The following is a 288,358-nucleotide window of genomic DNA, read 5'->3' on the forward strand; positions in this document are numbered from 1 at the left end:
ACCTTAACGAGTGAATGACATACATTACATACAGTTGAAGTCTGAAGTTTCCATACACCTTAGCCAAAAACATTTAAACTCAGTTTTTCCACAATTCCTGACATTTAATCCTCGTAAAAATTCCCTGTCTTAGGTCAGTTAGGATCACCACTTTATTTTCAATAATGTGAAATGTCAGAATAAAAGAGAGAAATATTTATTTAAGCTTTCATTTCTTTCATCACATTCCCAGGTGGGTCAGAAGATCACATACACTCAATAAGTGTGTGGTAGCATTGCCTTTAAATGGTTTAGCTTGGATCAAACGTCTCGAGTATCCTTCCACAATAAGTTGGGTGAATTTTGGCCCATTCCTCCTGGCAGAGCTGTTGTAACCGAGTCAGGTTTGGAGGCCTCCTTGCTCACACATGCTTTTTCAGTTCTGCCCACACATTTTCTATAGTATTGAGGTCAGGGCTTTGTTATGGCCACTCCAATACCATGGAAGTATGTTTGGGGTCATTGTCCATTTGGAAGACCCATTTGCGACCAAGCTTTAACTTACTGACTGATGTCTTGAGATGTTGCTTCAATATATCCACATAATTTCCCCTCCTCATGATACCATCTATTTTGTGAAGTGCACCAGCCCCTCCTGCAGCAAAGCACCCTCATAACATGATGCTGCCACCCCCGCAAGCCTCCCACTTTTTCCTCCAAACATAACGGTGGTCATTGTGGCCAAACAGTTCTATTTTTGTTTCATCAGACCAGAGGACATTTCTCCAAAATGTACAATCTTTGTCCCCATTTGCAGTTGCAAACCGTTGTCGGGCTTTTTTATGGTGGTTTTGGAGCAGTCGCTTCTTCCTTGCCGAGAAGCCTTTCAGGTTATTGCGATATAGGACTCGTTTTACTGTGGATATAGATACTTTGAACCTGTTTCTTCCAGCACCTTCACCAGGACCTTTGCTGTTGTTCTGGGATTGATTTGCACTTTTCACACCAAAGTATGTTCATCTCTAGGAGACAGAACGCGTCTCCTTCCTGAGCGGTATGATGGCTGCGTGGCCCCATGGTGTTTATACTTATGTACTATTGTTTGTACAGATGAATGTGGTACCTTCAGGCGTTTGGAAATTGCTCCCAAGGATGAACCAGACTTGTGGAGGGCTACCCTTTTTTTCTGAGGTCTTGTCTGATTTCTTTTAATTTTCCCATGATGTCAAGCAAAGAGGCACTGAGTTTGAAGGTAGGCCACGGGTACACCTCCAATTGACTCAAATGATGTGGATTAGCCTAACAGAAGCTTCAAAAGCCACCTCATTTTATGGAATTTTCCAAGCTGTTTAAATGCACAGTCAACTTAGTGTATGTAAACGTCTGACCCACTGGAATTATGATAGTAAATTATAAGTGAAATAATCTGTCTGTAAACAATTGTTGGAAAAATTGTGTCATACACAAAGTAGATGTACTAACTGACTTGGAAAAACTATAGTTTGTTAGCAAGAATTTTGTGGAGTGGTTGAAAAACGACTTTTAATGACTCCAACCTAAGTGTATGTATGTAAACTTCCGACTTCACCTGTATATTCAATATGAAAATATATTCAGGTCAGTCTGGCAGCAGTGAAACAAGTGATTTTAAGGATGCAAATGAAAGGTTTTTATAATGTTCAAGACTTATGTCATGGGAATACATTTCAGGATGTAGAAGATATGTAGAGAACCCTGGAATGAGTAGGCGTGTCCAAACTTTTGACTGGTACTGTATATTCACATTAAAATGGGACGCCAATTGGATGGAAACCTAGCTACTGTAATAGATTTCCATTCAAATCTGCAAAAATTACTTTTTTGCAAAAAACTATTTATCAAGCAAGAATTTTGCTAGGACTGTCTGGGATTGGTCTGAGTGGGTAGGGAAAAACTGAAAACAAGATGTTATTGGCAGAGGGGTTTGGAACTCTTTATTGGTCTATTAACCAATTTACTGAATAGTGATGTCACCATGGAAAGCCCAAAACTCCCACCCATGCAATCCTGCTGACGAGAAGGTCATGTGTAGACTATTTTCAACCAGCAACTATCAGGAAAAAAACCCACTTCATATTTTTTTCACACTTTTACGGTGTTAGTTTCATCAGCTGTTCTTTTGATCAACATGATACGAAAAACACAGAAAAATCCACATTTTGTCTGCACTGAGCCTTTAAAAATGAAAGGAAGTATTGCACACAGAGAGATTAGTGTGATGACAAGGAAAGGCTTACACTTTAGACAAACGCATACATATTATTTCACAATTCTTACCCAAACATTGTCCAATTACGTCAACCATAAACCCAGGTTGGCACTGACAGATGTAGTTGCCGATGCAAATGTTCTCCACAGATGGAGGTGTGACACTCATCGATATGATACATATGGCTGAAAGACAATGTATATGTCAGCCAAAATCACAGGAGGTTGGTGGCACCTTAATTGAGGAGGACGGGCTCGTGGTAATGGCTGGAGTGGAATGGTACCAAATACATTATTATAAGCCGTTCTCAGAAGCCTCCACTGGTCAAAATACATTAAATCTTCAATAATGCTCAAAAGCTATTTTTCTGGTTTGACGTGTTCCATAAATCTAATCACATTTTTATTGGGCAAATACGCATATATAAGACCAGCATCATGACAGATAAGTTGTAGAGAAGCACATTCTGAAACAGTTGTGAAACACATTCTGAAACAAACAAAACATTAAGAACACCTGCTCTTTCCATGACAGACTGACTAGGTGAATCCAATTGAAAGCTATGATCAGTTATTGAGGTCACTTGTTAAATCTACTTCAAATGAGCGTAGATGAAGGGGAGGAGACAGGGGATTTTTAAGCCTTGAGACGATTGAGACATGGATTGTGTAGGTGTGCCATTCAAAGGGTGAATGGGCAAGACAAAAGATTGAAGTGTCTTTGAACAGGGTGTACCTGTCGTAAGTGTCAGGTGCACCAGTTTGAGTGTGTCAAGATTTGCAATGGTGCCGAGTGACCAAAACATTTGGAACATCTTTGTACTATTGAGTTGACTCCCCTTTTGCCTTCAGAACAGCTTCAATTTGTCGGGGCAAGATCGTACCACAGTGATGTCGACTCCAATGCTTCCAACAGTTATGTCAAGTTGACTGGATGTCCTTTTGTGGTGGATCATTCTTGATACACAGGAAATTGTTGAGCACGAAAACCAATCAGTGTTGAACACTAAACCCGGTGCACCTGGCACCCACTACCATTCCTCGTTCAAAGGCACTTAAATCTTTTGTCTTGCCCATTCACCCTCTGAATGGCACATATACACAATCCACGTCTCAAAGGCTTAAACATCCTTCTTTAAAGCTGTCTGCTTCCCTTCATCTACACTGATTGAAGGGTATTTAACAAGTGACATCAACAAGGGATCATAGCTTTCACCTGGATTCACCTGGTCAGTCTGTCATCGAAAGAGCATGTTTTGTACACTATGTATACACACACTCTATAAACAGTGCCTCCCGAAACTAGTCACAACCTGTGTTTTTTTTGGTTGTATTAAAGCTTATTTCTTACTCAGAAAGACTATCAGCTGTAGTCACTGCCAAAGGTGATTCTAACATGTATCGACTCAAGTCAAGTCAAAGTAAATAAGATATTCCTGTATTTAATTTTCAATAAATTTGCTTGGATCCCATGCTTTCTTGATAGTACAAACCTGCTGTCCAAACCAAGGCATTAGTTATTAAGCTACTCAGTGAGCTCACGCCTGGAAGAAAGCACAGGGTTCAAATGCAAGAAGTTTTCTGAGTTGATTGTGTGATCAACTATTGCATGTTCTCACACACTCTCTGTCTTTATCATTTGATCCATTCTTGTGTTTCCTCACCTTTCGCAATCATACTGTTCATTTGTGACGATATGTACAGTATTTCATTTAACAGCAGAATGCGTAGCTACAGCGAATCAGTTGCTCTATCAACATTAGGGGAACGGAGATAACGGGTTAAAGCCATCCAGTCACATAACAAAAATAACTGATACACATGAGCTTTTGAGCAAAACCCCAATTACAAAATCACAAGCTTAAAAAGGTCCAGCAGGACTATATTTCCCAATGAAAATAGCGTTTGAGTGACTAAAACATCAACCATTAATACCCCCCCCCCATCTAGATTCAAATGCTCAGAATTGACCTTTTCTCTCATTTCCAACTATCAGTTAGCCTGAAGGACCAGTCTGAGTGGGTGGGGAGCTCACCTTGATTGACGGCAACATGGATGCAATGCTGCAGTGAGATAATCTCAAGCAATTGTGCTGATACACGAAGCTCAAACAAGATTCCATTCCTGTCATACATCACACCATGGCTTCACAAATGAGTTGTCTATCCAACTGTTTGGTTTTTGTAACCGCATCGATATAGACAACATCCTGTCTCAGTTCATGTTGGACAAGTTCAGTTGAAACTGGTCGGAAAAATCCTGGGTTGACATCAATTACATTTGCTGACTGCCAGACCATGTACATAAACCATGCCTTGCCATGATGTCAATAATTATGTATACATCGTTTGGCATTTCTCTTCTGTTGCAGTTCATAGCAGCACTGACATGACAACTGAGTCGGTGTTCCAAACAGATTTCCTTCCCCCATGCTGGCCAGTAACTAGCCAACACCAGATACAGATGAAAGTGAAAACCTAGAAGTATATTTGCCACAGATAAATTTGGGAAACCTATAACACCCTACAGTCACATTTTGACACCAGTAGTCTAGCTAGCTAGCTATGTAAACCACGTCCCTCTGCTAACACGTCTTCTGCAATGATGGTTACAAGGCAGTACTTATTTAAATAGGGTATGAGAATAAGACGTTACTATTGGTGTATTAAAATGAGCGAATAAATGTGGATGTTTCACCGATCCCCAATAAGCAAACAGTATCTAGATTCCTGATTTTGACATAAAGGAGGAAGCAAGTCACTTTATGATCTAACTTTATCAATGTACCAGTGACAGTCGTTTGTCATACTCTGATAGGGTTTAATCCAAGTCATCCAATTTGATGATAAATACGATTTTGACTGTTCAGGACCTTTAAAAGATGTTTTTCATTCTCTGACATTCTAACCAAAACAGAAACTCAACCTGGACCATCGGTTCTTCACCTAACCGTTTCAGGAAAGCCAGGTTTTAGGAAGCTGCAGTTGATGGACTTGATGAGCTTTACTACACAGCACTCTAATTTGAGCTTTCCTACTTAGAACGCCTGAAATATTGAAGAGGTTGCTGTTTAAAGCATGTTTTGTTCTCCTCGTTTCATGTTTTCACACAATCTGCCAATTGCACTTGAACCGGTCTCCAGGCCGCCGACCATCGGCCACATAACAGTATGAATGTAATGTAGGTATGCATGTGCAGTTTGTCCCTTTCTACGTGTCCAGTATACACAGTGAGCGTAAAGGTGTGTGTTCAGTCTTTCATGAACAAACATGTACGTCCTTCCTTTGATTACAACAGAGTTGCTATTTAAACGTGTGTAATAATGCTATATGGTAAACTCGTCTACGTACAATTGAACAGTGATAAAAGTAAATTGACATTGATGGGAATTGAGAACAATCAATAATATCAAAATACATTTATATATTTCATGAAATCATGTTTATCAATTGACTGAGGTTCAAACTGAAACTTCATATTTCCATTTTCTAACAGTTCGTTCACAGTCTAAACAGTTATTTTACAGTAAATTGACATAGGGTGGGATTATATACAAAACACAGGAAAGAGATTTTAGAAATCCCATGCTGTCTAAATTGAGGTGCTTTAAGGTTTAAAATGCTGTTCTGGTCGGCTCCCTCCATTGCGCTTTTTGCTGACAAAGCGACACCACAGGGTCATGAGCAGGGATAGGACCACACAAGCCAGCGCCACGGAAGCGCCCGCCCACATCACCAACTGCAACTGTCTGCATTTCTGTCAATGTCAATGCGGAATAACAACAATCAAATATAGACCATACTACTGCACCAAGAAGGTATGCTTGGGGTGTGAGTTTGAAGGCAAAAAGACCTTCTCACAGATCTAAGAACCTTTTCCCTCTTAGCAGTTCTACGGTGTTGTTGTGTATCACCTTATTCTCTTGGATTCCCCTGAGCAGGGCAAAGCTGCTGAGATGGGTGCAGGAGCACACAGTGTGGGTAGAGTTGGACATCACGGAGGCGCAGCCCTGGATTGACCAAGCCCCCTCACCATCATCTGACCAATAAACACAGGTGGTATTCGCATCACTGGACTGGGGCACAGAGAAGATGAGACTCATATAATTTTATGAACAGCTAAGGTCTACTGCGTGCATATCTGTTAAACAAATGTTGTTGTTTTAAAAAATGTATAATAAAACCGGTTTTAAAGGGATAGTTTACTTTCTTTTGAAGTTAAATCCAGAATAATCTGGCTAGCATTTTTGTATCCGTTAGTGGTGCATTCAAAAGCATGGGGACGTAGACCACACCGAGCTCTTTCCCCATGATTTTAAACATTGCTAATGGATACAATCCATTTCCACTAGCATTGCAACATTCCTCAAAAATTGTAGCTAGGAGATTTTAAACATTGCTAAATAACCAGCTAAACAAAAATGAAAAACCTGTTTGGAACAAACAGTCACAGTCTAGGGAAGTCAAAGATAAGTGAAAAAAGTGAACTATCACTGTAACTGACAGTCAGCCTTTTAGAGAAACACAATTGTTACCTTCAAGTGATTGAAGGTGAGAATGATCGGTTCAGACAGGTTTGTTGTGTTGGGGTTGCTAACAGATACAGTCACCACTCTGGAGGAGAGCTGCTCGGAGCTGTTGGTCAAAGTCTGCAGACTCTTGTAGCTGAGCAAAATGGCAAATGCAAAACCTGCAAACATCATAACACAAAATGAATACACTTAAAACATACAGAAACAAACAATATAAAACAAAACCAATTCACAAATCATCAAGTATACAAACCCATCAACCTAAAATAAAACACACACGGTACACAACATATGCACCATATACAGTATAATAAGCCCTGCACAAAACACAAACGCCTCCACGCAAATCCTACAAGATATAAAATAAAGAAACGTATAGAAATGTCAGTAAATAATTGTCACTCAGAAACCCCCAATTACTTTGTTTTTTAAAGAAGGCTAATGCCACTGCAGCTGAGTGGGAGTCTACCTGGGAAATTCGTGTCATCTCCGATCGCCGTCTCCCAGGTGGTGTCAAGTTGGATATTTTCATTCGTCAGTCTGACTGGTCCTCGGGGTGGTGTCCTGTCCCTCCTCACCACAACTTCTACCTCTGTTTTTCAACATAGGGACAACAATCTATACTAAGTAGAAATCACCATTATTGAAAGAACAAGTGGTCACTTAGTGGTCAATGCAAGGTTAAGTTGTGGTACCGCTGATGTTAAAGTGATCACTAAATGTGTTTTTCAGTATAAGTGTTACCTGTATGGCTTGTATTTATCCTGCTCACATTTTCTTTCAGCTGTGGAGCAATCAGTCTGATAGAGTTTTCTACTGTCCTCAGTAGCGTAGTCACTTTCCCGCTGTTACCACCTTGACCATTGGACTGGAGTTGAAGAACATCAGTGACATTGGCCAGTACCTTTAGAAAAGACAGACAACAGAGACGTGATGTAACGTGTATGTGTGTGTGTGCGCGCTTGTGTGTAGCTCAGGGAGGCAACATACTGTCAAAAGCGCCTCTCCAGTCTTTTCTGTAGCTCCAGCCAACCCAGAGGAGTTAATCAACACCAAACAGTTGTTGCTCAGGAGAGACAAGAGGCTGTCAAAACCTGGTAGAGTCTTGAGAGAGACAGAAAGTACACAGAAAGAGAGAGAGAAATATAAATGAGAAGAATGTGGTGAATAATCAAGATGAAGAGAAGCACTTGAGAAAATAATCATTGAAAAAAGGGGAAGAATTTACCTGTTCAGGTGTACTCTGAGTTGCAAAAGGGTCACAATTCAGCTCTAAAAGGAAAACCATGAATGCAGATGACCTCAGATCGTACAAATACAACACAATACATCAGGCCGGTCATCGCGATTGTGAAACTGGTAACTGGGTGGAGGTTTCAACAGATGGCCTCAAGATCAGTGGTCACAAGCGAAGACAACTGAGGTCAGCAGAAAATGAAAAGGTAGAACAAGCATTTCTCTCACCTTGACACCTAGATTGGTTGTTGCCGTAGGTAGTGAATCCAGGGGGACAATGACACCTGTAGCTGCCCTCCAGATTCCAGCAGGTTCCATTCTGGCCACAGGGGTATTTGTTCCCAGCCCCTATACACTCATTTACGTCTGTGTGAGAGTGAGTGAGTGAGTGTGAGAGAGAGAGTGAGAGAGTGTGTGAGAGAGAGAGAGAGAGACAGAAAGTGGGGGAATAAGAAAGACGATGACAACATGGATGTGTCGGACAGTGACCTAACAGAGTGATACTAAAGACACGCAATACCCCAAAACACAATGTGGATAAGACGTTTCAAATAATTCTGGTCAATGCATTTAGTTTTGTGGTACTGTGAGGTAGTCATAGTAAAGTGACTACCTCACCGGTACCACAACTTAACCTGACACAGAACACATCGATCCAAGGAGAATGGGGTTTCTCTCACCTACACACATGGAACTTATATCGCCTTCCTGATGGAATCCCTGGAGACAACTGCACCAGTAGCTTCCCTTCCTATTGTGACAGGTTCCCCACTCCCCACAAGTATGTCTGTCCTCACCACACTCATCAATGTCTGAAAGTAGAAGAGATTAGTGGGGGGGGGGGGGGGGGGAGTGGTGGGGAGAGAGGTGATGGGAAAATGGGAGTAACAAAAAAATACAACATTGCAATTGTCTGTATATACAATGCATTTGGAAAGTATTCAGACCCCTTGACCCCCAAAAAAATACGTTACAGCCTTATTCTAAAATATATTAAATTAAATCTACACAGTACCCCATAATGACAAAGTGAAAACAAAAAAACAGAAATATTATTTACATAAGTATTCAGACCCTTTGCTATGAGACTCAAAATTGAGCTCAGGGGCATCCTGATAATTCCGGTTCCGGTTGGAGCGAGTGGTCGCATCTGCACTTCGCTCCCGCGGGTAGTATAACTTTTTCATTATATTTCATTATATCACAACGGTTTGATTTGTCTAATCTTAGCAATTTCTTCTCAGCTAGCTACATAGCCGTCTTTGTATCAAAGATAATTGCGTAATTATCGTATTTCGCCGTCCTAACGTAGTCTTCACTAGCCAGCTAGCTAACGTCCACTGATTAGCTGCACTGGAGAAACTATTACACTCAACTGAACGACTTGATTAGTGTAGTGTTAGCTAGCTACATAGCTGCCTTTGCTGTCTTCGTATCATCGTATCCAAGATAATTGTGTTGTTTAGGTTTAGAGTGTGTAGTCTTAGAGTGATTATCTTAATTTACCGAGGTTAGCTAGCCAGCTATTTGTCGTCCTTAACGTAGGTGACTCTGCTAGCTAGCCAACGCTAGCCAACGTCTTCTGTATAGAACTCAACTACCCGGTCGCATTCACAGGTAGTATCACATTTTCACTTCATTTCATTACAGTACAACGGTTTGATTTGTTTGATCGTAGCTAGCTACATAGCCGTCTTTGTATCAAAGATAATTGTGTAGTCTAGAGCGATTTTCTAGGTTCGCTAGCCAGCTATTGTCGTTCTTTTAACGCAACGTAACGTAAACAACACTGCTAGCTAGCCAGCTAGCCCCGAATAGCAACACTGCAGAAACTATTACACTCAACGGAACGACTTGATTAGTGTAGTGTCAACAACGCACCCACTGCCAGCTGGCCTACTTCAGCAGTACTGTATCATTTTAATCATTTTAGTCAATAAGATTCTTGCTACGTAGCTTAACTTTCTGAACATTCGAGACGTGTAGTCCACTTGTCATTCCAATCTCCTTTGCATTAGCGTAGCCTCTTCTGTAGCCTGTCAACTATGTGTCTGTTTATCCCTGTTCTCTCCTCTCTGCACAGACCATACAAACGCTCCTCACCGCGTGGCCGCGGCCACCCTACTCTGGTGGTCCCAGCGCGCACGACCCACGTGGAGTTCCAGGTCTCCGGTAGCCTCTGGAACTGCCAATCTGCGGTCAACAAGGCAGAGTTCATCTCAGCCTATGCCTCCCTCCAGTCCCTCGACTTCTTGGCACTGACGGAAACATGGATCACCACAGACAACACTGCTACTCCTACTGCTCTCTCTTCGTCCGCCCACGTGTTCTCGCACACCCCGAGAGCGTCTGGTCAGCGGGGTGGTGGCACCGGGATCCTCATCTCTCCCAAGTGGTCATTCTCTCTTTCTCCCCTTACCCATCTGTCTATCGCCTCCTTTGAATTCCATGCTGTCACAGTTACTAGCCCTTTCAAGCTTAACATCCTTATCATTTATCGCCCTCCAGGTTCCCTCGGAGAGTTCATCAATGAGCTTGATGCCTTGATAAGCTCCTTTCCTGAGGACGGCTCACCTCTCACAGTTCTGGGCGACTTTAACCTCCCCACGTCTACCTTTGACTCTTTCCTCTCTGCCTCCTTCTTTCCACTCCTCTCCTCTTTTGACCTCACCCTCTCACCTTCCCCCTACTCACAAGGCAGGCAATACGCTCGACCTCATCTTTACTAGATGCTGTTCCTCCACTAACCTCATTGCAACTCCCCTCCAAGTCTCCGACCACTGCCTTGTATCCTTTTCCCTCTCGCTCTCATCCAACACCGCCCACACTGCCCCTACTCGGATGGTATCGCGCCGTCCCAACCTTCGCTCTCTCTCCCCCGCTACTCTCTCCTCTTCCATCCTATCATCTCTTCCCTCCGCTCAAACCTTCTCCCACCTATCTCCTGATTCTGCCTCCTCAACCCTCCTCTCCTCCCTCTCTGCATCCCTTGACTCTCTATGTCCCCTATCCTCCAGGCCGGTTCGGTCCTCCCCTCCCGCTCCGTGGCTCGATGACTCATTGCGAGCTCACAGAACAGGGCTCCGGGCAGCCGAGCGGAAATGGAGGAAAACTCGCCTCCCTGCGGACCTGGCATCCTTTCACTCCCTCCTCTCTACATTTTCCTCCTCTGTCTCTGCTGCTAAAGCCACTTTCTACCACGCTAAATTCCAAGCATCTGCCTCTAACCCTAGGAAGCTCTTTGCCACCTTCTCCTCCCTCCTGAATCCTCCGCCCCCTCCCCCCTCCTCCCTCTCTGCAGATGACTTCGTCAACCATTTTGAAAAGAAGGTTGACGACATCCGATCCTCGTTTGCTAAGTCAAACGACACCGCTGGTTCTGCTCACACTGCCCTACCCTGTGCTCTGACCTCTTTCTCCCCTCTCTCTCCAGATGAAATCTCGCGTCTTGTGACGGCCGGCCGCCCAACAACCTGCCCGCTTGACCCTATCCCCTCCTCTCTTCTCCAGACCATTTCCGGAGACCTTCTCCCTTACCTCACCTCGCTCATCAACTCATCCCTGACCGCTGGCTACGTCCCTTCCGTCTTCAAGAGAGCGAGAGTTGCACCCCTTCTGAAAAAACCTACACTCGATCCCTCCGATGTCAACAATTACAGACCAGTATCCCTTCTTTCTTTTCTCTCCAAAACTCTTGAACGTGCCGTCCTTGGCCAGCTCTCCCGCTATCTCTCTCTGAATGACCTTCTTGATCCAAATCAGTCAGGTTTCAAGACTAGTCATTCAACTGAGACTGCTCTCCTCTGTATCACGGAGGCGCTCCGCACTGCTAAAGCTAACTCTCTCTCCTCTGCTCTCATCCTTCTAGATCTGTCGGCTGCCTTCGATACTGTGAACCATCAGATCCTCCTCTCCACCCTCTCAGAGTTGGGCATCTCCGGCGCGGCCCACGCTTGGATTGCGTCCTACCTGACAGGTCGCTCCTACCAGGTGGCGTGGCGAGAATCTGTCTCCTCACCACGCGCTCTCACCACTGGTGTCCCCCAGGGCTCTGTTCTTGGCCCTCTCCTATTCTCGCTATACACCAAGTCACTTGGCTCTGTCATAACCTCACATGGTCTCTCTTATCATTGCTATGCAGACGACACACAATTAATCTTCTCCTTTCCCCCTTCTGATGACCAGGTGGCGAATCGCATCTCTGCATGTCTGGCAGACATATCAGTGTGGATGACGGATCACCACCTCAAGCTGAACCTCGGCAAGACGGAGCTGCTCTTCCTCCCGGGGAAGGACTGCCCGTTCCATGATCTCGTCATCACGGTTGACAACTCCATTGTGTCCTCCTCCCAGAGCGCCAAGAACCTTGGCGTGATCCTGGACAACACCCTGTCGTTCTCAACCAACATCAAGGCGGTGGCCCGTTCCTGTAGGTTCATGCTCTACAACATCCGCAGAGTACGACCCTGCCTCACACAGGAAGCGGCGCAGGTCCTAATCCAGGCACTTGTCATCTCCCGTCTGGATTACTGCAACTCGCTGTTGGCTGGGCTCCCTGCCTGTGCCATTAAACCCCTTCAACTCATCCAGAACGCCGCAGCCCGTCTGGTGTTCAACCTTCCCAAGTTCTCTCACGTCACCCCGCTCCTCCGTTCTCTCCACTGGCTTCCAGTTGAAGCTCGCATCCGCTACAAGACCATGGTGCTTGCCTACGGAGCTGTGAGGGGAACGGCACCTCAGTACCTCCAGGCTCTGATCAGGCCCTACACCCAAACAAGGGCACTGCGTTCATCCACCTCTGGCCTGCTCGCCTCCCTACCACTGAGGAAGTACAGCTCCCGCTCAGCCCAGTCAAAACTGTTCGCTGCCCTGGCCCCCAATGGTGGAACAAACTCCCTCACGACGCCAGGACAGCGGAGTCAATCACCACCTTCCGGAGACACCTGAAACCCCACCTCTTTAAGGAATACCTAGGATAGGATAAGTAATCCCTCTCACCCCCCTAAGTTTTAGATGCACTATTGTTAAGTGACTGTCCCACTGGATGTCATAAGGTGAATGCACCAATTTGTAAGTCGCTCTGGATAAGAGCGTCTGCTAAATGACTTAAATGTAATGTAAATGTAATCCTGTTTCATTGATCGACCTTGAGATGTTTCTACAACTTGATTGGAGTCCACCTGTGGTAAATTCAATTGATTGAACATGATTTGGAAAGGCACATACCTGTCTATATAAGGTCCCACAGTTGACAGTGCATGTCAGAGCAAAAACCAAGCCATGAGGGCAAAATAATTGTCTGTAGAGCCCCGAGACAGGATTGTGTTGAGGCACAGATCTGGGGAAGTGTACCAAAAACATTTCTGCAGCATTGAAGGTCTCTAAGAACACAGTGGCCTCCATCATTCTTAAATGGAATAAGTTTGAACCACCAAGACTCTTATTAGAGCTGGTCACCCAGCCAAACTGAGCAAACAGGAGAGAAGGGCCTTGGTCAGGGAGGTGACCAAGAACACGATGGTCACTCTGACAGCGCTCCAGAGTACCTCTGTGGAGATGGGACAACCTTCCAGAAGGACAACCATCTCTGCAGCATTCCACCAATCAGGCCTTTATGGTAGAGTGGCCAGGCAGTAGCCACTCCTCAGTAAAATGCACAACAGCCCGCTTGGAGTTTGCCAAAAAGGCACCTAAAGGACTTTCAGACCACGAGAAACAAAATTCTCTGGTCTGATGAAACCAAGATTGAACTCTTCGGCCTGAATGCCAATCGTCACGTCTGGAGGAAACCTGGCACTATCCCTACGGTGAAGCATGGTGGTGTGTGATAAACAAATTACAAGATTATGTTTAATACTGTTTATGCATCAAATGGTTGTTTTATGCAATATAATAGGTTTCTATTAGTACTTTCTCATGTGTCTGTGTGAGCTGAGAAAACCCTCTGATGCTTAAAACGCTGATCATTTATTTATGAATGGTTTGGTGATATATGTATTTCATTAGAATGAGTTGGTGTTTGTACCAGGGAGAGATGGCTCGGGTATGGATAATAATGAGAGGAACCTTTTCTTAGGGGTCAAACTCTGGTTTCTATACAATAACTGTCTTCACAGCAAATGCTATCTGGCTGGGGGATACTCCTTTCTCATATATCAAGTCTCACCTTTTGACCCATTCCACACATCTGTTTGTCATGTAGACTAAGAGGATGTATCTTGCTATAAAATCTATTTGTATGTCAGAGATCTCAGCACATCACTCAAGAGTGTTGGGTCTCCTCACTCATTATTGATTAGAATTTCCAAGAGAGTGGGGATGTTTTTCAGAGGCAGGGACTGAGAGACCAGTCAAGATGAACAGAGCAAAGTACAGAGAGATCCTTGATAAAAGCCTGCTCCAGAGCGCTCAGGACCTCAGACTGGGCCGAAGGTTCACATTCCAACAGGACAACGACCCTAAGCACACAGCCAAGACAATGAAGGAGTGGCTTCGGGACAAGTCTCCGAATGTGCTAGAGTGACTCAGCCAGAGCCCAGACATGAACCCTATCAAATCAAATCAAATTGTATTTGTCACATACACATGGTTATAGCAGATGTTAATGCGAGTGTAGCGAAATGCTTGTGCTTCTAGTTCCGACAATGCAGTGATAACCAACAAGTAATCTAACTAACAATTCCAAAACTACTGTCTTATACACAGTGTAAGGGGATAAGGAATATGTACATAAGGATATATGAATGAGTGATGGTACAGAGCAGCATACAGTAGATGGTATCGAGTATAGTATATACATATGAGATGAGTGTGTAGACAAAGTAAACAAAGTGGCATAGTTAAAGTGGCTAGTGATACATGTATTACATAAGGATGCAGTCAATGATGTAGAGTACAGTATATACATATGCATATGAGATTAATAATGTAGGGTAAGTAACATTATACAAGGTAGCATTGTTTAAAGTGGCTAGTGATATATTTACATCATTTCCCAACAATTCCCATTATTAAAGTGGCTGGAGTTGGGTCAGTGTCAATGACAGTGTGTTGGCAGCAGCCACTCAATGTTAGTGGTGGCTGTTTAACAGTCTGATGGCCTTGAGATAGATAGAACATCTCTGGAGAAACCTCAAAATAACAGTGGAGCGGCGTTCCCCATCCAACCTGACAGAGCTTGAGAGGATCTGCAGAGAAGAATGGGAGAAACTTCCAAAATGCAGGTGTGCCAAGTTTGTAGCGTAATAACCAAGAAGACTTTTATAGCTGCTTATGTAAATTGGATATTTACTGTTCTTTAAATGTATATATAAATTCGCAAATTTTTTTTTTTTTTTGCTTTATCATTATTGGGTATTGGGTGTAGATTGAGGGGGAAAACTATTTAATTTGCTAATTCATTGAAAATGAAATACTTCTTATTAACTTAAGTATTTACACCTGAGTCAATCATTTGTAGAGTCCCCTTTGGCAGCGATTACAGCTGTGAGTCTTTCTGGGTAAATCTAAGAAACTTCCACACCTGGATTGTGCAACAGTTGCCCATTATTCTTTTCAAAATTCGTCAAGCTCTGTCAAATTGGTTGTTGATCATTGCTAGACAACTATTTTCAGGTCTTGCCATATATTTTCAAGTAGATTTAAGCCAAAACTGTCTTGGCCACTTAGGAACATTCACCGTCGTCTTGGAAAACAACTCCAGTGTAGATTTGGCCTTGTGTTTTAGGTTACTGTCCTGCTGAAAGGTTAATTAATTTCCCAGTGTCTGGTGGAAAGCAGACAACCAGGTTTTCCCCCAGGATTTGATTTAGCTTAGTTCCATTCAGTTGATTTTTTTACCCTGAAAACTCTTCAGTCCTTAACAATTGCAAGCCACATGATGCAGCCACCACTATGCTTGAAAATATGGAGGGCGGTACACAGTAATGTGTTGTATTGGATTTACCCCAAACATAACACTTCCTATTCAGGACAAAATGTATTTGCTTTGCCACATTGTTTTGCAGTATTACTTGCCTTGAATGATTTTTTATTCCCTACAGGCTTCCTTCTTCTCACTCTGTCATTTAGGTTAGTTTTGTGGAGCAACTAAAATGTTGTTGATCCATCCTCAGATCACAGCCATTAAACTGTAACTGTTTTAAAGCCTCATGGTGAAATCCCTGAGCGGTTTCCTTCTTCTCTGGCAACGGAGTTAGGAATGATGCCTGTATCTCTGTAGTGACTGGGTGTATTGATACAATATTTAAAGTGTAATTAATAACTTCACCATGCTCAAAGTGATATTTAACGGCATCTTTTTTGTATTTGTACCCATCGACCAATAGGTGGCCTTCTTTGTGAGGCATTGGAAAACCTCCCTGGACATTGTGGTTGAATCTGTTTGAATTCACTGCTCAACTGAGGGACCTTACAGATAATTGTATATGTGGGGTAGAGAGATGAGGTAGTCATTCAAAAATAATGTTAAACACTATTATTACACAGAGTCAGTCCATGCAAATTATTATGTGACTTGTTAAGCACATTTAGGATTGCCATAACAAAGGGGTTGAATACTTACAGACTTGAGACATTTCAGCGTTCATTTTTTCTTCATTTGTAAATAATTCAAAAACATAATTCCACTTTGACATTATGGGGTATTGTCTGTAGGCCAGTGACAAAAAAAATATAAAAATGTAATCCATTTTAAAATCAGGCTGCAACAACAAAATGTGGAAAACATAAAGGGGTGTGAATACTTTCGAAAAGCAGAGGATGTTGTTCAGTAACAGAATGATTACAAGGGATATTTAGGAATAGTTGATTAAGACCGAATTCCTTCATCCAAAAGAGGATAAGACTCACCAACTAAGCACTAACGCAATAGATAGATTTGTAAAATTCCTTAGGTTTCTTATATGTCTTAGATATCGGACAGATAGTAAAAAAATAAAATCATAAAGGTTTTGAACTGTCTGTTTTAGACTTTTAGAGGTTAACAAGTAATACAATAAAAACAATTAAAAGGCTAGGGCCAAAATTATTGACACCCCTATTATCAGAACCTTTCAGTACCTCACCTTGTGAGGATAGCGGCATTTTAGGGATCTTAGACCATTCCTCCATACAGAATCCTTCCACATACTTGATATATCTTTTAACTGCACGTATGGACTGACTGCCCTCTTCAATTTAAACCACACGTTTTCAATGGGTTAGAAATGTTTCTTTTGTGGACAATAAACACATTTCTTTGTGGATTTTGATTTGTGCTTGGAGTCATTGGTTTGCTGGAAGATCCACTTGCGGCCAAGTTTCAGCCTCCTGGCGGAGGCAACCAGGTTTTTGGCCAAAAAATTAATAAGGGCTCTAGGACCAGTGGAAGCAAAATAGCCCCATAACATCAAAGATCCAGCACCATATTTTATAGTAGGTAAAAGGGGTTATTTTCTGCTAATGCATTGTCATTTCCATGCCAAAACCGCCACTGTAGTGCAAGTCCACTGGTCCTGGGGCCCTTGTTAAGGTCAACGGCATCATGAACTTTACCCAGTACCAAGTAATTTAACCAAAAAACGGGTTGCCTCTGTCAGGAGGCTGAAACTTGGCCATAGGTGGATCTTCCACCAAGACAATAAACCCCAAGCACACATCAAAATCCACAAAGAAAATGGCGAATAGCCATCCATAGTCTCTGGACTTGAAAACCATTGAAAACCTGTGGTTGGAATTGAATAGAGCAGTCCATAATCGCAGACTGAAGGATCTAGAAGGATTCTGTATGGAGGAATGGAGGAAACATTTTAGAAAAAGAATGTGCCGTTATCCTTGCAAGGTGAGGTATTGAAAACAGGTGTGTCAATTTTTACCCCTACCTTTGAGGAAAAAAGTATTACTAATCTCCTCTGAGCAATTGTACAAGTATAAAATCACATATTTCCCCAACATTTCTGAGCATACAATATAGCTCAGTATTTGAATTCCGTATTTATTTTTTTTGCTAAATCTTTATCAAGGGTGTCAATAATTTCAGACCCTACTGTATGCTACAACATTATCATAATTTTAAAACTGACAGACAGCGGTAGCTTTTAATTATCCCGTTTTATTCATATTAGTGGTAAGGAATTAAAGCTATTATTATTAGTTATTAATAACATCTTAAAAACACAGTATTGACCTGTACATCCTCCATCTGCGGAAGTGAAATAAGCGATCCTAGATTCGAACCCAGGATGACACGGACAGTGGTAGCTACCGAGGGTATTGAAGCAAGTAGAATGGTTCCCACAGATGGAAGGATCTTCCACACACTCATCTGTATCTACATAACACCAAGTAAGTATCTGAGGTTAGGACAGATGTTAGGTATTTAGTCAGTTTGTTGGTTGGCTTGAAATGAGTGAGAATAGAGAATAGTGTCAGCTAAATGAACAGTGAATGCATTCTTTTAGACATCATCATTCTCACTATAAACCTCTTGGTTTAAGTCTGAATTCTAAACTTCTTATCCTAAGATGTGAACCTGTAAAAAAAGGCACCCGTTAAATTCAAACTGATAAGAGATGAAAGAAACAATACCCTGCTGTCTACACTTGCCATTCAAATGCAGTGACCTTTTTCATCACCAGGGTAAATCAGTTGATCTTACCAGAACAGCCACTTCCAATCTTAGAAATCGTATACCCTGTTTGACAGAGTGGAGGATATATCCCTTCCAAAGGTAGGGCCAGGTAGAGACCTGTAGGGGGAAAAAAGAGAAGAAATATCAGACATAAACAAATGATGCCTCTATATACATGCAAGCACATCCTTTAGACCAGTGCAGTCATGCCATTGGGTAGCATCAAATTACAAACAAACAGATATTCTCTCAATCTCTGAGACGCCCTCATCTTTATATCAGGCAACAACAACAAAAACTCGTACAGTTGAAAGTCCCTCCAGTACCATAACTCACCAAGAATCCAGAAGCATAAATTCACTCCCATTACAAAGACAGTTTGTCGTTTGTCGATTAACTGTGCGGGCCGGGTAACTGACAAGAGTAAGTACTTCAACACGGTCATGTTATTCTCTCTGCAAATGTCTCCCTTTTGTTACTTTTCTCAACACCGTCATCTGAAGAGATTTCATCTTGAAGTAGAAAATGGAAGTCACGATATCAGTTCTTCTCATCGTCATCTCCACCTCCTCTATCAGTGATGGGGGGAAAGAGATAAATGGGTAAAAAAAAAAAAAATCCAGTCAAAGACATCACAAACGTTAAGCGCTTTAGCGTGTCACCCTACTTCAGGAATACAAAATCAGACACTTTAAAAGATGCATTCTTCCTTCTCATTCCCCCCCCCCCCTAAATAAAACAAAAAACACAACTTGCAAAACTATGCATCATCCCAAACCTTGTTGTGTAATCAGAATGACACATTCAATAAACAAAAACAGAATTTCTCAGTACTGGCTAAAACGCACGTCACACAAGATAGTGAGCGATAATGAAGATTCCGGTACATAGCTGTCTAAATACTTGCAATTCAATGCCTCTCCGCCCCCTCAGCTCAACCAAAGTCACAATTTCATTTAATGACATAACATTAGTGGAGATATACTTACCTTGCAATTGCATCACAAAAAATAAATTACATTAATGACACAATTTAGGGTTTCATTTGAGGTGACAACCTTTATTGAAATTTCTTTGTTGAAAAAAAAACAATATATACAAGTGTATGGACAAAACATTTTTGTGCATAATTTAGACTGAATGACCGTATAGGCTGATGGACATAGCGCATTATAATTTTAAGAACATAACATGCAAAACAAAAATCACTCCCATGAAGTGTAAAACCACTGAACAGAGACAAAGGAGGCTCTCATGTAAATAAAAATGAAATATTATCTTCAAATATAAAAAGTAATTTACAGGACTGATAAAAACCTCAGAATTAAAATGACTAAAGTAAACAATTGATCAATTATTCAGTTAGCTTCGTCAGTTAAATTGAGGCACTTGCGTGCGTGAGTATTGAGGACTGTTAATCTACACCCAACCGAGGGTTGATGCAGACAGGAGAGCAGTGTTACAATTAACCTACATTACCACCACCCAACACCTCATGTCAATCTAGAAATCCATACTAACTAGGACCAATGGTGAAAGCTTGGGTCTATACAGTAGATCACCCTCTGATCGTCCTTTAATAATATAGTTCACAGTCTACTAATGTATAGTGGTCTACCTTGTTCTAAAGGCCCCGCACCTCCCACAGCAGGATCTCATTGTAGGCAACGGTAAAGAGGAGTTTCCCTGAGGGGGAGAATCGACAGGTCTGCAAAGAATCACTGTGGTGGAGGAAGTCCTGGAACCTACCGCTGGATGATTTGATGAGCTTCAGCACTCGCTCTGAGAGAGAGAGACAAAACACACAGCAGCTTCATGCAACCTATTTACATACATACAGAATGTGTCATTGAGTACAGTACTGTGCAGAGAGACACACATGCTGGTGATTTGTCAAACTGATGCTGTATTGTAAATTCGAAAATACCAAGCAAGCCTGTGCCAAGCTGGTCTGCTTTTGATGGGTTTTTATTGTAGTTTATTTTAATGCTTCATTCCTTGCTAGCAAAAAAGTGCTTTTTACAACAGTCACATTGTAAAACTGAAATGAGAGAGGTAGAAGAGAAGTGACATGCACCTTTTGAGCCCACCGCTATGAGGCGACCCTTGGAGGAGAGGCTGAAGCACATGGCCCAATGGGACAGGGCAATCTTCTTTATGACCCGTTTCTTGGCCAGGCTGTAGAAGGACAGCTCTCTCTCCACTCCATAGCCTGTGTACACCACCAGGCCATGGTCTATGGGGCTGAAAGCAGCCAGGCTGGGAGGAAGGCTGTCTGACTCCTGATGAAGACAGAGATAAAGAGAGAGGACTTTTTTAAAACACAGAAATGTTCACGGTAAAACTATTCCATGCTTGCAAGTTTGAGAAAGGTTTTTCAAGTCAAAAACAGCCATTGACTGATATCACGTCTCATCTTGCACTTCACGTCGGGGGCCACGTCGGGGCCGTTTTGATTGAAGCTCTTCTCAGTATTTAGTATTCAGACCTACCCTATGCACATGCGCAATGGGGGTTTGCAGGTATGGCTCCCTTGCAAGCGCTGAATAAATGTAATTAAAATCACAGAAAACACATCCTATTTCCCAGTGTAGTATAAAATGCTTTGAATTTTTTAAATATACTTTTTTACATTTTATACTTCATTGTGGGAAATGGGGTGGAAATACATGTCATCTTGATATGCTTACCAGTTTGCTTCCATGACTGGTTTCACATTGGTCTCCAGCGAACAGAAGGAAAAATCATCTAAAACTATTGCTGTTTGTATTTTACAATCCCCTTCTCCAAACAGATTACTAATTTAACTAGCTCTTATCAATAGCTCTTATCAATTTGTAAATTAAATTGAATGGAGAGCGGTGTGTTATTTCAAATCAATTCTATTAAAAAAAAAACACTTGGAACAAACAGGTAAACTCAAACTTATTTATGATTTCCATATCTGTAGACACACCTCTGCCACACCTTCAATTTCTGTGATCTACCCCCCAAAGAAATACCTTGCTAGGACATGCATTTCCCCATGCTTAATAGGTGCAATATGCAGAAATCACACCGCCATTTCTTGGATGATAAAATTCAAATAGTTTGCTTAATTTCAGTTTATGGTGACAAAACAAGCATTGTACCAGCTAATTCGCTGTGAAATCTATTTTCTATAACCAAAAATATTGTATTTTCATCTGTTTGAAGCTGGTGTACAAAAACGAAATGAAAACACGAAAAAACGATACTTAAGAATGGTAAGCATAGAAATTACGCACATAGAACAAATCCACCTGTTTTTAGACTCGCTTTCAACGAGAATGACAGATCTATAACTTACTTTTCTATGTGAATTTGGTCGGGTCACCTACATATTGCAGCTTTAAGTCCAAGTTCAGAATACATAGAGAGAAAAGCGCATAAAAAGGGAATGAAGTTACATTGATGTGGACGTACATAACTTGGGTCTGAATTCCCACTATCCTGAATAAAATCCTCACCTGAAAGTGCTTGTCTAACATACTGATTTCCATGCTATTTATTTTGTGTGCATATGCCTATGAAGAGGTTTACCTCAGGATTGGCAGGGGCTGGAAATGTGAGCCAGTCCAGAAGCTCACACTTGTCCTTCATCCAATCAGCTGCCCAAACGCTGACCCGTCTGTCTGCACTGGCAGCCAACCACATCTCGTTTCCTTCAAGCCCAAATTCTTTGTACTGGTGGGCAAAATGCAATTCCTTTATGTAGATTCTTAGTAGCTCCTCAAAAACAGTTACACTAGTAACCTCAGAAGACGTCACACAGAAGAAGTATGTTCTATTCATTCTATGTATACTATAGGATCGGGTCCCCCCTTTTTATTCATTATAATTTGAAAGGCAAAACTGATCCTAGATCTCCACTCCTACTTAGATGTGTGAATATGGGCCCTGACCTGTTTCTTCACACACTGGATGGTAGTGATGGGTGCCCCCTTGTGGTCGCTGATGAGTCTGACGGTAAGCCCGGTTACTGGGCTGCTGACAGCCATCAGGCCGTCCCTCCCAGCAGAGAGGATCACCTGACCTGAGGGTCAGAGGTCACATATAGCCTCCGTTATATAATGTGTATTATTATACATCCCAGTGAAATGACATACAAACGGTGTCCCAACAGAAAGACTGCCATCACATCCTAAACATGAATTTTAAAGCAGAGTCGGCAGTGTCCGACTACCAAATTCACACACGAGACAATGTCCACTGGTAGCATTGACAGTGACCTTCCCAAACACACACACACACAGACACACACACACCGTTAGCAGAGTACTGGATGGCGGTGACAGCCACAGGGTGCGGGTGCAGCTTGAGTTCCATCTCTGAGGAGGCCAGGCGAAAGATCCTTAGGGTCCCGTCGCTGTACCCCCCCACCACACAGGCACCCCCTTTAGAGGGACTCCAGCACGCACTACCACAGCTCTGACAGACAAGTTGGGGGGGGGGGATCAGGGGTGTAGATATTGACAGTCAAGACTCCTAGGTTTATAACTGGTGCATGATGCGTTGGGAGCTTCTCTCTCTCGATGTGGCATGTAGCCTTGTAAGTACCATGTCATAATGGAATTGCTACAGCATGTGATATACAGCCATTTAGCCTGTGTAAGGCGGTAGTTGAAAATAATAGCTCTGTTCATGTCATAGCTCTAATTATAACATGCTTCACAACATTTAAATGTTTATAAGCGCTTTATAATATTTGCATTATAATACTTATGGCTGCTGTTACAATGTATTAATGTATACAGGTGTAATCAGGGGTTAAAGCAACAACAAAAATCCCATGACTGAAACTTAAGTGGATCTCGGATCGATTGTCTTCTGGCCCAAGTCATCCTCCCCTTCCATTTATAAATGTCATGCCCATCATGCTCTTAGGGAGAGAGGATCATTTTGTACATGTATTAAAACTGCGAGTTACACCACTTTCAGTCCTTTTCGATTAGAAACAAACAATATGAGTGGAAATACGTCACAGCGACTGAGCGCATTAACGTTATAAAGTATTTTTTTGAATCAACACGGCCATCTTAGCTTTAGGGTTTCCTGTAGTTGTCTTGCAGTCTCACCTGGTTGAGCACCTGAAACTGCACCACCAGTTCGTTGTTGGGGGCCGTCCACACCCTCACACTGCCATCCTCCCCACACGTGGCAAAGTGGCTCTCGTCTGGGCTGAAAACCACGTCATTTACCTGAACACCGGGGCGGGGGGGGGCTGGTCATTTAATGTACGGATAGAGGCGTCCACAATGAACGCTCATATAGGCTCCAAAATTCAAACGCATGCACACGCTGGCAAAAACTCTATACTGTACCTTGCTCTTGTGCCCGCTGATGAGGCGGATGCTGGTGTTGTCCACCCAGTTGATGTACCACAGGGTACCCGCCGTGGTGCCCACGATGCCCATGTCCATGACGTCGTCAAAGGCCGCGCTCACCACCGTCCCGTCCAGCATCATCTCCTGCTCCAATAGCACCGGAGCACCTCTGATAGACAGAGGCAAGGACCAATGAGAGTAGACCATTCGATCAAATAAGCCAATTCATTGAATAAGAGTGGTTATCTATATAAAATGTAATAGCCTCACAAGATCGCACTGATGCAATACATGTACACTGGAACCAAAACATAAAATGCAAATAAACTGAGTTACAGTTCATACAAGGAAATCAGTCAATTGAAATTAATTAACTAGACCCTAATCTATGGATTTCACATGACTAGGAATAGATATGCATCTGTTGGTCACAGATACAGTTCCTTAAAAGTAGGGCCTTGGATCAGAAAACCAGTCAGTATCTGGTGTGACCACCATTCGCTTCATGCAGTGCGACACATCTCCTTTGCATAGAGTTGATCAGGCCGTTGATTGTGGCCTGTGGAATATTGTCCAACTCCTCTTCAATGGCTGTGTGAAGTTGCTTGATATTGGCGGGAACTGGAACATGCTCTCGTACATGTCAATCCAGAGGATCCCAACCATGCTCACTGGGTGACATGTCTTCTGATTATGCAGGCCACGGGAGAACTGGGACATTTCAGCTTCCAGGAATTGGGTACAGATCATTGTGACATGGTGCCGTGCATTATCATACTGAAACATGAAGTGATGGTGGTGGATGAATGGCACGACAACGGGCCTCAGAATCTCGCCACGTATCTCTGTGCATTCAAATTGCCATTGATAAAATGCAGTTGTGTTAGTTGTTCGTAGCTTATGCCTGCCCATACCATAACCCTACTATGGGGCAATCTGTTCACAATGTTGACATCAGCAAACCACTCACCAACACAACCATATAAAACGCTGCCTGCCATCTGCCCGGTACAGTTAAACCTGGGATTCATCCGTGAAGAGCACACTTCTCCAGCGTGCCAGTGCCCATCCAAAGTGAGCATTTGCCCATTTAAGTCAGTCACGACACCAAACTGCAGTCAGGTCAAGACCCTGGTGAGGACGACGAGCACGCAGATAAGCTTCCCTGAGACGGTTTTGACAGTTTGTGCAGAAATTCTTCTGTTGTGTAAACCCACAGATGGTTAGTCTCAGACAATCCGGAAGGAGAAAAAGCCAGATGTGGAGGTCCTGGTCTGGCTTTGTTACACGTGGTCTGTTGGGCATACTGCCGGTTGGGCATACTGTCAAATTCTCTAAAATGACGTTGGATGAGGGTTATGGTAAAGAAATGAACATTAAATTATCTGGCAACAGCTCTGGTGGACATTCCTGCAGTCAGCATGCCAATTGCTCTCTCCCTCAAAACTGGAGACATCTGTGGCATTGGGTTATGTGACAAAACTGCACGTTTTAAAGTGGCCTTTTATTGTCCCCAGCACAAGGTGGACCTGTGTAATGATAATGCTGTTTAATCAGCTTATTGATATGCCACACCTATTTAACAGGGATGTTAGACAGGTGTGACAAACAGGGATGTAAACAACACTTTACATGTTGTATGCTGAAATTGCTCCGCCGTATAAGACAAATAAAGTAGAAACATAGAAATAGCGTACATAGAACAGATCTACCGCTTCTTAGACTTGTTGTCAATGAGAATGACAGATCTGTGACTACCATTTCTATGTGAATTTGATCAGGTCCCCTCAAAAAGTTACATATTGCAGCATTAACTAAATACCACATTTTCAAGGAATATAAATCAACAGGCCACAGAGATGAATGGGCTTTAAAGACATGTCATGAGACGATACACTATGTAACATAGGAGGATGAGGGAAAAGGTATGTAAGGAGTATAATGTGTAGGCTGAGGAGTGTGCGGTGAGCAACAGACCTGTCCTCTGTGTTAGAGGCCTCTCCTCCAGGCCTCATGCCCTGTACAGCTGCCACGCCCCACAGCCTCAGCCTACGAGTGTTACTGCCCGTCAACAGACGGTTCCCCCGACACAGCAGCACTCCTAGGGAAACACACACAAACGTACACCAATACTGTACATACAGACTCACAAACCTATTTTGGAGACGGGTTTATTTGCAAGGATTGTGATATGTGTTTATTTACCAACAGTTGAATGAAGTCTGGATAAGCTTCGGATAAGAGTGCCTGCTATGTGTAACATTTTTAAAAATGTAACTGACCGATCTCCCCTTGGTCAGCCTCCCAGGTCATGAAGCAACGCTGGGTGTTGCAGTCCCAGGCACACACATGTCCACTGTTGGTGCCCGTGAAGAGGATGGAGTTGGCGTTGTAGCACAGCGCCGTCAGCTCCACGTCACCCACCTCCTCTGGCACACACACTCTCTGCACCTAGAATTTGAATTAGAAAAATGTTATTGTCCACACAACATGGACATTTTTCTTCAAAGTCTTTGTTAAAGAAAAACGTTGTTGTCCTCGTTATGTGGAAATATGTCTTCCTATGAGGGAGGACATGTTGAACATACCTGGTGCCGGCCTGATTTTTATCCAAGCAGAGGGGCTCTAGTTAGCTAGACATGCCCAGCCCAAACCAGGCAGGAAATAAGCAGTGTTAAACAAAAGAAGGCTGGTATTATAGCGAAACATATTCTCTAGAAAGCAGGCCAAAAGAGCATAGTTTGGGTCGGTACGATAGTGTAAAAAAAGTATCAGGGCTACCTTCTTAGAAAAACAATTAATTAGAAATTCACTCTAATTCTATTGTTACCTTGAGCTCCACGTCCAGGCCCTGTGTGTGGATGTTGCAGAAGTAGAGTCCATGGCTGCCCACACAGGCCAGCTGGCTGGCTGCAGAGGGGCTGAAGGCCACGTCGTGGAGCGGGCCGGACACACTGACCCTGGACAGCAGCTGGTAGGTCCTGGTGCTCCACAGCGCCACCTCCGGGTTGGTGAAGTCCCCTGCAGGAGGGCGGATTCAAATACCATTAAAAAAATGTTTTCTCATCCGTGAGGTAATCATTGATCTGTATGTGACTGAATAAGTGAACGCTATGTAGTGAAACTCTACTCTACTTGTCCTTGAAGGACTGTTCCACTGACCCACAGTGAGGAAGAAGAAATCATCCCTGGAAAAGGACAGGGCCTGCACCGCCCCCTGGTGGTAGGAGATGGTATTACTGCAGGTTCCATCCTGAACGTTCCAGATGCAGATGAGGCTCCTGGAGCCACCGCTGCTCCCTGCCGCCGAGGCCACAGTCTGAAAGAGAACAAAACACTGTCAGAGACGTGCAATGACTCATAAAATCACCTGTCTAGTTTGATCCCTTCTAAGTCAAATAAACACTTTAAACAGGATAATTCAGACTTAGCACAACTAGTCACAGAGAGAAACCACATTCAGAAAGTGGTTGAGACACAGAGAATGCATCATCCTTATTGGCACCAGCACAGTCCACCACCTTCATCATCATCGCTCATTCTAGAGAGGAGACTGGAGGCCTACCTGCGCGTCATTGGTAACAGCCAGACAGGAGATTTCCTCAGTGTGGCCCAGCCAGTGTCTCTGGGAGCCAGTGTGTAGGTTCTCCACCACCACCACACAACCACAGGAGTAGGCAAACAGACCTGCAATCAGTCAACACAACTAGGGCTGTGGCGGAATTTTGTCAGCCGGTGATTGTCAAGCAAATAACTGTCGGTCTCATGGTAATTGACAGTTAATTAATACAAACACATCTCGTGGCATCCACACATAGCCTAAAATACATTTCAAAAAGTCTAATAAAGCCATGTAATATAGCCTACACCTTCACAATAAATCCATTATTTATTTTAGACAGGTCTAACGAAGCATGGTATAAAAGAAAATGTAGTCCATTTCAGAAGAAAATAATTGCATACTCTTGAGTTCTCCTTAGGTTAGATCCTAATGTGGCTGTGGGCTACACTAGTTAATTTAGCAGACAAGATTTGTGGCTGTGGCATTATTTTATAGAATGAAAAATACAATTGAACAAAGCTGAATAAAATATTAATATTTTCTCCAAACGATGAGGGAGTGTGCACATTTGACTATTCTGTGTTAAGCGTTAAGTTAATTTATAGTTATTAATGTAACTTTAGTGGTTCTGTAAACTTTGGACTATATGTTTTGATTTTTAATACATTGAAAGGCTGCATGAGACGAATGATGATTTGAAGAAAGTCGCTTGAAAGGCATGAGCTGTTTTTTTTGTTGCACAGGCTGTACACACCAATAGTCTCTCACAATTTGACAAGCACTTGATGATGCCTCGAATTTCATGGTGACATCCCCTTTGTGGTTGTAATGCACCATTAAAAGAAAACCATGCCATTTGAAGCCCAGAGTGCTGCGTTGTGCCCTTCTCCCTGAGTGTGCTGCGCAATCCGAAACATCTCTCACTCACACGGCTCTCTGTTACGTGATCGAGTCTTTCTCATCGGATGAACTGTCCACATTTAAATTTTCGTCAGCCAACAAGATGAGTAGGCCTAACGAACAGCAAAAGCACTAGCCTATGTCAATCTACTATCCCCACAAAAGTCGACCAATTCTATTCTGTGTGAGAAATAAATCTTCCAAAACATAGTCTGGGACAGTTGTGGATGCGATAGATCCCAAATTAATACAACCACTACCATCAAAAAAACTTTTTTTTATGCAATGTGGCTGACGCAACAGATCAGAATGTTTAGCTTAAAATGTTGATTAACTATTAGACTATTTCTTCACATTATAAGCGCACATGGTAGTAGGCTTTAAGCGCAAATGTTCCATTTGCGGAAAACACCATTATCAAGTGACTGCAAATGCGATTATGCATGCAATGCTTTTATTATAAAGGTGCATTTTTATGGTGAAAATGATCTGCCCCAAACTTGAACTTAACGTGCATATATGCCAGTCAGGCTCTACACCCCTTGTAAAGCAGATTGATGTGCTTAATTGTAAGAAGTTCAGTTGTGTTGTGATACAAACCTTAAAACGCAATGAAATAGCCTATAGAAATGTTGCGTAACATGAGCTCATGGGTTCACATGAAGTGTTTGATTAGATTTTCAAAGACATTTGCATTGATGTCAGACTGATTAGAGGGACAATAGAGTGCTGAGGACCAGGCAGTTAGCAAGTTTGGTAGGCTACTAATGACCATCAGCAGCATCAGAGCTTGGAGAAGACTAAATGCCGTGACTAAAACGGTCATTTGGAATTTGAGTGCCTTCATGACTCGTGACCGCCAGTGTGGCGGTAATACGGTCACCGCAACAGCCCTAAACAAAACCACATAACCACCACACAATCACAGGAGCACGCAAACAGACCTGCACTCAGTCAACTTTCAAGTTTTAATGTCACGTGGACAAGAAACACAACATGCCTTTCTTGCAAGCTCCAAACCCAACAATCAATATCAATGTAGTACTAATAATAACATAAGATAGAACAAAAACACAAGAGAAATAAAAAAAGACACGAGAAAGTAAAAAGCTATATACAGGAAAGTACACAACTATCACACAACCGCAGCAGTATACAAACAGACCTGGAATCAGTCAACACAACCACATAAGATAAACAAACAGCGATGAAACTGTAAATAAGAAGGAAAGAGACAAGGGGTCGGGTCATACATGCTTACGCCAAGTCTTACAATGCAATATAACTTGCATCATAATATTTTCTGTATTCTATCAATATATTTTAGTCAGCCAATGAAATCAGTTGAACAAGCGCAAGGTTTTACCTGTTTCTGGATTCCACACCATGTTGGCCCGCCCATTGCCATTGTAACCAATTACTGCCTTCAGACTCAGGCCCTCTTCGCCCAGTTCAGGAGTTGCAGTACTCTGAGATGGAGACAAGCAGACAGAATAATTGGAAAGCAAGCCTTAATAAATGCAGGCTTCCTTATTTCTCAATGACGGGACTTGAGCTGGCGAGAGGTGCTCTCTACCTGGTCGAGGGTGGAGGTTTTGAAACGTGGGGTGAATTGCTTGTAGCAGTCGGGACGCACTGGCTTCTCCACCTTCAAAGAATCTGTATAACATACAACAAAGTAACATACAACACACATACATACATATATACACATACATATATAGCGCATTCGGAAAGTATTCAGACCCTTTTACTTTCTCCACATTTTGTTACGTTACAGCCTTATTCTAAAATGGATTTAAAAAAGAATAATCTTCAATCTACACAAAATACCCCATAATGTCAAAGCAAAAATGTGTTTTTAGAAATGTTTGCTAATTTATTATTATTAAAAGCAGAAATACCTTATTCAGACCCTTTGCTATGAGACTCGAAATTGAGCTCACGTGCATCCTGTTTCCATTGATCATCCCATACCATCCCTACAGTGAAGCATTGTGGTGGCAGCATCATGCTGTGGGGATATTTTTCAGCGGCATGGACTGAGAGACCAGTAAGGATCGAGAGAAAGATGTACAGAGAGATCATTGATGAAAACCTGCTACAGAGTGCTCAGGACCTCTGACTGGGGCAAAGGTTCACCTCCAACAGGACAACGACCCTAAGCACACATCCAAGATAATGCAGGAGAGCTTCAGGACAAGTCTCTGAATGTCCTTGAGTGGCCCAGCCAGAGTCCAGACTTGAACCCAATTGAACATCTCTGCAGAGACCTGAATATAGCTGAGCAGCGGCGTTCCTGACTGACTGCAGGAATGTCCAACAGAGCTGTTGCCGGATAATTTAATGTTGATTTCTCTACCATAAGCCGCCTCCAACGTAATTGTTATAGAATTTGGCAGTACATCCAACCAGCCTCACAAACGCAGAACACGTGTAGCCACGCCAGCCCAGGACCTCCACATCCGGCTCCTTCACCTACTGTCTGAGGGGGGTGCTGAGGAGTATTTGTGTCTGTAATGAAGCCCTTTTGTGGGGAAAAAACTCATTCTGGTTGGCTGGACCTGGCTTCCCAGTGGGTGGAACTGGTGACCAAGTGGGTGGGCCTATGCCTTCTCAAGCCCACCCATTGAAGCATCCCTGTCCAGTCATGTGAAATCCATAGATTAGGGCCTAATGAATGTATTTAAAATGGACTGATTTCCTTCTATGAACTGTAACTCAGTAAAATCTTTGAAATTGTTTGCGTTTATATTTTTGTTCAGTATGTACAGTACCAGTCAAATGTTTGGACACACCTACTCATTCAAGGGGTTCTCTTTATTTTGACTCTATTCTACATTGTATAATAATAGTGAAGACTTCAAAACTATGAAATAACACATGGAATGTAGTGTGCAAAGCTGTCATCAAGGCAGAAGAAGAATCTCAAATATAAATATATATATATATTTTTATAAACATTTTTTGGTTACTACATGATTCCATATGTGTTATTTCATAGTTTTGATGTCTTCAATTTTATTCTACAATGTAGAAAATAGTACAAATAAAGAAAACCCCTTGAATGAGTAGGTGTCCACACTTTTGACTGGTACTACATGCATGATGATTATCTTTGCCACTGAATTTATAAATAAATAATTTACCATTGTCCGCTGCTCTCTTCAGACTAGACTTCAGGGTTGAGTCTCCGCCTGCTGCCATCTCAGTGACTTTGAGAAAGGAGCCAGACGGAGGGCGAGGGGAGGGGCCTGCCAGGGGGGCAGGGAGGGGGGCAGTGCGGGGAAGAACCTCATCAATGTCCTCCTCACACAGAGACAGGTGGCTCAGAGCTTAAGAAGGAAAGAGGGAGACACAGGAGAAGGGCAAAGTGGGGGAGAACATGATACTTTCGGTCGGTTGTAAAACAATACCTTGCTCCTTATCTTTGCAGAAAGTCATAAGAAAAATGGTGGAAACCCATTTGCGAACTAGGTGGAACGATCACCATAGTTTTTTGCACACTTTTCCAGGGGTTGGTGCTAGGGGTAATTTTACAAGTAAGGGTGAGAGATAAAAACAAAGCGTAAAAAAAAGTGAATGGAAAAAGGAGCAGCGATTCTCACCTTGTCCAATCTGGTCTATGGAGCTGATGTCCAAACAGGGCGGAGGTGAGGTGGGAAGGGGCGCTGTCCGTCGAGGCATTCCATTGGATAGCAGCCTACCGTTGACCTCTGACTCTGAATGACCTTTAAGGGCTACAGTAGAACCCCCAAATTCTGAATATCTATTGATAGCCAGAACTAGAAGACTTACTTCTTTCTGTACATGGTCATCTATTTACTGGCAACGTTTTCAAATATGGTGTGAATGACATAGAAAGAAATGATGATTCATCATCTCTGTTTTTGTATTTACCTGGTTTAGGAGGGGAAACAGAGGCTGCCTTTGGTGGTGAACTGCGAGAAAAAAATGAAAACTGATAAAATACACACAGATGCATGAATACAACCTACGTATACAATTTACAACAGTACAGTAATGCAATACCACTGTGGATAATTCTTTGGGGGGACAGACAGACATGACAGACAGACAGGCAAGACTCTCACCGTCTGTCAGTTCCAGTCTCCTGAGGGTGGGCCAGGAAGTCCCAGAAGAAGATGGCGTCTCCTACTGAGACCACAGCCATCTGGTCTGGGGCGAAGTTCACCTGGCGAATAGGCTGGCTGTGGCCTATGAACATCTGGGATGGAATGTTGTCTTCAAATCAACACATTTCAAATGAATAACGTCACAACTTTTAAAAACAATTTGAAATTTGGTAAGATCACAATACTGAAATCCATAAATTGCTAATACAAAATACCGGTTGGCATGGTAACCGAGCCCATTCAACTTTACCTGCGAGTTGACATGCAGCTGCATGCTGTAATCCCACACCTTCACAGCATTGTGTCCTGCTGTCAGTAAGAAACGTCCATCCTCACTCACAGCTAGAGAGGAACACTGGTGCTTGTGTACCTTAGACACCTGGCAGGGATACCATACACAAAACACTGAAGAATTGCACCAAAACAACGCAGATATATTAAAGTACCTTGATTAATACATTTCAAAAATTAACACCCACGCTTTACTTTTCTCACTAGCTCTGACTTTGCTGATAAGTTGCTTTGTTGAGGAAGTGGTTTACTTACTATGATCGTGATATATGGTCTCACCGAGCTACCTTATTAAGACGAATGCACTAACTAAGTCCCTCTGGTTAAGAGCATCAGCTAAATGACTAAAATGTAAAAACATCTCTTTAGGAAAGTCAGTGGCAAAGACAATCAGCACCTTCATTACAACACACATCACTGTATTATGCACATCAACATTGTCACACACAAACACACTATATACACAAAAGTATGTGGACACCCCTTCAAAATTTGTGGATTTGACTATATCAGCCACATCCGTTGCTGACAGGTGTATAAAATCTAACACAGTCATGCAATCTCCATAGACAAACATTGGCAGTTGAATGGCCTTACTGAAGAGCTCAGTGACTTCCAACAAGTCAGTTCATAAAATTTCTGCCCTGCTAGAGCTGTCCCGGTCAAATGTAAGTGCGGTTATTGTGAAGTGGAAATGTCTGGGAGCAACAACAGCTCAGCTGCGAAGTGGTAGGCCACAAAAGCTCATAGAACGGGGCCGCCGAGTGTTGAAAAAAATTGTCTGTCCTCGGTTGCAACACTCACTGCCGAGCAGCCACACAAAAACCTAAGATCACTAAGCACAATGCCAAGCGTCGGCTGGAGTGGTGTAAAGCTCGCTGCTATTGGACTCGGAAATGCATTCTCGGGAGTGATGAATCACGCTTCACCATCTGGCAGTGCGACGGATTAAGTTTGGAGTTTGGAGGATGCCAGGAAAACACTACCTTCCCCAATGTATAGTGCCAACTGTAAAGTTTGGTGGAGGAGGAATAATGGTCTGTGGCTGTTTTTCATAGTTCGGGCTAGGACCCTTAGTTCAAGTGAAAAGGAAAATGTAACACTACAGCATACAATGACATTCTAGATGATTCTGTGCTTCCAACTTTGTGGTAACAGTTGGTGGAAGGCCCTTTCCTGTTTCAGCATGACAATGCCCCCCCCCCCCCCCCCCATGACAAAGCACAAAGTGAGGTGGTTTGTCGAGATCAGTGTGGAAGAACTTGACTGGCCTGCACAGAGCCCTGACTTCAACCCCATTGAACACCTTTGGGATGAATTTGAACGGCGACTGAGAGCCAGGCTTAATTGCCCAACATCAGTGCCCGACCTCACTAATGCTCTCGTGGCTGAATGGAAGCAAGGCACATGCAGCAATGTTCCAACATCTAGTGGAAAGCCTTCCCAGAAGAGTAGAGGCAGTTATAGCAGCAAACGGGGGGGACCAACTCCATATTAATGCCCATGATTATAGAATGAGATGTTCGACGAGCAGGTGTCCCCACACACTACAAAAGTATCTCACACACTAAAACGTAGACACACACACACACCTCAAAAACAGAGAGACGGCATGCATATCAGTACCACTACCTCTCTGAGCAGTCGTCCGGTGTTCGCGCTAATCCACAGGATCTTGTTGGCGGAGGTGGTGACCAGTAGGTGTCCGGTGGAGGCCGGGGAGAAGCACACCTTCAAGGCCGAGTCTAGACTGGTGCTCTCCACATCCAGGATACTCACGTCCACACGCAGCAGCTGGGTGATGCAAAGTAGAGCATCATGTTACCTCGGCTCAGATACACATCCGAACTTGTTCAAATCTCATTTTAAATTGTCACATGCTTCGTAAACAACAGGTAAAGACTAACAATGAAATGCTTACCTTCTCAACAATGCAAAGAGAAAGAAAATACACAGATAATAGAAAAGTAGAACACATAATAAGTTACAATAAATACACGATGAGTAACTATAACATGGCTTTATATATATATATATATAGGAATCCAGTAGCGAGTTAATGAAGGGTAATTGAGGTAGATATGTACATTTAACATATACAGTTGAAGTCAGAAGTTTACATACACCTTAGCCAAATACATTTGAACTCAGTTTTTCACAATTCCTGACATTTAATCCTAGTAACAATTCCCGGTCAGTTAAAATTCACCACTTTATTTTAAGAATGTGAAATGTCAGAATAATAGTAGAGAGAATGATTTATTTCAACTTTTATTTCTTTCATCACATTCCCAGTGGGTCAGAAGTTTACTCAATTAGTATTTGGTAGCATTGCCTTTAAATTGTTTAACTTGGGTCAAACGTTTCGGGTAGCCTTCCACAAGCTTCCCACAATAAGTTGGGTGAGTTTTGGCCCATTCCTCCTGACAGGGCTGGTGTAACTGAGTCAGGTTTGTAGGCCTCCTTGCTTGCACACACCTTTGCACACACCTTCTTCCCAAAATATTTCTATGGGATTGAGGTCAGGGCTTTGTGATGGCCACTCAAATACCCTGACTTCGTTGTCCTTAAGCCATTTTGCCACAACTTTGGAAGTATGCTTGGGGTCATTGTCCATTTGGAAGACCCATTTGCAACCAAACTTTAACTTCCTTTTTTTTTTAACCTTTTTTTTTAAACCTTTATTTAACCAGGCAAGTCAGTTAAGAACACATTCTTATTTTCAATAACGGCCTGGGAACAGTGGGTTAACTGCCTGTTCAGGGGCAGAACGACAGATTTGTACCTTGTCAGCTCTGGGGTTTGAACTCGCAACCTTCCGGTTACTAGTCCAACGCTCTAACCACTAGGCTACGCTGCCGTCCTGACTGATGTCTTGAGATGTTGCTTCAATATATCCACCTAATTGTCCTTCCTCATAATGCCAGTTATATTGTGAAGTGCACCAGTCCCTCCTGCAGCTATGCACCCCCACATGTAAACTTCCGACTTCAACTGTAACTATGAATAAAGTGTTAGATAATAAACAGTAGCAGCAGTGTACAGTGAGGGACAAAAGTATTTGATCCCCTGCTGATTTGGTATGTTTGCCTACTGACAAAGAAATGATCAGTCTAATCTTAATGGTAGGTTTATTTAACAGTGAGAGACAGAATAACAACCAAAAAATCCAGAAAAACGCATGTCAAAAATGTTATAAATTGATTTTAATTTTAATGAGAGACATAAGCATTTGACCCCCTCTCAATCAGAAAGATTTCTGGCTCCCAGGTGTATTTTATACAGGTAACGAGCTGAGATTAGGAGCACACTTAAAAGGGAGGGCTCCTAATCTCAGTTTGTTACCTGTATAAAAGACACCTGTCCACAGAAGCAATCAATCAAATCAGATTCCAAACTCTCCACCATGGCCAAGACCAAAGAGCTCTCCAAGGATGTCAGGGACAAGATTGTAGACCTACACAAGGCTGGAATGAGCTACAAAACCATCGCCAAGCAGCTTGGCGAGAAGGTAACAACAGTTGGTGCGAATATTCGCAAATGGAAGAAACACAAATGAACTGTCAATCTCCCTCGGCCTGGGGCTCCATGCAAGATCTCACCTTGTGGACTTGCAATGATCATGAGAACGGTGAGGAATCAGCCCAGAACTACACGGGAGGATCTTGTCAATGATCTCAAGGCAGCTGGGACCATAGTCACCAAGAACACAATTGGTAACACACTACGCCGTGAAGGACTGAAATCCTGCAGCACCCGCGAGGTCCCCCTGCTCAAGAAAGCACATATACATGCCCTTCTGAAGTTTGCCAATGAACATCTGAATGATTCAGATGACAACTGGGTGAAAGTGTTGTGGTCAGATGAGACCAAAATGGAGCTCTTTGGCATCAATTCAACTCGCCGTGTTTGGAGGAGGAGGAATGCTGCCTATGACCCCAACATCACCATCCCCACCGTCAAACATGGAGGTGGAAAAATTATGCTTCGGGGGTGTTTTTCTGCAAAGGGGCAGGACAACTTCACCACATCAAAGGGATGATGGACAGGGCCATGTACCGTCAAATCTTGGGTGAGAACCTTCTTCTCTCAGCCAGGGCATTGACAATGGGTCGTGGATGGGTATTCCAGCATGACAATGACCCAAAACACACGGTCAAGGCAACAAAGGAGTGGCTCAAGAAGAAACACATTACGGTCCTGGAGTGGCCTACCCAGTCTCCAGACCTTAATCCCATAGAAAATCTGTGGAGGGAGCTGAAGGTTCGAGTTGCCAAACGTCAGCCTCGAAACCTTAATGATTTGGAGAAAATCTGCAAAGAGGAGTGGGACAACATCCCTCCTGAGATGTGTGCAAACCTGGTGGCCAACTACAAGAAACGTCTGACCTCTGTGATTGCCAACAAGGGTTTTGCCACCAAGTACTAAGTCACGTTTTGCAGAGGGGTCAAATACTTATTTCCCTAATTAAAATTCAAATCAATTTATAACATTGTTGACATTCGTTTTTCTGGATTTTTTCGTTGTTTTTCTGTCTCTCACTGTTCAAATAAACCTACCATTAAAATTATAGACTGATCATTTCTTTGTCAGTGGGAAAACGTTCAAAATCAGCAGGGGATCAAATACTTTTTCCCCCTCACTGTATGTGATGAGTCAAAAATGGTGCAAAAAGGGTCAATAGTCCGGATATGGTTAACTACTTAAATAACTATTTAGCAGTTTTACGGCTTGGGGGTATAAGCTGTTTAGGGTTCTGTTGGTTCCAGACTTGATGCATCGGCACCTCTTGAGGTGCGGATGCAGAGGAAACAGTCTGACTTGGGAGGCTGGTGCCTTTAACAATTTTAGGACCTTCCTCTGACACCGCCTAGTATAGAGGTCCTGGATGTCAGGAAGCTTGGCCCCAGTGATGTACTGGGCCGGACGCAGTACCCTCTGTAGCGCCTTGCGGTCGGATGCCAAGCAGTTGCCACACAGTGATGGAGCCGGTCAAGTTGCTCTCAATGGTGCAGCTGTGGAACTTTTTCAGGATCTGAGGCCCAGTGCCAAATATTTTGAGCCTCCTGAGGGGCAAGAGGTGTTGTCGTGCTCTCTTCACGACTGTGTTGGTGTGTGTGGACCATGATCGATCCTTAGTGATGTGGACCCCTAGGAATTCCCGCTCCATTAGAGCCGTGCCGATGTCAATGGCGGCGTGCTCGGTCCTCCATTTCCTGTAGTGCACGATCAGCTCCTTTGTCTTGCTGACGTTGAGGGAGAGGTTGTTGTCCTGGCACCACACTGACCTCCTCCCTATAGGCTGTCTCATCGTCATCGGTGATCAGGCCCATCACTGTCGTGTCATCAGCGAACTTAATGATGGCGTGGAGTCGTGCGCGGCCACGCAGTCCTGGGTGAACAGGGACTACAGGCTGGGACTAAGCACAACCCCGAGGAACCCACATGTTGAGGGACAGCGTGGTGGATGCGTTGCCTACACTCACCACCTGGGGGCAGCCCGTCAGGAAGTCAAGATACAGACGGAGGTGTACAATCCCAGGGTCTTTAGCTTAGTAATGAGCTTGGAGGGAACTATGGTGTTGAATGCTGAGCTGAAGTCAATGAACAGCATTCTCACATAAGTGTTCCTCTTATCCAGGTGGGAAAGGGCAGTGTCGAGTTCAATAGAGATTGCATCATCTGTGGCTCTGTTGGGGTGGTACGCAAATTGGAGTGGGCCCAGGGTGTCTGGGATGATGCCGTTGATGTGAGCCATGACCGGCCTTTCAAAGCATTTCATGGCTACAGATGAGAGTAGTACGGGGCGATAGTCATTTAGACATGTTACCTTGGCGTTCTTGGGCACAGGGACTATGGTGGTCTACTTGAAACATGTAGGTGTTACTTTATCTCTGCCAAAATTACTGCAGAGACACACCAGTTGGTCCTGACCTACCATTTGGGATGTACAGAGTAAATCACTATCTTTTTTTAACACTATAATTTGAACAATAAAGTTGTTCAAGCCACATATAGGAAAACAAAGCTCAAAGACTAATTGATTGACACAATAACAGGGATCAGAGATTTTGTTGATCGTAAGAGAAGCAACAGTACCTCATCCAGGGAGCGGGCGGCCATGATGGTGACGGTGTACTCAGACGGCCCGACGAAAGCCAGACAGCGATTGTCACTGCTTACAGTGAGGGCGTCAGGAGCACGTTCAGTGCCTCGAGCAACCACATTACCTACACAAAAATAGAGTGAGGGAGGGTGTGTTGGGGCATAAAATTAACTGATTGGTCTACCAGCCACTGTTGCAGGTAGATTTAAAAATCTACAAGCCACTCAGATTTTATAGCAGCCAAAATAAAATAGTCATTAAAATTACACCAACAAAACAGATATGCTTTGTAATGTTTCTAAAACAAAAGTATTACTAGTATGAAATAATGTGGTATGATGTTTAATTTCATTTTTTGTGACTGGAGTATTTCAACCAAAATATCACAGCCCCCAGCCAGGCAGTGTTTCAGCGCGAGGTGGAATAGGCTATAGTAGGATTCGTAGGTCTTTGACTTTGTGCGATTCATTTACCAGCTATGAAACAAAACTTCAGAAATACTTTGAGAACAGCTACTGCAGCATTTATTTTACTATAAATGTGATCATACTTGGCTACTTTTATTCACAAATCCGAGTGAAATGCTCTCACTGTGGAGCCCTGTCCACCTGCCATTGTGGTTAGTGAAATGGACATCTTACCCCGCAAATGCCAAAATCTACCCACATTTGGCTAGTGGCGGGTGTTAATATTAGGCCCTGCCTGTAAGTCATTGAAAATTGAAGATACAGTACCTCCACTGGAGATGGAGCTGTCGGACAGGTAATATCAGAACAATACAGAACACTGTGAGTGCAGTCCTTGTATTTCTGAAGGTGAAAGGTTCCATCTTCCATTCCATTCATACCATACCAGCTAATTCAACCAGCTCCAGCTCTATTGTATATGTGTGGTTGTCAATGTTAACTCACCCAGTACTCGGAGTACATGGTGGTCTTCCTGAGAGGAGTTGTAGAGCGCCAGAGAGCCCAGGGAGCCAGCGCTGTACATGAACTCGCCATCTGGAGAAAAGGCCAGGCCCACCACCTCCCCTCTGTGCTGCCTGCAGAAACAAAACACAGGAGGACTCGAGGTGTTCTGAAAGATGAGACAGCGAGGATTGTAATAAATAGCACTTTGATGTCATAGAAGCAAACCACACACACCTGTGAGTCCAAATGCGCACTTCACATTTCCATTTAAAACTCATGTAATTTACAGTATGATGGACTCTATCGAAATGTAACACGTTTGAAGTTAAACTGCAGTTTGTTAGTATTGTGTTTAGTGAATGACTACTGAGAGTATTAATGGAGTTTAGGCCATGAAACTGTATGTACGCTAATTTAGAAAGGTTGACCCATTGCCCAGGATCAGAGAGCAGGGTAGAACAGAGGATGGACGGGGTGCGATTCTGACATCTGGCAAAACAAAGAGAGAACCATGGACATTCCACAGCGGAAAGGAGGGAAACTCATTTGGGGGCATAAAATGTATAGCTGGGGAAGTGATGCCTACAAAGGAAGAGTAAAAAATGTGTTGTGCGCTTTCTAAAACGTATGCACTCCGCTGACTGTCTCCTCGGTAGTAAACACTTCCTTACTGCAAAGAGTTCGCAATGGCATTTTTCTTTTTTAACAAGTATCAACGTTTATGATCGCTATGCTTGATGGACAGTTACAAGGATACCATGGCCTCATAGCCTAGGTTGCCCTTAACAGAATGAGCCCCGTTTGTTTACAGTGAAGAAAATAAGCAGCGGAACCACGCACTTAAATGCCCTCCTGACTCCATTCTATAAGCACCAAAATGACTATCCGTTTCTATGAAGTGCCTGCCTTGTGACAGCCTAATTTATCTAGTCATGTTGGCAATAAAACAAGCTTTCAAATGATGCCAACAGTCAACAGTCATTGTGTGATGGTGTAAATAACAACAGTCATTGTGTGATGGTGTAAATAACAACAGTAATTGTGTGATGGTGGGGACGCAGGGCTGTGTTCCAAACAAACATCTACAAGTCTGCTTCAGTTACTAAACGGCACAACTAAGAGAGCTCAAAAAAGCACAGAAAAGGTTGAAAGCGCTTTCCTTTGAGTCATAAAAGCGCATTGAAAGTACTTAGAAACTGTGCACGCTGGAGAGATGTGTAGCCATCAGTTAGACCCCTCACTCAAACCTTTCTCATTTGATTTTGTCTTACATTGCACCTACCCCCACAATCTTCATGAATATTCTTACTACATTACTGAATGTATGCAGAGTATTTTCAGATTTCATTGTCGATAAATGCTGCGAAAAGTACAGTAAAACGTCAAATGCACGTAAAATCAACAGTTATTTTGGATTCAGTCGTGTCAGGTGAACAAGTGTCCTCACCCTAATCTCCAAATTGTTCCCTTTCAATTCCTGCCATGGTTATGCATATGCTTCTCACACTGTAGTTCTTCAGTTAGAAACATTTCAATTGGGCCCGATCCATATAGGCCAATTCCCACGATTGTAAAGGTGTAAAGATTAAAAAACACCCAAATACAATGAGTCACAGAGCGAGAGCCAAAAACGACACACTAATCATATATTTAATAAAACCATTTCCATTCTCCCTCTCTCTCGCTCTCTTTCTCTAAACCTTTACACCGGTTAACACTGAAGTGTTCAAACTGCGGCAGTGGTCTCGACATTCATACACAAACTTATTAAATGTGTCTATAATAGCCTTGCTGCCAACTCTGTCCCACAGACTCTGTGTGTGTGTGTGTGTGTGTGTGTGTGTGTGTGTGTGTGTGTGTGTGTGTGTGTGTGTGTGTGTGTGTGTGTGTGTGTGTGTGTGTGTGTGTGTGTGTGTGTGTGTGTGTGTGTGTGTGTGTGTGTACACAGTAGGTGCGCGAGCGAGTGTGGCTCAGTCACGAATCACAGATTCTCTCATCTCCAGAAGGCCTCCGCTTGATTCCTCTATAACGAGATACCACACTGGTACCAACTGACAGACTGTGACAAGAGCCAAATCTCTGTCACCCGTCCTACACCGCCATCGCCCATGCCTGTAAGAGGCCAAAATAAAAAAAATGGGCAAAGAGGGTGAAAGATAGAGGCACAGCAGATGTGTCACTTCCTTGTGAGGGGTGGTGGTGGTGTTCGAGAGGTTTATGGTAGGTCACAGTAATGACATGACTCAGCTGGCGGGATAAACAGTCACTAACTTAACCGGCTATATAGTCAAATCAGCACCAAGACGTATGATCCACCGACAACGACAGTTAGTCACGTCCGGCAAATTGGCCGTCGGGTTACAGCGTCTTACAGCACGAGATCAGAATGGAAAGGATTATTGCGAGTCAAGGCAAAACTGTGCTGAAGGTCTTTCGCTGCTCAAGAGACTGTATCAAGGCACCACATAACTTCTGTTGTACATTAATCCATCAACTCCAGAACCCACTATGTATACGACAGTATCTCCTCTAGTCTGGGTCTACCTACCTGTGCTCTGCCAGTAGTTTGGCGCTGGCGATGTCAAAGACCCTGACAAGGCCAGAGCTGGATCCACAGGAGAAGACTTGCAGGCTGGGGTGGAAGGCCACGGAGCAGGGCGTGTCTTCAGAAACAAAGTCATACAGCTGGAGAAGGCCCAGAGGACACATAGCAGTCATGAGGTTACAGCGATTCAGTCAGATAAGATCACGGTGGAACAGTCAGAATTCTAAGGAGGAGGTCAATTATTTCAGGAGAAAGAAACCTTACAATAATTCTCGAAAAACACAACACTTACCATTTTCTTACTATCGAGTACCAAACCGTGGCATTATCCTTATCAACACTGTTCAAGCAACTATGGTGGACACATGATCAGGCCAGCTCAGTTTGCTTCAATTCGGCTCAGCAGTGCGAAAACAATATGTGGGTTTGAAAATGAGCCCTGTAGCTTTGAGCGTCAGTGTGTGCTATCAGTTCCAGGGCTCGAGTTCCCACCTGCTGCATGGAGTCCATGTCCCAGACGCGCACGGTGCGGTCGCAGGAGGCGGTGGTGATGCGCCGACGGATACCGTCCACGCTGAAGCCCAGCACGCCGTCCGTGTGTGACCTCATCAGGGTGCTGTAGCCTCGGCTGCTCACGTCCAGGTAGCCCAGGTTACCGCTGGTGGTGGCCGCCATGACGCTGAGGCCGTCGTCGGACACGGACACAAGGCTCACAGGACCCTCGTGTTCTGGGGAGGAAAGACAGGGGGGCTGAGGAACACTGGAGTGTGTGTCTGTGTACTGTAGGCTGAGGAAGTGCGTTGGCTGAGGAAATGGGAGGCAGCGTGCGCAGAATGTGGGTTTTTGATTAAACGGCAGCGATTACATTACTCTAAAATCCCATCAAGCCTCCTTTGAAACCCTTCATACGAGCAATAAGATTTTAGCTCTTTGATAAGTGCTTTGACTGGGATTCAACCTGGAAACCCGTTTGATATGGGTTGTCTTCAAACACATTCAGTTAATCAGAGACATTTACTTCAAACAAGTTGCCAATTCTTTAGATGCCAGTCAATATTGACACGCTGAATGCGGCAGATGTACTGAATAAAACAAATGACTGAGGCTGAGTGAGATGTCTTTTCTTCCTGCCACTGGTTTTGCAGATGACTTTAGGACTGAGGGATGTGGTTGTTTTTTTGAACCTATATTAGGGAAAGGGAGATACCTAGTCAGCTGTACAACTGAATGCCTTCAACTGCCTTCTTCTGCATTTAACCCAACCCCTCTGAATCAGAGAGGTGCGGGGGGCTGCCTTAATCGACCTCCACGTCTTTGGTGCTCGGGGGAACGGTGGGTTAACTGCCTTGCTCAGGGGCAGAAGGACAGATATTTAGCATGTCAGCTCGGGGATTCGATCCAGCAACCTTCCGGTTACTGGCCCAACACTAGGCCACCTGCCGCCGAAATCACTCTGGATTAGAGTGTCTGCTGAATGACTAAAATGTTCAATGTAAATGTAGATGATTGACAGACCGAGCAGGGATGGAGCTGAATGTTAAAATAAGGGGCCCTGCTGTTGAACTGTGCCTGTTCTCACCAGCCTCCAGGAACACGGTGGAGAAGTCTAGGGGCCAGAGCCGCAGGAAGCCGTCCTCAGAGCCTGTGGCGCAGAACGCTGATGAAACGCTGATGCTGTTGACAGCGATGCCCAGACCTGGTGGGAAGGAGAACATTTTTATTGTTTAGCACAGTTTAAAGTGAACTCATGTCTCACCTCAAATTACCTTTCTCTATCTCTCTCCCTCCCTCCCTCCCTACATCCCTCCCCACCCTCCTCCTCCACCGTCCTCTCACCCATGCCGAAGGTCTGTTTCTCACGGCGCTGAGCGTGGGGCTGCTGGGCAGGCAACAGTCTCCTGACGTTCTTGATCGCCACGCTCCCGTAGTCTATCTCCAGGATGTGGCCACTGCGGCTACTGGCAAATCTATTGGAAACAAGGAAACCGAGGCTCCATTATGGCTCAGTCTTCTGAATTAGAAAATTGAGCACTTATGGCCTCCTCACCGGAGAGTGGGCGGGATTAGGTACTTTAGATTGGGTTATTAGGGGATTGAGTGGTGCGGCTCCAGCAGGTGAGGTATCAGTCACTCAGAGGCAGTGATGTGTGGATCTTTTCAAACCTTTCATAGGCTCAGCGGGAGAGAAGTAGAGAGAGAGAGAGAGAGAAGAGAGAGAGAGAGAGAGAGAAGAGAGAGAGAGAGAGAGAGAGAGAGAGAGAGAAGTAGAGAGAGAGAGGGCTTGGAGGAAGACATAAGTAAGCTCACAGTTTAGAGAGCCAAATTTGCACATGAAACAATTTAAAAATGTTCTTCCGCCATGTTTTAAGGTCAAGGTAATTTATCTTAGATGGTAAAATGCTTCGTGGGTCAGATTTAGCCTCGTAAACACCAGACAGAGTCACGCTGCGCTATCAGCAACATTCATGTAAGCTCACGGGATCAGGCAGCTTTGCGAGGCTTGGTCAGATTTACTGCAGAAGGGTTTCTAGATATACTGTGACATTTACACCCTTCCAGAAGTTATAGACTGCATCTCAAAATGGTACCCTATTCCCTCTGTAGTGTACTACCTTTGACCAGAGCCCTGCGCTATTTGGGATGCAGCCATAGCCTACCTACAATATATGAAAAGGTTAAAAAAGCTGAAAGGAGTGTGTGGACTCACAGCGTGCGGTCCTCAGGCTCGCGGTCAGCAAAGTGACCCTCCTCAAAGGCCACGTCGGTGAAGTCCAGGGCGTGGTACTCCCCCAGGTTGACCGGACAAGACCGCAGGGCCCCGCTCCGCACACGCCACAACCGAACGTTATCCCGACCACAGGACACCATCCTGGAGCGTAAATACACAAAATAACATATTTACATTTTGGCTATTTAGCAAAGGCAAAAAAAAAATATATATATATATATCATAGTGACACAAACTCAAGATGACAGAATGAACACATTCCTACAGCCATTTCTTTTAACCTCTAATGAATCCTGAATGAAGCCTTACATATTTGTATTTATTATGGATCCCCATTACTCTTCCTGGGGTCCAGCAAAATTAAAGCAGTTTATACACTTAAAACATTACAATACATACACAGATTTCACTGCCTGAGGGCACACAGAACACACTGTGTGGCATTAGGCCCCTACTCCACCACTACCACACATCTACATGACTAAATACATGTGTATGTATAGTGCGTATGTTATCGTGTGTGTGAGTGTGTCAATGTTTGTGTTGCTTCACATAATGAAGTATGATAGACTAACGTTACCGTGTGTCATCAAAAAAGGCAATCTTCATGGTCTGTATGTCCACATCGGTGTGTGCTTTGGCCAGGACAGACACCTCTCCTCCTTTAGTGACACGCAGGGTGTTCCACACAACCACCATCTGTGGAGGAGCGTTAAAAGAGTGAAAAGATTTGACATGGGCCCGCAGGTGCTCAAAAGCTCTATAGCTGCACCGTTGAGAGCATCATGACTGGCTGCGTCACTGCTTGGTTCGGCAACTGCAAGGCACGACAGAGGCTAGTGAGTATACCCACTGCTGCTACCTATGATGCATCCTGTTCCCTAGTCACTTTAACCCGACCCAAACTCAGCATAAAAAAGAAACATCCTCTCACTGTCAACAGCGTTTATTTTAAGCAAACACGTGTCAATATTTGTATGAAACAAATACAAGTTCCACAGACATGTGACTAACAGAAATGGAATAATGTGTCCCTGAACAAAAAAAAAGAAGGGGGGGGGGTCAAATTAAAAGTAACAGCCAGTACTGGTGTGGCCACCATCTGCATTAAGTACTGCAGTGCATCTCCTCCTCATGGACTGCACCAGATTTGCCAGTTCTTGCTGTGAGATGTTACCCCACTCTTCCACCAAGGCACCTTCAAGTTCCCAGGCATTTTTGGGGGGAATGGACATAGCCCTCACCCTCTGATCCAACAGGTCCCAGACCTGCTCAACAGGATTGAGATCCGGGCTCTTCGCTGGCCATGGCAGAACACTGACATTCAGGAAATCACGCACAGAATGAGCAGTATGGCTGGTGGCATTGTCATGCTGGAGGGTCATGTCAGGATGAGCCTGCAGGAAGGGTACCACATGAGGGAGGAGGATGTCTTCCCAGTAACGCACAGCGTAGAGCTTGCCTGCAATGACAACAAGCTCAGTCCGATGATGCTGTGACACATCGCCCCAGACCATGACAGAACCTCCACCTCCAAATCCATCCCGCTCCAGAGTACAGGCCTCGGGGTAACGCTCATTCCTTCAACTATAAACGCAAATCCGACCATCGCCCCTGGTGAGAGAACCGCAACTCGTCAGTGAAGAGCACCTTTTGCCAGTCCTGTCTGGTCCATGTGACGGTGGGTTTGTGCCCATAGGTGACGTTGTTGCCGGTGATGTCTGGTGGGGACCTGCCTCACAACAGGCCTACAAGCCCACAGTCCAGCCTCTCTCAGCCTATTGCGGACAGACTGAGCACTGATGGAGGGATTGTGCGTTCCTGGTGTGTTCCTAAATTCAGGCAGTTGTTGTTGCTATCCTGTACCTGTCCTGCAGGTGTGATGTTCGGACGTACCAATCCTGTGCAGGTGTTGTTACACGTGGTCTGCCACTGCGGGGACGATCAGTTGTCCGTCCTGTCTCCCTGTAGCGCCGTCTTAGGCATCTCACAGTACGGACATTGCAATTCATTGCCCTGGCCACATCTGCAGTCCTCATGCCTACTTGCAACATACCTAAGGCACGTTCACACAGATAAGCAGGGACCCTGGGCATCTTTCTTTTGGTGTTTTTCAGAGTCAGGAGAAAGGCCTCTTTAGTGTCTTAAGTTTTCATAAATGTGACCATATATTGCCTACGCTGTGTCTTAACGACCGTTCCACAAGTAAATGTTCATTAATTGTTGATTGAACAAGCATGGGAAACAGTGTTTAAACCCTTTACAATGAAGATCTGTGAAGTTATTTGGATTTTTACAAATCATCTTTGAAAGACAAGGTCCTGAAAAAGGGACAAAAGGGTCTTTTTTTGCTGAGTTTATATGTACATAGCTAGAACAATTACCTTGTACAACTGCACATCGACTCAACACGGGTACTTCCTGCGCATAGCCACGCTATTTTCCACATCCTGTGTATAGCCACGCTATTTTCCACTCCGTGTATAGCCACGCTATTTTACACTCCGTGTATAGCCACGCTATTTTCTACTCCCTGTATATAGCCATGTTAATTTCCACTCCCTATATATAGCCATGTGATTTGCTACTCCCTGAATATAGCTATGTTATTTTCCACTCCCTGAATATAGCCATGTTATTTTCCACTCCCTGAATATAGCCATGTTATTTTCCATATAGCCATGTTATTTTCCACTCTCTGAATATAGCCATGTTATTTTCCACTCCCTGAATATAGCCATGTTATTTTCCACTCCCTGAATATAGGCATGTTATTTTCCACTCCCTGAATATAGCCATGTTATTTTCCACTCCCTGAATATAGCCATGTTATTTTCCATATAGCCATGTTATTTTCCACTCTCTGAATATAGCCATGTTATTTTCCACTCCCTGAATATAGCCATGTTATTTTCCACTCCCTGTATATAGCCATGTTATTTTCCACTCCCTGAATATAGCCATGTTATTTTCCATATAGCCATGTTATTTTCCACTCCCTGAATATAGCCATGTTATTTTCCATATAGCCATGTTATTTTCCACTCCCTGAATATAGCCATGTTATTTTCCACTCCCTGTATATAGCCATGTTATTTTCCACTCCCTGAATATAGCCATGTTATTTTCCATATAGCCATGTTATTTTCCACTCCCTGAATATAGCCATGTTATTTTCCACTCCCTGAATATAGCCATGTTATTTTCCACTCCCTGTATATAGCCATGTTATTTTCCACTCCCTGAATATAGCCATGTTATTTTCCATATAGCCATGTTATTTTCCACTCCCTGTATATAGCCATGTTATTTTCCACTCCCTGAATATAGCCAGGTTATTTTCCATATAGCCATGTTATTTTCCACTCTCTGAATATAGCCATGTTATTTTCCACTCCCTGAATATAGCCATGTTATTTTCCACTCCCTGAATATAGCCATGTTATTTTCCACTCCCTGAATATAGCCATGTTATTTTCCACTCCCTGAATATAGCCACGTTATTTTCCACTCCCTGAATATAGCCATGTTATTTTCCATATAGCCATGTTATTTTCCATATAGCCATGTTATTTTCCACTCCCTATATATAGCCATGCTATTTTCCACTCCCTGTATATAGCCACGCTATTTTCCACTCCCTGGAACATGTTTTTATTTATTTTTTAAACAAAATGATACATTTGGAGTTCGATAAACTTGGATTTTTCAGCAGGTACATAAACAGGATGGTACCCTCCACAGCATGGCCTTTGCTCCAGATCAAAACTCCAAACCTACAACCTACTTTTGACTAAAATTAACCAGAGATAACTGCTTCCAAGGTTATTTTTCCAAACCTTATGGCGGGTGCTATATCAAACAAACAGCAGAGACCTGAGGACACCATCCAACCTGGAACTGAGTGAGCAGTGTTTGGTCTGATGCTATTTTGAAAGCCAAGAAGAAAAATAGAAAATGAAAAATAAAGTACATTCCAATTATATATTTTATATGGACTGAATGCTGAGTTAAGGCTCCCAGGCTTGCAAGGACAGACCAGATACAAATTCAATTAGCATGAATGTGTGAAGTAAAGGGTGTCGAGGCCTTTGGGCCCAACAAGTGGCAGGAGTCTTTGAAGCATCCTCTGAAGCCCCCTCCTGCTGTTCAAAGACCATCCACTGGCATTTCCAACAAGAAATCTGCCTCCAGAAATAAAAGATTCTCCCAAGTGGGCGTGACACCTATTCCCGTTGCCTGCTGTACTGCTGCTTGGATTCCACCTGGCGATCCGTTCACCGTCTGCCCTGGCCTGTCTCCCCCTGTCTGGTACAGGTACCCCCACCACACTCACCCCTCTCTCCCGAGCTTTCACTCACCTCCAGCACTCATGCACTGTTGGGCGAGTGACGCTGAAGTCAATATATATTTTATTTGTTTCTTGTGCATTTTGCTATTTGCCTCATGACTCCTGCATACTTTGTTGACTACAAACTTTCTTTACCCAACCGTGGGACAGACTGGTTGTTCCCACACTCGGGACACTGACCCTCTATTGGTTACACTGATTTTTGGCCTCCCATCCTATTCTAACCACCTCTCACCGGCTTTGTATTCATGTTACCTGATGGAATTGCTGTTCAATATGATCTTGTTGCCATCTGATGCACATTCAGATGTCATACGTCAGCACTGCAGAGCTCTCCCAAATTCTGACTTGTGCTCTGATATCTGCATCACTGATTTCTACATTCTTAAAAGCCTGGGTTTTCTGCACGTTAACACTAGAAGCTTATTACCTAAAATGGATCAATTGAAAGTGTGGGTTCACAGCTCCAATCCAGATCTGTTGGTCATTATGGAGATGTGGTTAAAGAAGAGTGTTTTGAATACTGATGTTAACTTTCCATGTTATAACCTTTTTCGGCAAGACAGATCTTCCGAAGGTGGGGGAGTGGCAATCTTTACCATGGGTCACCTTCAGTGCTCGGTTGTCTCCACCAAATCTGTCCCCAAACTATTTGATTTGCTGGTTTTAAGCGTTCAACTTTCAAATAGCTCTTTGTTGACTGTTGCCGGGTGCTATAGTCCTCCATCAGCACTGGTCTGTACCCTACCTGCCCTAAGCTCTCTCCTGGCCTCTTACACTAAGTCTGAACTTGTCCTGCTTGGTGACTTGAACATGCTTAATGCAACCGCTGTGTCAGATTTCTTTTAAACTTTACGGAAAAGCATAATCTGAGAACGGTGCTCAGAGCCCAAACATATCCGCCATGTTGGGTAGTCAACATTATTCATAAACAGCATTATAAATATTCACTTACCTTTGATGATCTTCATCAGAATGCACTCCCAGGAATCGCAGTTCTACAATAAATTATTGTTTTGTTCGATAATGTCCATCATTTATGTCCATTTATATCCAATAGCTTCTTTTGTTAGGGCGTTTGGTAAACAAATCCAAATGCGCAATCTGGTCCATTCGGACGAAACGTTCAAAAAGTTATATTACAGGTCGAAGAAACTTGTCAAACTAAGTATAGAATCAATCTTTTAGGATGTTTTTATCATAAAAGTACAATGTTCCAACCGGAGAATTCCATTATCTTTGAAAAGCAATGGAACGACAGCTACCTCTCAAGTGAAAGCGCGTGACTGAGAACGAGGCTGTAGGCAGACCACTGACTCAAAGAGCTCCCATCCGGCTCCACATCACAGTAGAATCCTCAAGTTTCTAAAGACGGTTGACATCTAGTGGAAGCCTTAGGAAGTGCAACAACCAATATCCCACTGTGTTTTCAATAGGGGTGAGTTCAAAAACTACAAACCTCAGATTTCGCACTTCCAGTTTGGGTTTTTCTCAGGTTTTTGCCTGCCATATGAGTTGTTTTACACACAGACATCATTCAAACAGTTTTAGAAACTTCAGAGTGTTTTCTATCCAATACTACTACTACTACTAATAATAATAATATGCATATATTAGCATCTGGGACTGAGTAGAAGGCAGTTCACTCTGGCCATGCTATTCATCCAAAAGTAAAAATGCTGCCCCCTATCCCAAAGAAGTTAAGGAGATGTGCATCTATATTTCCATGTCTAAAAATGGTATTTTCATTAACATTTATAATGAGTATTTCTGTGAATTCACATGGCTCTCTGCAATATCGCTGGATGTTTTTGGAACATCTGAACGTAACACGCCAATGTAAAATAAGATTTTGGAATATAAATATGAATTTTACCGAACAAAACATACATGTATTGTGTAATATGAAGTCCTATGAGTGTCATCTGATGAAGATCAAAGGTTAGTGATAACTTTTATCTCTATTTGTGCTTTTTGTGACTCCTCTCTTTGGCTGGAAAAATGGCTGGGTTTTTCTGTGAGTTGGTGGTGACCGAACAATCGTTTGTGGAGCTTTCACTGTAAAGCATTTTTGAACTCAGACACTGTGGCTGGATTAACGAGAATTTTATCTTTAAAATGGTGCGGAACCCAGTCCTAGACAGTTTAAACCACCTGACCAAGTCCTAAAGCAAATGGGACTCCCATCCTTCTCAGATTATCACCAGTCCCAAAAGGTATGACTCCAAACACCCAGAAAAGGCTACTCTCCTCGATGTTAGCCTCACAAATAATCCTGATAAGTATCAGTCTGGTGTTTTCTGTAATGACCTTAGTGATCCCTGTTTTACAGCATGTGTTCGTAATGGCTGCTCAGTGAAACGATCTGTCCTGATTTGTCATAAACAATTCGGCTTCGGCGATGTCATCTACAAAATTGCTTCCAACACTCTACTCAGCAAATTGGATGCAGTTTATCACAGTGCCATCCGTTTTGTCACTAAAGCACCTTATACTACCCACCACTGCGAATTGTATGCTCTAGTCGGCTGGCCCTCGCTACATATTAGTCGCCAGACCCACTGGCTCCAGGTCATCTACAAGGCCATGCTGGGTAAAGCTCCGCCTTATCTCAGTTCACTGGTCACGATGGCAACACCCATCCGTAGCACGCGCTCCAGCAGGTGTATCTCACTGATCATCCCTAAAGCCAACACCTCATTCGGCCGCCTTTCGTTCCAGTATTCTGCTGCCTGTGACTGGAACGAATTGCAAAAATCGCTGAAGTTGGAGACTTATCTCCCTCACCAACTTCAAACATCAGCTATCTGAGCAGCTAACCGATCGCTGCAGCTGTACATAATCTATTGGAAAATAGCCCACCCATTTTCACCTACCTCATCCCCACAGTTTTTTTTAATTTACTTTTCTGCTTTTTGCACACCAATATCTCTACCTGTACATGATCATCTGATCATTTATCACTCCAGTGTTAATCTGCAATACTGTAATTATTCGCCTACCCCCTCATGCCTTTTGCACACATTGTATATAGACTCCCCCCTTTTTTTTCTTTTTTCTACTGTGTTATTGACTTGTTAATTGTTTACTCCATGTGTAACTCTATGTTGTCTGTTCACACTGCTGTGCTTTATCTTGGCCAGGTCGCAGTTGCAAATGAGAACTTGTTCTCAACTAGCCTACCTGGTTAAATAAAGGTGAAATAAAATAAAAAATTTAAAAACTTTAATGAGCAAGCTTTCCTTCATGAACTAGCCTCTAAAATGGTATAGAATCCGCTTGATCCCCTCTGTCAAAGACACTTGGACCTTCTTATTTGATATTTTCAGTGGTATTGTTAACAAACACACCCCTATAAAAAAATAAGTAAAAACAGGTTCAGCCCCTGGTTTGACCGTGATCTTGCAGAGTTACTCCACCTCAAGAATTGCATTTAGCGAAAGGCTTGGCACACGCATACTCAGGTTGACTAGCTTTCATTCAGGCAAATGAGAAATGAGTGCACTCAGGCCAACGTTAGTTACTTTAAGGAGCAGTTCTCTTTTTGTGGGTCTAACCCAAAGTAGTTCTGGAAAACAGTTAAAGACCTGGAGAATAAACTCTCCTCACAGCTGCCCATGTCCCTTAATGTTGATGATGTGGCTGAGCTCTTTAATCACCACTTCATTAAGTCAGGACTCCTATTTGACTCAGCCAAGCCTCCTTGCCAATCCAACATTTCCTCATATCCCACCCCTTCTAATGCAACTATCCCCGATGCTTCTCCCTATTTTTCCCCTGCCCCGCAACAAAGTTTCTCCCTGCAGGCAGTCACTGACTCTGAGGTGCTGAAGGAGCTCCTTAAACTTGACCCCAAAAAACATCTGGGTCAGATGGTTTAGACCCTTTCTTCTAAGGTTGCTGCCCCTATCATCGTCAAGCCCATCTCTCCTTTCTGGGGAGGTTCCCATTGCTTGGAAGGCAGCCACGGTCCTTCATTTATTTAAAGGGGGAGATCATGTTGATCCTAACTGTTCTATATCGCCCTGTTAATCAAAAGTGTTGGAAAAACGTGTCAATCAACTGACTGGCTTTCTTGATGTCAATAATATTCTCTCCAGTATCCAATCTGGTTTCCGCATGTGTCACTGCAATCTTAAAAAGGTCTTCAATGATGTCACCATTGCCCTTGATTCTAAGCAATATTGTGCTGCTATTTTTATTGACTTGGCCAAAGCTTTTGATACGATAGACCATTCCATTCTTGTTGGCTGGCTAAGGAGTATTAGTGTCTCTGAGGGGTCTTTGGGCTGGTTTGCTAACTACCTCTCTCAAAGAGTCCAGTGTATAAAGTCAGAAAATCTGCTGTCTTAGTCACTGCCTGTCACGAAGGGAGTACCCGAAGGCTCAATCCTAGGCCCCAAATTCTTATCAATTTACATCAACAACATAGCTCAGGCAGTAAGAAGATCTCTCACTCATTTATATGCAGATGATAGGCCCCTCCACAGATTTTGTGTTAAATGCTCTACAACAAAGATTTCTTTGTGTCCAAAAAGCTTTCTCTACCCTTAACCTTGTTCTGAACACCTCCAAAACAAAGGTCATATGGTTTGGTAGGAAGAACGCCCCAACTCCCACAGGTGTGATTACTATCTCTGAGGGTTTAGAGCTTGAGGTAGTCACCTCATACAAGTACTTGGGAGTATGGCTTGACGATGCATTGCCCTTCTCTGAGCACATATCAAAGCTGCAGGGCAAAGTTAAATCTAGACTTGGCTTCCTCTATCATAATCACTCTTCTTTCACCCCAGCTGCCAAACTAACCGTTATTCAGATGACCATCTTACCCATGCTAGATTACAGAGACATCATTTATAGATCGGCAGTTAAGGGTGCTCTCGAGCAAGTAGATGTTATTTAACATTCGACCATCAGATTCGCCACCAATGCTCCTTATAGGACACATAAATGTACTCTATACTCCTCTGTAAACTGGTCATCTCTGTATACCTGTTACAAGACCCACTGGTTGATGCTTATTTATAAAACCCTCTTAGGCCTCACTCCCCCCTATCTGAGATATTAACTGCAGCTCTCCTCCTCAACATACAACACCTTTTCTGCCAGTCACATTCTGTTAAAGGTCAGTAGGGCTTAAATATCGATTCTTCATCTACTATAGTCCCACAACATTTCTATGTATTATATTCCAATTGTTTTAAAATCATTTTTAAATGTATATATTGAAAGGTTTCTAGTTTGCTCAGTTAATTTATTCCATTTATTTATTGCTCTAAATCGAAATATTCTTTTGCCTATTTCTCTTTTCTGTCTGGATAACGCATAGATGGTGGACAATCTATTCCTAGTATTTACGGAATGTCTGTCTCTTACCAACTGAATACCATTGTGAATAGAACTTGGCCGTTTTAAATGTGTATATTATGAAATAAAATAAACATGTTTTTTTCAATTATCCTGTCGATTGATGACCAACCAAGAACACTGCGCATGACTGCAACAGAAGAACCATATCTCCCCCTTAAAACAACCCTTGCTGCTTTGTTCTGTGCATTCTGCAGCCTCCAAACTTCACTTAATGATGCATTTCCCCAGACCACAGAACAGTAGTTCACCTCTCAATTAATGCTCGTGTTATTTGCTGAATATTTTTTCCTGGTAAATATTTAGCTATCCTTCTGATTTATGCATTCTGTTTTAATTTTAAAAAATATATATAAATAGATTAGTTATTTGAGATGATCATGATAAGCAGTTGTCTAGCTGCACTCCCAATAGTTTGGTTTCTGCCACTTCTTCAATTTGTACTCCTCCCATGCTTAATTGTATCCCATGCTGGTTTGGCCTTTTCCTAGTTGAACAGACCAACATAACTTTGGTTTTCTTGATGTTTAAAACAAGTTTGTTTTGGCAAACCCACTCCCTGATATTCTCCAAATCTCCTTGTAAAGCTTGCTGTACCTGTTTAACTGATTGTCTTGCTGCATAAATTGTATTATCAACTGCAAATATAGTAGCTTTAGTTTCAGCTAAGGCATAGGGAAGATCGTTGGTATATATTAAATAAAGAAGTGGCTCAAGGCAGCTGCCCTGCGGTATTCCACAGTTTAACACGAGGGGAAGAAAATGAAACATTGATATAGGTGAACTGTTTCCTGTCAGTTAGATACAGTGGGGCAAAGAAGTATTTAGTCAGCCACCAATTGTGCAAGTTCTCCAACATAAAAAGACGAGAGAAGCCTGGAATTTTCATCATAGGTACACTTCAACTATGACGGACAAAATGAGAAGAAAAAAATCCAGAAAATCACATTGTAGGATTAATGAATTTATTTGCAAATTATGGTGGAAAATAAGTATTTGATCAATAACAAAAGTTTATCTCAATACTTTGTCATTGCCAACAAAGGGTATATAACAGAGGTGAAGACGTGTTTGACAAGGTTTTCACACACTGTTGCTGGTATTTTGGCCCATTCCTCCATGCAGATCTCCTTTAGAGCAGTGATGTGTTTTGGGGCTGTTTCTGGGCAACACGGACTTTCAACTCCCTCCAAAGATTTTCTATGGGGTTGAGATCTGGAGACTGGCTAGGCCACTCCAGGACCTTGAAATGCTTCTTACAAAGCCACTCCTTCGTTGCCCGGGCAGTGTGTTTGGGATCATTGTCATGCTGAAAGACCCAGCCACGTTTCATCTTCAATGCCCTTGCTGATGGAAGGATGTTTTCACTCAAAATCTCACGATACATGGCCCCATTCGTTCTTTCCTTTACACGGATCAGTCGTCCTGGTCCCTTTGCAGAAAAACAGCCCCAAAGAATGATGTTTCCACCCCCATGCTTCACAATAGGTATGGTGTTCTTTGGATGCAACTCAGCATTCTTTGTCCTCCAAACACGACGAGTTGAGCTTTTACCAAAAAGTTATATTTTGGTTTCATCTGACCATATGACATTCTCCCAATCTTCCTCTGGATCATCCAAATGCTCTCTTCAGATGGGCAAACTTCAGACGGGCCTGGACATGTACTGGCTTAAGCAGGGGGACACATCTGGCACTGCAGGATTTGAGTCCCTGGCAGCGTAGTGTGTTACTGATGGTAGGCTTTGTTACTTTGGTCCCAGCTCTCTGCAGGTCATTCACTAGGTCCCCCTGTGTGGTTCTGGGATTTTTGCTCACCATTCTTGTGATCATTTTGACCCCAAGGGGGGGAGATCTTGTGTGGAGCCCCAGATCGAGGGAGATTATCAGTGGTCTTGTATGTCTTCCATTTCCTAATAATTGCTCCCACAGTTGATTTCTTCAAACCAAGCTGCTTACCTATTGCAGATTCAGTCTTCCCAGCCTGGTGCAGGTCTACAATTTTGTTTCTGGTGTCCTTTGACAGCTCTTTGGTCTTGGCCATAGTGGAGTTTGGAGTGTGACTGTTTGAGGTTGTGGACAGGTGTCTTTTATACTGATAACAAGTTCAAACAGGTGCCATTAATACAGGTAATGGGTGGAGGACAGAAGAGCCTCTTAAAGAAGAAGTTACAGGTCTGTGAGAGCCAGAAATCTTGCTTGTTTATAGGTGACCACATACTTATTTTCCACCATAATTTGAAAATAAATGTATTAATCCTACAATGTGATTTTCTGGATTTTTTTTCTCATTTTGTCTGTCATAGTTAAAGTGTACCTATGATGAAAATGACAGGCCTCTCATCTTTTTAAGTGGGAGAACTTGCACAATTGTTGGCTGACTAAATACTTCTTTGCCCCACTGTATAACTGTACCCAATTCGATGCTACCTCCTTAAAACCATAATGCATACATTTTGTCAAAATGATTTCATGATCCACTAAATCAAATGCTGCACTGAAATCTAAAAATAGTACACCCACAAATCTGCTATTATCCATAGCATTGAGCCACTGGTCAGTCATGTCAACCAATGCAGTGGTAGTGGAATGGTTTCTACGATAAGCATGCTGATTGGCTGTAATCAGATCATTATTTTCCATGTACTCCCACATTTGTCTACTCACAATACCCTCCAATATCTTACTGAGTGTAGGGAGTAGACTAATTGGTCGACTATTGGAAGGAGTAATGGGTTCTTTGCAGTCTTTCGGAATAGGACACAGTTTCGCATGCTTCCATACATTTGCAAACATCCCCTTTTCAAGTGACCAATTAAATATGTATTTCAGTGGAACTGCAATCTGGGGAGCAGCACAGCGAAGCAAAAAATTGTCCATCAGACCATAACCTGTAGATTTACCATCAGGTAATGACTTCAATAGGTTTAACACCTCCTCCACTGACACCGTTTGAAGACGAAAAGAGCAGATCTTGTTGCTCATTATATGATCTTCAATCCAATGGACAATAGCTTGTTTGAAAGAATGTATGTTTACATTGTTGCTCAGTAATTACATTTTCTTTGTAAAAAAATCTGCAAAATGATTGGCAATATCAACTGGTTTTGTTATTATTCTCCAATCAACCTCTACACTAGATGGGCATGATGAGATAGATGCACCAAGTAAGCCTTAAACTGTGTTCCATACCTTTTTAGAATCGTTTTTACAATCAGTAAACGCATCGTTGTAAAATAATATAAAAAAAGTGTCTTTCGATTCAATTTTACTGCATAATTACGTAATGTTCTACAATTCTGTTCATCAATTTCTAATTTTGACTTGGCTGCTTAGACTTATTTCTTTGAGAAAAAGCCTCACCCAGTTCATCATCAACCCATGGAGATGGACGGGCACCAACTGTACTATTATGCCCCTATAAGAAAGAGTACAGTTGGTGCCCGTCCATCTCCATTACCTCAGTGAGCAAATCAATAAAACATTCTCTAGCGTGATTTAAATAATCCTCTAGATAAATCAGCTTCCAGGGTACAGCAGCCAAATCATTTAGAAATAGCTCATGATTAAATGTTTTAAAATGTATTTTGACCACAATCCTAGGGGGTTTATTTGGAACCATGGTGTTCATGGTTATGGTCACAATATTATGGTCTGTCCAGCCCACTGGAATTGATCTGGCTTTTGAGCATTGCAGTGGTATATTACAGAAAATCAGATCAATGCATGTGTCTGAACGATGCATGTGTCTGAACTTAATTGAAGATCTAGTAGTATCATTAACCATTTGTTTCAAACCACAGTTCTTGGCATATCTCATCAATTTTGTTCTATTCAAATTATTGTGATCCTTCCAATTTATATTAAAATCACCCAAGATAAATACATCTCTGTTGCCATCTGTGGCCTGGGCAAACCCAGTACATAAGTCATCCAGATAGGACACCTTAGAGCTAGGAGGTCTATACACACATCCTACCAATATGGGTGCCTGGTGAGGAAGATGTACTTGAGCCCATAGTTTGACATACATTAAGATCATCCCTCCTCTTAAAAGGTATATGATTCTGAATACAGTGCTACACCCCCACCATTCCTATTCCTGCCCCTTCTCAGTAGACTATATCCTTGAGTGTTAATTTGCCCATCATTTACAGATGCATCAAAATGCGTTTCGGTCAAAGCCAAAATATGAATTTCATTTATGTTGACCAAGTTGAAAACCTCATGTATTTTGTTAGGAAGGCTACATACATTAACCTGAGCTATATGCAACCCTTTCCTTATCTTATATAGTCTTTCTCCTTTCATTGATCTCGGTGGGGAAGTGATCATTCATTCCATGTTCTTAGTCATTTCCTTTTTGCTTAAATTTATCAAAACATGCAATAATAGCCCGTGGCCTATTTCCAGAGGCCTTAACTATTCTATGGACTCTGGAGAACGTGGTCTATTCCCAGAGGCCTTGCCTATTCTATGGACTCTGGAGAAAGTGGCATTACGCACAACATCAGTGGGCAGTTTTAATTGAGTTGACATAAAGTCTCGGACTGTGTCCTCACAGCCTCTGCTGTTGTCATTCTCCGGTATCCCTGAAAATATTAGATTGTTCCACATTGATCTACACTGTACATCAAGCAAGGTTTCTTTAAGTTACTTTCCCAGTTAAATAAAAAAAATATAGCCATGCTATTTGCTACTCCCTGTTTATAGCCATGTTATTTGCTACTCCCTGTATATAGCCATGTTATTTGCTACTCCCTGTATATAGCCAAGTTATTTGCTACTCCCTATATATAGCCATGCTATTTGCTACTCCCTATATATAGCCATGTTATTTGCTACTCCCTGTATATAGCCATGCTATTTTCTACTCCCTGTGTATAGCCATGTTATTTTCTACTCCCTGTGTATAGCCATGTTATTTGCTACTCCCTGTATATAGCCATGTTATTTGCTACTCCCTGTATATAGCCATGTTATTTGCTACTCCCTGTATATAGCCATGTTATTTGCTACTCCCTGTATATAGCCATGTTATTTTCTACTCCCTGTATATAGCCATGTTATTTTCTACTCCCTATATAAAGTTATTTTTACTGGTCATTGTTATTCAATCTTATTCACCATTTTTTTATCTTTATCATTGTTGAAAAAGGCTCCGTAAGCATTTCACTGTTAGACTACACCTGTTGTTTACGAAGCATGTGACAACTAATTGTTTTTTTTTTTTAAAGTTAGGCCCCCACCGCCACACAACAATCAATTAACTTTATGTTCACAGTCACAGCAATCAGTCAACCAAAAGGTAACTAACACTGATTGCGAAGCCATGGTAAAAGTCACGATGATGATAATGAATTGCCCCCCCCCCCCCCCCCCCAGAGCGTTTCTCATTAGGTCCCTAAGCAGTGCGCTGAAGTGTTTTTCTATTGGCCTTGGTAGCTCCCTAGCTGGGTAGCCATGGTAAACAGTCGGTTTTGTTTTCAGGTAAGAAAACCGCTAGAAGGCCAAAAGAAAGATCATTGTTTAACCTGAAACAAACTGAGTTTAAGACTGAATAAGGTCATCTTGGCTGTAGCCAAAAAGTGACTAAGAAGAATTGTTGAGACAGAATTGTATATATGGATTATATTAAGAATACAATCTGGATACCATTCTTCCTAGTCATGGACTGTATCCTTTGAATACAGTATCTGCAAACAATTCTTCTGAGTCACGCATCATATCATGGCTGTTGGCTGTGGCGCTTACGGTTTTACTGTGGCCGTCTTTCCCCACTCCACATAGAACCCCACCGCTGTAGGAGAAGCTGAGGACAACAAGAAGCACAAGTCATGAACAGAGTGAATATCAGTCCTTAAAGCGAATGTGTGTGTGCTGTATTATACTGTATATGCGTGTGGTTAACTCAATGAGGACAATGGGACAGGAACACACAGGGGAAAGTCAAATGTGAAGAGGAGTTACATAAGAGGGGAGATGTGAGGTGAAGAGATGTGTGCGTTTACATGTGAAGGGTCACCTTAGTGAGGTCAGCAAGTGAGCATGGGTCTTGTGGCTGAGCGTGTGCGTGTGCGTTTGTGGTTGTGTGTGAACGGTCACCTCAACGAGGACAGTGAGTGAGCGTGGGTCTTGAACATGGCCAAGCAGTTGGCCTTGAGGTAGTTCCAAACCCGCACCACACTCTGAATGCCGGTCTGGGCCGAGGCCAGCACTGTGCTGTTCCCATTGAACGTGAGAGCAGACACCTGACAGCACACAGAGACAACACACTGTGAGGTGACATTGATGCCACCTTGACAGTGATGAAATGCAGCGCTAGTGTCAAAAAAGACCACGGAACTCTCATTACCTGCTGTGGCATTTCAAAACCTGTTATAGTACAACGTCTACAGCACCACCCAGGCCAAGTATTTGAAGTGGTATGGCCTACTATGACAACAGCTGCGCTATTTGTGAGTGTGTGTTGTGTGTGTATTCAGGATATTTCATTAAACTGTGTGTTACACCTTATCAGTGTGGCCGATGAAGAACCTCTGCTGTCCGGAGGAGATCTTCATGGAGACGATGATGGCGTGACAGGGATACACCACCGTATCCCCAGACTTAGTCCATAGAGCCTAAAGGGAGAGCGGTAGTAGATTTGGTATTTATAAACCGAGTAGTTTGAATCCTGGGTGCTGATTGGCTGAAAGTCGTGGTATATCAGACATTATAAACTGGGTGGTTCAAGCCCTGAGTGCCGATTGACTGAAAGCCGCGATATATCACACCGTATACTACAGGTATGACAAAATGTACATTTTTACTGCTCTAATTACGTTGGTAGCCAGTTTATAATAGCAATAAAGCACGTTGAGTCTTTGTGGTATACGGCCAATATAGGGCTGTATCCAGGCACTCTGCGTTGTGCATAAGAACAGTCCTTAGCTGTGGTATATTGGCCATATACCACACCCCCTCGGGCCTTACTTCTTAAATATACAGTACTTGTGTATATGATATATAGTTTTGTCATATATGATCTCACAGAGAGAGAGAAATTCATATCTGATATTATATCTGTAACATATAAAAATGGTATGATATCTAATATACGGCAACGATGGATCATAAGTTTTCCTTTATTTCACATGACGTACAGGACTTTATAACCCCCTTTTTCTATCTTGTCTCATCGCTGCAACTCCTCAACTGGCTTAGGAGAGGCGAAGGTCGAGCCATGCGTCTGCCGAAACATGAACCGCCAAACCATGCTTCTTAACACCTGCCCGCTTAACCCAGAAGCCAGCTGCACCAATGTGTCGGAAGAAACAGCGTTCAACTGACGACCGAAGTCAGCCTGTAGGCACCAGGCCAGCCATAGGGAGTCGCTAGAGTGCGATGAACCAAGTAAAGCCCCCCCAGCCAAACCCTCCCCTAACCCAGACTACGCTGGTCCAATTGTGCGCCACCCTATGGAACTCCCGGTCACGGCCGGTTGTGACACAGCATGAGATCGAACCAGTCTGTAGTGACGCCTCAAGCACTGCGATGCAGTGCCTTAGACCACTGCGTCACTCGTGAGGCCCCCGTGTGAAAACATATCTCATAGCGTAAACAAACACAGTGCCACCTTGAGACTTACACATTTCATAGTGGCTCCCCCAAAACCAATGATTCTGTTGAGCCTGAGGATGGGGTCAGGATGCAGCTTCTGAGTAGACAGAAACAGGATTCACACCAATAACTGTATGGGTTCACACAATATTCTGTACCATATCATTTTACGGAAACTAACAAAGTCGAACAGGTGTTTCAAAATCTGAAGTCAATCTCTTTTTTCTTGTCTTTTCTTACCCTCTGTTGGGATTCCTTGGCTATGGGAAGAGTGACAGGTCTTGAGACTGCTGTACAAACAATCTAGAAATGCAAAGAGACGAATGTGGAATCCTTCAACAGTACAGAAACAAAGCAGTGTGTAGGAGCAGGGAAAGCACAGGAAGTGGCTTTGTGAAAGAGGTCTGTTACATGAAGGTGGAGTGTAAATTGAGAGGTGGGTGTGTAAGTGCTAAATGGTGTCTCACCTCCTCTACGTCACTGTCGTCTCCGTGGGTGTTGATGTCATCCTCGGTGTGGGCGTAAACGTGCACGCCCCCATCGTCCGTGCACGGTATCCTGACAGCCGAGCGGTGCGACCTGGAGGTCCTCGACCCCTGACCTTTTCCCAGGTTGTCGCCAGGGCAATGCCAGTCGTCCTGTGATGTGTCTTGGCCGTTCAGGCCAGATGTGACCACTCCCAGCTCAGCAATACTGGACGTCTCCAGAGTGGTGCGATGCCTTGGTTGCTGGGGGAGGAAACGGCACATCAGGTTATGACAATGCGAAATACAGCCATTTGTAATTGTACACAGAACAGACAGTCTGACACAGACAGTATACAGAAAATGGGACGACCACAGATATACACATATACTTAGAGCATGAAAATACCATTTCAGACACAAAGAACACACACACACAAACCAACCAACCACCCACCCAGGCTATTGTCTTACTAGTTTGGGGGTGGTGATCTGCTGGATGAGTGACACTCTGTCTTGCACTGGTTTGCTGATGTTCACACTGCGAGACATCTCTCTCGTGGGACTCCTCTCTGCTGGGGAACATGCTGGGGCAAGACAACAATAACGTGCTGTTACCACAGAATTTGTACTGTGCAATTAATGTTTTCATTCTACTGTAATTATACACTAACATAGTAATCACAGCATTTGTCACAATTGCTGCTTAGGCACATCTATTCTTAACTTCATAGGAATTAGAAGTAAATCAAACATTCATAGGTGTTATAGTGCTGTCCACTTACTAGATACAGAGCTGGGAAAGCCTTTCTGAATGGAGTCAAAGGGCATCTTGGCTCCGTCTGATGGAAACCTGTTAGAATAAACAAAGTAGCAGCTCAAAAGTTTTAAACATAAGAAGCAGTTGAAAGGAAAGTTGACACTTCAATACCGACTGAAACTAGAAAATGTGCATAGCGTCAGCAATTGATTTGAACTGTGACAGCAGCTCGATTCACCCTGTCTACGGTTACTGGATAGCAGTTCATTAGGGCATACCGGTGCAAAAAGTTTGAAAATGTTATTTAACAGACAACGAAAGCAAGCAGTTATTTTTGGACAAGTCCAGGTAGTCGCTCGCTTTTTCAATTAAGTGTTCTCCCATTTGAATACCACCCTGGTGAGTCCACCCACCTGATGTAGTCATAGAGGTCATGCCAGCTGCCTCCCTTGGGCACAGGGAAGGACATCTCCCTAGGCATGGGGCCTGTGCCCAGAGATGACGCCAACCCGGCCTGCTTTGCCTCATTGAAGGACACTCCTGGGGGGAAATGAACAAAGGATAAAAAGATGAGGAAGTATATTGAAGAATATTGAAGAGATAGATTAGCCTTGGAGCCGGGCTAGAACCTTGAGGGAGGCACAATGAATTAACACAATTGATTGCACCCCCACACAGCCTGGTCAATTGCACTGTGGTTGAATTGAATAATTATTTTTGAAATAAAAGTAAGTACTTCAAACTCAAGAGATGGCCATGAATAAGTAAGTTCAGCTGTTTTTGAAAAATTTCAAATACAAAAAAATGCACTTCTATTCAGGAAATGGTCTGAAATAATCAGGTTGAAGGTTCAGCTGTTAAACATTTTATAAACTAAAAAAAATATGCCAAACTAAGGAAATGGTCTTGTAAATAGGCTTAGCTGAAGGATTCTCTGCATTTGAACTATTTCTATAAAAATGCATAGATAAAGCCCAGGCTTTTGAACATCCTGAAGAAAATGAGCCCTTAACCTAAATATATTTTTGTTTAACTATGTGGTAGCTATACACCCACCGGACAGTTTATTTAGGTACACCACCCCGTTCATGAAAATGGATTGCTCCTACAGACAGTGAGTCAACGTGGCCGTGGCTTGCTATATAAAGCAGGCAGACTGGCATCGAGGCATTCAGTTACTGTTCGATTTAACGTTTGAACGGGCAAAACGAGTGACCTAAGCAACTTTGATCGCTGGTGCCAGGTGTCCCGGATCCAGTATCACACTTGTTGCTGGGAGGTCAAAGGAAAATGGTGGGCCTCCCGGGTGGCGCAGTGGTTAAGCGTGCTGTACTGCAGCGCCAGCTGTGCCACCAGAGACTCATGTCTCATCGCGCACCAGCGACTCCTGTGGTGGACCGGGCGCAGTGCGCGCTAACCAAGGTTGCCAGGTGCACGGTGTTCCCTCCGGTGTTCCCATCTCTCCCGAGCCTGTACGGGAGTTGTAGCGATGAGACAAGATAGTAAAAAGATGGTTTGCATCCGTGTATTGATTATAGAGGTCTAAATTCCATCACGGTGGGTTTTAGTTACCCACCACCTCTCATTGCTACGGCAGTGGAATCATTTCACGGAGCGCAGTTCTTCACTAAACTGGATCTCAGGAGTGCTTATAATCTGGTGCGTATTCGGGATGGAGATGAGTGGAAAACTGCATTTAGCACTACTTCTGGCCATTATGAGTACCTCGTCATGCCATACGGTTTAAAGAATGCTCCAGCTATATTTCAATCCTTCGTGGATGAGATTCTCAGAGACCTGCACGGACAGGGTGTAGTGGTGTATATTGACGATATTTTGATCTACTCCGCAAAACGTACTGCACATGTATCTCTGGTGCGCAAGGTTCTTAGACGACTGCTGGAGCATGACCTGTATGTGAATGTCATGTTTTGTCATTGATTATCATGTCTTGTCCCTGTGCTTCCCCTTCTATTCGTTTCCCTCTGCTGGTCTTATTAGGTTCTTTCCCTCTTTCTATCCCTCTCTCTCCCCCTCCCTCTCTCACTCTCTCGCTCTCTCTTCTCTCTATCGTTCCGTTCCTGCTCCCAGCTGTTCCTATTCCCCTAATCATCATTTAGTCTTCCCACACCTGTTCCTTATCTTTTCCCCTGATTAGAGTCCCTATTTCTTCCCTTGTTTTCCGTTCCTGTCCTGTCGGATCCTTGTCTATTATTCACCGTGCTGTGTCTATGTATTGCCCTGTCGTGTCGTGTTTCCCTCAGATGCTGCGTGGTGAGCAGGTGTCTGAGTCTGCTAGGTTCAAGTGCCTTCCCGAGGCAACCTGCAGTTCTTGATCAAGTCTCCAGTCTGTTCTCGTCATTACGAGTAGTATTATGCCTTTTGTTTGTAAAGTAACTTTACTGGATTAAAAACTCTGTTTTCGCCAAGTCGCTTTTGGGTCCTCATTCACCTGCATAACAGTGAAGGCGGAGAAATGTGAGTTTTCCAAACGATCAGTGTCCTTCCTGGGTTATCGCATTTCCAGCTCTGGGTTGGTAATGGAGGGTGACCGCGTAAAGGCTGTGCGTAATTGGCCGACTCCGACCACGGTAAAGGAGGTGCAGCGGTTCTTGGGGTTTGCCAATTACTACCGGAGGTTTATCCGGGGTTTTGGTCAGGTAGCTGCCCCTATTACCTCACTGCTGAAGGGGGGGCCGGTGCGTTTACAGTGGTCAGCAGAGGCGGACGGAGCTTTTCGTAAGTTGAAGGCGATGTTCACTGAGGCACCAGTGTTGGCGCATCCGGACCCTTCTTTGGCGTTTATAGTAGAGGTGGACGCATCCGAGGCTGGAGTTGGAGCGGTGCTCTCACAGCGTTCGGGTGCGCCACCGAAGCTCCGCCCCTGTGCCTTTTTTTCAAAGAAACTCGGGCCAGCAGAGCGGAATTATGATGTGGGGGATAGGGAGTTGTTGGCTATGGTTAAGGCCCTGAAGGTGTGGAGACACTGGCTTGAGGGGGCTAAGCACCCATTCCTTATCTGGACTGACCACCGTAACCTGGAGTATATCCGATCAGCTCGGAGACTGAATCCTCGTCAGGCAAGGTGGGCCATGTATTTCACCAGATTTCGTTTTACTATCTCGTATAGACCAGGTTCCCTCAACACTAAGGCCGACGCGCTGTCAAGACTCTATGACACTGAGGACATGTCCATCGATCCTACTCCCATCATTCCGGCAGCTAAGCTGGTGGCACCAGTAGTATGGGATGTGGACGCAGACATCGAGCGGGAGGAACCTGCGCCTCCACAGTGTCCGGAGGGTCGTAGGTACGTGCCGCTTGCTGTTCGTGATCAATTGATTCGATGGGCTCTTTGTCTACCCTCGTCGGGTCACCCAGGTATTTTTACGACAGCGCGAGGTCTTCAGAGGAAGTACTGGTGGCCCACTTTGATGAGGGATGTGCGATTCTATGTCTCCTCCTGTTCGGTATGCGCCCAGAGTAAGGCTCCCAGACACCTGCCACGAGGTAAATTACAACCTCTTCCCGTTCCACAACGGCCGTGGACCCATCTATCGGTGGATTTTCTTACTGACCTTCCCCCCTCTCAGGGTAACACAACGATCCTGGTCGTTGTGGATCGGTTCTCTAAGTCCTGCCGTCTTATCCCATTGCCCGGTCTTCCTATGGCCCTACAGACTGCGGAAGCTCTTTTCACCCATGTCTTCCGGCACTACGGGGTGCCCGAGGATATAGTTTCTGATCGGGGCCCCCAGTTTATCTCCCGTGTATGGAGGGCATTTATGGAACGTCTGGGGGTCTCGGTCAGCCTGACCTCAGGGTATCACCCGGAGAGTAATGGGCAGGTGGAGAGAGTGAACCAGGAGGTGGGTAGGTTTCTGCGGTCGTATTGCCAGGACCGGCCAGGGGAGTGGGCGAGATATATTCCCTGGGCAGAAATAGCCCAGAACTCACTAAGCCACTCCTCTACCAACATGTCACCATTTGAGTGCGTGTTGGGGTACCAGCCAGTCCTGGCACCGTGGCATCAGAGCCAGACTGAGGCTCCTGCGGTGGAGGAGTGGGTGCAGCGCTCTAAGGAGACCTGGAGGGCTGTCCAAGAGTCATTACGCCAAGCGAGTGTAAGGCAGAAGAAGAGCGCTGACCGTCACCGCAGTGAGGCCCCCATGTTTGCACCTGGGGACAGCGTTTGGCTCTCGACCCGAAACCTGCCCCTCCACTTGCCCTGCCGGAAGCTGGGTCCGTAGTGTATAGGGCCATTTAAAGTCCTGAGGCGAATAAACGAGGTTTGTTATCGATTATAACTTCCTTCGTATTATCGCATTAACCCCTCGTTTCATGTGTATCTTCTCAGGCCGGTGGTAGCTGGTCCCATGCAGGAAGGTGAAGTTCCGGAGGTTCCTCCGCCCCCTCTGGACATCGAGGGGTCCCCGGCGTACACGATACGAGCTATACTGGACTCGAGACGCCGGGTGAGGGGCTTGCAGTACCTCGTTGACTGGGAGGGGTACGGTCCGGAGGAGAGGTGCTGGGTTCCGGTGAGGGATATTCTAGATCCATCTATGTTGAGAGAGTTCCATCGCCTCCGTCCGGATCGCCCGGCACCTCGGCCCCCGGGTCGTCCCCGAGGCCAGCGTCGGCGCACTGCGCGTCAGGGGGTGTGGGGGGGGGGGTACTGTCACGAATATTACAGAAGGTGACTCCCCTTCTTGTTCGGGTGGCGCTCGGCTGTCGTCGTCGCCGGTCTACTAGCTATCACCGATCCATTGTTCTGTGTTCCTTTGGTTTTGTCTGATTGGTATCACCTGATTCTTGTTTGGTTGTTAGGGTGGGGTTATATATAGTTTGTTCAGCCCGCTTCTGTTTCATGCGGGCTTGTTCGTCTGTTCTGTGTTTGAGTGTATTTTGGGTTTCGCGCTGTCCGTTAATATTTCTGTTCATTTGTTTTCCTACTTTTGTTCATGTTATTTTTCCTGGACATTAAAGCGTGTTTTTTCCCCACATCTTTTGCTCTCTGCCCCTGACTCCACACCTCCTCACTCAGTTGTCGTAACAGTCATCTGCTGTAAAAACCAGAGTTCCACTCCTATCAGCTAAAAACAAGAAGAAGCGGCTACAGTGGGCACACGATCACCAACACTAGTTAATTAAGGAGTGGAAAAATATTGCCTAGAAAAAGACAGCGAGTTCAGTTTACTTGAGAGGCCTGCTCAGTCCTCAACCCAATAGGGCATATTTGGGATGAAATGGAAAGGGCTGTTCGCAGCATGAATGTATTGCCGTCCAATCCGCAACAACTGCGTGATGCCGTCACGACAGCCTAAAATCCGTGTGGAATGTTTCTGACACCTTGTAGAGTGCCTCAAAAAATTCTGGCTGTTCTGGAGGCAAAGGTAGGTACGCCCCAGTACTAGATGTGTGTACCTAATAAGCTGGCTGGTGAGTGAATATTTCTACACTGAATGGGGTCTTAAGTGAATTGCTCTGTTCACAACCACGCTGGCCTTGAAAGCTCCCCAGACCTGCCAACCCTGTCCAACTTTTGAGAGTACCAGACTCATGCAGCAAATTGGAGATTCATGTGCTTAGACAAACATTATGGATCACACCTGGTTCAGTGCAGTCCTCTGAAAAGGTATTTACAAAACATAAATAAAAAAAATCATACTGATAAGTACAGAACATATAAAATAAATATGTTTTGTGGAATTAGCACAGATTGTCTGTATGTTTATTCCATTACATGTACAATGTAGAATGGAGATAATTATCAAAAAGTTTTTCTTAGCTCATGCCCCCAAGCTTAGTCTCTATAGTAGAGGAACGCTTGTCACCTCTCAAATCACTAGGGCCAGCTCACAAGTATTGGCTTTTTAGACACGGTTCCTAATCAACACTAAAAGCAAAATAATTTTGAAAACATTAAAACAAAAACAAATGAACTCAGACCGCAAACTGGCTACACAAAGCTTAAGTAGGCTGCCGCAAAGGGAATCTGAACGCTGTTCGCTAGGCTACCGCAAAGGGAATCTAAACGCTGTTCGCTAGGCTACGGCAAAGGGAATCTGAACGCTGTTCAATAGAAGAGTCTGCTGTTTCAGCCTACGTAAAGGTGCCTATTGTATTTCTTTGAAGCACTTACATAATTTCAGAGTTTCGAAGATGTATAAAATCTCAAATCTCGTGCAAAGGCATTTTAGAAGCATTACCTCTATAGCAAATACCAGACACTCATTCATTCTTCATCGTGCAGTCATCTAAAATCCCGACTCCATTTAATGCCAATATGTTTATTTTTTATTATACTTTTGTAATGCTTTTTGTGACGTGGGTCATAATTACAGTTACAGTCTATCAGGTTGCGTGATGCTCGTAACGTTACGTGGAAAATACAACTAATGGGAAGCAGCATTGTGCGACCAGTTATTTTTCTAACTTTCATTTAATTTCTTTCACTAGCAAATGCGCATGAACTGCTGGCACTTTACAGGCGGACTACACCGCTCACGTGTTGCAAAATACATTTTTTAATCTATATTATTCAATTATTGCACCCACACTGCTCGCACACGCCAACGAGCGTCTACGTTGCCAAGCGCTAACAATTTATTTTGTCACCCCCACACCAAACGTGCTCACAACACGCAGGTTAAAATATCAAAACAGACTCTGAACCAATTACATTAATTTGGGGACAGATCGAAAATAATTAAACCTTTATAGCAATTTAGCTCGCTAGCTAATTTGTTCTATTTAGATAGTTTGCTGTTGCTAGCTAATTTGTCCTGGGATTAACATTGTTATTTTACCTGAAAAGCACAAGGTCCTCTACTCCGATAATTAATCCACACATAAAATGGTCAACCGAATCGTTTCTAGTCATCTCTGGTCCTTCTAGGCTTTTTCTTCTCTTGACTTTATATTGCGATTGGCAACTTTCATAAATTACATGCATTACCGCCACCAACCGATTTCGTCTTTCAGTCACCCACGTTGGTATAACCAATGAGATGGCACGTGGGTATCTGCTTCTATAAACCAATGAGGAGATGGAGCGCGATCTGCATCCGAAATAGAACTGATTTCTATTTAAGCCCTTTGCAATGCAGATGCTTGTTGGTGCGCGTGAGCAGTGTGGGTGCAATAATTGAATAATATAGATTTTTTTATTTATATTGCAACGCGAGCGGTGTAGTCAGCTTGTAAAATAGAAGTCAGTTCTATTTGTGACGCAGATCGCGCTGCAAGTCCTGCCTCTCCCATCTCAGGGAACATTCTTCCTCAATGACAAAAGCTGACAAGTTATTACTAATAACAAAGGTAACTAATAGCTAGTTCTGTGGAAACATTAAAAACTTTGAGCCAGGAATTTCCCCCCAGATTGCAATTTCATTTTGTGCACATACACAGTCCTTGGTAAACCTGACATGAAGCATCTAACACCATATTACATTATAATCCTCTTATAAAACCCTGTGACAGCTTTGGGTCTCAGTCTCACCAGGGTCTAGCACCAGGTCACTGGTGAACATGTTTTTCACTGACATGTTGGCACACAGTTTGACTGTCTTCAGGTGGCTGTGGCGGCGGTTGAGGTAGACAGAGAGAATGTACTGCAGGTCCATCATCAGACAGGTCCAACGCACCGTAGAGGGGGCGGGACCCACCAGTCCTGGCCAATAGAAGAACTTGGTCATGATCAAGGAACACCGCAGTACAATTGTAATTTGCTGGTTTAGCCATGTTCAGTGAAGACATCACAGAAGACAAAACTCGACAAATCTGATTCAAATGACCAGCTTTTAGCTGTTACAATTCAACCAGTTTTGCTTGAACATGATTGTTGCTGTAACTGTGTCACTATGTTCGGTGTAGATGTATGTTTTCACCGTGTCTGGCTGTTTTTGCAGTGCTCTCGTACACCGAGCCCTTGGCCGCTCCACACAGGAAGGGGAACTGCAGCCAGGTGGCCGTGGACTTGAACTCCTTAAACAGGTTGGAGAAGGAGACACGGATCACCTGGCCCTCCTACAAAAAACAGCAGAGGAAACAGGGAGGTCAAATATAGTACCTGTAATTCTTATGGTGGGGTTGTACTGGTAATTGGTAAAAATGTGAATACGTATTTGTACAGTTTAGTTCGTTTGAGGTAAAATGGACTCTTAACAGCGTGATGAAACTTTGCTAGTTTCTTGAGTCGGCAAGGAGCAACAAAGTCTCGGGTTGCAGAGGTAACAACCCCCACAATGAAGCAGCAGCACACATATACATATAACTCATAGATTAATTATGTTCCTATGGCAGCACATGCAATCAGGAGCGAAGGAGAAAATGTGCGTCTAAAAATATGTTTTTATTTTTGCTATTCAAACTGTTACAGAGACCGCAGTCATTAGTCTGGCCAATTAGTCATCCTAAATTCCAGGACCATCACAACCCTACATCTAGAGTGAGAAAAGGTCTATTTCACTCTTTGCAACCATGAGGAGAGTGATAAGTGATCCACTGAACCCCTAGGCAAATCGAATGACAGAATGATATAGTGTGTCCAACTTTTAAGCATGGTTTTGAGTGGCCTGGGGTAGAAGAAATCAACCTTGTCAAAATGAGGTACTAGGTCTTGTGTATTGGGGTTCTGCTGCAGAGCATCATAGAGGTTTATATGTGTTAAGATGAGCAAGGTCAAATAAATGGTTGAACTCACACTTGTTATTTGGCCAGTTGTCCTGCAAGGACTTCTGATTGGTCAACCCCAGGCTAGTGTGGGGGGATTATAAATGGCATCCTGTTCCTTTGTTCGGTGGAGAAAAGCTGTGGACAGGGGAGACTGAACATCTACCTCCCAGCATAACATCTTGATTTGTCCTTCTCAAATAAACCTATTTTTCTCGCCCTGATTTGCTTTGGAGTTTGTGTTATTGAAGAATAACATCAATTGCTAACACTACACAACAGAGACAATTGACTTAAAGTAATCTGACCTTGGCAAGGGCCATTGAAGTCAGTGTGTCCATGGACCTAGATGATAGACGCTCAGCAGTTGTGCACTTTCCCTGATTATCTCAACTGAGAATCAGAGACAGGGAAATCAAGGCACATGCTTCCGCTGTGGCAAAGCGGGACATCAGGCGTCTATGTGCTGATGTAAGGACATGAATTGCCGGCAACATCGCGCTCAGAGAAAACATCAAAGACTGTTTGTTTTCAGACGTTCCAACAAAATAAAAATATATGTTCACGCTGTTGAGCAGAGAACATTGAGGTGAGAGACTCAGACAAGGAAGTCACACTGAAAATCCTGACTGTTGCTGGGGGGGGGGGGGGGTATGGCTACTATGTCTCTCCCTTACTAGAGGGGCAGCCAGTACATATGGAGATTGACACAGGGGCAGCTGTATCTCGTGTCAGACACAAACCAACGTTTTTGAAAGCACAACGCTTAACTTATACTATCAAACCAAAAGCCGAGGCTGACTTCGAAGCTCTAGTTAAGAACAAAGTATTGGAGCTGGTCAGCGTGAGTGAATGGGCTACACACCAAACACTACGAGAGATAGGCGGGCACCTAAACGGTTGGACTTGTAGAATAGACTCTCCCAACAGTTCATGTAGAGAGAGTTGTGTATTGGGGTTGTGCGGCAGAGCATCATGGTGGTTCGTATGTGTTAAGACGAGCACGTTCAGATAAATGGTTGAACAAATTCATGTCTCATCAAGATTTAATTGTTATAAAGGCGTGGTTATGAAATCCACAAGACAAGGAACCCAGGTAGAGTCAGAGACGAGGTAGATGCGACAAAACTTATAATGGTAGCAAGAAACCATATGGGCAATCCCAGGGGAAGGTCACCCTGACAAAAAAGGTGAATTATTCGAAAATGAAACCATGCTCATTCAGTAATTATCCATAAGGTATATATACTGACCAAAAATATAAACGCAACATGTAAAGTATTGGTCCCATGTTTCATGAGCTGAAATAAAAGATGTCCCCCAGAGCTGTTGCCAGAAAATTTAATGTTAATTTCTCTACCATAAACCACTTCTAACGTTGTTTTAGAGAATTTGGCAGTACGTCCAACCGGCCTCACAACCACAGGCCATGTGTAACCAAGCCAGCCCAGGACCTCCACATCAGACTTCTTCACCTCTGGGATTGTCTGAGACCAGACACCCAGACAGCTGATGAAACGGAGGAGTATTTCTGTCTGTAATAAAGCCTGTTTGTGGGGGAAAACTAATACTAATTGGCTGGGCTGGCTCCCCAATGGGTGGACCTGTGCCCTCCCAGGCCCACCCATGGCTGTGACCCTGCCCAGTCATGTGAATCCATTGATTAGGAACTCATTTATTTATTTAAATTGATTGATTTCCTTACATGAACTGTAACTCAGTAAAATCATTGAAATTGTTGCATTTATATTTTTGTTGAGTATATTTTGAAGTGCAGACATTATTTAGGTACAATTCCATCTGCTGACATTTTACAAAAGTTCCAAGGTTGACAACAAATGTGTTTCGATAGATTTTGATAAAGAAATCTTTAAGATTTGAATGTCAATGGGTGTAATATCCATAACGGTTGTATTTCCACTCTAAAGTAATAATGGAAATTACATCCTTTTCAAATGTTTCCTTTTTTTTGTGTTCAGCCAAGCCTTTCCTTCAAAATGCCTATTCATGTTTTGACCTAAGAGACTTACAAACTCAGACTTCTGCTAATATGTTCAGTCTCCCAAAATCTGGCCCATTTAATGTTACAAGTAATGCCTCTGTTTTATTTGGCCAACATGCCAATATTTGGGTATTCCAAGGGGACCTATAGACACACACATCAGAAGCTTAATTTACATTTTGCTTGTCCATTCTGTGAGACATTCAAGTTGTGATTTTGCCTGCAAATGTAACATCCATAAAGCTGGAATCAACAAGACCAGTCATGATTCTGTCTGGTAACTTATCAAGGAGAGTTCCATGGTTGAACGCCTGAACAGCACACGTATTCATAAAGGGTCTCTGAATAGGATTACTGATCTAGGATCAGATCCCCTACTAATCTTATTCATTATGATCTAGGGAAAACTGATTTTAGACCAGCACTCCCACTCTGAGAGGCTTTATGAATATGGTCCTGGCTAAATGCAAGGATATTAGAATAACATAATCTCCCAAAACCCTAGACAAGACAATAACAGAGCTGAACGTGTCACTCGAGGTGCTAAAGCCTAGACTGTATTATAGAGGCACCAAAACAACTAGTCTAATGAACTACTGTAGGCTTAAAACTTAGAGATTTATATTACTCGTTCAATAATTAGATGGATAAATCTAAGAAGCTTAGATGGACAGATTTAGAAGGCTTATTTTCCCAATTCCAGTTAAGATCTCAACTAAATGTCATAATCCCCAATGAGTGGTGGTAAAATAACCTTGGGTTTTAAATCCATAGGAACTACAGCACTTTCAAAATGAAAGGTTGGGTATAAAACACATGAGAAAGCAGCCAATTCTAGCAGGTAGATCAATACCACAAGGAACAAGTGGTGTTCTACTGAGAATCAGTTCCGGAGGCATGCTACTATACTCCACAAAAATATAAAACGCAACATGTAAAGTGTTGGGCCCATGTTTGAAGAGCTGAAATAAAAGATTCCAGAAATTGTCCATATGCACAAAAAGCATTTCTCTAAAATGTTGTGCACAATTTTTTACATCCCCGTTAGTGAACATTTTTCCTCTGCCAAGATAATCCATCCACCTATCAGGTGTGGCATATCAAGAAGCTGATTAAACAGCATGATCATTACACAGGTGCACCTTGTACTGGGGACAATAAAAGGCCACTCTAAAATTTGCAGTTTTGTCACACAACACAATGCCACAGCTGTTTCAAGTTGAGGGAGATTATAAATGGCATGCTGACTGCCCGAATGTCCACCAGAGCTGTTGCCAGATAATTTAATGCTAATTTCTCTACCATAAGCTGCATCCAATGTTGTTTTAGAGAATTTGGCAGTATGTCCAACCGGCCTCACAACCGCAGACCACATGTAACCACGCCAGCCCAGTGGGTGGTCCTACGCCTTCCCAGGCCCACCCATGGCTACACCCCTTCCCAGTAATGTGAAATCCATAGATTAGGGCCTAATACATTTATTTCAACTGACTGATTTCTTTATATGAACTGTAATTAAGCAAAATTGTTGAAATTGATGCATGTTACGTTTATATTTTTGTTCAGTATAAAAGCAGGTATTGAGTGTCGTGGAAGTGGGAGAGAGGAGACAGACTATTCTGAATAGTAATGTTATTTCACTTTTAACACGGCAAATTCCTTAGAATTATGAGGCATATATTTATTTGATCAGTGCTATGCCAATCCATCATACTATCAAAATACTAAGTACTATGCCCTTGTTGAAAAATAACATGCCTCACAACACAGATATCCTATATAAATCCGTTTTATAAAGTATGTAATTACATGCCTGACAATGCCATTGTGTTCCTTCCTAGTCTCGAAAACCCAACCCTAGGCAACACAGTGACTAGGGTCTGGTTTGATGGACTCTTTTGGCATTGAGGAACTACGTCACTTCCTAGGTCCGCTTCAATAAAATACAAAATATTTGCTAGCGAGATGGAGATCAAGAGGCTGGTTTGCATTAACTAGCTGAACGAGAACCACTGCAAATGTTTTCCCCCCAAACTATGGTTTTGAATCGCGACATTCTGAAATGTCTGCCTCGTGATTTTTTGGTTGAGTATTTTTTACGCTTATTGACAAAGGCAGTGACATAGTAACTCTATCATTGAAACCAGACCCTAGTTCCTTCAATTGGAATGACAACCACAATGGAGTGTGCCAATACAGAAAATAATGGTACACCTAAGCTGTACATAACAATGCGGAATTCAACCCAAGAAAGGGCCAGGACGGAAAATCATGTCCCCAGTCTGTACCTCAGCAGCAATATCCATATGCACTACAAAGTGTTTGGCAGGACTGGGTCTGAAGAGCAGGTAGAGGTAGCGTCCTGTCAGCCCCAGGGACTGAGTGCTGGTCTTGGGCAGAAGGATGTAATTGCTGGCTGGAATGGACCCTCGGATCCGAAACACTGAACACATCAGTGTTTTGTCCTGTCAAAATGTCATAATGAAAAGTCACAATTAAAAGCAAACTGAAGACCTGGGGTGAATCTCAAAAGTAGTTTCTGATTCCTCATTTCCCATCTGACATAAGCAGGGGCATTGGATGAGAAGGTCTAAATGGGGTCAACCTCAGAGCTTCTCCTCACTTCTCTGATTGGACGAGGGGAGAGAGTGGGCACAAGGTATTGAGTACCTTTAACATGATTGCCACCCCAGGTTGCCTCCTATCTCCAATGCTGGTTGGGTAATAAGAGTGACTTGTTAAGAGTAGTGTTGCCTACCATATAGGTTGTCACATCTCCCTCTCTTGAGGTCTTCTTCCATTCCTCAACTCTCATGTGTTTGAAGATGTTGACATAGGGGTGTTGCCACACTGTCAGGCACAATAAACATTGAAGGGCACTAGTTATAAATACTGTAAAAGCATTTAACGTTAGCTAGTTGGAATAGTTGTCATAATTCATTACTCTATTTTTAACTAGCAGTGAAATACGTTAGCTGGTAACCTGCAGTGATATGCAATTAAACCCTTTACCTCTCGACGTCATTGTAGCAATATGTCAGGGAGTCCTTTCAAGTTACTTAGCTAACGTTAGCTAGTAAGTTCATTCACCTGTTGATATCTGGCAAAATATGTACTATAATGCTGTACCGGATAGCCACTGTGGCTTTGCTGTGCTATCAACTCGACCTTTGGTAACAAAGGTACCATCAACATTTAACGTGCTTTACGAAAGAAGTACATATCTTGTCTCACTCCATATTTTCCTTTGAAATTGTGGAAGCAAGGTTTTTTATGTTCTTCGCCATGTAAACAACAGATTTTGGCATGACAATCTGTACTCTCCCGCTACAATCGCCGCCGTTTCCAACGGTAATACGTAGTCACGTCTTTGCGTCCCACGGTGCCTCTGGGAGCGGTAGTTCAGGACCATAGAGAGCAATAGTAATGGCGTCTTTTTGTTGGCATTAACGCCACCATGGCTCGTGCAAATTAATGTGGTTTTGTGGTAAACACAGGTTTATGAGATCTTATACGTGTTGCTCTATGTGGTAATCTTCATCAACTAACATTCAATTTTGGGAACACAAATGCACAAACACAAATGTTTCATAATTCATAAAGGTAATGTTAACTGACTGACATATCATAGAACAAAACATATACTACATATAAAAAAAGTATGTGGACACCCCTTCAAATTAGTGGATTTGTCTATGTCAGCCACACCCGTTTCTGACAGGTGTATACAATCGAGCACACATCCACAAAATCGCCATTGACAAACATTGGCGGCAGTAGAATGCCCTTACTGATGAGTTGAGTGACTTTCAACGTGGCACTGTCATAGGCTACCACCTTTCCAACAAGTCAGTTCTTAACATTTCTATCCTGATTGAACTGCCCCTGTCAACTGTAAGTGAAGTGCAAATGTCTAGGTACCGCCGAGGGCTGAAGTGCGTGGTGCTTAAAAATGGTCTGTCCTCCGCTGCAACACTCACTACCGAGTTCCAAACTGCCTCTGGAAGCAATGTCAGCACTGAACTGCTTGTCGGAAGCTTCATTAAATGGGTTTCCGTGGCCTGGCAGCCACACAAAAACCTAAGATCACCATGCACAATGCCGGCTGGAGTGGTGTAAAGCTCACCGCCATTGGACTCTGGAGCAGTGGAAATACGTTCTCTGGATTGATGAATCACACTTCACCATCTGGCAGTCCGACGGAAGAATCTGGGTTTGGCGGATGCCAGGAGAACAATACCTGCCCAAATGCATAGTGCCAAATGTAAAGTTTGGCGGATGAGGAATAATGGTCTGTGGCTGTTTTTCATAGTTCGGGCTAGGCCCCTTAGTTCCAGTGAAGGGAATCTTAAGTCTACAGCATACAATGACATTCCAGACGATTCTGTGCTTCCAAATTTGTGGCAACAGTTTTGGGAAGGCCCTTTCCTCTTTCAGCATGACAATTTCTACATGCATAAAGCAAGGTCCATACAGAAATGGTTTGTTGAGATGGTGTGGAAGAACTTGACTGGCCTGCACAGAGCCCTGACCTCAACCCCATCGAACACCTTTGGGATGAATTGGAATGCTGACTGAGAGCCAGGTCTAATTGCCCGAAGTCAGTGCCGGACCTCACTAATGATCTTGTGGCTGAATGGAAGCAAGTCCCCGCAGCAATGTTCCAACATCTAGTGAAAAGTCTTCCCAGAAGAGTGCAGGGGGGACCAACTCCATATCAATGCCCTTGATCTTGGAATGAGATGTTCGACAAGCAGGTGTCCACATACTATTGGTCATGTAGTGTATAAGATCTCCGAAGCCTATGTCTATCCCAAAACCCCATTCTTTCCCCATTAATTTCCCCCATAGGAATGGTTGAGCCAGAGAGTATGAGGCAAAACAACAGGTTTTACTCTGCCCAAAATCTGTCCACAGAAATAAGCCAACGAAGTGAGGATTTTTTATATGGAGGTCAATGAGATAAGAGTATAAAATTTGGTCAACATTAAAAAAGTATTGCTAATTTGCTAAATGGGCTTATTTGACCAAATAGAAGTTTGGTTAGATTAGGAATGCACTGATATAGGTGGACTCAAGTGGCATTTCGGCAACTTAGAAAAAATAACTTAATATTGGAGTTGTCTGTTGTCATGGAGATAGACTCATTATGGATAAAACCGATTTTAGCATGGACATTGCCATTGAGGGCTTCCACCATTTTAAAGTAGTCAACTGGGTGGGGATTCCTATGAATTGGGAGCAATCGGCCAATGAAGAAGAAAATGTTCTACTTTAAAACAGTGATCGCCTCAATGGCGATGCCTATGCTATCACAGGCGTTATAATAGCACAGATACAAAGATGAGACCTTTATCTATTTCTATGGCCTGTTGTTCACGCATGTTTCTGCTCTCTCATTGGAAAGAATGGTCCCACCTGATCTCACCTCTTCCCGCCTGCCTTCCATCTTTAAGGACATATATTTCCATTGTTAGAACGGTCACTCAACTATCTTGTCAATAAAATAGACAATCTTTTGCTGAACAACCAGAGGTAACTAATTTCCGGTTTTTAGGACTACAAGCTGTTGAGCTTTATTGGTCAAGATAGGTCATGGGCGCATTAATCTGCCCAGGCGTTGCTGACACATGACAGATCTTAAAACGCCTGGAATGGTATTTTACGTTTCAGTAAACCACATTGTTTGTTCTATCAGTCTGTCAGTCGATGAACCAGTCGATGAAGTGGCCTGCAACCATTGGATGATGAATGCAGCATCTGAGCAGTGGAGCCCGACCCATGTCTTGAGTTGGATAAGGATCATTTTAAGCATAAATTCCACACTAAACATGATATGGTAAAAGGTCATGTTAAATTGCGTAAAGTGACTGATGCATTCAGGGTTCACATACGCATCACTGACACAAACGTGTTTTTGAGTTATCCACCCTATGGCCTCCAGAAAGACAACAGCAGGAAAAGTATGATTTTTTAAAGTCATATTTCATTTTATCTATTGACATTTCAAAAGTCTTGTAGCGAAAAGCTTCACTCATCTCGAATACAAAATGACTACTTGAGACACAATCACTAGTGAACGTCTACACACCCCTTGCACAGTCTTCACATTTGGAGCCTTAAAATGAAATCTCAAAAGGGAATAAATGTGAGGGGTTTTGCCCCCTAACGATCTACACAACCTACTCCGCATTTTCAAAGCGAGAGAAAAAATATAGACATTTTTCCAAATTCATCAAAAATGAAGATGTTTTGATTGCGTATGTCTTCACACCCCAGAGTTAATACTTGGTGGAAGGAGCCTTTGGCAGCCATTGCAGCTGTGAACAATTTTGAATAACATTCTACCAACTTTTATTTTCAACTATTGTGGTGGCAGCATCAGGCGCACCGTTTTGTGTCAAAAACTGCAACGCTGCTGGGTTTGTCGTGCTCAACAGTTTCCCTTTGTGTATCAAGAATGGTCTACCAGCCAAAGGACTACCAGCCGAAGGACATCCAGCCGACTTGACACAACTGTGGGAAGCATTGGAGTCAACATGGGCCAAGCATCCCTATGAAACGTTTTTGACACCTTGTAGAGTCCATGCCCTGGCAAATTGAGGCTGTTCTGAGGGAAAAAGGGGGGGTGCAACTCAATATTAGGAAGGTGTTCCTAATGTTTGGTAAACTCAGTGTATGTTGCCCTAAGAGTTGTGCAAATGTAACAGTCTTTGCTTCCGTCCCTCTCCTTGCTCCAACCTGGGCTCATACCAGGGATCCTCTGAAACCATCAACAACTGCCTCCCATGAAGCATAGTTAACTATCGCTACACAAAAGCCACGGCCCTTGCAGAGCAAGTGAAACAACTACTTCAAAGTCTCAGAGCAAGTGATGTCACAGATTGAAATGCTACTATCTAGCTAGCCATTTGACACACCGGTTAGATCTTATTTAAAATTATTCCCAGCTTTAATGGCTGCAAAATACTTCCACGAAGTATTAACTCTGGGGTGTGAACACAAATGCAATTTAGACATGTTCTTTTTTCTTGTGGAACAGTTTCCATCATTTCCTTTAACTTTGAAAATGTGGAGTAGGTTATGTGGATCGGCAGGATTTGTATTTATTTAATCCCTTTTTAGATGTAATTTTAAGGCATGGGGGGAGTTGGATGTGTAGACTTTAACTAGGCACTGTACCACTCATCATTTGGAAATACATTAAAATACTGTACATTAACAGAGTGACACACAAATAATATCTTCCTTCTGTAGCTCAGTTGGTAGAGCATGGCGCTTGTAACGCCAGGGTAGTGGGTTCGATCCCCGGGACCACCCATACGTAGAATGTATGCACACATGACTGTAAGTCGCTATGGATAAAAGCGTCTGCTAAATGGCATATATTATTATTATTATATTATCTTACTTAAAGGCCCAGTGCAGTCAAATTTCAGTTTTCCCTGTGTTTTGTATCATATTGTACAACAGCTGAAAATAACACTGTAAAAGTGGGAAAAATGTGATCAGTGTAACTTTCTGATAGTTGCCAGTTGAAAATACAATTTACACGGGACCTTCTAATCTGCAGGTTTTGCATGGGCGGAGTTGTCTTGCATGATGACATCCCCAGGCAGTATAAATTGATAGACCAATAACAAAAAAAGTGTCAAACCTCTCTGCCAACAGCTAGTTTTCAAGTTACATTAGGCACCCCCAATTAGACCCCTTACTTAGACCACCTCTGAAACTTCTTGCTTGCGAAACAATTATTTTTGTCATTTTGTTTTACATTTTAATTTCAAACTATTACACTACGGTACTTAATTGTTACCCAGAAATTATTTCATATTAGATCAAAAATGGCTGCATTTGGGCCTTTAATCTGAATAAATATTTACAACATGTGGAGGTAACTCAACCGGGTCGTTTAAGTGAATGAGGAATGACACCTGCATAGATGGACTAGACCCCGTGGTCTCATTAGGAGTTAGGTGTGTGCAGTCTGTACTCTTCTCCAGGGTTGCCTTTGTGGTACGACAATGCAGTTGAGCGAGAGACTCAGGTGTCATGGAGGTGTTCCGAGCATGCTGTCTTGAACTTTGAGCCTGCGGAGATGGAGGACTATCAGGTTGGACTCCTGTTGGTGGTGGTGTAGAAGCTCCACTGTTCTCTGGAACTGTGGCGATGGAGAATGGTTCTACTCTTGTCTCGGTTAGTCACTGTCCACAGCACACCACCTCCACCTCCATCCTACAGCTTCGCAGTTTCTTCGCAAGCTCTGTCTTCACCTGCAACCAACAGAGGAAAAAACATTCTTCCCTCCCTTCAACTGAAATGTGTGAGTTTGTCCTTGCTGGTCACTGATGCACAGTCTACTATTCTTCATACAATTCTACTCCCTCAGTAAATGATAGCCTGTCTTTTTGCAAAACCAATTTTTAATCAAAGGATGTTGAATTGATGCATTTTTCCTACTCAGGATTGGCGATTACAGAGCAAAAGAGGACATCTGCAACTATACTGTACATGAGAATGGAAGAAGCTACCTGCCCCGAGGACCACGAGGGGGCTAAAGGGGCCTTTGGCGCAAAAGATGATCTGTATCTCCGTTGCGCTGTCAGCACAATGGACAGGGAACGCCGTGGTGTGTGTAGGGCGGCTATGAGAAGTCACTGGGTGGTAAGGTATGACTCCTTTTTGGTTTCCATAAAAAGCAGGCAAAAATGCATGCGTTCCTAAAGCACAGAAGTAAGACTCGAGGACTGCAAGGTTGCTGAGGACAGTGACAGACCCCGGCTTTAAGTTTACAGCCAGCATGTGGTGCACAGAATCCTCAGTCTTCTCCCTCCTTCAAACAAATGACTCCAGGCAAAAGCAACGGATCTTTACACTAGAGTCAAAGTGGTCCACAGTGTATTGGAGTGTGTCAAGAAGCTGTGGGGCGACAGTGAGTTCGAAGCCATTTAGGCACAGTGCAGTGCCAGTGGCACTGATGCACCACCACCAGCGCCAAGCAAACAACGATGTTACAGTATATAAGTACAAACCTCCAGGCCTACATGATACAGTAGGCCAGCAGAACTGAGGAGAAGAGACTGAGTGGAAAACACCGTTCTTCAGCACGTTGGATACCGTCATTGGTGAAACGTCAGAACTGGTGAAGGCCCTGTGTGCCTTTGACCCAGAGAGCCATGACTTTCTAAATGAGTTAAAAGGCGAATCCACTGCGAGATCTAAGCAAAACAGATTTGGTGGAAGCTGAGTTCAGTGCCGTTTGCTAGGTTTTTCTGACTGAAATCGCCCGCTCTGGCTCCAATGACGACAATTTGACCCCACTTGATATCCTGCAATGATTCTCTGGGCCTCTTTCCGCTATGCCGACCATGCTTACTACACTGAAACATGGACTGACTTTTTGGGCGTCCAATCAGAACAGAACAAACACGCTACACCCGAGGAAAGCTCAACTAATCCAACTGGCATTTGAGGGGGATCTCACAAGAAGATTTCAAGGAATGATCGATTGATCGATTATTCATGAAATTCCACAGAGCATCAAGGAAGTTGCAACCCTTTTGAAAACGTAAGATTGTTTCAATCTAGCTGGTTGGTTTTGATCAAGATCTTGCTTTAGGGCGCTGTCCATGGTGTTGATGGAGTGCAGTGAGATGTCGTGGCATCGAAACTGTCACTTCTTGGTCAAAAGCAATTATTGAACTTTTATGTTTACTGTGGTGTAGTGTAGTGTAATGCAAGCTGAATTCCATATAATTCCAATGTAAGAACCCAATGACGCCCCTGGGTATAGCTACATATCAGTATGTTTCATCATAGAAATAGATAACCAGAATCAAATTGAGCCTTTCTCCCATAGCCTATTGGTTTTCGCGGCTGTAAATGGAACTGTACTTATTGGAAACGTGTTTATGGTAGGCTGGCATTGCTTAATTGATTATGTGGGTCGAATTTGATTCACAGAAGTGTATTCACAACCTGTTGCCATATCACAACCTGTTGCTGAACTCATGAGCGAGCAGTATGCTTTTCCATGTTTGAAGCTGGCCTGTATATACCTATTTGTTTGGCAAGACAGCTGTGCATGGCTGCATCTCACTGTAGTAGGCTGTAGGCTATGTTTTGGTTATTTGCGTCTCCATTCGCCTTTTGTTTACTGTGTTTGTTCCTTGTTAATGTAACGAGCCTAAATATAGACTGTGTCATGCCTTTATCGATCTGACATTTTGCTTTACTAAGCCTACTACTTGGTTCCTCTGTTTTGTTCTGGTCGCATTCATTCATTCGTTCGTTCGTTCGCATTCGCAGTTGTGTCGTATTCTAAGCCAAACTGTTATTCAGTATTTATGTTTGCACGCATGAATAACTAGGCTACTACTATTTTGGTAAGACAACTGTGTGTATCACTGCACTCACATAGGCTGCTTGTAATAGATGAATTTCCCTATCTATCTTGTAGCCAATATTCATTACCAAAACGGGCTAGCTGTATGGTATGGTCCATTGTGCTGATAAAACGCAGCAGAGATTTCAGATTTCAAAAGCACTCAATGATCTTGGAGTCTCAGCATTTGAACGTTATGTTTATTGTGGAACAGCGTGATTATATCAGCAGAATTCAATATCATTCTAATGCAAGGACACCCCCAAAAATGTAGCCCCCTCGCCCCTTTAGTCACTTTATCCTGGGGCCGGGTCTGCAGCTGCCGCACATTAGAATGAACAGGTCTGACGTCCAAAAGGCATTAGTCTAATAATAGTAGTTGCCCATTCCTAAAGTAATTCAGAATGCCATTAACATTTCTTTCAGACACTAGCGAACCTGTCAGATACTTATGACCCAGCTGACTTCACATCACACCATAACCCAGACCGTTTACAGCAATTGCCACAGATAATCGAGGTAGCCAAATGAGTCTTCAATCAGGGATGTGCAGTTGGCAGTAAGTGTGTACGTTACAGCTTATATAGGAAAGGATGGGGCACCTCAGGGGGAGCATGTGATGAGTTTGATGGATGGAAAACAATAGAAAAACACAGAACATAACGAAAAAAAAACACAATAGAATCTTACAAACCTCTTTGTTACAGTAGCAGTACAGCACAGCCACCAGAAATCCCTATAGAGACACAACGCTTGGGTTAAAACAAAACACTGATAGGCTTCACTTGCTAGGTAATAATGCAAGGCTATGGTTTGTTGACCTGGGTAACCTGGTTTCAGGTTCCTCACCTGAAATGAGTTGAGGAAGAGCGTGAAGAAGACCTTGATGTAGCGCAGGATGCCAGTGGTCTGCTCATCAGTGGCAAAGATGAAGATGACCTCATGGATGCCAAATAGAGGGATGAGGGTCAAGGTCGCCTTGGCCAAGCTATCAGGAGATAGGACATAGGGAGGAAATTTGTCTCACTGTCTCAACTAACTTTCCGCATGTCTTTCCCTCTTTCTTTTAATCTGCCCCTTTATCTTTCCTCCTCTCTCTGTCACCAACTATCAAATTGGATGCCACATCGGTAAAGGAAGAGGCCTGTGTGTAATATCATTATATCAGACTCTTGTCCTTCTTCCTTACCGAAGCTTGTAGTCAGGATAGCCATTCTGATTGTTGGCACGTAGTTTGGATAGAATCACCTTCAAAATCTTCATGAAAATCAATAAGTTGATCTGTTGACAGTAGCATTTGCAATCTTTCAAAAACAAACACACACACACACAGCCATGTATGACAAGTAGGCTGTAAATATGCAGACCAACACAATGCACACAGACAGGCACACACACACACACACACACACACACACACACACACACACACACACACACACACACACACACACACACACACACACACACACACACACACACACACACACACACACACACACACACACAACAGAGCCAATAGCCGCCCTCACCAGTGACGCAAACAGAATGGGAAACCGTATTATCCACCAGTAGCTCATATTTTCATTGACAGCCCAGCACCTGAGGGTACCACATTGGGACATTCATTGTTTACATCTGTCTCTAAATCAATGCAAACAACAGGCCGTGCAGTGTGCACTGATTGAGGTGACACATGGACACCCACTCACTCTTTGTTTTCTCTCAATAGCTTGGCCAACATCCAAGGAAGGACAAATAAAAGAGGGGTTCCTGACAAAGAAAGACATTGAGCATTAATAAGACACAGTGGGTATAAAAGGCAGAAGTGGTATTTTGGATGTAGACAAAGGATACGTTACTCACCCCAGCCGAGGCAGATATAAGGCAAGTACTTGTTGTTCTCAATTAATACGGAGGCGATGAGCACCGAATACAGGTATATGGCCTCTCCAAAGAACCAGTAGTGATTGGCTAGAACACAATACTGCATCACCACCTGGGCCATCCTGCAGCCAATGGCAGCCTTGAAATAAAGATGGTAAAGATGGTGATTACTATAAAGGTCAATCAGTGATGACATTTTGCTAAAACAACTCCTGGTCTCCACAGATCATGTCACCATATTCAAGGGTATTCAAGTGTTTGCAGACTTGAAGGAATAAATATGATAGGAACAAGCAATATGGTAGCTCCACCTACACTGCTCACAACCCACCTCGTGACTCAGCATTTCTCCCAGGTCGGCCTGTCTCATGATCTCCCGGCCCCAGTGACGCTCCAGCATGGTGTCCTTGACGATCACCGACACGGCTCGCAGGATGAAAGACACAAACAGGTTTGCGTGGATGTAGTTGCGGGTGCAGTGAAGCTTCCTGATAGGGAACAATAGAGGCAGATGACCAAGAAGTATTACTACCAAAAAAATACCATCAAAGAAAACTACCCAGAAATCTTCTCAAGATGTCCTTATGTTTAGTCACACTCACAAACCTTCCCATACTGTTACTTCTCTAGGGTTGCTTTTCCAATGCTCATCCAAAGCATCCTTTTGGGCTTTCTGTGGTAAATATGACTTCGATGTAAGTTCTTGATTACTGGAATAGAGATGAGTGAAGTGGACCAGTGTTTCTATTTGAAGAGTGGTGGCGAACAGAAGGACAAGTGTACCTGATACTCAGTAGAATAATGAGCGCTGAGACCAGGGTGAAGAGGGACAGGGTGTAGCCAACCGTGTAAAGCATCCTGAAGCTCACCATCAACTGCTTGAACCACAGCTGTGGAAAAAACAATGCAGAGCGGCGTTACCATGGAAACTCATGTCAGAAGAGATTATGTTAAGTAAGGACTTTATATACACATCTTGTCACTGACAAAGACAAACAACTTTTTTTTTTTAAAGCGTTGGTCGTTCCCAAATCGCTTCCTAGCCTTTCCCCTTAGCCTTAATCCATTCATGTTTGCAGATCTGTAAGGTGGAAACGTCATCATTACACTGCTCATACCTACAATATCCAGACCCTTCAGATCTTACAAACATTGAAGGCTTTGCGTTAAGGGACTGCATACGTTTACAGTAGTACAGCCCTAAAAATGACGGAACAGAAGGCTGATTTACCTGAAGAGCTCAGGGGCACGGTGCTCATTAACACCTACAAGTAAAAAACAATCGATGATGTTTTTGTCAGGTACCTCCTGAGATGTGATTTCCTGTTCCTCTTCACACTGAGACATGTCCCTCCAGACTTCCCCGTCCTCCTCCTCCACCCAGTGGCCATCAGAGCCACACCGCCGACGCACCACACCCTGAGACACTGGACATCCCGCAGACATGTCCAGTGTGTGTGCACATACGCACACATGCACGTGCGCGCACACACACAAACATAAATACACATTGAGTGCACAGACAAAAATATTTTTTCCACAGAAACACACATACAGCTTGTGCCCACACACACCCACACACTATTCTGAAAGCAACACGTACAAACAATGTTTCCGAATTGGCATAATTATTGGAGCTGTGTCTGAGAGTAGGCGTGCTAAAATAGGATCAGTTTTGCCATTTAGATCTGTTGGGTTCTGAGAATATGAAATGTTACTTATTCATGTCACTGATGGAGTGCTCAGGTTGAGGGTCTACAACAGAAGTTAAGGGTTATAAGAGGAAGGTATACAGTGGGTGCAATGTATTGAGTGCAGGGAAGTGATTACATGTGGCACACATTGAGAAGGGGAGACGGTGGAGAGATTAGAAACTAACAAATGCCACTAAGGGAGAGAGGGTAATGTATAACGTTTACATTATGTACGGATATGTTATTGTTAGTCATTAGGGATCTCCTGGGAGGAGAAGAGACACAGTCTGGTATCAATAACCATGCCAAACTTGAGTTGGGGAGGAGTGAGCACTTTGCGGTAGAGGTCAGGTCAGATGAAGTGAGGAAGAACAGATATCACTATGGTTCTGTCTAGCAATAGGGATGGGTTGGCTGTTCGGTTGTGGAGGAGGAGACTCAGCCTAGGGGAAAGGGTTAAATATCAGTGCTTGTGTCAAATGTTTTTCTGTCTGAATTACAGCTGAATTACAGCTGTACCTTTTGGGAAGAATTCAACTTGGTTAAGCTTCTCTAGTGTTCGTGAGTAATTTACTCTGAAAAAGAAGAACCTAACAGATCATAATGAATATGATTATTAGAACAGCACTGCTCCCTTTATATGTTTTATGAATAGGTCAATATATTTTGGGGTATTATTCTGTGCCATCATATCACAATTCAATAGATGACCATCGACAATACAATGTAGATTTTTTAAAAGTCAGTCACCTTTGTCAAACCAGGGCAGGTAGGAGGGACAGGACACATTGACCACCGACCCTGGAAGACCATCAGGCCAGCAGGCATAGCGGTCAAACGTCCTGTTACAGAACAAACCTGGGAGACAGAGAAAGAACATGACCACGAGCGTTCCATTTGTAGCTTGGTCATCCAGACTGACCAAAATAGTGTGTGCAGTGTTTAGAATGCCTTTACGAGGCAATTCTATCTGACCAAGGATAGGCAACTACAACTAGCTGCACTTCAATGTAAACTTACAGCGCATTTCAAAAGTATTTTTTCTTTTGCACTGGCTGTACACACTTCATAAGTCTTGGCCCAGAGTGCTGCGTTGTGCCCTTCCCCCGGAGTGCTGCTGCTCTGAAGCACCTCTCACTCATATGGCTGCCATCACCTGATCAGGTCTTTCTCACAGGCTACAAGTGTAGACAGACACATCGGGGAAGCAACTGCGCGCATCCTTATCCAATTCCAAGTTGCATATTGAAGATATTGGATGAACTGCCCACATTTACTTTTCGTCAGCCAAGAAGATGAGTAAGCTTAAATGTAACAAACAGCAAAAGCACTAGCCTATGCCAATTTACTATCCCCCATAGTACAAAAGTTGACCTATTCTATTCTGAGCTGCCAGAGCCGCCCTTCACTCCGGCGCTGCCAGAGTCGCCCTTCACTCCGGCGCTTCCAGAGTCTCCCGTCTATTCGGGGCCCGCTGAAAGGGTCCCCAATCCGGGGTCGGCGGTGAGGGTCGCCGCTCCAAAGGCGCCACCTAAGTGGGCCAAGACTAAGGTGGAGTGGGGTCCACGTCCGGCGCCAGAGCCGCCACCGCGGACAGATGCCCACCCAGACCCTCCCCTATGGGTTTAGGTTTTGCGGCCAGAGTCCGCACCTTTGGGGGGGTTACTGTCACGTCCTGACCGTGTCTCTATTTTAGATTGGTCAGGGCATGAGTTGGGGTGGGCATTCTATGTTTTGTTCTAGTGGGTAGTTGTTTTCTGTTATGTGTCTGCACCAGCCAGAACTGTTTCATTAGGCATTAGACCATTAGACCATAACAACATTTCATTAGACCGACCATAACAACATTGTTATTTTTGTGATTTCAGTGTTCATTAAATAAATATGGACACATACCACGCTGCACCTTGGTCCTCTCTTTCCAACAGCCATTACAGCCTTATGCTACAGCCAACTTTTTCACATTTGAACTCATCAGTCCAGAGCACCTAATGCCATTTTTTTCACCCCAGTTCCTGTGTTTCCATGCACAGTTGAGTCGCTTGGCCTTGTTTCCACGTCGGAGTTATGGTTTTTTGGCCATAAGTCTTCCATGAAAGCCACTTCTGACCAGACTTCTCCAGACAGTAGATGGGTGTACCAGGGTCCCACTGTTTTTTTGCCAATTCTGAGCTGATGGCGCTGCTGGACATCTTCTGATTGTGAAGGGAAGTAAGCATGATATGTCTTTCATCTGCTGCAGTAAGTTTCCTTAGCCAACCACTGCAACTACGGTCCTCAACGTTGCCCGTTTCTTTGTGCTTCTTCAAAAGAGCTTGGACAGCACATCTGGAAACCCCTGTCAGCCTTCACATTTCTGCCTGGGAGAGACCGTGCTGATGCCATATAACTACCTTGTGTCTTGTGTCTGGTGTATGACTTTTGACGGTAAACTGTCTTCAGCAACCTCACCTTGTTAGCTGAGTTTGGCTGTTCCTCACCCAGTTTTATTCCTCCTACACAGCTGTTTCTGTTTCAGTTAATGATTGTGTTTCAACCTACGTAATGAGTTGAGGATCATTAGCACCTGTTTGGTATAATTGTTTAATCATACATATGCCTCCAAAATCTCTGACTTTGTGCAAGTGTACCTAAAATAATTTATGCTGTTTTGAAGGCAAAGGGTGGTCACACCAAATATGGATTGGTTTAGATTTTTCTTCTGTTCACTCACTTTGCATTTAGTTCATTGATAAATATCATCTATTAGCATGTTTATTTTTGAAAGCATTCTTACTTTACAGCATTTTTTCACACCTGCCTAAAACCTTTGCACAGTACTGTATGCGTGAAATTTGCTTTGATTTAGAATTGACAATTATCATGCACCTGTCTGGAAACAGGGGCAGGGGAAAAAATACATGTCATCTTAAATAGCATGCCAGTCAGATAGGCTGTACTCTTGTTGTAAAAATACGCAAAGTGCTTAATATTAGGAAAGTTGAGAAATAATTGTAGGCCAAGTCTATAGTGTTATGCAGGTGAATGAGGACCCAAAAGCGACTTAACAGAAACAGAGTTTATTCCAGTCCAAACAGAAAACGACTAATCCTGAATTCTTAACAGGTAATGTCCAAACGGGGAATAACAGAAATCCTCTAGTCTCTAGAGGGGAATAACAGGAGAAGCGGCCACAGACTGCAGGTCGCTTCGGGTAGGCGCAGGCCGTAGCTGATAGAGACACCTGCTCACACGCAGCATCTGATGAAGGCAAAAACACGACAGGACGGAACAAGAACACAGTACAGCAAACAAGGATCCGACAAGGACAGAAGCGGAAACAGAGAGAGAAATAGGGACTTAATCAGAGGGCAAAATAGGGGACAGGTGTGAAAGAGTAAACGAGGTAGTTAGGAGAATGAGGAACAGCTGGGAGCAGGAACGGAACGATAGAGAGAGAGAGAGAGAGGGATAGAGAGAGGGAAAGAACCTAATAAGACCAGCAGGGGGAAACGAATAGAAGAGGAAGCACAGGGACAAGACATGACAATCTATGACAAAACATGACAGTACCCCCCCACTCACCGAGCGCCCCCTGGCGAACTCGAGGAGGAACCCTGGCGGCAACAGAGGAAATCATCGATCAACGAACGGTCCAGCACGTCCCGAGATGGAACCCAACTCCTCTCCTCAGGACCGTACCCCTCCCAATCCACTAAGTACTTGTGTCCACGTCCCCGAGAACGCATGTCCATGATCTTCCGTACCCTGTAAATAGGTGCGCCCTCGACAAGGACGGGGGGGGGGGAGACGAACGGGGGCGCGAAGAAAGGGCTTGACACAGGAGACATGGAAGACTGGGTGGACGCGACGAAGATGTCGCGGAAGAAGAAGTCGCACTGCGACAGGATTAACGACCTGAGAAATACGGAACGGACCAATGAACCGCGGAGTCAACTTGCGAGAAGCTGTCGTAAGGGGAAGGTTACGAGTGGAAAGCCACACTCACTCAATACCTAGGACTCTTAATCCTACGTTTATTGGCGGCTCTCACAGTCTGCGCCCTATAACGGCAAAGTGCAGACCTGACCCTCCTCCAGGTGCGCTCACAACGTTGGACAAAAGCCTGAGCGGAGGGAACGCTGGACTCGGCGAGCTGGGACGAGAACAGAGGAGGCTGGTACCCAAGACTACTCTGAAAAGGAGATAGCCCGGTAGCAGACGAAGGAAGCGAGTTGTGAGCGTATTCTGCCCAGGGGAGCTGTTCTGCCCAAGACGCAGGGTTTCTAAAAGAAAGACTGCGTAATATGCGACCAATCGTCTGATTGGCCCGTTCTGCTTGACCGTTAGACTGGGGATGAAAAGCGGAAGAGAGACTGACGGAAGCACCAATCAAACGACAGAACTCCCTCCAAAACTGAGACGTGAATTGCGGACCTCTGTCCGAAACGGCGTCTAACGGGAGGTCATGAATTCTGAACACATTCTCAATGATGATTTGTGCTGTCTCCTTAGCGGAAGGAAGCTTAGCGAGGGGAATAAAATGAGCCGCCTTAGAGAACCTATCGACAACCGTTAGAATCACAGTCTTCCCAGCTGACGAAGGCAGACCGGTAATAAAGTCTAAGGCGATGTGAGACCATGGTCGAGAAGGAATGGGAAGCGGTCTGAGACGACCGGCAGGAGGAGAGTTACCTGACTTAGTCTGCGCGCAGTCCGAACAAGCAGCCACGAAACGGCGCGTGTCACGCTCCTGAGTAGGCCACCAAAACCGCTGGCGAATAGAAGCAAGCGTACCCCGAACGCCGGGGTGGCCAGCTAACTTGGCAGAGTGAGCCCACTGAAGAACAGCCAGACGAGTAGAAACAGGAACGAAAAGAAGGTTACTAGGACAAGCGCGCGGCGACGGAGTGTGAGTGAGTGCTTGCTTTACCTGTCTCTCAATTCCCCAGACAGTCAACCCGACAACACGCCCTTCAGGGAGAATCCCCTCGGGGTCGGTAGAGGTTACAGAAGGACTGAAGAGACGGGATAAAGCATCAGGCTTGGTGTTCTTAGTACCCGGACGATAAGAAATCACGAACTCGAAACGAGCTAAAAACAACGCCCAACGAGCTTGACGCGCATTGAGTTGTTTGGCAGAACGGATGTACTCAAGGTTCTTATGGTCAGTCCAAACGACAAAAGGAACGGTCGCCCCCTCCAACCACTGTCGCCATTCGCCTAGGGCTAAGCGGATGGCGAGCAGTTCGCGGTTACCCACATCATAGTTGCGTTCAGACGGCGACAGGCGATGAGAAAAATACGCGCAGGGATGGACCTTATCGTCAGAATGGGAGCGCTGGGACAGAATGGCTCCCACGCCCACCTCTGATGCGTCAACCTCGACAATGAATTGTTTAGTGACGTCAGGAGTAACAAGGATAGGAGCGGATGTAAAACGCTTCTTGAGGAGATCAAAAGCTCCCTGGGCGGAACCGGACCACTTAAAGCACGTCTTGACAGAAGTAAGGGCTGTGAGAGGAGCTGCCACTTGACCGAAATTACGAATGAAACGCCGATAGAAATTCGCGAAACCGAGAAAGCGCTGCAACTCGACATGTGACTTAGGGACGGGCCAATCGCTGACAGCATGGACCTTAGCGGGATCCATCTGAATGCCTTCAGCGGAAATAACAGAACCGAGAAATGTGACGGAGGAGACATGAAAGGCGCACTTCTCAGCCTTCACATAGAGACAATTCTCTAAAAGGCGCTGGAGGACACGTCGAACGTGCTGAACATGAATCTGGAGTGACGGTGAAAAAATCAGGATATCGTCAAGGTAAACGAAAACAAAGATGTTCAGCATGTCTCTCAGTACATCATTCACTAATGCCTGAAAGACAGCTGGAGCATTAGCGAGACCGAACGGCAGAACCCGGTATTCAAAATGCCCTAACGGAGTGTTAAACGCCGTTTTCCACTCGTCCCCCTCCCTGATGCGCACGAGATGGTAAGCGTTACGAAGGTCCAACTTAGTAAAGAACCTGGCTCCCTGCAGAATCTCGAAGGCTGACGACATAAGGGGAAGCGGATAACGATTCTTAACCGTTATGTCATTCAGCCCTCGATAATCCACGCAGGGACGCAGGGGTACCGTCCTTCTTCTTAACATGACAAAAAAAACCCCGCTCCGGCGGGAGAGGAAGAAGGCACAACGGTACCGGCGTCGAGAGAAACAGACAGATAATCTTCGAGAGCCTTACGTTCGGGAGCCGACAGAGAGTATAGTCTACCCCGGGGGGGAGTGGTCCCCGGAAGGAGATCAATACAACAATCATACGACCGGTGAGGAGGAAGGGAGGTGGCTCTGGACCGACTGAAGACCGTGCGCAGATCATGATATTCCTCCGGCACCCCTGTCAAATCACCAGGTTCCTCCTGTGAAGAGGGGACAGAAGAAACAGGAGGGATAGCAGACATTAAACATTTCACATGACAAGAAACGTTCCAGGATAGGATAGAATTACTAGACCAATTAATAGAAGGATTATGACATACTAGCCAGGGATGACCCAAAACAACAGGTGTAAAAGGTGAACGAAAAATCAAAAAAGAAATGGTCTCACTGTGGTTACCAGATACTGTGAGGGTTAAAGGTAGTGTCTCACATATGATACTGAGGAGGAGACTACCATCCAAGGCGAACATGGGCTTGGGCTCCCCTAACTGTCTGAGAGGAATGTCATGTTTCCGAGCCCATGCTTCGTCCATAAAACAGCCCTCAGCCCCAGAGTCTATCAAGGCACTGCAGCAAGCTGCCGAACCGGTCCAGCGTAGATGGACCGACAAGGTAGTACAGGATCTTGATGGAGAGACCTGAGTAGTAGCGCTCACCAGTAGCCCTCCGCTTACTGATGAGCTCTGGCTTTTACTGGACATGAAATTACAAAATGTCCAGCAGAACCGCAATAGAGACAGAGGCGGTTGGTGATTCTCCGTTCCCTCTCCTTAGTCGAGATGCGAATACCTCCCAGCTGCATGGGCTCAACACCTGAGCCAGTGGGAGGAGATGGTTGAGATGCGGAGAGGGGGGACACCGTTAACGCGAGCTCTCTTCCACGAGCTCGGTGACGAAGATCTACCCGTCGTTCTATGCGGATGGCGAGTTGAATCAAAGAATCCACGCTGGAAGGAACCTCCCGGGAGAGAATCTCATCCTTAACCTCAGCGTGGAGTCCCTCCAGAAAATGAGCGAGCAACGCCGGCTCGTTCCAGTCACTGGAGGCAGCAAGAGTGCGAAACTCTATAGAGTAATCCGTTATGGATCGATCACCTTGACATAGGGAAGCCAGGGCCCTGGAAGCCTCCTTCCCAAAAACTGAACGATCAAAAACCCGTATCATCTCCTCTTTAAAGTTCTGATACTCGTTAGTACACTCAGCCCTTGCCTCCCAGATAGCTGTGCCCCACTCCCGAGCCCGTCCAGTAAGGAGTGATATGACGTAGGCGATACGAGCTCTATCCCTTGAGTATGTGTTGGGCTGGAGAGAGAACACAATATCACACTGGGTGAGAAAGGAGCGGCATTCAGTGGGCTGCCCAGAGTAACACGGTGGGTTATTAACTCTTGGTTCCGGAGACTCGGAAGACCAGGAAGTAGCTGGTGGCTCGAGACGGAGATTGTGAAACTGTCTTGAGAGGTCGGAGACCTGAGCGGCCAGGGTCTCAACGGCATGACGAGCAGCAGACAATTCCTGCTCGTGTCTGCCGAGCATCGCTCCCTGGATCTCGACGGCTGAGTTGCGAGGATCTGTAGTCGCTGGGTCCATTCTTGGTCGGATCCTTCTGTTATGCAGGTGAATGAGGACCCAAAAGCGACTTAACAGAAACAGAGTTTATTCCAGTCCAAACAGAAAACGACTAATCCTGAATTCTTAACAGGTAATGTCCAAACGGGGAATAACAGAAATCCTCTAGTCTCTAGAGGGGAGTAACAGGAGAAGCGGCCACAGACTGCAGGTCGCTTCGGGTAGGCGCAGGCCGTAGCTGATAGAGACACCTGCTCACACGCAGCATCTGATGAAGGCAAAAACACGACAGGACGGAAGAAGAACACAGTACAGCAGACAAGGATCCGACAAGGACAGAAGCGGAAACAGAGAGAGAAATAGGGACTTAATCAGAGGGCAAAATAGGGGACAGGTGTGAAAGAGTAAACGAGGTAGTTAGGAGAATGAGGAACAGCTGGGAGCAGGAACGGAACGATAGAGAGAGAGAGAGAGAGAGGGATAGAGAGAGGGAAAGAACCTAATAAGACCAGCAGGGGGAAATGAATAGAAGAGGAAGCACAGGGACAAGACATGACAATCTATGACAAAACATGACATATAGAAAGTCTATAGAAAGCTGATGGGACCCTCATCTTTTTCATAGAGGCCATCACTCTGTTTTCAAATGCCTATAGAAATGTTGCGCAACATGACCTCATGGGCTCTCATGAAGTGTTGGATTAGATTTTTTCAATAACATTTGCATTGATGTTAGAGTGATTATAGGGACAAAAGTGCTGAATACCAGGCAGTTAGCAAGTTTGGTAGGCTACTAATGACCATGAGCAGCATCAGAGCTTGGAGAAGCCTAATTACCGTGACTAAACGGTCACATGGAATTTGACTGCGTTCATGACTCGTGACCGCCGGTGTGGCAGTAATATGGTCATCGCAACAGCCCTAGGTGGACTCTAATCAAGTTGTAGAAACATCTCAAGGATGACCAATGGAAAACGGATGCACCTGAGCTCAATTTCGAGTCTCATAGCAAAGGGTCTGAATACTTATGTTAATAAGGTATTTCATTTTTACATTTGTAATAAATGTTTACAAAAAAATGTAAACCTGTTTTTGCTTTGTCATTTTGGGGGTATTGTGCGTATGTTGATGAGGGAAAAAAATTTGAATCCATTTTAGAATAAGGCTGTAACAAAGTTATGTGAAAAAAGTACAAGGGTCTGAATACTTTCCGAATGCACTGTATATGTCAATCAAGGGTACTCTGGGCAGGGCAAAATTCAGTTGGTTGTACAGTAATCCAAAAAGGTTGGAAACCACTGTTCTACCAGAAGCCTTCATCATATAAAACAACAACAAAAAAATATGCCAATGGAACCAATCCTATTTTATCCTTAATTAGTCTTGCTTGCCAGACTTATGGCACTCTACTCCCAGTTGTGTGAGAGACTGTGGGAAGTTTACCAAGGAACCACTTCTAAATGCCAAATCTATTTGAGTCGAGTTGTTTTCTTACCTTGAGGAAATGGCTCATAGTCAATCATCTTCACACATTCATCTTTGTAGTGGATCCACCTCATGTAGGTCTCCTCCAGGACTTTCCCACCGACCATCTCCACCTGGAAGAGGAAACAAACAAAAAAACATTCATGGAATAGCCTTCTGAATGAATGAATGAAAGGTTTCATTGGAGGCAGCTAAAAATGTATTGCTCTGTACGACAGTAGCTACGTTCTGTCTCACCACAGTCCAACCATTAAACAATAGGTGTTTCCTGTGTACAGACTCAGCTCACTGTACACTGTACACTCACTGTACTCTACAGTGTCCAACAGTTATAAGTGGCTCTTGATAGCACATTGGCTATTAAGGTGTGTCACGCTCAACAACACTCACGACTGTATGGTTCTGCTCAAAACAACACAACATTTGCATGTAACAGATACAGTCTCAATATAGTATTTTGTTCATATCTCACCTTTAGCATCTTCAGCAGCAGTAGGCAGGTCAGGGCCATGCTTCCCATGGTCCAACTCATCTCTGTTCGGGGGATGAGCGCTCTCTGTGAGGTCAAGAACACTTTTTTAGGAACTCAGTCGGGTTCTCAACTTAATGTTGAGCGTTAAAATAGTAGAATACAGCAGGTGCAATTTCAAAATTTGGTTGTGCGTCAGCAGTTTTCCTCTTGCTATGTCAGTCACTGACAGTCACTCAATTAGTCCTTCAGTAAAACATTTTTGATTGGTTAGTCTACCCAGGTATCAAAACTTGTAGTAATCATGGCCGAATTATCGACCGGGCACGTGCCCAGGGGCCCTGACCTCCATGGGGTCTCCAATGATTTTGTTAGTCACTCTCACTCAGATACCATTCATACCTGGATCTCACAGCTAGCTAGCTGCTATCCGTGTGACTATCGGCTTTCGTCGATTACGGAGCAAACATCAATTATTCCGGAGCTAGCCAGCTCCGTCAATCACTCCTGAGTTCCATCAATCACTCCTGGGCTGCAGTCACCTATCCGGACCCGTTTTACTGCCTATGCGGAGCCCCACCGGGCCTTCACAACTGGACTGCCGACGTTATCTACCCAAAGGAGTTATCCGGCTGGCTCCTCCGTCGCGATGTTACCTGAACGCCCATCTGCGGCCTGCTAACCGTTAGCTGTCTTACCGGCTGCTATCTGAATAGACAATCGGACAATTTATTATTTTTATTTTGATTATGTTTTCTTCTTGGGCCTCTATAACTATATCTATTGTTTTTATTTTTGTTGTTGTTGTGTGATTTGGATTAATCCCCTCTACCACACGGAACCCCACTAATCTATTGACGGAATGCAAGAGGTGGCTAATAACAGACCTCCATCCTGTCTAAATCGCCGTGACCCCCAACCAACCTCTCCACTCACTGGACCCTTTTGATCACTCGACTAAGCATGTCTCTCCTTAATGTCAATATGTCTTGTCCATTGCTGTTCTGGTTAGTGTTTATTGGCTTATTTCACTGTAGAGCCTCTAGTCCTGCTCACTCTACCTTATCCAACCTATTAGTTCCACCACCCACACATGCAATGACATCTCCTGGTTTCAATGATGTTTCTAGAGACAATATCTCTCTCTTCATCACTCAATACCTAGGTTTACCTCCACTGTATTCACATCCTACCATACCTTTATTATACCTTGATGCTATTTTATCGCCCCCAGAAACCTCCTTTTACTCTCTGTTCCAGACGTTCTAGACGACCAATTCTTATTGCTTTTAGCCGCACCCTTATTCTACTCCTCCTATGTTCTTCTGGCGATGTAGAGGTGAACCCAGGACCTGCAGTGCCTAGCTCCACTCCTATTCCCCAGGCGCTCTCTTTTGACGACTTCTGTAACTGTAATAGCCTTGGTTTCATGCATGTTAACATTAGAAGCCTCCTCCCTAAGTTTGTTCTATTCACTGCTTTAGCACACTCTGCCAACCCGGATGTTCTAGCTGTGTCTGAATCCTGGCTTAGGAAGACCACCAAAAATTCTGAAATTTTAATTCCAAACTACAACATTTTCAGACAAGATAGAACTGCCAAAGGGGGCGGTGTTGCAATCTACTGCAAAGATAGCCTGCAGAGTTCTGTCCTACTATCCAGGTCTGTACTCAAACAATTTGAACTTCTACTTTTAAAAATCCACCTCTCTAAAAACAAGTCTCTCACCGTTACCGCCTGCTATAGACCAGCCTCTGCCCCCAGCTGTGCTCTGGACACCATATGTGAACTGATTGCCCCCCATCTATCTTCAGAGCTCGTGCTGCTAGGCGACCTAAACTGGAACATGCTTAACACCCCAGCCATCCAACAATCTAAACTTGATGCTCTCAATCTCACACAAATTATCAATGAACCTACCAGGTACCTCCCCAAAGCCTTAAACACGGGCACCCTCATAGATATCATCCTAACCAACTTCCCCTCTAAATACACCTCTGCTGTCTTCAACCAAGATCTCAGCGATCACTGCCTCATTGCCTGCATCCGTAATGGGTCAGCGGTCAAACGACCTCCACCCATCACTGTAAAACGCTCCCTGAAACACTTCAGCGAGCAGGCCTTTCTAATCGACCTGGCCGGGGTATCATGGAAGGATATTGATCTCATCCCGTCAGTACAGGATGCCTGGATATTTTTTTAAATGCCTTCCTAACCATCTTAAATAAACATGCCCCATTCAAGAAATTTAGAACCAGGAACAGATATAGCCCTTGGTTCTCCCCAGACCTGACTGCCCTTAACCAACACAAAAACATCCTATGGCGTTCTGCATTAGCATCGAACAGCCCCCGTGATATGCAGCTGTTCAGGGAAGCTAGAAGCCATTATACACAGGCAGTTAGAAAAGCCAAGGCTAGCTTTTTCAAGCAGAAATTTGCTTCCTGCAACACTAACTCAAAAAAGTTTTGGGACACTGTAAAGTCCATGGAGAATAAGCTGCCCACTGCACTGAAGATAGGAAACACTGTCACCACTGATAAATCCACCATAATTGAGAATTTCAATAAGCATTTTTCTACGGCTGGCCATGCTTTCCACCTGGCTACTCCTACCCCGGTCAACAGCACTGCACCCCCAACAGCAACTCGCCCAAGCCTTCCCCATTTCTCCTTCTCCCAAATCCGTTCAGCTGATGTTCTGAAAGAGCTGCAAAATCTGGACCCCTACAAATCAGCCGGGCTAGACAATCTGGACCCTTTCTTTCTAAAATTATCTGCCGAAATTGTTGCCACCCCTATTACTAGCCTGTTCAACCTCTCTTTCGTGTCGTCTGAGATTCTCAAAGTTTGGAAAGCTGCTGCGGTCATCCCCCTCTTCAAAGGGGGGGACACTCTTGACCCAAACTGCTACAGACCTATATCTATCCTACCATGCCTTTCTAAGGTCTTCGAAAGCCAAGTCAACAAACAGATTACCGACCATTTCGAATCTCACCATACCTTCTCTGCTATGCAATCTGGTTTCAGAGCTGGTCATGGGTGCACCTCAGCCACGCTCAAGGTCCTAAACGATATCTTAACCGCCATCGATAAGAAACATTACTGTGCAGCCGTATTCATTGATCTGGCCAAGGCTTTCGACTCTGTCAATCACCACATCCTCATCGGCAGACTCGACAGCCTTGGTTTCTCAAATGATTGCCTCGCCTGGTTCACCAACTACTTCTCTGATAAGAGTTCAGTGTGTCAAATTGGAGGGTCTGCTGTCCGGACCTCTGGCAGTCTCTATGGGGGTGCCACAGGGTAGGATTCTTGGACAGACTCTCTTCTCTGTATACATCAATGAGGTCGCTCTTGCTGCTGGTGAGTCTCTGATCCACCTCTCCGCAGACAACACCATTCTGTATACTTCTTCTTTGGACACTGTGTTAACAACCCTCCAGGCAAGCTTCAATGCCATACAACTCTCCTTCCGTGGCCTCCAATTGCTCTTAAATACAAGTAAAACTAAATGCATGCTCTTCAACCGATCGCTACCTGCACCTACCCGCCTGTCCAACATCACTACTCTGAACGGCTCTGACTTAGAATACGTGGACAACTACAAATACTTAGGTGTCTGGTTAGACTGTAAACTCTCCTTCCAGACCCATATCAAACATCTCCAATCCAAAGTTAAATCTAGCATTGGCTTCCTATTTCGCAACAAAGCATCCTTCACTCATGCTGCCAAACATACCCTTGTAAAACTGACCATCCTACCAATCCTCGACTTTGACGATGTCATTTACAAAATAGCCTCCAATACCCTACTCAACAAATTGGATGCAATCTATCACAGTGCAATCCGTTTTGTCACCAAAGCCCCATATAATACCCACCATTGCGACCTGTACGCTCTCGTTGGCTGGCCCTCGCTTCATACTCGTCGCCAAACCCACTGGCTCCATGTCATCTACAAGACTCTGCTCGGTAAAGTCCCCCCTTATCTCAGCTCGCTGGTCACCATAGCATCTCCCACCTGTAGCACATGCTCCAGCAGGTATATCTCTCTCGTCACCCCCAAAACCAATTCTTTCTTTGGCCGCCTCTCCTTCCAGTTCTCTGCTGCCAATGACTGGAACGAACTACAAAATCTCTGAAACTGGAAACACTTATCTCCCTCACTAGCTTTAAGCACCAACTTTCAGAGCAGCTCACAGATTACTGCACCTGTACATAGCCCACCTATAATTTAGCCCAAACAACTACCTCTTTCCCAACTGTGTTTAATTTATTTATTTATTTTGCTCCTTTGCACCCCATTATTTTTATTTCTACTTTGCACATTCTTCCATTGCAAAACTATCATTCCAGTGTTTTACTTGCTATATTGTATTTACTTTGCCACCATGGCTTTTTTTGCCTTTACCTCCCTTCTCACCTCATTTGCTCACATTGTATATAGACTTGTTTATACTGTATTATTGACTGTATGTTTGTTTTACTCCATGTGTAACTCTGTGTCGTTGTATCTGTCGAACTGCTTTGCTTTATCTTGGCCAGGTCGCAATTGTAAATGAGAACTTGTTCTCAACTTGCCTACCTGGTTAAATAAAGGTGAAATAAAAAAATAAAAAATATTAACATGGCATAAGTCATGGGAAAATGTGTCTAATTTCAGAAAAAGTGCTTATAGAACTGCCAAAATTTCACTCCACCCCAAAATGTGTAGAATTGCAGCAAATTAGCTGTAAAACGGCAAAAAGAATTGTCTGCCCCATGGCAAAACAAGTAGATTTGCAAGAAAGTAGTTACAAAATTACTAAATGTTTTTTCCAACCCGTAGCAAAATGTATATAATTTCAGCAAATTGTCTGGAAAACTGAGAAGAAGAAAAAATTGTCTAGAATGTGTAGTGTAATGTGTAAAAACTTTAAAACATAAAATGTTTCTCCGCCGTCAAGAGAGTGTCACACATTTTTATTTTATTTGAACCAAATAGTCCCCCCTTGCGTCACAATGAAATTTGATAAACTATTAGCGTCTGTTGCTATATCAACAGATAATTACAGCCAAAATAATGTTATTTTCATCCTCACTCTGTAAACAAAGCTGATTCCCAGGACAGTTTTGCTGTTTAAAGTAGTTTTGTTTAGCTAATAAGATGAAAACAATACTTCAAACTACTTTTTGGTACCTTGTTAACTAGGGATGCACAATATATCAGTGATCCTACCGGAATTGGACGATATTAGCTAAAAATGCCAACATCGGTATCGGCCCAATGTCTAATTTAACGCAGATGTGCAAAACCGATGTCAAAGCTGATGTGCATACCTATATAACGTAGGTACATGATGTAATGACGCCATGTAAAATTTTGCGCATCACGTGCAACACAGCATTTATAACCTAGTCCACAATGTCTGCTGTGTGGATCGAGCAGTCAACAAGTCGAGCAGTCATTTGAAAGAGGAAGAAAATTTCAGGGAGACAACTCAAAGCGAAATCCATTAACACCAAGATAATGGAATTCATTGTCCTTGACAATCAACCGTTCTCTGTCGTGGGTGATGTTGGCTTTCGCTGACTGGTCGAGCACCGGTACACACTACCAAGTGGGCTATTTTTCAGATGTTGCCCTACCAGAGTTACACAGTAATAGCGTCACTGCTATTAGCATCACGACTGACATTTGGACCAGCGATATCAGCCTCATAAGCATCCTGAGTCTGACAGCACAGTGGGTCGTTGAGGATTTCGTACTGAGGAAAGTCGTATTGCATGCTCATGAATATGCTGGTTGTCAAACCGCTGCTGCCATGTCAATGGCATTTGAGAACATGTTTCAACATGTTTTTGGTTCCAACCGCTGTGTCTTTGTGAGACGCAGAGTAGGTGAACGGATGATCTCTGCATGTGTGGTTCCCACCGTGAAGCATGGAGGAGGAGGTGTGATGGTGTTTTACTGGAGCAACTGTCTGTGTTTATTTAGAATTCAAGGCACACTTAACCAGCAGGGCTACCACAGCATTCTGCAGCGATATGCTATCTCATCTAGTTGGCACTTATTGGGACTAACATTTGTTTTTCAACAGGACAATGACCCAACACACCACCAAATCAAATCAAGTCTAATTTTATTTGTCACATGCACATGGTTAGCAGATGTTAATGTGAGTGTAGCGAAATGCTTGACCAGGCTGTGTAAGGGCTATTTGACCTAGAAGGAGAGTGATGGAGTGCTGCATCAGATGACGTGGCCTCCACAACTACCCAACCTCAACCAAATTGAGATGGTATGGGATGAGTCAGACCGCAGAGTGAAGGAAAGCAGCCAACAAGTGCTCAGCATATGTGGGAACTCGGGAAAGCGTTCCAGGTGAAGCTGGTTGAGAGAATGCCAAGAGTGTGCAAAGCTGTCATCAAGGCAAAGGTTGGCACCTTTGAAGAATCTCAAATATAAAATATATTTTGATTAATTTAACACTTTTTTGGTTACTACATGATTCCATATGTGTTATTTCATAGTTTGGATGTCTTTACTATTATTCTACAATGTAGACAATAGTAAAAATAAAGAAAAACCCTTGAATGAGTAGGTGTGTCTAAACTTTTGACTGGTACTGTATGTACCTATTGTTGGTCCTAGGCTACAACAATGAATAATGTTGAAGTAACACATCACATTGTAATGGAGGGGGACACCTTGGGCAGGGGGTCATTATTTGGCTGGATAGGCCCCCCCCCCCATTTTCTTTTTTGCCTGAGGGCCTCAAAAGGCCATAGCATATATTCTGACCCATAAACGGATCAGTGTCAGCCTTCAATCATCACAGATGGTTTTTAGCACACTTTGAGAAACCTTATTATACTTTATTATAAATAGGAATGAGGCATCCTCCTTCATATGCTCTGCAAATATGGCCATTCATCAATCTATCATTCAAAGAGGGAAATCTCTAAACAAACAGAGCAAGATATCCACTTACCCCACTTAGGAGAACATTAGGAGAACATTATATCCTAGGGCAATAATTACCCCTGCACACCTTTGAAACACTTGTTTAATCCCAAACTGATGTACCATAGGATTCGGGGGGGGGTTTTCACACTAAAGCGCATCATTCTGGGAGGGAGTAAGAGGGGAAGAAACCGAGAGAACAGCAGCAGTGGGTATTGTTACACATTCCAGTCTGTGCTAGTGAAACAGTCCTGCAGCTTAGCATCTGCTTCATTGCACCACTTCCATATTGGGCGCATCACTGGTACTTCCTGTTTGAGTTTTGGCTTGCAAGCAGGAATCAGGAGGATAGAGTCATGGTCAGGTTTTCTAAATGGAGGGTGAGGGAGAGCTTTGTATGCATTTTTATGTGTGGAGTAAAAGGGTTTTAGAGTTTTTTTTGCCACTAGTTGCTCAGATGACATGCTGGTAGAAATTAGTTAAGACGGATTTCAGTTTCCCTGCATTAAAATCACCAGCTACTAGGAACGCAACCTCTAGATGAGCATTTTCTTGTTTTCTCATATCCCTATACAGACAGCTATAATAGACAGCTATGAAAAATATAGATTAAAAATCTCTTGGTAAATAGTATGCTCTACAGCTTATCATGAGTTATTCTAACTCAGGCTAGCAGAACCTTGAGGCGTACTTAACAAAGAGACACACACCTCCCCCCTTGAGTTTAACCTAAGCTGCTGTTCTGTCCTGCCAATGCATAGAAAAAACATCTTGATGTACACTGAGTGTACAAAATGAGTGTACAAAACATTAGAAACACCTTCCTAATATTGAGTTGCACCCCCTTTGCCCTCAGAACAGCCTCAATTCGTCTGGGCACGGACTCTACAAGGTGTCGAAAGCATTCCACAGGGATGCTGGCCCATGTTGACTCAAATGCTTCCCAAATTTGTGTCAAGTTGGCTGGAAGTCCATTGGGTAGGGGACCATTTTTAATACACACAGGAAACTTTTGACTGTAAAAGAATGCAGCAGCGTTGCAGTTCTACCATACCCCATTCAAAAGGCACTTAGATATTTTGTCTTGCCCATTCACCCCCTGATTGGCACACATAAACAATCCATGTCTCAGTTGTCTCGAGGCCTAAAAATCCTTCTTCAACATGTCTCCTCCACTTCATCTACACTGATTGAAATGACATCAATAAGGGATCGTAGCTTTCACCAGAATTCACCTGGTCAGTCTATTTCATGGAAAGAGCAGCTGTCCCTAACGTTTTGCACACTCTGTGTATATTATCCATGATCAGCAACGACTGAAACATAGGCTATTACAGTTCTTCAGGTCATTTTGATAGGATAGTCTCGAACGGAGCTCGTCCAGTTTGTTCTCTATTACGTTAGCCAATAGAGAGGAGGGTAAAGGCGGTTTATTTACTCGCCAACGTAGTGTCGTCAGGGTGCCCACACGTTGGCCTCTCTCGCAGCGTCTCTTTACCTGCATTGCGTTGATTGCTTTGTATACCTCCAATACCGTTCAATTGCCACCATAGCAACTCAATCCCTGCAACGACAGGATAAGGCTACAGTAGATAAGGAATGGTGCACTTGTGAAGACAACAACATGAAAGAAAAAGAAAGAAAAAAGACCCGCTCCAAGACCAGCTCCAGCAGGGCCTTTCGGTCCTATTAGGAGTCAGTCGGACAAAACCCAGGTAATCCTCAAGAGGTCTAAAAGCTAATGTATTTCTTAGTCAATCAAAACACAAGAGTGTGCATAACCACAGTGGCGATGTGATGGGGGGGGTTACTGTTTTGCTTGCTTATTTGTTTGCTAGTTTGTTGATAAATTGAATGTGGCAACATAACTTGTGTGGGTGGTGTCATAATATCCACTCCTGCTGGTAAGAGTATCCTCAGTGGACCTCCCCTGCAGTCAGTCAGTCAGTTAGTCTGTGTGGAACAATGCTCATCACTGTGCCAGACAAACACCTGCAGACCCTGGAACCTACCCTCACCAGTAACCCTCTTCGGGCTCCAGACTAGCACACACTGGTGGGCTGAGATTGGCAGATCACATTTAGTGATTTTACTTTCTTGGCAGGCCCAATTTCACAGTCATTGCCAGTGGCAGCTCAAACAATGGTTCCCTATGGAGAGAAAGACTCTTGGGTCTATTGAGTGACACAATAGCAAAAGACAGTGGATGTCTGTGTGCTCCCTGAGCAGTATGTGTTCGAGCAGGGGTCCCCAATTACATTCAGCAGTCACACGATTTTTCCTTGAGCGGACGGTCCAGGGGCCGGAACCTAGTTATAAATAATTTGTACACTGCAAATTCGACGCAAGAATCCGAAACAGATATAGTATTTGACAATAAATAAATTAATTCAAACCTTGATTCCGTTTGGGATATGATCACATATGTCTCTATATTTATGCGTGGGAATACTTGGGAACAGATTTCCTAAATGAACATGACTTTGAGCTCATTTCCTGGTAATGTTACAGCAGTGGAGGCTGCTGAGGGGTGGACGACTCATAATAATGGCCGGAATGATATCAACCACATGGAAACCACGGGTTTGATGTCTTTAGTACCATTCCATTGAATCCATTCCAGTTACAGGAAAAAGTATGTGAACCCTTTGGAATACCTGGATTTCTGCATAAATTGGTAATCAAATTTGATCTGATCTTCATCTAAGTCACAACAATGGACAAACAAAGTCTGCTTAAACTAATAACCCACAAACAATTACACGTTTTCATGTCTTTATTGATAACACTGCGTAAACATTCACAGTGTAGGGTGGAAAAAGTATGTGAACCCTTGGATTTAATAACTGGTTGACCCTCCTTTGGCAGCAATAACCTCAACCAAACGTTTTCTGTATTTGCGGATCAGACCTGCATAATGGCCAGGAGGAATTTTGGACCATTCATCTTTACAAAACTGTTTCAGTTCAGCAATATTCTTAGGATGTCTGGGGTGAACCGCTCTCCAGGTCATGCAACAGCATTTCAAATCAGGTTGAGGTCAGGACTCTGACTGGGTCACTCCAGAAGGCATATTTTCATCTGTTGAAGCCATTCTGTTTATGCTTTACTTCTGTGTTTTGGGTTGTTGTCCTGTTGCATCACCCAAATTCTGTTGAGCTTCAATTGGCAGACAGATAGCCTTACATTCTCCTGCAAAATGTCTTGATAAACTTGGGAATTCATTTTTCTGTGGATGATAGCAAGCTGTCCAGGCCCTGAGGCAGCAAAGCAGTTCCAAACCATGACGCTCCCTCCACCATACTTTACAGTTGGGATGAGGCTTTGATGTTTGTGTGCTGTGCCTTATATGCCTCCACACATAGTGTTGTGTGTTCCTTCCAAACAACTCAACTTTAGTTTAATCTGTCCACAGAATATTTGGCCAGAAGCGCTGTGGAACATCCAGGTGCTATTTTGCGAACTTCAGACGTGCAGCAATGTTTTTCCGAGGTGTCCTCCCATGAACACCATTCTTGTTTAGTGTTTTACATATTGTAGACTCATCAACAGAGATGTTAACATGTTCCAGAGATGTCTGTAAGTCTTTAGCTGACACTCTAGGATTCTTCTTAACCGCATAGAGAATTCTGCACTGTGCTCTTGCAGTCATCTTTGCAGGACGGCCACTCCTAGAGAGAGTAACAACAGTGCTGAACTTTCTCCATTTATAGACAATTTATCTTAACATGGACTGATGAACATCAATGCTTTCAGAGATACTTTTGTAACCCTTTCCAGCTTTATGCAAGTCAACAATGATTCATCTTAGGTCTTCTGAGATCTCTTTTGTTCGAGGCATGGTTTACATCAGGCAATGCTTCTTGTGAACAGCAAACTCACATTTTGTGAGTATTTTTTACAGGGCAGGGCATCTCTAACCAACATCTCCAATCTTCATTGATTTGACTCCTGGTTAGCTGACTCCTGACTCCAATTAGCTTTTGGAGAAGTCATTAGCCTCGGGGTTCACATACTTTTTCCAACCTACACTGTGAATGTTTACATGATGTATTCAATATCGACAAGAAAAATACAATAATTTGTGTGTTATTAGTTTATGCACACTGTGTTTGTCTATTGCTTTGACTAAGATGAAGATCAGATCAAATGGTAAGACTAATTTATGCAGAAATCCAGGTAGTTCCAAAGGGTTCACATACTTTTTCTTGCCACTATATTTGTGAACCTTGTGTTAGAGTAACCTACATAGAACAAAATTATAAACACAACATGCAACAATTTCAAAGATTTTACTGAGTTACAGTTCATATAAGGAAATTAGTCAATTTAAATCAATTAATTAGGCCCTAATCTATGGATTTCACATGACTGGGAACACAGATATGCATCGGTTTGTCACAGATACCTTAAAAAAAAGTATCGGTGTGGATCAGAAAACCAGTCAGTATCTGGTGTGACCACCATTTGCCACATGTAGCGCAACACATCTCCTTTGCATAGAGTTGATCAGGCTTTGGATTGTGGCCTGTGGAAGTTGCTGGATATTGGTGGGAACTGGAACACGCTGTCGTACATTCGATCCAGAGCATCGCAAACATGCTCAATGACTGTCTGTTGAATATGCACGCCAAGGAATAACAAGGATATTTTCAGAATCCAGGAATTGTGTACAGATCCTTACCTGCATTTTAACAAAGCAAATTTGAGGAAAACGCTGCCGAAGTTCTATCAACACATTGCCTCTAGTACTTGCTGGGCAAAAACACTTGACCAATGTTACTCCCCCTTCCAGGATGGCTACAAGGCCCTCCCCAGTCCTCCCTTCGGCAAATCAGATTACTACTCCATTTTGCTCTTCCCCTTCCTATAGGCAGATTTTTTTTTAAGTGCCTGTGCTAAGGTCTATTTAAGACTGTTCTGACCAATCGGAAATCGATGCTTCAAAATTGTTTTAATCACGCGTACTGGGATATGTTCTGGGCAGCCTCTGAGAATAACATTGACACGGTGACTGAGTTAATCAGGAAGTGTGTAGAGGATGTTGTTCCCAGTGTGACTATTAAAATATACCCAAACCAAAAAACGTGAATAGGTGGCAGCATTTGCGCAAAATTGAAAGCGCAATATCCCGGCTGGCCAAACCCTCCCCTAACCCGGACAACGCTGGGCCAATTGTGCGCAGTCTCATGGGTCTCCCAGTAGCGGCCGGCTGCGACACAGCCTGGATTCGAACCCGGATCTGTAGTGACGCCTCTAGACTGCTGCGCCACTCTGGAGGCCTAAATACCTTATTCGCATGCTTTGATGATACACAGTGCCATTGAAGCGGCCCGCTCCCAAGGACTGTGGGTCCCATTCTCTGTGGCCGACGTGAGTAAGGCATTTAAGTGTGTTAACCCTCGCAAGGCTTACCGCCCAGACAGCATCCCTTGTCGTGTCCTCAGAGCATGGGCAGACCAGCTGGCTGGAGTGTTTACTGACATATTCAATCTCTTCCTATGCCAGTCTGCTGTTCCCATTTGCTTCAAGATGTCCACCATCGTTCCTGCACCCAAGAAAGCAAAGGTAACTGAACTAAATGAGTATCATCCCGTAGCACTCACTTCTGTCTTCATGAAGTGCTTTGAGGATCATATGACCTCTACCTTACCTGACATCCTAGACCCACTTCAATTTGTATACCGCCCCAATAGATCCACAAATGATGCAATCACCATCGCACTGCACACTGCCCTAACCCATCTGGACAAGAGAACTATGTAAGAATGCTGTTCATTGACTAAAGTTCAGCCTTCAACATCATAGTACCCTCCAAGCTCATCATTAAGCTTGATGGCCCTGGGCCTGAACCCCGCCCTGTGCAACTGGGTCCTGGACTTCCTAATGGGCCGCCCCCAGGTGGTGAAGGTAAGAAACAACACCTCCACTTCGCTGATCCTCAACACAGGGGCCCCACAAGGGTGTGTGCTCAGCCCCCTCCTGTACTCCCTGTTCACCAATGACAGCGTGGCCACGCACACCTCCAACTCAATCATCAAGTTTGCAGACAACACAACAGTAGTAGGCCTGATTACGAACAATGACGAGACAGCCTACAGGGAGGAGGTGAGGGCCCTGGCAGAGTGGTTGTCAGGAAAATAACCTCTCACTCAATGTCAACAAAACGAAGGAGCTGATCGTGGATTTCAGGAAACAGCAGAGGGAGCACGCCCCTATCCAAATCGATGGGACCACAGTGGAGAAGTTGAAAAACTTCAAGTTCCTCGGGCGTACACATCACTGACTATCTGAAATGGTCCACCCAAACAGACAGTGTGGTGAATAAGGCGCAACAGTGTGGTGTGGTGGCAATGTGGTGAAGAAGGCACTGCCTGCCCTGCAGGACACCTACAGCACCCAATATCACAAGAAGGCCAAAGAAAATCATCAAGGACATCAACCACTCGAGCCACGGCCTGTTCACCCCACTATCATCCAGAAGGTGAGGTCAGTACACATGCATCAAAGCTGGGACCGAGAGATAGAAGCTGTTTTTCAATCTCAAGGCCATCAGACTGTTAAATAGCCATCACTAGCCCGGCTTCCACCCGGTTACTCAACCCTGCACCTTAGAGGCTGCTGCCACATATACATAGACATGGAATCACTGGTCACTTTAATAATGGAACACTAGTCACTTTAGTAATGTTTACATTCTGTTTTACTCATTTCATATGTATATACTGTACTCTATTCTACTGTATTTAAGTCAATGCCACTCCGACATTGCTCATCCTAATATTTATATATTTCTTAATTCCATTCTTTTACTTTTAGATGTCTGTAATGTTGTGAATTGTTAGATATTACTGCACTGTTGGAGCTAAGGACACAAGCATTTCGCTACACCCGCAATAACATCTGTTAATATGTGTATATGGCCAATAAAATTAGATTTGATCATTCTGAAACATGAGGTGATGCCGGCGGATGAATGGCACAACAATGGGCCTCAGGATCTCGACACGGTATCTCGGTGCATTCAAATTAACATTGATAAAATACAATCGTGTTTGTTGTCCGTAGCTTATGCCTGCCCATAACATAACCCCACCGCCGTCATGGGTCACTCTGTTCACAACTGTGACATCAGCGAATCACTTGCCCACACGTCGCCATACACGCCATTGTCTGCCATCTGCCGGGTACAGTTGAAATCGGGATTAATCGGTGAAGAGCACACTTCTCCAGCGTGCCAATGACCAAAGGTGAGCATTTGCCCACTGAAGTCTTCCAACCCCGAACTGGAGTCAGGTCAAGACCCTGGTGAGGATGATGAGCACGCAGATAAGCTTCCCTGAGACGGTTTCTGACAGTTTGTGCAGAAATTCTTCTGTTCCACAGTTTCATCAGCTGTCCGGGTGGCTGGTCTCAGACGATCCTGCAAGTCAAGAAGCCGAACGTGGAGGTCCTGGGCTGGTGTGGTTACATGTGGTCTGTGGTTGTGAGGCTGGCTGGATGTACTGCCAAATGATCTAAATTGACGTTGGAGGTGGCTTATGGCAGAGAAATTCTCTTGCAACAGCTTACATTTACATTTTAGTCATTTAGCAGACACTCTTATCCAGAGTGACTTACAGTAGTGAGTGCATGCATTTGGGAATCAAAACCACAACCCTGATGTTGCAAGTGCCATGTTTTACCAACTGAGCCACACTGAGCCACACTGAGCCACACCTTTCTGCAGTCTCAAAACATCTGTGGCATTGTGTTGTGTGATAAAAAAATGCACATTTTAAAGTGCCAGAGGTGCACCTGTGTAATGATCATGCTGTTTAATCAGCTTCTTGATTTGCAACACCTGTCAGGTGGATGGATTATCTTGGCAATGAAAAAATGCTCACTAACAGGGAGTAAGCAAATTTGTGCAACATTTGAAAGAAATAAGCTTTTTGAGCATATGGACAATTTCTGGGCTCTTTTATTTCAGCTCATGAAACACGGGACCAACACTTTACATGTTGCGTTTATATTGTTGTTCAGTATAATATAGAAACACCTGAGTGGGGACGCAATAAACTGGAAGCATCTGGTTTTCCTCTTCTCTGCTTTGCCCCTGAAAACTGGATGCTTGCTGTTTCTACCTACCTCGTTGAGGATATAGAAAATAGAGCTCTTTGGCTACACATGCCAGTGGTGGGTTTGATGTTGAAATGAGAATGCAGAAAATATATTATGATGCTATTTTGCTTCCACTGGTCCTAGGGTCCCTGTTAAGGTCAACGACATCATGAACTTTACCCAGTACCAGGATTTCTTTTGGCCCAAAACATTGGATATTCTAGCAAGACAATAACTCCAAGCACATATCAAGGATCTGGAAAGATTCTGTACAGAGGAATTGTCTCCAACTCATAAAACATTTTAGATTAAGGCTTATTGCCATTATACTTGCAAGGTGAGGTGTGGAAAAGGTATTGAAAACAGGGGTGTCAATCCTTTTTACACCTACCCTGAGAAAACAAAGTACCAATGAACAATAAAGTTACATTGTATTCGGGTCTATTCTACTGTATTTCACATGACTGTAACTTCTTTAAGATATTGTTTTTCAACTCAAAAGATTATAATAAGCGGTAATCACAACTTCAAACCCTTAATAATGGCATTAAAACAGGTAAAGCAAAATAACACCCATGGAGTCCGCACAGGTTCACATTTACAATGAGATCATTTGTTGATAAAAAGCAGGTGCTGCTGTAGTTCAGTAGTCTTACATTTCAGTAGGTTTCAGTAAATCAAACAAATTGTGATTGCAACTATACCATAAACTTTGTGAAATTGTACATACCATCAAGTGTGATACCAACAAAAGGTAAACAGAATAGAGCAAATGCACAGAAATATAATTTATTCTATATACAGTAGAATTATTATATTTCTGCCCTCGCAAATACATTACATTTTCACAAGCAAATAGGTATATTTCTGCCCTCGCAAATAAAAAGGAATGATAATATTTTCATTGCAATGAAGGGTATTTATGCCGGTATATAATTTAATCAACAACAGATCCATTCTTAATTGCTGTAGTCCACCATCCATTATTATATATATATTTTTGCAAGTGCCCACAATGTTCTTATATTGAAGAACATTGATTATATGCACGTCACATTAAAGTTTGCCCTCAGTAACCTACCTTTACAACATCAACTATAAAGTAAGAACAGTTTAATACATAGCTAAACAAACATGGTACATAAAATAGAGTACAATATATAGAGTAGATAAAGATACTGTACCTTCAAGTAGAGATGCTGCCTCTTGTCGAAAGACTGGCGCTGAGATGCAGTGCACCTGTAGCAGTCCAGTGGCAGCATTATACATACAGAAAACTGCGTACGTACCATGAGTGCACCAATACCGACAGTTGATACCCGGTTGAAAAATAATATTCTAGCGATTGAGGCCAATTATTTTAATGCATGCAATGTCAATTCAAAACCCCTATATAATCTAAGCATAGAATTGACTTTATTTCAACCAACTATATAATTAACCTATGTAAGCTATTTGGCTATACAAAGCTGACGTGATGACAATTAAACTATATCGACTATAAACTTTATTATTATAATAATAACGAAATTATCATTTTTCCAGCTACAAACTTATTTTAGCTAAATTATGAGAATGCGTTCCATTAAAACCGCCAGGTTTGTCTCCTCTATGATTCCGTAGTATTGGATTCCATAGAGACGGGCAAGCATATTTTTTGTTGTTGCCAGATAGCTAACAAGCTATACCTCATAGAAGAAGCTAACCAATCTAACACCCAAGTTAAGGTAAATCGTGTTTAAACTTCCTTTCCTTGCTAAGGTATTGTGTTATAGTGTGCAAATTCTAAGAACATTATGCAGCAAATATGATATCAACTAGGTGTATTGCTCAAAGTGTATAGTTAATGTAAATAGTTACATTACGGGCTGTCGTGTTTCTGATTTGGCTCATGTTAACGTAGTTGGCTAGCTAAAGTAACGTTTGTGATGATGCCACCACAGTTGAATCGTTGACTTTGGTAGCATAAGGCCGTATCTGATTTTTCTTAAATCTCTCAGGATCCAGAAGACTTCCTTGTGTGATTGAGTGCCACAACACGAACAAACGATGTCCTTTAGAGACTTACGAAGTAAGTAACGTTAGCTAGCTATTACCACAGGCAGAGGAGTTATACATATCTTCGCTATTAATGTCTGTAATAGAGAGTAATAGTAATGGCGTCTTTTTGTAGGCACTAATAACGCGGAAGCCCGCCGTTGTTCGTTAGTTAATGCCATAGGGAATTTAATGGGGGTATGAGATTAAAGCCGAAAATAAGGTCTGGTAAACAAAGGCTTAAGAAATCACTCTTGTGAATTTTGAAGCTTTTGTGTAGCTACGTTAATGGAAACAAAGCACATATTTTCTAGGAGCAAGTCGAAGTCTACGCCCCTTCGTCGATCATTGGTCAACATTAGGGATTCTTCAATTGAATGTTTGTCATTCAATTATGACAACTTCGAGTTGTTTCCATGTATTTTTTTCCACTTGAGAAATACTATGAAAAAAAAACTGCATCAAACATCTTAATTAGATGTAAAATTGCGCGACTAAGATCTCGACGGCAAAAACGTCAAATAGAATTACAGATTTCATAAATGATCTTTGATTAAGTCTGACTATTTTGAGGAACGGTATATCAAGATGGACAAACAGTACTATTGTTGCTTCCCCCCTCGTTTTCCAGGTGAAGGTCTTTAATAAGGAAGTATGCATGCACACTCGTTCAGCTAGCTGTCAGCTGAACCGAGGAATGCGCGAGCCTTAAACCTGTGTTAACCTCAGACCTTATTTTATCCATTGGTACCAATTATATGCACATCCTGGCTTCTGGGCCTGAGTGACAGGCAGTTTATTTTGGGCACGTCAGTTAGGTGGAAATTGAGAAAAAGATGACCCTAGCCTGAAGAAGATAACTACTTGAGTAAAAGTCTAAAAGTATTTAGTTTTAAATAAACTTAAGTATCAAAAGTAAATGTACTTGCTAACATGGACTTATATTAGGCAAAGCAGTTTTTTATGCCAGGCATGCTCCAACTCTCAGACATAATTTACAAACTTTAAAAATATGTGTGTGTGTGTGTGTGTGTGTGTGTGTGTGTGTGTGTGTGTGTGTGTGTGTGTGTGTGTGTGTGTGTGTGTGTGTGTGTGTGTGTGTGTGTGTGTGTGTGTGTGTGTGTGTATATATAAATATATTTTTTATATTTTTTTAACCTTTTTATTGAACCAGGTAGGCCTGTTGAGAACAAGTTCTCATTTACAACTGTGAACTGGCCAAGTTAAAGCAAAGCAGTGCGACACAAACAACACAGAGTTACACATGGAATAAACAAACGTACAGTCAATAACGCAATAGGAAAAAATCTATATACATTGTGTGCAAATGAGGTAAGATTAGGGAGGTAAGGCAATAAATAGGCCGTAGTGGCGATGTAATTACAATTGAGCAATTAAACACTGGAGTGATAGATGTGCAGAAGATGAATGTGCAAGTCGAGAAACTGGGGTGCAAAGGAGCAAAAAAAGTAGTTGGATGGGCTATTTACAGATGGGCTATGTATAGGTGCAGTGATCTGTGAGCTGCTCTGAAAGCTGATTCTTAAAGTTGTTGAGGGAGATATGAAACCAGCTTCAGTGATTTTTGAAATTCGTACCAGTCATTGGCAGCAGAGAACTGTAAGGAAGGGTGGCCAAAGGAGGAATAGGCTTTGGGGTGACCAGTGAAATATACCTGCTGGAGCGTTTGCTACGGGTGGGTTGTGCTATGGTGACCAGTGAGCTGAGGTAAGGTGGGGCTTTACCTAGCAAAGACTTGGAGCCAGTGGGTTTGGCGACGAACATGAAGCGAGGGCCAGCCAACGAGAGCATACAGGTCGCAGTGGTGGGTAGTATATGGGGCTTTGGTGACAAAACGGATGGCACTGTGATAGACTGCATCCAATTTGCTGAGTAGAGTGTTGGAGGCTATTTTGTAAATGACATTGCCAAAGTCAAGGATCGGTAGGATAGTCAGTTTTACGAGGGTATGTTTGCGAGCATGAGTAAAGGATGCTTTGTTGTGAAATAGTAAGCCGATTCTAGATTTAATTTTGGATTGGAGATGCTTAATGTGAGTCTGGAAGGAGAGTTTAGAGTCTAACCAGACACCTAGGTATTTGTAATTGTCCACATATTCTAAGTCAGAACCGTCCTGAGTAGTGATGCTGGACAGTTGGGCAGGTGCGGGCAGCGATCAGTTGAAGATCATGCATTTAGTTTTACTTGCATTTAAGAGCAGTTGGAGGCCACGGAAGGAGAGTTGTATGGCATTGAAGCCCGTCTGGAGGTTAGTTAACAGTGTCCAAAGAAGGGCCAGATGTATACAGCATGGTGTTGTCTGCGTAGAGGTGGATCAGAGAATCACCAGCAGCAAGAGCGACATCATTGATGTATACAGAGAAGAGAGTCGGCCCAAGAATTGAACCCTGTGGGCACCCCCATAGAGACTGCCAGAGGTCAGGACAACAGGCCTTACGATTTGATCTGGGTAGGGGTAGCCAGGTGGAAAGCATGGCCAGCCGTAGAAAAATGCTTATTGAAATTCTCAATTATCGCGGATTTATCGGTGGTGACAGTGTTTCCTAGCCTCAGTGCAGTGGGCAGCTGGGAGGAGGTGCTCTTATTCTCCATGGACTTTACAGTGTCCTAGAACTTTTTGGAGTTTGTGCTACAGGATGCAAATTTCTTTTTGAAAAAGTTAGCCTTTGCTTTCCTAACTGTCTGTGTATATTTGTTTCTAACTTCCCTGAAAAGTTGCATATCGCGGGGACTATTCGATGCTAATCCTGAACGCCACAGGTTATTTTTGTGCTGGCCAAGGGTTGTCAGGTCTGGAGTGAACCAAAGGCTAAATCTGTTCCTGGTTCTACATTTTTTGAATGGGGCATGCTTATTTAAGATGGTGAGGAAAGCACTTTTAAATAATAATAATATATGCCATTTAGCAGACGCTTTTATCCAAAGCGACTTAAAAACATAACCAGGCGTCCTCTACTGACAGAATGAGGTCAGTATCACCCCAGGAGTCCTGGCCCAGGTCGCTTAGAAAGGCCTGCTCGGCTTCAATTTCATTACTACTAAAGAAAAACAAAGACCCCCTGGAATGAGGATCCTATCGCCCAATCTCTCTTTTAAACTGTGATTACAAAATCCTAGCTAAGTTTTTAGCCATCCGTATGGAAGGCTTGCTGCACCAAGTAATACACTCTGACCAGACTGGCTTTGTGAGAAATAGGCATTTATTTTTCAATATTAGGCGCCTTATGAATATACTGTACTCCCCAGCGTCGGAGGACCCGGAGGTGGTGGTCTCACTTGATGCCGAAAAAGCGTTTGACCGCGTTGAGTGGGATTACTTAACAGCTGCCCTTTATAGATTTGGCTTTGGCCCCAAATTCATTGCGTGGATAAAGATTCTTTATTTTTCCCCCATGGCTTCGGTACGGACTAATAACTTGTCCTCTGACTATTTTCCCTTGCACCGTGGATCCAGACAGGGTTGCCCACTCTCCCCCTTGTTGTTAGCTTTGGCAATCGAGCCTCTCGCCATTGCACTACGCTCTAATGATGCCATTCAAGGCATAATCAGGGCGGGCTGGGAGCAGAAAGTCTCGCTATACTTTGTTGCTCTAGCAGACAGATTGAAACAATCTTTTACTTTTTGGAATTCGCTACCCCTTTCTCTTATCGGAAGGATTAATGTCATTAAAATGAACGTGTTGCCCAAATTTTTATATTTATTTCAATGTTTACCCATTTTTATTCCAAAATCTTTTTTTATTTCACTGGATCAAACATTCATGCATTTTATTTGGGATGGCAAGGTACCATGGATTGGTAGAAAACATTTACAGAAGCCTAGGTCATTGGGGGGTTTAGCTCTACCAAATTTTCAGACATACTACTGGGCTGCAAATTTCAGAGCCGTTCTGTACTGGCTGCAGACTGATCCTACTGGCCCTAGACCACTCTGGGTCCAGATGGAGTCTGAATCGTGTAAACCTGCAGCACTTTCCTCTGTGCTGTGCTCGTCTCTCCCAGTGTCCCTAGGCAAAAGGTGTGTCAACCCAATTGTAAAGCAGTCTCTTAAAATTTGGAATCAGTTCCGTTTAGCCTTTAGCCTCCGAGGCTTTTCTCTATCAGGCCCAATCAATCAGAACATTTTATTTCCTCCATCTTTGAATGATGGGGCTTTTGGTATTTGGCACTCACTAGGCCTCTCCTCGCTAGCCCAATTATTCTTTGATGATACATCTGCCTCTTTCTCTCAGCTGCAGGAAAAGTTCAATCTCCCCCAATCCCACTTTTTCCGCTATCTCCAGACTAGAAACTTTGTCAGGGCTAACACACCTGGATTTCCCAATAGGCCTGCTAATACAGCTATAGAGAGCATCTTGGAGCTGAACAAGCTTCCTAGGGGTGCAATTTCAGATGTATATGCAATCATTCATGACTTACAGAACCCTTCTTTGGTGCCTTTAAAGACTCGATAGAAAAAGGATTTGGGGGAGGAACTTGGGGAAGACGCCTGGGAATCTGTGCTGCACAGGGTGCACTCGTCCTCTTTTAGCACTAGACACAGCTTCATTCAATTCAAGGTGGTTCACCGTATCCACTGGACGGGGGCCAAACTTGGAAGAATATTCTCTGATTTTGATCCTACCTGTGTCAGATGTAAAGTGGAACCAGCCACACTGTTGCATATGTTTTGGGGCTGTCATAAACTGTCAGGTTTTTGGGAATTAATATTTAAATGTTTCTCTGATATATATGACACTGTTATAGATCAGTCTCCCCTTACAGCCCTTTTTGGAGTACTGCCCTTGGGTACCCCCCTATCAAGAATCCAGTCGGACACTGTTGCTTATACAACTCTTTTAGCTAGACGGCTAATACTACAGAACTGGAAGATGGTAGCTCCCCCATCTTATAAATATTGGGTGAGGGATGTGTTGTGCTCTCTGAAACTAGAAAAAAATCAATTCAATTCACGTGGGAACCCCAAACTGTTTAATGAGGCTTGGGCTCCATTCCGGTCTTACTTTAAACAGTCCATCCTCTGATGGCATTCCAATTAATACTAAAATGGTTGGAGGAGCCTCTCTGTGTTTTTGCTGGGGGGGGCATTAAAGTGAGGTGCTTATTGATTTCTATCCGCAGATGCCTTGTTCATCTTGCTCGGGCAGAGACTCAAGTGTGAGCTTGTTTTTCCCAGTTACTTTTACATTTTGTTCACACCTACATGAATAATTATTTTTATTTTATTTATTTTGAAGCATTGTAAACTTTTTTTTCTGTCCAGTGGATGGTCGGTCTGTGGCCATGACTCTCTGTGAGTGGTTGCATTTCTCCACCCTCATCCCTTGACTGTTTACGGGAACAATGGTGAGGTGTCTGCTCTGTCCCTGTACTATAGATTGCCCTTTATTGCTGAGATCCTGGTTGAAGACAGTAGAGGTGTATTTAGAGGGCAGGTTGGTCAGTATGATATCTATGAGGGTGCCCGTGTTTACAGATTTGGGATTGTACCTGGTAGGTTCATTGATAATTTGTGTTTGGACACACACTAAGCATGTGTTTAATGCAAGTGGGAGGCAAAGTAAGGCCCGCTGGGCACTTCAATCCGGGCCGCATGACATAAAAATGTTTTACTTCGTTTTTTTTTTTTACACATTTTCTTCTCCCCAGTTTCTCGGTATCCAATTGGTAGTTACAATTGTCCCATCGCTGCAACTCCCGTACAGACTCTGGAGAGGTGAAGGTTGAGAGTAGAGGTTGACCGATTATGATTTTTCAACGCCGATTATTGGAGGGCCAAAAAAAGCAGATACCGATTAATCGGCTGCTTTTTAAAGTGTGTGTGTGTGTGTGTATATATATACGTACATTATTTTTGTAATCATTTTTTATTTTTAAATGTTTACCTTTATTTAACCAGGCAAATCAGTTAAGAACATATTCTTATTTTCAATGACGGCCTGGGAACAGTGGGTTAACTGCCTGTTCAGGGGCAGAACGACAGATTTGTACCTTGTCAGCTCGGGGGTTTGAACTCGCAACCTTCCGGTTACTAGTCCAACGCTCTAACCACTAGGCTACGCTGCCGCCCCAATAATAAAGAATACTGAACAATGAACACTTTTATTTTAACTTAATATAATACATATTATGGGCTTTTGGATGGGTGTTCTTAAGGTGATTCCACAGGTTGGTGGTATGTTTTGATTTAGCCGTTGCTGACCCCATGCTTACATCTTTATCACAAATAAGACACCTTGCTTTCCCTGGTGCCAATTCCATGTAATAGTCCCACACTGGTGCTCTGCTTTTCCCTGCCATCTGTAAAACACACACACCGCTCTGAAGTGACAATGATACTGAAGAGTCTGCTTAGGAGACAAATACTCTCAACTGTTTGAATAAAAATAGTTTTAGTTGCCTGTGCTGAATGTTGAAAACAAAAACTGTAATTTCTATATGCAGGAAATCCTATTTTAATAATGGCCTTGGTAAGAATTGACTACCAAGTGCGAGTCATAATTCCCATGACACCTAGCAAAATCTGAAAAGCGGTTCCTTCATTCATTTATTCCATAGGATATTTTTAGATTCACTTAAAATAATGTCTGTGTTTCGTCTAGGCTTACACCACATTGCCAATTTTGTAACTGTGTAGATATCCATAGGACAAGGTAACTCTGATCAATATTGGCAAAATATAAGTGATAATTTTTTTTGTAGAGTGGATTTATGAAAATATTTTGACAAACGTTACCTTATCCTAGTGAGATTTGCACGGGTATCAAAACGCTGAGGCGGTTTAAGCGCGAAACACAGACCTTATTTGAAGTAGATCAAGACATTCTCTATGGAAGACATGAACAGTAAAATAACGAAGGAACCCCTTTCAAGTTCAGCCGCAAGTTATTACAGGGATTATAACGCGTCGACTATTTCTCTCTAAACCATATACCTTTGACTATTACGAGCCTGCTGCTGTCTACCACCCCTCAGTCAGACTGCTCTATTAAATATCAAATCAAAGGCTTAACTATATTAAACACACAGAAATATGAGCCTTAAGTCAAATCCGGAAACTATCACCTCGAAAACGAAACGTTTATTCCGTTCCATATTTTATCTAACGTGTGGCATCCATGAGTCTAAATATTCCTGTTACATTGCACAACCTTCAATGTTATGTCATAATTACATAAAATTCTGGCAAATTAGTTCGCAAAGAGCCAGGCGGCCCAAACTGTTGCATATAGCCTGACTCTGTGTGCAATGAACATTTACATTTACATTTACATTTGAACGCAAGAGAAGTGACACAATTTCACCTGGTTAATATTGCCTGCTAACCTGGGTTTCTTTTAGCTAAATATGCAGGTTTAAAAACATATACTTGTGTATTGATTTTAAGAAAGGCATTGATGTTTATGGTTAAGTACACATTGGAGCAATGACAGTCGTTGATTGATTGTTTTTTATAAGATAAGTTTAATGCTAGTTTGCAACTTACCTTGGCTTACTGCATTCGCATAACAGGCAGGCTCCTTGTGAGGCAGGTGGTTAGAGCGTTGGACTAGTTAACTGTACGTTTGCAAGATTGGATCCCCCGAGCCAACAAGGTAAAAAAAATCTGTCGTTCTGCCTCATTCTTGGGCCGTCATTTAAAATAAGAATGTGTCCTTAACTGACTTGCCTAGTTAAATAAAGATTAAATAAAGGTGTAAAAAAAAATATTTAAAAAATAATAATAATAATCTGCAATATTGGCGCCCAAAAATACCGATTTGCGATTGTTATGAAAACTTGAAGTCGGCCCTAATTTTTTTTTTTGTAACAGTATTTTTATTGAAATTTCACAATTTTCACCCATATTAAGAGATACAGAGACAAAGCACACACAACAAAAAGAAAAACAGCCCCCACTTACCCATATCTACGTGCATATATATACACATACATACATACATACATACATACATACATACATACATACATACATACATACATACATACATACATACATACATACATACATACATACATACATACATACATACATACATACATACATACATACATACATACATACATACATACATACATACATATACCCATGCATATACACACACCCATGCATACATACACGCACGCCAACACCCACCTATACATACGTACACCATTTCTCTTCCCGCTCTGTGCCTCTCACCCCATCACCATCATTGCGTCTCTCAATACATACATTTTAAACAAACTTACAAACAGAAATTAAACAAAAAAGCTCAGTTTAAACCAAGAGGTTAGGTTCCACACATGGAACGTACAGTGTAGTTCTGAAATACATAGATCCCCGCCATTCTAAGAGAAACCTTGCAGCATAATAGTTGATACCTCAGGTTCTAGATAATTTAGATAAGGTTCCCATACTTTGTAGAACTGGTCTGTTTTAGAATGCAATGTACATGTCAGATATTCCAGAGGCACCCATTCAAATAGTATCTTATGCCAGTCTTTAATAGAAGGAACCTTATCACTAATCCACTGTAAAAGGATGTTTTTCCTCGCTGCGAAGGTAAGGATGTTGTAAAGCCTCCTTTTACAGACAGAAGTAACATGCCTACTAGGGAGACCCAACAGTAAAGAAACTGGGTCCAATTCTAGATCAACCCCTAGGATCTTTTCAATTTCTTGCAGGACACCAGACCAGTATCTTTGTATTTTGGTACATGACCATAAACAATGTGTTAGGGTGCCTGTATCAGTTTTGCATTTGAGACACTGAGGGGAAGAGGAAGTGGGGCTAAAAGCATGTCTGCGATTTGGGGATATATGCAATCTGTGTATTATTCTTAATTGGATTGCTCTAGTACGGTTACATATAGATATTGTTTTTGCATATCTCCAAATGTCCTCCCACATCTCTTCGTCAATAGTAACAGACAATTCTTTCTCCCACACTTGTTTCGCCCTCTGTGTGTTGACAGCAGAAAAGGACCTTAAAGTATCATAAAACAGACTTACAGACATCTTCCTTTGTGGGAAAAAAGCATTCTTTCAATGACAGACACATCAGGGTTACCAATTAAGGTGGTGCTCTCCAGAATATAATGTCTTACTTGTAGGAAGCGGAAAAAGTCCTGCTTTGGGAGTCGATATTTCTCGACCATCTGCTCAAATGACAACAAAATCTTATCAGCAAATAAGTCGTTTAGCCTGCGTATGCCCTTATTAAGCCATAAGTTAAAGCCAGCATCCAGCAATCCTGGGCTGAAATCTGGGTTGTTAAGAATTGGGGTAAGAGCAGAGGTTAGTTTGGACCTTCCCAGGAAGCGTTGAACTGACCTCCATACTTTGAGTGTGTTAAGTGTAACTGGATTATTGCAGTGTTCTTCTACAGACTTGAAACTTCTGAAAAATAAAAGATCCTGTAAGGGGTATTTTGAAAGAGAAGTCTCAATGTCTAACCAAATAGAGGAGTCATCATTTGTGATCCAGTCAGAAATATAACAAAGGTGGGCACACCATTGATAGAACTTGATATTGGGCAGGTCCAAGCCGCCCATAGAACTTGGCAGCTGCAATATTGCCATCTTAAGTCTTGGCTTGCGCTTACTCCATATAAAGGAACTTAGCCATCCATTTACATCCTTTATTACCTTATTGGAGAGTAATACTGGGATCATTTGGATTGGGTAAAGTAGTCTGGGTAAAACGTTCATTTTCAAGAGGGATATTCTACCCAACCAAGAAATGGGGAGGGAGTTCCAGCGCTCCAGATCCTGTCTTATTTTATCAAACAAAGGAACAAAATTGGCTTTGTACATTAGCTGGAATTTAGGAGTTACAAATATACCCAGATACCTGAAACCTGAGGGAGACCATTTAAAAGGGAAGGGGGGAGAAGTATTAGGTACAGAATGCAGGCTACCAAGTGGCATAGCCTCTGACTTAGTAAGGTTAATCTTGTAGCCTGAGAATCCGCTGAATAATTCAATAATATTAATAAGAGGTGTAATTGAAGTCTCGGGACTAGAGATTAATATCAGGACATCATCAGCATACAAGCTTATTTTATGGTGAACATCACCACTGAGCAGCCCCTGTATAGCAGGCGTTACCCTGATGGCCTCGGCTAGTGGTTCCATAACGAGTGCAAAGAGGAGGGGGGATAAAGGACAGCCCTGTCTGGTACCTCTGTGTATAGGGAAGCTATTTGACCGTAGCCCATTAGTAAGGACAGCAGCCTGAGGATCATCATATAAAACTTTCACCCATTTTATAAAGTTGTCCCCCAGACCAAATTTATTTAGAGCAAATAATAGGTAAGACCACTCCACACGATCAAATGCCTTCTCAGCATCTAGGGAGAGCACAAGACCATCCACAACACTTTGTTGGTAGGCTTGAATTACATTAAGAAGCCGCCTGACGTTGTTGCATGACTTACGGCCCCTAATGAAGCCAGTTTGGTCTCCTTTCACAATTAGTGGCAATGAGTCCTCTAATCTTGTGGCTAGAATTTTAGAAAGCAATTTTCTATCCACATTCAGAAGGGAAATTGGTCTGTACGAGGAACAAGACTCTGGACATTTTCCCTTTTTGAGAATAAGTGAAATGTTGGCTTCTCTCAGCGTTTGAGGGAGTTGGTCATTTGAAAATGAGTGGTTAAACATATCACGCAATGGCTCAAGGATCAGGCCATGGAACTCTTTATAGAACTCACTACAAAACCCATCTGGTCCTGGGGCCTTACCATTTTGCAGATTCTTAATTGCGAACATTATCTCTTCCTTGGTAATAGGGGCATTGAGGAGGGACCTCTGTTCTTCGGAGATAGTAGGGAGCTCAATCTTACCAAAGAAGTTCTCCATTAATTTGGGTGCATCCTTTGGCAGTTCTGAGGCATAAAGGTTTGTATAAAATTTCTTAAATGAGTCACTTATCAATTTATTTTCATATAAATGATTACCATCAGAATCAGTAATAGTAGCAATTGACTGAGAGTCAGCCCTCTTTTTAGCTAGGTATGCCAAGTACTTTCCTGGCTTATCGCCATATTCATATAGCTTTTGCCTGACAAATCTCATTTTCTTTTCAGCGTCCTGTGTTAGGAGAGAGTCTAACGTTGATCTAATGACTGATATTTCCTTTAATAGGGCAGGAGTGGGCGTTTTAATGTAGTCCTTCTCTTTAGTTCCTAATTCACCCTCTAACATTTTTTGCTTTTCCCGCTTTTTCCGTCTCTTAGTAGCTGTGTATGACATAATCAGACCCCTGGCATACGCTTTACAGGTCTCCCAAAGGAGCGAGGGGTTATCTGTTGATTGAGAGTTAATAGAGAAAAATGCTTTAAACTCTGTTATAAAATATGATGTGAATGTATGGTCTTTAAGAATGGTTGTGTTCAACCTCCAATGTCTTGACCGATTGAATGCCCCGTTGAGTTTTATGTCCAGGATCACCTCAGCATGATCAGATATGACTATGCTTCCTATCCTAGCAGATAAAACAGACTGCAAAGACGTCCTGGGCATAAAAAAATAGTCTATTCTAGTCTGACATCCATGAGGTGCAGAGAAAAAAGTGAACTCTCTGTTGTGAGGGATGGAAAGCTCTCCAGACATCCGCATACCCCAGATCATCACAAATAGCTGTAAGTGACTTTGCTTGATGAGAGAGTGAAGCTATACCGCTGGGAGACTTATCAATAAGGGGGTTCAACAAGCAGTTAAAATCTCCTCCAACCACTGCAGTGTCTGAGTTTAATTCTGAAAAGTCTAGAAATGCTTTAGTGAGGAAATCAGGGGGGTGAGCAGGGGGGAAGTAAATATTCATTATGGAAATGTTCTGCCCTTGTAAAGTACCATTAATTATAACAAAGCGACCAAATTTATCTTTCACACAATTCAAGACCTTAAGTGGTAAGTTCTTTTTCACCAGAATTGCTACCCCTCTACTTCTGGATGTAAATGATGAGAAAAACACTTGACCAAATCCTCCTTGCTGTAATTTCAAGTGCTCCTTATCATCCAAATGGGTTTCCTATAACAGGGCAATATCAATATTTTCTTTTTTCAAAAAAGACAATACTTTCTTCCTCTTAATGGGGTTATGGCTCCCTCTAATGTTCCACGTACATACACGCAGTCTGTTATCTGCCATTGCATCTTGACCATTCAATATTCAGACTGGATCCTACTGTAAAAGTGGGGTGGTACCTTTTTCCATGTGTTGAACTCTCCTCCATCTCACTGAGCATAAACAAAAAATATGAACCCTGAACTCGAACTATACTGAACCCAAAAATTAAACATGTAAAGATCCAAAAGGGGGTTTTCCCACTAGCTAACATACAGGGGATTTCCACTCTCAAATGTAGACTCTTAAGTCCGCATTGCCGCTCAATAGCCTCATCCTTTATATATATGGAAAATAAAATCAATAGAAGAAGATTGAGGCTATTCCACCTAAAACCAAGTCTGGGCACCAATATGGATTCACACATATCTCAGCCTGAGCTATAGCGGCTATTACTTTAGCAAGAAAAATAATAAAGATACGAATATTACTGAGCTGGAGTACGTGAGGACTCACACCACTGTTTCATGATCAGATTCAACCAAAAATAAGCAAAGTTATTCAATGCTGTGGAGGTGCAGCTTAGAGTTATTTACCCGAGAGAGTCAATAAACGCAGCAGCCTCTTCAGGTGTGTAGAGCTTTTAGGTGATCCGTTGACCATAATCTTCAATGTGGCCGGGTACAACAGTGCGTAGTCCATCTTCATTCTCCTGAGTCGAGCCTTCGCCTCATCAAACGCTTTGCGTCTTCGTACAACCGCTGTGGAGTAATCATTGAAGAATGAGACCTTTGGACTTTTATGTTGACTACCAACAGAACCGATGTTTCTAGCCGCATCCATGACGCGCTGCTTGTCGGTGAAGTTGTGGAACTTTATAACCACCGGCCGTGGGCGCTGATTGGGGCCCGGTATCGGTGCTTGAGAGCGATGGGCTCTGTCCAGCTTCACACGACCAGCCTTAGTGTCCATTTGTAGGTAGCCAGGGATCCATTCCTCAAAGAATTTTACTGAACGTGTCCCTTCAGAATTTTCCGGGAGTCCCACAACACGAATATTGCATCTGCGTCCTCGATTATCCAAGTCGTCAATGTGCTCCGCCATTTCGCGCACCTGTTTCTCAAGTGCTTTTATCTTAGCGTCCATAGATGTAGTTGAAGTTTCCACTGCAGCAATTCTTCCTTCCGCCTCAACAACACGTTTCACAACGCTCTGTATTTCGGCTGAATGGCTTGCTATTGCTTCCAAGACCGTTCTTATTTTAGCATCGATCACTTTAGTAATGTTATCGGTCATCTTTTGAATTATCAGGTCCATTGTGCCTGGGTCCGCAATGGTGTTAGCTTCGCTAACGTTAGCTAGCTCCTCGTGCACATCCACAGGGGTGGTGGTTTTGGTCGACTTCTTAGTAGTTCTATTGGGCATGTTGTCGGAGATTTTTGCGAAATAGTCGTCAAGACTCATTATATGGTAACTTATTTAGCCAATTCTACCACTTTTTCAAGCTAGGAGATTAATGTAAGAATATAAATTTACGAATGCCACGAGAGCTCGCTGAAACACCGTGTTCTCTCTACGGCGCCATTTTGTTCCCCCCAGTCGGCCCTAATTAATCGGTCAACATCTAATTGAGAGCCTTGCGTCTTCCAAAACACGGCCCAGCCAAGCTGCACTGCTTCTTGACACAAGGCACGCTTAACCCGGAAGCCAGTCGCACCAATGTGTCGGAGGAAACACCGTACACCTGGCGGCCGTGTCAGCGTGCATGCACCTGGCCCGCCGCAGGAGTTGCTAGAGCGCGATGGGACAAGGAAATCTCAGCCTGCCAAACCCTCTCTTACCCCAGATGACGCTGGGCCAATTATGCGCCGTCTCATGGTTCTCCCAGTCACAGCCAGCTGTGACACAGCCTGGAATCGTACTCGGGTCTGTAGTGACCTGAGGCGCCACTCGGAAGGCCCCAGCAAATTGATTTTAACTAACAATTGGTCATCCAAAAAATGCGGCCCTCAATTGAATGTCAAAATCCCGATTTTTGGCCCCTGAGCCAAAAAGTTTGGCCACCACTGGTTTAGTGAGTCCACCAGATCAGAGGCCGTAGGGATGACCTGGAATGATCTCTTGATAAGTGTGTGAATTAGATCATTTTCCTGTCCTGCTAAGCATTAATATTGTTACTTATCCTCTGGCTCTTTTGCACCCCAGTATCTCTACTTGCATATCATCATCTGCACATTTATCACTCCAGTGTTAATGCTAAATTGTAATTATTTCGCCTCCATGGCCTCTTTATTGCCTTACCTCCCTACTCTTCTACATTTGCCCACACTGTACATAGATGTTTCTATTGTGTTATTGACTGTACGTTTGTTTATGTGTAACTCTGTGTTATTGTTTTTGTCGCACTGCTTTGCTTCATCTTGGCCAAGGTACAGTTGTAAATGAGAACTTGTTCTCAACTGGTAACCTGGTTAAATAAAGGTGAAATATATATATATATATATATATATATATATATACATACACATACACATACACATACACATACACACACAAATTCAAAAGGTAACGAGTACATTTGGGTGTCAGGGAAAATGTCTGGAATAAAAAGTACACTTACTTAATTCCTAAAGAAAAGTAAAAGTTGTCAAAAATGTTAATAGTAAAGAGACCCCAAAAAACTACTTAAGTACTACTTTAAATTATTTTTACTTAAGTACTTTACACCACTGCTAATTTCTGTTTTTTAAGACGACAAGATGGCGAGCTCTATAGAACAGGGGTTCCCAAACTTTTTCATTCAAGCCCCCTTCCAGCATTGGGGAACATCTTGCGCCCTTGCCATGTCTATTTCTATTGGCACAAGCACTGTTCATGACAAACTGTTCACACCCCTCTTGTTGGCTGAGCGAACATTCTGCAGGTTCAAAGCTTGTTTCCTACAATTCTACACGTTTTGTTATGGGGGGCAGAGAATAACAGACATGGAATAATGTGTCCCTGAACAAAGGGTGGTCAAAATCAAAAGTAAGTCAGTATCTGGTGTGGCCACCAGGTTGAATTAACTACTGCAGTGCATCTCCTCCTCATGGACTGCACCAGATTTGACAGTTCTTGCTGTGAGATGTTACCCCACTCTTCCACCAAGGCAACTGCAAGTTCCCGGACATTTCTTGGGGGATTGGCCCGAGCCCTCACCCTCCGATCCAACAGGTCCCAGACGTGCTCAATGGGATTGAGTTCCGGGCTCTTCGCTTTCCATTGCAGAACACTGACATTCCTGTCTTGCAGGAAATCACACACAGAATGAGCAGTATGGCTGATGGCATTGTCATGCTGAAGGGTCATGTCAGGATGAGCCTGCAGGAAGGGTACCACATGAGGGAGGAGGATGTCTTCCCTGTAACGCACAGCGTTTAGATTGCCTGCAATGACAACAAGCTCAGTCCGATGATGCTGTGACACACTGCCCCAGACTATGACGGACCCTCCACCTCCAAATCCATCCCGCTCCAGAGTACAGGCCTCGGTGTAACGCTCATTCCTTTGACAATAAACGCGAATCTGACCATTACCCCTGGTGAAACAAAACCCGCGACTTGTCAGTGAAGAGCACCTTTTGCCAGTCCTGTCTGGTCCAGTGGAGGTGGGTTTGTGCCCATAGGTGACGTTGTTGATGTCTGGTGAGGGCCTGCCTACAAACCTTCAGTCCAGCCTATTGTGGACAGTCTGAGCACTGATGGAGGGATTGTGCATTCCTGGTGTAATTTGGGTAGTTGTTGTTGCCATCCAATACCTGTCCCACAGCTGTGATGTTCGGATGTACCGATCCTGTGCAGGTGTTGCAGTGGCAGACCACGTGTAACGAGGACGATCAGCTGTCCGTCCTGTCTCCCTGTAGCGCTGTCTTAGGTGTCTCACAGTACGGACATTGCAATATTTTGCCCTGGCCACATCTACACTCCTCATGCATGCCTCCTTGCAGCATGTGGTCCTTCTGTAGCTCAGTTGGTAGAGCATGGCGCTTGTAACGCCAGGGTAGTGGGTTCGATTCCCGGGACCACCCATACGTAGAATGTATGCACACATGACTGTAAGTCGCTTTGGATAAAAGCGTCCGCTAAATGGCATATATTTATTTATTTATTTATTTTATATTTATCATGTCTAAGGAACGTTCACGCAGATTAGCAGGGACCCTGGGCATCTTTCTTTTGGTGTTTTTCAGAGTCAGGAGAAAGGCCTCTTTAGTGTCTTAAGTTTTCATAAATGTGACCTTAATTGCCTACCGTCTGTGACCGTACCATAGATGCATGTTCATTAATTGTTTATGGTTCATTGAACAAGCATGGGAAACTGTGTTTACACAATGAAGATGTGTGAAGTTATATGGATTTTTCAAATTGTCTTTCAAAGACAGGGTCCTGAAAAAGGGACATTTCTTTTTTTTTGCTGAGTTTATTTGGGCTGCAATCTGAAGTTTATTTAACTCTAATGAATTTATCCTCTACAACAGAGTTACCTCTGGGTCTTCCTTTCCTGTGGCGGTCCTTACGAGAGCCAGTTTCATCAAAGCGCTTGATGGTTTTTGTGACTTTTCCAGAAGCTACTCCTGTGTTTTCTTGGCTGTGTGCTTAGGGTTGTTGCCTGTTGGAATGTGAACCTTCGTCCCAATCTGAGGTTCTTAGCGCTCTGGAGCAGGTTTTCATCAAGGATCTCTCTCTACTTTGCTCTGTTCGTCTTTCCCTCAATCCTGACTAGTCTCCCAGTCCGTGCTGCTGCAAAACATCCCCACAGCATGATGCTGCCACCACCATTCTAGACCGTAGGGATGGTGCCAGGTTTCTTCCAGATGTGACACTTGGCATTTATGCGAAAGAGTTCAATTTTAGTTTCATCAGACCAGATAATATTGTTTTTCATGGTCTGAGTCCTTTAGGTGCCTTTTGGCAAGCTCCAAGCTGGCTGTCATGTGTCTTACTGAGGAGTGGCTTCCGTCTGGCCACTCTACCATACAGACCTGATTAGTGGAGTGCTGCAGAGATGGTTGTCCTTCTGGAAGGTTTTTCCATCTTCACAGAGGAACTCTGGAGCTCTGTCAGAGTGACCATCAGCTTCTTGGTCACCTCCCTGACCAAGGCCCTTCTCCCCAATGGCTCAGTTTGGCTGGGCGGCCAGCTCTAGGAAAAGTCTTGGTGGTTCCAAACTTCTTCCATTTAAGAATGTTGGAGGCCACTGTTTTCTTGGAGACCTTTTTTTGGTACCCTTCCCCAGATCTGTGCCTCGACACAATCCTGTCTCGGCGCTCTACGGACAATTCCTTGAACCTTTTTCTTTCTCGGACATGCACTGTCAACTGTTGGATCTTTTATATAGACTGTTATGTGCCTTTCCAAATCATGTCCAATCAATTGAATTTATCACAGGTGGATTCTAATCAAGTTGGATATACATCTTAGGGATGATCAATGGAAACACGATTCACCTGAGCTCAATTTTGAGTCTCATAGCACAGGGTCTGAATACTTGACTTATTTAAATAAGTTGTCTGTTTTTAAATTTAATACATTTGCAAAATAAATTAGAAAACCATTTTCACTTTGTCATTGTGGAGTATTGTGTGTAGATTGATGAGGAACACATGAAATTTAACCTAACAAAATGTGGAAGAAGTCAAGGGGTCTGAATACTTTTCGAATGCACCGTATTTGTATCATACCTTAGTTCTTTGAGGTTTGTCTTTTAGAAGAGCACAAAAGGCACATGTAGCGACAGCGAATTGTCCCAGCTCCATCGATTTCCATACAATATCGATGTGAGTGATTGAATTTACGCTCACTATTGATTACAGTGGAACAAGATTTGAGTGGACGCTGGGCAGACGTTGGCGTGTGTACAGTTTACAAGGTACAAATTTAGCAAAATACAAGTAATCTGAACACAAATGTGCCTAAAGTCTGCACCCCTTTTAACTTTTTTTTCCACAAAGTGAAAAGAAAGAAGGCTGTTTTTAGAAAATCCACCCCAAATCATCCATTCTGTTTACAACAAGGCTGTTAAGTAATACTGCAAGACAACACAGCAAATAAATATACTTTCTGGCCTAAATTTAAAAACTACAGGGTTGGGTCAAATCCAATCAAATCAAACCTTCTCTTTTTTTTCAAGAATTGTGTTGGCAGAATCATGTTATGGGTATGCTTGTCATCAGTAGGGACTGGGGAGTTTGTCAGGATCGAAATAAATATGAAAGGAGCAATGCCCAGGTAAAAATTTAAAGGAAACCCTTCAGTCTTCTGAACCTAGCCCTGGGATAGTTTTATTTTTCACACAAGAATTACACAAATTTGAATGCCAAAGACACACCAGCATGGCTTTCCAAGAAGTGTTGAGTGTTCCTGAGTGGTCGAGACTTAAATTTGTTTGAAAATCAGAGACGAGGTTTGAATATTGCTGTCCATCAATGATTCCCAACCAAATGTAATGAGCTTGACCAATTATGCCAAAAACAGGTCAAGTAGTACCTGAAGTACTCACCCATAGACACAAACAAACATTATCAGGAATACCTCTTTACCATCGAAGTTAGCTAGTTTGTTAACTAGCAAGCTAGACTGATGGTTTATAAAAGCCAAAGAATGATCAACTTGTTTTAATGACTATCTAGTGTAGCCATCTAGCCAGGTAAATTTTGCTATCTAGCTAGCAACCATGAGCTAGCTAGATAACAATTATTGTGTAAACTTAAACTACCTAACACAGTTCACATAATTGTCCATTTTTTAAACAGATTTCAGTAACACAAGATGGTTAATCCAGAGATTCAGAGACATTTGCAGTCTTGTCAAGATCGTCATGGCCCATGTTTGTGACATGACGTTTGCGACAGGAATGTATAGACTAGCCACTTTTTTTTAAATAGGGTAAATTGAGGCAAATGTTTTGATAAAATTCACCTTGTCAGAGAAAGATTTACATGGTTATCAAAATATCACATTAGGGTAAGCCTACACAACACAGACCTTATTTGAAGTGGTTGTGAAATCCCCCAAGGGAAACATTTTATGGGGGGGACTATTGGAACCATTTCCGTGTTTGAACACTAGGTTTTATGGGTATTATGACTCATACTGTGATACTCTAACATTAGGTAACGTTAGCTACGTGATGAAAAGATGTTTCTCCTAAGGTTTGCAATACAGGGTGGCTATCTGCCAAAGTAATCTAGCTTTCTTGCTATTTATGGTAGCAGATAGGTTAAAAAAACTATTGGTCCAGTCATCATGACACTAGTTACCTTTTTCTACTGGTTTCCAACTTATTGTGTATCAGCCAGCAGAAAGTAGTTAGTGGATCTCATTATAATGCAAATAACCATCTCTTGACAGATTTCACAGAAATGATGCGGGCTCTGGGCTATCCTCGCTTGATATCCATGGAGAACTTCAGGACCCCTAACTTTGCCCTGGTGGCAGAAATTCTCATTTGGCTTGTGAAAAGGTGATAAATAGGTGAAGTCTGACAAATGCAGTGGCTAGTCTTCTGACAAAAGCACACGATACAGCCCACTGCTGCAATGATTGTTATTGTATCGCACGGTTCTGTCGTTCCTACAGATATGAACCGCAAATGGACATACCGAGTGACGTGGACACGGAGACAGACAGGATTTTCTTCGTAAAGGCAGTGGCCCAATTTATGGTAAAGATGCATTGTCATTTGTGTAAAGCAGAGGCTGCGCCCGCATCTCGCCTCCCTGGATCCCTTTTCCCCAGAGCTAAAGTCCCGTCAGCCTTGGTCTTACTTTGTTAATTGGGCACCATTCGCCAGGGTACAGTAGAGCAGAGACCGTGTGTCAAGTATATGCACCGACGCTTAGGGACCTTTAGCTGTCGGGAAGAGGGGTCCAGAGAAGTTGGATTCACAGCCACTCCGTTTGTTTAATTTATTTGTCTGTTTGTCAATATTTTGCTTATTTTGAGACCTCCCATATTTGTCTATCGTATATCTTATTATTTTGTAGTAACTGTTCTACAAGGCCACTTTAATTTTAAGCGCTATCGTCTTTAGAAAATAAGGGAATGTGTAGTTTACGAGGTCGAACAGGTTTTTAAGAGGGGAACTCAAAACGTGTTTTCACCTGATTCCAGGCAACAAAGGCTCACATCAAGGTGAACACAAAGCGTCTGTACCAGGCTGATGGCTACGCTGTGAAAGAGATGTTGAAGATCACCTCAGTGCTGTACAGTGCCATGAAGACCAAGGAGATGGCCTCAGGGGACAAAGTGGAGGAGGACAATAGCAAATTCAAGTTTGACTTGGGTTCCAAGGTGAGAATGACACTGTAACATGTACATGTTGCCAACTCCAAATATGCTAGCTCCATGTACCTTCTATGAAACAAAAAAAATCTACCAAATGAGAAAAGATCTGCAAGAAATTGTTGTAGAAATGGAGAGGAGGTCCAAAATGGTTGACCGGTACTGTAGGTTTCTAAGGTTCTGCTGAAAGATTCTGTTTAGCCCATAGATATGACTAGGTTAATATTAGCAGGGGACCCCTTACATAGCAAAGACTGCATGGGGTTTCTCTGTTGGTGTTACAGGGTTATTGGTATTGTAATATATTCAGCCCCACAGACAAGGAGATAATCCCAGCCCTGTCTGTGAAGACAGTTCAGACCTGTTGGGGGTTCGACCACAGATGTGACAAATGAACAATTTTGCTTAAGGTTTAAACAGATTTTTTGTTTTTTGATTAAAACGGTAAGATAAAGTCATAAAATTTCACGTCAATTCACAATGCAAAATAATGGTCTTATTATGACCGCTAGGGCCGGGCATTGAAGTTAAAGTATATCTACCGCAGTCATATACCCTTGAAAGTGCCTCGGTTACGGCGTTTTTGTAAGGGTACACTATGGCTTTTTAACACTAAACCGCCTGGCTTTCAGCCTATAAGTACCCGCTAGAGAACGTTGCCGGGCGTCACCTTTAGCATATGCATCAGATGTATATCCACCCACAATGTGTACAAACATAAGCACCAACTCTTGTTAAATAGTGCGTAAAGGATGAATTGCATGAAGAAATATTATTGGAAATAAATCCATGTAGAAATTTAGCCACAATAGTGTAAATCTACAAAGTCCTAGTGAAAAACATTGGCCTGGACTTTGTTTGCATACATTGCAAACAAGCAAAGTGTTACTTTGAGACTTTACAGCTTCATCATATGACAAGGGTTGGATATCCACACACTTACTTGGCGCTTTATGCTTATGTTGCAGAATGATACATTGCATGAGGCACACAGATGCAGTGCTCCATAACATTCAGGCTGTAATCAGTACTTGAACAAATCTATAACTACTGGTGACATAGAAGTCACAGTCAACAGCCCTTAAGTACTGGGCCAAGATTCACAAAACCTTCTTGAGAAAAAATGTCTCAACTGCCATTTTTTTCCCTTAACTATAGACTTAAGAAGAATGTTAAGCTAAGTTGCTTTTCCTCAAAAAGATTATTGGAAATGTTATTGCGCTGCTTATGTTCTCCTGAAGCAAAAAGTTAAGAAGAAATTTGATTATTGAAAATAAAGTTCATGGAAATGTTGTTAATTCTAAGATGGCTGAACCCGTGTCTTAAACTCAGGGCAGTGAGAGAAAAAGCTCATGAAAGCAATTGAACGTGTTTAATTCACTCACAGACTTCATCTGAAAGTTTCATTATTGATTATTTTAAACCCAAGAACATGTTTTAGAACAGTAATTTCAGTACGAAATATGCTAACATGATTGCTAGCTAGATAGCTAAAATGGTTGCCTTGCAACAAACATTCGTCAGAAGATGTTTGAAAAGTTCATAAGAAAATCATAAAATCTTAAGATATTGTTGATGAATTACACTTACGAACTATCTTATGAACTTTTTTTCCTTTTACTTATGTTTTTTTGCGTAAAGAAGTGTTTTGTGAATCTGGGCCCTGGTGTTCTTCCCCACTATTACAATATATTTAGTTATTGATGATGTGGCTGGTGACACCACCATGAAAATTGCACACAAAAAAAGGAAAGGAAAACAACTCTTATCGTCAAGCAATGTTATTTTCTGTATTACGTGTTAGTGTTTTCAAATGTACTTTTCCAGGCTTTTCCCTCTGAATTCTCCTTCTCTTGTCTGTGATCCAGATTGCAGACCTGAAGGCAGCGAGACAGCTGGCCTCGGAGATCACGTCTAAAGGAGCGTCGCTTTACGACCTGCTGGGGAAGGAGGTGGACCTGAGGGTGAAGGAAACAAACACACACACACACAGGCTCAGAAACACACCACGGCTGGGGAAAGCAATCAGACATTTTGACTGCATGTCTGGGACTGTGGGTGACTGTTTGACAGCCCCCCTAATATGTGGAGATGTTACCAAAGACATTGTGGTCCTGTGTAGCTCAGTTGGTAGAGCATGGCGCTTGTAACGCCAGGGTAGTGGGTTCGATCCCCGGGACCACCCATACGTAGAATGTATGCACACATGACTGTAAGTCGCTTTGGATAAAAGCGTCTGCTAAATGGCATTTATTATTATTATTTATTATTATTATTACATCTGTATCATTTAAAATATTTGACACGGCACTTGATTTGAGAAGACATTGGAACGCTGCAGACAGGCACACACTGGTTACTTAGAAGTATGAACCCCACAAACCTTGGGGAAGAATGTCTATGCAATTCCTCACCAGAATCTATGTGAGAGATTATAATGACATGTTGTCTTTGAGAGTTGAACCTTATCAAGTTAATCCTGTCTCTTTTTTCATTATAGGAGATGAGAACTGCTGCCATCTCCAGACCCTTGGAGATCAATGAGACAGAGAAGGCCCTCAGAGCAGCCATCAAGGAAGTTTTGGTGTGTGTTGTCTTGAGATACATACACGGCTCATATGTCTGTTCCACCAGCATTCACTCTCAATAGCAAGCACTCTAGCTAATGTCTTGCTCTGGTCCAGGAAAGCGTGGATAAAACCAAAGACATGCTGAACAACGTGTCCTCAGATGAGACCAGCCTGGAATCCAAAATGGAGAAGAAGAAACAGGAGCTGGAGAGGAATCAGAAGAGACTCCAGACTCTACAGAGTGTACGGTGAGTTAGGAGAAACTTCTGTGGCAATTATGTGTTTAAAAAAAAATATATATATTATATATATATATTTAGAAGGACTGAGAAGCTCTCTTCTGGTGACTTTTTAAAAGGACATTGTACTCCAAAATGACTGAAAATACAATTATGAGCCCAATAACATATTGGTCAAATTATTTTAACATATTGGACCATGAAGTTAATTTAACATATTTTAACATAGGCTATATGCATGGTCCCTATGATCAGGTATGCTATTAGCACTGAGCATTATAACCTGTAGCCCAACTGACGCAGCATAGTGGCTATAAATAAATAGGCTGAAACATTGTGTTGCCTATGTTCATTTACTAGGGATGTGCATCTTTCCCTTTCAAGATGTTTTGATACGTATGTAGATACATGGGCTCCGATACGATACGTTTTAGTTTGAAATAATTCGGTTTGATTCGAGAAAAGTTTGATATGATTCGATGCACTAAGATTTGTTACATAAACATGAACTTTCTAAATTAAAAATCTGCTGATGAGCTGGATCTGAGATGATGTGTGTGTGTGTTTATGGCGTATGTACTATTTTTTTTATTTAACCTTTATTTAACTAGGCAAGTCAGTGAAGAACAAATTATTTTCTGCAATGGCGGCCTAGACCGGCCAAACGCGGACGATGCTGGGCCAATTGTGCGCCGCCCTATGGGACCCCAATCACGGCCGGGTGTGATACAGCCTGGATTCGAACCAGGGTCTCTGTAGTGACCTATGTAGGCACTTGAGGAGAGCCATAAGGGAAACTAGGCATCTACCACCCCCACTACCATTTTTTTTTTGTCCCCCCCATTTGGTTCTGAAATCACCATCACCCACTAATTAACTTGTCATTTTTGCAGATTAAGTGTTTGCGCTAGTAATGTATCAATATTTATCGTTTACAAATTAGTTATGACATGGGCAATGAATGTATAGCACAATTTTGAATTTCACCCCCATCTCAAAATCAAATGGTTTTCACCGTTTTGAGGTTTTTACTATCTTCGGTCTTGCATTGCACCTCGCAAAGTGATTTATGTCCTCATTATAAGATGATCAACTTTACCCTGTATATCTAAAAATGACCATATACAGTACACTGATTATTTAAAGCAGAACTACCAAAACTATTGCGGATGGTGAACCTGAACAATTAAAATAATGTATAGCCAGATGTCTCCGGTAGTTTACTTTCATTCTTGTAAAACACCATTTTCAACTGCGCATAGATAACAATAACCTAGAAATGACATAGGTTGTCACTCAACCAATGAAGCCTAATATCACGCAAGCCTTTTAGCGTTTGAATGCTGAAGGTGCCGCGCAAGATCAGGAACAGGTTGCCTACCTCGTGAAGCTGAGAATAGTGCGCGGTTTGACTGGGCTATTGATATTGCCCGGGGTGATTCGGCAAGCAAAATGACTTGTAGATCAATGAATCAACACGGTTACATGCAGTTTGACACTAAAGGAGAAGGCGCATCAGTTGTCACTGTGATGTTTTGAATCGATTTTCTGACCGACGCATGCTACATTTGTATCAGTTTGGGCCAGCGGACTGATACATGTAAACATTTGAGTCGGGGACCGATGATTATCGGTGAATCGTTACATCCCAAGCATGCGTCCCTATTGGGCTAATCATTAGCGAGATCCCAAATAGGATATTTTAACTAGTTAGCATCTATTTGATAAATGTTATGTCCCCAAAAATGTCGTCCATTTAGCCCCACTCTCCCCTATGCATTCACAACAAATGGCAGCTAAGGCAATGTGCTTAACCATGCTGCTGCTAAAAACTCCGGGTTTAAAATGGTGCAGTTCGCGCATATTTAGGAAGATAAATAAATCAAGTAAGAATGGGAAAACTGGGACCTCCCCCCTTTAAAAAAAACAAAGATCATTAAAACGGCTGTTTTCGCGATTGCAAGAGTTGTTGTGCTTTGACTGCTTATATGAATGCATGTTTCCCTCCCTAAGGCAATTGTAACTTGAATGTGTATTGATATAAATATTTATCTTGTATAGAACACACAACAACAAGCCAAATGGGTAAATAGATCAACCATTCTACTATGGGGTTGTCAGATTTTTCTATTCATTACATGTTTTGTTTGCAGCGGGAAATTAAATGTGGACTGTTCGAGCATCTTCAAAGTGCTCCTCGGCAGAATAATTTTTTCATGTTCGATATTTTGGGGGAATGGCGACAATATCTTTGCTGTTGCGCAGCGCCACAGATAAATGACTGCAGCGGAAACACTGCTAAGATCGCATAAACCATGGCAAATGTGTAGAATTGCTTGAAATTTGCTTTAAAACTGCACATTTTTCTCAGCTCCATGGCAAGATGTGTAGAATTGCAGCAACATTTTGTCACTGCGGCCAACAGGAAGGCTTCTAAAATTTCAGTCGGCGCCCGCACCACTTACGTCCCATTTTGATCCAGAAAATTCCCTGGTTATCTCCAAAGGTTTTTAAAAAAATAGTTCGAACAATTACGATGACGCTCCGGTAACATGGATAACTATTGAAAGATGGCTGCTATACGTTTTTTCCCCTACATTTTATAATAAACATGATGCAACTTTTGGTAGATAGGCTGCTGGCAGGTTGCAGTACAGCAACGCCAAGTCAGCCCCGGCTCATGGTTCTCGCAGGGGAAGTGAAATGATAGACTACATTGACTTTGCTCATGATCATGCACACCACACATGACATGTAACTAACTATAAGTTCCTTAAATTGTATTTTGCGGGTGCTTTTTCATTATCTGGATAGACACTTGTGGAGGTGCAAAATAATATTTTAATTTGCCCCACGGCTCAGGTGGCCACAAGGCTATTTGTCTCATCTCATTTGCAGCTGTTTCTGATTTCATAAACAATGCCATACTGGTGGGTGGTAACATTCAAATAAAACCCAGCCCTGAAACAAAACGTATGCCCGAAAAGTATGTGTGTGTCATATCAGTTCGGATTTGTCGCTACAAAGGCCAAATATATCATACTTGGGCTAAAACGATTACTTATTGACTTAAATCATTGTGCAAAATCATGGGTAAGCTCTTGCCATCATCTTTCAACTCGAAAAAGTTGATTTCTACAGTTGTGGGTGTTTTAAAGACATTGTAGAAGGAAAATCCAGACAGCAAGAAGTATGATAGCACATTGATTAAGGTGTTTAAAAAAAAAATTATGCTCTGACATTTGATGTGACCAAAACATCATAGATATAGATGGAATGTGCTCAACTCTGTTCTCACAATCAAAATCAAAACAATTATAGCAGGGTTGTAGAACCCAAGAAACAATCTAATAATTGAGTAAAAAAGGACAGCACACACTTGGCAAAGTTGCAACAAATACATTTCAGTTGTTTTATGTAAGGTAATATACATCAGATGAGCGGTTTAACTGGAGAATCCCTGGATGCTGTTGTAGTGCATCTTAAAGACATGTTCCGGTACTTTGGTGACCAGGAAGTATTTTTTAAACCTCCCGGTTTGGGCTGGATGTGTCAATGTGTAGTTCATACATGTGTAACGGATGTGAGACGGCTAGCTTAGTTAGCGGTGTGCGCTAAATAGCGTTTCAATCGGTTACGTCACTTGCTCCGTGACCTTGAAGTAGTAGTTCCCCTTGCTCTGCAAGGGCCGCGGCTTTTGTGGAGCAATGGGTAACGATGCTTCGTTGGTGACTGTTGTTGATGTGTGCAGAAGGTCCCTGGTTCGCGCCCGGGTATGGGCGAGGGGACGGTTTAAAATTATACTGTTACATTGATGCTGTTGACCCGGATTACTGGTTGCTGCGGAAAAGGGAGGAAGGTCAAAAGGGGGGTGAGTGTAACGGATGTCATGAAATCCTTAGTTTGAAAGTGACTGTTTTCTGGAGACTGAGTGATGCCATTTTCCCTAGATTTACCCCCATGTAGGCCAGCCACCTAGCAATTTGAGTTTCAGCCAACAAGCTTCAGCCCCTCGCCATTTGAGTGGCAGCTAGCAAGACATACACACAGCAGCAAGAGAGTGAAATGACGTGGTGCACATATCTGCACATTTGTGACGTAGGTCACACTTTTTGGGGACCACTTTTGGCTCGTGGGTGCTAATTTCAGAACTACAGGCAAAAAATATATACAAGTACCGGAATATACAAGTACTGGAGAATATCTTTAAACAGGTAGGCCAAGTGCTTGCTTGCCTATTTGACCACACCCACTTTGCTCTTTACAATCACATTGGGTGCTTCCAGGAGGAGGCAGAGTCCTCAAAGCTGCCCTTGGAAGCTTTTCTCTTCTTCTGCTGGGCCCTCTCTGCCCCCTCCTTGTCCTCCCTGCAGTCCGGAGCCTTTTTCTAGACTGGGACTGTGTACAGCACCAACAGTCGGAGGTCGTCTTCGGGTCATAGTCCGAGATCCTCCATTGGTCTGTGCACTGGCCTCCATCCTCCACCCTCTCCCCTCATTGGTTGAAAACCTGAGAAGCAACCCGCCGGCCTTCACACCGGCTCTCCACAACAACCCAGTTCCACTCAGACCCAGCTTGTTTCGAAAACTACCCAGGATTTGAATGTCTTGAGGGTAGTGGGGACGTGTCATCAGGATTCCTCGGGTACTGGTATTCCTCCTTTCCTCTGTTGTAGGTCTATTAGAAGCTCAGTTAGTGAGGCACCTGGAACAGTGGGGTGCTGGATAATTGGGAGAGAAAGAACCTCCCCCAATAGGTGATGGAGGATTCTCATCTGACATGGATTCTCTGCCTCTGCGCCATAGAGTAAGTCATGCTCGGCGGAGTGCAGGTTGGCCACCTTCCTGTCCAGAATAACGAACTTTCCATTCCTATCCATACTGCCTGGAAAGAGAAGTCAGACAAAATGGTCAGAGCTGACCGCAATTTGAAGACTCATGATTTCCCTTACAGTACAGCACTAAAGTTACTATCATCTAGAGGCTAACTTTTGCCCCAAGACTGTCCTGATGCTGTATCTCAATATTTGTTCATAAATACCTGGGAAGCGGTATAATTATTATTTTTTTCATTTTCATTAGAAATGAACACCGCGTACAATGCTTTAAAGATTATTGAATCAACTTTGCTCATGAGTTAAGCAGTAAACAAGTTTTTATCTACATGCCTAACTCTTTTCTCTTGCACATTCTAGCAGGGTGCTAGTCTAGAAGCCAAGAAACAAAAATCCCATAATATAGAAGTGAGAGACCCAACACTCTTGAAATAGTTGCAGATTTTTTTAAATATTTGTTTTATTACATTTATTTTTCTAAGACAATGTATTTATTAATAGCTCACAAACATTTCAGCTTAACACTAGTTTTCTCACACTCGCACACCTGTTCCTCTCCCAGGCCAGCATTCATGGATGAGTATGAAAAGATTGAGGAGGACCTGCAGAAGCAGTACGAGACCTACGTGGAGAAGTTCCGTAACCTGAGCTTCCTGGAGCAGCAGCTGGAGGACTACCATAGACTGGAGCAGGATAGGTTTGAGGTGAGCGAGCGTCCTCCTCAGTCATAGGGTTGTATTTGGTTGGTACCATAGATGTCAGGGGGCCTGTTCAAGAGAGTGCGATGTAACGGGAATGTTCACAAATATACAGGTAACTGCCAGAATAAAGGAAACGCCAACATAAAGTGTTTTAATAGCGTGTTGGGCCACCACGAGCCGCCAGAACAGTTTTAATACACCTTGACATAGATTCTACAAGTGTCTGAAACTCTATTGGAGGGATGCGAAACCATTCTTCCACATTAAATGACATAATTTGCTTTTTGTTGATGGTGGTGGAAAACGCTGTCTCTGCGTTGCTCCAGAATCTCCCCAAAGTGTTCAAGTGGGTTGAGATCTGGTGACTGAGACGGACATGGCATATGGTTTACATCGTTTTCATGCTCATCAAACCATCCTGTGCCCTGTGGATGGGGGCATCGTCATCCAATGGGTGTATTAGCCATGGTAGTTAAAATAATGGCCTGCCTAGCATTTTTATACATGACCCTAAGCATGATGGGATGTTAATTACTGAATTAACTCAGGAACCACAGCTGTGTAGAAGCTTAATAAAAATAAAGTTTCTATCGGCAACATTGATCATTTCACCTCACTGAACACACCCCTGGTCTGAATTCTACTGGCTGTTACCTCAAACCATGGTCTTGGCTGATATATTGTGATTGACAGATGTACAAAAGGCTATATCGACTTCCTTTTCTTTGTTCTATCTCAGGAGACTGAGAACACCCTTAGGATGATGCAGCACAAACTGAGGGAGGAGGAGAGGAGGCTGATGAGGACTGGAGGTGACACGCGCTCAGTAACACACACTTGTATGACACACTCAATAAACCACAATCAACAATCACTTGATGATACACACACAAATTGATGCTCGAACACAGTCTCACGCAATAATTTGTAAAGTAATCAATTCCTATTCAGAGGTAAAACTAATTCTGCTTGCATTGCACTTGTAATATTCTTTGAATGCCATGCTTTAATCAATAAATACTGCCCTTGGCCGTAATACTCTAGTTGTATATCTCCATAGCCAAAGACGAGGACTCCGATATGGACATCCCTGAGGACGAGGGTTCAGACAGTGATATGGAGGATCGCAGACCCTCTAAACCCCGTCCCACCAGAAATGGCCCTATGACAGGTACTAACTCTCTACTCTAGTGTTTACCCCTCTTCCTGAGGCAATGTCCAGCCAGGAGGGCCACCGTGTGCTATGGCGGCTTTCGTTCCAGCCCTGCTCCAACACACCTGATTTAAACTACAGCGTTTGAATCGGGTGTGTTAGACTGCAGTTCGGCTGGAGAGAAAAACCTCCAGGTTCCAGAGTCGCCCACCCGTGTCCCCACAGGGACCCAGCTGCCTCATATCACACTTGACCTTTAAACCTCTATCCTAACAGGGAGAGGCGGAGCGCGGCTCGTCGGCAACATGCAGGGTGGAGACAGCGAGGAGGTCAGTAAATGGGGTAACCATGACGATGACGAGCACCAATATATATATATATATATATATATATATTCACTCCTTTTTAGAAACTCAACTCATTCACTCCATATTAAGTGATACCTACCAGTGAGGTATGACTACAGTCAATAGAGGATAATGCCAGCCTGAGACCGCTTTACCGCATGCAAACGAAGAGTAGGACAAGAGAGCACTTCCCAGGTAACGCCACCCCAAAGGACAGCACGTCCAATAGAAATGAGACTGGGAGGCAAAAGCGCTTTGTAATTTGTCTCCAGTGTCTAGAGATCGGTTTGCCTCCCATGAATTTGTGCATGGGACTTCTCTGGCTAGATGCACAGAGCCCTCTTCTTTCTCCATCACTCTCTCTCTCTCATCTGTTCTTTCTATTTATCCTGTTCCTCATCATCTCATATTTCTCTTGTTTTATCCCCTTTTCACTTAATTTCCCTCCTTTTCTCTCCACCATTCGTATTTTAAAAGCCCAAAGCGGTTGCGTCCAACTCACTTCCTCGCGCCCCCACACGGAGGACAGGAAAGGTTGGTGTGGGACCATGGGATCTAGTCTGTGGAATCTGCCCCTAGCCATGATGGATGTGAACTGAGCAGATCACATGAGTAGATCTGATTGGCTAGCTCATTAGATGGCAACATCTGATTGGTAGTAGTTTAGAGTTTGGTTGCACTGCACAGGGAAATGTTTCCCTAGGTGGTCGTATTAGCACGAGCTGAGCGTTACCCCATGTACCCTGTATGTGTGTAGAATTTCCCAAACCTCCTAGAACCCATCAGACTTTGGCTTGTAGTTGTGTTAAGGCACTATCATGCTAAGGTACGAACCTTGTTAGCTAACTCTGTCTGCTCTTTCAGACAGAGGACAGCGAAATAGACGTGGACGAGGATGATGATGACGATGAGGAAGGTGAGGAGGAGAATGAGGACCTGGAGGACGACAACGACAGTCTAGATGTCCCGGCGCCCAAGCCATCCCGTCCCTCCAGGGGACCTTTGAGGCCCCAGCTATTAGAGGAGAGCGATAACGACTTTTAAGCTGACACACACACACACATCCACCCACACTGTATTACAGCTTGTGAGCACTGAGGACAAACAAAACACTTTATTCCATATAACCTAATAATGTAATCATATAATAAACACTGTCCAATCTGAGCTTCCTGTTTGTGGGTGTTATCTAGCTCCGCAGTCCACTACTCCGTAGTAAATTACTGAATCATCTTAACAGCACGAGGGCCAGTAGAGCCAGGTAGGAGGAGAGCTAGCTACAGTAGCACTACTCAGTTTTCCTCACACGGGGCCGTAACGTTGGAGACTTCCTGCTGACCAGCAGCCGGAGCCACAGCCACTCATTTTGACAAATCACCTTCACTCTGCTGATTCGGCCCTCTTCACTCTGTCCTCTGCCCTATGTGGGTGGAATAGGGTTGGACAGCCCTGACCTAGAGCCTGACGTGCCACGTTTCAAGCATATACTAGCACAAATTACAGTCCTGTTGAATATTAAAACCTGGATTCAATCCGATCAGTGAAAAGAAGACCAGGTCAATTTGGTCAACAAAAGTGTTTATTATTTTGATACATGAGGCTTATTTGAATTGACGTTTCATAATGGTTAGGTTATTACGACTGCACTGACATGAGTGGATGCATGTGGCATTTTCGCAACAAGCAAGAAAACTTTATATCAGAGTGGTGCCCAGTGGACACGCGTATCTGCACTCTCATTGGCTAGAATGGTCCCACCTGGTCAAAGACTCCTCCCGCCTGCCTTCTATCAAAGATAGTACAGTGCTTCCATTTCCATCTTTGAGGGCAGGTATTTCCATTGTTGGTCTCTATGAATGTGGAAACATTGCATTTTAAAAGGTCCATAGCTGACAAGGCAAGATTGGATTGAATTCCGGCCTTACGATTCAGATTGACATCCGCATAGTATTGTTTTGGCGGGGTCGGGAACTGCGAGCTATCAAATCCACAAGAGGCTCATTGCATTATCTTATCACAGACACTGCCATTGGATTCAACGAAAACACACATCCACACCTGACTATAAATGGACAAATCCCATGCAACCATACAACTTCAAACACAGAATTAGACTGATCGGCTTAAATCCCCTCCCCATCCAAATTAACACGGACATTTATATCAGCCCAACATCAATGGTTTGACATTTGAGTCATTATTTCTAACATGGATAGAATATACACTTTCTAGTGCTGTTTTGAACTTCAAATGTAGAAGGGATCACAAGGGAGTGAGTTTGTGACACGTGTGCCACCGCTCACCGACGTGTCAGCTCATAACGCAGTTACACCTCCAACGTCATCAAAACATCTGCTATGCAGCTTAACGCTCAATCTAATTGAATCCGGGCCTTCATCTTTTCATGACATGCTAAAGCTTGCTGGAGTATAAAATATAGATGTTATATATCCCATTGTGCCTGTAATAGAACCAATCTTCTCTCAATATCAATTCAAGTACAGTACTATAGGCTAAATATATGTGACTTCCTGTGTCTTGTGAGATCTTTACCAGCTGGGTCACTGCACACTACAGTACTGTATCTTCCAGTATGTATGGTGCACACATCATACATCCTCTATGAACTGTATATATATTGTCACACACATTTTCAATTCATATAAAGGCCATGTATATGTAGCTGCTTTAAGACATGTTTATTAGGAAAATAAATGTACATAAATAATATTTAAATGTCAGTCGGTATTAATATACACAATTCCAACGACCGTACCAATGTAATAGATCTTAAAATAAGACCTACAACAAATATATCCCTGCGGTTTGTCTTTGTGGCTGTCCGTCAGAAGCTAGGTCCAATGAGCCGGGCTGATGGGTAGCCTCTGCAATTCTTGTCCATTGCAAAGACCAAGACTTCTCCATGGGCAATGGATGTGTTCAGAAGGGTGAAATGTGTTCAGAACATTGCAAAGTATTGAGCGGGCACGAGAATGATGGTTCTATACAACGCATGTTATATATCAATGTACTGTAATGTTTAACCCTCTTGAATAAGCCCCTGGGGACCGATGGCCTTTGACCTCTGGCGTCCCTTGAGGTCAGATCTCCACCACACAGTCTGGAGAGTTGGTTCTGATGGCATCGGAGATTACCTTTGCTCCCGACTCTCCGATGCTGTTCCCCTGCAAGCTGGAGGAGTGGAGGAACATGCATTAAAGCCCGAGTGAGTACACACTCAAGCACACACACACACACACACATACCTTTTTATATACAATATACAGTGCACACCAAACCGTGTATGAAAAGTCAGCAGGATACACTCACTTTATATAAGTTAGCTGGTGGTTTCCTTTCAGGGCTGTGGCGATGAATATGGCTCCATCCATTCCCAGAGAGTTCTCCTGCAGACTGCACACACATTACATGCATCAAAAGGCTCATGTAGAATCCAACATGAGGTGTAAGGCCCAACCAGACAAACACTCAAAAACAAGACCGCAAGTCCATTTGGAAGTAATGTATTGTGGCAGCACTCTGAAATTTCTATCACTGAGGGAACTGAATGTACATTGTGTGTGTGTGTGTCTGTGGTTGTCTGTCTTTGAATGTCTGTATCAAATGCTTTCGACTCGAGCCTTTCATGTGATGTTTCTCTCTGACTCAGTGCTCGGATGAGCTAAACACAACGAAAATATACCACGCATAATTACTATATACACTCCCCTACGTATTTATCTGGACAGTCGAGATAAAACGTTTAATTTTGACTCTATCCTCCAGCAATTTGGATTAATGGATGAATTTGTTTAGTATGAGGCGACAGTACAGAAACTCACCTTTTATTTGTCAAACATTTAGTATTTGGTCCCATATTCTTAACAAGCAATGACAACATCAAGCTTGGAGCCAAATTGAATGTTTTAGCTTCACTTTCCAAATAAATACATATGAGGGTGCATATCAGCATGAAACATGATTATGGAGTCCAATGGAAGCCAGAGAGAGGAAGTATGACTAATATCCCTTACTGAAACAGTTCAGATGACCTAAGCTCGATGTGTGGAATTACAACCAGCACAATCAAAGACAGGTACATAAATATAGTGCCTTCAGACAGTATTCACATTTTGTTGTGTTACAGCCTGAATTTAAAATGGATTCAATTGAGATTTTGTCACTGGCATACACACAATACCCCATAATGTCAAAGTCAAAGGTGAATTCTAACGTTAGAAATGCTTTGAAATGTATTACAAATGAAAAGCTGAAATGTCTTGAGTCAATAAGTATTTAACCCTTTGGTTATTTATCTTATATAACCGACTTGCCTAGTTAAATAAAGGTTAAGAACAAATTCTTATTTACAATGACGGCCTAGGAACAGTTGGTTAACTGACTTGTTCAGGGGCAGAACAACAGATTTTTACCTTGTCAGCTCGGGGATTCGATCTAGCAACCTTCCGGTTAATAGTCCAACCCTCTAACTACTAGGGTACCTGCCGCTAATTAAGGCATGCCTAAATAAGTTCGGGAGTAAAAATGTGCTTTACAAGTCACATAATATGTTGCAATAATAGTGTTTAACATGATGTTTTAATGAACACCTCATCTCTGTAGCCCACACATACAATTATCTGTAAGGTCCCTCAGTCGAGCAGTGAATTTCAAACACCGATTCAACCACAAAGACCAGGGAGGTTTTCCAAGGCCTCGCAAAGAAGTGCACCTATTGGTAGATGGGTAAAAAAAAGCAGACATTGAATATCCCTTTGAGCATGGTGAAGTTATTGATTACACATTGGATGGTGTATTCACTACAAAGTCACCCAGTCACTACAAAGATCCAGGCATCCTTCCTAACTCAGTTGATGGAGAGGAAGCAAACCGCAGTTAACACACTGTTCCCCAGTAGGCCGTCATTGTAAATAAGAATTTATTCTTAACTGACTTGCCTGGTTAAATATACAAAATAAAAACTTTATTTCCTGAATACAAAGAGTTATTTTGGGGGGGGATCCAACACATCACTGAGTACCACTCTTCATATTTTCATGGTGGCTTCATCATGTTATTGGTATGCTTGTCATCGGCAAAGACAAAGATGATGATTTAACGGAATAGAGGTAAGCACATGCAAAATCCTAGAGCAAAATCTGGTTCAGTCTGCTTTCTACCAGACATTGGGAGACACATTGACCTTTCAGCAGGACAATAACCTAAAACACAAGGCCAAATATACACTGGAGTTGCTTACCAAGATGATATTAAATGTTCCTGAGCGGCCGAGTTAGTTTGGAATGAAATTGTCTTGAAAATCTATGGCATTTAAAAAAATGTAAATATTGTACAATCCAAGTGTGCAAAGCTCTTAGACTGACCCAGAAAGACTCTGTAATAGCTGAATACTTATGTAAATGATATTTCTGTATTTGATTTTCAATAAATTAGGAAAAATGTATAAAAGCATGTTTTCACTTTGTCATTGTGGGGTATTGTGTGTCGATGGATGAGAGCGAAATACATTTGAATCCATTTGAATGTTGAATATTTCAAGGGGTATGAATACTTCCTGAAGGCACTGAGGTAGGAAATTGCTGTTGTATCCATTGTGCAATACATGTTACTTTGCAAAACAGATTGCCATGGTAACATTAGCCCACTTTAGTTCATGTTTAAAGCCACTAATGTTTTGTGCCAGATCTATGGTTGCTAATGACAATACAGCCCTTGGGGAGGAGTGGAGTCGTAAACCCCTGTGGTTTCCTCTGTGCTTGTGGCCAAACGTCTGATGGAAAAATAACGCAAAACAGAAATGCCTTGGTTACGGTCCTAAAGAAAATAATTTGGCTTGTCACGTAGTTAATAACGCAATATTTTGTGGAAAGATGAATGTTATTGTACAAATGTGCAAGTGGGAACACAACTGCTCATGTTTATACATTACAAGGGCTCACTGGATCAAAAGGACTCACTTTAATGATTTGAGTGTTCTGTTTGTCTTCAGTGCATTAGCCAAAGCCTTTGCTCCCTCCATTCCTATGGAGTTCCCTCGTAGGCTGGAACACAAACAAGAGTTTGACAGAAAAGGATACAAAGAACACTACGTCTCTAAATGGACCATAGGGAGGCTGGTGAGATCAGAGGGCAGGCTCATGGTAATGGCTGGAATGGAATACATGGAATGGTAAATGTAGGGTTTAAATGTGTTTTAATACCATTTCATTCGTTCCATTTCAACCATTACTATGAGCTTATAGTGGACTGTGTTGGGACAGAAATCTGTGAAGAAGAGATCTAGATGAATGTGCCAACAGTGGCTGTCAAGAACAGACCACAAAGAGCAAGAAAGTGGGAGGGAAGGTGTGACCGAGTGAACAATTTCTAGCAAACGCAGCGGGTCAAGAGAATGAGAGTCAATTTGTCTGTATTATGCCGCAAGGACACAGAAATAAAGAGGGAATAAGAGCGATTCAAGGAAATAAAACTCACTCCAGAGTGTGCAGGGTTTTGTTGACCATTAGAGCCTCGGCCATTGAGATGGCTCCACTCCTGCCTGCTGATACACCCTGGAGACTGTAGAGAGAACACACACGTGACCGTACACACACACGTGACCGTACACACACACACGTGACCGTACACACACACACGTGACCGTACACACACACACACGTGACCGTACACACACACACACGTGACCGTACACACACACGTGACCGTAAACACACGTGCGAACACAGACACTCATTCTTCTCCATCAGTAGCATTTACAATGTGACAGAAATAAAGGCAACAAAGCTATTAGCTCAGTATTAAATAGTGATATGGGGCACTAACCACAATGTACAGAGAGACGTATTGGTCTTCAGGGCTCCTGCCAGAGCTACCACTCCTTCATCCCCAATGGCATTTTCCTGTAGACTACACACACACACATACACACAGAGCCAGAGCAAAATCAGTCTCCACAGTCAATCAATGACATTTAACTGTTCTTTGATTTATAGACTTGTGAATGGTACAGTTTTGTCTGAATAAAGAGTCATCGGTAGAATGAAGTGTAGAGGGTTTCAGTGCTTACTCTAGTAGCTGCATGGTAGAGTTGGTGAGTAGGGCGTGGGCCAAGGATTTAGTGGCTGTGCACTTGATGAAATTCCACTGGAGACTGGTAGACAGAGAGGGATATTTAGGTGAATTGAAATGTGTAAGCGTGTGTATGTTGCCCGCATTCTCCAACAAATGTGGCTTGGTGTGGGTTGCTGCTGCAGCCGGCAATTAGGGTTGTTCCATCTCAGCAGGCATTCCCATCACTGTGTGTGTGTGTGTGTGTGTGTGTGTGTGTGTGTGTGTGTGTGTGTGTGTGTGTGTGTGTGTGTGTGTGTGTGTGTGTGTGTGTGTGTGTGTGTGTGTGTGTGTGTGTGTGTGTGTGTGTGTGTGTGTGTGTGTGTGTGTGTGTGTGTGCACAGATCTGACTGACTTACCGTAAAGTAGTAAGCGCTCGGTTGACCTTCACAGCTCCAGCTATGGCTTTCACCCCCTCATCGTGCAGCAGGTTGGCTGTAAGACTAAGACGCACACACAGGTATTCAATACAAGAGCATCGGTGAGAAAGAAAATAAAAACAGAGGAAGGAAGCCAGAGAAACCTTCATCAATTCTGAATGACCCCTCTGAATAGCCAACTTGTCAGTGCTCCTACTGTCAATACTGAACCCAGATGCCTCACTGCGGCACGCCCTGGGTTAGAGACATTTCCCGACAGCTAGCTATTTCTGTGCCACCGTATGGCAGAGGAGAGTGGCCTTTACTGACAGGCGGTGGTGCGACTCACTCCAGGTGCCGGAGAGAGCTGTTCTCCTGCAGTGCCCTGGCCATATCCTTCGCCCCCTCCACCCCGATTGAGTTCTCGCGCAGGCTAACAGGGAGAGGGGAATGGAACAAGAGTTATTACAAAGACAGAGCCCTGGAACAGCTAGTGTCGTCCTACAGATGTTAAGGCAGTCAGTCTCTGCATAGCTTTTGTTCAGAGCGATGGTATAAAACAGTGAACACTAAAGGGGAAAACTAGGAGGTTTCTTTTTTACAACACTCAGACAGGCTGAGATTGAGTCACAAACCAAACTAGACGGGTTGTAAAAGCTGAAATCTGTAGTTGGTGAAACTGCCACGTACGTTTGCGATATTACAGCAACAAAAAGTTACTTAAAACAGTGAACAGGTTTTAAAAAATGTTTTTTTTTACATCATTGCACACGCAGCAGAACAGCAGAAGATGTACTGCAACTTGTTTTGTTTTTACCACAATGCTCCTCTACTCGGTTTAATCAACAAAACCACAAAAAATAAAGGCGCTTTGGGGGGGGGGGGGCAAACAGTGGCGACGTTTCCCCCTTTTATGGATTTCGGGTTTAAATGAACATATCCATTTTAATCAGCGACTGATTCAAATTGAGCTAAATGTGTGCAGTGCATCCTCTGGTTAATCAGTGATGAAAATTGACCCATTGCAAAGTGCCTGGGAGACAGATGTACAGCAGCAACACTGGGGTTTAGGGAGAGACATGATAACCTGAGCAATCATAGTTGAAGTAAGCCATAATGACATACAATGGAACTGATGAATGTTTCCTCAGTCATTATACTCATTATGACTTAATTGATGTGAGCAGAATTTCCATTCGCTCCAGTACTCACTTCAGACAGATGAGTCCACGGTTCAACCGCAGAGCCTTGGTTAACGCAGTCATCCCTTTGTTACTGATGGAGTTACTCTGCAGGCTGAAAATGGACATAGAATAATTAATTGACCCTTTAGAACCTACCGATCGGTTCTTCTATTTTGTTCTATTTCTATGGTGTTCTTGGTAGCCTAGTGCTTTTTGTGGTTGTAAATGGAACTGTACGTATTGGAAACGTTTTTATGGCAGGCTGGCATTTCTTCACTGATTACGTGGGTCGAATTTGACCCACAGAAGTGTATTGTGCCATATCACAATGTGTTGCTGAACTCATGAGCCTATTGATTTTCCATGTTTGAATCGGGCCTATAGGTCACTCTATTTGTCATGACAGCTGTGCATGGCACATAGGTAATTCACCTATTATAAGCAGCCTATCTTGTTGCCTATATCATCATTTAAAAAAAATCTATTTCAAATGCCCCCTTAGTCAGTTTAACTTGGCGCCGGGGCCTGCAGTAAAGTAATCACGATATAACCAGCATAAGGAAAATGTGTCAGAAAACAATGTCGCTATGACAACTGCCACTGTTTCTAACCATGTCAGATAAACAGATGGCTTATGTCATCGAGGTCAAATGAGGGCTCGTGAGTGTATTTGTATTCGAGTGTAAGGGGAATGTTTATGTCAAGTGGAGGAGCCTCATTGCATGTCAGGTAATGTCATGTAGTGAGGGCAGGACACTGACTGCAGCGAGTGGAGGCTGTGGTTGACGGTCAGGGCCTGGGCCAGGGCTGCAGTGCCTTTGTCCCCCAGCTGGTTACTGCTCAGACTGCAGACCCATAAAGAAACAGAAAACACATTTCAGAAAGCCGCAAGGGTGCATTATTCCGGGCCTTATACTGTCAATACTGGAAGTCAGTGGTAACCAGGTAACTAAGCAAAAATATTTAAATAAAATAAAAATGTAGCTTGTGTATTCTTGCACCATTGAGAGCACGTCATGTGTATTTATCAGTCGATTTCTGACATATACAACAGTTCTATAGCAGTCAATAGTCTACTGTTTGATGGAACATGACATTGATTGCCTTTATGCTCCTAGACGGTCAGGCAATGAATCTGTCAACACATTTTGGTGACGAATGTTGAGATCGACATCTTGTAGTATGAACCACTGATAATGATCAAGTTCTTACATCAGTTCTGTAAGTGTCCGGTTTGTCTTTAGCGCTTCTGCAATCCTCTTGGCTCCATCTGCTCCAATACAATTCTTCTGTACACTGGGAGCACAACATTGACATGTTTCAGCGTACACACACACACACACACACACACACACACACACACACACACACACACACACACACACGACACATGCTCACTTGCTGAGTGGTCACTTAGAAACACACACACACGGATGGTCTGTAGGACTCACTTCAGCGAGACAAGTTTGCGGTTGGACAGCAGCACCTCAGCCAGGGCCCGAGCGCCCTCCTCCTCAATTAGATTATTTTGGAAACTGCAGAACCGGGAGAAAATGAAAACGCAAACCAAAATGACATTTCATATTTCACTGGCATTGGTAAAAAAATCATCGAATGGCAATAACTACTGAGAGCAAATGTCAGAGTCGAAAATCATATTCAGTGTCTAATGAAAGTCTTCACACTTGTTGCACATTTTTGCCTCCGTATATTTAAATCTGAAAAGGGATGACATTTTATTTCTTTCCTACTGATCTACACAACCTACTACACATTTTCCAAAGTGCAAGAAAAAAATATAGAAATGTTCTAAAAAAAACAAAGATGTCTAACAGTTTAATACTTATTTGAAGCACATTTTGGCAGCAATTACAGCTGTGAATCATGTTGAATAAGAACATATATCCATTGTTTTGGAAAAACTGCTCAAGCTCAGCCAATTTAGTTGGGGATCATTGATGGCCAGCAATATTCAAGACTTAATGATCTCAGATTCTATTTTACAGATTCATGTCAGCACCAAGACTAGGCCACTCAACACCTCTTGGAAACCCATTCTGGTGTGTCTTTAGTCTTAAAATTTGTTTAATGTTCCCACTGAAAAATAAAACAATCCCAGTGTTGGGTCTTAAAAGACTGAGGCAGGTTTTCCTCCACGTTTTTACCTGGGCATTTGCCAGTTTTGTATTTATTTTGGTCCTAATCAAACTCTGCAGTCCCTGCCAGGACAAGCATACACATACCACGGCATTGACACCACAATTCTTTAAAATTTAGAGGGTTTACTCTATGATGTGTTGGATTTGCCCCAAACCTTACATCCAATTCTTATCCATGTTGTCTTGAAGTATTACTTAATAGCCTTGTTGCAAACAAGAGGGATGATTTGGAATGGATTTTTTTTTTAGGACAGGTTTCCTTCTTTTCACTCTGTCATATAGGCCAGTAATGTGGAGTGAATTCAGTGCTGTTGATCTATGCACAGTTTTCTCTCAGCTTAGCCAATGAACTTTGTGGCTGTTTTTAAAATCTTTGGCTTTTTTAGTGATATCCATGAGCAGTTTCAATTCTCTTAGGAAGGACAGCCAGATCCTCACAGTACCAGGGTGATGTGAAACACCATCCACAATGTATAACCTACTTGACCAGACTCAAAAGGATATTCAGTGTCTCGGAATGATTTTGTAACCTCCCCTGATATGTGCCTGTCTGAAAATGTATCATTGACATGTTTTTCAGCTCGGAGGTTGAATCATTGTTTGAAATTCACTATCCAACTGAGGGACCTTACAGAGATGGGAAGTTGTTCTTAACTCATTGTTAAGATGTGCCACAGCAAGTGGTGAGAAGAATCCTTATTCATTTTTTTTCTTTTTTTTCTGTAATTTGTCTTACATTTTGAAAACTCTGAAGTAGTTTATGTAGATCTGTAGGAATTTATTTTTAATTTAATCCTTTTTAGATTTAAATTTAAGGCACCAACTGTGCAAGGGGTGTAAAGACTTTCACTAGGCATTGTGGGGCAGCAAGTAGCCTCGTGGTTAGAGTGTTGGACTGGTAACCAAAAGGTGGCAAGATCGAATCCCCCAGCTGACAAGGTAAAAATGTCGTTTTGCCCCTGAACAAGGCAGTTAACCCACTGTTCCTAGGCCATCATCGAAAATAAAAATGTGTTCTTAACTGACTTGCCTAGTTAAATAAAGGTCAAATAAAATTGTAGTTACTCACTTGATGGACACCAGGACCTGATTCATTTTGAGGGCTTCTGCTAGAAACTTGGCGCCTTTAGATCCAATGTTGTTGCTACGGAGACTAAGCCACAAACAACTTATGCTTAACCAAAGGAGAACTTAGTTTAATTTCACAATCTTTAGTTACCACTTTCATACTTAGTATATAAGCAACAGGTGGTTTTTTTTCTCACGCATTAGAAGATGTTCTCAGATTACTGTTAAATGACATTGTCATGAACAAACAAACATCTGCCATTCATTTGGATGTAATCGGACACATTGGTCTCACTCACTCAAGTGTAATTAGCGTCCGGTTAACCAGTAGTGCTCGACTCAGGGCCTTGGCCCCTTTGTTGCTGATAGCGTTCTCTGCCAGACTGAATATAAGAGAAGTTACATAAAAAATACCATCATAATACATCATTATACAATACTGGGCATACCAATTTGCATGTATGACCTCAGTGAATATCATGAACAGTATTATGTAACTGTAAAGAACATTTTCAATAGCAATAAAAAGATAGCAATGAACCTGCATGAGAGCTGAAATATCCTCAATGCTAAATGTCTGACGACATGATTTAATGGTTGTTGTAAACATGGTCATCTCCTTGAAATGAAGCATTACCAGAATATGTGAAGGACCTGAGGTCCCAGGTCTAAACTGGTTAAGAGAGGCTACTTATAGGATGTAGGCTGCTCAGTTTTTGGCTATTTTTTTCCCCCCACACATAGTGAGGGGGTTCTAGTAATTTTATAGAATCCCTGTCGCAAAGAAATGAATGGCTCCTGACCTTATCTTCTGAAGGTGGCAGTCCTTTGCACTCAGTAAGCTTCCCAGCAGTTCCATGACATCATCTTTAAAATTGTTATTTTCCAATCTGCAAAATGTTAAGATACAGCATCCTTAGTATGAACGTCAAAACATTGTCATAGGGAATTGGAAATTATATTTCAAGTTTGGCCATAAATGTCACAACATATGGTAGGTTCTGCCTCTGACCCGAATTATTTTCTTATGTCCCCACATCTTACCCCCCCCCCCCCATTTTATTCCCCTTATCTGAAATGGTTGGCACTTTGGAGTAAAGGGGGATACTTTCAAGGATTGTTGAGATGAAGAGGGTGGCTATCTGAGATGAGAAGGAGCTTATATGAGATGTGGAGGAGTTTACCTAAAATGTGGAAGGGTTTGTTTGAGATGACGAGGCGACACCATTACACAGGGAGCTGAGATAGTGTCTGCTCTAACTAACCTGAGATGGCTGCAGAAGAGCAGCTGAGGCAGCAGGCTTTTGACAGTGGAGTAGTCCAGACATGCCGACAGGTTGGTCTCCTCGCTGCACTCTGGAGACACCTGTAGCAGGTAGGCCAGCGCTGTGCAGTGCGTCCGTGTCAGCTTCCATCCCAGGCCGCCACAGCGCAGGTCCTCCTCCACGCTGCGTAGCACCTCTGTGTGCTGCAGCTCCTGCAGGCAGTAGGCCACGTTCACTGAGCGTAGTGACACCACAGCACCACCGCTGCCCAGGAGGTCCTGCAGCAGCCCAGCCGCCCAAACCCTTTGGCCCCCATCGTCCTTCCCCTGGGCCAGCAGGCCTGCCAGCGGCCGCACTGCCGCTGGACACAGCAACCCCGCCAGGAATCGCACAAACACATCCAGGTGACCATCCTCTGCCTGCTGGGATCGCTGCAGGGCGCTCCTGAAGTGGTTCTGGAAGCCAATCTTGGGCCAGGACATGGCGCTCTCGCTGAACAGGTCAAAGATGGCACGTTTGGAGCAGATGTGGTAGTACGTGGCTGCTAAGAACTCCTGCACAGTCAGGTGGGTGAAGCGGTAGGCCACACAACTCGGGGATTCCTCGCGGATCAGTACTCCAGTTCCGAGGCCACCCTGGGTGGATGGAAGGTCTACTCCATAGGCCCTAATGTCCTGCTCACTGAAGGTGTATTTGTGCTTCAGAAGTCCGTAGAAGGCCAGTCGGCCCAGACTTCCCAGCAGCTTGCGGTTGTTCCCGTTAAGCTGGTCCATCTTGATAGGCTCTCTGCCTCTGGGCTCACCTGCTTCGGCTCTCATAGCACAGAAGTGGGAGTAGAGCTCAGTGCAGGTCCTGGGAAGGCCCTCCTGCCAGCCACTCTCCAACAGGTACCCAAAGGTAACCGCCACTATCCAGCAAATGCAAGGCATGTAAGACATCACCATGAAGATCTTGTTGGACTCCAAGTGAGTCCATATCTGACTGGCAGTATCTCCCTTAGGGAAGTTGTGGCTCAGGAACAGCCGAATTTCCTTCGGGCTGAATCCGGGGATCTCGGTCAACCTGTCCACTAGTCCCCCAGGAATCAACGAGGCCACCGCCGGCCTGGAGGTCACCCACACCGCTGCTTCGGGGAGCAGGTTGCCCCGGATGATGTTAGTGACCAAGTCGTCCACCGACACCTCCTTCTTGGGGTCTGTGCAAGGCATAGTCTCCGAGAAGTCCAGAGGACAACGGAACTCGTCCAGACCGTCGAAGATCAGCAATGTCCGACATGTACCACTCAGCACCAGGCTGGGGTCCGTCATGTGAGGGAAGGCCAGCTTCACCAGTCTTTCGGCCGACAGCTTCTCCCCAGTGTTCAGCTCCCAGAAGGCAAAGGGCAAGACAAAACTCACGTCTGTGCAGATCTCACCTCTGCTCCAAAGGCGTACAAAATGTCCCACAAGGGTGCTCTTGCCGATGCCGGCCACTCCCACAGTGAGTGAGACCCTGGGGGGCAGGCTGACCCGTGTGAGGGGCTCCAGGAGTTTGGCCAGGGCCAGCTGTCTGACGTGGTGTCTCCGCGCCCCACGGGTGGCCTCCACCTGCATGAGGTCATGCTCCTTCTGCTGGAGGTCCGACAGGCCGTCGACCAGGAGCAAGATTCTGGAGGAGGAGAATTCTGGGCTACAGGGGCCAGGGGAGAGGCTGTCACTTGGTGTGGGATACTGCAACAGAAGAGCCTCCTTGTGCTCCTGAACCATGGGATCTGCAGTGAGAGGAGAATCAAATCACAGACAATGATAGCTTATAGTAGTTTCAGAGAGGGGTGTATACCAATACAATTACCAACAATAGATAGCTTATTACTATCTGGATCTGAACAACTTGCAGAAGGCAGTTGACAATCCTACACACAACACACTCTAGCCTATAAACTAGATGCCAACCAATAGGCTCCTCCTCCTCACCGTGCATCGTGATGAGCCTGTACGTCTGGGAGTCAGAGTTCTCAAGGAAGGCCTGGAGAGCGTTAGAGCCCTGGGGGTCCATGCTGGCCAGGATGGAGGTAAGGGTGCCCACCTGCTCCTGCAGCTGCCCCCCAGCTTGTACCTGGGCCTCCTCATCCTGGCTCAGCAGTTCCAGCTTCCTCATGTGGGACAGCGCCCCCTCCAGGAGGGGAGTGGTAATGAAGCGCTGCAGATGCCCCTGATGTTTCTGAATCCAGCCCACATCTAGGCCACAAGAGACAGAGACCAACATATTCAGAGCTTTGAACTCTGATTTAGAACGCTCTATGTGCAATGTGCACTTTTGACTTTGAGTAAATCATGGATTTAAGTTAATGTTGATTGGTGTGAACTCTTTTTAAGTTATGTGTACATATCGTCAGTTAGAATTTGGTCTAGCGTTGCTGACAGGCAACAAAAACATTTTTTTTAATGTCAGGTGTCTGATACAACTTAACCTAACATAGCATGCGTAAACAGACTCCAGAACAGAGTTCCTACATCCGGTTTTCAGTAGTAAAGGAAGCTAGGTTGAATTAGTTGTATCCCTGAAAACCGGATGCATCCAGTTGTTGGCAACTTGTCCAAATCTGCTTTCATGTACAGCTCTTTCATCGATTGAGGAAATGATCAATGAAGGACATTAAGTGCAGCTCATAATGGAAACAACAGCAATAGCTTTTACCTTCCATCTCTCCCTTGGTGGAAGTTGAGGTGGGGGTAGACTGGAGGTCAACATAGCAGTCCTCTTGCCATGCGATACGCTTGTTTCTGTCCAGAATTGAATTGTAATGGGTGTTTCTTTCCATGGAGCTGTTGCTTGTTCCTGCCTAAAGATATGCCTGTCCACCTTTCTCCATCTCCGATTACTCTTGAACACAAAAAGGAAAAGCATGTCTCACCTCAGGGCACAGAAACGTGACATGTTGTGATTGAAGCCTTCTTCATTGTCAGTACAGTAACACCCTTGCCTATCACTGACTTTGCCCTCACCTGATTGGTGTGTCCAAGGGCTCATACGAACAGCGTATGATAATTGTGCCAATCATCAGGGGCCTCCTTTATAACAGTTGTGTCAATTTCACACAACATTTCTGTGTGCACCATTTCTGAAAAGTCTGCACGGAAATATTGAAATGTATCAACTTGGCACACGCCATATACACGCATGTTTCTAGTTATAAATCAAACATGTGGTAAAACCGTGTGCATGTGAACGAGCATTAAAACTCCGACTGGAAACCCCCTCCATTCACCTTTCATGGTGACCAATAATGCACTTTATTTGTTGCATAATTTGGAACTATTTGGAATGAAGTCACATTTCCTTTAGAGGTGTGGGCCGAATGTTTTAATAACTAAATCAGGTTTTTGCTTTTTCAAACTAAACAGGCATGCTGCAGCGAGTGCCTGACCGTGCATTCTGCAAGACTATTCAAAACGATTTAAAAAGTAGACTATGCTGCAGCCCAGTTGTTGTTCAATATAAACAACAGATTCACGTGGCGTGTAGCATCCAACAAGTCTGAAAATATGAAAATTGGGTTTTATTAAGACGGTACACATATTTTCCCCATTTTTTTTCCACAGACGAGCCACTAAATTGAGTAAAGGAGGAAATGTATGCCTTTGCAGCCTGAATGAAGGATGTTTTATGTACGAACCGTCGATGGGGGACACGAGCGTGTTGCAAGTTGAGGAAATTTAAGTCGGAAGTAAGAAGACAAATGATGTAAAGGTATAATATCGCCATCATGAGACCAGTTGGGCTGTACAGTAGCCTACCCATACTGTCAAATAGTTTTATGTAAGCTTCATTTACTGTGATGGCAGATTGTTTGAATCTTTTACAGTGAAGTATGATGTATCTGGCAAAGGGCTGTGTCCGTTTCTGAAAGAGAGAACCATGGCAAATTGTTTTGGACCAACAATGTTTTGCATCTACCGTTTCCCCAACCTAAATACACTGAATAAAAATATTAATGCAACATGCAACAATTTCAAAGATTTTACTGAGTTACAGTTCATACAAACAAATCAGTCAACTGAAATGAATTCATTAGGCCCTAATCTATGGATTTAACGTGACTGGGAATACAGATATGCATCTGTTGGTTACAGATACCTTTAAAAAACAGTAGGGGCCTGGATCAGAAAACCAGTCACTATCTGGTGTGACCACCATTTGCCTCATGTAGCGCGACATCTCCTTCGCATAGAGTTGATCAGGCTGTTGATTGTGGCCCGTGGAGTGTTGTCCCACCCCTCTTCAATGGCTGTGCGAAGTTGCTGGATATTGGTGGGAACTGGAACCCGCTGTCATACACGAAGATCCAGAGCATCCCAAACATGCTCAATGGGTGACATGTCTGGTGAGTATGTAGGCCAAGGAAGAACTGGGGCATTTTTAGCTTCCATGAATTATGTACAGATCCTTGCAACATGGTGCTGTGCATTATCATGCTGAAGCATGAGGTGATGGTGGCAGATGAATGGCATGATAATGGGCCTCAGGATCTCGTCACAGGAATCTCTGTGCATTCAAATTGCCATTGATAAAATGCAATTGTGTTTTGTTGTCCCTAGCTTACGCCTGCCTGCCCATAGCATAACCCCACCACCACCATGGGGCACTCGGTTCACATTGACATCAGCAAACTGCTCACCACACAACGCCATCTGCCATCTGCCCGGTACAGTTGAAACCGGGATTCACCTGTGAAGAGCACACTTCTCCAGTGTGTCAGTGGCCATCGACGGTGAGCATTTGCCCACTGAAGTCGGTTACAACACTGAACTGCAGTGAGACCCTGGTGAGGATGATGAGCACGCAGCTGAACTTCCCTGAGACGGTTTCTGACAGTTTGTGCAGAAATTATTCCGCTGTGCAAACCCATAGTTTCATCAGCTGTCTGGGTGGCTGGTCTCAGATGATCCCGCAAGTGAAGAAGCCAGGTGTGGGAGTCCTGGGCTGGCGTGATTACAAGCGGTCTGCGGTTGTGAGGCCGGTTGAACCTACTGCCAAATTCTTGAAAGGACGTTGGAGGCGGCTTATGGTAGAGAAATTAACATTTAATTATCTGACAACAGCTCTGGTGGATATTCATGCAGTCAGCATGCCAATCGCACTCTCCCTCAAAACAGACATCTGTGGTATTGTGTTGTGTGACAAAACTCTACATTTTAGGGTGGTGTTTTATTGTCCACAGCACAAGGTGCACCTGTGTAATGATCATGCTTTTTAAGCAGCTTTTTGATAAGTTACATGTCAGGTGGATGAGAGAAATATGCTTTTTGTGCATAGGGAAGATTTCTGGGATCTTTTAACTCATGAAACATGGGACCAACACTTTACATGTTGTTAATATTTTTGTTCAGTGTTTAATGGACTGCACGTGAAATTCTGAAATATTGTAGAGGGCAGGCTACTGATTTAAAAAAATGTATTACAGCACTTACTGGGGCTGGGAATTTAGGTGCGCAACCTGGTCTCAGAGCATTTCGTAATATTCTGTAAGTAAATCCAAGATACTCCAACGCTATGTTACGTTTCAAATGGTATGTATTAATTTGTGGATGTCCATCATTCATTTCGTATATGTTTACGATTTGCAATTCGTACAATACGTCATGAATCTGAAAAATGTACAATATGTTACGAATTTAGCAACAACAAATTGGAATTCGTAACATATCATACAATACGTATTATATGTTACAAATTCCAATTTGTTGTTGCTAAAGTTAGATTCAAACCCACAGGGGTTAAAGGGGTTAAATAAGTGTTCAAAAAACGAAAATATTTCCTGAGCCTTCTTATATATTGCCTTCCAAGATAAAGGACAGACACTTATTCCTTATGATTTACTTTTGGACTGTCTTTTTGGCCATTTATGAATGTATTATTCAATGTGTTTCTAGGAGCTATGGTAGTAAAGGCCAAATTAAATATTTTATCAAATCGTTTTTGGGGGATACATACAAGGGTCCTAAAATTAAAAACCAAATAGCTGAATGATCCATGATATGACCATCTTAAAACAATTATGTATGTTAGCTTGGTAGAAACCCCCACCCCCCTTTTGAGGTTAAGTAACCATCCAACACATAACATATATTAATTTGAGTGTCCCGGATTTACATTTATTATGCGTTGTATCGCAACATGTGTAATGTCTAGTCTATGAGCCTTCTTAACCCTTTTAGCTAACTGTTCCCCTAACCCTTAAACCTAACCTTAACCCTTTTAGCTAACCCTTCCCCTAACCCTTAAACCTAACCTTAACCCTTTTAGCTAACCCTTCCCCTAATATTAACCCTTTAACCTAACTCCTAACCTTAACCGCTAACCTTAACCCCTAGCACGCGTAGCACGCGCTCCAGCAGGTGTATCTCACTGATCATCATCTAAAGCCAACACCTCATTTGGCCGCCTTTCCTGCCAGTTCTCTGCTGCCTGTGACTGGAACGAATTGCAAAAATCGCTGAAGTTGGAGACTTATCTCCCTCACCAACTTTAAACATCTGCTATCTGAGCAGCTAACCGATCGCTGCAGCTGTACATAGTCCATCGGTAAATAGCCCACCCAATTTACCTACCTCATCCCCATACTGTTTTTATTATTTACTTTTCTGCTCTTTTGCACACCAGTATCTCTACCTGCACATGACCATCTGATCATTTATCACTCCAGTGTTAATCTGAAAAATTGTAATTATTCGCCTACCTCCTCATGCCTTTTGCACACAATGTATATAGACTCTTTTTCCCCCTTTTTCTACTGTGTTATTGACTTGTTTATTGTTTACTCCATGTGTAACTCTGTGTTGTCTGTTCACACTGCTATGCTTTATCTTGGCCAGGTCGCAGTTGTAAATGAGAACTTGTTCTCAACTAGCCTACCTGGTTAAATAAAGGTGAAAAAAAAAACTTAACCCCTAGTGTTAGCTAACGTTAGCCACCTAGCCAACGTTAGCCACAACAAATTGGAAATCGTAACATATACGTTTCACCAATTCGTAACATTTTATGGATTGCAAATTCATAACATATCATACGAATTGTCATTTGTAGTACATCAGATGCATTGTAATTCGTAACATATATGAAATGGACATGGGCATCGACAAATGAATACATACCATACGAAACATAACATATCATACTAAATGGAATGTCTCCGATTTACACACAGAATAACACGAAATGCTCTGAGACCACGTTGCAATAAGAGATGCATTATGATTCTCAAGATCCTGTATGTATTGCGATTCAATACTGTGATTTTATTGCAATTCGATGTTCCAAACATATTGCTCACCATGTATCTGCAGCAGAAAGACGAGGAGAGCACACCCCCCCCATCACTAGTACTTATAGTAGCATGTATACACACTGTACGCCTACTTCAAAGGACAATATCAACTGTTCATTCACCTGTTCAATTTGACTGTATATTATAAACCGTGCTGCCTATGGCATTGCAAAACTTGAAGTACATATAGCCTATCTATTTACTACTACTAGGTCCAATTAAATGAGAGATATGCATGGTAATTAGATGTACGGCTACTTCGGAAACATGAACCCACCACGGCCAGAGAAGGTGATTAATTATTTTCTGCAATGGTTCTGAAAATAAAATCGATATGCTAAAGATTCCCGGTTTTTAGATACTAAAACATACTAACGGCTGCATTTCGGTTAATACGTTTTCCAGTTTACACTTTTTATTAGTAAGCTTTTATCATAACCCTCATTTGCACAAAACAATTGCCAGGTTCCAATACAATGTTTCAATCACTAACAAATATGTGTGTACCCATGGAGGTCTAAAGTTTGTGGGAAGATGAGCACATTCTCATGACAAGGTATACTTTTATAAATGCCAACTTTTTTGGGAGTATGTTTTGTATGCCCACATGGTTTATAAATAAGGCACCAGGTGCTTTCCTTGTGCAAGCAGGGGGTAATGACCATTCAATGTGTTGAATTCAAAAATTGCAACGGGGTGAATTCAATTCGCCGAGTTACATAATGTATGGTCAGTAGTGATGGTTGCCGAAATGACGTTGCTAAAAATGTAAAGACCAATAAATGAGAAGAGGTTTAAGAGAATAGTTTAAAGCGTGTCTGTCAACATGTGACAATAAGCTAAGGCTCTATAAGAGGAGATTCAGAAGGGGCCAAGCACTGCAGCAGGAACAACTGCAAAGTAACATCCATCAGTAGTTTTGGAATGAAATCAATAAGATGGTTCTGGAAAAAGAAAAAAAACATTTATGAAAATCCCTATGGAAATCATACTGGAAAATGGGGAAGTTGAGCATAAGATGAATTGTGTATTATAGAACTGGGGGAATGACTTTGCTAACCTATTTTCAGGTGGCAATATCCCATCTGTGTTTGATGATGACTTCTTAAATTAATAGGGCTGGGTTCACCTCAAATCAATTCCTGGATGCAAAATTGTCTGTGGAGGAAGTTTGGAAGGCTGTTGAGGAAGGCTAAAAAGCAACAGGGGGGAAAAAGGCAACATGAATAGCGACGCTTCCAAATTTGGACATAAAATGTGTCTATTCCCAAATGTGTTTTGAAAATGTAATCACCCCATCAACTTAGTACACATTTCTCATCAAACCAATCCCAAAGTCATCAACAAATGATCCACGGGTCCCACTAAATTACAGAGGCATCAGCCTTATAAGCACAGCCTACAAGTTATATTCTGGGATCTTAAACAGTCTGACTTTGGAAACGTCAGGTTTGCTTGTAAATCACATTGACACAGTATCCACTGTGATTAGAGCCAGACTACAAAAACGCAAACCTACATATGCATGTTTTGTTGATTTCAAAAAGGACTTTGACTGGGTAAATAGAGATCAACTTGCTTTCAAACCTATATATTAGCTGGGATGTATGATACAATGAAAGCCCTACATAGGGGGCGGTAGGTAGCCTAGCGGGTAGGAGTTTTGGGCCAGTAAACTGAAAGGTTGTTTGATCGAATCCCCGAGCTGACAAGATGAAAAATATGTTGTTCTGAGCAAGGCAGCCGAAGACGCGGGTGTCGATTAAGGCAGCCCTTTTAAGCCCTTTGGGTTAAATGCAGAAGATGCATTCAGTTGTACAACTGACTAGGTATCACCTTTCCCTAGTGCTCCAATTGCCTGTGTACAGGTAAATGAGCTGAAGACCAGATTGTTTCCCACTCCATTTGGGGTCAGAGGGATACAAGAAAATCAAAGAAAATCAAAGGTCCTTGTGTGCAGATTTGAGAACCAGGATACTGCCTTTGGCAATTAAAGTAGGTAGATTAAATGCCATAGATGAATAAGAGTGGCTATGTACTGTATTTGATTTAGGAGAGATCAAGAAAAAGCAGCACTTTATTTCACTGTACTTGATATGATTACATAAGAGTAATCTAGTTTAATAAAATTATATGATAATTGTTTTTTTTGCTACAGTGAAATATAGTGTCTTATAAGCCAATCTGTGTTGGGCTTCTTTGAAGCATAATAATAACATTTGTGTAAAAGGAAATCATGCTCTAAACTGCATTTTTGCACTGGGGGGTCTTGAAACCCCCCCTTTGTGCAGTTATGAATGGTGCATCTGTGTGAGATCCTCAAGTAAACAAGCAATTTCCCTCTCATTAGTGTTCTCGTTTTTCCAAGTCAGTTGAAAATAAACTGTGCACTGCAGCCTAATGTGCTGTTCGTAATTTTTTTTTTCTTTTTCTTTTTAAATCAAATGCACGGCCCATATAATTCACAAGGCATACATACACCTTTTCAGTAGTCAGCATTAAGTGGTTTCTTTATTTTTCCATTAAAAGGATATAATTAGAGGCCAAAGTCAAGGTAATGATGCATTACAGACACGATGAAAGAAACATATGTTATTAAGTAATCAAAATGATTACAACATACAGCTCCTAGATGTTTTCACTTCACAATAACAGCCCTTACAGTCGACCGGTGGCACCTCTAGCAGGGCCGACATTTTACGAACTGACTTGTTGGAAAGGTGGCATCCTATGACGGTTACACGTTGAAAGTCACAGAGGTCTTCAGTAAGCCCTTCTACTGCCAATGTTTGTCTATGGAGATTGCACGGCGGTGTGCTCGATCTTATACATCTGTCAGCAACGAGTGTGGCTGAAATAGCCAAATCCACTAATTTGAAGGAGTGTCCACATACGTTTGTATATGTCGTGCAACTGACAAAAATACAAATTCTTTCAAAAACATCCATTATAAAATCTCCCTCCCCAGTCACCCTAATTGACATCAAATATCAAATCAGCAGAAGAACATAAGGTCACCTTACCGCCAAGATCTTGATGTGCTACAGTAGCATAGTATACAACGGGCTTATACAGGGTTTTCATTGTAGCAAGACAGACAGAGCAAAGCAAGCTTTCCTGTAAAGTCATTCTGTCTTTACCATACCAGGTATGCGTATGGTGGAAGTTGACTCAACTCATCACCCAAACCAAACACCATAAAAGTAGCTCTTGAGGTGTTGCAGGCAGGTTGTCAGCTTCCGGTTCAGTCTGAGACAGAGTCACAAAGCTAAAAACCACATAACCTACCACAGCCTGGCTGCAATCTTCAAATTACACCTCAGACACCAACAGTGAGACAAACTGACGTGACTATAGTAACAGGAGTACAGGACAGAGCTACTCTTTGGAGATACTTGAGTAACTATAGTTGGAGATCCTTGAGTAACTATAGTAACCATCATTCTTCTAAACTTTCAAGAGCACCAGCATTGACATCCAGTCTCATCAAAAAAATGAGCATTAAGTGAGCTAGAGTGAAACTTAGTGTTAATAATTTGCAGTCAATGTAGTTTATTATAAAACTTCCTGTCTAGGTGGCCTGTTGGGCGTCGCTTGACTGCTCTCACACGTCTGGTAGTTGCGGCTGAGTTTAAACAATGGTTTTGAAGTCTGAAGTCAGTGTCTGGTGCCAATGTTGAAAGGAAATGAGAGCGAGAGTGAAGAAGTTGGAAGGGGTGTCAAAAGCTCAAGTAGCCACAAATGCAATATCTTAACCCATGTGGACCTCCACATGGGGGGAAATAACAACTGAAATTGAAGCGAGTATAAGATAAATAAATGTGTGATCAGGTCCGAAGATAACTCACCTTGGGCGACTGGTGCAGCTGTGGGTCGGGTTTCAACAGGTGTGAGCATTAATTACCCTGAACCCAAGTCCTCTACCTCATATTGTGGGTTGGGATAGAAATTCGAACAGCTGCTTTGGTTTAGTGGATCTTGCTCTCGCTGTCTGCAGCTGACCTGAAAGGAACTCTCAGACAAAACCCCCCAAAAATACCTATCCTCTGGAGACACTTTTTCTGACTAGACTGCTTAATTCTGCGTCAGCACTGAAGGTGCTACTTGTGACAAGACATTTTACGAACAAAGTAAATAATCGTAAAAAGTAACTTGTCGCTCAGTAAAAGGGGGGACTCTGCTCTCGCTGAGCTGTTTGACGTTGCACCTCTTCCTGTGTCACTATCTGACTTCCTGTATCGAGGCAAGGAGATTTCAGTTAGGCATATGATGCTTTGCGTTGCATGAACTCTTAGGCATATGATGCTTTGCGTTGCATGAACTCTATTTTTGAATTACTCCTTGTGCACATACACACACCAAAACATCTCCCCAAAAATGATTTAAGCTAGGGAGCTAGAAGACGTTATCAATCATCCTGAAATCTAATCTAATTGCCAAAATGAAATGTAAAACTTACATTGATATGATTAGGATAATTTAGAATTGACAATAATCAAAAGACAGGCAGGTAGCCTCGTGGTTAGAGTGTTGGGCCAGTAACTGAAAGGTTGCTAGGTCGAATCCCTATGCTGACAAGGTAAACATCTGTTATTCTGACCCTGAACAAGGCAGTTAACCCACTGTTCCTAGACCGTCATTGTAAATAAGAATTTGTTCTTAACTGACTTGCCTAGTTAAATAAAGGTTAAATGAAAAAGGGCATGAAGGTGTCAGGGCAGGCATAGAGTGGCTGACAGAAAAAGGATGGAACAGAATCATCTCATACTGTAGAGAAAACAAACTAGAGAAGAAAAAACAAGTTATTGAAAGGGAGAGATGGAGAGGTTGTGAAAGGGAGACACACACTATGTAAACACTACATCAATGTAGAATTACGTAGGTACTTGCACTCAACCCATGAAAAGGCAAAAACCAAGGAGGCCAAGATGTTAAAATATAATGAATAGCATCAGTTATTGAATCCTTTGGCCATGTCTCCAGATATAAAGTGAATTTTGAAAAGTCAGTGGCTGGGCAGTTTGGAGACCTGACAGCTATACTACATTTTCTGGGTATATTTGTCTCACCTAACCTTAAAGATCTTTTCAAACTCAACATTGTTGCAGTGCTCAAGAAAGTCAGAATTGATCTCAAAAGGTGGTTTCCCATCTCATGGATTGTCAGGGTGAGCCTTATTACGATGAATATCCTCCCTAGTTTGCTCTACCCAATGCAAATGATGCCACTGTGGCTCACTTGAAAATTTGTCAAGTGTTGAGAAGGACTTCTCTAAATGCATTTAGTTTTTTATGGTAAAAGAGGTAGACTTAAAACGAGGACTCTACAACCACCCAAAGAGAGAGAGGAGTGCTAGCTCTGCCCAATATATGGTACTACAATTGGGCATGCCTTGCCTGCATCATTTCGGAATGCATGCAAAGCTATATCAGGGGTGGGACAGAATCTCCAGAGGCATGGGGCTGTGCACCTATGGCTTTGTTAAAAGTACTAGTAATTTGCCCCTCTATCAGGTCACTAATCTCAAATAAATCAATTCAGTCTTTCATTGTAAGATAAAAGTAGATCAAGGTCTGTTTCTATTAAGCTTATCAGTGAGAAACAAGGTTTTAAACCTTTCTAGATTGTTACTCTTATTAGCAAGAAAATGCATCCTATTTAATTGGATTAAGGGCAAGCCACCAACGATTACACAGTGGTATCAGGAGATTAAGGTTTTGCCTATGGAAAGACAGTGCGAGGATGAAAGGAAATTAAAATATCGACACGAAAGTGTGGCAGCCGATGCTGGACCATTTGCCTGGACATTTAGCTGACCTGTTAATAGGGGAAGAGATGCAGACGCTTGGCTCTGGAAAGAGCAACCTTAACTCCGAGTAAAGGGATACAGTACTGTTTATGCCAATATGTAAGCTTACTGCATGGTAGAATGTGGTGTGTATCTGAGCAGAAAGTTGGGCAAATATGTGTCAACTTTTTTTCTTCCTTTTTAATGTTTTGTAATTATTGTACTTTTTTTCTTCATTTTTTCATTCTTTGTTGTTGAGAGAAATAAAAAAAACTGCAATGGATTTACCACTTATATCTATCACACATAAACTATCTACACTACATGACCAAAAGTAAGTAGACACCTGCTCGTCGAACATCTCATTCCAAAATCATATAGACACCTGGAGTTGGTCCCCCCCGTTGCTGCTATAACAGCATTCTGGGAAAGCTTTCCACTAGATGTTGGAACATTTCTGCTGGGTTTTTGCTTACTAAGAGCATTCGTGAGGTTGGGCACTGATGTTGGACGATTAGGCCTGGCTCGCAGTCGGAGTTCCAATTAATCCCAAAGGTGGGGTTGATGGGGTTGAGGTCAGGGCTCCATGCAGGCCAGTCAAGTTCTTCCACACCGATCTCGACAAACAATTTCTGTAAGGATCTCGCTTTGTGCACAGGGCATTGTCATGCTGAAACAAGAAAAGGCCTTCCCCAAACTGTTGCCACAAAGTTGGAAGCACAGAATCATCTAGAATGTCATTGTATGTTGTAGCGTTTAGATTTCCCTTCACTGGAACTAAGGGGCCTAGCCCGAACCATAAAAAACAGCCCCAGACCATTAATCCTCTTCCACCAAACGTTACAGGTGGCACTATGCATTCGGGCAGGTAGCGTTTTCCTGGCATCCGCCAAACCCAGATCCGTCCCTTGGACTGCGAGATGGTGAAGCATGATTCATCACTCCAGAGAATGTGTTTTCACTGCTCCAGAGTCCAATGAATTTACCACTTGAACAACTTTGTTTGATATCCATCACACATAAACTATCTACACTACATGACCAAAAGTAAGTGAACACCTGCTTTTCGAACATCTCATTCTAAAATCATATAGACTATTTATTTTCCACCATAATTTGCAAATAAATTCATAACAAATCCTACAATGTGATTTTCTGGATGTTTTTCTTCTCATTTTGTCTGTCCTAGTTGAAGTGTACCTATGATGGAAATTACAGGCCTCCCTCATCTTTTTAAGTGGGAGAACTTGCACAATTGGTGGATGACTAAATACTTTTTTGCCCCACTGTATATACTTTTACATTTTTTTAAATACTTCATACTATACTGTTAGATCTTATTTCTCCCCAGTAAGTTTCGATTGCGGGGCAAGTCCAAAAGATATGAGAGTGATCCGCCCTCAATAGACTGCATTCTCTCCAACAAGGGTGTAGGGAGCCAGTCTGTTTTGATTTCAGTTTAGGTGTTATGAAGAAACATATAACATTCTTCCAACATAATTCTCTCCGTGACCTTGAGTTGGTGGAGCTTTGTTGACTCTCTAATATGTTCAACCATGTTTCATCAGTTATTTCAATGTTAAGTTCCTCCTCCCATTTCTTTTAAATATAGTTTGTAGAATGTTTCTTTGAGGATTGAAAACCTGAGTAGAGATTTGAAATAGTTTTTTTTGTTACTCCCCAAGTTGTATGCGTTAGTGAATACTTGGATTAATTTTGGAGGTGCTCAAGGGTCAGTCACTTTTATCTCCCATAAGAAATAGTGTCGAACTTGTATGTATCTGTAAAAATCTTGTATGTTTGAGCTATTTGACCAAGAAGCAGGGTGATGGAGTGCCACATCAGATGACCTGGCCTCTACAATCACCGACATCAACCCAATATATATGGTTTGGGATGAGTTGGACCACAGAGTGAAGGAAAAGCAGCCAACAAGTTCTCATCATATGTGGGAACTCCATCAAGACTGTTGGAAAAGCATTCCAGGTGAAGCTGGTTAAGAGAAATCCAAGAGTGTGCAAAGCTGTCAAGGCAAAGGGTGGCTACTTTGAAGAATCTCATATAAAATATATTTTGATTTGTTTAACACTTTTATTTCATAGTTTTTATTGTACAATGTAGAAAGTAGTAAAACTAAAGAAAAAACCCTTGAATTTGTAGATGTGTCCAAACTTTTGACTAGTACTTTGTAAGTGTGTACACATGTACATGCATACATATAGACACACACACCCGTTCAAAAGTTTGGGGTCACTTAGAAATGCCCTTGCTTTTGAAAGAAAAGCAACATTTTTTGTCAATTAAAATGACATCAAATTGATCAGAAAGTGTAGACATCGTTAATGTTGTAAATGACTATTTTATCTGGAAACAGCTGATTTTCTATGGAATATCTACATAGGCCCATTGTTAGCAACCATCACTTCTGCGTTCCAATGGCATGTTGTGTTAGCTAATCCAAGTGTATCATTTTAAAAGGCTAATTGATCATTAGAAAACCCTTTTGCAATTGTTAGCACAGCTGAAAACTGTTGTTCTTATTAAAGAAGCAATAACCTCCAAACGAGCTTCAATGCCATACAACACTCCTTCCGTGGCCTCCAACTGTTTTTAAATGCAAAACTAAGTGCATGCTCTTCAACCAATTGTTGCCCACACCCTCCCGCCCGACTATTATCACTACTCTGGACGGTTCTGACATAGAATATGTGGACAACTACAAATACCTAGGTGTCTGGATAGACTGTAAACACTCCTTCCAGACTCACATTAAGCATCTCTAAATTGCACACCTAACTACCTCATCCCCATATTGTTACTTATTCTCTTGCTCTTTTGCACCCCAGTATCTCTACTTGCACATCATCATCTGCACATCTATCACTCCAGTGTTAATGCTAAATTGTAATTATTTTGCCTCTATGACCTATTTATTGCCTTACCTCCCTACTCTTCTACATTTGCACACACTGTAAAGATTTTTCTATTGTGTTATTGACTGTACGTTTGTTTAACTCTTGTTTTTGGTCACACTGCTTTGCTTTATCTTGGCCAGGTCGCAGTTGTAAATGAGAACTTGTTCTCAACTGGCCTACCTGGTTAAATAAAGGTGAAATAAAAAATAAAACTGGCCTTTTTTAGACTAGTTGAGCATCAGCATTTCTGGGTTCGATTACAGGCTCAAAAAGGCCAGAAACAAATACCTTTCTTCTGAAAATCGTCAGTCTATTCTTGTTCTGAGAAATGAAGGCTATTCCATGCGAGATCCCGTATGACGCTGTATACTACTCCCTTCACAGAACAGCGTAAACTGGCTTTAACCAGAATAGAAAGAGGAGTGGGAGGCCCCGGTGCACAACTGAACAAGAGGACAAGAACATTAGTGTCTACTTTGAGAAAGACGCCTCACAAGTCCTCAACTGGCAGCTTAATTAAATAGTACCCGTAAAACAGAAGTCTCAACGTCAACAGTGAAGAGTCGACTCCGGGATGCTGGCCTTCTAAGCAGAGTTCCTCTGTCCAGTGTCTGTTCTTTTGCCCATCTTAATGTTTTCTTTTTATTGGCCAGTCTGAGATATGGCTTTTTCTTTGCAACTCTGCTGAGAAACTTGGATTAGCTAACACAACGTGCCATTGGAACACAGGAATGATGGTTGCTGATAATGGGCCTCTGTACACCTATGTAGATATTCCATAAAAAATCAGCCGTTTCCAGCTACAATAGTCATTTACAACATTAATGTCTACACTGTATTTATGCTCAATTTTATGTTCTTTTAATGGACAAAAAGTGTGCATTTCTTTCAAAAACAAGGGCATTTCTAAGTGATCCCAAACTTTTGAACGGTAGTGTATATATATATATATATATATATATGTATATATATATATATATATATATATATATATATATATATATATAATATAAAATCACACACACTATTTAATTCATGCTTGAGTTAATAACAAAATGTACTAGTGCAATGTGCTACAAAATACTAGTGTGTTTAGCACTTTGCACTATTATTTTTTGTTATTCTTTATGGTGGCACCGGCTACAATCCATTGAAGCCTGAGTGCAGACCCTCACACTGGCTTTCAACATTATATCAATCACATAATTGTCAGGTCTTGTTAAGTGCTCTTTGAGGCCTAAGAAACAGTAGGAGGTCCATTTAAAATAAATTACAGCTGCAGGTATGAGTGCAGAAGGTGAGGCACCACTTTGATTATACATACCCATTCATTTTGTCCCTTAAAAGTGGCACTCCAGTCTCCTTTTCACCTAATTTAACACCTGATTTGCTTAATAAAAAGGCACATCTCAGTGGTCCATGTATGTCATGACATAGCAGGGTGGCCTTTCCTCTTTTGTTCTCCATTGCTCCTCAAGCATTCAGTCCTCGATTGCCCTTCTCCTTGGAGTTTGCACTTGTGTCTAAAAGACACTATCTTGCTAAAAACATTTTTTTACCCTTTCGGGTGTGTTCTTCACTGTTTATACTTGGGGTTTCGCTTTTCAACAGTAAAAGTTCAAAATACGCTTGAGTCCACTCCAACCCCTTTAACAGGAACATGAAAGGAGGGAAGCAGAGGGAGAGGAAAGCGGGGAGATGGGTTTGTTGACCGATAGTAGAATACGAATAGAAAAGGAAATACAGACAAGATGTTCATACATCTAAAGAAATATCAATTTATTTGAATACAAACTTAGCTACATGGCATGAAAAAATATATCTACCAAAGTGCATTCAATTGAAATGTACTAACACGATTACGAGGTTTAAAAAGAGCAATAAAATGACAAAAAAATGACATTCTTCAAATTCCCTTTACATGAAGTATTGATCTAGATTCATTTGGCCATAAAAACAAAAACAATGAGACATTTCAAAGCAGTTTAACAATTATTTTGATAGCAAAGCCACAAACGGTTCTATTATTTTATAAAGAGCAAATCCAGGGCAAAAACAAGGCTGTGCTATGACCACTAAACTTTAAAGAACTGGAGTGATTGTGTTGTATAGGGCAGTCCTTAAATCGTTGAAAACCACCGTCTTACGCTATTCCATGGCAAGGAGCTGATCAAAGTTAATGCGCTTCCAGCAGATTGAAAATAATAGAATTGAATACAAAAAGGGACAGCCTGGTTTTTGCTCTGAATTTGATCATGAACATTTCGGCAAACCTATATTTACTTCCAATTGTGTCTTTAACAGTAAATACCCTTTTTAATATGATTGGTTGTATTTATGGTTGCTTCTACAGTTCAGTTCCCCCTGAGAACATTTAAAACAAATTTACACACAAGGCTCTCACAGACATTGCTATAGTTCTTCTCTACAAAATACTCATCAGATCAGGCCTTTTTGACCTCATATAAAAGTAAAAAGGCACAATAGCAGTTTGCAAGCCAGCTAGAATACAAACGGTTTCAAATTAATACAGACCAATTTTTCCAATAATGAAAATACTATTCTTATTAAATCATCATTTCTAACAGTTTTGTGGGGGGTGGTATCATAAAATAGCTTTGTGCTTATAAAGTACTCCATAGCTCCAGGAGAGGAGAGACTCCATATGGTCTTTCATATTCCTTTTCTATTCCTCAACTAATAGAATGTAAATAACATATATTCTGCCAAATGTAATAAAAAAAATATTTAAAAAAAAGATGGTTACAGACTGTAATCACTGGTTCATCACAAGCATTCACATTTTAACCAAACAAATCAACAGAACTTTCAGTACCGGTAACTCATGATTGCTTTTTAGATTTGTAGTCTTGTTACTTCATACACTTTCAGATAGATTTAATAAAAATAGAATATGAAGGAGAAAAAAATGTAGGCACGAGACAGTGAAACCATGATTATGACATAGTAGTAAAACTAGTGCAACATTTACTGGGAATTATGATGGAGGGAATGTAAAAGCATGGCAATTCGTAAACACATTTACAAAAATGGTGCTGGTCCCTTATCTAGTGGGAGATCCCCATTCAAAAACACAGACAAAAGAACACAATGTCTGAAAAAAGACAGGCAGGACAACTTCCCTTCACTCACCAGCGTTAAAGAATGCTCCTTCACATGCACACACACACACACACACACACACACACACACACACACACACACACACACACACACACACACACACACACACACACACACACACACACACACACACACACACACACACACACACACACACACACACACACACACACACACCTTAAAGTTCAGAAAGTCCCTCTCCATGCTCATTCAACTCCATGGAGTAATAGTCCAGTGGTCGCCTAAGGACAAAAAGCATACACAGCTTTTGACAACTGCTACAACGGCACAATTATTAAGTGAATAAACTGAAGTATATTGTTTTCTCGGAAGGGTTGAGGCAAGATAATGATAGCGAATCATGTTTCTATTCACATTGGCGTAAAAGGGCCATCTGTGTAACTATTATGTACAGCTGCATACAGTGAAATGAGGCCTCTTCACTTAACCACTGAGGCAGGATGTGTGCGTACATAAGCACGTCTGAGTATGTATGCACATTGGAGACTGTGCGTGTGTGGCTTGAATGTGTGTTTGTGTATGGTCTCACCTCTTTTTGTAGAGGTAGGTAAAGAGGGCTGCCCCCAGTCCCAGTAGCAGTAGAGCTCCAAGGACCAGGCCAATATGAAGGCCCAGGGCAGACTCTGAAAAGAACCAAAACCATCAGTCAGCTAAGCCTAAAAAGCCATTTAAATGGAGATTCTCTAAGCTTACAGAGAAGGCTTAGTCTGTGTCTAGGAAACCAGCCTATAGGAAATAAACCTGTGCACTGAACTATGCTCCCAAAATGAGCATATTCGACTCACATTGTCAGCCATGCTTATCTTAAAAATAAAAAAAACACCAGGAGAGCTCTGTGCATGCTAGGGTCCATGAACTCATATCTGAAGTCTCCAATATCTGGTATGACCATTGGCTATGTCTAAATCTGTACAAAGATCGCCACCGTCTGGACAATAATGGTCAAATGTGAGTTAAGAATCTGTCCTTCATGGGAAAACTTTTGCACATATTTCCACAGTTAACAACTGAAATACTCAATCTTGACATAGCAACTACAGATAATCTATCCCACTGGACTAAGTAAAGGGTACAGATGATCTGTAAAAATACAGTGTAATGCTGGAGGACTAAACTAAATGCCTCCAGCGCTGTCCTGTGGGTTGGTTTGTTTTCATTCCATCCAATATCCTTGTTTTTGATTGGCTCTTCACCAATATCCTTTGTCTTCATTTGTTGTTAGTTAATTTGTACTTAGGCCTTCTACAACTCAACACTAGTGGTCAGTGTGTGGTGTGTTCTCCGGGGGTATTTTCCTTAGTCAATGAGTGTAGCAAAACATTTTGCACCGTAGCAAAAAGCTTTACTCCAAATGGAAACAATTTTGCTCCGAAAACGACATTATCTATTGGACAAATTCAGGAAGGTCCCTCCCTGTTTCTGACCGTTTAGTTATGTTTACTTACTTACAAGTGAATATACCCATGTTAAGGCAATGAGATATTTCCTCCAACCAATGTTTGCTCACACATATCAAGAGAGCTACGTCCAGGTATTCAATAAAGCTTTATAAGTGTGGTGTGTTCAGGCCGTTTGCGTATGTCGGGTTAAGACCAGGGTTGTGTTCGATAGGGAAAACTGTAGCAAAACATTTCAGGACGCTGTGCAGCCAAAAATGAAAACTTAGGTACATTAACCTGAAGAAAATAAATAAAAAGACCCTGGGCAGACTGTGGGTGCAAACAGCGGCTGGTAGAGCAGTCACATAGGGAGGCTAAAGGCAGTCACATAGGGAGGCTAAAGGCAGTCACATAGGGAGGCTAAGGGCAGTCACATAGGGTTGGCTAAAGGCAGTCACATAGGGAGGCTAAGGGCAGTCACATAGGGTTGGCTAAAGGCAGTCACATAGGGAGGCGAAAGGCAGTCACATAGGGAGGCTAAAGGCAGTCACATAGGGAGGCTAAAGGCAGTCACATAGGGAGGCTAAAGGCAGTCACATAGGGAGGCTAAGGGCAGTCACATAGGGTTGGCTAAAGGCAGTCACATAGGGAGGCTAAAGGCAGTCACATAGGGAGGCTAAAGGCAGTCACATAGGGAGGCTAAAGGCAGTCACATAGGGAGGTTAAGGGCAGTCACATAGGGAGGCTAAAGGCAGTCACATAGGGAGGCTAAAGGCAGTCACATAGGGAGGCTAAAGGCAGTCACATAGGGAGGCTAAAGGCAGTCACATAGGGAGGCTAAAGGCAGTCACATAGGGAGGCTAAAGGCAGTCACATAGGGAGGTTAAGGGCAGTCACATAGGGAGGCTAAAGGCAGTCACATAGGGAGGCTAAGGGCAGTCACATAGGGAGGCTAAAGGCAGTCACATAGGGAGGCTAAAGGCAGTCACATAGGGAGGCTAAAGGCAGTCACATAGGGAGGCTAAAGGCAGTCACATAGGGAGGCTAAAGGCAGTCACATAGGGAGGCTAAAGGCAGTCACATAGGGAGGTTAAGGGCAGTCACATAGGGAGGCTAAAGGCAGTCACATAGGGAGGCTAAGGGCAGTCACATAGGGAGGCTAAGGGCAGTCACATAGGGAGGCTAAAGGCAGTCACATAGGGAGGTTAAGGGCAGTCACATAGAGAGGCTAAAGGCAGTCACATAGGGAGGTTAAGGGCAGTCACATAGGGAGGCTAAAGGCAGTCACATAGGGAGGTTAAGGGCAGTCACATAGGGAGGCTAAAGGCAGTCACATAGGGAGGCTAAAGGCAGTCACATAGGGAGGCTAAAGGCAGTCACATAGGGAGGTTAAGGGCAGTCACATAGGGAGGTTAAGGGCAGTGACATAGGGAGGCTAAAGGCAGTCACATAGGGAGGTTAAGGGCAGTCACATAGGGAGGTTAAGGGCAGTCACATATGGAGGTTAAGGGCAGTCACATAGGGAGGTTAAGGGCAGTCACATAGGGAGGCTAAAGGCAGTCACATAGGGAGGCTAAAGGCAGTCACATAGGGAGGCTAAAGGCAGTCACATAGGGAGGCTAAAGGCAGTCACATAGGGAGGCTAAAGGCAGTCACATAGGGAGGCTAAAGGCAGTCACATAGGGAGGCTAAAGGCAGTCACATAGGGAGGCTAAGGGCAGTCACATAGGGAGGCTAAGGGCAGTCACATAGGGAGGCTAAAGGCAGTCACATAGGGAGGCTAAAGGCAGTCACATAGGGAGGTTAAGGGCAGTCACATAGGGAGGCTAAAGGCAGTCACATAGGGAGGTTAAGGGCAGTCACATAGGGAGGCTAAAGGCAGTCACATAGGGAGGTTAAGGGCAGTCACATAGGGAGGCTAAAGGCAGTCACATAGGGAGGCTAAAGGCAGTCACATAGGGAGGCTAAAGGCAGTCACATAGGGAGGTTAAGGGCAGTCACATAGGGAGGTTAAGGGCAGTCACATAGGGAGGCTAAAGGCAGTCACATAGGGAGGTTAAGGGCAGTCACATAGGGAGGCTAAAGGCAGTCACATAGGGAGGCTAAGGGCAGTCACATAGGGAGGCTAAGGGCAGTCACATAGGGAGGCTAAAGGCAGTCACATAGGGAGGCTAAAGGCAGTCACATAGGGAGGCTAAGGGCAGTCACATAGGGAGGCTAAAGGCAGTCACATAGGAAGGTTAAGGGCAGTCACATAGGGAGGCTAAAGGCAGTCACATAGGGAGGCTAAAGGCAGTCACATAGGGAGGTTAAGGGCAGTCACATAGGGAGGTTAAGGGCAGTCACATAGGGAGGTTAAGGGCAGTCACATAGGGGGGTTAAGGGCAGTCACATAGGGAGGTTAAGGGCAGTACCATAGGGAGGTTAAGGGCAGTCACATAGTGAGGTTAAGGGCAGTCACATAGGGAGGTTAAGGGCAGTCACATAGGGAGGTTAAGGGCAGTCACATAGGGAGGTTAAGGGCAGTCACATAGGGAGGTTAAGGGCAGTCACATAGGGGGGTTAAGGGCAGTCACATAGGGAGGTTAAGGGCAGTACCATAGGGAGGTTAAGGGCAGTCACATAGTGAGGTTAAGGGCAGTCACATAGGGAGGTTAAGGGCAGTCACATAGGGAGGTTAAGGGCAGTCACATAGGGAGGTTAAGGGCAGTCACATAGGGAGATTAAGGGCAGTCACATAGGGAGGTTAAGGGCAGTCACATAGGGAGGTTAAGGGCAGTCACATAGGGAGGCTAAGGGCAGTCACATAGGGAGGTTAAGGGCAGTCACATAGGGAGGCTAAGGGCAGTCACATAGGGAGGTTAAGGGCAGTCACATAGGGTGGTTAAGGGCAGTCACATAGGGAGGTTAAGGGCAGTCACATAGGGAGGTTAAGGGCAGTCACATAGGGAGGTTAAGGGCAGTCACATAGGGAGGTTAAGGGCAGTCACATAGGGAGGTTAAGGGCAGTCACATAGGGAGGTTAAGGGCAGTCACATAGGGAGGTTAAGGGCAGTAGTAAAACCAAAGATGGACGAATATTACATCTCCAGTCTTTTCAGCAGCTAGTACAGTGCCTACAGAGTTGCGTTCCAACGTGGGATTGAAATAGATGTTATTGTAATTTTGTCATTGATCTAAAATACTCCATAATGTCAAAGTGAAAAGAAAATTCTACAAATTAACACAAATGTAATAATTTCTAATTGTATAAAGACAATTATTTGGTTGTAATTTTGTAATATTTTATATCAAGGGCGGTCAAACATCCTCCAGGGGAGCTACTGGATGTGCAGGCTTTTGTTCAAGCCCCGCTCTAACGCACCTCATTGTAGCCTAAACATCAGCTGCTCAACAGGGCCTTGATAAGCAGACTGTGTGTCTGCTGATAAGACGGTGTGTGTTAGGGCTAGATCTAAAGCCTGCACACCCAGTAGCTTCCAGATGGATGGTTGACCATGTGTTTTATACAGTAGCCTAACAGTGCAGTTATTCTACTTTTTGGTGGGTTTGGTGCCTTGATCAAGGGCACAACGTCAGGAGATAGTAGGCAAACATGGGATTAGAGACCAGCGGCCTTCTAATGTCAATACCAGATTATTCAGACTTTCATGTAGGCTACATAGACACCACCAATTATTGGTCAAGGATATTTGGTTAAAAGTCATGAAATTCCATCTGCCAAAATGTGTATAAACCCTTAACAGTGAATAATCAAAAATGTCTCTATAGCAGAATGTAATTTGGGAATTTCTGTGAACATAGTTTAAATGGACCAACTGGAGAAAAGACAGTTCCTGCACCTCTTTCATCCCAAGTCAAGCACTGGTTGCGTAAGTATTCTAGGGCCCTATAAAACACAGAAGGAATCCAGACAAAAACATACATTAGTAAAGGTCCGTCAGTCAAGTATTCAAAAGCCCAGGGAACTTTTTGAAAGCCTCATAAAAAAAGAGAAGTGATTGGTCGATGGGTAACAATAACAAAAACAGACATTGAATACATATTTAAGCTTGGTCAAGTTAATAATTATTCTGTGGATGATGTATTAAACCACCCAGACACTAGAAAGATAAAGTTGTTCTTCTGAGCTGCTGGAGGGGAAGGAAACTGCTTAGGGAGGTCACCATGTCACCATGAGGTCAGTATGGTCTAGTACGGTGTCCTGGCAAAATAAATAGTGGGGGTACGCCGTACCGGTAAAACATGAGCCCATCACAATAGTGAAAACAATATGTCAATGAAACTGTAGGCTATTACACCATGATTTATCATTACCATTTGTCAGAGGCATGAAATATTAGCGAATGGCATATAGCCTATGCTATAAAATGCGATGTGGTTTGATGAGAACACTTACATTTTGCCAAGGCAGATATGAGTGGCCGACACAGACAAGCAGTGGACGCATAAATTTGGGCCTAATGACAATCGCCAAATGTCATTATACTTTTGGGTGTTTTGTGTAACAGATGTCTCTTTCCATTCACCACTGTTTGGAGGCTGGAAATATGCTGCGAGTGGATGAACGTGCGCAGGTAGCCTAGTAAAGGATCCCTTTGAAGTGTTTTGACAATTAGATGAAAACATCATGACTGGTTGTGTTTATGCCACAACAAAAAGGTAATAAATACATTTTAAAAGTTAAATGATACATCTTTATGACTCACAGAGATGCTTTTGAATTTATAGGGATTCTAAATATAATTATATGATAAGGCCCAACAGCCTGCTGGCCTGCCCATATAGCAGCTGGCAGCCGCCTAAACGAATGCAGCATTTTCTGAGCTGAACTTACCAAGATGCACCTCCAACAACACATAACACCTCATATTAGTCTGCCCAAAAACAATGATAACTTCTCCCGCCCAGTGGCATGAGGGCTATTTAGGTGAACGTTGATGCCGCACCATAAGCAGTGCCCACTTTACCAAAGGCAGGGGCAGAAAATATACTTAACAAAAATATTAAAAGGCAACAGGTAAAGGGTTGGTCCCATGTTTTATGAGCTGAAATAAAAGATCCCAGAAATTCTCCATACGCACAAGAAGCTTATTTCTCTCAAATGTTAAGCACAAAGTTGTTAAGCATTTCTCCTTTGCCAAGATAATCCATCCAACTGACAAGTGTGGCATATCAATATGCTGATTAAACAACATTATCATTACACAGGTTCACCTCGAGCTGGGGACAAAAGGCCACACTAAAATGTGCAGTTTTGTCAACACAATGCCACAGATGTCTCAAGTTTTGAGGGAGTGTACAATAGGCATGCTGACTGCCGGAATGTCCACCAGAGCTGTTGCCAGAGAGATGCAGCACTCCACCAAATGTATTTAACATAAATGATGTAGCCTACGGTAGAAAGAGTTGTACCCTGTGGTTTTTCTGTAACCCATAGACTGGAGACCAGAAAGCAATTCAGTCTATGGGTAAAAGTTCAGCAGTTCAGAAAGCAATTCATTTCAACAAACGTCTTAATTTGAATTAAACTTAACTAAAAACAAGGAGTGCTTTGTTGGAGCATAATTCTTCCTTAAAAAAAAAAAAGAGGTAGGCCTACCTGTTTGACGGACGCAATTATGCGAATCCATAGATTTGTCGGTATAACTAAATCCTTGAATATCGGTCACCATGCACTCTTTAAATGCCTCCGTGTCTGGGTTTTGGAGTGGTACCAGATAATAGAAAAGCGTTCTATAACAATGCTTAAGTCCATGATACCTTATGCTAGAAACAAGCTTTACAATGCCCACAAAAGACGTGACTGATGCACATGGGGATATATTGAAAGTGCACATGGGGATATATTGAACGTTTTGAAAGTGCAATGCTTAGATTCATAATGATGTCTAAAATTTCATTATTTGCAAACAGCAGCCGTTTCATTGCAAACAAGACACTCTGGTTTGACATTGGAGAAATACAGCGCCTATTTCTCTGTCCAGTCTTCCCTGAAACACCTATTTTGATTATCCACCTTTCTTTTGAGACTTTCAGAGTGACATTTTCTTGATTGCAAGCAGTTCTTCCCCAATCTATGCTCAAAGAAATATAGAAAACTAATTTCAAAAGAGACATTGGTGAATTTGTCAGTGTAATCAGAATGAAAATATTAGGATATGTTATTGACGTTAAACTAATTATATAGCCTAGTAACCAGATACAATTTTGAACGTATCATAGGCCTTTGAATTGGGCTGCTATTATGTTCTGCCGACTATAAGCTGAGAAACAAATTGGCCTGAGGCCAAACCCATTGCCAAACCCCACTGTACATTATTTTAGATTAGCAGGGATAGGAGGTGGTGGACATTTTGTGTCTCGCCTAGGGCGGCAGAACGTCCAGGGCCGGGCCGGTTAGGCTGATACATTTTTTTGAGTGCATGTGCATGCACACATAGGTGGTCCTGTCCTGGGAAGAAATGTAATCTACTTTCACCCCTGGTTCAATGGCTGTGATGGGAGAAAACTGAGGATGGATCAACAACATTGTAGTTACTCCACAATAATGACCTAAATGACAGAGTGAAAAGAATACAAATATTCCAGAACATTCAACAAGGCACTAAAGTAATACTGCAAAGAAACAGCAAAGGAATACACTTTTTGGCCTAAATGCAAAGCCTTATGTTTGGGGCAAATCCAAAAACATTGAGTAACTGCCTGCTTATTTTCAAGCATGGTGATTGCTGCTTCGTGGTATGGGTATGCCTGACATCGGCAAAGACGGGAGTTTTTCAGGATGAAAAAAAACCAAAATGGAGTTAAACAGGAAAATCAGTCTGCTTTACACCAGACACTGGGAGAGAAATTCACTTTTCAGCAGGACAATAACCTACAACACAAAGTAAAATATACACTGGAGTTGCTTACCAGTAGTGGCCAAGTTAAAGTTTTGACTTAAATCTGCATGAAAATCTATGGTAAGACTTGAAAATTGTTGTCCCCAACACCTTGACAGTGCCTGAAAATAATAATGGGCAAATATTACACAATACAGGTGTGCAAAGCTCTTAGACTTGCCCAAGAAGATTCACAGCTGTAATCGCTGCCAAAGGTGTTTCTAACTTGTATTGATTCAGGGGGTGAATACTTATATAATCAAGGTATAGTAGTGTTTCATATATACACTGCTCAAATAAATAAAGGGAACACTTAAACAACACAATGTAACTCCAAGTCAATCACACTTCTGTGAAATCAAACTGTCCACTTAGGAAGCAACACTGATTGACAATACATTTCACATGCTGTTGTGCAAATGGAATAGACAACAGGTGGAAATTATAGGCAATTAGCAAGACACCCCCAATAAAGGAGTGGTTTTGCAGGTGGTGACCACAGACCACTTCTCAGTTCCTATGCTTCCCGGCTGATGTTTTGGTCACTTTTGAATGCTGGCGGTGCTTTCACTCTAGTAGCCACACAAGTGGCTCAGGTAGTGCAGCTCATCCAGGATGGCACATCAATGCGAGCTGTGGCAAGAAGGTTTGCTGTGTCTGTCAGCATAGTGTCCAGAGCATGGAGGTGCTACCAGGAGACAGGCCTCGAGACAACCCAGCAGCAGGACTGCTACCTCCACCTTTGTGCAAGGAGAAGCCGGAGGAGCACTGCCAGAGCCCTGCAAAATGACCTCCAGCAGGCCACAAATGTGCATCTGTCTGCTCAAATGGTCAGAAACAGACTCCATGAGGGTGGTATGAGGGCCTGACGTCCACAGGTGGGGGTTGTGCTTTACAGCCCAACACCGTGCAGGACGTTTGGCATTTGCCAGAGAACACCAAGATTGGCATATTCGCCACTGGCGCCCTGTGCTCTTCAAAGATGAAAGCAGGTTCACACTGGGCACATGTGACAGACGTGACAGTCTGGTGACGCCGTGGAGAACGTTTTGCTGCCTGCAACATCCTCCAGCATGACCGGTTTGGCGGTGGGTCAGTCATGGTGTGGGGTGGCATTTCTTTGGGGGGAGGTGCACAGCCCTCCATGTGCTCGCCAGAGGTAGCCTGACTGCCATTAGATACCGAGATGCGATCTTCAGACCCCTTGTGAGACCATATGCTGGTGCGGTTGGCCCTGGGTTCCTCCTAATGCAAGACAATGCTATACCTCATGTGGCTGGAGTGTGTCAGCAGTTCCTGCAAGAGGAAGGCATTGATGCTATGGACTGGACCGCCCGTTCCCCAGACCTGAATCCAATTGAGCACATCTGGGACATCATGTCTCGCTCCATCCACCAACCACAGACTGTCCAGGAGTTGGCGGATGCTTTAGTCCAGGTCTGGGAGGGGATCCCTCAGGAGACCATCCGCCACCTCATCAGGAGCATGCCCAGGCTTTGTAGGGAGGTCATACAGGCACGTGGAGGCCACACACACAACTGAGCCTCATTTTGACATTACATCAAAGCTGGATCAGCCTGTAGTGTGGTTTTCCACTTTAATTTTGAGTGTGACTCCAAATCCAGACCTCCAAGGGTTGATAAATTTGATTATATATGTATATATACACAGAAATACTTATTTTCCACCATAATTTTCAAATAAATTCATAAAAAATCCTACAATGTGATTTTTTGGATTTTTCCCCCTCATTTTTCTGTCATGGTTGAAGTGTACCTATGATGAAAATTACAGGGCTCTCATCTTTTTATGTGGGAGAATTTGCACAATTGGTGGCTGACTAAATACTTTTTTGCCCCACTATGTATGTGTGTGTGTGTGTGTGTGTGTGTGTGTGTGTGTGTGTGTGTGTGTGTGTGTGTGTGTGTGTGTGTGTGTGTGTGTGTGTGTGTGTGTGTGTGTGTGTGTGTGTGTGTGTGTGTGTGTGTGTGTGTGTATACACATACATACATACATACATACATACATACATACATACATACATACATACATACATACATACATACATACATACATACATACATACATATAATATTTATCCCGCTTCAAAAAAATACAAAATCCATTTTAATCCCACTTTGTAAAACAAAATGTGATGAAATCCAAAGAGGAACTGAACAGCTCTTAACCTCTTCAATCTACATTTACATTTAAGTCATTTAGCAGACGCTCTTATCCAGAGCGACTTACAGAGTGACAGATTTTTACCTCGTCAGCTCGGTGATTCGATCTTGCAACCTTTCGGTTACAAGTCCAACGCTCTAACCACTAGGCTACCTGCCGCCCCAACTGCCATTCCAGTTTGTGTCAGTTAATTCTAGATTATTTTAGAGTATCTCAAATGTAGAATATCCTATATAGACGTTAAATCTCAACCAGGTAAGGTAAACAATTCAAAATAACATCCCAAAAGATTACCATTTAGCTGGCATATGCCTACAATACAACATCGCTTTCAGTGGTTGTGCCCATTCTACACATTCCATTTCTATGGTTCTAGTTCTCATTTCCTCTACGTTCTAAGATCTAGATCCTTGGTGGAGTTCTAACTCTCCATGGAGTCTAGGAACTCTTCCTCAGTGATGTGCTCCAGTCTCTTCAGGACTTGGTCAGCGCTGGCTGCAGGGTATTCTGTCACAGGGTAATCTGGAGGGCTGCTGGGTGAAGTGCCCTGGAAGGAACAGCAGAGTGTATGGAGGAAGGGAGCAAGCTGGGTGATGGAGGTGAGAAAGCGACGGGTGAGGAGGGGGAACTCCAGACGCTCCGTAGAGGACTCCTCGCTCAGCCCATTCAGCATTCCGTAGCGTTGGTGTAGTGCCTCTAGTACTTTGACAATATGGGGTTTGCACTCCTGCTCTCCCTCCAGGAGACTATTCTCCGGGCCACTGTAACAGCTCATATCCACTTCTGGAACAAAGGCCCTATGGGGGCGCTATGTCATTATTGGATTTAAAAAACGTGCGCATTTTAAGCGCAATATTTTGTCACGAAAAGATGCTCGACTATGCATATAATTGGCAGCTTTGGAAAGAAAACACTCTGACTGTCACGCCTTGGTCATTGTATTTTGTGTTTTTGTTTTATATTTGGTCAGGCTAGGGTGTGACATGGGTTTATGTTATATTGTATGTTCGTATTGGGGTTTGTAGTATTTGGGATCGCGGCTGATTAGGGGTGTTGTATAGGCTTGGCTGCCTGAGGCGGTTCTCAATCAGAGTCAGGTGATTCTCGTTGTCTCTGATTGGGAACCGTATTTAGGTAGCCTGAGTTTCGCTTTGTTTTCGTGGGTGATTGTTCCTGTCTCTGTGTAGTTTCACCAGATAGGCTGTAATTAGGTTTTACGTTCCGTTTGTTGTTTTTGTATTTGTTTAGTTATTTCATGTGTCACTTTGTTCATTAAAGTCATGAGTAACCACCACGCTGCATTTCGGTCCGACTCTCTTTCTACAAACGAAGAACGCCGTTACACTGACGTTTTCAAAACTGCAAAGATATTATCTGTGAGTGCCCCAGAAATGATGCTACAGGCGGAACCAAGATGTAACCTCAAACAGGAAATGAGCTGAATTTTTGAAGCTCTGTTTTACTATCGTCTCCTTATATGGCTGTGAATGTGCTGTGAACGAGCATATGCTCTCTGCCGTTCGTCCAAGATGTCTGCAGCATTGTGACGTATTTGTAGGCATATCATTGGAAGATTGGCCATAAGAGACTACATTTGCCAGGTGTCCGCCTGGTGTCCTTTGTCTAAATTGGTGCGCAATTCTCAGTAGCACTCATTTTACCATGCGATACAGAAGGAGAAGCACACTTCCAGGAACGATACATCATTGAAGAGATATGTAGAAAAACACCTTGAGGATTGATTCTAAACAACGTTTGCCATGTTTCAGTCGATATTATGGAGTTATTTTGGAAAAAGTTCTGCGTTTTTACAACTGAATTTTCGTTTTTTTTGGTAGCCAAACATGATGCAGAAAACGGACCGATTTCTCCTGCACAAATAATCTTTCAGGAAAACTGAACATTTGCTATCTAATTGAGAGTCTCCTCATTGAAAACATCTGAAGTTCTTCAAAGGTAAATGATTTATTGAATGTTTTTGCTGGTTTTTGTGAAAATGTTTCCTGGTGATGCTAACGCTAAAAGCTAATACTAAATGCTAACGCTAAATGCTAAATGCTAGTTTTGCTATTGTAGAGAAGCATATTTTTAAAAATCAGATGACAATGTTGTTAACAAAAGGCTAAGCATGAGAGCTAGCATATTGATTTCATTTCATTTGCGATTTTCATGAATAGATAACGTTGCGTTATGGTAATGGGCTTGAGGCTGTAGTCATGATCCCGGATCCGGGTTGGCTCGACGCAAGAAGTTAAGCACAATAGTCAATAGACCTGTAGTTTATTTGAAAATATCAATTCTCAAATACTCAAGGTAGTTGAATATACAGTACCAAATCTACACACAACACCCCATAATGACAAAGCGAAAAACAGGTTTTTAGAGTTTTTTGCAAATTACAAATAAATAACAGAAATACCTTATTTACATAAGTATTCTGACCCTTTGCCATGAGACTCGAAATTTAACTCAGATGCATTATGTTTCATTTGATTATCCTTGACATGTTTCTGCAACTTGATTTGAGTCCACCTGTGGTAAAATGATTGGACATGATTTGGAAAGGCATGCATGTCAGAGCAAAAACCAAGCCATGAGGTCAAAGGAATTGTCCGTAGAGCTCCAAGACAGGATATTGTGTCGAAGCACAGATCTGGGGAAGGATACCAAACCATTTTTGCAGCATTGAAGGTCCCCAAGAACACAGTGGACTCCATCCATCAAAGTGGCCAGTGATTTCAAGACAGTTGAAGTCGGAAGTTGACATACACCTTAGCCAAATACATTTAAACTCATTTTTCACAATTCCTGACATTTAATCCTAGTAAAAATTAGGATCAGTTAGGATCATCACTTTATTTTAAGAATGTGAAAAGTCAGAATAATAGTAGATAAATATTTCTTTCAGCTTTTATTTTCTTTCATCACATTCCCAGTGGGTCAGAAGTTCACATACACTCAATTAGTATTTGGTAGCATTGTCTTTAAATTGTTTAACTTGAGTCAAACATTTCAGGTAGCCTTCCACAAGCTTCCCACAATAAGTTGGGTGAATTTTGGCCAATTCCTCCTGACAGATCTGGTGTAACTGAGTCAGATTTGAAGGGCTCCTTGCTCGCACACGCTTTTTCAGTTTTGCCCACAAATGTTCCTTGGGATTGAGGTCAGGGCTTTGTGATACCTTGACTTTGTTGTCCTTAAGCCATTTTGCCACAACTTTGGAAGTATGCTTGGGGTCATTGTCCATTTGGAAGACCCATTTGCGACCAAGCTTTATCTTCCTGACTGATGTCTTGAGATGTTGCTTCAATATATCCACATAATTTTCCAACCTCATGATGCCATCTATTTTGTGAAGTGCACCAGCCCTCCTGCAGCAAAGCACCCCCACAACATGATGCCGCCACCATCGTGCTTCACGGCTGGGATGGTGTTCTTCGGCTTGCAAGCCTCCCCCTTTCTCCTCCAAACATAACGATGGTCATTATGGCCAAACAGTTCTATTTTTGTTTCCTCAGACCAGAGGACACTTCTCCAAAAAGTATGATCTGTGTCTCCATGTGCAGATGCAAACCGTAGTCTGACTTTTTTATGCCGGTTTTGGAGCAGTGGTTTCGTCCTTGCTGAGCAGCCTTTCAGGTTACGTCGATATAGGACTTGTTCTACTGTGGATATAGATACTTTTGTACCTGTTTCCTCCAGCATCTTCACGTTCCTTTGCTGTTGTTCTGGGATGGATTTGCACTTTTCGCACCAAAGTACGTTCATCTCTAGGAGACAGAACGCGGCTCCTTCCTGAGCGGTATGACGGCTGCGTGGTCCCATGGTGTTTATACTTGCATACTATTGTTCGTGCAGATGAACGTGGTACCTTCAGGCATTTGGAAATTGCTCCCAAGGATGAACCAGACTTGTGGAGGTTTACCATTTGTTTCTGAGGTCTTGGCTGATTTCTTTTAATTTTCCCATGATGTCAAGCAAAGAGGCACTGAGCTTGAAGGTAGGCCTTGAAATACATCCACAGGTACACCTCCAATTGACTAAAATGATGTCAATTAGCCTATCAGAAGCTTCTAAAGCCATGACATCATTTTCTGGAATTTTCCAAGCTGTTTAAGCACAGTCAACTTAGTGTATGTAAACTTCTGATCCACTGGAATTGTGATAGTGAATTATAAGTGAAATATAACTGAAATAATCTGTCTGTAAACAAATTACACGTGTCATGCACAAAATAAATGTCCTAACTGATCCACCCTCTAAAAAGTCCCCTCCTGTTCCCAGTGTCAATTCCTTCCTGATATAAACCGAAGCCGTGTCTCATTTGTCGTCTAATCCAGTGGCGCAATGAATGTTTCCTCTCCAAGCACCGAGTAGCCCTGTCCATTTCCTCTCATTACCTAACCGACTTCCCAAAACTATAGCTTTTTAGCAAGAAATTTGTGGAGTGGTTGAAAAACGAGTTAATGACTCCATCCTAATTGTATGTGAACTTCAGACTTCAAAAGTTACAACACACCTACTCATTCAAGGGTTTTTCTTTATTTTCATTCAAGGGTTTTTCTTTATTTCCACTATTTTCTACATGGTAGAATAGTGAAAACACTATGAAATAACACATATGGAATCATGTAGTAACCAGAAAAAGTGTTAAACAAATGAACATTTATTTAATGAGATTCTTCAAAGTAGCCATCCTATACAGAAGATAGCCCAATTAAAAAAAATATGTTTACTTTAGCAGTCTGATGTCCTTGAGATAGACGCTGTTTTTCAGTCTCTCGGTCCCAGCTTTGATGCACCTGTACTGACCTCGCCTTCTGGATGATAGCAGGGTGAACAAGCAGTGACTTGGGTGGCTGTTGTCCTTTTCGGCCTTCCTGTGACATCAGGTGCTGTAGGTGTCCTGGAGGGCAGATGTTTGCTCCCAGTGATGCGTTGGACAGACTGCACTACCTTCTGGAAAGCCCTGCAGTTGCGGGTGGTGCAGTTGCCATACCAAGCGGTGATACAGCACTACAGGATGCTCTCGATTGTGCATCTGTAAAAGTTTGTGAGGGTTTTAGGTGCCAAGCCACATTTCTTTAGCCTCCTGAGGTTGAAGAGGCGCTGTTTCGCCTTCTTCACCACACTGCCTGTATAGGTGAGCCATTTCAGTTTGTCTGTGATGTGTAAGCCGAGGAACTTGAAGCTTTCCACCTTCTCCACTGCGGTCCCGTCGATGTGAATAGGGTCGTACTCCCTCTGCTGTTTCCTGAAGTCAACAATCATCTCCTTTGTTTTGTTGACGTTGAATGAGAGGTTATTGTCCGGGAACCACACTCCCAGAGCCCTCACCTCCTCCCTGTAGGCTGTCTCGTCAATGTTGGTAATCAAGCCAACTACTGTTGTGTCGTCTGCAAATTTGATGATTGAGATGGAGGTGTGCTTGGCCACTCAGTCATGGGTGAATAGGGAGTACAGGAGGGGGCTGAGCACACACCCTTTTGGGGCCCCAGCATTGAGGATCAGTGAAGTGGGGGTGTTGTTTCCTACCTTCATCACCTGTGGGTGGCCCGTCAGGAAGTCCAGGACCCAGTTGCACAGGGCGGGGTTCAGACAGTACTATGGTGTTGAATGCTGAGCTTTAGTCAATGAACAGCATTCCTAAATAGGTGTGGATCTATTGGGGCATTAAGCAAATTGAAGTGGGTGACAGTTAAGGTGGAGGTGAAATTATCCTTGACTAGTCTCTCAAAGCACTTAATGAGGACAGAAGTGAGCACTATGGGGCTATAGTCATGTAATTCCACCGGAGTGTGGTGTCAGGAAAATAACATCACACTCAATGTCAACAAAACTAAGGAGATGATTGTGGACTTCAGGAAACAGCAGAGGGGACACCCCCCTATCCACATCGATGGAACAGTAGTGGAGAGGGTAGTAAGTTTTAAGTTCCTCGGCGTACACATCACAGACAAACTGAATTGGTCCACCCACACAGACAGCATCGTGAAGAAGGCGCAGCAGCGCCTCTTCAACCTCAGGCGGCTGAAGAAATTTGGCTTGTCACCAAAAGCACTCACAAACTTCTACAGATGCACAATCGAGAGCATCCTGTCGGGCTGTATCACCGCCTGGTACGGCAACTGCTCCGCCCACAACCGTAAGGCTCTCCAGAGGGTAGTGAGGTCTGCACAACGCATCACCGGGGGCAAACTACCTGCCCTCCAGGACACCTACACCACCCGATGTCACAGGAAGGCCATAAAGATCATCAAGGACAGCAACCACCCGAGCCACTGCCTGTTCACCCCGCTATCATCCAGAAGGCGAGGTCAGTACATGTGCATCAAAGCTGGGACCGAGAGACTGAAAAAAAGCTTCTATCTCAAGGCCATCAGACTGTTAAACAGCCACCACTAACATTGAGTGGCTGCTGCCAACACACTGACTCAACTCCAGCCACTTTAATAATGGGAATTGATGGGAAATGATGTAAAATATATCACTAGCCACTTTAAACAATGCTACCTAATATAACGTTTACATAACCTACATTATTCATCTCATATGTATACGTATATACTGTACTCAATATCATCTACTGCATCCTTATGTAATACATGTATCACTAGCCACTTTAACTATGCCACTTTGTTTACATACTCATCTCATATGTATATACTGCACTCAATACCATCTACTGTATCTTGCCTATGCCGCTCTGTACCATCACTCATTCATATATCTTTATGTACATATTCTTTATCCCCTTACACTAGTGTCTATAAGGTAGTAGTTTTGGAATTGTTAGCTAGATTACTTGTTGGTTATTACTGCATTGTTGGAACTAGAAGCACAAGCATTTCGCTACAATCGCACTAACATCTGCTAACCATGTGTATGTGACAAATAAAATTTGATTTGATTTAATTCAGTTACCTTTGCTTTCTTGGGTACAGGAACAATGGTGGCCATCTTGAAAGATGTGGGGACAGCAGACAGATAGAATATGTCCGTAAACACACCAGCTAGCTTGTCTGAGCATGCTCCAAGGACACGCTAGGGATGCCCTCTGGGCCGGCAGCCTTGCGATGATTAACATGCTTAAACCTCTTACGTCGGCCACGGAGAACCCACAGTCTTTGGTAGCGGGCCACGTCAGTGGCACTGTGTTATCCTCAAAGCAAGTGAAGGTATTTAGCTTATCCGGAAGCAAGACGTCGGTGTCCACAATGTGGCTGGTTTTCCTTTTGTAGTCTGTGATTTAACTAGGCAAGTCAGTTAACAACAAGTCTTATTAACAATGACGGCCAAACCATAACTTGGACGACGCTGGGACAATTGTGCGCCGCCCCATGGAACTCCCAATCGCAGCCAGTTGTGATACAGCCTGGAATCGAACGAGGGACTGTAGTGACGCCTCTAACACCGAGATGCAGTGCCTTAGACTGCTGCACCACTCGGGAGACTAAAACGAAACGAAGATTGAACTCTTTGTTCTGAATGACAAGCATCACGTCTGGAGGAAACCTGGCACCATCCCTACGGTGAAGCATGTTGGTGGAAGCATCATGATGTGGGGATGTTTTTCAGCGGCAGGGACTGGGAGTCTAGTATATGGATTTCACGTGAGTGGGAATACAGATATGCATCTGTTGGTGACAAATACCTAAAAAAAAAAGGAAGTGGCGTGGATCGGGAAAAACAGTCAGTATTTGGTGTGACCATTTGCCTCACGCAGCACGACAAATCTCCTTTGCATAGAATTGATCAAGCTGTTGATTGTGGCCTGTGGAATGTTGTCCCACTCCTCTTCAATGGCTGTGTGAAGTAGCTGGATATTGTCAGTAACTGGAACACGCGGTCGTACACGTCAACCCAGAGCATACTAAACATGCTCAATGGGTGACATGTCTGGTAAGTATGCAGGCCATGTAAGAACTGGGACACATTCGGCTTCCAGGAAATATGTACAGATCCTTGGAACACGGGGCTGTGCATTATTATGCTGAAACATGAGGTGATGGCGGCAGAAGAATGGCACAATAGTTGGCCTCAGGATCTCGTCATGGTATCTATGTGCATTCAAATTGACATTGATAAAATGCAAATGTGTTCATTGTCCATAGCTTATGCCTGCCCATACCATAACCCCACATGGGGCACTCTGTTCACAATGTTGACACCAGCAAACCACTCGCCCACACAACGCCATTCAGGTGAAATGAAGAACGCTATCTTCTTCATCACCTAACGTATTGCACAAGTTGACTGCAGGTAATTTACTTAAAAAGTAGCTACAATTACACAAAGTGTATTAAAACACTTCAAAAGAAAGTTTCAAATGGTATTGACAAACACCTGGTATACCGCCCAAGTCTAACACTCACTCGTCTTTCCCTTTCATTTTAGTAGACACATTTAGTCAAAATGATAAAATCACACAATGCAACAAGGGATGTAGCCTACAGTCAGAGATAGACCATGTTGATTGGCAGGTGGAATGATGTCCAATGGGGTTGCAATGTAAAAGTGGGAGGCAAAGATCAGGTCGGCTCCATTCCTCCTCGCTCGGCAGAGATTTCAGAAAAGCTAAAATTGTGAGCTATGTCAGGGGGGCTGACATAGTAAGGGGGGCTGACATAGTAAGGAAGAGAAGCAAGAATAACCAGAGGATGGGAAGGAGTGGCTCATCTCATTTGCCACTCTACTCTCCAACAGACACTTTTGATAGGATCACCTACTTTGAAAGAACCTAATGAATCCCCACATGCAAAATATCAAATAAAATAATTGAAAGAGAACCTCCCCATTTCAGATAGTTTTCTTCCGCTTTGTGCCTCGTTAACACAACCCAGTTTAGTGAATGTTGTTGAAGCGGGGGCTCACCAGTGCTCATGCGTCGGTCAGTAGCCGGGCCGTTACAGGTGTCCCCCTGGGTGGGGGAGGTCTGGAGGATGAGGGCCCTCTGGTGGTTCGACAGGGCCTGGATGTTTCCCTGCACACGCAGCCACCCGGCAGCACAGGAGAAGTTGGCCACTGACACACACACACACACACAAAAATTACTCTACTATTATAGAAAACATAAAACCAAATCCCACATCCTATTGGATCACAAAAAAAAAAACTTTTACATTACCGTGTAGATTACCAATAAAATGGTCAGATGGGTATGTGGACATACTCGGTATAGATATCCCGAAAGAAAGACATTCTCTCACAACATTACATTTGAATAGAAAGTCAACAAAAATAGACAAGATCTAGCTACCACGGAAAGGAAAATACAGTTGAAGTCGGAAGTTGACATACACCTTAGCCAAATACATTTAAACTCAGTTTTTCACAATTCCTGACATTTAATTTAATCCTAGTAAAAAAATCCCTGTCTTAGGTCAGTTAGGATCACCACTTTATTTTAAGAATGTGAAATTGTCAGAATAATAGTAGAGAGAAATATTTCTCTCAGCTTTTATTTCTTCCATCACATTCCCAGTGGGTCAGTGGTTTGCATACACTCAATTAGTATTTGGTAGGATTGCCTTTAAATTGTTTTACTTGGGTCGAATGTTTCAGATAGCCTTCCACAAGCTTCCCACAATAAGTTGGGTGAATTTTGGCCCATTCCTCCTGACAGAGCTGGTGTAACTGAATCAGGTTTTGTAGGCCTCCTTGCTCGCACACACTTTTTCAGTTCTGCCCACAAATGTTCTATGGGACTGAGGTCAGGGCTTTGTGATGGCCACTTCAATACCTTGACTTTGTTGTCCTTAAGCCAATTTTGCCACAACTTTGGAAGTATGCTTGGGGTCATTGTCCATTTGGAAGACCCATTTGCGACCAAGCTTCATCTTTCTGACTAATGTCTTGAGATGTTGCTTCAATATATCCACATAATTTTCCATCCTCATGAAGCCATCTATTTTGTGAAGTGCACCAGTCCCTCCTGCAGCAAAGCACCCCCACAACACGATGCTGCCACCCCCATGTTTCACGGTTGGGATGGTGTTCTTTGGCTTGCAAGCCTCCCCCCTTTTACTCCAAATATGACGATGGTCATTATGGCCAAACAGTTAAAGTTTTGTTTCATCAGACCAGAGGGCATTTCTCCAAAAAGCACAATCTTTGTCCCCATGTGCAGTTGCAAACCGTAGTCAGGCTTTTTTTATGGCGGTTTTGGAGCAGTAGCTTCTTCCTTGCTGAGCGGACTTTCAGGTTACAACAATATAGGACTCGTTTTACTGTGGATATAGACTCTTTGTTACCTGTGTCCTCCAGCATCTTCACAAGGTCCTTTGCTGTTGTTCTGGGATTGATTTGCACTTTACGCACCAAAGTATGTTCATCTCTAAGGAGGTGACCAAATACTTATTTTCAACCAATACTGATTTTTTTTCTCATTTTGTCTGTCATAGTTGAAGTGTACCTATGATGAAAATTACAGGCCTCTCATCTTTTTAAGTGGGAGAACTTGCACAATTGGTGGCTGACCAAATACTTTTTTGCCCCACTGTATGTATGTATGTATATATATATATAGGGGATTGGAAATGATGCAGACAATTACATTAGAAGCCTGCAATGTTAAAGGTGATCCACCCCCTAAAAAGTCCCCTCCTGTTGCCAGTGTCAATTCCCTCCTGATTTGAACTGAAGCCATGTCTCATTTGTCGTCTCATCCAGTGGCGCAATGAATGTTTCCTCTGTGCATTCTGCACCTATACCGTGGGTCTGCCATGTTCAAGTCACCAGCCTCCACTGGTGTGCCCTTGTTTGCAACCCTGTGTGTTTGTTGTCTCTGTAATGCAAGAGTGTTGTGTCTCACCCTGCAGGTAGAGGGCAGAGATACCACAGTGACATCTTTCTTCCAGGTAGCCAGCCACATCCATCTCACTGTGACTCTGCACCAGCCCACTGCAGTCTGACACAGAAAGAGAGCAACAGATAGAGAGAAAGAAGAAAAGAGTGAGCTTTAGTATGGTTAAGGACGGTACATAAGCCATTAGAGATACTAATGATTTGAGACCACTTGATTGAACATTATACTATGTATTACGCACTTAAAAATGCAACACCTCAAATACGCTATATCAGACATACTGTCTAGTCATGCAGCAGAATTATTCCTCTAATCATTCCGGAAATGTGTGCTACTAGCGTCAATTTCCATTTACACTTCCCTTTTCTTAAAATACTCATAAAAAGCCCAATTTCCCAAGAACTATGGATGACATGGCTTACTTCCTGGGTGCTCCTGCCAATCACCGGAGAGGGGTGCCAAGCATAGGTCGATGTCGCTGGAGAAGGCGGGGCTGGGGCAGATGTTGGTCAAGCGTGGGGTGGGGGAGGAGCTGGTCCAGGAGGAAGGGCTTCTCGCCTCACAGCAGGAGCAACGGCTGAGAGACACAGGACCTTCCTCCACTGACCTGTAGCGTACACAGAGATGCGCGTGCACACACATACAAGGTATATTTATTGACACTAAGGCCTAGATTCAATCAGATTGATGTTAACTGGCGATAGTAGACACCCACATAGCTGATGTTCGAGATGTCGGAGGAGCTGCGTTTGAGCTGTCAAATCGGTGAGCAGCTGTTCTTGTGATCATTGCCACGAAGCCATACCTGTCCCACTCGCATTAGAAGTTCAAAACGAGAAAGCGTAGCCTATATAGAAATAGGGCCGGGACGATACCAGTATCACTGGAAACCAGCTTTAACGTTGGAAACAAACATCATTATGTTGTCATGTCATCCAGAGTCACCTTTAATTTATTTTCCAAACTATAGCACACAATATTTTACATACAGCAGGTTTATAAAGGACCAAAGAGTTGTCTACTTCGTGTTTTCATTTTTGCCATGGAAAGAATATTGCGATACTGGTATAGTCTTGGCCCCAATAGAAATAATGATGCTCAAATTGAAAATCATTCAACAACAAAAAATAACGAGAATTTCTATCAGCCTAATTGTGGTGTAGATTACATCTCACATTCCATTGTTCGAACTTGTAAACAAGGCTGCATGCTATTTCTCTTAATCCGACTCGGTGCAGTCAATGGCAATGTCCGGTTTAGATATAATTGCGGCAGCCGCTTGTGGATTTGACAGCTTTCTAACGCATTTCCACCTCTGACACTGTAAAAACATCAGCTATGCGGATGTCAGCTAAAGCGGATCGGACTGAACCGGGCCCGAAGAAAAGACTGTCTAGCTTCACTTGACCTATATACCTTTATGAAGAGTTTTATTCTCAGTAGTAAAAACAAGTGGATTTCATTCCTACCTGAGTACAGGCATCACCTGCTGCCCTCTGGTGGCTGAGAGTTTAATGAGAAGTCTCAGGTCATTACTGAACACTAGGGTGTCTCGGAGAGTGCTGTTGGTTAGGGTGGTACCAGCTCTACACACAGTGACTGTGTCAGAACACAGCACTACGGCTCCATTGGCCGGAATTGTGGCCCCCTCGGGAAACACCTGGTCTGTGAGAGAGATAGCGGAGAGATTATAGACCAGGTGAGGGAGGGAACGTGTGAGAGAAATATACATTTTTTGTTCTATTTGTTCCGTTATTTCTTTCCAGGTTACTGTTTATTAGGACAACAAAACGTTTCAAAATGTTGTGCAAATAGTCCCTCCCCGTTTCACACCATTTCTTTTTGATTCAAGCCTAGTGAACATCACCCTGCTCTCACCTGCTCCGGTGACGTTCCCGATGAGGTAGAAGCCGTTGTGGTCGGTGAAACTGGTCAGGGGTAGGGCCATGGTCGTACCGGTGCGATTCTCTTCAAACACTGTCAGGACCAGGCCCTGTAGGGAGGTCAGGGGCGGTCCTAGCAGCTCCACAAACCCCCTCTGCCGGCTGTGGTTGGTCCAGCGAGCACCGCCCACCTCACTGATGACCACACCCTCAGGGGGAGGGGGTGGGCGGGGACAAGAGTTCTCCCTCAGAGGTGTGGGTGGGGCCACCTGAAGAACAATATAATTGATAGGCGTTCAATGGTACAATAGCTTGCCAATTGAACAGGTGCCCTGGCTATCTAATAGACAGACTGGGGCCACGTCTGAAATATATTCTTTCTAGTACACGGGAAGATGCCAAACAATGAGCAAAATACAACTGGTTAGAGCAGGGTTGTGCCGATGTTGTCATACTTGTATTCGTGATCGTATCCATTTTTAAAATCACACCTGATACTCATAATCAGATTTACTCGTGATCGGAAAACCCAGAAGTGTGGTTTAAATGCCGGTAAAGCCAATACCACAAGTGCACATTACTGCACTATCACTCAGAGTGCATCTCAGAGCACATCGTTATGTTCCTTCACACACATTGTTAAACGACCCGACATATGAAAATGCACATGATTTACTTACTCAGTCCAATTATCAACAGGCGGCTAATAAATAGCCTAATGCATGGCTGGCTTCTACTGCCTGCATTTATTCCAGGATTTAGAGATGAAGCTAGGCTAATTTGCTTGCCCCATATATTGTTTCACTTTTTCACCCATATATTGTTTTCACTTCTTATGCCACAACATTTGATCAATTAAAATAAAAACAACCTACATTTGTCATTTTACTTTCTAATGATCTGACGCTCGGTAAACATGCCTGGGTGAGAATAAATAATAGCAAGCAAGCATGCATGCCGTGGCTTGGATCACGACAGACGACATCAGCAATGGACAGACAAAGTAGACCTACTAAACAACCCTGAGTAGACAGACTAAAACCACCATACAGCCTGAGCAAAGTCAACAGGAAATAACTAGATTGAACAACAACGACTAGCTATGGATTCTGATTTATACACAATGTCTGGAGAAGGGGAGACTTGTGTCCTAAGACGACTGACTGTGTGAGTGTCTGTTCGGGGGAAAATGAGAGTGGCTTGTTCTAATCCAACCGCCCCGTTTCCTTACAGACAGAAGAACTAGCCAATAGTTGTTTGGAGCACACAGCACTTCACACTGTTTGAGGGAGAGAGAGACGCGTGCTGGCAAGTGAAAATGTATTTTTTCCCCCAATCACGGATAATTACAAAAATACCCGTGTCATATTCGTATTTGGGAAATTTTCCATATCCGTTACAATACTTGTTTTGTCTGAGTACTCGACACAAGCATTTCGCTGCACTCGCAATAACATCTGCTAACCATGTGTATATGAACAATAAATTTGATTTAGAGTGGTTCCATTCCAATAAGTTAACAAAATTGGAAGAGAGATAGATTTTTATAGTGAAAAGACTGCAAGTATCATTGAGGGCAAAGGGCATGGCATATTATGGTTGTTTTAGCATCCTTATTTATGCAATTATACTGAACAATAAATATAAAATGCAACAGCTTCAAATATTTTACTGAGTTAAGATTCATATAAGGAAATCAGACAATTGAAATGAATTCTTTAGGCCCTAACCTATTGATTTCACGACTGGGAATACAGATATGCATAGGTTGGTACCTTAAAAAAAAAGATGGTGAGCCACACCCCTATCTGGTGTGACCACAGTTTGCCTCACGCAGCGCAACACATCTCCTTTGCATGTTTATTGTGGTCTGTGGAATGTTGTCCCACTCCTCTTCAATGGCTGTGTGAAGTTGCTGGATATTAGCGGGAACTGGAACACACGGTCGTACACGTCGATCCAGAGAATCCCAAACATACTCAATGGGTGATATGTCTGGTGAATATGCAGGCCATGGAAGAACAGGGACATTTTAAGCTTCCATGAATCGTGCAGAGATCCTTGCATCAAGGGGTTGTGCATTATCATGCTGAAACATGAGGTGATGGCGTCAGATGAATGGCACGACAATGGGCCTCAGGATCTCGTCACGGTATCTCTCTGCATTCAAATTGCCATTGATAAAATGCAAATGTCTTGGTTGTCCATAGCTTATGCCTGCCCATACCATAACCCCACTGCCACCATGGGGCACTCTGTTCACAACGTTGACATCAGCAAACCACTCGCCCCTACTACGCCATACACGTACGTACATTTACCAATTCTATTCTCTGACAACAGCTTTGGTGGACATTACTGCAGTCAGCATGCGAATTGCACTCTCCCTCAAAAGTTGAGACATCTGTGGCATTGTGTCGTGAGACAAAACCGCACAATTTAGAGTGGCCTTTTATTGTCCCCAGCACAGGGTGCACCTGTATAATGAATAGGGTTGCAAAGGGTCGGAAACTTTCCGGTAAATTTCAATACATTTGCCGGAGTTTTCCATGGGAAGATAAGCACGGGAATTTTGCATAAATTCAACAAAAAAGTTAGCTTATAACAGTGACCCTTTTTTGTGGGATACACACAAGGCAATTCTAGGTCTTGTGGCATATTTTGGTTAAACTATCCCCAATTCAATGGAATTGCAACCCTCTGCATGCACAGTGCACACTTCCATCACATGTACAGCTGATTCTCAAGATCTTGCACACTAATGAGATATTATTGAGCCCACACTACTACACTGTCTGAGCCAAGGACTACATGCTTTCTGGTAAATTTGGATTATAATACTGGGAGGGGTGAATATATTTTATACGACATACATTATTTTTTTGTTAACTAGTAAATAGTAGCCTACAGCATTGTGTGTTTAAATCATTTCTAACTTGTTAACAATTTCTGCTAGTTAGTTTTTGCTACCATGTGGGTTTTAGCTTGCTTAAGCCTGCTAACTAAGGAGTGTTCATTCACCTGTTTCCATACATGTTTAATTTAAAAACATTTCTTACAAAGGAGTTAATCTAACTGTTTAACTATTTATATGTACATTGTATTTGTTACAGGAAAATGCCACGGGCACTATCTGATGTGTGGAGACATTTACCTGCAGCTAATGTAGAACATTTACCTGCAGCTAATGTAGAAGGAAAAGCTGTTTACGTTTGCAAATACTGTGCCAAATCATATGCGAAGAATGCAACAAAGATGCAGAATCATCTGGCCAAGTGCATAAAGTTCCCTCAGCACTCACAACAAGCAACCTCTGACAAAAGTCCTTCTACCTCTATTCGAGGTGAAAATTATGAATCAGACACCTTACCAATAGCAAAAGCTCATGGTCCTCCTGAATCAAAGTTTTTTGACTCAATGGAGAAACGTAGTCAGAGAAATACTGATGAATGTCTTACTCGAGCTGTGTATTCAACTGGTTCACCTCTGATGCTCAGAGGCAATGTGTATTGGAAGTAGAGGTCGACCAATTAATCGGAATGGCCAATTAATTAGGGCCGATTTCAAGGTTTCATAACAATTGGAAATGTGTATTTTTGGACACCGATTTGGCCAATTTAATTATTATTATTTTTACACCTTTATTTAACTAGGCAAGTCAGTTAAGAACACATTCTTATTTTCAATGACGGCCTAGGAACGGGTGGGTTAACTGCCTTGTTCAGGGGCAGAATGACAGATTTTTACCTTGTCAGCTCGGGGATTCAATCTTGCAATCTTCCGGTTAACTAGTCCAACACTCTAACCACCTGCCTTACATTGCACTCCACGAGGAGCCTGCCTGTTACGTGACTGCAGTAAGAAGCAAAGGTAAGTTGCTAGCTAGCATTAAACTTATCTTATAAAAAACAATCAATCATAATCACTAGTTAACTACACATGGTTGATGATATTACTAGTTTATCTAGCCTGTCCTGCGTTGCATTTAATCGATGCCGTGCGCATTCGCGAAAAAGGACTGTCGTTACTCTGTGTACTTAACCATAAACATAAACACATTAAAATCAATACACAAGTATATATTTTTTAAACCTGCATATTTAGTTAATATTGCCTGCTAACATTAATTTATTTTAACTTGTGTCACTACTCTTGCAACAGAGTCCGGGAATATGCAGCAGTTTGGGCCGCCGGGCTCGTTGCGAACTGTGTGAAGACTATTTCTTCCTAACAAAGACAGCCAACTTCATCAAACGGGGGATGATTTAACAAAAGCGCATTTGCGAAAAAAGCACAATCGTTGCACGAATGTACCTAACCATAAACATCAATGGCTTTCTTAAAATCATTACACAGAAGTATATATTTTTAAACATGCATATTTAGCTAAAAGAAATCCAGGTTAGCAGGCAATATTAACCAGGTAAAATTGTGTCACTTCTCTTGCGTTTTTCTGCACGCAGAGTGAGGGTATATGCAACAGTTTGGGCCGCCTGGCTCGTTGTGAACTAATTTGCCAGAATTTTACGTAATTATGACATAACATTGAAGGTTGTACAATGTAACAGCAATATTTAGACTTAGGGATGCCACCCGTTAGATAAAATATGCAACGGTTCCGTATTTCACTGAAATAATAAACGCTTTGTTTTCGAAATGATAGTTTCTGGATTTGACCATATTAATGACCAAAGGCTCCTATTTCTGTGTGTTATTATGATTTGATATTTGATAGAGCAGTGTGACTGAGCGATGGTAGGCAGCAGCAGGCTCGTAAGCATTCATTCAAACAGCACTTTTGTGCGTTTTACCAGCAGCTCTTCGCAATGCTTCAAGCAATGAGCTGTTTATGATGTCAAGCCTATCAACTCCCGATGTTAGGTGTAACCGATGTGAAATGGCTAGCTAATTAGTGAGGTGCGCGCTAATAGCGTTTCAAACGTCACTCGCTCTGGAGTAGTTGTTGGAGTAGTTGGTCACCTTGCTCTGCAAGGGCCGCGGATTTTGTGGAGCAATGGGTAACGATGCTTCGAGGGTGGCTGTTGTCGATGTGTTCCTGGTTCGAGCCCAGGTAGGGGCGAGGAGAGGGATGGAAGCTATACTGTTACACTGGCAATACTAAAGTGCCTATAAGAACATCCAATAGTCAAAGGTATATGAAATACAAATGGTATAGAGAGAAATAGTCCTATAATTCTTATAATAACTACAACCTAAAACTTCTTACCTGGGAATATTGAAGACTCATGTTAAAAGGAACCACCAGCTTTCATATGTTCTCATGTTCTGAGCAAGGAACTTAACCATTAGCTTTTTTACATGACAGATATTGCACTTTTACTTTCTTCTCCAACACTTTGTTTTTGCATTATTTAAACCAAATTTAACATGTTTCATTATTTATTTGAGGCTAAATTGATTTTATTGATGTATTATATTAAGTTAAAATAGGTGTTCATTCAATATTGTTGTAATTGTCATTATTACAAATACATTTCTTTATTTTATTTTAAATCGGCCGATAAATCTGCATCGGGCTTTTTTTTTGTTGGTCCTCCAATAATCGGTATTGGTGTTGAAAAATCATAATCGGTCGGTCTCTAATTGGAAGAGATTTCTGAACGTTCTTCGCCCAGCATACACTCCTCCAACCAGACCTGCTTTATCTACTCATTTGCTGGATGCAGAGTCAAGAAAATCATAGAGAAAGTAGACTGATAGGTGGTCGAATGTTCGTAGGCAACGAATAATTAACTACATCATCTCCACCCCCCATCAGTATTCTACAAGAGCACAGACACAAGGGACAACAGACACACCGGTCTCTACACTGAAGATGAGCTGAAGGCAGTCAAAAATGACCTTGGACAACAGAAGGTATTTGCACTGGTGACAGACAATGCTGCAAACATGAAGGCTGCTTGGTCTAAAGTGGAGGAGTCCTTCCCTCACATCACACCCATTAGCTGTGCTGCTCATGCATTGAATCCGCTCAAGAACATCATGGCACTGAAAACAATGGATACACCCTACTAGAGAGCCAAGGAAATTGTTAGGTATGTGAAGGGTTATCAAGTTATAGCTGCAATCTACCTCACCAAGCAAAGAATAAGAGCACCACATTGAAGCTACCCAGCAACATCCGTTGGGGTGGTGTTTTCATCATGTTTGACAGTCTCCTGGAGGGGAAGGAATCTCGGCAAGAAATGGCCATATCACAGTCTGACGATACGGCCAGCCCAATCAAGAGGATCCTCCCGGATGATGCATTTTGGGAGAGAGTGGTAAGCAGCCTGAAACTCCTGAAACCTATAGCAGTAGTCATTGCACGGATTGAGGGAGACAATGCCATCCTGTCTGATGTTCAGACTCGGCTTGTAATGTAAGAAAATAAATATATATGTATGCTGGCAAGAGCATCCTGTCTGGTGCAGAGATCAACAAGGTCTATGGTATCATCACTACCATGTCTCGCCACCTTGGCCTGGATGAAGGCAAGGTTCTTGGCAGTCTGGCGAAGTACACTTCCAAGTAAGGGCTTTGGAATGGAGATGCAATATGGCAGTCGTGCCAACATATCTCATCAGCCACCTGGTAGAAGGGACTTTGTGGATCTGAGGCTCTTTCCTCTGTTGCCTCTATCATCCTCCAAATCCCACAAACATCAGCCGCCTCAGAGCACAACTGGTCCTTGTTTGGGAACACGAACACCAAGGGTTGAACAACTGGTTGCCATCCGGGCAAATTTGAGGCTTATTGAGCTAGACAACAAGCTAACCTCAACAAGGTTGGAAAATTACATTGAAGATGAGACCTCAGGGTCTGATGTTCAAGAGGTGGACATTGAGGAGGTCCAGGGAGAAGACACGGAAGCCTGAGAGGAAGACAACCAAAGCTTTAGTTTCTAGACTATCATTTTAAGTTGAAAGCGTTTTTGGGAGATGCGATGGATCATTGGGGATCATTCAATATTCCCTTTCTTTTGTTGTTCAGTGAAATCATCCCATGTGAAGAGTCAACTCATTTAATTAAAGTTCAATTCATAACTAAATCGTTTTATTTACTTACTTTTATTCTACTTATGACCAGTATCTCTACCTGCACATGACCATCTGATAATTTATCACTCCAGTGTTAATCTGCAAAATTGTAATTATTCGCCTACCTCCTCATGCCTTTTGCACACAATGTATATAGACTTTTTTTTCTTTCTACTGTGTTATTGACTTGTTTATTGTTTACTCCATGTGTAACTCTGTGTTGTTGTCTGTTCACACTTCGATGCTTTATCTTGGCCAGGTCGCAGTTGTAAATGAGAACTTGTTCTCAACTAGCCTACCTGGTTAAATAAAGGTGAAATAAAAAATGTAAAAAAATAAAAATATAGTAAAAGGTTTATGTTTCTGTCTCCATATGACATCTACATTTAAATGGTATTAATATTAATTTGCATATATTCCCATAAATTCCCATGTACTCCCACAGAAAGTTTCCACCTCTGAATATTCCCCAAAATGTGCAACCCTAGTAATGATCATATTGTGTAATCAGCTTCTTTATATGCCACACCTGTCAGCTGGATGGATTATATTGGCAAAGGAGAAATTCTCACTAACAGGGATTTGCTAACAAATTATTATTAAATTATTAAATTGCTCACTAACAAATGTGCACACACAATTTGATAGAATATGTTTTTTTGTGTGTTTGAAAAATGTCTGGGATCTTTTTCAGCTCATGAAACATGGGCCCAACACTTTACATGTTGTGTTTATCTTTTTGTTCAGTGTACCATTGCTAAGGCACTCTGGAAAATAGCCTCTGCTGATGTAGAAAGGGGTCCTCACCACGAAAGCAGACTGGTCGGCGGGCAGGAGGCCGTTACAGCGGCTCAAGGCCTCATCTCCTGGCTGCACGTCCGAGTCCTCCAGCAGGGGGAGCTGTCCTGGGGTCAACGCATCGCTCAGCTCCTGGGTGTCCTTGTCCGAGCCCCTTAGCCGGTACACCACCGCGTCTAGCAACCCCTGGGTGGGGATCCCTGTCTGAAAGGCAGAGGGCGGGCCGAAGGGGCTGCGGTACAGGGCCACTGCGTCCGGTCCGTTCTGGATGGTGTTGGGTGGCAGGCGGATCGAGGGGGCTGGGACCAGCCTATCACTGCCCACCAGGAAGTAGCCCTGGGCAGTGGTGAAGTGGCCTGTGAGGCTGATCTCGCGGTAGGGCTTGCTGTTGTGTTCGCTGAACAGGAGGAGCCACACGGCCTGCAGAGAGACGCGGCGGCCCGATGGGTGCCACAGCTCGATGAACTCGCCATCCTCGGCTGAGCCTGGGTTGTCAGCATTTACCTCGCTGATTAGAAAGTCTCCCCGACCCCAGGGAGGGAGGTGAGGGGGCACTTCCGTACCTCCAGGGACCACTGAAGAGCGGAAAAACGAGATTTACCAAATAGCAACAGGTTAAAACTCACTACTATTTGGATACATTATATTGTCTCCTCAATTTGGTAACTATTTACATTAAATTGCTCTTATACACATGTTTATAAACACATATTGTTAGATAGCAATTATACTCTATTCAATGTATGTTCATTATCCTAAATGTTTATTGAATTTAATTGGCTATGATTAGAAGCTAATCGATTTGCCTATAAGCACTAATGTGTATCACCAATCGAAAGCATCCCCAATGTAAAGGTGTCAGTGTGATAGTGAAATATGTAACACTCACCAGTGGCGTGAGGGCAGATCTTTGGCCATGGGCACTGGTTGGGCTGTCCGGGGGTTTGTGGCGCTTCCCAGAATACACCAGGGTCTCTGGTCCAACTGGCCACACCACAGCGACTTAGGTAGAGGCCTCCTTCCCCAAACCTGAGAAAGACCAGCAAGGTTAGTACTTCAGCCTAAGAAAGATAAATGGATGGATGGGTGATAGATGGATGGGTCACTGGCTGGATGAGTATTGGTGGGTGGATTACCTGGCGCTGAGCTGATAGGGCTGTCTGCCTGGTATAAGGGTCTCTGTGAGGTTGGCGCTGGGTTGGTTTCCTGGTCCAGCGAACACAAAGGCGTCTAGGGGCTGCGTCTGGCTCAGGGGGCTGCCTACAGGGAAGTCCGAGGCCTTGCCACTGTACAACGCCACTGCCCCAGACTCATCTCCTGATGTATAACATTGTAGAACTTAATCACTCAACATAGCTTCCACACCAACAAACACGGGCACTTTTTATACACAGGACGTGAAACAATTTGCGTAGATATAATTTCACACACAAAATACACAGGTCCAGCTCCTTGACTCATAGAAATCTCTGCAAGACCTCCCAATGAAGAGATATGAAGCTTTTCTCAGCCCTGAAGACCAGTAGGAGCTCCTCCAGGTACAGGTTCACTGACCTTTCATGTTGTTCTTGTCGATGGTGATGGAGATCAGGCCTTCCCTGGAGGTGTGCACGTCGACACTCTCGCTGACCATGTCCGTCCGCCCGTCCAGCACCAGCAGCACCAGAGGCCCTGCAGCCTGGGACTCGCTTAGCTCCACAAACCCATCCACCTGCCCCCCTCCCAGCTTCAGCTCGCTGATACGTGTGGTGGCAGTGCTGGGATCAGGGGGGATGCAGCGGTTGCGTTGGCCAGGTGATGGCAGGTCCACCTGGAAACCCCAGCTTTCCCCAGAGATCAGGCACCTTTCGATGGACTCATCCCCCTCATGGGCCCCCTCGTCCTCCACGAAGGCCGATTCCCCAGGTGTCAACGTCTCAGCCAGGACCTCTGCGCCCCCGGACCGCCGCGTCATGTACACGATGGCATCCACCAGCCCCACGGCTGTGGCGTTCATCTTCTCCCCGTAGCGTGCCGCAGACGTGTGGTAGAGCGCGATGGCGTCCGGGCCATTCTGGACGGTGTTGGGTGGGAGGGGGATGGCCGGTTTTGGCCGCATGTCCACCGAGCCAACCAGGAAGAAGCCCCGGTCGTCTGTGGTATGGCCCTTCAGGTCCAATACTTTGTAGGCTATGTTTCCGTTTCCATTGTAGAATACCAGGGTGTAGCCTTCCAGTGAGGCCCTCTGGCCACTGGTGTGGTAGAGCTCAACAAACTCAGTGGTGTCCAGTTTGGGGTTGTCTGCGTTGACTTCACTGATGATGAGGCAGGGATCTCCCCGGACTGACGCAACCAGACACACGGACAGGCAGACAGCGTATGTTGCGACCAGGCGAAGGGTCAGTCTTACCATCATGGTTAACTACTTCCCCAAAAATGTCAGTGCTAAAATGCATTAAGGGTTGAAAGTCTGAAAGATGAAGAAAATTAAGAAGAAACTTTTGAGGCACAAAAACAACAAATATTGACTAGAAATCACAGAAGGTGAAATGTGATGATATCATAACGGTCTTCACCACCCAGACAAGGGGTAAACTCAAAACTACATTACTGTTTATCGGTTTTTACAAAAAAATAGACAGAATGCATGTTGCATTCTAGGCTAGTAGTATCTGATGATTGAGTCGCCAAAAACAGGAATTTGATCGGGAATGTATGTCTCTTATGAGTTACAGTAAATCCTGCATTTCTTGGAAAGCACATGTAGACTAAGGATACATTTATTTCATCCAAATTAATTTAGGCCGTGGCTGCGGATTAATGCAAAAATTGTTCAACTGTGATTTGTATTTTTCTTTTTTCCTCACTAGTACTAGGACAAAAACATGTTTTATAGCTTCCTGGACCTTGAATTAACCAAATAGTAGCTGTAATCTTCGGTAGACAACGTTAAAATAAAAATGTGCGTAATTAAATTTTCGATCGTGAATTTTGGCTCGAGCATCATAGCGCATAGAAAACGAAGAAAGTTGCCTGCTAATTATTTATTTTTTAAATGCTTAACTAGGCTGCTACTATACGTGCTCTGTAGCTATATAGTGTAAATACTGGAACGGAATATCTTCAGTTAAAACCCCATTCAAGACCACTACTTGTTGCATAGAAGACGATATTCAAGTCACGGCTATCGCTATCTCAGCGACGAAACGAAACGCTTGTCATTCGAGTTCATCTGTGCCACACAGGGTTAGGGTTACAAAGTAGCGACGTGACTTACTGTATTCCAGTGTCCCAGTCCACGACGAAGGGATTATTGAAACAATGTTTCCAATCCAAACAAATCTGCTTTATTATTCCGAGAGATATAATAGTAAACTTTGTTTAAATCTCTGCCGCTCCCAGCGTCGTCTGTCCACATTGACAAAGCACTTTCTCCCCCCTCTCCCGTGCGTGGGCGTTCAGAGAGGGGGGGGGGGGATGATCCTCGGGTATCCTTCTCGTGCTGCGTAACATTCCATCCCATTCAAATTCAGCTCTGTGGTCTGCCTGTGTTTTACACAACAAAAAAATGATATAGTGGCCTTATGTTTAGAAAAGTGATTTTATTAAGATTTTGGCGTGTTTACATTTTTATTAAAGGAGGCAAGTTGGGACTTTTTACATTTTCAAATATTTTAATTTTCAAATAATTTAGGGGAATGTTGACCTACACCGTGATTTATATGGCCTGTAGGACCCTGAGAATCCACAAGGACTGCGAAACACCTTGGCCACCGAGCACCAACAAGTTGGCTATTCCTAGCTGGGTGACCTCATCTAATATGTTCTTGGTTAACGAGCATGAAGAAAAATATGAATCACATATTTTTACGATTCACAAGAGTCTCTAAATGTAGGGCCAAGTCTACCCCTGACTTTCCACATCTGTCATTTTACATTGTAGTTTGGACATTAAAGTTACTTTATTTTATTCAAATCAAATTAGTTGTATTTGTCACATGCACTGAATACAACAGGTGTATAATATTGTCTAAACAACAACGTCTAGTCGTATATCTGCGCTGAATAATTTTTCCTATTGAGGTTTTGAAAACGGCTGACTTCCAAGAGTGAATACACCTTAATTAAAGCAACTTCTCGTTTTGAAAATGTAATATGTGGCATTGATATGAGTAAGAAACATGTATTCTACTGTCAACATTGACTACAGTGTAAATATGATAATTTTTGTCATAAAGTCGTTCTCGTCCAAAACGGATATTTGCAAAATAATACGAAAACATGGTGTCACAGAATGAAGGGTATTGTACGTTTTCCCGTGGGTTGGGTTTATGGAATTCTTCCCTCATGCCCACAGCTGGCAGCACCAATGTAATCATATATTCTGTGCACAGATGCAAATGAGCATTCTGATCATAATACCCATGGTCAATTTGGTGTGACATTTGATATCCCTATGGGCTAGTTAGGGACCGTCAGTAAATTACACAATATACATGGGATACTTTTTAAAAGGTCAATAGCTCCAAATTTCAATGACCTCAAAACCTCAAACCAACTATACATTGAGACAACTAAAAGACGTGCAACATGAAAATATTGTCCCATTTTCATTGTGTAATTCATTGAATGGGTTATTTTTCATAAAACCCTGCCAAGAGTGGCTAAAAGGGTGTTTAGCGTCCCCAGTGGTTCTGCAAGTGTATAGTGGATATTTTCCGCTAATCTCCAGTGTTTATATGCTGTTTAATATGACATGTCGCCTATTTGAAATGATGAGCACTGCTTACATTCACCTTTTCATTTTTATTAAAATACTTTTCATTCAAATCATATGGATTGGTTTCAATACTTCAAAACCAAATAGTAGATCCAGGTAGTGACACAAATAGAGGGAATATGGAGCCTTCCCCCCCCCTGTGAGCACAGAGCAGTTTTTGAAATGCTAATTTAAAAATTAATGGTGAAAAAATGATTGGAACCATTTCGCTTTTTGACCAACTTGTTTTATGGGTATTATGACACCTCCGCTGCTGCTAGCATTTCTTAATCAACCAAATCTCAAACAAAGCCAAATCAGGAACTGCAGTCATCCTTTAAAGGGAACTGAAATTCCTGATTTAGCCTTGGTTTCAACTTCTCATTAGGGAATGGGAAAAGGTTAAAGGCATGCCTCACACCCAAACCGATATTTAATTTCAGAATCATTTTGGGGGATTAAAGTTAGGATAAGGGTTTGGTGAAGGTCAAGGTCAGTTTTAGGTTTTTGCTAGGTTTGAGTTTTTTTTACAGGTTTTGAGATAAAATCAAAACTGCTACGGTATCTTTCATTCAGCAAAATACATATTTTTTTCCTAATTATCTTGCAAATCTCAATTTTGGATGAGACTGACTTTATGACCAACATGATCCTATTTACACTTTGTAGTACATTTTGATACTAGAATAAACGTTTGACTAATATCGATCCCACATAGGCCATTTTCTAAGAGAAGTTGTTTGCCTTCAGTTGCTGTTGAAGTATGATCTAGTTTCCAGAGAAATGAGGAATCTGTGGTCAAATTGCATCTTCTTTGAGGTTTTAAATGATCTCACCCTTTAGGACACATCAAACCCAAAAATGATTCATTCACATTTCTAATTTTATAAAGGTACCCTTTCTCCAATATGAGCTAGGATATTTGGTTGCAAGATGTCCATTTACAAAGGGTATATCAACTGTTAAGTACTTGCTGTTCTCTACAAAGCTGGGTCTCTTCATCCTGGGTCTTGGTTAATGATCTCGTGGCGGCAGGGTAGCCTAGTGGTTCGAGCGTTGGACCGAAAGATTGCAAGTTTGAATCCCTGAGCTGACAAGGTACAAATCTGTCGTTCTGCCCCTGAACAGGCAGTTGACCCACTGTTCCTAGGCCGTCATTGAAAATAAGAATTTGTTCTTAACTGACTTGGCTAGTAAAATAAAGGTAAAATAAAAATAAAATTAAAAAATCTTGGACTGGACTGTGGTATAGCCCTTTTTTTCAAATGAACACATCTGTAACACAACGAGAAGTGTTTGTTGTCCTCCCATAATACCAAGATGTGTAAAGATATGTACCACATGTTAAATTCACTTCAGACAGATAGATCTGCAATATGTTGTGTGTACACCTATAAGGATCGGGAAATTAACCTGCTTTGGTATGTGAAAGGGTTAAAACAAATTTGGTATGAATCTATGTTCAAAACAAGAATAAAACTAAATACTTTCTAACACGTTGTTCAATTTACACAGTATGAGCCCATGCTCCATGCACTTCTGTTTCTGGGCTAAGCCTTTGATTACTATCACCTGAATCCCCTGAGCTACTCTAATTGGAACAACCAATCAGCTCACTGGAACAATTCATGCAGTTTAGAATAAAATAACCGAAAACCAGTGCATGACAGTGTTTTTGTCACGTCATTACATTGTATTTCATTTTAAAACCTCAAGATGGCCCTATATGCACAGTCCTGATGCAGTAGCACAACAGACCCGATGGTCTCAAGGCATTCAGGACATGTGTAATGTGTTGAAGAAATACCAATTATTTTTGAAAGCCTTTGGGTTCAAACATTGCAACTGAAAAATGTATTGCCTTATAAAGGATTATAATACTTTATTACCAGTTAATTCCTTATGTTCTCTTTGTGGCTTATTACATGTATCTTATGCATACATTTAAATATGCATTTGTAGGCATACATGTTCCCCTTAACCCTGGTAGGTTTTAAACATTAACTGTTGTAGCCTGATATATCAAAGGCTCATTTCAAAGCCTTCCCCTTTGGTGTAAAAAAAAGAAAGAAAAGGTTTTCAGAGTCATTTTCCAGACGAAAAATACATGTAGGCCAGACACACAGACACTCATTCTGGTCGTAGTTTACCTCAGGGATGGCCTCTGCAAAAAGAAAATGTTATTTATTGTCTGCTACCAGTGTTGGAAGCCGTAAGCGTCAGTGGGCTTGTTAATGTTCCAGGCTGTATCACAACCGGGCTGTGATTGGTCCCATAGGGCGGTGCACAATTGGCCCAGCTTCGTCTGAGTTTGTCCGGTGTAGAACGTCATTGTAAATAAGAATGTGTTCTTAACTGACTTGCCTGGTTAAAAATAAAGGCTACTTTTAAAAATAATAATTCTGGAGACAAATCACTTTCTGTAGAATTGTGCAACATATATGTCATCACTCTCAATGGTATTTACATGTGTTACATTTGAGTGAGTTGTTGGCTTTGCTTTCCCCAATACACTCAACAACAGTGAAGTCTCCACTTTTTGGAGCAGAAGATGCGGATGCTGGTTACAGTAAATCAAAAGAGGGGGCTCATGGGTAGGTGTCAGTAAGAGGGTGACAATAATTGGAGGGAGAAAGGCAGAGAGAGAGGGAGAGCAAAAGGTTGTCCAGATTGTTATCACACTCTTGCCTTGACCACCAGAAGACAGAAAGAGAAAGAGAACAACTGTATGCCAGTGCAAGGGAGGACAGTAGCAGGTGACCCAACCCTGGTTTGTAGCTACTATGATTTACCATTATAGCCCATTTAATTGCAGTAACTCTGTTACTGATTTGTAGGTAATTCTGTTACCGATTTGGTAACAAAATCTGTTTATCACTTAATTTAAATGAAATTGACATTAGTACAAGCACTACACCTAATTGTTAGGTCTACCTTTACTAGATACTACTGTGAACTTTCATTATCCTCCCTCCTCGTTGGGGAGAGAAATTAGAAAAGATCTTAAAGATATGTGGGTTTTTGGTAACGGAATGACAAGACAAGTATAAGTGTTGATATTACACTGAACAAAAATATAAAGTGGCAGTACCGTGTTTCATGAGCTGAATAAAATTTCCCAGAAATGTTCCTTACGCACAAAAAGCTTATTTCTCTCAAATGTTGTGCACAAATTTGTTTACATCCATGTTAGTGAGCATTTCTGCTTTGCCAAGATAATCCACCTGACAGGTGTGGCATATCAAGAATCTGACTAAACAGCATGATCATTCTACAGGTGCACCTTGTGCTGGGAAAACGAAAGGCCACTAAAATGTGCAGTTTTGTCACACAACACAATGCACAGATGTATCAAGTTTTGAGGGAGCGTCCAATTGGCATGCTGACTGCAGGAATGTCCACCAGAGCTGTTGCCAGATACTTGAATGTTCATTTTTCAACCATATGCCACCTCCAAAGTCATTTTAGAGAATTTGGCAGTACGTCCAACCAGCCTCACAAACACAGACCACGTGTAACCACACCAGCCTAGGACCTCCACACCCGGCTTCTTCACAACAAACACAATTGCATGTTATCGATGGCAATTTTAATACACAGAGATACCATGAAGAGATCGTGAGGCCCATTGTCGTGCCATTCATCGCCGCCATCACCTCATGTTTCAGCATGATAATACACAGCCCCATGTCACAAGGATCTGTACATGATTCCTGGAAGCTGAAAATGTCTCAATTCTTCCATGGCCTGCATACTGAGGCATGTTACCCGTTGAGCATGTTTGGGATGCTCTGTATCAACGTGTATGACAGCATTTTCACAGTCCCCTCCAATATTCAGCAACTTCGCACAGCCATTGAAGATGAGTGGGTCAACATTCCACAGGCCAAAATCAACAGCCTGATCAACTCTGCAAAAGAGATGTGTCGCTCCGCATGAGACAAAAGTTGATCACACCAGATACTGACTGGTTCTGATCCACACCCTACCTTTTTAAAAATGTGTCTGTGACCAACAGATGCATATATATATATTCCTAGTCATGTGAAACCCATAAATAAGGACCTAATGAATTCATTTCAATTGACTGATATAAACTGTAACTCAGTAGTATTTTAAATTGTTGCATGTTGCGTTTATATTTTTGTTCAGTATAGTTGACAAGGGTCTGTACTTCAACATTGTGTTTTGACATATTTCTAATACCTTTTTCTGATATGTTTTCTTAGACCCCTTTTCCATCCGTTTGACCAGAAATCAAAGCCTTCAATTATTATTATTTTTTAAGATGGAATTTTTTTTTTAAAGTTTTAATTTCCTAAAAATATAGACTCTTAGCTTTCACTTGACACCCATTTTTAAATACTCCTATCAACTTCACATGTTGGTCGTCGTGGGTCCTTTACATGGAAATGCCGAAGTCTCAAACCCATTGACTGGGACTCCATTGTGGGCCTGCCAAGAGGTAAATTAAACTGTCAAGCAAGGAAAATGAGCAAGACTTGTCTCCTGTGGTGGGCAGACAGATTCCTGGGAGGGAAGTGATTCATATCCTCGGTTGATGATGACACTTCCCACTGGGCTCAGACGTAATTTCAACGTCTAGTTGATTTATATTTGGTTCAGTTGTCAACTGAAGTGAATTCAACACAAAAAGAAATAATGAAATGTCACCATGTCATTGGATTTAGGTCAACAGTTGGGTGGAAAAAAAGACATTTCCCTTACACTGATAACTTTTTGTGAATCTGGTCAAATTCCCATGTGTACTGATCAAAAATACAAACGCAACATCAAATCAAATCAAATGTTATTTGTCACATGGGCTGAATACAACAGTGAAATGCTTACAAGCCCTTAACCAAAAATGCTGTTTTTAGAAAAATAAGTGTTAAGTAAAAAACAAATTGATAAGTTAAAAATGATATATAAAAATGTAAAAAATCTTAGAAAAATAACAAATATTTAAAGAGCAGCAGTAAAATAACAGTAGCGAGGGGGGGACAATGCAATTAGTCCGGGTAGCCTTTTGATTAGCTGTTCAGGAGTCTTATGTCTTGGGGGTAGAAGTTGTTAAGAAGCCTTTTGGACCTAGACTTGGTACTCCGGTACAACTTTCTGTGTGGTAGCAGAGAGAACAGTCTATGACCATGTTGGCTGGAGTTTTAGACAATTTTAGGGTTGCTTACACTGCATGGTATAGAAGTCCTGGATGGCAGGAAACTTGGCCCCAGTGATGTACTGGGCCGTACCTACTACCCTCTGTAGTGCCTTGCGGTCGGAAGCCGAGCAGTTGCCATACCAGGCTGTCATGCAGGTGAAAGAGGACCCAAACGCGACTTAACAGAAACAGAGTTTATTAATGTTCAAAACGGAATAACTGAAATCCTCTAGATTTGTAGAGGGGAAAACAACTGGAGAAGCGGCCACAGACTGCAGGTTGCTTCGGGTAGGCTCAGGCCGTAGTCGACTGAGACACCTGCTCACACGCAGCGTCTGAAGAAGGCACAAAACACGACAGGACAGGGTGATACACAATCACGGCAAAAAACACGACAGGACAGGGCGAAACGCAATCACAGCATGGAATACAAAACAAGGAACCGACGGAACAGGAACGGATCACAAAGGAATAAATAGGGAGTCTAATCAGGGGAAAGGATCGGGAACAGGTGTGGGAAGACTAAATGATGATTAGGGGAATAGGAACAGCTGGGAGCAGGAACGGAACGACAGAGAGAAGAGAGAGCGAGAGAGTGAGAGAGGGAGGGGAGAGAGAAGGATAGAACCAAACAAGACCAGCAGAGGGAAACGAATAGCATGGGGAGCACAGGGACAAGACATGACAATAAATGACAAACATGACAGTACCCCACTCACCGAGCGCCTCCTGGCGCACTCGAGGAGGAATCCTGGCGGCAACGGAGGAAATCATCGATGAGCGAACGGTCCAGCACGTCCCGAGACGGAACCCAACTCCTCTCCTCAGGACCGTAACCCTCCCAATCCACTAGGTATTGGTGACCCCGTCCCCGAGAACGCATGTCCATAATTTTATGTACCTTGTAAATAGGTGCGCTCTCGACAAGGACGGGAGGGGGAGGGAAGACGAACGGGGGTGCGAAGAAAGGGCTTAACACAGGAGACATGGAAGACAGGATGGACGCGACGAAGATGTCGCGGAAGAAGCAGTCGCACAGCGACAGGATTGACGACCTGGGAGACACGGAACGGACCAATGAACCGCGGAGTCAACTTACGAGAAGCTGTCGTAAGAGGAAGGTTGCGAGTGGAAAGCCACACTCTCTGGCCGCAACAATACCTTGGACTCTTAATCCTGCGTTTATTGGCGGCTCTCACCGTCTGTGCCCTGTAACGGCAAAGTGCAGACCTCACCCTCCTCCAGGTGCGCTCACAACGTTGGACAAACGCTTGAGCGGAGGGAACGCTGGACTCGGCAAGCTGGGATGAGAACAGAGGAGGCTGGTAACCCAGACTACTCTGAAACGGAGATAACCCGGTAGCAGACGAAGGAAGCGAATTGTGAGCGTATTCTGCCCAGGGGAGCTGTTCTGCCCAAGACGCAGGGTTTCTGAAAGAAAGGCTGCGTAGTATGCGACCAATCGTCTGATTGGCCCTCTCTGCTTGACCGTTAGACTGGGGATGAAACCCGGAAGAGAGACTGACGGACGCACCAATCAAACGACAGAACTCCCTCCAAAACTGTGACGTGAATTGCGGACCTCTGTCTGAAACGGCGTCTAACGGGAGGCCATGAATTCTGAATACATTCTCAATAATGATTTGTGCCGTCTCCTTAGCGGAAGGAAGTTTAGCGAGGGAATGAAATGTGCCGCCTTAGAGAACCTATCGACAACCGTCAGAATCACAGTCTTCCCCGCAGACAAAGGCAGACCGGTAATGAAGTCTAAGGCAATGTGAGACCATGGTCGAGAAGGAATGGGGAGCGGTCTGAGACGACCGGCAGGAGGAGAGTTACCCGACTTAGTCTGCGCGCAGTCCGAACAGGCAGCCACGAAACGGCGCGTGTCACGCTCCTGAGTCGGCCACCAAAAGCGCTGGCGAATAGACGCAAGAGTGCCTCGAACACCGGGATGACCCGCTAACTTGGCAGAGTGAGCCCACTGAAGAACAGCCAGACGAGTGGAAACAGGAACGAAAAGGAGGTTACTAGGACAAGCGCGCGGCGACGCAGTGTGCGTGAGTGCTTGCTTAACCTGTCTTTCAATTCCCAGACTGTTAACCCGACAACACGCCCATAAGGAAGAATCCCCTCGGGATCAGTAGAAGCCACAGAAGAACTAAACAGACGGGATAAGGCATCAGGCTTGGTGTTCTTGCTACCCGGACGGTAAGAAATCACAAACTCGAAACGAGCGAAAAACAACGCCCAACGAGCTTGACGGGCATTAAGTCGTTTGGCAGAACGGATGTACTCAAGGTTCTTATGGTCTGTCCAAACGACAAAAGGAACGGTCGCCCCCTCCAACCACTGTCGCCATTCGCCTAGGGCTAAGCGGATGGCGAGCAGTTCACGGTTACCCACATCATAGTTGCGCTCAGATGGCGACAGGCGATGAGAAAAATAAGCGCAAGGATGAACCTTATCGTCAGACTGGAAGCGCTGGGATAGAATGGCTCCCACGCCTACCTCTGAAGCGTCAACCTCGACAATGAATTGTCTAGTGACGTCAGGAGTAACGAGGATAGGAGCGGACGTAAAACGTTCTTTTAGAAGATCAAAAGCTCCCTGGGCGGAACCGGACCACTTAAAACACGTCTTGACAGAAGTAAGAGCTGTGAGAGGGGCAGCAACTTGACCGAAATTACGAATGAAACGCCGATAGAAATTAGCGAAACCTAAAAAGCGCTGCAACTCGACACGTGACCTTGGAACGGGCCAATCACTGACAGCTTGGACCTTAGCGGAATCCATCTGAATGCCTTCAGCGGAAATAACGGAACCGAGAAAAGTAACGGAGGAGACATGAAAAGAACACTTCTCAGCCTTTACGTAGAGACAATTCTCTAAAAGGCGCTGTAGAACACGTCGAACGTGCTGAACATGAATCTCGAGTGACGGAGAAAAAATCAGGATATCGTCAAGATAGACAAAAACAAAAATGTTCAGCATGTCTCTCAGAACATCATTAACTAATGCCTGAAAAACAGCTGGCGCATTGGCGAGACCGAACGGCAGAACCCGGTACTCAAAATGCCCTAACGGAGTATTAAACGCCGTTTTCCACTCGTCCCCCTCTCTGATGCGCACGAGATGGTAAGCGTTACGAAGGTCCAACTTAGTAAAGCACCTGGCTCCCTGCAGAATCTCGAAGGCTGATGACATAAGGGGAAGCGGATAACGATTCTTAACCGTTATGTCATTCAGCCTCGATAATCCACGCAGGGGCGCAGAGTACCGTCCTTCTTCTTAACAAAAAGAACCCCGCCCGGCCGGAGAGGAAGAAGGCACTATGGTACCGGCGTCAAGAGACACAGACAAATAATCCTCGAGAGCCTTACGTTCGGGAGCCGACAGAGAGTATAGTCTACCTCGAGGAGGAGTGGTCCCCGGAAGGAGATCAATACTACAATCATACGACCGGTGAGGAGGAAGGGAGTTGGCTCGGGACCGACTGAAGACCGTGCGCAGATCATGATATTCCTCCGGCACTCCTGTCAAATCGCCAGGTTCCTCCTGAGAAGTAGGGACAGAAGAAATGGGAGGGATGGCAGACATTAAACACTTCACATGACAAGAAACGTTCCAGGATAGGATAGAATTACTAGACCAATTAATAGAAGGATTATGACATACAAGCCAGGGGTGACCCAAAACAACAGGTGTAAACGGTGAACGGAAAATCAAAAAGACATAGTCTCACTGTGGTTACCAGATACTGTGAGAGTTAAAGGTAGTGTCTCAAATTTGATACTGGGAAGATGACTACCATCTAAGGCAAACATGGGCGTAGGCCTGTCTAACGGTCTGAAAGGAATGTTATGTTTCCGAGCCCATGCTTCGTCCATGAAACAACCCTCAGCCCCAGAGTCAATCAAAGCACTGCATGTAGCACCCGAACCGGTCCAGCGTAGATGGACCGACATAGTAGTACAAGATCTAGATGAAGGGACCTGAGTAGTAGCGCTCACCAGTAGCCCTCCGCTTACTGATGGGCTCTGGCCTCTTACTGGACATGAAATAACAAAATGTCCAGCAACTCCGCAATAGAGGCACAGGCGGTTGGTGATCCTCTGTTCCCTCTCCTTATTCGAGATGCGAATCCCTCCCAGCTGCATGGGCTCAGTCTCAAAGCCAGAGGAGGGAGATGGTTGCGATGCGGAGCAGGGAAACACCGTTGATGCGAGCTCTCTTCCACGAGCCCGGTGACGAAGATCTACCCGTCGTTCTATGCGGATGGCGAGAGCAATCAAAGAGTCCACATCTGAAGGAACCTCCCGGGAGAGAATCTCATCCTTAACCGCTGCGTGGAGTCCCTCCAGAAAACGAGCGAGCAGCGCCGGCTCGTTCCACTCACTAGAGGCAGCAAGAGTGCGAAACTCAATGGAATAATCCGTTATGGACCGTTCACCTTGGCATAAGGAAGCCAGGGCCCTAGAAGCCTCCTCACCAAAAACTGAACGGTCAAAAACCCGAATCATCTCCTCTTTAAAGTTCTGGAATCTGTTAGAGCAATCAGCCCTTGCCTCCCAGATAGCTGTGCCCCATTCTCGAGCCCGGCCAGTAAGGAGTGAAATGACGTAAGCAACCCGAGCTCTCTCTCTAGAGTATGTGTGGGGTTGGAGAGAGAACACAATCTCACACTGCGTGAGAAAGGAGCGGCACTCAGTGGGCTGCCCGGAGTAGCAAGGTGGGTTATTAACCCTGGGTTCTGGAGGCTCGGCAGGCCAGGGAGTAACAGGTGGCACGAGACGTAGACTCTGGAACTGTCCAGAGAGGTCGGAAACCTGAGCGGCCAGGTTCTCCACGGCATGGCGAGCAGCAGACAATTCCTGCTCGTGTCTGCCGAGCATGGCTCCTTGGAACTCGACGGCAGTGTAACGAGCGTCTGAAGTCGCTGGGTCCATTCCTTGGTCGGTTCCTTCTGTCATGCAGGTGAAAGAGGACCCAAACGCGACTTAACAGAAACAGAGTTTATTAATGTTCAAAACGGAATAACTGAAATCCTCTAGATTTGTAGAGGGGAAAACAACTGGAGAAGCGGCCACAGACTGCAGGTTGCTTCGGGTAGGCTCAGGCCGTAGTCGACTGAGACACCTGCTCACACGCAGCGTCTGAAGAAGGCACAAAACACGACAGGACAGGGTGATACACAATCACGGCAAAAAAACACGACAGGACAGGGCGAAACGCAATCACAGCATGGAATACAAAACAAGGAACCGACGGAACAGGAACGGATCACAAAGGAATAAATAGGGAGTCTAATCAGGGGAAAGGATCGGGAACAGGTGTGGGAAGACTAAATGATGATTAGGGGAATAGGAACAGCTGGGAGCAGGAACGGAACGACAGAGAGAAGAGAGAGCGAGAGAGTGAGAGAGGGAGGGGGAGAGAGAAGGATAGAACCAAACAAGACCAGCAGAGGGAAACGAATAGCATGGGGAGCACAGGGACAAGACATGACAATAAATGACAAACATGACACAGGCAGTGATGCAACCACGGATGCTCTCGATGTTGCAGCCGTAGAACTTTTTGAGGATCTGAGAACCCATGCCAAATCTTTTCAGTCTCCTGAGGGGGAATAAGCATTGTCGTGCCCTCTTCACGACTGTCTTGGTGTGTTTGGACCATGACAGTTGGTTGGTGATGTGGACACCAAGGAACTTAAAGCTCTCAACCTGCTCCACTACAGCCCCGTCGATGAGAATGGGGACATGCACGGTCCTCCTTTTCCTGTAGTCCACAATCATCTCCTTTGTCTTGATCATGTTGAGGGGAGAGGTTGTCATCCTTGCACCACACGACCATGTCTCTGACCAGTCAATTGAAATAGATTCATTAGGCCCTAATCTATGGATTTCACATAACTGGGCAGGAGTGCAGCCATGGGTGGGCATAGGCCAGGCCCACCCACTTGGAAGCCAGGACTAGCCAATCAGAATGTGTTTTTCCTCACACAAGGGCTTTATTACAGACATAAATACACCTCAGTTTCATCAGCTGTCCGGGGTCGCTGGTCTCAGACGATCCCGCAGGTGAAGAAGTCGGATGTGGAGGTCCACATGTGGTTACACATGGTCTGCAGGTGTAAGGCCGGTTGGACGTTATGCCAAATTCTCTGAAACGACGTCGGCAGAGAAATGAACATTAAATTCTCTGGCAACAGCTCTGAGGGACATTCCTGCAGTCAGCATACCAATTGCATGCTCCCTCAAAACTTGAAACATCTGTGGCATTGTGCTGTGTGATAAAACTGAACATTTTAGAGTGGCCTTTTATTGTCCCCAGCATCAGGTGTACCTGTGTAATAATCATGCTGTTTAATCGGCTTTTTGATATGCCACACCTGTCAGTTAGATGGATCATCTTGACAAAGGAGAAATGCTCACTAACAAATATGTAAATAAATGTGTGCAGAGAAATACATTTGAGAGAAATAAGTTTTAGAAAAATTCTGGAATATTTTATTTCAGCTCATGAAACATGGGACCAACACTTTACATGTTGCATTTATATTTTTGTTCAGTGTAGACTGAACATCACCAATTTTTATTTTTTGTGTGGAAATGGCTTGGTAACAGTGTTGATTCAACCAGTTTTTGAGGAGGTTCTGTGCCTCATCTGTAGGAAAGCCTCTGATGTTGACAGGAAAAAGGTCAATAGAAATGTTTGTTGTACAAATTTGTTTGGGCATCAGAGTAATACAGCAAACTGCAACTCCTCTAGTCTAGGACTTTCATGTGAGGTTCATGTGGGTTCATGTGCATCTCAATTTCCTTCCTGTCAAAACAACTTCCACTCCTCAAAATGTCCAAGCGAAGACAAACTTGCAAGGTATGTTTCCTGATAATTCTCTCCTTCCTTCTTCCCTCCCTCGCTCCCTCCCTCGCTCCCTCCCTCCATTCAGTCTTTCAGTTTTGTTTGTCCTTCAGACTGCACTCACAGGGTTCTATCATCCTAACTCAGAGGCTTCCTGTGGTTTTGTAGTATTGTCAAACCATAAAGCAAGAGAACACAAAAGCCTCAAAGTCCTCTGTCTCCTTCAAATCTGCATTGCAGTAGAACAGCATTCAACCTATCGCCACTCACACAGGGAATGCTGTTGGTCTCTGTCTAGTGGATGGATATCAGGTCGCTCAATTGATCACAGTGAGTGTGACTGCGTTTTGGATCTGAACAGAGCGTTGGCTCACTCTAGTGGCAGAAAGACAAAGATTGCCATCCCTGAATCATCAGATAGATTTCAGCTGCACCAGTCTGGCCTGTGGGTAGAGCATATGTGCCAGCCTGGAGTATTTAGCCAACCACAAGAAAACATTGATCAAACAACAGACGCGAGACCAGAACCCTACTCAGCCCCCCATAAACTCCACCCATGAAGCTGCTTTGATCAGAAGCTATCGACTCATAATGTATGATCTATGGGAATTATATTGTTAAACTGATATAGGAATAGCTATCAAGGGGAAAAACATTGATTTTGACTGAAGTCTGTCAGTCAGTGCATACTGTAAATCACCCCTCCCCCCAGCATGTTTGTATGCCCTTTCATTCAAATGACCCCAATGACTTTCCCCGAGTGTCCCTCAACCTAATTTTCCTCCTCATTGGCTCACACTGGAGAAATTTGCAATTTTGAGGACAGAGGAGAGCAGCTTGAGTGCCCACCAGAGGAGAACATGGATTAAACTTGCTAGAGTAGTGTGTAGTGAGTGTGTTGTGAAGTGGATGGGAACCTCTAAGGGTTTGCACCACAACAGATATGTGATAGGATAACGCAGCGAAGCCTCACACAGACAAACTAAGACTGTGTGTGTATGGTGGTTCATACATAAGTGCATTTTGCATGCCTTTTCCAAATGTGTGTGTGCGTGTGTGTGTAGGGTCTACCCAGGGGAGGCATAGGGATGACGCTGGTATTTGACATTGATAAATGAGGGAGAGACTGTACTCTACCCTTACAGCACATCTCAGCAAGCACACCTCATCAGCATTCAACATGCATCATTAGCTCATCCATCCATCCAATCACGTGAGATTTCCCCTGTTGAGTGTGTGTGTGTTTTTGTGTTTTTGTGAGTGAGTGTGTGTGTGTGTGTGTGTGTGTGTGTGTGTGTGTGTGTGTGTGTGTGTGTGTGTGTGTGTGTGTGTGTGTGTGTGTGTGTGTGTGTGTGTGTGTGTGTGTGTGTGTGTGTGTGTGTGTGTGTGTGTGTGTGTGTGTGTGTGTGTGTGTGTGCATATGTGTACTGGTGAGTGTTTGCGCACACTCGTGCGTGTATGTGTAAGGAAGAGACTGAGGGAGAATCCCTTTGTGTTCCTCCCTCCGTATTCCCAAGGTCATCTGTAGGAAATGTGATCAGCTACAAGACAGTCAAAGCATTCAATTCAAGGGATAGATGGCATTTAAGGTCAGTAAGCACATAGAATTGACACATACACATTTATTACAGGCCAAATAGCCTACATGTTGGATTGCTGATATATTATCCAATAAATGCAAAATGCCAATTGCTTTTCCTCAACAGAGTAGAAAGCATACCATCACAAACTAATGGCACCAGTGTTTATTTTCATATCGGATTGGAATCCCAACATCGGATGGCATGATCCGAAAGGGTTAAATCCTAAGAGTGGGGTTGAGCGAGTGCATCCAGAGCCTCAGCCAGCGAGAGAGAAAGATGATTTTGACAGGAGATTGCATTCAGACATATTTGATACCCAGTTCCCATGGTAACCAGCTACCATGGTGCACCTGACCTACATATGTGGCGTATGTACACAAACACATGCAAACCATCTGTTAGCGCTGCTCAACACGGGCTCGCAGGGAGTCTCACTGTCTGTCGTTTGAAAAGCCTTCAGAGCTTCAAGTGCAAACACACCGGCTCTGTTGTCGTCTTTAGATCTGTGCAGGTTGGTGGAAACCTGCAGAGAAGAAGCATTGCCAAGACGACTGTGAGCAATTTGAAGACAAACGACAGACCCCATGTATAATGTAAACTGTTTACTAGAGACTAACCATTCCCTCAACCTGTTCTCATTTGAAATGATTTCATGATAAACACACATTAAGGCTTAGAGCATGTTTTTATGATATATTATCAATCCTTGATGAATGAGAGTGGAGGCTTTGGATTGGTGCTAAGTGCATAAGTTAAGGTGTTGTGATTTATTGCCATTAGGACTTTATTGTACTTCTTTCATTGTGATGTAGTGGCTTTTCCATTTCATGGCTTTTAGCTACAGTATAACAAACATCACAGCGTAGCCTAGTGGTTAGAGCGTTGGACTAGTAACCGAAAGGTTGCAAGTTCGAATCCCTGAGCTGACAAGGTACACATCTGTCGTTCTGCCCCTGAACAGGCAGTTAACCCACTGTTCCTAGGCCGTCATTGAAAATAAGAATTTGTTCTTAACTGACTTGCCTAGTAAAATAAAGGTCAAATAAATCAATAAAAACATCCATGAACAATTCTGCTCTGTGCTAAATGTGGGTCTCTTGAGTTAAAAAACGAAATAGTGAGACCTCAATCCTTAGTCTGTGTGCAATGATTATTGTGTGAGTTATGTGTCAAAGCTATGCATCCACTAGGCCCGTGAGGAATGTATAGAAACATACACTGCATACACTGACACTGATGCATACACTGACACAAGGAAAGGAGTCAAAGAGCACCGATGCATGAACTCATGTGTCAACATACTTGCCTTCTCCACTTCGACACACAGAGAAAAGTCACTCACTAGCGTCATTACGGCGTAGTCAAACTTGACCAAAGGTCAAGTGTTAAGAGAAGCTGTAACCACTTTTACATGATATCACCCCTCCATCCTCTTTCTCTCTTATCTTGGTGTCCTGCTTTCAAAAATAGCCGCCATCTTCTCTTTTCACCCCCTTTGTCTCATCGATTCTGTCATGACAGGGCAGGGGACAGTGGACTCCCAGGGGGTATGCTGGGTAATAAATCTAATTCCTGTCTGCGTGTGGAGGCTCATGGGAAGGGCCTGGCCCACTTTCACTCAGACAAATATATCCACAATATGGTGGAAAGTGGGCCATAAAAGGGCTATAGACCTGGATCACTTGCCAAGTCTGCTTGCCAAAAAGTCACATCCCAATTAGGACTCTGTCAACAAGTGTAACTTTTTTGGGGCTAGAGCTATTAGTATTTATAAACATTGTTGTTGTCATTTGGCTGACAGATACAGAGTATTATGCGTCCTTAAGGGATGTTTGAAGTTTGCTTCTTGTAAAAGCAATCAGCTATTAGAGTTCGCAGCGTCACTCGCATGGGAAAAGCAGCAGAAAAGATTATCTGCACATTGTTGGAAAGCTCTCAAGTGAGTGCTTAGATCTCTTGTCAAACAAAATACTTTTGGCTCGATGTCAAGACGTTTGCCCACCCCTAACATAACCAGTACGTTAGGTGCGTGGGTAAAATCACTGAGGAAGCCAAGCCAGTGAAAAAAGCCACATTACAACCTGTGTTGTGATAATTGCGATGTTTGCTCTATAACCCATTCGTTCGTACGCCACAGTGATACACAATAAGGCTGGAATAACAAAAAGACAACAGTCACACAGTGGCGGAATAAATTCAACTAAACATACAGGGTCAATAAAAAGTATGTGAACCCCTTAAAATGACCTGGATTTCTTCATACATTTTGTCATAAAATGTGATCTGATCTTGATCTAAGTCACAACAATGGACAAACACAGTGTGCTTAAACTAATAACTTATTGTATTTTTCTTGTCTATATTGAATACATAATTTAAACATTCACAGTGTAGACTGGAAAAAGTATGTGAACCCCTAGTCTAATGACTTCTCCAAAAGTTCATTGGAGTCAGGAGTCAGCTAACCTGGAGTCCAATCAATGAGACAAGATTGGAGATGTTGGTTAGATGCCCTGCCCTATAAAAAACACACACAAAATGTGAGTTTGCTATTCACAAGGAGCATTGCCTGATGTGAACCATGCCTCGAACAAAAGAGATCCCAGAAGACTAAGAAGATTAAGAATTGTTGACTTGCATAAAGCTGGAAAGGTTTACAAAAATCTCTAAAAGCCTTGATGTTCATCAGTCCACGGTAAGTCAAATTGTCTGTAAATGGAGAAAGTTCAGCACTGTTGCTACTCTCCCTAGGAGTGGCCGTCCTGCAAGGATGACTGCAAGAGCACAGAGCAGAATGCTCAATGAGGTGAAGAAGAATCCTAGAGTGTCAGCTAAAGACTTACGGAAATCTCTGGAACATGACAAGTCTACAATATGTAAAACACTAAACAAGAATGATGATCATGGGAGGACACCACGGAAGAACCCATTGCTGTCCAAAAAAAACCATTGCTCCACGTCTGAAGTTCACAAAAGAGCACCTGGATGTTCCAGAGTGATACTGGCAAAATATTCGGTGGACAGATTTAACTATAGTTGAGTTTGTTTGGAAGGAACACACAACACAATGTGTGGATGCAAATAAGGCACAGCACACAAACATCAAAACTTTATCCCAACTGTAAAGTATGGTGGAGGGAGCATCATGGTTTGGTACTGCTTTGCTGCCTCAGGGCCTGGACAGCTTGCTATCATCGACAGAGAAATGAATTCCCAAGATTATCAAGACATTTTGCAGGAGAATCTAAGGCTATCTGTCTGCCAATTGAAGCTCAATAGAAGTTGGGTGATGCAACAGGACAACGACCCAAAACACAGAAGTAAATCAACAACAGAATGGCTTCAACAGAAGAAAATGTGCCTTCTGGAGTGGCCCAGTCAGAGTCCTGACCTCAACGTGATTGAGATGCTGTGGCATGACCTCAAGAGAATGATTCACACCAGACATCCCAAGAATGTGGCTGAACTGAAACAGTTTTGTAAAGATGAATGATCCAAAATTCCACCTGACCGTTGTGCATGTCTGATCCGTAACTACAGAAAATGTTTGATTGAGGTTATTGCTGCCAAATGAGGGTCAACCAGTTATTAAATCCAAGGGTTCACATACTTTTCCACCCTGCACTGTGAATGTTTATACTGTGTGTTCAATAAAGACATGAAAAAGTATAATTGTTTGCGTGTTATTAGTTTAAGCAGACTGTTAGTCTATTGGCGTGACTAAGATGAAGATCTGTTCACATTTTATGACCAATTTATTCAGAAATCCAGGTCATTCCAAAGGGTTCACATTCTTTTTCTTGCCACTGGATGTTTCATGCGGTGAAGTCCACAAAGCAAATATTGCATGCAAAAAACAGCTATATCACCCGCTGCATGATCAAGAAAGTTATTGTTTTTACAGTTTACTAAACTACTGATTTAGAACCACAGAGTCAGCACAAAGACAACAGGAGCACTGTCTCAGATAATCCAGCACCATTTCAATTTAAACATTTAAACATCATTAAATCAAGTCTACATACAGTGCATTCGGAAAGTATTACAGATCCCTTGACTTTTTCCACATTTTGTTACAATACAGCCTTATTCTAAAAATGGGTGAACCCCCCCCAATCTACACACAATACCCCATAAGGACAAAGCAAAAACAGGTTTTTAGAAATGTTTGTAAATAATGTGAGAGTTCAGTGACCAGCCGGAGGAAGACGACACGACAGCACCGTCTTCAAGGAATAGTTACTCAGTGTAATGCCAATTAGTAGACAGCTGTGCCCACTAATTGCTTTGTGCCTTCCTCTATAAAGGTGTGCCAGGAAAGGAGCTAGGGGAGGATGGGAAGTAGCTGTTTCCTTTCCCTTTTTGGCCACAGCCTTTTGGTCAATGGCTTAGTTTATGTTGATTTGTTTGGTTACGCTGGTTTTTCAGCATTGGACGTTCCCTGTGCTGGAGTTATTTTGTCAGGCAAAAGAAGACCCGTTTTAGTTAACAAAAAAAGAAAAGGAACCACAACCACTGCCTCTGATTTGTTCATTTTATGCCTCCCACCTGTGTTAAGGTGCTTCGGAAAAGCTGAGCCGTCCTCAACTGGTGGAGAATGCTAGCACTTTGAGGGAAAACCACAACCTTTCCGGTGGCTGTGATGTATTTCCTTAAGGTTTCAAAGGTTTCATGACTAGAAGTACACCGAAGAGGAGTCACAGATGGGCCAACTCTACCAACTTATCCGTCTGGTAAGGGGTGGCTATGACTCACAAAAACCATGGCCGAAATGTTAGAAACCCTGGTCCCATAGACAAGTGTTTGAGGGAATTACCCGCCACCATGCAGAGGACAGTCAGTCAGGCAAATCCAGTTGCAGTTGACCACCAAGTCCAGCGCATTGAGTTATACTTGTCTACTAAAAGCCTTGCTGCCATTAGTAGGGGCGAGAAGACAACTCCAGTGGTACGCCCCATGGCTAGCAGGAGGGTAGACAAGGCCAGCACCTATCCCCATATCCACCTATCCCCTTTAAGTAAGGCCACGGCTCAGAGCTCTATGCAGTGTTTCAAGTGCAACACATATGGTCATATGGCTAGACACTGGCCAATGTAGACGTCCCTATGCCCACTGAATCATCAGCCACCCCCCCGTGACCAGGTGGAATGTCCCGCGCCACAGGTATGTTGGCATGTGGAGCTGGCCCTGGCTCGGAGTATGCCAGTGCACGTAAGAGTGATGGACTTGGAAGCCTTCCTGGATTCGGGAAGCATGGTGTCTCTGGTACGGGAGGGGGTCCTGGTCAACGCGCCCTGCCTCGATTCCCTACCCCTGTCGTGAAGACCACCCTGATCGTCGGGGGCGAGGGAGTGGCCCCGATAGAGCACTGAGTCCGAACAACTCTAATCGCCAAGCACTGGCACACTCAGAGCCCACCCGGAGATGCACTCGATGGCGTACACTGCAGGGGAAGGAACAAGATGAAGCTAAGGAGGCGTGGCAGGGCAACCGGGATTCCTTGTCAGACCAGGGAGAGACAGAAGACTCCCCCCGATGACCGTCTGAGGCACTTGTTCCAGGACACCACGGAGGAAAACACCTGGAGGGCGTTAGAGAGCGACCCATGGGAGCCAGATCTAATCAGACCCCCATCCTGAGTCAAATCAACGAGCTCCAGAGGGAGCAGATATGCCAGGTGTTTCAGGAGTCATCGAGGGAGAGCACCCCAACCAGGAGCGCCCCTTCCCTCGCTCCAACACGCACAACTTAACCCTGTCAGAAGAGCTAATGGCCCAATTCGGAACCACCCAACACCGGGACCTTGACCTTCGCCAGGCGATGTGGAAGGTCGAAGAGGATAGATGGGAGGAGTATCGACTTGGAAGGTGAGTTAACCATCAAGTGGGGTCTCTTGTACTGGGAACTGCCCTGTTCATACAGAGATGTGGTGTTACACATGGCCCATAAACATGTACTAGGCGGCCACCTCACCAGGGAGAAGACAACAGAATGGTTGCTGGGGTGTTTCTATTGGACGTGGATTACCCAAGATGTTGCTAAGCATTCAAATCTTGTGACACCTGCAAACGCACTGCTCCCAAGTGAACATACCATAACCCTCTTATCCCTCTCCCAATTATAGAGGGCCATTGGAGTCCAAAGCCATAAACCTGGTGAGACCCCTTCCTTGTTCGGTGCACAGACATGAGTACATCTTGGTGGTGGTGGACTATGCAACGAAGTACCCAGAAGCTATTCCCATGAGGTCAATGGCAACGAAAGCCATGGCAAAGGAACCTGAGTGGGCCTCCCGACCACCACCATCCTGACTGACCAGGGCATGCTTGTCATGTGCAGACTGATGAAGGAACTCTGTCAGTTATACCGGGTCAAACCAATAAGGACCAGTGTGTACCATCCCCAGATGGATGGGCTGTGTAAACGGCTGAATTAAACCATCAAAAGTATGTTACGCCGGGTGGTGGACCGGGATGGGAGGTCCTTCAGGCATCCATTGGCTTCGCGCCTTTTGAGCTGCTCTATGGGAGGCCCTGCCGCAGCAACCTTGACTTGGCCTGGGGGAACCAACCCTGCCAGCACTGTTCCTTCATTGAACACGTCACCTTAACGAAGAACCAAATGGCAGCGATATGGCCGGTGGTGTGGGAACACATGGCCAAAGCGCAGGAACCCCAAGTCCGGGCGTACAATAGAATGGCACAGCTAGAACAGTTCCGCCCAGGAGATAAGCTACTGTTTCTCATCCCTACGCTGGAACACAGGCTCCTGGCTCAGTGGCAGGGCCCATATATGGTGACCGAGCAAGTCGCCCCAGTCAACCACAGGGTGTGTCAGTCTGGATGACGGCACCCTCAGGAGATAGGCTTTCAACATGTATGCACACATGACTGTAAGTCGCTTTGGATAAAAGCGTCTGCTAAATGGCATATATTATTATTATATTATTATGTGGTATATGTGGAACGAGAGGCACAGGTGCTGATGGGACTTAAGGCAGACGGAGAGGAAGGTCTTCCAGAAAAGGTGCCTTTTGGCACCACTCTGACAGCTCAGCAGATGCGAGACCTTGAAAAGGTTATCTGCCAGAACCAATGGATCTTCTCCTCCCTTCCCGGGACAGACTTCCTTGATCCATCATCACATAGCCACTGATCCGGGGAAGAAGGTCCATCTCCAACCCTACAGGGTACCAGATGGTACGGAAAGAGGGGATGGGGGTCATTGAACCGTCCACCAGCAAATGGTTTAGCCCTATCATGCTGGTACCAAAACCTGATGGGTCTATTTGCTTCTGCAATGATTTCAGAGCCCTCAACGCCATCCCCAGCTTAAACGCCTACCCCATGCCGAGGCTTGATGAGCTTATTGAGTGGCTTGGGAAAGCCCACTATATATCAACCCTCAACCTCACAAAGGGGTACATGCAGGTGCCTCTGGCCCCTGAAGACCGCCACAAAACCACCTTTGCCACCCCGGATGAGCTATTTCAGTACGTTCGCCTCCCCTTCGGCTTGTACAGAGCGGCTGCCACCTTCCAGAGGCTTATGGACATGCTGTTACGTCCTCACCAGGCCTTTGCCGTTGCCTATATTGATGATGTGGTAATACACTGAGGACTTGGGAGGACCACCTCCGCCAGCTACGCTCTGTGCTGGCCAGCCTGGAGGTGGCCGGCCTGACAGCCAACCCGAAGAAGTGCCGCCTGGGACTGAATGAGGCTGAATACATCAGCTACACCACCGACAGCGGTCTGATCAAAGTTCAGGTGGAGAAGACCCGGGTCATACAGGAGTGGCCATGACACAGGGACAAGAAGGGGGTCCACTCGTTCCTGAGCCAATGGGTTACTACAGGCAGTTCATCCCAGGCTATGCCACCATCACCACCCCACTGACCAACATGACAAAGAAGCGGAACCCAGTGAGGGTGGTATGGACATCGAAAGCCGAGGGGGCATTCCTCCACCTCAAAGACACGCTGTGCTTGTAGCCAGTGTTGAGAGTACCAGATTTCCAGCATCCCTTCACTGTACACACCGACGCATCCAGCACCGGCTTGGGGGTTGTTCTGTCCCAAGTGGACGGGGCAGAGGGCAGAAGCCGCAAGTTGTCCGACAGGGAGCGGAAGTGGGCAACGATAGAGAGGGAGGCAGGCACTGGCAATTTAAGTGGGCCCTGGAATACCTGGGGTACTATCTCCTGGGGAGGAGATTCCGGCTGGTCACGGATCATGCGCCCCCTCCAGTGGATGGTGGGTAAGCAAGACACAAACAGCCAAATAACAAGATGGTTCCTGTTGCTCCAACCCTTTAATTTCCAGGGAGTTCACTGATCGGGGAGAGCACACGGTAATGCAGACATGCTATCCCGCGCACGCCACTCTGGGTCGTTCTTGGGGTGGGAGGCATGTGAGAGTTCAGTGACCATCCGGAGGAAGACACCATGACAGCACCCTCCTCAGAGGTTAGTTAGTCAGTGTAAAGACATTTAGTACACAGCCGGGCCAACTAATTGATTTGTGTCTTCCTCTATATAGGTGTGCCATTCTTCAATGCTGCAGAAATGTTTTGGTACCCTTCCCCAGATCTGTGCCTCGACACAATCCTGTCTCGTAGCGCTACGGACAATTCCTTCGACCTCATAGCTTAGTTTTTGCTCTGACATGCACTGTCAACTGTTGGACCTTATATAGACAGGTGTGTGCCTTTCCAAATCATGTCCACTCAATTGAATTTACCACAGGTGGACTCCAATCAAATTGTAGAAACATCTCAAGGTTGATCAGTGGAAACAGGATGCACCTGAGCTCAATATCGAGTCTCATAGCAGAGTTTGAATATTTATGTAAATTGTGTATTTCCACAAAATAAAAAATAAACACATATTTAATACATTTTATAATAAGGTTGTAAGGTAACAAAATGTGGAAAAAGTCAAGGAGTCTGAATACTTTCTGAATGCACTGTATACTTAGTTTAATACACTGAAAATAAACTTAAAAGATATCAAAAACAATTTAGTCCAATCAATGTTTCTTAAAATCATGTGGCTGTCCATGGTATTGATTTGTCTGTGTGTGCGTGCGTGCACAAGTAAAACAACAAATTTGAGTCACCCTACTTGTAGACTAGTTGAACACCAATGCCATCCTCTCTTTCATGTTGGCAAAATGGCCTATGGCTCTGTCATACAGTACACTTTTAGTTTTGTTGCCATAGGCTAGAAAGCATCCTTGCATGGCAACAATGAACCAGCTAAGTTAGCAAGTTAACTAGTTAGATCATTAATGTGAGCCTACTAGGCTACATATTGAACTTCAATCGTCTCAGGCCGGTGGCATAACATATTATTTTATGGTTAGGTCCAAATCACCGTCATAATCATTGGCCTGTACAGAGAATTACGTCCAAATGCCCATCTCCATCCATGGCTTACGAAAGGGCCGATTTAGCAAGCTAGCTACTGCAGGACATCAACAGAAACAGAAACATTTTTCTGAAAATGACGTTTTGCTTAGGAAGTCATTTGATTGGTGTGAAGCCATATCCAAACTGGCCTCCCTTGGGCGGCCTTTTGCTGCACCAGGGCAACCCAGAGTTGAGCTGATTATTATTATTTTTTCTCAAGGGAGGCCAAATGCTTGCTGGCGTCAATCAATCAAATGCTACACTGGCAACGTCTTATACTCTTTTTGTCTAGACAGCATCAGATACATGGGCTACACATACTGAGACAGCGATTTGGATCTAACTGTTTCCCTCACTCGGTTGCTTTCTCTGGTGAGATTTAGCCACTTACGAATTGAAGGCCAATTATGAAAACACAGAGCGAGACGAAAGAGAAATGACTTTACAATGTAAACATTTTCATAGGGAAACATTTTGGGGAAGCCTTGGCATCCATGAATACACGCCATTGAACATGGCCTGTTTCCTCATAATTGTGGTATCTTGTATGGGGAGAAATTAAATCCTAGTTTTCCTACGTATTCGAGACAGCAATTAGAATGTCCATCTATCACCTGTGGCTTGTCATAATGTTGGATGTAATGGCTTTCTGTGAGTATGACATATCGTAAGTTTAGAATCCAAACAAGTTTCATAACTAGTGCCGTGAATGCCCAAAACATTTTAAAAAGTCACCCTGCGGGTTGGTTTGGGTGAGAGCTTCCGCCAGTTAAGGAAAATATTCTTTAGAGAGCTCCTCTTCCTGACCTGTGAGTGAATTAGGTGAATATCCAGTCAGTGCCATCACTGTGAATGGCCTAGCATTTGACTGTGTGAAGTCTGAATGGAACCATCTAATGATGTTTCTGCAGGTGCTTAACTCTAGTTTTGCAGAATTTGACTCCAAGAAAGGACACATTTAGCCAAAATGTCAACACCGAGGATGAGCCTGAACTTAATATAATGCATTACATGAACTCACCTACAGTACATTCAACTTATAATTGGAGCCTGTCATTCAGTAGAGCACATTGACCATAATAAGATAGAACGCGAAATGTCAGTATGCTGCTCTTGGTGAATTTAAGGCTGACTCGTTATCTTCCTTTTTGCAATTATTTCAAATGCATTATGAAACACCAATTCTGTAACTCATTCTGTTAAATCACATGGCGTTCTTTCAGAACATCCGTTTGAGAATTCCGCTTGCTCCCATTCCATTTGCATAAATCATCAGGAAGTGGGAATGAGGAAGCCAACATGTCTCTGGTGACAGAAGATGTGAAAATGTCATTTAAAGGTCCCTAGCCCAGCGTCTATTTATTGCTGCTGGTGTGCTGAAGAAATGGGTCAGGAGTGTATTGACCATGTACGGTCATGTTGCAGATCCTACCTTGAGTCCCTGCAGTCTACGGTCAGTGAGACCTTTGGAAAACCGCCAAGCGTACGACTACGACACGTTTGTCACAGCAGTTCCTTTGCACAACATGCAAAGTGGTCCCTTCTCTTTACCTCTCACCATTTACCACCCAGTGGGTGTGCAGATTTAATGAACACAATATTTCTGACATTTTCAAGTCTATTGGTCTATAACACAATAACATTACATCTCATGTGAAGACAAATGTGTTTTTGATCATAATGTTGAGCGTGATGATCGAGCTGTGAGTATACTGGGGGAGGCACTAATCCAAATTGGCTTGGTTGGAGGCAATTTTGTCCCAAAAGGTTTTAGCGACAAACAAATTGTCCAAAACAAACAGGCTAAATCCACCACGCACACATTGTAGCACAGCAGACGCACAAGCTATAAGATAGTCTGTGTCCACTCTTTACATTCCTGCTTCAGAATCCTCTTTTCTGTCCACAGAGGCCTAGCCCACTTTAAACAAGGAGTGAATTATGCGAAGGATATGGAGAGAGGGAAGGGGAAAATATATGCCATTTAGCAGACACTTTTATCTTAAGAAACTAACAGTCATGCATGCATACATTTGACATTTGGGTGCCCCGGGAATCAAACCCACAATCCTGGCGGTACAAGTGCCATGCTTTACCAACAGCCATACAGGACCACACAAACCTGCCAAATATCCAAGCTCATGTGTTGAGATGCTGTTGCTGGTAGGGGGAGAGCGTGGCAGTTGAGAGATGAGACAGCACTAAAGATAGGCATGACGTCAAACTGTCCACCAATTAAAGATATTTTTTTTCAATGTGTCTTATACTGTGGAAGTTATATCTAGGGGGAACACACTCCCAATTACTGCAGACATACTTTAAGCAAAAATTCACCCATTTTGAATGTTATGTACTTTTTGTGCATCTCTGAGCGATGTTCTATTGATTCCCGTGGTCATTTCATGTTTATCTGAGCTTGTCACCGTTCAGAAATTCAGCCGGTATGACGAGTTTTGCATCATATAAAAAAACAATACCATATTCAAAATGGGTAAATCTTTCTTTTAAGGTCATGCAGACAAACAGATCTACCATCAGTAGGGATGCGTGGGTAAAATCACCAGGGAAGCCAAGCCCCACCACCCTCCAAACATCATATTACAACCTATGTGTTGTGAAAATTGAGTTGTTTGCTCTATAACCTGTTAGTTCATATGCCTTGGCACCGTGAATATGTAGGCCTAAGGCCAAGACAGTAGGAAGATACAGTGGCAGAATAAATTCAACCACACATTTGTTTCATTACAAAACCGGAGAGCAACATCTGTCCAGTGAAGTCCACAAAACATATTGCATGGTCAAGCAAGTTTATGTTTGACATTTTCGGACTATTAAACCACTATTGATTTAGAACCATGGAGAGTTACCACAAGTCGCAATGAAAACCGGAGCTGCCTCCACTATTTCAGCACCATTTCAACTTCAACATTTCAACATCATCTAATCATCTCTGCTTAGTCTAATAAAAGCGGAGAATTTGGCAGTACGTCCAACTGGCCTCACAACCACAGACCGACCACGTGTAACCATGCCAGCCCAGGACTTCCACATTCAGCTTCTTCACCTGCAGGATCGTCTGAGACCAGCCACCCGGACAGCTGATGAAACTGAGTATTTCTGTCTGTAATAAAGCCCTTTTGTGGGACAAAGCTCAGTCCGATTGGCTGGGCCTGGCTCCCCTGTGGGTGGGCCTGAGAACGCATCGACTGTGGCTGTGCCCATTCCCAGTCATGTGAAATCCATAAATTAGGGCCTCATTTATTTATTTAAATTAAAAGAGGGGCGCTGTTTCATTTGCTCGGATGCCTCTGTACCCTGACGCTTCAAGGTCTAAAAACAAAAACACTTGCTTCCCTATGCTAAATAGATCATTTTCTTGTCCTATGCTAACCACCTCACTGTAGAGAAAGTATTTGAAGCCAGTTTCCTGTAACTTGAAAAAGTGTGATAGAGAAACAATAAAATGCTCTCAAGTTCTTGTTTTGGCCACCCATCATTTCCCCTATGCCGCCAAAGGGAGATGCTTTCCGCTGGCACAAAAATCTACAGACGCAGAGCAGTGTGCTGATACACTACAGTATGCATGAGGACCCTGTACAATTAGCCTGGAAAGCTTCTGTTACCCAAACTGTCTTTTCCCTCTTTCATCCCCATCTCTCTCCCTCTCGCTCTCTCACTCTTTCCATTTGCAGCAGAAGAGAGCTATTTTTGTCTTCCTCAGTGGCGAGGAGTTCACCAAAAAAAGAGGACAAGAAACCTGCTTTGTGTAGTACAATGAAAGCCATCAGTTTTCCCCATTGAACAACAGTGCAGCTGGTTGACTCTATACCCAGATCAATCGTCACAATGTCTTTCTTTCAAAATGTCCCCCCCCCCTGTTCCTCTCTGTTTCTAACCTAAGATGTTTTGACAGCTGAGGAGATATGCCAAGTTCCCTTGGAAGTATATTTTGATTCATAGCGTGGAATGCATTTCGCATGCTTAATGAGAGGATTTGTAAGCAGATTTGTAGCATGCACACACATACAGTACACACACACACAAAGGGAGAAGATACAGTTATTATTGCCTGCCAGATTTTACACCACATTTTGAGTCACCGTTTATGGAAAAATCCTTTTGGATGCGTCTTACATCAACGCGAGCATCTCGTGCAATAATTAATGTGTGAGGATAAGCAGGAATCCCGTTACACAACATCCTGCCCAAATCTCTTAAAATCTACAGCTTCAACCCTTCTAACACATTGTAAGACACATTCCTTCTTCACCAAGCACATTTAAAAGTTGATGTGTGCAATTCATGACATTTCCAGGTGTACAGATCTTGACCTATTTGCTACTACCTACCAGACATACAGTACATTCTGGGTATTTTGTTGGTATTCACCAAACTGAGAAACCTAGCATTTATGTGTTCATAGATTTCCATTCCACTCAAGTCTGATTGAGATGATAATGAAATGACTAACGATGTGGATACTTCATTAATCTAATGTCAATGTAGCCCTCTATTAAATTCTTAGAGGACTGTTTACATTCATCATTTGGGAACTAAGTCCCAAGATCTCCCGCCTCAACACCTACCAGAGGCTGCCGCAGAAAGATAGAGAGAGGTTCGATAGTAATCCCTCGCCCAGTGCTCGGTCGACAGGCCCCATGATTGGTCAGTGCCTTGGGACCGGGAGCGAAGCTCACTGACTATTATAATGGCCGCCCTGGGCTGCACCTCTAACTAACCGTGTTCTTAAATCTTTAACGTTCTGAGACCAGAGTCTAAGGTAATGTCCCAAATGGCACCCTACGGGCCCTGGTCAAAAGTAGTGCACTATATAGGGAATAGGGTGCCGTTTAGGATGCAATCTAAGAACAGAGAAAGTCCAGCTGGAAGGTCACATACTCATAAACATGACCCTTTTCCCCATGTCTCCATATTCAATCAGCGATACTTAATGAGTTATACAAATGTAATCTGTGGCAGACCAGGGAGTTTGGTCAAGACGTTTACACAGATCAGACACGGACAGAGTAGGATTAGCTCGGTTCAAGGGTGTTTATTTAAATAATAAATCAAAAGAAAAGGATCAATTCGTCTGGACCAACATCGGCACCTGGAAATCGGGAGTTACGAGAATCGGATGGGAGCACAGTGCTTCCTTCAGGCACCTGAACACCGCTTCTGACTTGTCCATCCATTTCTCTCTTTCTGGGAGGTGGGCCCTGGTTAGATCGGTGAGGGGGAAGCTATAGCCGCAAAGTTGGGGATAAACCGGAGGAGACAGGACAGTATCTTGCCAGTCCCACGAAGGACTTGATCTGTCCGATCAAACACCCAAGGTAGTCCACCTCCTCGGTGACGCTAGTTTGCATTTCTTCCCTGGGGGTTCGCTGTCAACCCGGCTTGTCTGAGCGCGTCCAGCACCGCCTGGAGGCGTGTCAGGTGCTCTTCCCAACCTTGGCTGTGGATGATGATGTCATCCAAATAGACCGCTGCGTTCTGCTGGTGGGTTCAAAGTACTTTGTCCATCAGGCGCAGGAATGTGGGTGGGGCTCTGTGGAGACCAAACGGGAGCACCCGGTACTGATATAGTTCATCTGGTGTCGAAAACAACTGGAAACGCCATCTTCTCCCGGGAGAAGGCTGTCAACGCTACCTGCCAATATTCTTTGGTCAGGTCAAGGGTGCTGATGTACCGGGCCTTTCCCAATCGGTCGATGAGTTCGTTCACCCTCGGCACTGTTATGCAGGTGAATGAGGAGGCTTGTCCAAAAGAAACGACTTGGCAGAGTCTGGAAAACAGAGTCTTTAATCCAGTAAAGTAAATCTTCAATACTCCTAGACAAATCAAAACAAGACAATATAAGAGGGAAACGAATCATCACCTTTAAAGTTCTGGAATCTGCGGTAAATAAAGCATAAAGAACAATTCCACTCGTAATGACGAGAACAGACTGGAGACTCGATCATAAACTGCAGGTTGCCTCGGGAAGGCACTTGACCGTAGCAGACTCAGACACCTGCTCACCACGCAGCATCTGAGGGAAACACGACACGACAGGGCGATACAAAGACACAGCACGGTGAACAATATACAAGGATCCGACAGGACAGAAACGGAAAACAAGGGGAGAAATAGGGACTCTAATCAGGGGAAAAGATAGGGAACAGGTGTGGGAAGACTAAATGATTGATTAGGGGAATAGGAACAGCTGGGAGCAGGAACGGAACGATAGAGAGAAGAGAGAGAGAGAGGGAGAGAGAAAAAAGGGGAACGAACCTAAAAAGACCAGCAGGGGGAAAACGAACAGAAGGAAAAGCAAAATGACAAGACAATATAAGACAAAACATGACAGGCACGGGGTAGGCGTCGAACAAGCTGATGTCGTTCACACCCCGGAAATCATTACAGAATCGCAGGCTACCATCCGGTTTGGGCACCAACACGATGGGGCTGCACAATGCACTGTGGGACTCTTCAATGACCCCCATCCTCAGCATAGCCTCCACTTCCTGCCTCACGGCCTTCCTTCGGGCCTCCGGAATCTGATATGGCTGTTTTCATACTGTTTCCCCGGGCTGGGTACGGATGTTGTGTTCAATGAGGGTCGTGCAGCCCGGCTTCTCGGAGAACACCACCGTGTTCCGATGGACAAGCTTCTTGCTTCTGGGCCGGGTTGAGGTCCTCATTGCTCGGGACCACCACTGGTACCATTGGCGTCCTGGGTCCCGACCATAACACGACCAAGGCTGTCCTCTCGTGCCACTTCTTCAACAGGTTCACGTGGTAAATCCGTTGGGGTTTCCGTCTCCCTGGCTGCCGTATGAGGTAATTGACGGGTCCTAGCTTCTCTATCACCTTATATGGTCTGTGCCATGTTGCCAGGAACTTACTTTCGGCCGTGGGGATTAATACCAACACCCTGTCTCCCACCTGGAATTCTCGGGGCTGGGTTCCTCAATTGTAGACCTGGGCTTAGGCGTGTTGGGCCTTCTCCATATGTTCCCTTACCACTGGCCATATGGCTGACATCCGCTCCCTCATCATCTCCACGTGCTCTACCACGCTGCGTAAGGGGATTGGTTGGGCTTCCCACACCTCCTTGGTGAGGTCCAGTAGACTGCACGGCCTCCTCCCGTAGAGGTGTTCGAAAGGGGAAAACCCAGTGGAGGACTGGGGTACTTCTCGGATTGAGAACATTAGGTGGGGGGAGTATCTGGTCCCAGTTCTTCCCGTCCTGCTCGATGACCTTCCGCAGCATTTGTTTGAGCATTTTATTGAACCGCTCGACGAGCCCTCGTCTGCGGGTGAAACGCTCATCTGCGGGTGAAAGATGGAGGTCCGGATCTGCAGGAGAGCACACAAATCCTTCATTAGGCAGGACATAAACTCAGTACCTTGGTCTGTCAGGATCTCATTCGGTATGCCCACCCGGCTAAAGAGGTGGAACAGCTCCCGGGCGATTCCCTTGGATACCGCCGCCCGTAGGGGAATGGCCTCGGGATACCCGGTGGCATAATCTACTATCACCAGAATGTACCGGTGTCCTCGTGCTGTTTTTACCAGCGGTCCCACTATGTCCATAATGATGCGTTCAAAGGGCACCCCGTAGTGGGACCAGTGAGTTTCGGAAGTGTGCTTTTGGGGCAGTGAGTTGACACTCCGGGCAGCTGCAACAGTAGTCTTCCACGGCCCTCCTCATCCTGGGCCAGTGGAACCGGGCGGCGATCCGTTCCCAGGTCTTCTCCATTCCCAGGTGCGCCCTCATCAGGTGGGTGTGGCCCAGCTGAAGAACGGTTCCCATGTCCCATCAGGGCAGCAACAATACCTCTCGAAGTTCCCTATGTTGGTGCGACACCTGATACAAAAGGTTATTCTTGATTTGGAAATGGGGGTATCGCCAGTCACTCACCCCCAGAAGTAGCTGTCCATCAACCACTATCAATTGGGCTGCGGCAGATTTCAAGTTCGGATCGTCCCACTGGAAGGTGGAAGATTGGAAGATTGTCCTCTCAGTTGGCCCCCAGCGGGTGTCTCAACCTTTACCGGGACCATGGGTGCAGTTGATTCGTGGTGCATCCAACAGGAGGTAACATAGTTCACGGCGTGACCCACCTCACCTCTGATCTTGCTGTATCCTGTCGGGCACATAAACTCAACTCCCTCCTTTTAGCTTGGGCACTGTCTTCAACTATACAGAAGTCACCTACCTTTCTTCCACCAGTCCCTCTCCGTGTGTGCTGCCCTTCTGGCAGCTTTATGGGACTCGTACAGCTGGTGAGCAATCAGCCCAACCACAATCATCCCCAATTAGTCCTGGCCGGAGAGCCCGTCGAGACCTGGCACGTCCAGCAGAGGGAGCCATCGCCTCGTGATGTAGACTCCTCGATGAGTCTCCCCCTGGTGGGTGTCCTGCTGTACGCCACAAATCATAGAAGCTCGGTAGCCCTTTACCCGGGTTGAAAATGACAGATTTCAGCACTGATAAGTAACATGCTATAAATGAGAGAGAACGTCCCCCAAGTCATAAGACTCTTAAACAGCTAATCACAGGGCTACCCCAGACCCCTTCTTTTACTCTGCTGCTACTCTCTGTTTACTATCTACGCATAATAGATACAGGGGGGCAAAAAGGTATTTAGTCAGCCACCAATTATGCTAGTTCTCCCACTTAAAAAGATGAGAGAGGACTGTAATTTTCATCATAAGTACACTTCAACTATGACAGAAAAATTTAGAAGAAAAAAATCCATAAAATCACATTGTAGGATTTTTAATTAATTAATTAGCAAATTATGGTGGAAAATAAGTATTTGGTCAATAACAAAAGTTTATCTCAATACTTTGTTATATGCCCTTTGTTGGCAATGACAGAGGTCAAACGTTTTCTGTATGTCTTCACAAGGTTTTCACACACTGTTGCTGGTATTTTGTCCCATTCCTCCATGCAGATCTCCTCTAGAGCAGTGATGTTTTGGGGCTGTTGCTGGGCAACACAGACTTTCAACTCCCTCCAAAGATTTTAAATGGGGTTGAGATCTGGAGACTGGCTAGGCCACTCCAGGACCTTGAAATGCCTCTTACGAAGCCACTCCTTCGTTGCCCGGGCGGTGTGTTTGGGATCATTGTCATGCTGAAAGACCCAGCCACGTTTCATCTTCAATGCCCTTGCTGATGGAAGGAGGTTTTCACTCAAAATCTCACGATACATGGCTCCATTCATTCTTTCCTTTACACGGATCAGTCGTCCTGGTCCCTTTGCAGAAAAACAGCCCCAAAGCATGATGTTTCCACCCCCATGCTTCACAGTAGGTATGGTGTTCTTTGGATGCAACTCAACTCTTTGTCCTCCAAACACGACGAGTTGAGTTTTTACCAAAAAGTTGTATTTTGGTTCCATCTGACTATATGACATTCTCCCAATCTTCTTCTGGATGATCCAAATGCTCTCTAGCAAACTTCAGACAGACCTGGGCATGTACTGGCTTGAGCAGGGGGACACGTCTGGCACTGCTGGATTTGAGTCCCTGGCGGCATAGTGTGTTACTGATGGTAGGCTTTGTTACTTCGGTCCCAGCTCTCTGCAGGTCATTCACTAGGTCCCCCCGTGTGGTTCTGGGATTTTTGCTCACCTTTCATGTGATCATTTTGACCCCACAGGGTGAGATCTTGCGTGGAGCCCCAGATCGAGGGAGATTATTAGTGGTCTTGTATGTCTTCCATTTCCTAATAATTGCTCCCACAGTTGATTTCTTCAAACCAAGCTGCTTACCTATTGCAGATTCAGTCTTCCCAGCCTGGTGCAGATCTACAATTTTGTTTCTGGTGTCCTTTGACAGCTCTTTGGTCTTGGCCATAGTGGAGTTTGGAGTGTGACTGTTTGAGGTTGTGGACAGGTGTCTTTTATACTGATAACAAGTTCAAACAGGTGCCATTAATACAGGTAACGAGTGGAGGACAGAGGAGCCTCTTAAAGAAGAAGTTACAGGTATGTGAGAGCCAGAAATCTTGCTTGTTTGTAGGTGACCAAATACTTATTTTCCACCATAATTTGCAAATAAATTCATTAAAAATCCTACAATGTGATTTTCTGGAGAAAAAAAATCTAATTTTGTCTGTCATAGTTGAAGTGTACCTATGATGAAAATTACATGCCTCTCTCATCTTTTTAAGTGGGAGAACTTGCACAATTGGTGGCTGACTAAATACATTTTTGCCCAACTGTACATATTTACGCTCAGTGTGTCGTCTTGATCGCTAGTTAATTTCTTTTGTATAATTGTCCGTCTCTCTCCCTGTCTCTCTCGGTTGTGGTTAGAGGGGATAGTTCAGAGTGACATTTGTTATAGAATGTGTGTTTCGGCGGTTGTCGTTCTTCGCGTTCAATGATACCGAATTCCTAGCTGCAGACTAGTAATTAATATCAAAGATTTATTCTTATTCTGTCGGTATCGATATTCTAAGAGTTTAACCACGTGGTATGGTTAAAATATTAAATAATGGTCTACAACCATTGTCCTCCTAATGGAGAAAAACATGGTCTGCAACATTTAGCCATCTCGTAATTGAGGTAAGCTCGGTCTGCTGATCGAACACCCGAGTGGGTTTTTTATTCTGAAGGCAGAAAAAGGGCTGTCCAGGAGGCCTGACCCTAACTGGGTTCAGGGGCGGTCCTCTGATTTAGTTCAAATCAAAAGGGAATTGTATTTTTCTTCAATAAACAGTCCAAAATTATATTACACAATTATACAAACAGTATCATACTCACTCATTCATCTTATACAACAATTAGATGTAAACGTCATATCTGAGGCTATTATTGTTATGCAGGTGAATGAGGACCCAAAAGCGACTTTACAGAAACAGAGTTTATTCCAAGTCAAAACAGGAAAACTGAAACCCTCTAGTCAGTAGAGGGGAACAACTGGAGATGCGACCACAGACTGCAGGTCGCTTCGGGAAGGCGCAGGCCGTAGCTGATATAGACACCTGCTCACACGCAGCATCTGAAGAAGGCAAAAACACGACAGGACGGAACGAGGACACAGAACAGCAAACAATGATCCGACAAGGACAGAAGCGAAAACAGAGAGAGAAATAGGGACTTAATCAGAGGGCAAAATAGGAAACAGGTGTGAAAGAGTAAATGAGGTAGTTAGGAGAATGAGGAACAGCTGGGAGCAGGAACGGAACGATAGATAGAGAGAGAGAGAGAGAGAGAGGGAGAGAGGGAGGGGGAGAGAGAGGGATAGAAAGAGGGAAAGAACCTAATAAGACCAGCAGGGGGAAACGAATAGAAGGGGAAGCACAGGGACAAGACATGACAATCAATGACAAAATATGACAATTATATAAACACCGTTATAATAATGTGGCCACACCGTCTCCCATGAGCTTTCCCAAGTTGTAACAAACGGACCAGTTCGTAGCTGGATTCTTCACCGATCTTTTATACTTTCTCCGGAACATGAAAATTGTTCGTATCTCAGGTTCTGTGAGGTGGAAGGATTTCCTTTGTTCTCCATGAAATTCTACTCTCTCTATACTGTGTGGCCATGTGGCAGGGTTTTCTCAGGAATTTACGACCTCTCTGACCACAGCAACCTAGTTGAAGGAGGCAAGGGGGAGGCAGGGAGAGGGGGATGGGGCTTGCTATACCCAAAGAGGCCAACGTCATGACACTGTATATAGTCTCACTATAGTTAGTTTACTGCTGCTGTTTAATTATTTGTTACTTTGTACATTTTTTTTTTTACTTAACACATTTTTTACTTTTTACTTGTTGTATTCGGCGCATGTGACAAATAACATTTGATTTGATGACGTATGTGCTCATGCTCTAGGCTACACAGCACTGTATGGGTTTTGACTGACAGCCATTCTGAACTTGAGCACTGCACGCCACAAGAAGTTGTCCCCATCCCTCCCGCTATTGGGTAACTTTTGCAAATGTTTTGTTGTCTGAGTGAAATGCTTTAAATGTATTTTGAAAGATGAGACGTCGAGGATTCTAATAAATATCGCTTTGACGTCATACAAGCAAGCCAAACACCCCTGAGTCCAAAATGTGCACTTCACATTTCCAAATCATAAAACTCGTGTCATACTGTATACAGTGTAAACGTTTATGATCTCTATGTTTGATGTACAGTTACAAGATGAAATGGCGTCATACCCTGGGTTGTGTGTCTAAAATGTGTGTCTATTGTGATTTTTTTTTTGCTATGGAACACGCACCTGAATGCAATCATTAATCCTTTCTATGCTCACAAAAATCACGATCATTTTCTCTGATTTGCCTTCTTGAAAGTCTAGCACTATAAGATCGTATTTTACAACGTAGTTAGTAGCTAGAACAAGCGTTCAAATGATGCTCACCTGACCCAGATTGCAATTTTTAATGGCCCGTTTTTTGATTGGGTAAACAACAGTAATTGTGATGGTTGCGGGTATGTAGGGTTGTGTTCCAAATAAAAACAAAACTACAAGTGTGCTTGCTCTAGTTCCTGAACGGCACAGCTCGGAGAGCTAAAGAAAATCACCTTGTAAATTTAGTTGAAGACTCTTCTTTGAGTCATAAAAGTGCATTGAAATTATTTAAGAACAGTGGCGACACGTCATTCAGGGCAGGTGGGGCACACATACACATATATATACAGTATATATACGTATATATATGTATATATATGTATATATATATACAGTGTACCAGTCAAAAGTTTGGACACATTCAAGGGTTTTTCTATTTTTTTTAATGACTAGTTTCTACTTTGTAGAATAATAGTGAAGACATCAAAACTCTGAAATAACACATATGTAATCATGTAGTAACCAAAAAAGTATTAAACAAATCAACATTTATTTTATATTTGAGTTTCTTCAAAGTAGCCATCCTTTGCCTGGATGACAGCTTTGCACACTCTTGGCAGTCTCTCAACCAGCTTCACCTGGAATGCTTTTCCAACAGTCTTGAAGGAGTTCCCACATATGCTGAGCGCTTGTTGGCTGCTTTTCCTTCACTCTGCGGTCCAACTCATCCCAAACCAGCTCAATTGGGTTGAGGTCGGGTGATTGTGGAGGCCAGGTCATCTGATGCAGCACTCCATCACTCTCCTTCTTGGTCAAATAGCCCTTACACAGCCTGGAGGTGTGTTGGGTCATTGTCCTTGAAAAACAAATGATAGTTCCACTAAACGCAAACCAGATGGGATGGCGAATCACTGCAGAATGCTGTGACAGCCATGCTAGTTAGTGGGCCTTGAATTCTAAATAAATTATAGACAGTGTCACCAGCAAAGCTCCCCCACACCATCACACCTTCTCCATGCTTCACGGTGGGAACCACACATGCAGAGATCATCCGTTCACCTACTGTGCATCTCACAAAGACACAGCGGTTAGACTCAAAAATATCCAATTTGGACTGATCAGACCAAAGTACAGATTTCCACCAGTCTAATGTCCATTGCTCGTGTTTCTTGGCCCAATCATGTCTCTTCTCCTTATTGGTGACCTTTAGTAGTGGCTTCTTTTCAGCAATTTGACCATTAAGGCCTGATTCACACAGTCTCCTCTGAACAGTTGATGTTGAGATGTGTCTGTTACTTGAACTCTGTGAAGCATTTATTTGGGCTGCAATTTCTAAGGCTGGTAACTCTAATGAACGTATCCTCTGCAGCAGAGGTAACTCTGGGTCTTCCTTTCCTGTGGCGGTCCTCATAAGAGCCAGTGTCATCATAGTGCTTGATGGTTTTTGCGACTGCCCTTGAAGAAACCTTCAAAGATCATGAAATTTGACTGGCCTTCATGTCTTAAAGTAATGATGGACTGTTGTATCTTTTTGCTTACTTGAGCTGTTCTTGTCATAATATGGACTTGGTCTTTTACCAAATAGGGCTATCTTCTGTATACCACCCCTACCTTGTCACAACACAACTGATTGGCTCAAACGCATTAACTTTTAACAAGGCACACCTGTTAACTGAAATGCATTATTGGTGACTACCTCATGAAGCTGGTTGAGAGAATTCCAAGTGTGCAAAGCTGTCATCAAAGTAAAGGATGGCTACTTTTAAGAATCTCAAATATAAACTATATTTTGATCTGTTTAGTACATGTTTGGTTACTACATGATTCCATATGTGTTATCTCATAGTTTTGAGGTCTTTACTATTATTCTACAATGTAGTAGAATAATCTACAATGTAGTAGAATAATAGTATGATGTTCGCTGTTCTGTGTCCTTGTTCCGCCCTGTCGTGTTTTGCCTTCTTCAGATGCTGCGTGTGAGCAGGTGTCATTGTCAGCTACGGCCGATGCCTTCCCAAGGCGACCTGCAGTCTGTGGTTGCGTCTCCAGTCATTCCTCTCTACTAACGAGTGGATTTCAGTTTTCCTGTGTTTGCTTTCACCTAGATAATATCCAGGATTATCGCTTTTGTCTATACTGGAATAAAGACTCTGTTTTCGTTAAGTCGCTTTTGGGTCCTCATTCACCTGCATAACAGAAGGATCCGACCAAGAATGGACCCAGCGACTACGGATTCTCGCAACACTGCCGTCGAGATCCAGGGAGCAATGCTCGGCAGACACGAGCAGGAATTGTCTGCTGCTCGTCATGCCGTTGAGACCCTGGCCGCTCAGGTTTCCGACCTCTCAGGACAGTTTCAGAGTCTTCGTCTCGTGCCACCAGCTACTTCCTGGTCTTCAGAGTCTCCGGAACCTAGGGTTAATAACCCACCATGTTACTCTGGGCAGCCCACTGAGTGCCGCTCCTTTCTCACCCAGTGTGATATTGTGTTCTCTCTCCAACCCAACACATACTCAAGAGAGAGAGCTCGGATCGCTTACGTCATTTCACTCCTTACTGGTCGGGCTCGGGAGTGGGGCACAGCTATCTGGGAGGCAAGCGCTGAGTGGTTTAACAATTATCTGAACTTTAAAGAGGAGATGATACGGGTTTTTGATCGTTCAGTTTTTGGTAAGGAGGCTTCCAGGGCCCTGGCTTCCCTATGTCAAGGTGATCGATCCATAACGGATTACTCTATAGAGTTTCGCACTCTTGCTGCCTCCAGTGACTGGAACGAGCCGGCGTTGCTCGCTCGTTTTCTGGAGGGACTCCACGCTGAGGTTAAAGATGAGATTCTCTCCCGGGAGGTTCCTTCCAGCGTGGACTCTTTGATTGCACTCGCCATCCGCATAGAACGACGGGTTGATCTTCGTCACCGAGCTCGTGGAAGAGAGCTCGCGTTAACGGTGTTCCCCCTCTCCGCATCTCAACCATGGCCTCCCTCCGGCTCAGAGACTGAGCCCATGCAGCTGGGAGGTATTCGCATCTCGACTAAGGAGAGGGAACGGAGGATCACCAACTGCCTTTGCCTCTATTGCGGTTCTGCTGGACATTTTGTCATTTCATGTCCAGTAAAAGCCAGAGCTCATCAGTAAGCGGAGGGCTACTGGTGAGCGCTACTACTCAGGTCTCTCCATCAAGATCCTGTACTACCTTGTCGGTCCATCTACGCTGGACCGGTTCGGCTGCTTCCTGCAGTGCCTTGATAGACTCTGGGGCTGAGGGTTGTTTTATGGACGAAGCATGGGCTCGGAAACATGACATTCCTCTCAGACAGTTAGGGAAGCCCACGCCCATGTTCGCCTTAGATGGTAGTCTTCTCCCCAGTATCAGATGTGAGACACTACCTTTAACCCTCACAGTATCTGGTAACCACAGTGAGACCATTTCTTTTTTGATTTTTCGTTCACCCTTTACACCTGTTGTTTTGGGTCATCCCTGGCTAGTATGTCATAATCCTTCTATTAATTGGTCTAGTAATTCTATCCTATCCTGGAACGTTTCTTGTCATGTGAAGTGTTTAATGTCTGCTATCCCTCCTGTTTCTTCTGTCCCCTCTTCTCAGGAGGAACCTGGTGATTTGACAGGAGTGCCGGAGGAATATCATGATCTGCGCACGGTCTTCAGTCGGTCCAGAGCCAACTCCCTTCCTCCTCACTGGTCGTATGATTGTTGTATTGATCTCCTTCCGGGGACCACTCCCCCTCGGGGTAGACTATACTCTCTGTCGGCTCCCGAACGTAAGGCTCTCGAGGATTATTTGTCTGTTTCTCTCGACACCGGTACCGTGGTGCCTTCTTCCTCTCCCGCCGGAGCGGGTTTTTTTTTTGTTAAGAAGAAGGACGGTACTCTGCGCCCCTGCGTGGATTATCGAGGGCTGAATGACATAACGGTTAAGAATCGTTATCCGCTTCCCCTTATGTCGTCAGCCTTCGAGATTCTGCAGGGAGCCAGGTTCTTTACTAAGTTGGACCTTCGTAACGCTTACCATCTCGTGCGCATCAGAGAGGGGGACGAGTGGAAAACGGCGTTTAACACTCCGTTAGGGCATTTTGAATACCGGGTTCTGCCGTTCGGTCTCGCTAATGCTCCAGCTGTCTTTCAGGCATTAGTTAATGATGTACTGAGAGACATGCTGAACATCTTTGTTTTCGTCTACCTTGACGATATCCTGATTTTTTCACCGTCACTCGAGATTCATGTTCAGCACGTTCGACGTGTACTCCAGCGCCTTTTAGAGAATTGTCTCTACGTGAAGGCTGAGAAGTGCGCCTTTCATGTCTCCTCTGTCACATTTCTCGGTTCTGTTATTTCCGCTGAAGGCATTCAGATGGATCCCGCTAAGGTCCAGGCTGTCAGTGATTGGCCCGTTCCTAAGTCACGTGTCGAGTTGCAGCGCTTTCTAGGTTTCGCTAATTTCTATCGGCGTTTCATTCGTAATTTCGGTCAAGTTGCTGCCCTCTCACAGCTCTTACTTCTGTCAAGACGTGCTTTAAGTGGTCCGGTTCCGCCCAGGGAGCTTTTGATCTCCTCAAGAAGCGTTTTACATCCGCTCCTATCCTTGTTACTCCTGACGTCACTAAACAATTCATTGTCGAGGTTGACGCTTCAGAGGTGGGCGTGGGAGCCATTCTATCCCAGCGCTTCCATTCTGACGATAAGGTCCATCCTTGCGCTTATTTTTCTCATCGCCTGTCACCATCGGAACGCAACTATGATGTGGGTAACCGCGAACTGCTCGCCATCCGCTTAGCCCTAGGCGAATGGCGACAGTGGTTGGAGGGGGCGACCGTTCCTTTTGTCGTTTGGACTGACCATAAGAACCTTGAGTACATCCGTTCTGCCAAACGACTTAATGCACGTCAAGCTCGTTGGGCGTTGTTTTTCGCTCGGTTCGAGTTCGTGATTTCTTATCGCCCGGGTAATAAGAACACCAAGCCTGATGCCTTATCCCGTCTCTTTAGTTCTTCTGTGGCTTCTACCGACCCCGAGGGGATTCTCCCTGAAGGACGTGTTGTCGGGTTGACTGTCTGGGGAATTGAGAGACGGGTAAAGCAAGCACTCACTCACACTGCGTCGCCGCGAGCTTGTCCTAGTAACCTTCTTTTCGTTCCTGTCTCTACTCGTCTGGCTGTTCTTCAGTGGGCTCACTCTGCCAAGTTAGCTGGCCACCCCGGCGTTCAGGGTACGCTTGCTTCTATTCGCCAGCGGTTTTGGTGGCCTACTCAGGAGCGTGACACGCGCCGTTTCGTGGCTGCTTGTTCGGACTGCGCGCAGACTAAGTCAGGTAACTCTCCTCCTGCCGGTCGTCTCAGACCGCTTCCCATTCCTTCTCGACCATGGTCTCACATCACCTTAGACTTTATTACCGGTCTGCCTTCGTCTGCGGGGAAGACTGTGATTCTTACGGTTGTCGATAGGTTCTCTAAGGCGGCACATTTCATTCCCCTCGCTAAGCTTCCTTCCGCTAAGGAGACGGCACAAATCATCATTGAGAATGTATTCAGAATTCATGGCCTCCCGTTAGACGCCGTTTCAGACAGAGGCCCGCAATTCACGTCACAGTTTTGGAGGGAGTTCTGTCGTTTGATTGGTGCTTCCGTCAGTCTCTCTTCCGGTTTTCATCCCCAGTCTAACGGTCAAGCAGAAAGGGCCAATCAGACGATTGGTCGCATATTACGCAGCCTTTCTTTTCGAAACCCTGCGTCTTGGGCAGAACAGCTCCCCTGGGCAGAATACGCTCACAACTCGCTTCCTTCGTCTGCTACCGGGCTATCTCCGTTTCAGAGTAGTCTGGGGTACCAGCCTCCTCTGTTCTCATCCCAGCTCGCCGAGTCCAGCGTTCCTCTCCGCTCAGGCTTTTGTCCAACGTTGTGAGCGCACCTGGAGGAGGGTCAGGTCTGCACTTTGCCGTTACAGGGCGCAGACTGTGAGAGCCGCCAATAAACGTAGGATTAAGAGTCCTAGGTATTGTCGCGGTCAGAGAGTGTGGCTTTCCACTCGTAACCTTCCCCTTACGACAGCTTCTCGCAAGTTGACTCCGCGGTTCATTGGTCCGTTCCGTGTCTCTCAGGTCGTCAATCCCTGCCGCTGTGCGACTGCTTCTTCCGCGACATCTTCGTCGCGTCCACCCTGTCTTCCATGTCTCCTGTGTCAAACTTTTCTTCGCGCCCCGTTCGTGTTCCCCCCCCGTCCTTGTCGAGGGCGCACCTATTTACAAGGTACGGAGGATCATGGACATGCGTTCTCGGGGACGTGGTCACCAGTACTTAGTGGATTGGGAGGGTTACGGTCCTGAGGAGAGGAGTTGGGTTCCATCTCGGGACGTGCTGGACCGTTCGTTGATTGATGATTTCCTCCGTTGCCGCCAGGGTTCCTCCTCGAGTGCGCCAGGAGGCGCTCGATGAGTGGGGGGGTACTGTCATGTTTTGTCATTTATTATCATGTCTTGTCTCTGTGCTTCCCTTCTATTCGTTTCCCTCTGCTGGTCTTATTAGGTTCTTTCCCTCTTTCTATCCCTCTCTCTCTCCCTCCCTCTCTCCCTCTCTCGCTCTCTCTCTCTATCGTTCCGTTCCTGCTCCCAGCTGTTCCTCATTCTCCTAACTACCCCATTTACTCTTTCACACCTGTCCCCTATTTTACCCTCTGATTAGAGTCCCTATTTCTCCCTCTGTTTTCCGCTTCTGTCCTTGTCGGATCCTTGTATGATGTTCGCTGTTCTGTGTCCTTGTTCCGCCCTGTCGTGTTTTGCCTTCTTCAGATGCTGCGTGTGAGCAGGTGTCATTGTCAGCTACGGCCGATGCCTTCCCGAGGCGACCTGCAGTCTGTGGTCGCGTCTCCAGTCATTCCTCTCTACTGATGAGTGGATTTCAGTTTTCCTGTGTTTGCTTTCACCTAGATAATATCCAGGATTATCGCTTTTGTCTATACTGGAATAAAGACTCTGTTTTCGTTAAGTCGCTTTTGGGTCCTCATTCACCTGTATAACAGTCACAGATAAAATTACGTCAAATCACGTTATAGCTACCGTAGCTTTGATTAGACTGATTATGTTAACATTATACTTTTAAAATCTTAGCTAGCAAGCTAGCAGTCATCATCATGAATCAAGTTGACAATCTTCTGGCAAATCCTTGTCATATGAAGATAAATTATAGATAAAATGTATTGGTTCTCATCGGCCAATGGACATAAACATTACACAACAAGTTGGAAATCGCAAATTCAACAGTGAGTGGTTTTGAATGAATCAGTTGCCAACTGCAAACATTGTAAAGCAATCACTAGCCTGCTATTCAGTGGAGTGGGTGTGTGGTCCATGTCTAGGATTAAGAGTCTCTTTTCCAAGCTTAAAAGGATAAACATTCAGCAATGGCCATGCTGTCAATCCAACCACGCTCAAAACAACTGGAAACTCGGAACTGGGAAATCTCAAACTTCAGTGAATTCAAGACAACTGGGAACTCGGAAAACGAGCTTTGACTGGGAAAATACAGTTTAAAACGGTCATCCAACTCAGAATTGTCAGGAACTCTGCTTATATGCCCCCTTTATTTATCCTACGGTTCTGACTTGGTGTACAGGGAGAATACTGTAAGAATGGGCCATGTTCTGAATTCTGTCGCTGTACATTTCAAAAGCTCTGAACAAATAGTTAAATTGACTACGTCCGTCCTCGCTCGCTCATTAATGTCTTAATAATAGAAATTATGGATTGCTTCTTATCCGCTAATCATCCCCTTATGCTATAGTTTGTACATCTCAATTGTAAGTAGAAACCACATTTGTATAAGCAAGTCAGCCATATCAGCTATGTTTTTTTAAAAGGCAGTAAATGATGAGGCTGAATAAACTGTTTCGCTGCCACGCAAGGCTCTGATGATAGCCAGGTGTAGCAGTGGTAAGATGTTGGGACTGCTGTTGGGACAGCTTTATGTAGGCCCTTACAGTTTGTGGGCACCATTTGTCACCATTATAGTGCAATTCAAGTATTTCATTTATTGTTTAGTGTTGTGAAGTGGCTTTGCTGGCATGCATAAAAATGTGTTGTTGTTGTTGAGTTTTCCCTGCTGAGATAGACATGCTAAATTGCCACTGGTTAGGAGATGTGCACACTTTGGATAGGTGTGTGGCCACTTGGAGACCAATCCCTTGTCATTTGTGTGTCTTATGTTGCACCTACCCCACATGTTACTGAATGTATCGAGAGTAATAATCAACAGTGTAATGTTTGGATTCAGTCTTGTGTCGGGTGAACTGCTGTGTCCTCAACTTTGGTCTAATAATTGTCCTATAATCTCCAAAATGTTTCATTTCAATTGCTACCATGCCTATGCTTTTCATATTTCTTCTGTAACAAACATTTAAATTTAGCACAGTCCATATAGGCCAGTTCCCACAAGTGTAAGGGGGTTATGAGCACTCAGATGTGCAGCTAGATTCTCTTGGAGGAAATTGGCTCATTTGTCTCATGTAGCAACAATACAGATAGAGGCATGGGCGATGTTCCCTATAGGCTTTATTGATTGATGGGAGTCTTCGATAAATCTTTACATACACATTTAGAGTGACAGCAAGACAGACTGTACGAGGAGAAGGGAAATAGTATGTGTTCAAGGGGAACAGAACCGAAAACCGGATGAGAACGAAATGATTTGATGAACAGAACCAAAATCAAAAACGAATGTGATCTATACTGTTTGAGAACAAAAGTTATTTTAAAACCATGGGAAGCGGTTAATAACGTTCCTTTATGTTCTGGTTATTTTTTTACACACTACTACACTGTCTGAGCCAAGGACTACATGCTTTCTGTTACGTTTGGTGGGTGGGGTGAATATATTTTATATAACATACATTATTTTTTTGTTAACTAGTAAATAGTAGCCTACAGCAAATTGTGTTTAAATCATGTCTGCTAATTCGTTTTTACTACCATGTGGGTTTTAGCTTGCTTGAGCCTGCTAACTGAGGAGTGTTAATTCACCTGTTTCCATACATGTTTCATTTTAAAACATTTGTCTTGCAAAGGAGTTGTTTAATCTAACTGCTTAACTATTTATCTGTACATGGAATTGTATTTGTTTTTTTTACTCATTTTTTTCTCATCTTTACAGGAAAATGCCACGGGCACTATCTGATGTGTGGAGTCGTTTACCTGCAGCTAATGTATAAGGAAAAGCTGTTTACTTTTGCAAATACTGTGCCAAATCATATATGAAGAATGCAACAAAGATTCAGAATCATCTGGCAAATTGCATAAAGTTCCCTCAGCGCTCACAACAAGCAACCTCTGCCAAAAGTCCCTCTACTTATATTTGAGGTGAAAATGATGAATCAGACACCTTATCGTTAGCAACAGCTCATGGTCCTCCAGGAATCAGACGTTTTTTTGACTAAATGGAGGAACGTAGTCAGAGAAATGCTGATTAATGTCTTGCTCGAGCTGTGTTTACTGGTTCACCTCTGATGCTCACAGGCAATGTGTATTGGAAGAGATTTCTGAATGTTCTTCGCCCAGCATAGAGTTCAACAGAGTTCAAGTGAAAGGTCAAGCAAATCATAGAGAAAGCAGACTGTATTGCAATCATCTCTGATGGGTGGTCGGTTTGTTTGTGGGCAAGGAATAATTAACTACATCATCTCCATCCCTCAATCAGTATTCTACAAGAGCACAGACACAGGGGACAACAGACACACCGGTCTCTACATTGCAAATGAGCTGAAGGTAGTCAAAAATGACCTTGGACCACAGAAGGTATTTGCATTGGTGATAGACAATGCTGAAAACATGAAGGCTGCTTGGTCTAAAGTGGAGGAGTCCTTCCCTTGGCTGTGCTGCTCATGCATTGAATCTGCTCCTCAAGAACATCATGGCATTGAAAACAATGGATACACCCTACTAGAGATCCAAGGTGTTGTCATCATGTTTGACAGTCTCCTGGAGGAGAAGGAGTCTCTCCAAGAAACGGCCATATCACAGTCTGCCGATATGAACAGCCCCATCAAGAGGATCCTCCCGGATGATGTATTTTGGGAGAGAGTGGTAAGCAGCCTGACACTCCTGAAACCTATAGCAGTAGTCATTGCATGGATTGAGGGAGACAACGCCATGCTGTCTGATGTTCAGACTCTGCTTGCAGATGTAAGAGAAGAAATCCATACTGCCCTGCCCACTTCACTGTTGCTCCAAGCAGAGGAAAATGCAGCTCTGAAATACATCAAAAAGCGTGAAGACTTCTTCCTGACTTTGTGGATATGAGGCTCTTTCCCTGTTGCCTCCATCATCTTCTAAATCACACCAACATCAGCCGCCTCTTGAAGAGGAGGACACCCATGACAATCCACCTCTTGAACATCAGAGGCCTTATCTTCACTGTCACTTTCCAACCTTGTTGAGGATGGCTCGTTGTCAGGCTCAAAAAGTCTCAAATTTGCCCGGATGGCCACCAATTTTTCAACCCTTGAATTGGTCAGCCTGTTGTGTACTTTGGTGTGTGTGTTCCCCAAACAAGGACCAGTTGCGCTCTGAGGCGGCTGATGTTGGTGTGATTTAGAAGATGATGGAGGCAACAGGGGAAAGAGCCTCATATCCACAAAGTCAGGAAGAAGTCTCCACACAGGTGGATTGTATTTATCATCATTAGTCATTTAGGTCAACATTGGATCATTCAGAGATCCTCACTGAACTTCTGGAGAGAGTTTGCTGCACTGAATGTAAAGGGGCTGAATAATTTTGCACGCCCAATTTTTCAGTTTTTTATATGTTAAAAAAGTTTGAAATATCCAATAAATGTCGTTCCACATCATGATTGTGTCCCACTTGTTGTTGATTCTTCACAAAAAATACAGTTTTATATCTTTATGTTTGAAGCCTGAAATGTGGCAAAAGGTCACAAAGTTCAAGGGGGGCGAATATTTTCGCAAGGCACTGTATATTTTTTATTTCTATTGGAAGGATTTAATTATTTGCAATTATGTCTCCATATGATTTGGTAAATATATCCAATGCAAAAAAATCCACATTTAAATGGTATTAATACTAATTTGCATATATTTCCGTTAATTCCCATATATTCATTTACATTACATTTACATTTACATTTAAGTCATTTAGCAGACGCTCTTATCCATATTCCTGTTTATTCCCATGGAAAGTTTCCACCTCTGAATATTCCCAAAAATGTGCAACCCAATGCATGTCATAACAAGATGCCCAGTGCTTCAAGGCAAGCTTCCTCCATCCTCTCTCTCCCTCTTCACACTCAAAATTTAGGTTGCATCTCGCGCCCCACACTGACTTGCAGCACAGTGTTTTTGTCTTCCATTATGATGCTGTTACGGCAAGATCAAATTTGCTCTTAACAACTTTCCTACACAGATTAAATCGCTTATCCGCTCCACAGCAAACTGCTGTATCTGAACTGATTGGTTAAGTAATTTAATGTAGAACTAAATGTACAAAAAAATATGTTTAAAAATGAACCAAAAGGAACAATACAAACCGGTACTTTTTGTTGTTGTTGTTCGAACCAGTTAATAACTTTATTTTGCTGGTCGGAACAGTGAAACGGAATAGAACATTTAAATGGTTCTGTTCAGAACTAAACAATTGGAAAATCATTTGGGTTCCAACCTGTGTGACATGGTTTCAAAGCATTTTTTAGCTCCTCGCCACTTCCTCCCCTACTTCTCAGTATTGGTTTGGCTATTTAAAGCACCATTTATCTTTTCAGCCCACTGTATGTTAGAATGGAAACATCTTGAAGTAATCTCTAGGGGTTATATTTGATAACATACACTGAACAAAAATATAAAACACATCATGTAAAGTGTTGGTCCCATGTTTGATGGGCTGAAATAAAAGATCCCAGAGATCTTCCGTACGCACAAAAAGTGTATTTCTCTCAAATTTTGTGCCCAAATTTGTTTACATCCCTGCTAGTGAGCATTTCTCCTTTGCCAAGATAATCCATCCACCTGACAGGTGTGGCATATCAAGAAGCTGATTAAGCAGCATGATCCTTACACAGGTGCACCTTGTGATGGAGACAATAAAAGGCCACTCTAAAAAGTGCATTTTTGTCACGCAACACAATGCTACAGATGTTTTAAGTTGATGGAGTCGTTTTAGAGAATTTGGCAGTATGTCCAATTGGCCTCGCAACCACAGACCACGTGTAACCACGTCAGCCCAGAACCTCCACATGCAGCTTCTTCACCTGTGGGATCGTCTGAGACCAGCCACCCGGACAGCTGATGAAACGGAGGAGTATTTCTGTCTGTAATAAAGCCTGTTTGTGGGTTGGGTGAAAACTAATTCTGATTGGCCAGTCCAGGCTCACCCATAGCTGTACCCCTGCCTAGTCATGTGAAATCCATAGATTAGGGCCTAATTTAGATTTCCTTATATGAACTGTAACTCATTCAAATCATTGAAATTGTTGCATGTTGCGTTTATATTCTTGTTCAGTATATGTTGCATAGTTTTCTTACTGTCTACAAAATGTACCAAGGCAAATCCATTTGGACTGAAATTGCGATAATTATAGTAATCGCAGTGCTAGACGGAATTGAATAGTTTATTCATTTGAATGCTTGACCCAGTTTGCTTGCTGAATCGCCCCTCCACTCTTCCTGCAATGTTTTATTAAACAACCTACTTTTAAAAGATAGGTCTCTTAACAGACATAGATTGCAGTTGTGTGTATGTGTCTGTATACGTGTGTGCGCGTCCGCCTGTGTGTGTGTGTGTGTGTGTGTGTGTGTGTGTGTGTGTGTGTGTGTGTGTGTGTGTGTGTGTGTGTGTGTGTGTGTGTGTGTGTGTGTGTGTGTGTGTGTGTGTGTGTGTGTGTGTGTGTGTGTGTGTGTGTGTGTGTGTGTGTGTGTGTGTGTGTGTGTGTGTGTGTGTGTGTGTGTGTGTAATATCTCAGTCAAGGTGCCACCATGACTACAAGGGACACTCTCCACACAAGCAGAGTAGATGTGAGCTCCGTCCCCCTGGGGTCTGACTGTCCAAGTGGACTCAGTGGGCTCAGGAAAGTTCGTCAGACAGGGATACACAGACAGTGGGGAGAGAGCGAGAGAGACCTGGATGAGCACAGCTGTCCTGAATCTGCTGCCCGAACAGACACAAAAACTCCACGATGTTCAGAGTAAGCTGCCAAGAGACCATTTTCAATGGAAACCATCCCCCCAACAAAGGTTGCACTTGCGACATTCAAAAGGAAGAGAGTACAGAACAAGCATTTGGTCAACAAGTCTGAAAACCATCCAGATTTGGATTGGCTAAAACAGTTGATTCCTGGACTCTTTTGTCTGCGAAAGCTTGCGGAAATATTCTGAGGTGTGGATGTTGTTCACGGACGTGTCATTGGAAGTGTTGTTTGCGGATGTGTCATTGCGAGAATGGATTATCATAAATTGATTGCATTGTGACATTGTGCTAGCTAGCACATGTCAAGAAGGGCCCTATGTCTATCCCATCTACAGTGGCAGTGTAACGGTTTTCTTGTGTCGAAGGAGAGGCGGACCAAAACGCAGCGTGGTTATTATTCATGGTTCTTTAATAAAGAAACTATACATGAATAGACTAACAAAACTAAGAAATGTGAAAAAACCAAAACAGCCCTATCTGGTGCAAACACAGAGACAGGAACAATCACCCACAAAACCCAACACAACAGGCTACCTAAATATGGTTCCCAATCAGAGACAATGACTAACTGTCATGTTTTGTCATAGATTGTCATGTCTTGTCCCTGTGCTTTCTCTTCTATTCGTTTCCCCCTGCTGGTCTTATTAGGTTCTTTCCCTCTCTCTATCTCTCTCTCTCTCTCTCTCTCTCTCTCTCTCTATCGTTCCGTTCCTGCTCCCAGCTGTTCCTCATTCTCCTAACTACCTCGTTTACTCTTTCACACCTGTCCCCTATTTTGCCCTCTGATTAGAGTCCCTATTTCTCCCTCTGTTTCCGCTTCTGTCCTTGTCGGATCCTTGTTTGCTGTACTGTGTCCTTGTTCCGTCCTGTCGTGTTTTTGCCTTCTTCAGATGCTGCGTGTGAGCAGGTGTCTCTATCAGCTACGGCCTGCACCAACCCGAAGCGACCTGCAGTCTGTGGTCGCATCTCCTGTTGTTCCCCTCTACTGACTAGAGGATTTCAGTTATTCCTGTTTGGACATTACCAGTGAAAGAATTCAGGATTAATCGTTTTTTGTTATGACTGGAATAAACTCTGTTTCTGTTAAGTCGCTTTTGGGTCCTCATTCACCTGCATAACAGAAGGATCCGACCAAGAATGGACCCAGCGACTACGGATCGTCGCAACTCAGCCGTCGAGATCCAGGGAGCGATGCTCGGCAGACACGAGCAGGAATTGTCTGCTGCTCGTCATGCCGTTGAGACCCTGGCCGCTCAGGTCTCCGACCTCTCAAGACAGTTTCAGAATCTCCGTCTCGAGCCACCAGCTACTTCCTGGTCTTCCGAGTCTCCGGAACCAAGAGTTAATAACCCACCGTGTTACTCTGGGCAGCCCACTGAGTGCCGCTCCTTTCTCACCCAGTGTGATATTGTGTTCTCTCTCCAGCCCAACACATACTCAAGAGAGAGAGCTCGGATTGCCTACGTCATATCACTCCTTACTGGACGGGCTCGGGAGTGGGGCACAGCTATCTGGGAGGCAAGGGCTGAGTGTACTAACGAGTATCAGAACTTTAAAGAGGAGATGATACGGGTTTTTGATCGTTCAGTTTTTGGGAAGGAGGCTTCCAGGGCCCTGGCTTCCCTATGTCAAGGTGATCGATCCATAACGGATTACTCTATAGAGTTTCGCACTCTTGCTGCCTCCAGTGACTGGAACGAGCCGGCGTTGCTCGCTCGTTTTCTGGAGGGACTCCACGCTGAGGTTAAGGATGAGATTCTCTCCCGGGAGGTTCCTTCCAGCGTGGATTCTTTGATTGCACTCGCCATCCGCATAGAACGACGGGTAGATCTTCGTCACCGAGCTCGTGGAAGAGAGCTCGCGTTAACGGTGTTCCCCCTCTCCGCATCTCAACCATCTCCTCCCACTGGCTCAGGTATTGAGCCCATGCAGCTGGGAGGTATTCTCATCTCGACTAAGGAGAGGGAACGGAGAATCACCAACCGCCTCTGCTTCTATTGCGGTTCTGCTGGGCATTTTGTCTTTTCATGTCCAGTAAAAGCCAGAGCTCATCAGTAAGCGGAGGGCTACTGGTGAGCGCTACTACTCAGGTCTCTCCATCAAGGTCCTGTACTATCTTGTCGGTCCATCTACGCTGGACCGGTTCGGCAGCTTCCTGCAGTGCCTTGATAGACTCTGGGGCTGAGGGTTGTTTTATGGACGAAGCATGGGCTCGGAAACATGACATTCCTCTCAGACAGTTAGGGGAGCCCACGCCCATGTTCGACTTGGATGGTAGTCTCCTCCCCAGTATCATATGTGAGACACTACCTTTAACCCTCACAGTATCTGGTAACCACAGTGAGACCATTTCCTTTTTGATTTTTCGTTCACCTTTTACACCTGTTGTTTTGGGTCATCCCTGGCTAGTATGTCATAATCCTTCTATTAATTGGTCTAGTAATTCTATCCTATCCTGGAACGTTTCTTGTCATGTGAAGTGTTTAATGTCTGCTATCCCTCCTGTTTCTTCTGTCCCCTCTTCTCAGGAGGAACCTGGTGATTTGACAGGAGTGCCGGAGGAATATCATGATGTGCGCACGGTCTTCAGTCGGTCCAGAGCCACCTCCCTTCCTCCTCACCGGTCGTATGATTGTTGTATTGATCTCCTTCCGGGGACCACTCCCCCCCCAAGGGGGACTATACTCTCTGTCGGCTCCCGAACGTAAGGCTCTATTTGTCTGTTTCTCTCGACGCCGGTACCGTTGTGCCTTCTTCCTCTCCCGCCGGAGCGGGGGTTTTTTTTGTTAAGAAGAAGAACGGTACCCTGCGCCCCTGCGTGGATTATTGAGGGCTGAATGACATAACGGTTAAGAATCGTTATCCGCTTCCCCTTATGTCGTCAGCCTTCGAGATTCTGCAGGGAGCCAGGTTCTTTACTAAGTTGGACCTTCGTAACGCTTACCATCTCATGCGCATCAGGGAGGGGGACGAGTGGAAAACGGCATTTAACACTCCGTTAGGGCATTTTGAATACCGGGTTCTGCCGTTCGGTCTCGCTAATGCTCCAGCTGTCTTTCAGGCATTAGTGAATGATGTACTGAGAGACATGCTGAATATCTTTGTTTTCGTTTACCTTGACGATATCCTGATTTTTTCACCGTCACTCCAGATTCATGTTCAGCATGTTCGACGTGTACTCCAGCGCCTTTTAGAGAATTGTCTCTGTGTGAAGGCTGAGAAGTGCGCCTTTCATGTCTCCTCCGTCACATTTCTCGGTTCTGTTATTTCCGCTGAAGGCATTCAGATGGATCCCGCTAAGGTCCATGCTGTCAGCGATTGGCCCGTCCCTAAGTCACGTGTCGAGTTGCAGCGCTTTCTCGGTTTCGCGAATTTCTATCGGCGTTTCATTCGTAATTTCGGTCAAGTGGCAGCCCCTCTCACAGCCCTTACTTCTGTCAAGACGTGCTTTAAGTGGTCCGGTTCCGCCCAGGGAGCTTTTGATCTCCTCAAGAAGCGTTTTACATCCGCTCCTATCCTTGTTACTCCTGACGTCACTAAACAATTCATTGTCGAGGTTGACGCTTCAGAGGTGGGCGTGGGAGCCATTCTGTCCCAGCGCTCCCATTCTGACGATAAGGTCCATCCTTGCGCGTATTTTTTTCATCGCCTGTCCCGTCGGAACGCAACTATGATGTGGGTAACCGCGAACTGCTCGCCATCCGCTTAGCCCTAGGCGAATGGCGACAGTGCTTGGAGGGGGCGACCGTTCCTTTTGTCGTTTGGACTGACCATAAGAACCTTGAGTACATCCGTTCTGCCAAACGACTCAATGCGCGTCAAGCTCGTTGGGCGTTGTTTTTCGCTCGTTTCGAGTTCGTGATTTCTTATCGCCCGGGTACTAAGAACACCAAGCCTGATGCTTTATCCCGTCTCTTCAGTTCTTCTGTAGCTTCTACCGACCCCGAGGGGATTCTCCCTGAAGGGCGTGTTGTCGGGTTGACTGTCTGGGGAATTGAGAGACAGGTAAAGCAAGCACTCACTCACACTCCGTCGCCGCGCGCTTGTCCTAGTAACCTTCTTTTCATTCCTGTCTCTACTCGTCTGGCTGTTCTTCAGTGGGCTCACTCTGCCAAGTTAGCTGGCCACTCCGGCGTTCGGGGTACGCTTGCTTCTATTCGCCAGCGGTTTTGGTGGCCTACTCAGGAGCGTGACACGCGCCGTTTCGTGGCTGCTTGTTCGGACTGCGCGCAGACTAAGTCAGGTAACTCTCCTCCTGCCGGTCGTCTCAGACCGCTTCCCATTCCTTCTCGACCATGGTCTCACATCGCCTTAGACTTTATTACCGGTCTGCCTTCGTCAGCGGGGAAGACTGTGATTCTAACGGTTGTCGATAGGTTCTCTAAGGCGGCTCATTTTATTCCTCTCGCTAAGCTTCCTTCCGCTAAGGAGACGGCACAAATCATCATTGAGAATGTGTTCAGAATTCATGGCCTCCCGTTAGACGCCGTTTCGGACAGAGGTCCGCAATTCACGTCTCAGTTTTGGAGGGAGTTCTGTCGTTTGATTGGTGCTTCAGTCAGTCTCTCTTCCGGTTTTCATCCCCAGTCTAACGGTCAAGCAGAACGGGCCAATCAGACGATTGGTCGCATATTACGCAGTCTTTCTTTTCGAAACCCTGCGTCTTGGGCAGAACAGCTCCCCTGGGCAGAATACGCTCACAACTCACTTCCTTCGTCTGCTACCGGGCTATCTCCTTTTCAGAGTAGTCTTGGGTACCAGCCTCCTCTGTTCTCGTCCCAGCTCGCCGAGTCCAGCGTTCCCTCCGCTCAGGCTTTTGTCCAACGTTGTGAGCGCACCTGGAGGAGTGTCAGGTCTGCACTTTGCCGTTATAGGGCGCAGACTGTGAGAGCCGCCAATAAACGTAGGATTAAGAGTCCTAGGTATTGTCGCGGTCAGAGAGTGTGGCTTTCCACTCGTAACCTTCCCCTTACGACAGCTTCTCGCAAGTTGACTCCGCGGTTCATTGGTCCGTTCCGTATTTCTCAGGTCGTTAATCCTGTCGCAGTGCGACTTCTTCTTCCGCGACATCTTCATCGCGTTCACCCAGTCTTCCATGTCTCCTGTGTCAAGCCTTTTCTTCGCGCCCCCGTTCGTCTTCCCTCCCCCCCGTCCTTGTCGAGGGCGCACCTATTTACAGGGTACGGAAGATCATGGACATGCGTTCTCGGGGACGTGGTCACCAGTACTTAGTGGATTGGGAGGGGTACGGTGCTGAGGAGAGGAGTTGGGTTCCATCTCGGGACGTGCTGGACCGTTCGTTGATCGATGATTTCCTCCGTTGCCGCCAGGGTTCCTCCTCGAGTGCGCCAGGAGGCGCTCGGTGAGTGGGGGGGTACTGTCATGTTTTGTCATAGATTGTCATGTCTTGTCCCTGTGCTTTCTCTTCTATTCGTTCCCCCTGCTGGTCTTATTAGGTTCTTTCCCTCTCTCTATCTCTCTCCCTCTCTCTCTCTCTCTCTATCGTTCCGTTCCTGCTCCCAGCTGTTCCTCATTCTCCTAACTACCTTGTTTACTCTTTCACACCTGTCCCCTATTTTGCCCTCTGATTAGAGTCCCTATTTCTCCCTCTGTTTCCGCTTCTGTCCTTGTCGGATCCTTGTTTGCTGTACTGTGTCCTTGTTCCGTCCTGTCGTGTTTTTGCCTTCTTCAGATGCTGCGTGTGAGCAGGTGTCTCTATCAGCTACGGCCTGCACCAACGAGAAGCGACCTGCAGTCTGTGGTCGCATCTCCTGTTGTTCCCCTCTACTGACTAGAGGATTTCAGTTATTCCTGTTTGGACATTACCAGTGAAAGAATTCAGGATTAATCGTTTTTTGTTAAGACTGGAATAAACTCTGTTTCTGTTAAGTCGCTTTTGGGTCCTCATTCACCTGCATAACACTAACACCTGCCTCTGATTGAGAACCATATCAGGCCAAACATAGAAATAGACAAACTAGACATGTAACATAGAATGCCCACTCAGATCACACCCTGTCCAAACAAAACATAGAAACATACAAAGCAAACTATGGTCAGGGTGTGACAGGCAGCTTAATGGTTGAGTTCGAAATGGGCACCCCATCTAGGATGTTTACATATCATCTGAGCAATGCTTGTACCAAATGTCATGATATTATCAGTTACATATGTTTTTAATGGTCAAATGCCAGATATTATGGCAGGCATTTTCAAAATTACTTGGTTAAGTTCGAAATGGGCACCCCTTCCAGGATGTTTTCATATCACCTGAGGAATGTTTGATACAAAATTTCATGCTTGTATCTGCCGTGCTTAGTTTGCTAAGGGAGAGCCTTGGAATGGAAGAATGACACATTTTTTTGTGTTATAGAGATCATGCCCTGGTACATCTGGGGATGTTGTTCTTCATCAAACTGGAACGTGGTTTTAGATTGTAACATCAAAATAATAATTTTAGATTGTAACATCAAAATAATATTTTTGTTGATCAATGTAGTTTTTACACTATCATCGTCATCCATCTTGTTCTTCTTAACAATAATAATAACAACATTTATGTTCCCACTTAAACAGAGCAATTCTATTATACCGTCAACCTGACTTACAGTGCAATGTCATTGTTTAGTTAACCTTATTAATTTTTTTTTATTACAAATGTAACATTTTATGTGAAATCGTGTGAAAACGAACACTTCATATGTAAACATGTTTTCACATTAACTTCACATAAGGTCATGCGAAAAAGTGTTTTTTTTGGAACACTTCACGTGATTCATGTCATTTTCAAATAAGGGTCTCCACATTGTAATATGCTGCAGTCACTATGCCCTGCTTTTATTTTTAGAAGCTTGTCAAAAGCACACTGACTCACTGTGCCAGGGACAGATGGCATTTTCTCCATAAAAGCCAAAGCTTTATAATAAAGAGCAGCATAATATGAGGACAAAATGAGAGAGAAGGTGTGATGGAGTGACAGAATGAGGAAGAGAGGATACAGTACACAAATCACAGCATAGTATTTTCCTGTCAGTGGTAAAAAAAAGAAGATTGTTTGTGGGTCACATTTGTAGACAGATTCACCTCAGAAAAAACCTCCCCGCTGCCATCTGGGAGAGTTCCCATATCCACTGTTTTGTTGGCTGGCAAAAACAGGCAGGAGAATATTTTGGGTTTGTATTTAGCTTCCTTGATGTTCGCATCTTGACTCTTTCAGTTTGTTGGAACATTGTCCCATCATGGCAACTGAAATAGAACAGTTTCATGAACAGTCATACAATGTTACAACTGCTCCCTATGACCTCATTACAGTATGTCAACTCTATACACATCATAACAGCCATAAGTGAAGTGCTAGTCTCTCGTTTTCCACAGAAGGGTTAATAGCCTGCCTACTAAGCGGCCAGAGTTTATCAGGCTTTTTCCTCACATTCATATTTAGGAGCTCATGGCCTTTGAAGATAAGAGAGCATTTAATGAGAGATAAGACTTGGGGCCATAATAATAACAGGCCAGTCGACCGTCAGTTGAAATGAGAGATGGCCTGCATCCCAAATGGCACCCTATTCCCTATATTAATGCACTACATTTATATAGTGCACACTAAAAGTAGTGCACTATATAGGGAAAGGGGTGCCATCTGGGACAAACTCAGGCTTCCTCCTGCTATCTTCTAAAATGCAGCTTATTAACCCAGATGGACTGCTAATAGCCACATTCTCTGCTAAGATTTGTACTATCTGCATTACATTTTGGCAGCTCATTGAGTAAAGGTCCACAATGGATGTATCTGTATCCGAAGGCTTGGTGATGGTGAGATGCCATTAAGCTGTGGATAAATGGAGATGAATAGGGAGGGTTGGAGTGTAACATTTTCTCTGTGTGTGTAAGGTGCAGGCACATTCAGAATAGTACACCACTCAGATACACTATAGATACAATAGCTCTGTCAGAACAAGATATGGTTAATCTGTAATTAATACAGTCACATGGACATTTAGACACATTTACAGTTCCAAGAAGCGAGAAGCGCTGGCCTTTTGGGCTCCTGAGTGGCGCAGCGGCCTAAGGCACTGCATCTCAGTGCTAGAGGAGCCACTACAGACACCCTGGTACAAATCCAGGCTGTATCACAACCGGCCGTGATTGGGAGTCCGATAGGGCGGCATACAATTGGTCCAGCGTCGTCCGGGTTTGGCCGGTGTAGGCCGTCATTGTAAATAAGAATTTGTTCTTAACTGACTTGCCTAGTTAAATCAAAGTTACATTTAACATTTTAAAAATTCAGGGTTGGCAGGTCTTCCAGCTGGTGCACAAGGAAAGGCAACTTCTCAAGGAAAATAGTTCAGTTAGTACAAAAAAATTGTAGCTACTGTAGATGAGGTATTCGTAGCACTATTATATGTAGCATGTGTGTGTGTCCAGCATCGGTGTGGCTGCTCAATGTGTCATTGCAACTGCATTTTGTACTTAGATTTAGGAGGTTAATGCTGGCAAAGAAGAGTGGAACTGCTTTGATAATGCTACAGCTCCAGCCTCATCTTCCTCCAGGCTGGTGGGCCTTCAGGGGGAAGCTGTCCTCCAGCGAGAAGCAAAATACTGCAGTCCTTCTCTCCTCCAATCCTATCCCCTTTGTGCTTTCCTCTTTTCCACCTCTCCCTTTCTCCTTCTCCAACTCCCATTTTTTTCACTATCATTCTCTCTCTCTCTCTTTCTCTAACTCCCATTTCTCTTCTCCCCCCTTGCATTTCTCCCTTTTTCTCTTTTTACCCCAACCTATCTTCCTACCTTCTCCCTCTCTTAACTCCCCCCCCCCCAACCTCAGTATCCTTCTTGCCATCCACCCCACCCCCCTTTTCTTTTTTCCTCTGCTTCAGCTCTCCTTCCTGAATAATGTCCCCGGCTGCTCTAGTTTTTCTGGCTCTTGGAGGAGGATCCAAAAAAAGTGGGGGTGACGCAGTTGTGGATGGAATGACGCAGATGTATTCATGAGGCTAGAATAGTCCTCTGGAGAGAAGACAGAAAGGGGAAGAGAAACAGAGAGGGGGGGGGGGGTCGAAATAAATAAAAAGAGTCAAAAAGAAAGGAGTGAGGTGGGGGTGAAGAGGGAGGGAGAGCGAGATTGAGAGAGAATTAATGAATGAAACCTCTGGCAACGCAAACGGTAATTGAGCCTGCCAAGAAAGTGTTTTGAATTGAAGTGATGGTGAAAGAGAATACAGGGGTGCCTTACTTAGACCCAAAGCTCTCTTCTTTTTGGGGGAAATTGCTGTACAGACAACCTATGAAAAGCAAATGATTACCGTTACATGTGGGGACAGTTCTCAATGTGTGGAGAATCCTCTAGTAAGGGGATTCCCCTAGTAACTCTTTTCTGAGAGCAGTGTAACTTGAATAACTTGTGTACGTACAGGTGCTGAACAGCAGTCTATTCCTCGCTGAATGCTTTTGAGGTCATTGGAGGCTGTTCTGTATTCACAGGTAGAATGGATGGAAAAGTAAAGCCTACCTATCTAGCCATTATACTTCGCCCAGAAACACAATAAATAGCTGAAGCACCAGAACTCAGCATCTATTTTCAGCATCCACCCCTGTACTCACCACACACGGTTCTGCCGCTACAGCACATTTACTTCAAGAATGTAAACAAGCAACATACTTTAATGGTGAATTATTGAATCCACTCCTTTATTTGACATGGCTGCAGTGGTGCAATGTTGACTTTGTCTTGTAGAGAGTCATAACTATTATGCATATTAATGGGTCTGTTGGAAACATCTCTTTTAACATCAGATGTAAGGATAGTTTTTTGGGGGGGAGGTTCTTTGTAAGGATTCTTGGTAAAAACTAAAGTCCAAGGATTTCGTAATGGCGATGCTAATTAGCCAACTGGTTATTGTTTTCATAACTCTATCCCTCTCTCTGTGATGTTTTAATTACCTGCATGCTTTTCTGCTGTGTTTAATTATAAAGATCATATTGTCCCTTGTAGCCTGCACCTCTTGTTTCACTGTCCAAGTGTTATTCTGAATGGACAGCATGCTCAGTGTGTATACCGGATAAGCAGTTACGTCACATGAAACAAATGGCCATGAATATTAACTAATTTGTCTGTTCTTATGCAAATTAGCTGTTAAAGGGAGCGACACAGGGGAACCCAAGAGCAGACTCAGATGAGGAAACAGGGATGAATGAACCAAAATATTTATTGTTACACAGGGAGATATGGAGTGCAGATCCGGGGAAGCTCGGATGAGTTGCAGAAAAACACGATGTGGAGACTGAGGTTGGAGTTAGCTGAATAGAACAGGCTAAACAGGTCCTGAAGGGAATCCAAGGTAGTGGTGGTGAGTAAAGTCAAGAGCAAGGTGGTGAGATGTGGAATGGGAGACAGGAGCCAGAGACAGAGCGGTAAACTGCAATGAGAGGATAAACGGTGTCAGGCAGGGAAACGCGATCTTGAATAATCATAAATGGTTAGAAGAATGAACTGACTGAGCAGAGATTACGATCTGGTAGAGTGGAAGTGGCAGGACTGAGTATTTGTAGAGGTCTTGATTATGGAAAGAGTTGCAGCTGGTAGGGATCTGCTCTGACTCCAGCACACCTGTCTTCAACCACACAATCACACAGAGAGGGAGAGGGAGAGGGAGAGGGAGAGAGGGAGTGTACAGGGGGAGTAACTGCAGGTCAAGACGTCTTCTGATGAACACCAGAGATCATAGCAAGAGCAGATGTGACATTAGCATCACCATCATGAAAGCCTTGGACTTCAGGTTGACCAAGAATCCTTACATAAATGACCCCCCTTCACCCCAAAAGATGTTAAGAGAGATGTTTATGAGACCAGAACCATTAATATACATAATAGTTATATATGACTCCGCGAGACAAGCTGGAAAGTCAACATTGCACCACTGCAGCCATGTCAAATAAATAAATGGTAGATTCAATAATTCACCATTACAGTATGTCGCTGTTTACAATCTACTTTAAGTAAATGTGCTGTAGTGTACCTTGTTGTGTGGTGAGAACAGGGATGGATGCTAAAATAGAAGCTGGTGCTTCAGCTATTTATTCTGTGTTCCTGGGAGAGGAGTGTAATGGGCTAGATAGGTAGCCTTTACTATTCCATCCATTCTACCTCTCAAAAGCACAATTCAGGGTGAACATGGCACTACACAGGCTAAGAAGACATGCAGAGCCAGTCCCCGTAGCTGGAACCAACCCAGCCTTCACAGCTCCAGTCGCCAGACCTCGAGTCAGCCGAGTAGTTGCCAGAACTGCACCCAGTCTTGCCGTCCAAAACGTTCCAGTCAGCCAACCCGATGAAAGTGGTGCAGTCAGACCAGCGACAGTCAGAGAGGCCCAAACAGTCGGCCGAGCTCCACTCCGCAACTCAACCAGTGCCACAGCGAGCAGTGGTACAGCAAGATGAGCCATTGCCAGTGCTGCAGCCAGTCATGCCCTCCCCAGCGCTCCAGCTAGGCAAGGGGACAGCCAGACCAGCTAGCCAGAGTTGCAGCCAGCCCAGCAAGCGACAGAGCTCCAGCATGTTCAACCCCAGCCTGCAAACTCCTGGCCAGACCTGCAGCCGCTGGTGGCAAAGCCAGTACCCCAGTTGATGCCTGAGCCGACACTACATTCAGTGCCCTGATGCCTGTACCTGTCCTTGGCTCATCAGCTGACCCAGCATCAGTCCTGGTGCCTTTACTAGCCCCCTAGGACACCGCACAGCCAGACCCACAACCAGCACCTGGCCTGATGCTGAATCCTGCACTCATGACACTGCCGGACCCAGCGCCAGCCCAAGATCCACCGCTGTAGGAGAGCCTCCACCTAGCCAGCACTCTCTCCCTGTTCCAGCCATATATCTCCTGTACCGGGCCCGATGCCCTCGTTTTTTAAAATTATGTGTATGTCATAAAAGCACTAACCTTTTGCTGTCGTCCTGGTCTCCATCTGGCCCACCTGAGGTTGGTTCCCTTGCTCCCACTGTAGGAACTGATTGATAGTCAAATCCATATATAATCATTAAATCAACTACTTTCAACATTTTAATTGAAAATAACATCCCCATTTTCATGAAGTCGATGATTGAATATCCCCCATTTTATTGCAATCTATTCTAACCGAACCTGCATTACCAGTTCATATCTGTAGATGTCACTATGCACGAGTTAGTCAAAAATGACTGAAGCCATCATGGTGGCTGCTCGTCTCTGTATTTGTGAAAGTTATGGCGGTGCTAGAATCCATAAATTCTCTCTTTCTGAATTAGACATCCATCTGTTATGGTTGGACAAATGTGTTCATATTGTCCGTGTAGACTGCTCTGTGGAGGAATTTGTAGTTTTTTAAAAACGCTTTAAGACAGTGAAATTTGCGCTACAAACGTTTGTGAATAATCAGTAGTGGAAATAAAAGAATATGCCAAGGAACATTAATTGACTAACAAACTGTCTGACTAACATTTTCAGGAACTTCAGTATCATTCGGGCTTGGGTAGCAGTAGCAGATCGTTTCATCTTCTTTATCCTGTGCCAAACACATTTATTCAGACAGTCTAAATTAATGTTAGCTGCTGGCTGCATGATTGCATAAACCTAACTTTAAATAGGTTAGCTAGCTATCTAGCGAGACTACTTTAAAGTCAGACAGAGTCGAAAGCCTTGGCCAGGTCGATGAATACGGCTGCACAGTAATTTCTCTTTTCGATGGCGGTTATAATATTGTTTAGGACCTTGAGTGTGGCTGAGGTGCACCCATGACCAGCTTTGAAACCAGACTGCATAGCGGAGAAGGTACGGTGGGAATCGAAATGGTCGGTAATCTGTTAACTTGGCTTTCGAAAACCTTAGAAAGGCAGGGTAGGATAGATATAGGTCTGTAGCAGTTTGGGTCTAGAGTGTCTCCCCCGTTAAAGAGGGGGAGGACTGCGGCAGCTTTCCAATTTTTGGGAATCTCGGATGATACGAAAGAGAGGTTGAACAGGCTAGTAATAGGGGTTGCAACAATTTTGGCAGATCATTTTAGAAAGAGAAGGTCCAGATTGTCTAGCCCGGCTGATTTGTATTATTATTATTGTCTAGATTTTAGGGGTCCAGAATTTGCAGCTCTTTCAGAACATCAGCGATCTGGATTTGGGTGAAGGAGAAATGGGGAGGTTTGGGCGAGTTGCTGTGGGGGTAGAGGGCTGTTGATTGGGGTAGGGGAAGCCAGGTGTAAAGCATGGCCAGCTGTAGAAAAATGCTTATTGAAATTCTCAATTATAGTGGATTTATCGGTGGGGACAGTGTTTCCTAGCCTCAGTGCAGTGGGCAGCTGGGAGGAGGTGCTCTTATTCTCCACAGACTTTACAGTGTCCTAGAACTTTTTTGAGTTTGTGCTACAGGATGCAAATTTCTGCTTGAAAACACTAGCCTTAGCTTTCCTAACGGCCTGTGTATATTGCTTCCTAACTTCCATGAAAAGCTGCATATCACAGGGGCTATTCGATGCTAATGCAGAACGCCACAGGATGTTTTTGTGCTGGCCAAGGGCAGTCAGGTCTGGAGAGAACCAAGGGCTATATCTGTTCCTGGTTCTACATTTTTTGAATGGGGCATGCTTATTTAAGATGGTGAGGAAGTAACTTTTAAAGAATAACCAGGCATACTCTACTGATGGGATGAGGTCAATATCCTTCCAGGATACCCGGACCAGGTCGATTAGAAAGGTCTGCTCGCTGAAGTGTTTTAGGGAGCGTTTGACAGTGATGAAGGGTGGTCGTTTGACCGCAGACCCATTACAGATGCAGGCAATGAGGCAGTGATCGCTAAGATCTTTGTTGAAAACAGCAGAGGTGTATTTGGAGGGCAAGTTGGTTAGGATGATATCTATGAGGTTGCCCGTGTTTACAGACTTGGTGTTGTACCTGGTGGGTTTATTGATAATTTGTGTGAGATTGAGGGCATCAAGCTTAGATTTTCCAGTTTAGGTCACCTAGCTGCACGAGCTCTGAAGATAGATGGGGGGGGGGCAATCAATTCACATATGGTGTCCAGGGCACAGTTGGGGGCAGAGGGGGGCCTATAGCAAGTGGCAACTGTGAGAGACTTGTTTCTGGAAAGGTGGATTTTTAAAAGTAGAAGCTCAAATTGTTTGGGTAAATGGATCCATTCAGCTAACAGTTCAATATGCTCTAGACAGCTAGCGGGCCCCTTCTTGCAGCTAGCAGGCCACAGCTAGCAGGCTAGCAGATGGGCATTCAGGGGACGTCGCGATGTAGGGGCCAGTTGAGTACCCCCTTGAACATATTACTCCGTGGTCCAGTCGTGAAGGATCGGCGGGGTTCCGTGCCCCGTACCGGCAGTAGAAGGGGTCTGGGTATTGTAGCCCAGGAGTGGCTGATGGGCATCTTCAACTCGTCGGAAGAATGGGCCTAGCATGGGCTAGCTGCAGGCTTATTGGTGCTTGCTTCGGGACAGACGTTAGCCAGGAGTAGTCACTCGGGATAGCAGCGAGCTAGCTGCGATGGTCCAGGTGAAAAAGTTCAGAGCTTGCGGTAGGAATCCGGGGATATGGAGAGAAAATAGGTCTGGTATGCTCTGGTTTGAATCACGTTGTACAAACTGTCAAGAGCTTTCCGAACTAAAGGTTAGCTGATGACCACTAGCAGTGGTTAGCTGACGACTAGCTAGTAGCTAGTCGGGGGATTCCGGTTCCGAGGGAAATAAAAAATACTTTCGAAAAAACAGATCCACACCAAATTGAGTGAGGCAGGTTGCAGGAGAGTATTTTGAAGTTGAGGTTTAGGAAAATATAAAAAAGATATGCGAAGAAAAATATATAAAAGATATATACATTGGACACGACGAAGGATGAAGACGTCTGACTGCTACGCCATATTGGATGTCAAATTGATGTCAAATTGTCAACTTGCCCAATAAGAAACAACTGCTTTCTTTTCAGTTACATTTTTTTTCTACGATTATCTATGATGTGAACTAATTAATATGTTTTGTAAACACGTTCGGTGCTGCTGCTTTTAAAGTGGTATGGTGGTACCACACGTTTTCTGGTGGCTCTGCTCTCTAGCTGCAGCAATAGGCACCCTTCCCTCTATGGGTTGTAAACTGTTAACACCTCTGTTGCTAGGCCAGGTTGCTAGGGTTGCATGATCTAACTCCTGAACAAGTCAGCTGACTTGGATCAGCCAATCAGGGGCCCACCCGGGATAGGAGAACCCCCAACACTATCTCTGAGCTCTTCAGTCTTTCTGCAGCTTCAGGAGTCAACAGCTGGTTTCTAAACCTCCTGGCTGCATCAACAGAGAGGGCATGGATCTTTCACCCATGGACACTCTCCTTCACTCTGGGATTTCCCAAAAATTATTGTTGTGTTATTGTGTGAATACCATGGAAGTGGACTTTGGTGGGTCAGGGGCTTTTGCTTGTATATGTCTTAGTACTCAGACCAGGCATTACAGCCTTGGTCCATTGTTAACATAGGCCTTACGATGGCTGCCATGTTTGTGTATTTCATAACCTAAGATGGCGGCCCCCATTACAAAGCATAGCCACTTAGCATACTAGCCCAATGCTAGCTACCATTGTATCCGGTTACATTGTGTGCTAGCCCTGCTAGCCTAGCTAATGTTAGCTTCACTGTATACACTTTGCACCGTGTCTCCTGCTAGCCCATGGCCTACCCTAGCATGCTAGCTCATTGTTGTGTATATATTGTTTATATTGAATGCTATGTTTAGTCTGCTAGCCTGTGTGCATTTTAGCCACCCAATGGCTATGGCATGTAGGTCCTATGCCATTGCCTGTCCTTGTACTGATTCCATTGCACTGTTAGCTTACATAGCACCCTGTTAGCATACCGGTGCATTGCTATTCACCTGCTATTACACATTGTAATACATTCTGTTCTCTTATCTTCTCGTATAGAAAACCACTTCCACTATTTCCCCCCTACTTCCTGTTTGCGCTGCGTGTGCCTGGCTTGAGTGTGGCAATACACATCGGTCTCCCACTGGTCCTTACCACACCTTCTAACAGAGGCGCTGGGACAGTTGTAAATACTGTAGCATGCTCAAGGGTGTGGGATTTTCACATCACCAAGTTCAATTACAAAACAGGCACCAGTAGCACAATTAGAATGCAAATTGGAAGTTTATTAGGGTTTTTTGTACACTGGGGAAGCAGGGGGAATTCACAAATCACCTTACAGTCCACAAGCCATTCACGTTGTCCGTTCCATTTTCTAGGGGTAATCCTCACACTCGGGTTCTCGACCAATCCAGTTTGGTACACAAGGGAGGTAGTCCAACAGGTCACAACAGGTAATCACACAGATATTGCTCTCTTGGTTCACTCCTCCTCTGGCCCTTTGTGGAGGCTGCTCCCTCCATTATCCCCAAGCACTCCCTGGCTTAACGAACTACAGCCTCACCTCGTTGGGGCAGGAAGTCCATATAAATCTTGGGGGTGGACCCAGCGACCTGCAAGATATCTCTCCTCAGTTACCATTCCCTTCACCTCTCCCTGCTGTCTGCCACAATACATCTAAACCACATGGTGGTGCTCTCTTTCAACAATCATACATTGTGTTTGTGTGTAGCGTTTGTGTGTCTTTTCACAGTCCACGTTGTTCCGTGAGGTGATTTTACTGCTTGCTTGAGTTACTTGATGTGGAAGAGTTACATGTAGTCATTGCTTTATGGTGTACGGTGCATTTCCCAGAGTCTGTTTTGGACTTGGGGACTGTGAAGAGACCCCTGGTGGCATGTCTTGTGGGGTATGTATCGGTGTCAAGCTGTGTTCACTGTTTGAAAAGGATAGTTTGGTGCTTTCAACACCTTTCACAAAGACAAGTAGTGATGCAGTCAATCTCTCCTCTAATTTGAGCCAGGAGAGATTGACATGTATGTTATTGATATTTGCCCTCCGTGTAAATTTAAGAGCCAGCTGTGCTGCTCTGTTCTGGGCCAACTGTAATTTGCCTATGTCCTTTGTGGTACTTGACCATATGACTTGGCAGTAGTCCAAGTGTAATAAAACTAAGGCCTGTAGGACTTGTTTTGTTGATTGTGATGTCAAGAAAGCAGAGCAGCACTTTATCACAGATAGGACTGTTATGGTGACCGTATTACCGCCTCACCGGTGGTCACGAGTCATGACCGCAATCACATGACGGTTTAGTCATGTAACTAGGCTTCTCCAAGCTCTGATGCTGCCTATGGTCATTAGTAGCCTTCCAAACTTGCTAACTACCTGGTACTCAGCACTCAATTGTCCCTCTAATCACTAACATAAATACAAATGTAATTGAAAGTCAAATAAAACAATTAATGAGAGCCCATGTGCTCATGTTGCACAATATTTCTGTAGGCTATGCAATTGCGTGAGAAAACAGAGTTTTGATGGCCTCTATTAAAAGAGGATCCCCATCAGCTTTGTATAGGCTAGGCCTACTATATTTATTTCTCAACTTTCCTAATATTAAGCACATTGCTTCGCTTTACAACAGGAGTATAGCTTACCTGGCCGGCATGGCAATGAACCAAGGGGAAAGCATCCTCCATTCGCTATTTATGTATTGTTTTCCCTTGCTCCAAGACAGGTGCATGATAATGGTCCATTCTAAATCAAAACTAATTTCACACATATTATTTAGTATATGTAAAGACAATATTAAATAAGGAATAGTCTGATGGATGACAATATTAGCCTATCACTTGTGAATGATCTATTATCACTTACTTCACACTGCCTAGCGTGTGAAGTAAGGCAAGACACTTCTTTTGCAACTTTTTCAAGTAATCGACACACACGTCATGTAGCCTAGCCCATAGGCCTATATGTTTTGATAAGGGTTTGTATCACAACTAAAGTGGCCAAATAACTGGCATAAAGAGGTGGCACATGAGTTTCAAGTTTGGGGAAGAATTTTCACCATGACAATTCTCCTTTATAACAAAACTTTACATGCATAATCACATTTGGGGCCACTTTTGAAAACAGTGTTTTCCTGCTAATTGATTGCATTTTGGAACATTTATGCTTATTGTCTACTGCCGTGTGCACATTGCTGCGCGTATAATGTGAAGAAATTGCCTAATTGAATTGAAGAAATTGAACATTTGAAGCTATACGTTCTGATTTGTTGCGTCAGCCTCATTACTTGTAAAAGTTTTTTGATGCGAGTGGTTGTATTGATTTGGGAACTATAGATTTGTTTAATATACAGAAGGACAAGTTGACCAATATAATAGGTAAATGTTTGTGCTATGTGGGACAGTAGATTGACATAGGCTAGTGTTTTTGCTGTTCATTAGGCCTCCTCATCTTGTTGACTGACGAAAAGTAAATGTGGACAGTTCATGTGGCCGCAAAAGGCATGGACCTTTTAGGGGGCAGTACGGCTAAGGGGATGACGCCGGGAAATTCGAGGCCTGGTGAGAATATTGTCAAGTGCTTGTCAAATTGTGAATGAGCGACTGATGAAGTGTGTGCAGCCTACACAAGAAACAAAGCAGAGCTCATGCCTTTCAAATCATCAGTAGTTGCATCATGCAGTCTTGGAATGTATTAAAAATCAAAAGATATATAGCTCAATGTTTGGATCATAACTAAAGTTGCATAAATAACTCATTTATTCATATGAGGACCTGTTTCTTTGTTAACCACTCAACACAGAATAGCCGCATGTGCACACCGCCCCAAATCGTTTGGAGAAAATATCCTTTCTTTTTTATTCAGCGATGTTCAATTGTATTCTTCATACTATAAAATAATGCCACATAATTCTAAGCAAATCTTGTCTGCTAGCCAGATCAGGGCCTAACATAAGGACAACTCAGTGTGCTATTCTGTTATTCTGAAATAAAGTACATTTTCTTCATATCATGTTTTTTTAGACCTGTCTAAAATAAATTGTGGATTTATTGTGAGGTGTAGGCTATATTAAATTGATTGATTTGACTATTTCAAATGTAGGCTAGATGTTCCAAAGGTCTGCATGTGTGTCTTGTAGGCTATGCATGGAAGCCAAGGGATGCTAAATGTGTTTATGTTAATTAACAGTCAATTACAGTGAGACCAACAGTTATTTCCTTGACTATCACCGGTTGACAAAATGTAATTACAGCCACAGCCCTATCCCTGATGCGTGTATGTAATGCCATTCTACTATGCTTTGTAAAGATCCTGTTTCATTGCTGGATGACAATAGTTAATATGTATGTTTCCTTTCCCCTATAGAACCACAACTTCATCATATGTAAATAGAAGATTTATGTGTGTGAGTGTGAATACTACAGTGTGTGGTGGTGATGAAGATAATAAAAGTCAATTGCTCAGACGGCTTCAGCTAGCCGTTTTTACATGGTCCTGCTTCACCGGATTTAGCGACCAAAGGTATTTTTTTACACACAACATCTACGTTGGCCAAGAACGTGTCAGTTAAAGGAACCAAAATATCACTGAATTTAACAGATCACTTGGAGGAACTAAATGTGTTATCATATCACCTATGGAACCTAGTTGCTCAGTGTCACTCAACCTAACAAATGATGTCTCCCTTAAATTGACACAAGTCACCCCGCAGAGAGTACCTTACATCACATACTGTATCCCTGCCAGAAGTTCTCAGTTAGAGACCCACAAGAATCACCTTCACTAGGGAGAACCATTTCCTGGAATTTACTACACAAATCATCCTCTTCCCTATCTGGGTTTCCATCAGCACTCTCCTGAACATGAGTAACTTCAAAAACTGGGGATACCTCAACTTTACTTGAGACTCCACCCCCTGAGACACCTGACTTTTCACTGGCGTTACACCAGCCTGATCGCTTCAGGAGACTAGCTCATCACTCTGACTAGCAAAAAATGTTCTCCCCTGTATGCAGCCACTCACTCATCTGCTGTTTCAAAAGTGCTATTTCCTGTTCTAGCCTCGCTATTTCTAACATGTTTTTCCTCCTGACTGCTATCCACCTGAACCACCGACAACTCACTCCACTTCTCCCATAACAGCACTGCAACATCTTACTTGTTCAACTCCTATTTCAACTTCAAGCATTTTTGCCACCTGACCTAACTGTTCCCTCGTTAGCTTGAGACCTCAACTACCCTCTACCTCAGCACAAAATCAGAAGGCCAAACAGAACCAATAAATCAAATGACAGAAGTCACAGTTATCCACTAAATCACCGCTAACCAACCAATACATTCATGCGTTCCTAGCCCCGGAGATAACCACTCTAAACACGCAAAAACCAAACCAGCACACCATGCACAAATGCTACAAAACATAGCACTAGGCTAGTGGCTAACTGTGCCTAACACAAACATATTAACCAAAGCTACAGACCATATAAACCTTTAGCAACTAGCATATTGCTAAACACAAATGCTTGTGCCTCCAGAATCCAAATTGGGAAATCTATTACTGCAAAAATACCAAAAGAAGGTAACTAAATCAACGGCAAAAACAGTCAACACAAAATGTTCCCGCCCACAAGCAAAACACCTCCTCGGCCCTTAACTAATTAACTACCATCATGGGCACAGCCACACCAAACATTTCTATTGACCATAACCATCCGCTATCTTGCTAACCTCTCCTAACATGAGAGATTAGCAAGATACTCAGAGCATGCGCTGCGCTGACCAACTGGCAAGTGTCTTCACTGACGTTTTCAACCTGTCCCTGACCGAGTCTGTCATACCAACATGTTTCAAGCAGACCAACATAGACCATGTGCCCAAAAACACCAAGGTAACCAGCCTAAATGACTATCGACCCGTAGCACTCACGTTCGTAGCCACAAAGTCCTTTGAAAGGCTGGTCATGGCTCACATCAATACCATTATCCCAGAAACCATAGACCCACTCCAATTTGCATACTGCCCCAAGAGATCCACAGATGCAATCTCTATTGTACTCCACACTGCCCTTTCCCACCTGGAGAAAAGGAACACCTATGTGAGAATGCTATTCATTGACTACATCTCAGCATTCAACACCATAGTGCCCTCAAAGCTCATCACTAAGCTAAGGACCCTGGGACTAAACACCTCTCTCTGCAACTGGATCCTGGACTTCCTGACAGGCCACCCCCAGGTGGTAAGGATAGGTAACAACACATCTGCCACGCTGATCAGTCCCCTCCCGTACTCCCTGTTCACACATGACTATATGGCCAAGCACGACTCCAACACCATCATTACATTTGCCGACGACAGCAGTGGTAGGCCTGATCACGAACGATGATAAGAGCCTATAGGGAGGTCAGGGACCTGGCAGTGTGGTGCCAGGATAACATCCTCTCCCGCAACGTGATCAAGATAAAGGGGATGAAAAGGAGGACTGAGCTGTAATGGAGCAGGTTGAGAGCTTCAAGTTCCTTGGTGTTCAAGTTCCACCAACAAACTGTCATGGTCCAAACACACCAAGACAGTTATGAAGAGGGCATGACAACGCCTATTCCCCCTCAGGAGACTGAAAAGATTTGGCCTTTGTCCTCAGATCCTCAAAAAGTTCTACATCTGCACCATCGAGAGCATGGTTGCATCACTGCCTGGTATGGCAACTGCTCGGCCTCCGACCACATGTCACTACAGAGGGTAATGCGTACGGCCCAGTACATCCCTGGGGCCAAGCTTCCTGCCATCCAGGACCTCTATACCAGGTGGTGTCAGAGGAAAGCCCTAAAAATTGCAGAAGACTCCAGCCACCCTAGCCTTAGACTGTTCTCTCTGCTACCACACAGCCATTGGTACCGGAGTGTCAAATCTTGGTCAAAAAGGCTTCTTAACAGCTTCTACCCCCAAGCCATAAGCTACCCAGACAAAAAACACTAAAAGGCATGCCCTAACTAAAGACTCAAAACAAACAATAGGATTCATGGCCACCAAACAAAACTAGCAAACTGACAATCATCTTAATTGAAGGCACCTGATGTGCTTATCAACCCTTGGCTCAGCATCTAAACCCGGTTTGTTGCCATCTGGAGGATGAAGTGTGGAAGTGTATCCTTAATAGTCTGCTTGTCTATGTCCTAACATTAACCTCCCCCCCTATCGTAACAGTCAGCATGCTCACATTCGACTGTAATTTCTGTTGTAGTACGACCCCTACTGTGAGAAGTACTATTTTGTTGTTGCCATGGTGATAGAAGGCATACATGCATGTGTGTGTGTGTACAGTAGGCGTGTGTGTGTATGCGTGTGTATAGTTGGGTGTCTGCAGTCCCCTCTACATTTTGCCATACAGAACTAAATCGATAGTAGCAGCCCATAAATAATCTGTTGTGTCTCATCCAATTCAGCAAAACAAACCTATTGAAATGAGTGCAGGATTCATCAATCAATCATAGAGTCAAAGGGCCAAGGCCTGGGTTTCTACTAAGCTAACTTATGGAATTATTTTAAGATGGTCATACCGAGGATCATTTAGCTATTTGATTTAGAATTTTAGGACCCCTGTAGGTAATGTTTCATTTTTTATGAATATGGCCTCACTGCTATTAATAGTGGTGTACAGTACTACTAATAGTTTTTTTAGGTATTTGTACTTTACTATTTATATTTTTGACTACTTTTACTTCACTACATTCCTAAAGAAAATAATGTACTTTTTGCTCCATACATTTTCCCTGACACCCAAAAGTTATCATTACATTTTTAATGCTTAGCAGGACAGGAAAGTAGTCCAATTCACTCACTTATCAAGAGAACATCCCTGGTCATCCCTGCTGCCTCTGATCTAGAGGACTCACTAAACACAAATGCCTCATTTGTAAATGATGTGTGTGTTTTGTAATGTACCCCTAGCTATCCTTAAATAGAAAATACAAAAACATTTGCCATCCGATTGTTATTATAAGCACTTTGAAATCATTTAATAATTTAATAAAATACTACTTTAACTTTAGATACTTAAGTATATTTTTGCAATTATATTTACTTTTGATACTTAAGTATATTTAAAACCAAATATTTTTAGACTTTCTGGGTGACTTTTACTTTTACTTGAGTCATTTTCTATGAAGGTATCTACTTTTACTCAAGTATGACAATTGGGTACTTTTTCCACCACTGGTTATTAGCCCATAGAAAGGCATTGAATAACAGATTCATACATCTAAAAACAGTCTAAAAATCTTTCAAACGTCTGTTTGGAAGTGTATGTCATATCTGAGAGATAAGAAAGCTCAGATTTTATTTTTATTTTTTTTACTGTGGAATGAGCTGGTCTTCTTTCTTTCTTATTATATATATTTTTTAGCTCTTTTTCTTCCCAATTGGTAGTTACAGTCTTGTCCCATCACTGCAATTCCCATACGGATTTGGGAGAGGTGAAGGTCGAGAGCCATGCATCCTCCAAAACACAATCCTGCCAAGCTGCACTGATTCTTGACACATTCAATCAATCAATCAAATTGATTTATAAAGCCCTTCTTACATCAGCTGATGTCACAAAGTGCTGTACAGAAACCAGCCTAAATGTTATGCAGGTGAATGAGGACCCAAAAGCGACTTGGCGAAAACAGAGTCTTTATTCCAGTAAAGGATATAAGCAATACTCCTGGACAATCAGAGCAGAAAACTAAACATAAAACTTAAATCCACTCGTAGTGACGAGGACAGACTGGAGACTCGACCATTAACTGTAGGTTGCCTCGGGAAGGCACCGACCGTAGCAGACTCAGACACCTGCTCACACGCAGCATCTGAAGGAGACAAGACACGACAGGGCGAGACAAAGACACAGCACAGCGAACATCATAAAAGGATCCGACAGGACAGAAACGGAAAACAAGGGGAGAAATAGGGACTCTAATCAGAGGACAAGATAGGGAACAGGTGTGAAAAGACTAAATGATTGAGTAGGAGAATGAGGAACAGCTGGGAGCAGGAACGGAACGATTGAGAGAGGAGAGAGAGGGAGGGAGAGAGAAAAAGGGAACGAACCTAATAAGACCAGCAGGGGGAAACGAACAGAAGGGAAAGCATAATGACAAGACAATATAAGACAAAACATGACAGTACCCCCCCACTCACCGAGCGCCTCCTGGCGCACTCGAGGAGGAACACTGGCGGCAACGGAGGAAATCATAGATCACAAACGGTCCAGCACGTCCCGAGAAAGAACCCAACTCCTCTCCTCAGGACCGTAACGGAAAACGATAAAAAGGGAAACTAGGGTACTACTCTAAAAAAAAAAAAAAAATGAGACACGGGTAGAGAACTGAAAGCTTTAGAGCAAACAGGACCAAACAGGCCAGGAGAGTAACAACTAGGGACAGACTGAGACACAGCAAGGGCAGGAACAAGAACAGGAGAGATGCGGTGGCAGGGAACAGACTGAGACCCAGCAAGACCAGGAGCAGAAGCAGAAGAAAAATTACCATACTTATTCTGCGCGCAGTCCGAACAAGCAGCCACGAAACGGCGCGTGTCACGCTCCAGAGTAGGCCACCAAAACCGCTGGCGAATAGAAGCAAGCGTACCCCGAACGCCGGGGTGGCCAGCTAACTTGGCAGAGTGCGCCCACTGAAGAACAGCCAGACGAGTAGAAACAGGAACGAAAAGAAGGTTACTAGGACAAGCGTGCGGCGACGGAGTGTGAGTGAGTGCTTGCTTTACCTGTCTCTCAATTCCCCAGACAGTCAACCCGACAACACGCCCAACAGGAAGGATCCCCTCGGGATCGGTAGAAGCCACAGAAGAACTAAAGAGACGGGATAAAGCATGAGGCTTGGTGTTCTTAGTACCCGGGCAATAAGAAATAACGAACTCGAAACGAGCTAAAAACAACACCCAACGAGCATGACGCGCATTCAGTCGTTTGGCAGAACGGATGTACTCAAGGTTCCTTTGGTCAGTCCAAACGACAAAAGGAACGGTCGCCCCCTCCAACCACTGTCGCCATTTGCCTAGGGCTAAACGGATGGCGAGCAGTTCGCGGTTAGCCACATCATAGTTACGTTCCGACGGTGACAGGCGATGAGAAAAATACGCACAAGGGTGGACCCCATCGTCAGTATCGGAGCGCTGGGACAGAATGGCTCCCACGCCCACCCCCGACGCGTCAACCTCGACAATAAACTGTTTAGTGACGTCAGGTGCAACAAGGATAGGAGCGGATGCAAAACGCTTCTTGAGGAGATCAGAACAACAATCATACGACCGGTGAGGAGGAAGGGAGTTGGTTCTGGACCGACTGAAGACCGTGCGCAGACCATGATATTCCTCCGGCACTCCTGTCAAATCACCAGGTTCCTCCTGTGAAGAGGGAGCAGAAGAAACAGGAGGAATATCAGACATTAAACACCTCACATGACAAGAAACGTTCCAGGAAAGGATAGAATTACTAGACCAATCAAAAGAAGGATTATGACACACTAGCCAGGGATGACCCAAAACAACAGGTGTAAAAGGTGAACAAAAAATCAAAAAAGAAATGGTCTCACTATGGTTACCAGATACAGTGAGGGTTAAAGGTAGTGTTTCACATAATATACTGGGGAGAGGACTACCATCCAAGGAGAACATGACCGTGGGCTCCCCTAACTGTCTGAGAGGAATGTCATGTTCCCGAGCCCAGGCTTCGTCCATAAAACAGCCCTCCGCCCCAGAGTCTATTAATGCACTGCAGGAAGCTGCCGATCCGGTCCAGCGTAGATGGACCGGTAAGGTAGTACAGGTACTTGACGGAGAGGACCGTCTAGTAGCGCTTATCAGTCGCCCTCCGCTTACTGATGAGCTCTGGCCTTTAACTGGACATGAAATGACAAAATGACCAGCGGAACCGCAATAGAGACAGAGGCGGTTGGTGATTCTCCGTTCCCTCTCCTTAGTCGAAATGCGAATACCCCCCAGCTGCATGGGCTCAACACCGGAGTCAGTGGGGAAAGATGGTAGTGTCGGAGAGAGGGGAGACACAGTTAACGCGAGCTCTCTTCTATGAGCTCGGTGACGAAGATCTACCCGTCGTTCAATGCGAATAGCGAGTTCAATCAAAGAATCCACGCTGGATGGAACCTCCCGAGAGAGAATCTCATCCTTAACCTTAGCGTGGAGTCCCTCCAGAAAACGAGCGAGCAACGCCTGCTCGTTCCAGTTACTGGAGGCAGCAAGAGTGCGAAACTCTATAGAGTAATCCGTTATGGATCGATTACCTTGACATAGGGAAGACAGGGACCAGGAAGCTTCTTTCCCAAAAACTGAACGATCAAAAACCCTTATCATCTCCTCTTTAAAGTTCAGATAATCGTTAGTACACTCAGCGCTTGCCTCCCAGATAGCTGTGCCCCACTGCCGAGCCCGACCAGTAAGGAGTGATATGACGTAGGCAATCCGAGCTCTCTCTTGAGTATGTGTTGGGTTGGAGAGAGAACACTATATCACACTGGGTGAGAAAGG

At 43.7% G+C, this 288,358-nt stretch overlaps 6 protein-coding genes across 11 annotated transcripts; 1 reads left to right on the plus strand and 5 right to left on the minus strand.

The window, feature by feature from the left end:
* Positions 1–5,469: 5,469 nt before the first annotated feature.
* LOC124047604 (adhesion G protein-coupled receptor E5-like) lies at positions 5,470–19,135 on the minus strand. 2 transcript variants are annotated; one of them, XM_046367922.1, is made up of 12 exons: positions 18,939–19,135; positions 18,630–18,719; positions 18,159–18,302; positions 8,674–8,805; positions 8,222–8,359; positions 7,986–8,029; positions 7,748–7,861; positions 7,502–7,661; positions 7,227–7,349; positions 6,761–6,915; positions 6,140–6,301; positions 5,470–5,982 (listed from the first exon to the last, which is right to left on the minus strand). In XM_046367922.1, the coding sequence occupies exons 1-12, from the start codon at positions 19,045–19,047 to the stop codon at positions 5,833–5,835; spliced, it is 1,521 nt and encodes a 506-aa protein (XP_046223878.1). In that variant the 5' UTR covers positions 19,048–19,135; the 3' UTR covers positions 5,470–5,832. The 2 variants fall into 2 exon arrangements, with proteins under 2 accessions (XP_046223878.1, XP_046223880.1); XM_046367924.1 differs by lacking the exon at positions 18,159–18,302 and having other exon boundaries at positions 5,471–5,982.
* A 506-nt stretch (positions 19,136–19,641) lies between these two features.
* On the minus strand, positions 19,642–77,722 carry wdr90 (WD repeat domain 90). The gene is made up of 42 exons (XM_046369061.1): positions 77,360–77,722; positions 77,106–77,197; positions 76,636–76,812; positions 71,562–71,700; positions 71,174–71,344; positions 64,083–64,209; positions 63,695–63,762; positions 63,384–63,496; positions 62,913–63,173; positions 62,686–62,748; positions 62,474–62,542; positions 61,356–61,466; positions 60,949–61,094; positions 60,598–60,655; positions 45,707–45,825; positions 45,106–45,267; positions 44,235–44,365; positions 43,978–44,094; positions 42,891–43,126; positions 42,402–42,538; positions 39,854–39,984; positions 38,936–39,066; positions 34,469–34,630; positions 32,796–32,924; positions 32,504–32,637; positions 32,310–32,350; positions 32,018–32,149; positions 31,559–31,744; positions 29,986–30,068; positions 29,776–29,878; positions 27,513–27,634; positions 27,110–27,266; positions 26,778–26,968; positions 26,230–26,398; positions 25,925–26,048; positions 23,945–24,116; positions 23,699–23,821; positions 22,889–23,051; positions 22,526–22,656; positions 22,164–22,307; positions 20,680–20,884; positions 19,642–20,384 (listed from the first exon to the last, which is right to left on the minus strand). Exons 1-42 carry the CDS (start codon positions 77,370–77,372, stop codon positions 20,227–20,229), a joined length of 5,601 nt encoding a protein of 1,866 aa, XP_046225017.1. The 5' UTR covers positions 77,373–77,722; the 3' UTR covers positions 19,642–20,226.
* Positions 77,723–81,756: 4,034 nt separating this feature from the next.
* LOC124047605 (glucagon receptor-like) lies at positions 81,757–114,398 on the minus strand. Its single transcript, XM_046367925.1, has 14 exons — positions 114,274–114,398; positions 98,042–98,125; positions 97,580–97,682; positions 89,063–89,170; positions 87,924–88,045; positions 87,402–87,508; positions 86,950–87,106; positions 86,598–86,757; positions 86,444–86,504; positions 86,264–86,333; positions 85,921–86,012; positions 85,581–85,719; positions 85,426–85,467; positions 81,757–82,620 (listed from the first exon to the last, which is right to left on the minus strand). The coding sequence occupies exons 1-14, from the start codon at positions 114,379–114,381 to the stop codon at positions 82,549–82,551; spliced, it is 1,425 nt and encodes a 474-aa protein (XP_046223881.1). The 5' UTR covers positions 114,382–114,398; the 3' UTR covers positions 81,757–82,548.
* Positions 114,399–114,696: 298 nt separating this feature from the next.
* cluap1 (clusterin associated protein 1) lies at positions 114,697–146,530 on the plus strand. Of its 3 annotated transcripts, none has more exons than XM_046369065.1 (13): positions 114,697–114,816; positions 115,090–115,160; positions 134,587–134,698; positions 134,815–134,899; positions 135,349–135,528; positions 137,388–137,483; positions 138,020–138,103; positions 138,204–138,337; positions 143,725–143,866; positions 144,603–144,702; positions 144,924–145,034; positions 145,293–145,345; positions 146,228–146,530. In XM_046369065.1, exons 2-13 carry the CDS (start codon positions 115,139–115,141, stop codon positions 146,405–146,407), a joined length of 1,299 nt encoding a protein of 432 aa, XP_046225021.1. In that variant the 5' UTR covers positions 114,697–114,816; positions 115,090–115,138; the 3' UTR covers positions 146,408–146,530. The 3 variants fall into 3 exon arrangements, with proteins under 3 accessions (XP_046225021.1, XP_046225022.1, XP_046225023.1); XM_046369066.1 differs by having other exon boundaries at positions 144,603–144,675; XM_046369067.1 differs by lacking the exon at positions 134,587–134,698 and having other exon boundaries at positions 114,764–114,816.
* Positions 146,531–148,047: 1,517 nt separating this feature from the next.
* Positions 148,048–170,042, minus strand: nlrc3 (NLR family, CARD domain containing 3). Of its 3 annotated transcripts, none has more exons than XM_046369064.1 (19): positions 169,681–170,042; positions 161,203–161,386; positions 160,479–160,742; positions 158,527–160,276; positions 158,065–158,151; positions 157,561–157,644; positions 157,263–157,346; positions 155,486–155,569; positions 155,247–155,330; positions 154,796–154,879; positions 154,063–154,146; positions 153,200–153,283; positions 152,851–152,934; positions 152,451–152,534; positions 152,207–152,290; positions 151,859–151,942; positions 151,342–151,425; positions 148,694–148,777; positions 148,048–148,555 (listed from the first exon to the last, which is right to left on the minus strand). In XM_046369064.1, the coding sequence occupies exons 2-19, from the start codon at positions 161,324–161,326 to the stop codon at positions 148,465–148,467; spliced, it is 3,408 nt and encodes a 1,135-aa protein (XP_046225020.1). In that variant the 5' UTR covers positions 161,327–161,386; positions 169,681–170,042; the 3' UTR covers positions 148,048–148,464. The 3 variants fall into 3 exon arrangements, 2 of the variants coding, with proteins under 2 accessions (XP_046225020.1, XP_046225018.1); XM_046369062.1 differs by lacking the exon at positions 169,681–170,042 and adding an exon at positions 168,856–169,165 and having other exon boundaries at positions 161,203–161,388; XR_006841206.1 differs by lacking the exons at positions 148,048–148,555; positions 148,694–148,777 and having other exon boundaries at positions 151,360–151,425; positions 151,859–152,290; positions 161,203–161,388.
* Positions 170,043–176,293: 6,251 nt separating this feature from the next.
* On the minus strand, positions 176,294–212,097 carry si:ch211-183d21.1. Its single transcript, XM_046369068.1, has 12 exons — positions 211,932–212,097; positions 210,230–211,124; positions 209,812–209,992; positions 209,565–209,704; positions 208,685–209,250; positions 200,833–201,106; positions 200,424–200,619; positions 199,377–199,561; positions 198,961–199,056; positions 197,022–197,171; positions 178,230–178,323; positions 176,294–177,921 (listed from the first exon to the last, which is right to left on the minus strand). The coding sequence occupies exons 2-12, from the start codon at positions 211,068–211,070 to the stop codon at positions 177,858–177,860; spliced, it is 2,787 nt and encodes a 928-aa protein (XP_046225024.1). The 5' UTR covers positions 211,071–211,124; positions 211,932–212,097; the 3' UTR covers positions 176,294–177,857.
* Between the last annotated feature and the right edge of the window lie 76,261 nt (positions 212,098–288,358).

Source organism: Oncorhynchus gorbuscha, linkage group LG11 (assembly GCF_021184085.1).
Source record: "Oncorhynchus gorbuscha isolate QuinsamMale2020 ecotype Even-year linkage group LG11, OgorEven_v1.0, whole genome shotgun sequence".
In the NCBI taxonomy this organism is placed as follows: Eukaryota; Metazoa; Chordata; class Actinopteri; order Salmoniformes; family Salmonidae; genus Oncorhynchus; species Oncorhynchus gorbuscha.

What these genes read in the sequence shown, in the direction of transcription:
- cluap1 (XM_046369065.1), top strand. Translation starts at nt 115,139, where the DNA reads ATGTCCTTTAGAGACTTACGAA. An exon ending in CTCATTTGGCTTGTGAAAAG is followed by an intron (nt 134,699 to 134,814) that starts GTGATAAATAGG and finishes TCGTTCCTACAG; the next exon opens with ATATGAACCGCAAATGGACA. An exon ending in GGAAGGAGGTGGACCTGAGG is followed by an intron (nt 137,484 to 138,019) that starts GTGAAGGAAACA and finishes TTTTCATTATAG; the next exon opens with GAGATGAGAACTGCTGCCAT.
- wdr90 (XM_046369061.1), bottom strand. An exon ending in AAACTACTGGCAGAGCACAG is followed by an intron (nt 39,985 to 42,401) that starts GTAGGTAGACCC and finishes TTGTTTCTGCAG; the next exon opens with GCAGCACAGAGGGGAGGTGG. An exon ending in TGTTTCCCCTCCTAAACCAG is followed by an intron (nt 32,150 to 32,309) that starts GTAAATACAAAA and finishes GTTCTACTGTAG; the next exon opens with CCCTTAAAGGTCATTCAGAG.
- LOC124047605 (XM_046367925.1), bottom strand. Translation starts at nt 114,381, where the DNA reads ATGGTACGTACGCAGTTTTCTGTATGTATAATGCTGCCACTGGACTGC. An exon ending in AGGAAATCACATCTCAGGAG is followed by an intron (nt 87,509 to 87,923) that starts GTACCTGACAAA and finishes TTTTTTCCACAG; the next exon opens with CTGTGGTTCAAGCAGTTGAT. An exon ending in CTATTGAGAGAAAACAAAGA is followed by an intron (nt 86,334 to 86,443) that starts GTGAGTGGGTGT and finishes TGGTACCCTCAG; the next exon opens with GTGCTGGGCTGTCAATGAAA.
- LOC124047604 (XM_046367922.1), bottom strand. Translation starts at nt 19,047, where the DNA reads ATGACCGTGTTGAAGTACTTACTCTTGTCAGTTACCCGGCCCGCACAG. An exon ending in GATTGGAAGTGGCTGTTCTG is followed by an intron (nt 18,303 to 18,629) that starts GTAAGATCAACT and finishes GGTGTTATGTAG; the next exon opens with ATACAGATGAGTGTGTGGAA. An exon ending in TCACCTTCAATCACTTGAAG is followed by an intron (nt 6,302 to 6,760) that starts GTAACAATTGTG and finishes TCTGTGCCCCAG; the next exon opens with TCCAGTGATGCGAATACCAC.
- nlrc3 (XM_046369064.1), bottom strand. Translation starts at nt 161,326, where the DNA reads ATGGAAAGAAACACCCATTACAATTCAATTCTGGACAGAAACAAGCGT. An exon ending in CACCAAGGGAGAGATGGAAG is followed by an intron (nt 160,743 to 161,202) that starts GTAAAAGCTATT and finishes CTTGTGGCCTAG; the next exon opens with ATGTGGGCTGGATTCAGAAA. An exon ending in CGGACACTTACAGAACTGAT is followed by an intron (nt 154,880 to 155,246) that starts GTAAGAACTTGA and finishes ATGGGTCTGCAG; the next exon opens with TCTGAGCAGTAACCAGCTGG.
- si:ch211-183d21.1 (XM_046369068.1), bottom strand. Translation starts at nt 211,070, where the DNA reads ATGATGGTAAGACTGACCCTTCGCCTGGTCGCAACATACGCTGTCTGC. An exon ending in CGGGAACGTCACCGGAGCAG is followed by an intron (nt 200,620 to 200,832) that starts GTGAGAGCAGGG and finishes TCTCTCTCACAG; the next exon opens with ACCAGGTGTTTCCCGAGGGG. An exon ending in TGACCGACGCATGAGCACTG is followed by an intron (nt 178,324 to 197,021) that starts GTGAGCCCCCGC and finishes GGTTCTTTTCAG; the next exon opens with AGTCTGCCCTGGGCCTTCAT.